Source organism: Dermacentor andersoni, chromosome 2 (assembly GCF_023375885.2).
Source record: "Dermacentor andersoni chromosome 2, qqDerAnde1_hic_scaffold, whole genome shotgun sequence".
NCBI lineage: Eukaryota > Metazoa > Arthropoda > Arachnida > Ixodida > Ixodidae > Dermacentor > Dermacentor andersoni.
The window spans coordinates 245,645,451-245,928,589 of NC_092815.1; the positions used below are offsets into that span (position 1 = coordinate 245,645,451).

At 47.6% G+C, this 283,139-nt stretch overlaps 2 protein-coding genes across 3 annotated transcripts; one reads left to right on the top strand and one right to left on the bottom strand.

Moving 5' to 3' along the window:
- Positions 1-70,715: 70,715 nt before the first annotated feature.
- On the bottom strand, positions 70,716-202,581 carry LOC129387006 (uncharacterized). 2 transcript variants are annotated; one of them, XR_011892674.1, is made up of 5 exons: positions 202,462-202,581; positions 167,513-167,679; positions 78,434-78,516; positions 78,276-78,350; positions 70,716-70,972 (listed from the first exon to the last, which is right to left on the bottom strand). XR_011892674.1 is itself a non-coding variant. In XM_055075627.1 (5 exons), exons 1-5 carry the CDS (start codon positions 202,476-202,478, stop codon positions 70,809-70,811), a joined length of 468 nt encoding a protein of 155 aa, XP_054931602.1. In that variant the 5' UTR covers positions 202,479-202,581; the 3' UTR covers positions 70,716-70,808. The 2 variants fall into 2 exon arrangements, 1 of the variants encoding a protein (XP_054931602.1); XM_055075627.1 differs by having other exon boundaries at positions 167,513-167,641.
- LOC129387005 (piggyBac transposable element-derived protein 3-like) lies at positions 174,833-176,880 on the top strand. The gene is made up of 2 exons (XM_055075624.2): positions 174,833-174,963; positions 175,049-176,880. The coding sequence occupies exon 2, from the start codon at positions 175,126-175,128 to the stop codon at positions 176,659-176,661; it is 1,536 nt and encodes a 511-aa protein (XP_054931599.1). The 5' UTR covers positions 174,833-174,963; positions 175,049-175,125; the 3' UTR covers positions 176,662-176,880.
- Positions 202,582-283,139: the final 80,558 nt, after the last annotated feature.

Consider the following 283,139-nt stretch of genomic DNA (forward strand, 5'->3'; position numbering starts at 1 on the left):
AGGCATTGTGCTTGGCAAAATTTTAAATAATATAGGGGAAAGAGTTTCCGTTATCGCTAGGCGGCGAACGTCTTCCTTTTTCCTCTCTTCCCCATGTCCGACTATTGTTGGCGTCCTATACCCAAATCATACAAGATTTTCACGCCTGTAACAATACATATATATATATATATATATATACATATATTCACACGTGTACTTGTCGTTATCGGGCTACACGTTTCACCGCCTAACAAATGTTATCGCACAGCCCAGGACGCGCTTGCATGTGCGGGAAGTTTCTGGAATATTATCGATGGTTCCATCCACTGTCTGTGACCGAAACTTGAGTAATCTGATTCCATGTGTGCGCGACGCGAATAATGTAGAACTTTGTGGAAGGCGCGCGGGTCCCAGCGATTAGTCTGGAACATTCGACGATTGATGTATAAAAGCCGACGCGTTTGACCCGTTGATCATATTTTCGACGATCGCCGACTGCGTTCGGCGCTACCATCGTTCTTCGAGTGTAGCCTGTTTTTGAGGGCACAAGTTCGCCCAATAAAACGCTCGTGTCGTTAATCACAGTTTTGCTGCCTTCTTAACCGTCACTACCACGTGACAATATATATATATATATATATATGTATATATATATATATATATATATTGCCGCCAGCATTGCGAGAACACAAGACGACCGCCACATCCCAACTGCGTTTAAAGGAGCCGCCACACCGCAAGCGTCAAGAAAAGCACCGCAAGGCAACGCTGGGCCGGTGCTGACAGACCGGCGGCTCGTGCGCGAGAATCGGACTGGCACGCGACAGGAGGCGAAAAAGAAGAGAACGACGTTAGAAGAAGCGAAGCTCAAGGGACGTTTTTGTTGACGGGCACAGGTTCGCCCAGAATAAACTAGTTTTCATAGAAACGGCCGTCGTAACTGTTGGTTACATATCTGGTGGAGGTGCGGGGTATGACTTCAAGCCCCACACGCGCCAGGGAAGGTAGCCCGGATCCCCGAAGTTTGGAGCCAACGGAATTAACGCCGGTCCACCAACGCACGAGCCGCCGCATATGAGGTGAGGCCCCCGAGTTTGGTCCTCTCGCCGATTCACTAAGGGCAGCGGCAGCAGTCAGCCTAGGTACCAGTGCGATGGCTACTCAAGTGATGCCTCCTCCCGTAGTTGTTGATTCACCCCGGACGCCAGAATCCTTTCACGGAGACACATTCGAGGATGCCGAGGACTGGCTCGAAAACTTCGAGCGTGTCGCCAGATGTAACGGTTGGGACGAAACAAGGAAACTCCGGTATGTGTACTTCGCCCTGGAGGAATCTGCGCGCACGTGGTTTCAAAACCATGAAGCGTCGTTATCATCGTGGAATGACTTCGGACGAGAGCTGCTTGCTACGTACCCTAGCACGGACCGCAGAGAGAGGGCAGAAGCCGCTCTTCAGGCGAGGAACCAGAGAAACAACGAAAGTGTGACCATGTACATTGAGGATATGACCCACGTCTTCCGCCGAGCTGATCCAAACATGGCTGAGGACAAAAAATTGCGGCACCTAATGCGCGGTGTGAAACAGGAGCTTTTTGCCGGCCTCGTTCGTAATCCGCCCCGCACTGTAGCCGAATTTCAATCAGAGGCGACGACGATGGAGAAGACGCTGCAGCAGCGTGCGAGGCAGTACAACAGAGATGTAAGCCTCGCATCATTTGACGTTGGGTCAGGAGCCCTCTCCAACAACATGGACATCCTACGCGAAATGGTGAGGTCCGTCGTAAGGGAAGAGCTGCAGAAACTGCAGCCGGCTCAAAGCCCTCCCTCCGCCAGTGTCCTCACTTGCCGATGTCATACGCGAAGAAGTCCGGCAAGTAATTTGTGAGCCAGAGCCTCAGGTACGGCCCCGCGCACAGCCAGAGCGTCAGCCGCGGATATCGTACGCCCAAGCTTTACGCCAGGACCTAGGATGCGCCGACTTTGGACGAACGGCCACAATACCCCAGATACTTCCTCGCAATGTGCCGCCCATGGCAGAAGGAAGGCCACGTAAAAGCGATGTATGGCGCACTGCACACCGGCGTCCCCTTTGCTACCACTGTGGAGAGGCTGGTCACCTATACCGGGAATGCCAGTATCGCCGAGTAGGACTGCGTGGTTTCTCTGTGAATGCACCTTGCCCTCGAAACGGTGAGCGCCCTGATGAAATTGAAGCATTTTTGTCTACGCGCCAAACTATTCGAAACCCCCAGCAACATGAACCTCGATCGGCAGCGCCTATGCGTTATAGGTCGCCCAGTCCGCGCTCCTCTTCCATTTCACCGAGGCGTCGCTCACAAAGTCCGCGACGGGAAAACTAGAGCCAGCGACCTGTGGAGGCAAGGCCGCTGAAGCCCGGAACACCGAATGCCCTCCATCGCCAATCCGACAAGACGACGGCAGTGACGAACCGACGAACCAGCGCAGTGATGACGCCGTTACTTCTGAGTTGCGCGTGATCATCGACGACTTCGAAGTGACTGCGTTGATAGACACTGGTGCGGACTATTCAGTTATTAGCAGTGTACTCGCCAGAAAATTGAAAAAGGTATTAACCCATTGGACCGGACCCCCAATACGTACAGCGGGGGGACACTTAGTCGACCCCGTTGGAATGTGCACAGCAAGAATCGGCATTAGAGGCTTTACATACGTCAGCAGCCTTATTGTTCTCCCTGAGTGTTCCCGTGAGCTTATACTGGGCATGGACTTTTTGCAAACGAATGTCGCAATTATCGACTTACAAGAATCACGCGTGTTGTTTTCCACAGAAAATGCTGTTACCATTTCTGATACAGAACAGCCACATATTTCCTCTCTCCGTATTGTGAATGAACACGTGACGGTGCCGGCACGATGCAGTGTGACCGTCGTTGTAAGGAGCGACGTCTTCCGTGACTATGAGGGACTTGCAGACGGAAATATCGGGCTGCTACTGGAAAAGCAAATATGCGTGGCAAGAGGCCTAGTTCACCTGCGTAACGGATGCGCGAACGTCCTCTTGACTAACTTTGGCAATGAGGCACAACACGTGGCGAAGGGAACAGTCATAGCGTCTCTTCATGACTATGTACAACTCGCGGATGTGTCAACCCTCCATGCAACATCACCAGCTTCTGTCACTTTAGACACTGTCCTTACCTCCATCGACATTGACCGAGAGCTGTCATCACCACAAAGAGATAAGATTGTGAGCTTGGTCACAGAGTTTGCTGAATGCTTTTCGACTTCATCGAAAGTCCGTCGTACTCCCGTCGCAAAACACCGCATTGTGGTCGAAGAACCTGCAAGACCAGTGCGCCAACACCCGTACCGAGTGGCTCCAAAAGAAAGAGAAGCAATAAGAAGTCAAGTACAGGAAATGCTCAAAGACGATGTGATACAGCCATCCAATAGCCCGTGGGCATCTCCGGTAGTCCTGGTCAAAAAGAAGGATAACACCTTACGATTTTGTGTTGATTACAGGAAACTCAACCTCGTCACGAAGCGGGATGTTTATTCACTCCCGCGCATCAGCGACACCTTGGACAAACTACGCAATGCTTACTTCTCTTCCTTGGATCTCGAAAGCGGATATTGGCAGATAGAAGTGGATGAGCGAGATCGCGAAAAAACGGCATTTGTGACACCACATTGTCTATACGAGTTTACGATGCTTCAATTTGGTCTGTGTTCTGTGCCGGCCCCCTTCCAACGGATGATGGACACTGTTCTCTCCGGACTGAAATGGTAGTCTTGCCATGTCTACCTCGATGATGTGGTGGTCTTTTCCACTACACTCGAGCAACACGTACAGCGACTGAGAGCAGTTCTAGATGCTATTCGCACGGCGGGATTGGCCATAAAACTCGAATAATTCCACTTCGGCTTTCGCGAGCTCCACTGTCTCGGATACATTGTCAGTGCTGAAGGCGTCCGCCCCGATCCTGAGATCACTGCAGTATGAATGTTTCCGAAGCCAAGAGACAAAAAGCTATTAGATGTTTGCTGGGACTGCGTGCCTACTACAGGCGTTTCGTAGAAAATTTTTCGAAAATTTCCGAACCCCTCACGCGACTGACAAAAGATGTCCCTTTTGTGTGGAAGAAAGAACAAGAAGGCGCCTTCTCTGAGCTACGACGGCATTTGCAGAGTCCTCCTATACTTGCTCATTTTGATGAAAATGCCGAAACGGACATCCACACCGACGCGAGTAACGTTGGTCTCGGTGCCATACTTATTCAGTGGCAGAATGGAGAAAAAAAAGTTATTGCCTATGCGAGCCGTACCTTATCAAAAGCCGAGACAAATTACTCAGCTACAGAAAAGGAATGCCTGGCGGTTATATGGGCCATCAGTAAGTTCCGGCCATACTTATATGGCAGACCGTTTCGAGCCATCAGCGATCATCATTCATTGTGCTGGCTGGCGAACCTCAAGGACCCTTCTGGAAGACTCGCTAGATGGAGTTTGCGTCTGCAGGAGTATGACATCACGGTCGTTTACAAGTCCGGTCTCAAACACAATGATGCTGATTGCTTATCACGTGCACCAATCGAATCTACGTCACCTGAATACGAGCAAGATTTCCCATTTCTTGGGGCTGTAAATATGACGGAAATGGCTCATCACCAGCGTACAGATCCGGAATTACTCCTGCTCATCGAGTACCTGGAGGGTCGACAAGTGAAAGTGCCTCGAGAGTTCGTCCGCGGGTTGTGTTCGTATGTCATCCGGAACAACGTCCTCTACAAACGAAACTTCGAGCACACTGGTGAGACGTTTCTACTTCTCGTGCCATCATCGCTGCGAACTGAGATCTTAGAAGCTTGCCATGATGATCCTGCAGCTGGCCACTTGGGCGTTAGTAGGACTCTGGCGAGAATCCGCCAGAAATATTACTGGCCGAAGTTGATGAATTCAGTGCAGCACTATGTCAAATCATGCCGAGATTGTCAAAGACGCAAAACACCGCCACTCAAACCAGCAGGTTTTCTGCAACCGATACAGCCACCAGCAACACCCTTTGAACAAATAGGAGTGGAATTACTTGGACCATTTCCCGTATCAACGTCAGGAAAGCGGTGGATTGTGGTAGCAACCGATTATCTGACTCGGTATGCTGAGACATCTTCTCTCACAAAAGGAACCGCCATTGAAGTGGCTCAGTTTTTTGTCACACACATAGTGTTACGACATGGCGCACCTAAAGTACTCATTACAGACAAAGGAACAGCTTTTGTTGCCCGTTTGATGCAGTCTGTTATGAAACTAACACATACTGCTCATAGAAAAACCACAGCGTACCATCCGCAAACAAACGGCCTGACTGAACGGCTCAATAGAACGCTCGCTGACATGATCTCAATGTACGTGGACATCGAGCATCGGACATGGGACAGTATTCTACCATATGCTACCTTTGCGTATAATACTGCAGTACAAGAGACGACACATTTCACGCCATTTGAATTTGTTTACGGTCGGACAGTAACAACGACACTAGACGCGATGTTACCTGTAAACAACAGCAGTGAAGACGACCCTAACGCTAGTGAGTACGTAGAAAGGGCAGAAGAAGCCCGGCAGTTGACAAGGCACCGTATCATACAACAGCAAAACGTCGACGCAAACCGGTACAACCTAGGGCGAAGAGAGGTACAGTACAACCCCGGAGACAAAGTGTGGGTATGGACGCCAATACGTACGCCCGGTCTTTCGGAGAAGCTACTGCGCCGTTACTTTGGCCCCTACAGAGTACTTCGCCGGCTAAGTCCCTTAAATTACGAGGTAACTCCTGAAGGCCAAGTCTGCTCCACACGACGCAGGACTCGCCCAGAGGTCGTACACGTAGTACGAATGAAGCCTTACCATGAAAGGCATTGACAACCGGAATTTGCACGTACGATCAAGCCTAGCACCAGCCATCTCCTGACCACTGTCCTTTTAAAGCAGTTGGCTTCTCTATAGGCCTTTTCTACACATCGGGACGATGCTTCTTCGGAGGGGGCTAATGCCGCCAGCATTACGAGAACACAAGACGACCGCCACATCTCAACTGCGTTTAAAAGAGCCGCCACACCGCAAGCGTCAAGAAAAGCACCGCAAGGCAACGCTGGGCCGGTGCTGACAGACCGGCGGCTCGTGCGCGAGAATCGGACTGGCACGCGACAGGAGGCGAAAAAGAAGAGAACTACGTTAGAAGAAGCGAAGCTCAAGGGACGTTTTTGTCGACGGGCACAGGTTCGCCCAGAATAAACTAGTTTTCATAGAAACGGCCGTCGTAACTGTTGGTTACAATATATATATATTCTAAGGGGGTTTATTGCAGCTCGTACGCGGGATCGCAAGTAGCGCTTGATCGCGAACCCTAGGCGTTCGCATCAGTAGCCCGAGCTCGGGTCTCGCGCCGCAGCGGTGGCAGTCCGCACAGCGCCACATGCATATTAGCCACTACAATATATATATACATATATATATATATATATATATATATATATCTGATCTAGTTCCTATGAAAGCACACCAAAGAAACGAACGAATGTACGAAACGTCATTTTTCCCGAGGTTTCGGCTGGGGCGCGGCTTTCGGCACTGAAATCTCTCTCTTTATAATACGCCGAGAGATGGCGTGCCCCCCCCCCCTGTTATGGAAGAACAGTTGGTACGCCACTGAAGTGACTATCAACTTTTTTAATACGCTCTTGCCAATTACTTCTTTATAGATCTTGCCCAGCTATCAACTCTCCAAAACAAAATTTGAAGACATTTTTACACAACTTCCTTAGCCATATGTTGTCGTTGAAGACTTAGATGCACCTTACACCTTCTGGGGAGGCTGCCGATGTGATGGCAGAGGAGGCCTGATAGAAAATTTACTCATGTACAAGTGCATGTTTGCTAAATAAGAAAGAACCGAAATTCTACGACGTTGCAAGCAATACATTTTCCTATCTAGATTTAACCATGGCATCAAGTAGATTCGTGTCTTACTTGAAGTGGAAGGTGCTCAAGAATCCATTCGGCAGTGACCATTTTCCGAGTATATTAAAGTTCACGAAACGGGATCTATGCTGTGCCTATGCACCGCGATGGAAAGTCGACGACGACGGAAAGCGATAGATAGAGCTAACAAATTTGACTTTGCATGACATTCATATGCTTAGTATTGACGGTGCAGTTGCATGTTTAACAGCATTTTTTTAGATGTCACATCGCTATGTATCTCACAAACAGATGGATCCCCTTCCTGGAGGAGGAACATGCAGAAACACTTCGATAACTTGTGTACAAACGCCGATGCGATTCAATGGTGGATGAGATTTAAACGATCGCCGACTGTATTCGGCGCTATCCTTGTACTTTGAGTGTGATTTGTATTTGCGGGCACAGGTTCGCACAATAAAAGTTATTCACAGTTTTGCAGCTGTTCTCTCTCTTTTTTTGCCGTCACTACTACGTGACAATACAACTTCAATTTTTATGCTCATAGCTAGCATCATGATGCATTGTCATTATTTTCATGCTTATATATTTCACGCACACTACAGCGACCTGTTTACGCCTTTTTGTAGACGCATTACATCTATAATTTTCAATTAAGTTGATCATTTCATACATAATGAACCGACGCTTCATTACCACATGCCGTGGCGCTTTTTGGTATATCTGGCCCTTGCGCCATTAACCATCACACGTCATCATCTGTTGTGATGCTGGTTGCAACGTTCTTTCTTCAACCTGATGTTGTAATAAAGACATAATTTCTTTGCGTGGTGTCTGCCTTCCTGACTGTCTTATTTCCTGTTCTGGCTGCATTTCTAGTGAGCATGTTGACGGCAAGGAAGCTGGAGTGGTGACCAGCGTTTATGGCATCTGTAAGTTCAGGGAAAGATGGCACGAGCGTACAAGCCCTACAGTTCATTCTGTGCAGATGAATGGATGATGCCCACGGCTAGCATTTTCCGCAGTGATGACAATAATACTCGAGCATTTCTTTCATCATTCGATCCGTTTCGCTGGCGGACAGTGGAGAGGAGGGCTTCGACAGGATCGCTTGAGAACTTCGCTGCGAGGACGTATAAGAAACGCCAACAAAGAAGAAACCTTGCGTACTCCACAGTGTACGGTGTGGTTGTCTGGAACGCTTTATAAGTTTCCAGCAAAATGAAAACTTGCTTGTGAGATGCTGCGTCTTACCAGGCCGCAAGAAATCGGCAGGAAGTCGTTCTTCAACTTGGGTAACTTGAAATAATTAGGGACAACCATATATACATCTACACCGTTTCCTAAATAAACTTTTTGCTCCCTGTCGTCATCACAGCAGCTGAATGACTTCCAATCAGGATCTCTAGTGATGACATTAAAAGTGGGGCTCCTTATATTGTGAATAGTAAAGCACTTGTGTATCATTTCCATGAAAGGAATAGTTGGTATACTGTCCTTGAGTACTAAAACGCCGAACCTCCTTCCATAATGCTGCAGATAACGCAGTGCAGCTCTGACCGGAAACAAAAAACCAAGAGGACGGCGCGGCATTTGTTAACGTAAGATTTACGTTAACTAAATATTGTCTTTCTCATAATTCGCTAGTTAACTAATTCTTCAAGTTCTGTGATGCATTAATACACACTTTTGGGTAAACATACGTCAAGAGCCCTTCTCACATTCTTCATCTCAGAGTTCGTAGGAAACACTTGCTTCAGTGTGAGCCTGCGGACTTTCTTTTGAATGATTTTTGCCTTTCAATAATGTTAAACAAGATCCTAATGCACTTGGTGCTATAATCTTCTTGTCAATTGAAAAAGAAGCGCTTTGGTGCCAGAGGATTATTACGTAGGTTCTTCTACATGCGACAGTGGCCAAATGCCAGTACCAGCCTTCGGTTCTCGTTCATGGGCTGCCCTGCAATGAGTGAGAACCCTAACAACTGAATCGAAGGTCAATCAGCGGAAACAGTTCCTTCGAAATTGCTTTATCAGTTTGGACTTGTGGGTATGCGGACGCGGTCTTCCGGAGTTACCCACTTATCAATATAGTTTAGCTCCAACCTATTTTAATCAACCAGAGAAATACACTTACAGCACCACTGGGTGTAATGACCCGCTGCCAAGTATTCAAAGCATTCTGCATTTAGGCAGCATCTTCAACAGACTTAGTGACATGCATCATCAAAGGATGAAGTTGTTCTCCTGTGCTCCACCTCGTGAAGTAATAGCCAACTTGTATGCTAATGATTAGCCCGAATGCATAATGGTAAACACTTAGAAATACAATCGTGAACACAAACTCAACAGATTTCTCATAATTGAGCTAAGAAAAATATGTGGCGGAAGATCTTACGTCTACTGGGTGGACAGCCCAGCGAACAGGATGGCGAGAAGGTGGGTGGCAAGTTCATTTTCTTTTCCCAACGCCTGCCTCCACTTCTAACATTTCCAAAGGCCCGTACACGAAGTCAGCTTTTTTATTTGTTGCGGTTGTTTGACGGACAGCGCCTAGCAGCTACAGGGGGACCTTGTTTGCCATAACAGAGCTTGTCGTATCGTGGCATCAGACCACTTGTGTTGCTCTTTCTTTAGACATGAAGGTTCTTCGCAGAGAAACAGCGCCCTGGTGTCATTTTGTTGCAACTCGCCCTAGAAACAGCAATAATACTAACGGACATACGGAAATTGTACGCAGCGCAAGCATTTGTCCCGCATTCACGAATTCGTCCACATAGTGTCAATTATGCTTAAGTACTGCAGCATTGGCCATTTCGGAGAGTAAATTTACCTTCGTACCATTATGTTTTTGCTGAAGAACTGGCTCTTAGTCTTCTTTGTCAGTCTTACGTATTTCGGCCGCAATATTTTTGTCGCAGTCACCATAAGGTGCAGCTTTCTTATCGTCATATTTATTTCTGACGCATGAGAGCATCGCACGTTCCTTTGAGTGTCGTCAGGTGGGGTTGCAAAAAGTTATGAAAATTCTTACTCTGAGCGAAGCGGCAAATCCTTCGGAGATTGTGCTGGAATCGTGTATTCAACTTATAGCCCGTTGCTTCGTGACAAAAAGTGCCAAAGAATCCTTTTTCTGCACAAAAAAAAATGTAAGTATGTTGTACTTCGTTCCACTTCCTTTTCCCGTCTCACTGCGTTGCCTAGATGTGATGAGGAATAAGACCTTCCATTTTTAAACTACCTCGGCTTTCTTTTTCTTTTGGTTTGGTGCATGCTTCTGAGCATTTGAGCGTTTCAAAGTGCGGAGTGCTTTTGATACGGCAGTTACCATGTAGCTCGGACACAACGCAAATGCTGAATGCACTGCGTCAGACTTCAGTTTCTTTATCCGTAGTCCCGAACGGAAATAATCTGCAGCGAAATGGGGACCGCACATCTTGAAGCTGTCCTTCGGAAACCAATAATAATTGTCGGGGCCTTCGAAGAGACGAAGAAAAGCATAGGCAAGAGCAAATAACGTTAATAAAGCAGATATTTATATTTTTTCTGCTGTATAATTGTGTGGTAATTAGTTATTGAAGTATATCATGCAACTCTTGCCTGGCATATGAACGCACTGCGAAGTCGACACCGTGACCACCAAAGACGGCCACATGGTAAATAAATGTACGAGTCTCTCTGGTTAATCACACGACACGAGCAATATTATACTGTACATGCAGGTACATTTTCTGCACGTCAAATACCGATAGAGCAAAATCACTCTTTCTGGAAATCGCCTTTATCCATTTATTACGCAGTTTCTAACTGGGAATTCTTCAAAGCTTACGGCAGGTGTCTTCTGTGGTCTAGATATGCATAATGTAATGCAGCAGGTCACTATTGTTGTTTATTTGATTCAGTTATTGTACTTTTTTTGCATAATTCTCCTTGTACACATTGCATGTCAACCTCAAATGCTAAAGCTTTTGTCTTGGCTCAGCGCGAGCGAACGACAGCAAAGCTCGTTGCAGAATCATGGGCAGGAGTCGATTATTATTTTCAATTTTATTCAACCAATTCACGTTTTCTTATTTTTCGTATCGTACAAAATGTATGCCAGCATAAACTTCACAGCTTTTGGGACGCGTCCGCAGGAGCATATGACAGGAAAATCGCGGCAAGGAGTCGTGAGCTGCCGGGGTGGATGGGAAAGCAGAGCTTTAGGATGCCGTAATTACCAGCGCCACGGTGCTCATAGGGGCAGAAGGCTGTGCCAGCCCAGGCACGCTGGCATTCTGCTCGCTCTGCAGGTCAGAAGTACAATAGATCGTCGTTGGAAGGTGGCCAAACTACCGACGACCTATTGGAGGACCTCTTGGAGCCGCCGTAAACATGGCCCCTTTCTCTTTAGATATGGCAATGGAGTGGCACAGAGGAATGCCGTCCCCTTGGTTCAGCGACCAGACCTAGAGGTTGTGGTAGGGGGGGTAGCAAGGACGGTGTTGACTCATCCGTTGGCCTACGCGCGGGCAGTCGCTCAATCCTTCTGCTATGCTCGCTGTATGTCGAAGTTTGAGAGGGTGTTTCGCCGCGCGCCTTCTCTCTCCTCTCTCTTTGAGTATAGGCGTAGTGCACCGCCTATACGCCTCGTGCACCGCCTATAGAGGCGCCACTGAAAGCCACCTAGCGGACGCTTCCAACAGTACACGCGGGAGCAGTAGCAGACGACAGCCCTTTGCAGCAAGGATGGCTGAAGTTCGCGGCTGCGATTTCTCCTTTGTTCAGGTGCCAGGCTGCGTCTTCTGCGGTGACAGCTGTTGGGAAGATGCTGACCTCTGTGCGAGCGGGTATGAACACGGTGTTACCGGTGTCTGGGACAACGTGGTCCCCATACGTTCAAGGTGTGTCCCGCAGACAAACGCCATGAACCCCATTTACATGACGCGGAGCTCATGTTGACTAGCCGATAAATTTTGTTGAGTGATGCGATCTCTCGATGGTGTTTTTTATTCAACCCTTGCCGCAATGCTGTTCCTGCACCTGAATAATAAGCACCCGTCGACAGTGCAGACTTATATCAAACAAATCCGCACGGTGCAATCTCTGCATATGCCGTTGTAATTTTTTTGCCGATGAATGCATGTGACTTCGCCGAATAACTGCAGTCGAAGTCGCCTTTCCATCAATTTATTGATGGAAACGCGTACACTAGCCAACGAAGTCACCAAACGCGGGTTAATAAAAGCGCGTGTTAGTGCTGTACCGCCGATGCAATGCTGCTGCATACGCCGATGAACTACCGTTCCCGCTGCAGCTTGTGCAATTTTAAATTCCCCAAGGGAGCTGCTTGGAAACGTACAAAGCTAAAGACTGACTAGCTTTTCAGTACTTTTTTATATTACTAGAGAGAGGTGCCACATGATATATTTAAAGGCAGAGCAGCGCCAGTCAAAGTAGATGAGCGCTGGTGGCAAGGCCCGGTTTAGTCGTCTGCAGCGTAAGTATAAGAAAGAATTCAGTTGAGTACAAAACTCACATGCAAGAAGGGACTACGTTGTGAAACAAACAACTCACTCGGCGTGTTAACTTTGCTCAGGCAGCATCGAGGTGGGATGACTTCCCAAACGGGACGCGAACTTTTCAGCGAGAAATGGAACAAAAATACCATATGCAGCACCTATTAGCAATTCTCGCCCTCAACTACCTATTTTCTAAACACATTTCCAAAAACACAAGCAATATCTAAGATGCCCTCGGGCGAAAAGAATAAAGCTATTAAAGAGGCACTTCGTTGGTATCATTCCGATAAGACACAGCGTGATTTATACCCTTTACAAACACGGCAGGGTGAAAACTTCGCAGCTCAAAAGAATCGACAATCGATGGAGCAATTAGCAACAGTTAAACATGTGTGAAGCCAAGCATAAAATAGATGTAAAAACATGAAGTGCGCGACAGCTGGTGCGAGGAATTACCGCGCCACATGAAACCAACAATTTCAGTTCTTGCAAACTTCAGTAGCTTTAAAATACAACGCAATGCGATCGTGCAGTCGTGCTGCCTAGCTAGCGCAACGCCGTAAAGAAGCGGAAAACAATATAAGCGGCAAAAAGCATTCCGAACTTTAGCGAAATGCCTTTACACCTCATGCTGCACTGCAGACGAACTTCGTTGCTCACGTGCCTAACTATGATCGAGTGGAAAAAAACACCGACGAGACAAAGCAAAGGATGAGAACAAGAAATCCTTTCCTTTGTCTCTTCGAAGCGACGATCCATTATTGCTGCCGTTTCTCCCGCTGATGAGACTTTGCCGGGAATGATTAGAACCGTATCGCCGGCACGTTTTCACCGGTATTTGAGCCCCCCACCCTGCAACAATTCTTCGACATTCCCTGAAGCTTTGGCCACTCCACACGTACGAATGGTGATGCCTATCTTGCTCTGAAAACGGGAATAAGACAGAGAAGCACGATCAACGACACAACAAACTACGGCGCGCGCCAGGCCCCTCTCCCGCGCGTTCTGCGCAAGGCCGCCACCAGTGGCGCGTCCGTCCGCGTGCACGGCGCCTATAGAGGCGAACTGATAGCCACCTAGCGAGCGTTTCCAACAGTAGGCTTTGGAGCAGTAGCAGACGACAACCCTCTGCAGCAAGGATGGAGGAAGTTCGCGGCTGCCATTTCTCTTTGTTCGGGTGCCAGACTGTTTCTTCAGCGGCGACAGCTGTAGGCAAGCTGTAGGCCTCTGTGGGAATGGGTATGAACACGATGTTACCGGTGTTTGGAACAAGCCTGTCCGCATACGTGCCAGGTGCATCCCGCAGACAAACGCCATGATCCGCATTTACATAAAGCCAGGCTCATGTTAACTCGCCGCTAAATTTTGTTCAGCAATGCGATGTCTCGGTCGTTTTTCACAATTCTACCCTTGCCGTAATGTTGCTTCTGCAGCTCAATTATAAGCACCCATCGTTTTTGCAGACTTATATCTCCACAGCAGCTTTGGAGCAGCCGACCAAGGCGGCGGTCACACCTGTAACGCAGCAGAGGTTGCTAAGAATCTCTGCATCCTGACTGGCCGCCAATAGAAACTGACGCTGGCAACATTTACCACCCGAACCCTCTCGAGTGAGGCTAGCTTAGTAGCACTCTTTGAGGAACTATTAGACATTGTTTGGGATATCGTCGGCTTTACTGAGATTAGAACTGGTGAGGCTTATAGTTTGAAGAATAACGACCTATCCTCTGCGATAGATAAGAAGCAATACGGGGTAGGATTCCTAATTCATAAGGACATAGCGAGCAACATTGAGAAATTCTACAGCATTAATGAGAGGCTTGCTGTAGTCGTAATCAAACTTAATAAAAGGCATAGATTAAAGGTAGTACAAGGCTAGGCTCCAACATCCAGTCACGATGATGAGGAAATAGATCATTTTTGAGAAGGTGTTGGATTATCGATGCGAAAAGTGCAAACTAAGTATACTGTAGTAATGGGCGACTTCAATGCAAAATTAGGGAAAAGGCAGGCTGGTGAACAACCAACTGGCCAACTACGCCGTGGATTCTAGGAACGCTAGAGGAGAAGAGATGCTGGTTGCCTTGCCAAGGAATAAGCTTCGAATAATGAACACCTTTTTTAGGAAGCGTAACAACAGAAAGTGGACCTGGAAAAGCCCTAATGCTGAAACAAGAAACGGAATTGACTTCATAGTTTCTACTGATCCCAGCATAGTGCAAGATGTAGAAGTGATAGGTAGAGTAAACTACAGCGATCATCGGTTAGGGAGACCTAGGATTCACCTCAATTTGAAGAAAGAAAGAGCTAAATTGGCCAAGAAAAAAACAGGTCAACCTAGAAGCAGTAAGGGTAAAAGCAGACACATTCAGGCTGGTACTTGCAAACAAACATGGAGCCTTAGAACAGAGAGACCATGATGACACAGAGCTAATGAATGAAACTGCAACTAGGTTGGCCTCAGAGGCAGCACTTGAAGTGGGACGCAAGGCACCAAGGCAACCAGTAGGCAAGCTCTCCCAACTAACAAAGGACCTAATAGAGAAACGACAAAGAATGAAAGTATCCAACTCAAGAGATAAGCTAGAATTCCCGGAACTCTCAAAACTGATTAACAAGGTGAAAATAAGAGATATTTGAAGCCATAACGTGAGAAACACTGAAGAAGCCGTAAAAAATGGACGCAGCCTCAAATCAGTGAGAAAGAAACTTGGCATATGACAAACCAAGATGTATGCGCTGAAAGATAAGCAGGGTAATATCATCAGCAATCTCGAAGATATAGTAAAAGCAGTGGAAGAATTCTATATTTACCTGTAGAGTACCCAGAGAAGTCAGGATACCTCAATTAGAGACAGCAATGAACAGGATACAGAAACTCGTCCATAAGTAGCGATGAGGTCAGAAAAGCCTTGCAAGACATGACACGAGGAAGAGCGGCAGATGAAGATGGATTGACAGTCGATTTAATCAACGATGGAGGAGACATGACGTAGTAGTTCTGCGGAAACCCGCAATGTGGAGAGAAGTAATTAATAAGTAATTTTATTATAAATAATAAATAATTTTAAAATTAATAATTTTATTAATGGAGGAGACATAATGCTTGGAAAACTGGCGGCTCTTTATACGAAGTGTCTATCGGCTGCAAACGACCCAGAAAACAGGAAGAATGCAAACATTATATTTAATAAACATAGAGGGAAACGTTAAACAATTGAAAAATTATCGGCCCATTAGCTTACTTCCAGTATTATATCAAATATTTACCAAAATAATGTACAATAGAATAAGGGCAACACAGGACTTTAATCAACTAAGGGAACAGGGTGGCTTCAGGAAGGGATACTCTACAATAGATCACATCTATGTCATTATTCAGGTTATCGGGAAATTCGCAGAGTACAATAAACCTCTCTATATGGCTTTCATGGATTACGAAAGGCATTTGATTCACTAGAGATACCAACAGTCATGGCGGCATTATGTAATCAAGGAGTACAGAACCCTAGCGTAAATACCTTGGAAAATATCTCCAGACCATCTACAGCTACCTTAATTCTACACAAGAAAAGCAGGAAGATACCTATAAAGAAACGGGTCAGACAGGGAGACACAATGTCTCCAATGCTGTTCACCGCGCGCTTGGAAGAAGTATTAAAGGTATTAAACTGGGAAGGCTTAGGAGTAAAATCAACGGCGAATATCTCAGCAACCCTCGGTTTACCGATGACATTGTTCTATTCAGCAACAATGCAGACGAGTTACAACAAATGATTGAGCACCTTAACAGAGAACGTGTAAGAGTGGGGTTGAAGACTAATGTGCAGAAGACAAAGATTATGATAAATAGCCGGGCAAAGGAACAAGAATTCAGGATTGCCAGTCGGCCTCTAGAGTGTGTGAAGGAGTACGTTTACCTAGGTCAATTAATGACAGGGAACCCTGATTATAGAAAGGAAATTCACAGATGAATAAAAATAGGTTGTATTGCATACAGCAGACATTGCCAGCTCCTGACTGGAAGCTTGCCATTATCATTACAAAAGGAAGGTGTACAATCAGTGCCTTTTACGAGTGCCTACATATGGGGAAGAGACTGGGAGACTTGAAAAGAACCTTGAGAACAAGTTAAGGACCGCGCAAAGAGCGATGGAACGAAGATTGCTAGGCATAACGTTAAGAGACAGAAAGAGAGCGGTTTTCGATCACAGAGCGAACGGGTATAGACGATGTTCTAATTGGCATAAAAAGAAAGAAATGGAGCTAACCAGGTCATGTATTACGCCTGTTGGATAACCGTTGGACCATTAAGGTTACAGAATGGGTACCAAGAGAAGAGAAACGTAATCGAGGACGACAGAAGACTAGGTGGAGCGCTGAAATAAGGAAATTCGCGTGCGCTAGATGGAATCGGTTGGCGCCGGACTGGGGCAATTGGAGATCGCATGGAGAGGCCTACGTCCCGCAGTGGACATAAAACAGGCCGATGATAGTGATGATATCCCAAACAAATCCGTACGGTGCGATGTCTGCACATGCCATTGTGAACTCTCTACCGATAAATACCTGCGACATCGCCAAATAATTGCAGCCAAGGTCGCCTCAAGAAGTGTAATTGCGAATTGATTGATGGAAACGAGTGCACAATTGAAGGAAGACCGCAAACGTGCAGGTTAATAAGAGCGCACGTTAGCGCTGTACTGCCGATGCAATTCTGCTGCATACGCTGATGAACTGTTGTTCCCGCTGCAGTTTTTGCAATTTTATATTCCCCAAGGAAACGTACGGGAAACGCACAAAGCTAAAGTCTGACCAACATTTCGGTGTTCCTTTTTTCAATGTTACTAGAGCGAGGTGTCACATGATATATTAAAAGGCAGAGCAGCGCCAGTCAAATTAGATGAGCGCTAGTGGCAAGGCCGGGTTTGGTCTTCTGAGGTGTAAGTATGATAACAAAAAATTCAGATGAGAACAAAATTCACATGGAAAAAGGGACTACTTTGATAAACAAACAAATCACACGACGAGTCGGAGTAGCAAGTGTGCTTAAACAGCCTCGGGGGGTGATGAATCCCCAAACGTGACGCAAACTTTCCAGCGAAAATGAAACAAAAAAAACCATATGCACCAACTATTCGCAATTCTCGCCCTGGACATACCTATCTTTTAAGCACATTTCCAAAAAAACGACAATATTTAAAATGCCCTCCGGCGAAAAGAATAAAGGTCTTAAAGAAGAAATTGCTTGGTATTATTCCAATAAGACACAGCGTGACTTAGACCATTTATCAACGAGGCATGTTGAAAACCTCGCACTTCAAACGAAAGTTATGCCTGAAGCAACTAGCAACAGTTCAACATGCGCGAAGCCACGCATAATGTAGATACATGAAGTGGGTGACAACGGGTGCGAGGATTTACCGGGCCACATAAAACCAACAATTTCTGTTCTTGCAAACTTCAGTAGCTTTCACATACAATACAATACGCTCGTGCAGTAGTGCTGCCTAGGTTCCGTAGCGCGGTAAAAGAGCGCCGAACGCATTCATAACTTTAGCTAAATGCTTTTAAACCGCATGCTGCACTGCAGAGGAACTTGGTCGTTCACTCGCCTTAATATGATGGAGTGGAAAAAACACCGATATGACAAAGGAAAGGATCAGAACAACAAATTTCCCGCCGAACTGCGGCGATCCATTGCTACCGTTGCTCCCGCTGATGAGGCTTTGCGGGGAATTATTAGAACCGTATCGCCGGCACGTTTCCACCGGTATTCGAGCCCCCCCCCCCCCGCCCCCCCCACCGTGCAACAATTCTTCTTCGACATTCCTCTAAGCTTTGGTCACCTTACACATGCGAAGGGTGTTGCTTATTTGGCTCTGAAAACGTGAATAAGACAGAGGAGCACGATCAACGAGGCAGCAAACTACGGCGCCTGGCTGGCTCCTTTCCCGAGTGTTCTGCACAAGGCCGCCACCAGTGGCGCGTCGATCGGCACACACTACGCGCATTGTTGAAGCTTCTTGGGCTTCTAGTTGCAGGTGATCGCGTCGATTGTCTGTGGCGTATACTCTCCCCCTCTATCGAAGCGGTCGCGGGCCTGGCGTACTCCTTTGCTAGCTGAGCACGAGGTCGCGGGATCGAATCCCGGCCACGGCGGCCGCATTTCGATGGGGGCGAAATGCGAAAACACCCGTGTACTTAGATTTAGGTGCACGTTAAAGAACCCCAGGTGGTCGAAATTTCCGGAGTCCTCCACTACGGCGTGCCTCATAATCAGAGAGTGGTTTTGGCACGTAAAACCCCATATATTATTATTATTATTATCCTTTGCTAGCTTGGGTGATACGCGGCGCGCGTTTCGATAATGCACACTTTTGTGACAGATAACAGAAACCTGTTTTCTTTAGATGTTGATTTCGACTGATATAAATGAAACAGAGTTTCCAAACTGCTGAAAATGATTTCTCGAACTGATACTGCCCAAAGGGGCGTCTGAATGGGGACTTGTTGACAAACTACAGACTATTGGTGCACCGCCGGAAGAGGCGTTTGCCTCGTCACGGTCTTTACGGTAGATGGTGTAGTGAAGAAGAAAGTTTGTGTTGGTAGGTTTCAGGATGTGTCTTTTAAACGCACATCAACTTTACATTAAGTTTGTGCAGGAGTTCTGTAATTTCCTTGAGGTTATGAAGCCCTCCGAGATTCTATTGTAGTATTTGTGTCTCTATTATAAGAAAAGTGTTTTGTGTTTTGCGTTTCAAGCACAAAAATTAGCTCACAGGATCCATTTCCGGCACGATGACGCGAGGTTTGTCTTTTTGGAGCAATCACAAGAATCTCGTCACACCTGAGGCGCTCGCTGCGCCGTTTGCCTACTTGTCTGCATCGCCTGCTGCGCCCCACAGCTGGACACGCTGGAGCGCTCGGCACGCGCTGTCGCTAGCGCTGAGTTTGACGCAAAGGCCTCTTCTCCTAAGACGGGACGCTTGAGGCCACCAGCCCGGAGGTCCATGACCCCTTCTTTTGGGACAGCAGAGCGGCGCTAGCCGCAGCTGCACGTGGAGGGCGGTGGATGGCGTCACCGCCGACTAGTGGCGCTGCATGGGGTGGGACAGCCACTGGCAGCCGTTGTAGCGCCGCCTCCTGACCCGCCATTTCGATAAAGCTACTCTTTGGCAGGTATGACACCCGTCGTCGTGCCTCGCAAACGAAATATTTTCATTTATTTTTGTTGTAACGGTTGATTTTTTTATTTTTCGAGGATGGGTATGACCACAATTACGCGGCGTGCCGCTGGCGGTGGCATCAATGTGTCTTGGTGGCGTCAATGCCCAAGCAGGATTTGCCGGCAGCAGTCCATAAGATTGCGGACAAATCGCCAAGTGACAAAGGGGATCAATGTCTCTCCGAAGGTGTCGACGTTTTAAATCATCTGAAACCAACTAGACCAAGAGTTTGCTATTCTAAAGCTTAATTATTCTTACAACGCGCTCTTTCCGGTCAAGCGCCCAACAAAAGAAACAGCGCACAGTGTACTGTCACTTCATTCCGACTACGACTTGCCGAGCAAGATTCCTTGCCTTTCATCGTCAAAAAGGTGTGCGCCCTCTAGATGTTGCCCTACTTTTTGAGCCTTGACTCCGCCTGAAAGTAATTCGAAAAGGGTCTGCAAAATTTTGAAGGCGGAAACGTGGAAACAAGTCCGGCTCTTGGAACATTGGCTAAGGACTTCTTGCTACGAGTCGGAAGGTTGAGACAGCAACGCAGCTACGTTCCTTCGCATATGCGAAAGAATACCGAGCCTGCAACAGATTTTCTATGGGGCAGGGCCCTGCTTCAACTACCGAAAAAGAGCAAACGTGAGTCAGGCATTGTAGGTATCGTGTTCAGGGCGGCACCGTGAGCCCGTACCAATGTGCAACGAGTACTAGAAGAAGGGCCACAATTTAGCATGGCGGCATCAATGCCCAAGCATGATTTGGTGGTGACAGTCCGTAAGGTTGCTAACAAATCGCCCATGATGAACGGGATCAATGTCTCTCCGAAGGTGTCGAAGTTGTACTACTCGCTTCACCACTCACTTCGGTAGGTCTTTCCACGCTTCGTGGCACCGCAACATTTTTCGGAAAATCTTACCTCTACATAGTGCTGAGGCACAATTAAGGAGCTTTCGTTGTTCTCCCGACGCCCATGTCCAAGAAGGCTACTGCTGCTATAAGAAAAAAAGCTTCAAAAAAGTGGACGCCACACCTGCGAAAGTTAAGGCCAGGGCAATCACTCTTCTGAATGACTTGAAATTGGACGCATTGTGCAAGCTCGTAAAGTCTTGCATAGGCGACGGCCTCAGGGTATTCGTTTCTGCAAAAATCCACAAACGGCTATGCCCCTTCCGAGTCATAGTAACAGAACGAGACAGGTGGCAGCGCAATGTTAGTGTTTCAGACTGTAAATTGTTTTTTCACAATTATCGATGCGCAATAACGTTCTTGGTGGTCTTTCCCTGAAAATATACTTAGTTGCAAGTGAGCATCCTTCCTGTCAACGTCTCCTTCTTCGGCAACGCTTGTGCGCTCCCCTTTGCAAAAATCAAATCTTCATCGCAGTTTGCGCAATATAGAGTTATCTCGCGTGTTTCAACCGGATGATCAATGGAACCGCATTTGGCACAAATCAATCGACCTCGGCAGTTCTGCGAACTGTGGCCGAACCTTTGACTTATGAAGCATCGCAAGGTGTATGGTATGTATGACCGGACCGGTTTGCTTAGATGTCTTTACCATCACGTCTCATCTTGATTTGCTTCACGCTAATTACATTCTGTTTAGTCCAGCCTTCCAAGAGTTCAGCTTTGGTCAGCTCGGTCAAATTGTCGTCATAAATGATACCGCTAACGGTGCTCTTGGTGCGGTGTAGGGTCACTGTAACAGGTGTGTCCGCAAATGACGCTAGATCCTGTAAGTTTCTGTACTGCGTTTTATTCACCACTGCAAATCACCGCTGGCCAACTTCGTAGCTTTAGTCTGGCGCTATAGTCGATGTCAAGCACTCAGCAAAACGGAATGGTGAGATCGCTCTCGCTTTCTTTTCTTGTCTCTCACTGTGGAGTACGTGATAGCCAGGAAAAATTCTCTTTGGTGGCCCAAGAATCTGGAGACTTCTTCAGTGCGCCGTCGTTTCTCAGGGCGATCGGGAAGTTTGGAGGTAGGAGGTATCGAAAAATGCACGTGGCGATATTGGCAGTAATGCCGGCCACCCACCGTAGAATCCAACAAATGGACGTCGGAAAAGTACTAAACAGAAGACAAATCCTGGAACTGCAACTGTACGTATGGAAGGAAGAAATTGTTAGCGTCTAAAAAGTTCATAATGGGAGAGTGTATGTCACGTTCCATGATATTGTAAGGCACGCTAGTTAGAGATATGGGACGGCAGTTAAAAGACAATTTTTATCACCTGATTTGTAAAGCGGAATGCCCTACCCCGTTTGCCAGTCTTTAGGAATGAGATCTGTGGAAAGTGACTGTGAGAATAACTATTTAAAATACAGTACAGTAATGCAATTCGTATTTATTAGTAGTTTTGAGCTGATTTCATCGATGCCAGCTGACAAGGAAAGTTTCATTTGCTCGATTGAGGACGAGATGCCGTTTGAACAAAAGGTTGTTGCATCTATCGGTGATATGGTATTAGTAGGTGGTATCCATGAAGGCGCGTTGCGTTCTTGCGTGAAAACTGTTGAAAATACGATATTGAAGGTGTTAGCGCAGTCTATGTTGGAGACTGGTTCACCCGACGCATTATCGAAAGCGATTGAAGGCGTTGGTGCAGGGCTGATAATGCGCCAAAAACTCATTGGGTTATTGCATAGCATGCGCGGAAGGACGCAGTGAAACAAAGAGTGTTTTGCGTCGGTGATCGCAGTCAAGTATTCTTTTTTGGCTGATTAGTATTTTTCCCACGCCTCGAGGCTTTCTTTTAGTTTAGCAGTGCGATAAAACCGGTTCTTTTTGTTTTCGAGTTTTTGTAGTGTCTAGGAAAACGAAGGCTTAAAACGATTTTCACGAAACGTTATTCTGGAAATAAACCTTTGTGTTAGGCCCTGTAGTTTATTCTTAAATATCAACTAGTTGTCGTTAACAGATCTCTGGTTAAAACTGGCTTCGAAGAGTGGGAAAAAGTTGCTCAATTCGCAAATAATGGCTTCATAATTATCTTTGTCATGCAGAATGATCATAGTGTTTCATGGCGTTTGGCGCGGAAGGAAAAACCTACTTGAATAACTTCATGGTCGCTTAGAGCAGCCGCCCGAGACAGAGCCGAAGCACCAGAGGAGACGAAAGATGATGATAAGTCGCATGTACAAATGACCACGACGATAGACCCAAACAGCTCTCACACAAGATGATGCGTCGTATGTATAGATGACGCCGACGATATGCACAAATAGTGCTCACACTAGCTTTCTCTGCTTCACAAATGCGGTCAAGAAGACCGCAACCTAGAAAGGACAGGTACGGCGAACGCGCAATTTCAGGCCAGAAACGTGAACGCTCTCTGTACTGCGGCGACGACAGTCAGTAGCTGAACTGACAGGAGTGACGCTATAGCTAACGGTCGAATGTTATTGCAAAACTGTGTAATACCCGTGATATTTATGATGAAAATTCTCAGAGTCCCAGTGCGTGAACAGGTATGCACAAAAGAACCTCTTCGCAAGGGCGGGTCAAAGGAACGCGACGCGCCGCATCATAGCGAAATTTTTCTTTTTCCTGAATGGTAGCGGTGTTGGCGCGGGTGATTTCACGGCACCGAGCGATATAAGCAGAAACTTGTTCAGGAAGGGACGCAGATGGAGCAGCAGGTGTTGAAAGAAATGTACCGTCCAGGACGAAAGATGGTGCACAACAGTATATAAGGAAGAAGGAACAGGGTTCGTGCGTTGGACGGCAATATTGAAAGCAAACGTCACGAAAGGTAGAATGGTGTCCCAGTATGGTGTCATCGGGTCGAACATACATAGACACCATGTCCTACAAATTTCGGTGAAAACGCTCTGTTAGACCATTTGCTTGTGGATTGTGCGCTGGGCCGCTATCTTGTAGACGTTCAAAAAGCCGACGTTTGATTTCGCCTCGTGCGATTGTCCAGGCTGCGCCGATATCGCGGCCTAGGCCAATCTAGTGAAATCGCGTGGGGCGAAATCGAACGTCGGCTTTTCGAACGTGCACAAGATAGCAGCCCTGATGTGGTCTTATGGACCGTGTCAGCGGCCTGGAGTACTTCAGGAAGGACATCCGAAAGCAACGTCTTGCCACAGTCACTCAAGAGGACACGAGGTGCACCGTGGTGTGAAATGATACTGTGAACGAAAAACTAGGTTATTTCAGAGGCAGTACCAGAGCGAAGAGCTTCTGTTTCGGCGGTCCATTGCGGTCACAATCCAGCGGTCACGAGCGGGCGCGAGTGGGAGGGGTCCGTAAAGATCTATGCCCACAAATTTGAAAAGGCAGACGGGTATGGTAGAGGCTACAGAGCACCGGCTGGAAGGGACCTTGAGCGTTTTCTGTGTTGGCATGACGCACAGGAGATAACATATTTGGCGACAGAAGCGGAAAGGCCCGGCCAGAAATAGCCCCTCTTGAAGCGGTTGTAGGTAGTGCGAAAACCCAAGTGGCCAACCGTCGCGTCGTCATGATATGTTTCTAAAACTTGAAGCCGAAGTCAGGGAGGAATGACTGGGACCTAGCGGTTATCAGAAGCATGGCAAATAATTGAAAATAACGCTCCACCTTGAACTTTTAAAGATCAAAGTTGTAGTGTTAATCGACTGTTGGGGGGTTGTGATAAGCTAGCGATTCGGTCGATCAGCATACGGCGGTATGGATCAGTACGTCGGAGCGAGGTGAGGTCCGTAGACGGAAGAAAGGCAGTGATGCCCCCGACTGTACCGCGCTACTGGGCTTGTGCTTGAAAGTTTGGTTAGGTGGTGACGTGCAGACCGTAGGTGACGCATGGGCAATTTGGCGACAGCGGGCAGCGCAACAAACCTTTGGAATCTTGATGTTGTTTGCCGGACCTATACATGACAGTGAAGTCATATTCCTGCGAGCGCAGTACCCAACGGCCGAGGTGTCTAGACAAGTTTTTTAGGGACACCCAACAGAAAGCATGATGGTCAGTTACAATCCTGCAATGGTGGCTGTAGAGATAGAGTGAACATTTTTGTATTTACAACACGATGGCGAGGCAATCCTGTTCTTTGACGGTGTTGTTGCGCTCGCTTGGGCAAAGAGCACGACTTCCATAAGGCAGGACTTGCTCTTCAGAGTTCTGATTCTGCTGCAGCAGGACAGAGCCAATTCCATGCCCACTTGCAACAGTCTGTAGAATAGTAGAAACGATTGCATGGAAATGACGAAACGGTGACCCTGACATGAGACATCGCTTGAGCGTATCGAAGGCGGCTTTACAGTCGTCCGACAACACGGAAGACGCGCTCTACGTCAGAAGTTTGTGAAGTGGAGCGACGATGATTGCGAAGCCACGGTCAGAGCGGCTGATGTGGTACGCTAGTCCTAGGAAGCTGCGGATGTCTTTAAGTGTGGTTGGTGGCGGAACCTGCAGCACTGCAGCGATCTTATTAGGATCAGGCTGAAAGCTTTGCTTACAGGTGACGTGGCGCAATGCTTTAATGCTTCGGCTTGCAGATGAACACTTTTTTATTATTCGGTTGGTGACCAGCCTTTGCTAAACATATGAGAATTTCATCCAGACTTTGTAAGTGCTGACAGAAAGTCGACGAAAAGATGACGATGTCGTCCAAGAAAGAAAAGCAGGTCGTTAATTTTAAGCCACGGATTACTCTATTGATCATACGTTCAAACGTAGCTGGCACACTGCACAGCCCAAAAGGCAACACCTTAAACTTGAAAAGGCCATCAGATCTAGCAAATGCACTCTTTGCTTTATCTGTCTCATACATTTGAATCTGTCAATATCTGGAGCGCAAGTCGAGGCATAAAAAATACTCGGCGCCTTGTAAAGTATACGAAATGACGTCATTTCGAGGCACTAGATAAACATCCTCACGGGTGAATTTGTTTAGCGCCACATGATCGGTGAAAAAGCGCACAGAACCATCCTTTTTTTAACAAGCACAACAGGAGGAGACTATGGCCTTGTTGAAGGCCTTATATCGTTGCATGTGAGCATGGCGTTCACTTATTCTTCTGTAAGTTTTCGTCCCGAAGTAGTTCGATTCGATGAGTAGTTACAGTGGTCTGACACAAGGCTCGCGAGGAAACGTCAAAACAAGCTCCATGATACAATCAAATCGTGAGGAAGGCATTGGTCTGGGCCGAATACAGATCAGCATTGAAGCTGGCCTTAAGTTCATGTGACGTGGGCAGTGTGTAGAACGACGAGGAAGGCGAAGCAGTAACGACACATACTGACGCAAGGTTGGTGAGGTGGGTGACGGTAAATCCTTTCGGCAGTAGTTGTGGATCAGGAGTCATGTTAAAGACGGTGTGCTGGCCATAGTCACGTGAGAACCAGACCAAGGAAGAGGCGATGGCGAGTGAGAAATGCAGCGCTTAAAACGTATAAACAATGGGTCTTAGTCGACAATGTCTCTTGACTGGATGTGAGAATACGCTCTTTGTCTGGTGGCCTAATGAAATCCGCTGCTGCAATGAAGTTGGGACATGGGAGATCGGAAAGGGGAGAAGTCTCGGGGTTGATGATAGGAATGCGTGGGTTACCGCACGAAATCAGTACAGACGCTGCGGACAGGAAGTGCCACCTTAATATCACCTGACGAGCGCACGTCGAAAGCATCGCAAGTTGTACGTGATGACGAATGCCGTCAGTCAGTACGTTAGCTGGGCACTGTCCAGTAGGATAAATGTAATTGTCGTTGGTACCAAACAAAACTGGACCAACATAAGGCGTTTGCACGTTTCGCAGATGGAAGCACAGTTCACGGTGAATAAAAGAAATAGCGGCTCCAGTATCTACAAGGGCGCCTACAGAAACACCTTCCGCACAAACTGAGAGCAAATTGGCAGGGCGAGCAGGAGGAATTGTGACAGTCCAATACGATGCACTTTTTCCTCCAAAAAATGCAGCCTCTCGCTTTCCGTACGGGTGTCTGCATGACAATCAGCACGTAAAGACCACGCGAACCGGCGGTAAGGTGAAGAAGAGCGATGCAGGAGCGAGAGAGCAGCTCGAGGCATGCCTTGTAAAACTGAAGGAGAGTGAGCAGAAAAGGAGTTGTGCGGTCAGGGAACGGAAATTTAACCTAGACGCCCTTGCTCGCACATAGGTAGCCTCGACACGCCTTTAATCTTGCTGACGCCGGCGGCAGAAGAAAGTAATACGGCCGCGAATACCGCAGTAGAAGCAAAAAGGTCGGGATGAGCCTCAGGAAGAGTAGTACTAGTTTGCAGGAGCATTCGCTGCTTTCGAAACTTGGTGGTCGCAGTAAGCTTCTGCAGGTGGGGAGTGAATGGTCGATGTAGGTCGGAAGGCAATGTCCGCAGAACTGGGCGTGCGAAATGGTCCACTGCACTTGCCATTTTCTGTCTTTGTCATCGGTGCCAGGTTGTCCTTCAGAATGATATGCAGTCCAGAAGAGCGGGGCGAACGTACGCAATTCTCGCAGGTCCAGAAAGATGTCCCTGAAGTTCCTCCCTTTTGGGAGCACATATTGACACAATGATGTACACTGTAAGCAAAAGTTAGCCGACATTGGGGTTATTGCGGCTCATGAGCTTTGAAGACTACCTTGCACCAGAAAATTACTCTGGCATGAGGCAGTAAAATGCGTTACATTACATCGTTTTACTACCATCTCTGAGAAACGTAGTAAAAGGATGTCATGAGCCGGCTTTACGACGTACGGAGTTTTAGATCACGTGACCAAAAACCATCTATTGAGAGTTTAAAACCACGTGATCTGGAACCAACCTGAAGATCACGTGATTAAATACTACCACTTTACTCCCCAAGGTCTCGATCATTGCAAGCTCCACCCAATCCAGTTAAGCCTATGCTCGGCGACAGGCACGGCCGCGGCAGAAATAGCAAAGATCGATGCCGTGGCGGTGCATCCACCAGCGGAACGGCAGAACGTTGGAAACTTGGAACGTATGTACATACGTCGCGTAAGAGGTGCCTCAAGTGGACGCGGCTTCCTGCCGGCGCGCCGCCCGTTGCACGACCGACGAGCCAATCGACTGCATTGCGTCAGTGCGAACTCATCGAAAAATAATGTTCCGATTCCGCTCTGCACGGCGAACCGGCGTGGCCATGCTCGCATTCAGCGACAAAAATCGCCTCAAGAATCGTTCCTGGACCGATCCTCTCTACGGCAGATAAATATCTTGCCGTTCGCGAGGGATACCGCCATCGGCCGGCAGCCTACAAACGGAGAGTTGTCGCGTCTGCTGCTCCGGCCGGAAGCAAGCGTGTCGGTCAAAGTTCATTGCCAAGCACAAGCCCACTTTTTCATGCTTCTACGAGCTAGAAAACGACTGTCTCTTGTCCACTTTGAAGCTGTGAACGGAATCGTCACGACCCACTGTAGCACAAAATAAACAAAACGTTAGTAAGTTGTAGTGCATGATAGTCAATGGAAAGCCTCACGCACTAGAAATAGATGCGATCATGTCGAGCGTTCTCACCAATTCAAGATGAGGGCATATAATCTCGTAAACACGACAGCTAGCGCTGTAGGAAGCGTGTATACGAGCGGTGATCATGAATTTGTGCTCAGTAGGCGTCAAAGAAGCCCGTAGGCCATCCACCATTGCAAGCAGACGGAGCTGCACGGACGGCGCGCTGATGGGCTCGTGTTCGCCAGCTAAAGCGGGAGACACACGGTCCGATTCTGTGTCCGATCCGGCGTCCGACGCGCCTGAACGGCAGCCGGAATCGAGGTGTTTTGCCGTGCCGAACCGCCGGATCGGACGTCCGGCGTGCGACAAACCGGGCAAATTTTCATCGTCCGATGTGTCCGACAACCGCACTGACCGCACCGTCGTTTGGCCGCAGCTAATGTGACGTTCTCTGACGTTCCCTCCACGGAGGCGGCGCTGGCAGGCCGGTTTCTCGCCGTCTTTTTTTTTTTCCTTGCCTGCTGCAGTTTGTTGCCGACACGAAATAGTTACCAGTTCAATAAAGTTATCTCGAACGTGTGCTTATTATGCAAAACAGCGCCTAGTACACTAGCACTAAGCTACCGTCGAAATCGGGAGCCGCGACGCGAGGGCCTTTCCGCGGGCAAACAGCACACACCGACCGTCTGAGCGAGGCTGCTCGCTTCGCTTGCACGTTTGCCCTTCGCAACGACTGCGTCGAGTAAACCAATTGTATTTAATTACGGGCTACCTAAGTGCACAGCGTTAATTGTTTTGGCAAAAATAAGCCCTCTTCATCGAGCTCGGGCTGAATCAAGCGCCGTCGGCCGCAGCGTCCGCCTAGCTATGCCTGCCGGCCGTATCGCTGGCTGTCACCGGAGCCGTCAGTGGACAACGCGCCGTCCTGAAGTGTTCTGTCATTCGCTGGGGCATAATTTTATTGACAGTGTTCACGTAAAGCGAAGCAGTGTTGTGCAGAGTTGTTTATATTGCGTTTCTCGACGTGAATATGTACTCAAGCGGGGGGGGGGGGGGGGGGGGGGGGGCTGGATCTGGGCGGAGCTTACGCGCCGCTCGACCGTTCGGATACACGCACGCTGGATCGGACGCCAAATCGTACCGTGTGTCCCCTGCTTAAAGCTCGCTCATGGTTCGGCGTAAGTCCCTGTATATTCTTTATAAATAAGGAAGCCTACCTAGGCACTGTAAACCCAACAATTGGGGCCTAAATGCCTGCCCTCCTCCCAGCTACGGCTTCGTTTGAGCGACAAAGTCCGATTTCGAAGGCCGTGCTTTTGTAAACTGCATGCCACTGAAGCGGTTGCGAATCTTGAAGGCGACATCCGCTTCATTTTTTTTTTAATATATACAGTGCATTTTCTTAAACTTCGTATAAAAAAGTGCATATTTATACAAAGTTAACACTTTTGGACCCAAGAAATTTGTTAAAGTGTCCCTACCGATTGTTGTTAGGAAAAAACACGTAATTTTCTCATTTACGATACATTTTTCTAAAAACCGTAGAGTGGCGCCACTGCAGTATTTGTTTGGTCGACATACCACGTTGGTTGGCGTGCGTCTATTTGTCGTACAAAAATCCCTCACGTGACCTGATCCTAGGTGCCTAGGGACAGCATCGTTTAGGGATTTTTGAGAAGGCGCGATGCTGGCGCCGAGCGACGCTGTGGCGTGTTCGTCCTCGGCGTGATCGTTCTCTGGACCGCGCGTTGTTCAACATTGCTTATGTAATCGTGCGTGCGTTGCTTGTGTGTTGGTTGTAGGTTCTGTGTTACTTGGCGGAAAGCCGTGAGTAGTGGCGGTGCGGCAATGCGGCTTTGGCCTCGATGAGCTCTGGCACTACAGAATCTGCGTTGTGTGACCCGTGCTTTCTTGAGAACCCGGCGGTGGTGACAATTGAAATATCGAAGTGGCCTAGCGCCTCGGCAGCGAAGTTCTGCGAACCACGATGTGGCGTCGCCATGTCCGACTTTGCTTAACGGACATCGAGGGATGTGCTGCTCGCTGCAAGTCATGTAAATGCAACTGCGTCCACCGCCCACTGTTCAGCGCTGAATGTGTGTTTGGTGTGGTGTGCTTGAAACGAGTGGTGCAGCCGTGCAGCGGGGGTGGCGGAGTTGCAGAGTGGCTCCGTTTGCGCATTCACAGACATGTGCTCCCGTCTTGGTCTCATTAGCGGCTGTCGCGGGACTGTGGTGTGCTAGCTCCTTGCCTAGTATGAAGTTTACGACGCTAACACACAGCATGTTCATGTTTTTCCGCGCTATATGTCATTTGCATGACGGCCGAGTTGAAAACGAGACATATCTCTGTGTTCTTTGCGTTTGTGTGCTGTAAGTTACTTTCTATTGTGGAAGTTCTGGGAGTCTTATTACGCAAGGAGTGCGAACGTAAACATAAACACATATCTGTGTCTGAAATTTTGAATTACCCATAATACCCTTTACGACTGATAAGTGAGCTACACGGCCTGTGTGAATCAGCTACCGTATGTTGCGGCGCTCTTTCGTGTGGTAGAATGATGCATGGTGCGCGTTTATTTCTGTAATGTTGTAAAAACCATTTGTTTATTCACTCAATACAAATGTACTGCTTCTTCGCCGCAGTACAGCTTAGTTACGCGGTGAAGCATACTAGAAGTGGGAGGGCGCCGCTATGAGCCAGTATTAGTATGTCCTCTTAGTTGACCTGACAGGCGGCGGGTGCGCGAGTGTATAATTGAAGAACTCTTATTATGTCCAGTGACAGTGGAGATCATTAACTGTAGCACCAAAGTAGTGGACCACTACCAGAACAAAGGCACGTAGTATGCCCATCTCAATTCTTGTGCTTATGCCAGTCTTATTTTTTACAGCAATAGCTGCTATGGGCTAACTCCCCTGGTTGTTCTGATGTCTACTGGTATTGTCACTGGAATTCCCGAATTTCTTGCTAGAATATTGCAAATAAAGTTCTCATTGTGCTGCGAGGATTCAAACATACGATCAAAAGAGTGGCAGTCCACAATTCTACATTTCAGCCACTCTGCTGAAGGTACAGTCGTGGTGAATACTGATCCCGGAGAGCGTGATCTAGCCAACAGGTGCCTAGATTGGCTAACACCTGCTCAATATCTGCATACTGTATATAGAGCTGGCATCCACACCTTCACGTTCTTACACATCACCTTCCCACTTGCGAAGGCAGTCCTATGTTAAGTTTTCTTCTTGCATGTGATGACAATGATTGGGTGCATCTGCTTCATTAATCTTCTTCTAGTGCTTGGCTTCTCAGATTTACTGGATGGAGCTGTTGGTGTCTTGTTTTCCTCAAGCAAAGCGCGAGACATAGCAATGCGTAGCCCAAATATAGATTTGAGAAAACCAAAACGAATTCAGCAGTAAGAAGGTAAAGGGCTGTTTTGGTGTAGATCAGTGGATAAGTCCGGATATGAAAGAGGAGGAAGAAAAGCCGAGTCTTTCCACTTCAACACTGAGGCACAACTCCCACAAATAAATAGGAGTCTTACTTATTCTACTTTTTTAAGGAGATTACCGACTTGCATTGGCAAGTGTTCACTTCAGCAAACACTGCATGAAGTAAGCTTCCTGTGCATATTTCACCAGCTACTGCATCATTGTTTCACATTATGAGTGAAACTGCAATTTTCTTTATGCCACAACTTGCCCAATTTTGTGTTTTGCAGTGGGATGTTAGCAGTGCTAACAAGGCACCTAAATACTCATGAATAGTAATACAGAGAAAAAAAAGTAAGAAAGCAGTGGCTTTTTGTGCATAGACTATGCATACACCTGGTGCTCTTATGGTCATTTTTTCCCTATCTGCTCAGCCATTCTAAACAAGAAAAGTTTATACACAGTTTATACACAGACCACAACTAAACCACATGTATCGTTGGTAAGCAAAGTATATTTATTCGGTGACATTTTCTGCAGCCCTGCTATTGAGCTTTCCTTCCTTCCTTTTCAGCTGTGCAGGTTCATTAAGAAGTGATGATACAGTTTGACAATTTTAATCATTGAAAGACTTAGCGAAACCTTTTTCGGGTTGTTTTTTCTTGGTTTCAGACTCTGCACATTGCATTTTAAGGCGTGTTTTCTGTGTTTGTTGCTTTTTCTTTATGGGTAGGGCATGTCAACATTTTTTACACCATTTCAAGTATGTGGTGCCATAGACTGTTCTTAGATGAAGTCTTGCCCTTTCATTCTGTACAATATGATGTCAGTTTTTTGTGTCCAAGGCCGTTTTACAGCGTGATTGTAGCATTTTGCAAAGTTTTGCCTCTGTCACCCAAGTTTGAAAGATTGCTACGCACTGGTGGTGGCATGACACATGTCACGTTTCTTTTTCAATAAAAGGAAGTCTGTCACTTATCCTGTGCACTGGTTGCCTTTTGTCTCTTTGAATTGCAATTTGTTGCCTATATTTGCTCTTTTGTTGCATTTCAGATTAGGAATAGCTATCATAATTGACATTTAACCATATTGCACACAATGTGGATGATATGTAATTGCAATATATGGCCACCATAAATATAATAGAAGTTAATAATTCAAGAATAGTGCCTTTGCATGGTGGTGCAGCCATGAATTGTGGCTATAAGGTACCAGCGCTGCAGATAGCACTGCTTGTGCAGAATATAGTGCAGCTCTACTACTTTCAAACATCATTGTTTTTATCTGCATTTGTATAGCTCCAGTTTCTATGAACAACACACATCTCGTGGAAGGGTGGCTTGCACCTGCAGTTGGGTCCAATGAATAGCCAAATTTCTGCCCGTTTTCATGTTATTAGCATATTAGTAAAGGCAGTCGTTTTTATAGTAGCCTGTTTGCCCAGTGTAGAAGCCGCTGCAGGGTGTCAGGATCTCATACATATCTTTAGCTTTGCAGGGGACACAGCATCTGGTACATAGTTTGTCACAGGCCATGTATTCGGGGCAAGTTGAGTCCACTCACTAGAACGGGAAAACCAAGCTTGTTGGATATGAAGTAAACCGCCTGTGGCCTTCTTCAGTGGCCTTCTTCATTTCGTGTGACATATGTGGTTATAGCGACCCTTGTTTTAAGCACTTCTTGTCCAGCAGCGGTCGTTTGCTTTTTGAAACACTCAGGATAGCTTTCAGCAAGCTGGACAGGAATAACACTGAAAAACCAGCAGATGTTAATTGTCGCACTTATCATGCGAAGCTTCATACAGTATGATGAGGGCGTAAATAAATGAGGGTGTTCCTCAAGGCCTTGTAGCACATGTTACGAGTTTGGAGCAACATGATGTATAGCACTTTTTTGATCGCATGCTATAGGTTTAGCAGGTGTGGCCATGGTTAAAGTGCAGTGCAAGGTCAAGAAAACAGATATCTATGAGCAGCACCCTGGTAAGGAGACTCTGGGAAAACCAGTGGGAAGCCTGTTGAACATCTGGTTGACCCACTTGCTGGCTCCACCAGGCAAAGTATGATAAAGAGAAGGAAGTCATCAACACATCAGAAGGTTTTTATGTATAAGCACTGTGCTAAGGTCATAACATGCCAACAAGTCTTAGTACGCAGGCTATGCACGACCAACTATATATGCCTTCTGTTCGGACATTGCTCATTGTAACTAACAAAGATGGAGTGGACAAAAAAAGAACAGCAGCTCCATTAATTTAGTTTCACTGGTATCGACAGTGTTTTGTAAGCGTACATTGCCATACTCCCCAATGCCTTCTTGGGTGACGTCAGCAAAGAACAGCTTGAGGCAAGGGGTAATAGACGTCTTTACAAGATAAAAATGCATTAATGCATGGAGAGCACATTGTGTCCAAAAAGTAGGCACTTCACAGGGGCACTGGAGAAGGAACAGGTTATTAACAGTGGGCAAAGACAAGCTACTAAACACCCAACAATGTTGCCATGTAACGACCTCTGAAACAATCCCTCTTAAAGAGGAAATCATCTTTGTGTATCCATAAAGAGGGCAGATGGGCAAAGCCCCTTCAGTAATGCTGCCAGCTTCAAAAGCCTATTTTGCACATCCTGAATGCTTCCTTCTTAAGACTTTGCTGGGTGCAAGCATTCTACTGTCCAAAAGTTGTCATTGCAAGCACTGTTGGTTTGGTGGCAATAAAGTTCAGAAGCAATTGCAACAAACCTCCCTTCCTAGTTGGCCTGGATGCTCACGGTGCTTATGAAGCAGCACCATGAGGCAAGCAAGGTGAATGGATGCCTCCAAGCCCTTGTTCGTTTATCACACTGTTCTGTTAGTAACAACCATGAGACTTGAAACCAACAAGTTCAAGCTCAGCACTCGCATGGTTACTGCGGAGGATTCATAAAAAGCACAAAAACAGAAAACTCAAGGGAAAGGATAAAGCACCATTTAACACTGAGTATTGCTACAGCCCAACCCCTTCTTTTACTTTGTCTGGTCGTGCTACATCTTTTTACTATATATAGGCATGAACTTAGGTGATGTTCCCAATCAGTGTCCAATATGTATATACACTATGTGCTGGTTCAATGATGTTCGAAACACTGCAATGGAAGCTTCAAGTAGAAAAGGTGCCTGGAAGAAAAAAAAAACTGTGCTGCAACCATCTTGGCAACATCTTGTCCCCTTAATAAAAATTGTGCTTTCATATCAACTTGAGCCCTCCAGTTTAGAGTAAAGTACCAGTGCACTTATGAACAATGAATCAATTCTCAAAGAGCATGTGCAGTCCAGCCAAAAGCAGGGGCAAGAATCCGCATTGTGCTCCTGCATTGAAGGTGAATAACACGTACCATAATGGCGAATGTGCTTTAGTAAGCTTCATTGCAATATTAATTTGTAATGTACAAAGAATTGTCAATGAAGCTTACCACAAGCACAGCTGCACTTGCAAATAATGTCACAATTGACAGTAATGAGCACAGTGTAAACCTATGTGCCCTTTCCACTCTTAGTATGCTTTACTGCACGATGATTATTTACACCCCTGTATTGCGGTGTAGCAAGCTACAAAAGAAACGTCGCATAATTAGGCTTTTTACGATTATCATTCTCGCAATACACTATTATTTCGCGGTGAAGTCTAAGCAATGTACTGCGGTGAAGCATACTAAAAGTGAAAAGGGGCCACTGTCACTGGACATAATAAGAGTTCTTTAATCATACACTCGCGAACCCGCGGCCTCTCAGGTCGCCTAAGTGGACATACTTTGCTGGCTCATAGTGGCCCCCTCCCACTTTTAGTATGCTTCCCCGCGTAACTAAAACGTACTGCGGCGAAGAAGCCGTACATTTGTATTGAGTGAATAAACAAATGGTTTTTACAACAAACAGAAATAAACGCGCACCATGCATCAGTCTACCACACGGAAGAGCGTCGCAACATACGGTAGCTGATTCACACAGGCCGTGTAGCCCACTTATCAGTCGTAAAGGGTATTATGGGTAATTCAAAATTTTACACACATATGTGTTTATGTTCACGTTCGCACTCCTTGCGTAATAAGACTCCCAGAACTTCCACAATAGAAAGTAATTTACAGCACACAAACGCAAAGAACACAGAGATATGTCTCGTTTTCAACTCGGCCGTCATGCAAATGACATATAGCGCGGAAAAATATGAACATGCTGTGTGTTAGCGTCGTAAACTTCATACTAGGCAAGGAGCTAGCACACCACAGTCCCGCGACAGCCGCTAATGAGACCAAGACGGGAGCACATGTCTGTGAATGCGCAAACGGAGCCACTCTGCTACTCCGCCACCCCCGCTGCACGGCTGCACCACTCGTCTCAAGCACAGCACACCAAACACACATTCAGCGCTGAACAGTGGGCGGTGGACGCAGTTGCATTTACATGACTTGCAGCGAGCAGCACATCCCTCGATGTCCGTTAAGCAAAGTCGGACATGGCGACGCCACATCGCGGTTCGCAGAACTTCCCTGCCGAGGTGCTAGGCCACTTCGATATTTCAATTGTCACCACCGCCGGGTTCTCAAGAAAGCACGGGTCACACAACGGAGATTCTGTAGTGCCAGAGCTCATCGAAGCCAAAGCCGCATTGCCGCACCGCCACTACTCACGGCTTTCCGCCAAGTAACACAGAACCTACAACCAACACACAAGCAACGCACGCACGATTACATGAGCAATGTTGAACAACGCGCGGTCCAGAGAACGATCACGCCGAGGACGAACACGCCACGGCGTCGCTCGGCGCCAGCATCGCGCCTTCTCAAAAATCCCTAAACGATGCTGTCCCTAGGCACCTAGGATCAGGTCACGTGAGGGATTTTTGTACGACAAATAGACGCACGCCGTTGGTTGTAGTGAATGCACCTTGCAGTAAGGCGGTATTTGAGTTATATTTTAGAAGTGCCTAGACAAAATCTGCTCCTTGTCGTGTGCAGTAACCATCGCAAACCCTCCGGACTTGTGTAACGCCGTTAGTTCGCCGTGTGTTTCGTGCGATCTACCAGTGTCGACAGTGAGTGTCTTACTACAGCGCCCGTCCGAGCTGCCTTTGTTCTGCCGAGCTGCCTGCCCGCGCTCTCGTGAAAAGTCTGGTACTGGAGCTTCGAATCGTAGTGTATGGAAGACTGTTGAAGGTTGTGCTTTTGTGGAGCTGGAGTTCATCGGAAGTTCTACAGTGCTTGCGCCAGAAAAACGTCGGTGCCTCGGTACCTTTGAGACGAAGGAGCGTTGGCCAAGTCTTTTTGAAAGGTAAGCAAGTTTGGCCCTTGCGCGCATTCTTGAACTTATGATTTACGTAATGAACGTTGTGTAACTAGCTAGAGCAACACGCTTTCTGATCGTAGGTTGGCCGTCTTCCTGTGCACATTTAGCAAACAATTTCACGAAGGCTTCCTCTGATGTTACAGCGTACTTGCATTCTGCTGTAAAATATATGCTACCCGCCTTGATTGCTATGCCTGAATGGGCACACAATTATGAAAACACTGAAAGTTGCTGTTCGTTCGGTAGTTTTCTGGCAAGAAGTTATTCGTTATATATGCATTCCCGCAAGTACAGTACATGTGTAATGTATCCGTCGATGTATCATGGGCTTCGCGCGTTGGCACACGATTCCTATGTTTGACGCTTAAGCAGATAGAAGCTTGTATGAAGATTTTCTATGTATACAGTTTGGTTTGGATGACCACGTCGCGAGAACCTGTGTATTGTTTATGTTCTTGAGTGTCTTCGCGTATTTGTCTTCTGTGTTGCAGACCCGACATAGGCCGATATTACAGTAACGAAGTTTATTTTTAATCGAGACATTTCAGACACCGGCCTTTAAGAAAGACATAGACCAACCAATTCTTACGAACGGGATGCCAGCTCTTGCAATCGTAGGTTATACGGCAGTGCGTAATAAAGTAAGGACTGCGATTTTGTAGCGATACTTACCCCTCGATTCTATACCACTGTTGTCGCCCACCGCAAACGGCCGGCTGTTCCAGTACGTAGCACGGGCCGGGGCGACGGTCAAACCACTAACGAATAACGAAAAGGAATAGCATCGCTACAAAATCGCGATCTAGCTTTCAGAATGCTTCTCATGTGCTTAATATTTTTGTTTAATCCAATGCGCCACGTTTTACTGCATATTTGAGTTTTGTTTTTGATTGTCCTGGTAGCCTGTTGTTGCTGATTTCGTTCCTTCCTGAAACTTCGCTTGTTACAATATATCAGTGTAACCTCCTTAGATATAACAAAGAGACATTTGTGCAACCAGACGCAAATTCATGCAGCTGGCTGTGTGAGGCTCTCTTTGCAATTCCACATGACACTGGTAAATCACAAATTCCCAGGTTCACAACACAATAAATTAAACATTTCTTACTTTTGAAGGCTATGCGGATTCTGGAGGCATCCCTACATGAAGCAGGAACCTGCTGCACTGCTGGAAGCTGGACAGCACGACAATAAAGCACGTGAGCTGTGTGCTTTCTCAAAGGTGCGTACAAAACTGGCGCTGCCTTTCGAGTTGTAGGATACATTTGTGTAATATGCAATCATTTTACTGTATTGCCATTTTCAGGATTTCTAGTGGCTGATCACGAATTTTATGTTTTGGTGGAGTGCCCTCAGTTTAATGAAATTACCTAAAGTAGCCCCCTCTGAGTTAAATATAATTGGACGCTTGAGTAATTATGCCTTATATACTCCATATAGACTATATTAATCTAGCCAAAATGCCTTTTTAAGAACCATGAATTGAGGTTTCGTGTCTAGAAAAATGCGTTGTACCGCCTAAAGACATGGTTTAGGCAAAAGTGCCTTAAGCAATGCTTTCGCACAAAAGTTGTATCATCAAGAGTTTCATAGAAGCCTGTGTGGTCGGTATGAAACATGACAAAGAAAGACATAGACCAACCAAATACAACATTAAAAGCAATACATTTTGGCTTCCATATGGAAGTCTTGTTCACAATAAGGCTAAAAAAAGTGGAAGTGCATATTTAATTAAGTAAGTTTTAGCATAAGATGGGCGTGGGCTCCTTGGTTTCAGATAAACGTGTGTCCTGTTGATTGCATCTCCAGGGAATCCGGGTACAGGCATGGCTTCCAATTTCTTTCCTGGCCGATTATGCTAGACACTATCCAGTCACTATTGTGTTTAGTCATTGCTGCATGCTCTGCCAAAGCATTTGATGCCACTCTTTTCTCATCCACGTAGTTCTGATGTTGGCGTAGCCATTGTTTAAAGTTGCCCATCGCCCTAATGTAGATAGTATTCATATACACATGTTATGTTTCAAAGGTCAGAATTCATGTCAGTAAAATTTTTGATACGGGTTGTTACTGGGATGGCTACCTCGTTGGTTTAGCATGGCTTGTCACTGGGATTACTCTCTTGTTTGTTTAGCTTCTTGTCGGGTTCTTATGGATTTGATTCACACACACACCTTGCATATACATGAAAAAAAGGTTTACAGCAGAGATAACATGTATGCATGGGCATATATATGTGCCAATAAAATACCCGAGCCTCATTTCTGCCTACAGAAAAAGAAGTTATTTCTCCTCGAGGGCATGACTGCTTCCAATAATGAACCTCCAAGGGAAGGTTTCCTCTAATCCCCATTTTTGATATCTACATGCTTATGTGGCATGTACAAACTGGACGAGTGGTCTAAATTTTAAATTTGAGTAATAATTGCAATAAATAACTCATTTCACCTGTCTTCTAATGACTCTAAAATTCTATGCTTCTACTTTGCAAAACCTTTTATGAAATTAGTTTGATGAGGCCCAATATACAGGGCTTTCTAAATTGAAGGTATCAGTACCTATTAAAGACTGTGCTAACTATGAAAATGCTGCTTGTGTATGTGGTTTATTCATTTCTCAGACGAAAGCTTTACACCCAAGTGCAGTCAGTAAATCGAAAACAATTGCGTCTTGTTCAATAGTTCTCGAGCACTTGTGCGTCACTGTAGTCGGATACAACTTTAGAAAAAAGGGGAGGCCCCGCCCAGATGACTGAAGCGCGACGTCCGATTGCCTCCGCGACTAAAATAATCCCGCTCAAAAAATCGTGCTTCGGAAACGCGCAATTCTCGGTATAAATATAGACTGATGACTGGTTTAGTAGAGCTCTCATGTGCTACAGCACATGCCAGATCGCGACAGAAAAATAACCCCGTGCCTTCCACAACGCTGCCCGTCGTCTGCTCTTTAGCTTCATTGCAAGTGGCAAAAGTAGAAAGAGCAACTCTGCATGGCATTTGTGCTTGTTTACATGTACACGGCACATTTACTACTCCTGTTCCGAGCTTCAAATGAATCAGTTGCTACTGAACAAGTACTTATATAAAACAATGCATTTATCGCAACCATTACAAACCCAAGATGCTCAGTGTCAGCGAAAGCACCGTGTTAAATGTGAGGAGGGAGGTCAAAGCTTCGCATATTTCGGGTGGCAAACTGTCGACACCCTCGTGAAAACGCCCACAAAATGTGGAGTAACGAAGAAGCAGCACGAAGTAGGACACATGTGCGCTGAGGTCGTGTGCACGATTTCTTTCACCACAACGAGATACCGACGATCGAGAAGATCACTAACGAGTTCTCGAAGCGTATGTGGTGTTATGTTTGTGCCCTTTGATTTGCCTGACGGAAGGCCAGTGCTATGGTTTGTCGACCGTGGAGGCAGCATTCATCACTGCATGGTGCCTGCCTGCTTCGGACACGACTACGTGCACGGCTCGGGTTTCCTCGCGGCTGCACGGCGTCCACGACGGAAGCAGCCACCGGATCACGGACTGCTTTTCGGCCCCTCCCCGTTCCGGCAGCAATGCAACCCCCCCCCCTCCCCCTCGTTTGTCCGGCGGCGCCCGCACCACAAACGACTCCCGCTGTGTTTGGGACAGTTTCTAAAGGAGGGCTGTGTTTCGACCCAGTGCCTTGCAGTTGGTTCCCTTTGTCCTATGCGGGCCATAAAACTTGACCGGTGCACCATTCTGACCGACCGCCAAATCGTCCCGACGCCGCAGCGCGGTTCAAGGAAGCGCCGGCCACCGAGAGCGGCATTAGGACCCCGGAGGCTGCCCGGACCCTCTCTCTCTCGACCTTGTTTCGTCCTTGGGGACTGTCTGGGGGATCTTTGGACTGAGGGGTGTTATTTAAGCAGCTTGCAGCTGCTCTGTTGGTCTCTGTCCTGATAACGACGACAACATGTAAACATTGTATAAAGAATTATTCGCAGAGAAAACTCTCCTCGTCTCTGACTCTGCATGAAGCGAGGTCCAGACCTCCTGCCAGCCACACATACCTCGGCAAACGCAACAATGGATCTCCCATCACTGAAGCGGTGTACTGTGTGTCAAGCACAGCAGCCAAGCATTCTCCCGTGGCCTCTCAAATAAATAAACAGTTCATTTGATGACATATTCCTTTTAATGGAAGCCCAATTCTGAAAAAGCAACGTCCTGCACAGATCATGCTCAATATAAGCGTTGGCATGGAAACGTGCTGAAATGCCGGAAAATCTTAATGCAAATGCAGTTATTAACCCTGAATAACTATGTGGGGTCTGAAATGCTCATTTGGGCATCCACTGTCCAGCTTCACACGAAAAAGCAGTAGTCAACGTGAATGAAATTGACAGCCACTCTTACCAGCCTGCACGCCAAAGCACATTGTGCTTTGCGTGCAGTTGTGCTGCCCCTACTGTTTTTTCCAGCCCGTTTAGATGAATAATGCCAATGTCAGAAGGCCCAAAATACTCTATTGGGCAGCCACCTATGAGCATGACGGGCCCTGTGATGAAATAACAGTCATCAGGGCACGCTTCAAAGGCACCTTTAGCAGTCTGCACGTCAAAGCCCAGTCAAGCCGTCACCACTGTTGGTGAAACAGCAGCAATCAATGCGAGAATGACAGCCACTGTTGGCAGCTTGCATGCAAACACACATTCATGTGGTGGCATTGTTTATTTTGGTTACCTGGCCTAGGCAAGTAATGCGAATATGACAACAATTATCAAACATCATTAGCTTAGTTAGGCCCAATATACTCAGTCGGGTAGCTATTAATAGCAGTAGTCGAGGGCACGCTTGAAAGGCACCATTAGCAGTCTGCACGTCAAAGCGCAGTCAATCCGTCGCCACTGTTGGTGAAATGGCAGCAATCAATGGAGAATGACAGCCACTGTTGGCAGCTTGCATGCAAACACACATTCATGTGGTGGCATTGTTTATTTTGGTTACCTGGCCCAGGCAAGTAATGCGAATAAGAGAACAATTATCAAACATCATTAGCTTAGTTAGGCCCAATATACCCAGGTGGGTAGCTATTAATAGCAGTAGTCAAGCGCACGCTCAAAAGGCACCATTAGCAGTCTGCACATCAAATCACACTCATACCGCAGCCATTGTTGTATTTGTTTATCTGACCGGGCAAGTAACACCAATGTAAGCACAATTATTCACCCTGAATAGCTCTGCTAGCATTGTTTGTGCTAAAGAATGCTGAGTGAAGTTGAATGTGTTTTATTGAGGCAATTATTTCATTCACAAGCCATCGGCATGTCGATCAACGGCCAGGTTCAGACAATGTCATTTGTGAAGTAATAAATGGTGAAAGTTGCAAAAGCTCTTAGTGCACTGCTTTGCTGGGCTCCATTCACTGAATAATGTCTTTGCAACGGCGAAAGCGTCAGACAGAAATCACACCCCACTGCACATTGTTATTCGTGCTGAAAATTTTCACCATCATATGTGATAGGCAGTGAAACCGTTTGTTTACTAAGACTGCATGCATGAAAAATTCAACAGCATAGCAAGGTGTTTCAAAATATGCAGCCTTTCATGTGCACTTCTGGCTAGCTGCCACATGCACTGACGCATAAACATGAACAGAGGTAAGAGGCAAAGTTACTGTGCAACCCACATGACGCTTTTAAGAAAATGTATCTCTAAACCTTTCTGTTTTGATAGGCGATCAAAATTTGTTTTGAGCAAGTTGGTTAGTCACATTGCAGCAACAGCACAAGAAACAAGGACAGAAAACGCAGCGAGTAGGCAGATTGAGAAGACGAGGTAGACCAGCGAGAAAGGTTTTAATGAGATGGAAGAGGCCAGTCGTGCAGTGTACAGGAGTTAGTGCTTTGAATGAGATTGGCTTATGAAAATGTGTAAAGACTTTGCTGAAAGAAAACTAGCAAAAACAAATGCTAATATAAAATAAAAGGACAAATATGAGTAAGTGCAAACAAGCATGGAAGCAGGAACGCTGGGAACACAACTTATGCGTGACTGTGCCACAGCACGCATTCTACAGCTTGCGTGCGCGGTGAGCACTGGTGGAAAGAAATCAATCGACGGTGCTATACACAACGCTCGAACACCGCTGTTAGACGCTCGGCTATCTCACTGTTGACAACAATCATTCACGCTAAGTTGACGGCGACAAATCTTTGCATTGGAGGCTTCTTTTGCAAATATTTTATGTTGAGACGCTCGTAGGTTTGTTTCACGCACGCACGCTTTTCTAATTTCTCCTCAGAATGGTTTTGCTCCATCACCCTACCCCGTCCGACGGAAAATGCAGCGACACGGTACACGAACTCACCCGCAGCTGACAGCAGGCACCAGACTTTGGCAAACTTTTCTTGTCCTAACTTCACTCGGGAGCGAAATAAAAAACATGGAACAAACAGGCAGGATGTGTGTATGCAGCAGTCACCGAGGCATCCTGTTTTCAGGCAAAGCATAGCGCCGCATCAGCAATGCTCGCTGCAATGTTTCTTCGCCGGATCACGGCTTAGAATACACGCACGCGGCACAGATGCCGCATCGTAAGCTCGCAGTAATATTTCCGGCATGATGGACAATGACAAACTGTTTGGGAATTCACTGTGACGAGGCATTGACGCGCACAGCTGACGCGACTTGGCCTAGTTCGAAGCCCGGGCGGCCATCTTCTCCGACGGCGGGCCACCGGCCGTCCAGCGCATGACATCAGTCCAGAGTGCGCAACCATTAGTGGATGCTCGTGTGCATCCGCCTCGGAGGAGTAAACGCCCCTGTTTTTCTAAAGTTGCATCCGACTATAATCGAGCACAGCTTGACCCTTGGCCTAATACTAAATCAGGCTTGAAGCTTTCAATGTCTGCTAATCGCTAGAACAGCACCAGATCTCATTCTGTGCCAAAGGGTGGAACGCATTCGCTTAGAGCTAGGCAGATGAATGTCTTTCTTTCGCATTGAAGTTCCCAATGCTTTCTAGCCTTAGGTGAAAGTACACAGCTCAGCACAACGCACATATGGTATACGTAAGGGTACTTTGTTCTTTAAACCATATCAACAAGAAGCAGCTACTCCCGTTTTTGCAAACCTTACCCTATTTCCTAACCTTTCCTTGATCAAAAGTGTAGAAAATTAATCTGTGCGTGTTCTATTGTTTCACAGGTAGACATCGGCGACGGTGTATATGTTGAAAAGTGCCTGCTGAAGAGGCTGCGCCTGGATGCTAACAACTCAGGCTTTCAGTTCGCGGGGGGCCTCCTTAAGGCTCCTTTTACAAAAGAAGAGGTTGAAGGGAGGCGCTACACATGGATGCGCAGCGATTGTGACATCGTCACTGCTGGCAGGCCTGGCCTGCCTTTTCGCTTCGTTCTGGGTCTTCCACGTTATCTACTCGAAAAGGCCCACAGGGTTTTGACATTTATTGAGCACTGCTTTCTGGATTTGAGCTACACAAAGCTGCAGGTGAAAGCATTGGATTTAGTCATTATTTACAAGAACTATTGCTAGGCAAAAAAATTTTCAGATGCATATCCTCAAGAAAGTTTCTGTAAAAATTATTTTGCCTAACAAAAGCACTCGTGGGTTCTGTGGCTGGCAGGTTGCCCAAGCCATGTAGCACAGTGCTTGCTTTAAAGGGACACGAAAGGGAAAATTTCTTTGAGCTTTATTAAATCATTTTTCTACAACACCGAAAAAACAACTCCCTCCATGAGAATTGGCTTGATAAGCCAGATAACTTGCAAAAACGAAAACTGGTGTCGCCACCACCACCTTATAATTCCTGCACCAGCTCGCTGTGATATGGAATTTGACGGTGTCTGTTCGGGTCTAGCTAATGTTCTACTGGCCAATATTGATGAATTCTGTTGTAAAGGTGTCAAAGAATATACTTAGTTGAAGTATGACTCCACACTGATGTGCGGGCACTGCATAAAACTTGAAAGTTAAATCTTCATTTTCTCATCTATTAATCCGCTTATTGCCACAATGTTCATGAATACAGTTCTGAAAGATTGTTTTATCAGTCTAAAATGATTTATTGTTTCTCTTTAGTATCTCTGTAATGGACCTTTAGCAACAAAATGTGTGTTAGTTTGCGACAGGTATTCTCAGCGGGGGCAAGAGCACCAGCAGCATGCTCAGTGATTCTGTACCAACTGATTATTTGAAGGATGTCCTGTGCCACTAGGGTTAGGCCAACATGGCTCTGTGTTAATCACCACAAGTGTATTATGCAAGACCTAATGGCCCAGAAATTGGTAATTCAGGGGGGAGTTGAATTAGCTGTTTATTTTTTTTTCTTTATCATGGACTTCTCACATTACACTTTGTCACAACGCATTCACTTTAAAGTAACTGTGGAGAATAAGGTGGTTTAGTATTCAGACATGCCTTCTGTGTGTAAACAGTGTTAGATGAGCAATACAAAGATACACCATAGATGCTGACTGGCAACATGAAGTGGTTTGAGGGCAGCTACAAATATACATCCTTGTAGTCGTACCTATAGCACTATGTTCAATTTGTCACACAAGCATATGGCATCCATCACAACTGCATGCCTAGAAAGAGACAAGGGCAACACACTCAATTACCTTTTATTCTATCTAAGAAGCACTACAATTTAGGCAACGAAATTGACATCTGGCTTGTACCCATAAGTACTGCAATACAATTGTGCAACATGTTCCTCTTGTGTGGAAAAAGGGCTGCATACGTTTTCTTTGAGCACAAGGGGGAGTGGTATCAGTTAAAGCCCCTCCATCCACGCGCCACTGCCGCTTTCTTAAGTAGCGACAACCTTTGTTGTGCGCCGCCTTTTCCCCTCACATCAAATCCGGTTCCAGCATTTCCAGTTTCAAAGTTTCCGGTTCCGGCGTTACCGCTTCCAGGAGTTGTGCTGCGGGAATTTCCGCTTTGACTGCCGATGGTGAGATGCCCACGCGTGCTTAGCAGAGCTGTGGTAGTCACCATGAGAAGAATGCAAAGGCGACAAGCTGTTGTATTCCGCTGAAGTAGTAATTCGCGGTCACTGTTTTCTAAATGCACGAAAAATGGCAGTGGTCTCCAAGCGCCCAGGCACTACATTCCACTGTACGTTGTCTCGTGGCACAACCCGTCGCAGGTTGACGCGAAGCAGCGAACACGATCAGATCGCTGGTTACAATAGGCGGTGGTACTTGGATCGAATCGCATTCACAGTTTAAACCGCAGCTGGTGCAATTAAAGCCTCTCCATCGACGCGAAAGTAAACAACGTTAAGAAAAACATAGCGTTATTTCCACTCGGAACAGGAAGCTGCAGCTACGGAAGTTCCGCTTGACGCCGGAAGCTAAGGGGGCGAGTGGCAGAGGAACGTGGAGGAAGAGGGTAGGTTGGCGGTACTTAACCTGGTCGGCGGAAACGTGTATGGAGGGGCTTTAGTATCAGTTAATGGCTGTTTTCACATATATGTTTTGTCGTGTGTGTTAGCAATCACCGCTTTCCTTATCTGAGTGAGGTCATTTTTTAGAAAGTTTGAAAGTTTATAGAACATGTTGCTCATGGTTGTTGCAGTTTTCTTCCTAACTATCCATTCATTGCACTGTGCACCCATGTCTTGGGCAACTAGCTGTTTGAAGGTCAGCATGCTATCGATGGGTCTAATGATAATCTCTAGTGCCCTCTCATTTGCTTGTTGCAATACTTAAGAGTTAGATTTTGTATATTGTGTCACTTGTTTATTTTCACTGTACTTTAGTTTCACTACATCTTGAATGTGTTGTGATAGTTTTTCTTTTGCAATGAAAGAAATGGTGGGCAGTTGCCGACACTAATGTTTCGCTGGGGCAGTAATGGTCATTAGCAGCAGATGCTAGCTGCCCTTAAGTGCAATGTTTTTATGTTGCATAGTATTGTTCATGATCCATTGAATGCACTGCACGCGCATGTTGTGGACAACTGCCTGTTTGAAGAAATTATCTGCATATTCAGTGGGTCTAATGTGAACATCTCTACTACTGGCTTAGCTTCACTACATCTTGGATGTGTTGTGATAGTTTTTATTTTGCCGTGACAGATGTGGTGGGCAGTTGCCGGCACTAATGTGATAGTACGAATGCTTGCTGTATTTACCACATGGTTGTTTCATTTCGTCTGAGGCAGTAGTGGCCGTTAGCAGCAGATGTCATTTGGCCTTAAGTGCAATATTTTTATGTTGCATAGTTTTGTCCATAATCATCCATTGAATGCACTGCAGACCCATGTTCTGGACAACTGCCTGTTTGAAGGAATGATCTGCATATTCAGTGTGTCTAATGTGAACATCTCTAGTACTGCCTGTGTATTTGTGAGTTAGATTTTGTATTGTGTGTCATTTTGTTTTCGCTGTGCTTTAGTTTCACTACATCGTGAATGGGTTGATAGTTTTCCTTTTGCAGTGAGAGATATGATGGGCAGTGGCCGGCACTAATGTGATAGTACGAATGCTTGCTGTATTTACCACATGGTTGTTTCATTTTGTCTGGCGCAGTAATGGCCGTTAGCAGCAGATGCCATTTGGCCTTAAGTGCAATATTTTTATGTTGCATAGTTATGTTCATACTAATCCATTGGATGCACTGCACACCCATGTTCTGGACAACTGCCTGTTTGAAGGAATGACCTGCATATTCAGTGGGTTTAATGTGAACGTCTCTAGTACTGACTGTATATTTATCAGTTAGATTTTATATTGTATGTTGCTTGTTTTCACTGTACTTTAGTGGGATTGCACATTGAATGTGTTGTGATGTATTTTATTTTGCTATGAGAGATCTAATGGGCAGTTACCAGCCCCCAGTCTGTGTATTAGTACAAATATTTATTATGCTTATCACAGCATTTTATAAGGCTATAGTTTTGTGATGATTACCTCATGCCTGACTTTTTTATGAGAAACATGTCACAACTAATAAACAATCACTCATGCTTGGGATCCATGAAATCATCCTTGTAATCTTTCAATTGTCTTCGAAATACTTCCACATCAGGCCCAAGAAACTCCAGAACGCGCTTGAAGAATTACTCTCGGAAAGAACCGAGAAAACCTGATGAACGAGGTAAAAAAATACTCCGAGATCAGCTCCAAGAAACCACAGAATGGGCTTGAAAATTCCTCTCAGGTAGAGCTACGAAACCTTGATAACGAGGTAAGAAAATACCCCGACATCAGTACCAACAAACTCGAGAATAGGCCTGAAAATAACTCCCAGGAATAGCCTAGAAAACTGGATGAATTATGTAAAAAAGTAATCCCACATCACCTCCAACAAACTCCAGAATGGGCTTGAAAAATTACTATCAGATAAAGCTGAGAAAAGTTAATGAAGGAGGTAAAAAAATACTCTCACATCAGACCCAAGAAACTCGCGAATGGGCTTGAAAAATAACTCTCAGGAATAGCCGCTAGAACTTCGTGATGGGAGTAAAAATATAGTCGCACTATCGTCCCTAAAAACCTTCCCACAGATTAAAAAATTACTCTCGTTTCTACATACAAAAAACTTGGTCAGCATGGTAGTAAATTTTTACCTCGACTGGTACGTAGTAAAAGAAACCCAGAAACTGGAATGCGATACAGGACGAGCGGTTTACTCCCGTTTCGCGTTATTTTTGTTTAGTGTGTAGGGCTCCCGCACCGCAGGACGGCGCGCACAAAGGTCGGCGCCATGAAAGACGATGAAGTGCGTAAGCTGCACGCTCTTCTTCTGCCCCGCCATTAAAGAGAAACGTCTATTTTGTGACACTCCGTCTCTAATCTACGTTACCTTTTCCTGGTGGAGGTGCTGGGTACATGCTACCACTCCCAGATCGAACACCGTCTACAAGCCCCGTACAAAGTCTGGTCGAGCTGACTCCTGTGCACGCACGGACAAGCCACCGGCTTCAAAGACTGCCACCTGAGCTCGAGCCGCTACCCAACCAAGACAGAAGGATGAGTACGTCGGTTCCATCTTCTTCCTCGACCGCGCCGACTGAGGTCGTCCTCAACCAGCCGCGAATGCCCACGTCCTTCCATGGGGATACCTTCGAGGATGTAGAGGACTGGCTCGATCACTTTGAGCGTGTCGCAGAATACAACGGCTGGACTCTAGAGCGCAAGCTACGCAGCCCCTACTTTGCCCTCGAGCCCTATGCGCAGACATGCTTTGAGAACCGTGAGGCGGCCCTTCGACATGGGACGAATTCCGACGGCAGCTAATCGGCACATACGCAGGCCTCGATCGCAAGGAGCGAGCTGAATCTGCAATTCAGGCGAGAGTACAGAGGCCGAACGAAAGCGTCGCAATGTTTGTCGATGATATGCGCCGACTTTTCCGACGCGCGAATCCGTCCATACCGGAAGAAAAGAAGCTCAGGAACTTGATGCGCGGTGTCAAGCAAGTGTAATTCGGTGGCCTAAAACGCAACCCACCAAAGACCGTTGCAGGGAGGACGCCGCCAAGGGGCCAGCGAGTGCGAACGCGCTTCGCATCGACTCTGCACAAACACGGCGATTTCGCTCGAATTTCCACCAACGCAGTGCCCATCTCTTCACTACACCGTTCGTAAACGTGAGCGCTACCATCTGTTCAAATTTGGTGGCCGTCGGTCCCCCGCAAGCGGGCCCACGGGCCGAAAAACAACCTTTGCCGATCAGCTGCCGCACTAGGCCTCGCGCCACTGTGCGCTAAGCCTAAGCCACTTCGACCTCCCCTACGTCGACAGTATGGAGGCCCAAGTAATCGGAGAGACCATCGACCCAAGGGACTGGAATCATATCCTGAGCCAACCACCCGTCAGAAAGGAGCACCGAAAATCCAGGACCAGGCGAGCGCCGCCACCGGCTCGCTACCTGCAGATTCCGTACACCAAGCGTCCCAGCTGCGCGCGACGCGTCTCGCGGCGCAAAGGTCGCAACGCCAGCCGCGTTTGCCTGAGGGTGCCTACAAGATAGTGTTTCGTTCAACCGGGGGACTTACCTTAACCGACCTTCAACCGCGCCAGCTTCGCCTGGCCCTGCTAACTGCAGCCAAGGACCTCCAAGCACCAGACGCCACCAGCTTGGTTATCCACCCCCCCCCCCAACAACACCTGCACGATGAGTACCCCGCATAAAGCCGACGCGCTACGCCTGGTCGCCATCCAACAACTCTCCATTCGAACCCAAGCCTACGCCGTCACCGCCTACAGCGCCCCCCCGGATGGTGCAGTAAGAGGAGTAATCACTAACGCCTACTGGGAAGAAACCCCAGCACAGATTCTGGAAGACCTCATCACGGGCAACCCTAGCGTCCCCATCATTGATGCACGCCGCATGGGACAGATCCGTTCGATCATTATCACCTTCCGGACGGGTCCGGTGCCACGAACCATCTCCTACGGAGGCGGACTCCACAGCTGCAGTTTATACAGAGGACACATGGACGCTTGCACAAACTGTAGAAAACCAGGGCATCGCGCGGATGTGTGTACCCTTCAGCGCACGCACAACTGTTCAAGATGCGGTATCCGGCACCCCCGAGAGGACACCCCGACATGCACCCCAGCCTGCATACTCTGTGGAGGCGCCCACATGACTGGTACTAAAGGCTGCAAAGCGAGGGGACGTCGCTCACCACCCGGGTCACGACAACAGCACATCTCCCGCACACCGGAACGAGACGCGGACCACTCTAGCGTCCGTCGCTCGAGCACGTCTCGCTCATCGTCTCGTCGCCGCCAGGACCAACAGCCTCCACAGCTTTCCTGGGCGGACAGAGTAGCAGGCAAAAGACTGAACGCTCCAAGCAAGCCCTCAGTGCCGCCGCCCAGACAGGAAGACCCCCGTGACCGGGAGCTCCAGGCCCTGCGAGAGGAGGTGAGTCGTCTTAGCTCTCTCATCAAGACTCCCACCTTTACCCCTCTACCGCTTCCGCCAATCGTCCCTCCCACCCAACCCACTCCGCTACCTAAAACACCCACTGAAAACATGGAACAATCCGACTCCCAAACCGCCCCCCCCACCTCACCCCCACCCAAGAAAAAACGCACAGCAGAGCACCCACCCGTCACCCAGACCGACCTTCAATCTCTAGAGGCCCGCATGGGCGCTAAACTCGCCGAAATGGACGCGCGTCTAGAGGCAAAATTCAATCAGCTTATCGACCACCTGTCTCAACGCTTTGAACAACAAATTGAAGCGGCATTTACGCGCATGGTGCACACCCTTGAGATGAGCCTTGCACGGTACGACACCCGCTTCCAAACAATCGAGCAGGCCCTTCCCTCGCTGCAGCTCCCCAATCGCCCCTATCAATCCCACCCACTTACCCCATAGAGCTCCCTACCCAACCCACCTGTCTCACCCCACCCAAGCTATACTATGGCGGGGCTACCACCTAATTTGTTATCAATGGAACTGCCGCCGCTTCCGGGGCAAGCGCGCACCTCTCCAACTCCTCCTCCCCACAATTCCCACGCCCCACATCCTCGTCCTTCAGGACACACATACCCCTGCCACACTTCCCAGCTACACATCCACTCACTCGGACGCAACGAATACACCGAGGACTTCCACACTCATACATCGCTCCGTTACACACCAAACACATCAGATCACCTCCGAGACGCCCTGCGTGATCACAGAAATCATACAACATACACACTCCACACCATCTATTTTTACTGCAAACATATGCTACCCACCGTCTCATCCGATGGCTTCATTGGAAACGTTACTGTGATATCTCCATCGTATTGCAGGCAAGCATCCATTGATAATCGGAGGGGACTTCAACAGTCAGCATACTGACTGGGGCTACCGCCCCACCACGGGACGAGGACGAAGACTCTGGTCCTTGGTACAAGAGCTCCGCCTCACAATACACAACTTTAATACCCCCACGAGAATTGGCAACAGTGTCAGCGCGGACACCAGCCCGGACTTGACACTGAGCCGCAACCTTGCGGGTATTACGTGGAACACAAGACATCACACATTAGGGAGCGATCATTACGTCCTCTGCGTTACAGTACCCTACAAACAAAGAACGACCCTTCACCTAACACACAAACTCACCAACTGCGATGCAGTCCCCGCCGCACGGGCGGCCCTTCCTGACGCTCCCATTACAGACATCGACCAGTGGGTCGCATCACTCATGAACGATGTCTCCGCACACACTCGAACCCTTGACACCACACCATATACGCCCACCCTAGACAGTCACCTTTCGCACCTATGGGTGGCCCACCATAGCATCCTAGAGCGCTGGAAAGAGCAAAAGCTCAACCGGACCCTTAAAAAGCGGCTAGCCGCACTGCAAACAAAAATTACTGAGCACTCTGAGGAGCTCTGCCGATCGAACTGGAGACAGATTTGCGATAGTATGGCTGGCAATCTGTCCTCCAAGCGCAGTTGCCAACTCCTCCGTCACTTAATTGACCCCACGCAATCTAAAACAGCCACACCACAACACGTCACACGCCTTATACACAAGACCGACCTTTCTCCCGACGCACTCATCGACATACTTAGGAACACACATACAACTACCGGTACCTCAAATCCCCTGCCCCCCTATGCAGGCACCCCGAATGTCAATCTCGACGCGGAGATTACGGAAGCAGAAGTCAGAGCGGCCCTCCATACTCTCCGCTCTAACTCCACTCCAGGAGTTGACCGTATCTCCAATAGCATGCTCCGCAATTTGGACGATCAGTCGATTGCCCAGATCACGGGGTACTTCAACACATGCTGGCAGGATGGCACCCTTCCGCAATCCTGGCGTCACGCCAAAATCTTATTCATACCCAAGCCCCACAAACCCTTTACACCTGCAAATCTTCGCCCCATCTCCCTAACCTCATGCCTGGGCAAGCTTTTGGAGCATGTCGCACTCACCCGACTCACCCAACACATGGCGGAGCAAGACCTCTACCCGCACAGCATGGTGGGCTTCCGTCCCCACCTGTCGGCACAGGACGCCATGCTCCAGCTCACACAGGATATTTTCGACGCCCTCATACCGGGCCACACAAAAGCCGTCCTCGCCTTGGATCTCTCCAAGGCGTTTGATCGCCTAGACCATCGAGCGATAATGGCGGAGCTCTCCACCTTGAACACCTATGTACACCTATATCCAAGCATTCCTTACTAACCGCACAGCCGAAATTCACTTCGGTCCCCACACATCCCGCCCATACACCCTTAGTGGGATTGGCACCCCCAGGGATCTGTCCTCTCCCCTTTTCTCTTCAATGTCACTCTCATTCCCCTTGCCCGCAAACTACAAACCATCCCTCACCTTCGGCACACAGTCTATGCTGATGATATCACTCTATGGACCACCCATGGCAGTCATGGAGACATAGAGAATACTCTGCAGTCGGCAGCTACCCTCACCCAAACACATGCGCGGAGTATCGGACTCTCATGCTCTCCAGAGAAGTCGGAGCTCCTCATACTCCGCCCCACAACCCGAAACTGCCCCGCCACCCCTATAATTGTGACACTGGAAAACCGGTACATCCCTGAGGTACACACACTCCGGCTACTGGGCCTCCACGTCCAAAATAACGGGGAAAACACTCACACTATCCACAAACTCAAGCGGACGGCGGTGTCGATATCCCACCTAATCCGCCGAGTTTCTGCACACCACCGGGGTATGAAGGAGCATGACCTATGTCGTCTCATTCATGCCTTCGTCCTCAGCCGCTTTCTCTTCACGCTCCCTTACCTTAAACTCCAGGGCAGAGAAATCTCCACTCTGGATGCCATGATCCGAACAGCATTTAAGACAGCACTACACCTACCCCTAAATACCTCTACCGAAAAACTCCTCCAGCTAGGCCTACATAACACGATAGGTGAGCTTATTGAGGCCCACCGACAGACACAATACATACGTCTCGCGAGAACCACCACCGGCAGACACATCCTAAACACCCTCGGTATCAGGATACCAGCCACGGATCCCACACAGCTCCAGGTCCCTCACCACATTCACCGCGAACTGCTTATTAAACCTCTCCCTAAAAACATGCACCCCAACTACCACGGACCCCGCCGCAGAGCTCGCGCACGGGCGCTCCACAAACACTATGGCACGGAACCGGATGCTGTGTGGGTGGATGCCGCATGCACAGGTGAGGAAGCGGTTGTTGCCATCACGAACCCCTCCCTACAACAGATTACCACTCTTCACATATCTCCAACTGCCACTTCGGAGGAGGATGAAGAGGCTGCCATTGCCCTAGCTATTACGCGCACGGAGGCCCGGTATTTATTATCGGACTCTAAAACAGCGATACTAAATTTTTCTCGCGGGAGAGTTCACGTCCCTGCATTTCGCATACTGAACTCCCTCGCTGCACATCCGCCCCGCCATATGGAGCTCAGATTGGTGCCTGCCCACTATGGGAATCCTGGAAACGAGGCTGCAAACGCTTTAGCCCGAGGTTCTCTCAACCGAGCACCGGCGGCCTCCGATCCAGGGTTCTCACGGGAGCGCATGCATTCATTCACTGAAGTGACGCAAGCCTGCAAAGCCCAGCGTCGGCTCTACCCCCCACCCCATCCCTCCCTCGACAATTATCACCAGACACTTTGGAGGCGGCTCCAAACACGCACCTTACCCTCCCCTTATATACGCTCGCGCTATCACCACGTCCACACCGACCCCTCCTGTACCCTCTGCCACCACCCCAAAGCCACTCTCGATCACATCCTTTTCCTCTGCCCGGCGGATCCTCCCCCGCGGCGCCTGGAGCACCTTACTACTTGGGAGGCTTGGGAGACCCTACTGCGCTCCGAGGACCCGGCCAAGCAAGCCATCGCGACAGGGCGGGCTGCCAGCTTCATGAGCCTCCAGGACATGAACGTTTGAGTGCAGTGGAGCCGTGCTGGGGCCCAAGGACCTGCGTGTCCGCAACTCCCCTGTGTGCAATAAAGTTGTCACCACCACCACCGTTGCAGAGTTTCTCGCAGAAGCCATATCAATGGAAAAGGCACTGCAGGCAGTACAACCGCGACGTGTCGATCCTATCGCGTGACCCTCTCGCTATGCCCTTGGACAATACCGACGCATTGCGGGAGCTCATTCGGCTTGTTGTTCGAGAAGAACTCCAAAAGCTTCAGGTGGCTCCAGCATCGGTACAGCGACTCGCTCGCTGAGGTCGTCCGAGAGGAAATCAGGCAGGCAGTCCAAGTCCCAGAGCGAAGCGAGACACCCCAGCACGAGGTAGGGGCAGCCACAATCTCGCATGTCGTATGCAGAAGCAGCGTGAAATTTGTTGTCCCCGATTTTTCGCAATGTGAGCGACGTCCCGGACTTTCCTGGTCTGCGCACCTTTGAACAAGCAACTGGCGACCTCGTTGGTGAAACACGACCACCCTGCAAGAGCCACGTATGGCGCACCGCGGACCGGAGCCCCTTGAGTTTTCATTGCGGTGAAGCCGATCACCTCTACAGGGTGTGTCCTTACCGACGAGCTTGGCTCCGTGGAGTTTCACTGAATGCGCCGTGCCCGCGCAATGGTGAACGCCCCAGGAGAGTGAAGCATACCTCGCGGACGCCAGGACCTCATTTGCCCCACGATTCCGAGAACCCCGTTCACCGTCACCCGCCCGGAACAGGTCTTCCAGCGCCCTCTTCACGTCGAGAGCAACAAGGCGTCACTCGCCCAGCCCTGCCTCCAGGGAAAACTGAGTCCAGCGACTTGCGGAGGTGAGGTCGCTGAGGTTGCGAACGCTGAAGATCCTCCACTACGACGACCGCGATATGACGTAATTGAGAGGCAGAGAAAGCAGTGTACTTCCGCGTCAATATCCTGCGACGTACCAGTTACCATAGATCACCACCACGAAGTCAAGGCGTTAATCGACACGGGTGCGGACACGTCTGTTATGAGCCAGAGCCTCGCGCGTATACTGAACAAAGTTTCGAAGCAATGGACCGGAACTCAGATTCGTACTGCAGGAGGGCACCTCATAACTCCAATGGGCCGGTGCCCGGCGTGAGTCAACATTCGGGGCTTCATGTACATCGGCGACTTCGTCATTCTTCCTTAATGTTCAAAGGACCTTATACTCGGCATATATGTATAACAGCTGTGTATATGTATAACAGCTGCATAATATAACAGCTATATAATATATATAGCTGTATGCATAACAGCTATATATATGTATAACAGCTGTGTCTTACCAGTACTCACGTACAGGGCAGAAACCTGGAGGCTTACGAAAAGGGTTCTACTTAAATTGAGGACGACGCAACCAGCTATGGAAAGAAGAATCATAGGTGTAACGTTAATGGATAAGAAAAGAGCAGATTGGGTGAGGGAACAAACGCGCGTTATTGACATCTTAGTTGAAATCAAGAAAAAGAAATGGGCATGGGCAGGACATGTAATGAGGAGGGAAGATAACCGATGGTCATTAAGGGTTACGGACTGGATTCCGAGGGAAGGGAAGCGTAGCAGGGGGCGACAGAAAGTTAGTTGGGCAGATGAGATTAGGAAGTTTAGAGGGTCAACATGGCCATAATTAGTACATGACCGGGGTAGTTGGAGAAGTATGGGAGATGCCTTTGCCCTGCAGTGGGGGTAACCAGGCTGATGATGATGATGATGATACTCGGCATGGATTTCCTTCAGGCGGACGGTGCCATCATCGACCTGCAAGAGTCCAGAGTCAGCTTCGCTAATACTTAAGCCATAGCGAACAGTAATGACCACGACCACGACGTCGCGCTTCGCGTAGCTGACGATCACGTCATGTTGCCACCCAAGAGCAGCGTGCTTACCCTTGTCCAATGCGACATGGAGGACGACGCCGAAGGAATTGCTAAGGCGAACATGCCTCTGCTTCTTGAGCGCCACATTTGTATAGCCAAAGGGCTTCTTCAGGTGCGAAACAAATGTTCACTCGTTTTGCTAACAAACTTTAGCAACGAATATCGGCATGTACCGCGAGGAACGACAATCGCATTCCTTCGCGAAATCACTAATGTTACTGACATTGCCACATTGGAAACGGCATCGTCTCAACAATCTGGGTTACCCAGCCTAAAAAAACGGATTCACGTTAACGCCGCTCTGCCAGACCACCAGAAAGATCGTCTACTGAGCTTCATGAGTGAATTTGGAGACTGTTTTTCAATGTTATCCAAAGTGCGGCGCACGTCCATCACAAACCACAGCATCATTACGGACGAGTCCGCACGTCCTGTTCGTCAGCATCCCTATAGAGTGTCTCCAGTGGAAAGAGAAGCGAACAAGCATCAGATGAAAGAGATGCTCCAAGACGACGTGATCCCGCCGTTCACCAGCCCGTGGGCCTCCCCTGTAGTATTAGTCAGAAAGAAAGACAACACACTACGCTTCTGTGTCGATTACAGAAAGTTGAACCGTGTCACCAAACGCGATGTTTATCCATTGCCACGCATCGACGACGCACTGGATCGTCTACAACATGCCGAGTATTTTTTTCGTTGGATCTTAAATCAGGGTATTGGCAAATCGAAGTCGATGAACAGGATCGTGAAAAAAAACAGCGTTTGTGACACCTGACGGGCTTTATGAGTTCAAAGCTCTCCCCTTCGGTCTCTGTTCCGCACCTGCCACCTTTCAGCGGATGATGGATACCGTGCTTGCTGAACTCAACTGCAAACCTGCCTCGTATACTTGGACGACGTCGTAGTGTTCTCGAGCACGTTTGACGAACATCTGGCATGACTCGAGAGTGTCCTCTCTGCGATCCATACTGCCGGCCTCACCATCAAGCCTGAAAAATGCTACTTCGGCTTCCAAGAGCTCAAATTTCTTGGCCATGTCATTGGTCAAGAAATTGGTCAAGGCGTCCGACCAGACCCCGATAAGTTAGCTGCCGTCGCTGAGTTTTCACCTCCCACAGACAAGAAGGCTGTCCAACGCTTCCTTGGTTTGTGTGCATATTATAGACGCTTCGTCGAGGGATTCTCGAGAATTTCTGTGCCTCTGACACGGCGCACACTCGACGATACGTCTTTCATTTGGGCGGGCGAGCAGCAGCAGTCGTTTAATGAATTGCGCAAGCGTTTGCAAGAGGCCCCAATACTTGCTCATTTCGACGAAGACGCTGACGCTGAAATTCTTATGGACGCCAGCAATTCTGGTCTCGGCGCAGTTCTTATGCAGTGGCAAGCTGGTGCGCAACGCACCATTGCATATGCAAGCCGCAGTCTCACCAAGGCTGAGAAAAACTACTCAACCACTGAAAAAGAATGCTTAGCGGTTGTGTGGGCAATTAGTAAATTCCGACCCTACTTGTACGGTAGACCCTTTAAGGCAGTTAGTGACCCACCACGCGCTGTGCAGGCTTGCCAACCTCAAGGATCCTTCAAGCAGACCAGCACGTTGGAGCCTGCGACTACAAGAATACGACATTACAGTTATCTACCGATCTGGAAGGAAGCACAGTGACGCTGACTGTTTGTCATACGCAGGACTCCCTACGGCCTCATCTGATCCTGACCATGACTTGCCATTTGTCGGCGTTATCGACGCCATAAAGATGGCTGAGCACCAGCGCGCTGACGCTGAGCTGCTGCCGCTGATCGAGCACTTTCAAGAAGTTGAAGGTGTTTTACCCGGTCGCTTGTGCGCGGCTTATCATCATACTACTTGCACAACAAGGTCCTTTACAGGAAAAACTGCGGAAGCGGTCCCAATACGTACCTCCTTGTCGTGCCGTCGGCGCTGCGCCAAGACATTTCGCAAGCCTGCCACGATGAGCCATGCGCAGGGCACGTGGGACTCGCTAAGACATTAGCAAGGATACGACAGAAGTATTACTGGCCCCTGATTTTTTCTTATGTACAACGGTGCGTGAAGACCTGCCGCGATTGTCAGCGCCGCAAGAAACTACCAGTCAAACCGGCCGGCTTTCTCCATCCTGTAGACCCTCATCAAGCACCAATAAGATTGTGTACTACGAATCTTTTGGCTTAAATACATGTAACACAACTTCATTTAAGAAATTTGGAACAGCTTTTGTTTAGAAATATGGTTCCTCACCAAGAAACATTGCTGGATGGAGAGGAGTATGCCGTTGGTAAGCTGAGGGAAAGTGGTTATTGTAGGTCAGCTTCTGCTTCGCGGCACTCCAGTAAGACATAGACATCCATGGTCAGACTCTCACCACATCTACCACAAACGCAAGGTTTGTCGACAGGTAGCAGGTAATATTGGTTACCATACGTGTTCCGTATTTTAAATAGGTAAAACAGAACACAAGTTCGTCACACTTTTGTTAACGATGGCCAATAACCTAGATGCGGATTGAATAAACGGAGCTTATGTGAGGTTTCTTGCTCCAAATAAATTGCCAAAACGTTTGTTTGCTCCTTGCCCGAAAAGATCATTTGGAGCCTGTAGAAGAAACAGTTACAAAAAAATTACAGACTTTCATTGTCATCGAAGCACCAATTTAGTTTACAAGCAGACTACTCGCAATGCCTCTATGGCCGGCCACCCAATATAAAACGACATGCTGATTAGATGCATACATAGTGCACAGAAATGGAACCATAGCGTTTCTTACAGAATCTTTTTTGCATTCGCAAATGCATTAAAGGTTTGACAACGATTAGCGAATCTATCAATATAATTGCCCTTTGTATATTTGACCACTGCTCTTAGGCGCCCGTTGAAGCGTTGATCATCGGCATGCGTCGGCGTCCCTCGTTGCCGACCGAATGAACACAGCGAAGGATGAAAGAGCGAACGAGTAGAGCAGCCGGTTAGGAAAGACTGTATGAGTGAAGATAGCGCGAGAAGGAAAGCTGAGGAGGCCGTGCAGCTGAACCATGAAGGGGAAAGCAGAGGAGCCGGGTATTGCAAAACCGTACGAAGGAAAGCGTATTGCCACGCAAGGGGGGCTGTGCGGTGACGATGGCTACGAGATGGAGCCGAAGTAGCGCGAGTCAGACATATGGTAACAAACCGCTCCATGAGCGTATGTTTGTCTGCGGCGCTTGCCCTGAACTGCGCCCTCGAGTCACCCACGCGCTGGCTCTCGCAATCTCCCGATTAACGCATCAGTGGCCCCGCCCATCGCTCCATTTGGAACGTGCCTCACGAGACAGATTGTCTGCGTCAGCCAATATATCACGAAAGCATGTATAGAGTTGCCCTAAAACTTCATATTAGAGAATAACGTGATCGCCGGTGAAATTTTTGTTGGCTTGTTGTGCTTCGCAACCGATAACAGTGCATTGGGCTAAGCCATAAAGACACTTGTTTTCGCATTCAAAACATCAGACTCCAAGATGGATGACCCTACTGCTGCATAAGACATGCCAGTATACAACTTTGATTGGTCTGTGTAAAATTTAGGAGACGAGCACTTCGCCTAGAGTTTAGGAAGTGCATACGTCTGAGGAGTGTTTTGTGTGATTTAATAAAAAAGGTGTTAAATTCTGCAACCTACCGCAGCCATGGCAGTAACAGCTTTCCTGGAAACATAAGACAATATTAAAGGGGTGAAACACCAATTTCTGCGCTGACTTTCGTGAAACGCTGAGGGAAGGGCTCTCTTACTACAGACCGATTATCAAAACTGTTGCACGTATCAAATCGTTTGCACTTCAGTAAGAAATGGATTCAGGGTGGGTGTATACTTTCAGAAAATATGTGAAAGTAGTGTATTACCTGACCTAGATGGAGTGACCCCTCATTGGATCATCATACAGACTTTGTACAGGTCTTGTTCTGAAGGTTCCTGTGGCCAGACGGATGCGTAGACGGTGCACAGAATCCAGCACAATTAAGTCACTCTGTTTATTATACTGGTAGACTAGGGCAACATAGTCCATGTGCGAACGTACAACGCTTTTGTACACGTTGCTAAGTCGCTCTCTGTTACTGGCCCACGTTCGGTGCGCCAGAGTTTTCAGTAGATTCGTGACCTTGGAGCATGTGACCTTAAGGTTCTTGGCGTGTAGCTTGGAATCAAGTAAGATGCCTATGAACGTTTGTGCAGTGGTTACATGTATATGGGATGGCCCATAGCTTTGAAGACTGGAATCACGTAGTAAGCCCCTCTTCATAGTTTTCTGGAAAGAACACCTCATCTTCAAGCCATGCTCTACTTGTTTCTCGTAAACTGTAAGTTTACAGGACTTGAAATCTGTATTCGCATCGCTTACGTAGACGGAATAAAAAATGGCTGTTGTTAGTGAAACCTAGAGCGTGTTCATCTTCAAAATGAAAAGAGTGCAGCATAGCATGCCTTCCTAGGGCAGACGGAGTTGTTGCGTAAAGGGCTGGGATCACACATTGCCGATTTTGACGCGAAGAGTATGATCGTCCGCGTATCTTTGTGTTATTTTCAGCGTACTCCCGTGTCTGCCATTCGCCGAGAGGTCTAGTATAATTTTGTAACGCCCCATTGTGTCCTACATATTTTTCAATATTGAAAAATACGGATAAGAATTGTTTATGTACGAACGCATTTTCTATGTACACTTCAACACGCACAAGATGGTTCGTTGTATACTGGCCTTCTCTGAAGCCGCTTTGATAATGATGAGACATTTTCTTAATTCCAGGAAATATGAAAGAGAATGATTGATCATTTTCTCGAACAACTTCACCAGACAACTTAAAAGCGCCATACGGCCGTAGCTTGAGAACATGGATGATTCCTTCCTTTCTTCCAAAGCAGGCACCACAATCATTTCTTTCCATGTGGATGGAAGGCAGCTGGCAGCCGATATAGTGTTGAAAAACAAGAGAAGTGTTTATTGAGTGTTTGAGTAGATTCTAAATTATGTCATACATGACTGAGGTGCCCGTACAGGGTACTTCCATGCGATAAAGGTAGCGCATAAATCGGCAACATTAAAACGGCATAAACATTATGCCTCTTGCCGGCTTTTTTCGGTTGAATGTTCGAGATTCTTCTGCTTCTTCGTATATAAGCAAGGGTTGTGATTAATGGACTGAACTTAACACACACTCATAGTGCTCTTCGGAAGAGTCTGCCTGGCTTCCAATGTATTCCCTTGGTTGTTCACCAGGGGCAAAGAATGGACTGGCTGCCCCCTTGGCAATCTCAGACCATTTGACACTATCGCGTCCTTTGTGTCATACCCGATAGGAACCGGACCAAGCTTTCTCTGTTTGCCTGATGTGGTGTCCGCCTACAGTGTGATTTAATGTGTTTAAATTAAATGAGACTTTTCGCATTTGGCGATCTACGCAATATGCCCTCTGCTTTGTTCTGCCTCATTCGCGCATCTCTGAAGTCTTCGTTTCATCAGGGAAGACGTCTTTTGAAAGTGCCATCATTCATTTGTAGGATGAACTTTTCAGGTGCATCAACAATAAAAGTACTAGACTATGGCACAGCGTCACCTATCTTAAAATCTTTCGAAAAAGTCGTGATTATTAGGATGTTTAAAGAGTTGGTGTTACGTGTGTATGCTTTTACTAACGTGCTAACGCGCAAGAAATTATGAATATAAATACAGGGATTCTTAAAAGTGCTTCCAGTCAGCCGATGCTGCTTCCCAGCTAGGAATATATGGAGGGTTGTCATACAGGGTTATTAACATTAAAGTTACAGGGAAGTGGACACTTTTAAATGATTTTTTGGCGACATTCAATTCGAGGTGAGGCAGAAGAGAAACAGTGCAAATTGCTAATCAGTCGATGAATACGAATTGTGCTAAACCCTGATAGCTCGGCCCATATTTATTAAAGAGGTAGTACCCTCCTGAATCAGAGTCGAGAAGAACATTTTCCATGAGTAGACTCGCGTCACAGCGGGGAGTCTCCCCGTAGGGTCTGGTGAGCATTAAATACCCCAGATGTATGTAGGGTTCTGGAAGTTGGTCAATAAGGTTATAAAACCGTCATTCCCTGGGTTCATGGCTAGGCGGTATGTATACACACACACATACACACACATATATATATATATATGTATATATGTATATATATATATATATATATATATATATATATATATATATATATATATATATATATATATATATATATATGGAGTATATATTGGGAGTACAGAAAGACTGTATTTACAATATATACACCAGCAGAGTCAGTATAGTTAGAGATGGCTAAAGATATATATATATATATATATATATATATATATATATATATATATATATATATTGCCACGTGAACTCGCTTTTACGGGTGAGCGCTTTTAACGTTCAAGAAATGTTATCGCTCAGCGCAGCACGCGTCTACATGTATCGCAATTTTGTATACTGTTATCAATGCTTCTATCCGCTGTCTGTTATCGCCGAGCCTTGTGAACCTGATTGCATGTATACGCGACGCGAATGGTGCAGAACTTTGCGGAAGGCACGCGGGTCCCAGCGCTTACTTTGGAACATTTGACGGCTGATCTATAAAAGCCGACGCGCTTGACACACTGATCAGATTTTGACGATCGCCGACTGACTTCGCCGTTGTTGCCGTTCTTAAAGTGTAGCCTGTCTTTGTGGGCACAGGTTCGCCCAATAAAGTTAGTGTCGTCATTAACAGTATTGCTACTGTGTTCTTCATGCGTCACTCCACGTGACAGCAGGTGGAGGTGGTTTTTGTTCATGTACCGGACGCCCCCGACAAGCCGTGATCCAAGCCCGGACCGCAAACAGAACATCAATGTAGTCCCGCACCATCGAGCAAACCACCGTCTTCAACAGCTGCCACCGGAGCACGGACTTCTACCTGAGAAGACCAAGAAGATTGCGGCAAAGGCAACCACAATGGCAGCCCCAGTGTCACCCATCGTATTTCAACAGCCCAGAGAGCCCCCTACCTTCCGTGGAGCTACGTCGGAGGGTCCGGAAACCTGGCTCGAAAACTTCGAAAGGATCTCGACCTTCAACAACTGGACCTCGGAAGATAAGCTACGACATGTGTACTTCTCTTTGGAAGATGCCGCGAGGACTTGGCTCGAGAACCGGGAGTCCACCCTTACGACCTGTTCCGCAGTAACTTCCCAAGGATGTTCACGAGCGTTGTCTGTAAAGAAAGGGCGGAAGTTCTGCTGGAAACCCGAGGCCAACTACCCAATGAGACTATCGCCATCTTCACGGAAGAGATGACCGGTCTTTTACGCCACGCTGATCCGGAATTGTCCGAAGAGAAAAAAGTGCGTTTCTTGATGCGAGGCGTAAAGCAAGACCTTTTTGCCGGACTGATCCGAAACCCACCGAAGACCGTAGCAGAGTTCTTGACAAAGGCAACTACGATTGAGAAAACCTTATAAATGCACACTAGGCAATATAACCGCCAAGTGCTCCCGCATCAGTACGCCATCGAAGCACTGGGTTAAAGTGATCTCCAAGACACCATCAGGGCCATTGTGCGCAAATACCTGCGCAAGGTCTTGCCTTCGTCGCAGCCTCAAGTGGCTTCGATCGCTGACATCGTGAAAGATGAGGTTCAGCGATCGCTTGGAGTTCCTGAGGCGCAACCTCAATTACCGCAGCGCCAGCCAGAAGCCATGACCTACGCCACCGTCGCACGCCGTCAAGGTCCCCCTCTGCGACCGCGCCCTAATTCCATCGTCTGCCGCCGCCAGCACTCACACCCGTCGCCCAGCGCACCTATATGAGGAAGACGGGCACTTCGCGCGCCCCTCACCACCGCCCGTTCTGCTACCACGGCGGCGACGCGGGCCATGTGTACCGCCGATGCCCATACCGCGACCTGGGATGGCGAAGCTTTGCCGTCAACGCAGCGCGCCCGAGGGAAGGCGAACGCCCTCGTGACATCGCCGACTAGCCCGCCGCTACTCTGTGGAGCCCTCGACGACCGTCTAGTTTGCCGTCGCCAGGCCGCTACCTAACGCCGCAGCGCCGTCCATACACTGGCCCAGCCCGTGGCCGGTCCGTGAGCCCATTTTCGGAAAACTAAAAAGCAGCAACCGATGGAGGTGCGGTTGCTGTTCGTCGAACTGACGAAGATCCTCCGCCGCCTACAAAGACTGCGAAGAGACTACCTCGACGACATAAGGACACGCCGTTGTCCCGACGAAGTCTAGAAGCAAAGAATACGCAGACGAAAGACCACCTGACGACGCACCGTACCAGCCGCAGGTCAACGCGACGCAGCCGTGATCCGACGCAATGCCTAACTCTAACGCAAGACAAAGAACCACCGACCTTTACGTGCTTCTCGACGGTCACGCAGTCACCGCCTTAGTCGACGCAGGAGCCGATTACTCCGTCATCAGTGGACCCATCGCCGCCCAGTTGAAGAAAGTTAAGACTGAATGAGAAGGCCCGTCAATTCGGACCGCTCGAGGACACCTCATAACGCCGACTGGAATCTGCACGGCAAGAATTACCATTCATGACCGGACTTACCCTGCCACTTTCGTTATCCTCCAACAGTGTTCACGAGACGTCATTCCTGGCATGGACATCCTGAACCAACACAGCGCAATTATCGACCTGAAGTCGAAATCAATAACGCAGTCGGAATATTAAGCTATACCACCGGAGTGCCCTCGTAGTCACCGCGCATTGAGTGTGCTCGAAGATCAAGTGAGCATCCCACCTCGCTCCAGCATTTTTACCAAACCAGCAGCCCCAAAACACCCGCTAACGTAGAAGGTGTCATCGAAGGCGACCAGCGTCTACTGCTCGACCGTGAAATTTGCGTCGCAAGGATCGCTCGACTGCGCGGAGGAAACACGAAAGTGTTGCTGACAAACTTCAGCCAGGAGTTCAAGCACATTAACAAGGGCACGACAATCGCATCTATCGAGGAAATTCTGGAGACCACCAATTCATTTGTCCTCTCGGATTTTGCCGCATCTACCCCAACGACCGTAGTTCCTGAGCCAGACTTTGACATAAATCCAAGTCTCCCCATGATTAAGCAGCAACAGCTCAAAAGTCTGCTTCGACGATACAAAGACTGCTTTTCGACGTCACCAAGAATTCGACAAACACCAGTTACAAAGCATCGCATAATAATCGAAGAGTGCGCTCGACTACTCCGCCAGAGCTCTTACCTAGTTTCGACGCGAGAACGCGAATGCTAAGACAACAAGTCGACGAAATTCTGCGCGACGATATCATCAAGCAGTCGAAAAGCCCGTGGGTGTCTCCTGTTGTCTTAGTGAAGAAAAAGGACAGAACCCTACGTTTCCGCGTTGCTTATCGTCGACTGAACAAGATCACCGAAGAAGGACGTATACCCCCTCTCACGGATGGACGAGGCATTGAATCTTCTCTGCAACGGTAAATGTTTCTCATCGATGGACCTCAAGTATGGCTACTGGTAAATAGAAGTCGATGACAGGGATGGCGAAAAGACTACCTTCCTGACGTCAGACGGCCTCTATGAGTTCAAGGTTATGCCATTTGGACTGTTCTGGGAGCCTGCAACGTTCCAGCACGTGATGGACACGGTTATCGCGGGATTGAAGTGGCAGACTTGTCTTATTTACTTGGATGACCTCGTCGTCTTCGCCGGAAATTTCGACGATCACCTTAGGCGGCTTTCGACAGTACTAGAAGCCATCAAGTCATCAGGGCTTACTCTGAAGCCGGTAAAGTGCCCATTTGCTTACGATAAGCTTCTGCTTCTAGGCCACGTCATCAGCAAATCTGGAGTCCGCTCCGACCCGCAGAAGACAGCTGCCATCGCAAAGTTCCCGCAGCCCATCGGCAAGAAGGCAGTGCATAGATTCCTTGGCATGTGTGCCTACTGCAGGCGCTTTGTCAACGACTTTTCATGCATCGCGTAGCCGCTAACACATCTAACGAAATCTGATGTCGAGTTCAACTGGGAAACGCCGCAGGCCGACGAATTTCAAGAACTCAAACGATGGATGCAGTCGCCGCCGGTAGTTGCACACTTCGACGAGGACACCGATACCGAAATCCACACTGACGCCAGTAGCCAAGGCCTCGCTGCCGTCCTAGTCCAGAGGAAAGACGAACTTCAATGGGTGATATATTATGCTAGCCAGTCGCTGTCCAAAGTGGAAGGCAATTATTCTACTACTGAAAAGGAATGCCTCGCCATCATTTGGGCTACAGCAAAGTTCCGCCCTTACCTATATGGCAGGCCATTCAAAGTGGTCAGCGACCATCACGCGTTGTGTTGGCCAGCTAACCTAAAAGACCCTTCAGATCGGCTGGCGCGGTGGAGCCTCACTCAGCAAGAATATGACATCACCGTAATCTACAAGTCCGGACGAAAACACTCTGACGACGACTGCCTATCACGCGCCCCCATTGATCCCCCGCCCAAGACGACGAGGACGACGAAGCCTTCCTTGGAATAATACGCGCGCAAGATTTCACTAAACAGCAACAAGCAGACCCGGAGCTAAAAGGCCTCGTCGAGTATGTGGAAGGGAACACCGACGTTGTGCCTAGGGCAATTAAGCGCGGATTGTTTTCGTTCACGCTACAAAACAACCTGCTCGTGAAGAAGAACTTCTCACCAGTTCGCGCCAACTACGTTATTGTTGTTCCGTTAGCGCTGCGTCCAGAAGAACGGCACGCCCTACATGATGATCCAACCGCTGGGCACCTCGAATTCTCCCAGACGCTGTCGAGGATACAGGAAAGGTATTACTTACCGAGTCTGACAGCCGACGTCGCGCGTTACGTCAAGACATGCCGAGACTGTCAGCGACGCAAGACACCACCGACAAGGCCAGCAGGATTGCCACAGCCGATCGAACCTCCTTGCCGACCACTTCAGCAGATGGGGATGGATTTGTTGGGACCGTTTCCGTCGTCAGCATCTGGGAATAAGTGGACCATCGTGGCAGTGGACTATCTCACCCGCTTCGCTGAAACTAAAGCTCTACCGGAAGGAAGCGCAGCCGAAGTGGCCAAATTTTCGTCGAGAACATCCTGCTGCGACATGGTGCCCCAGAAGTCTTCATCACCGACAGAGGAACGGCCTTTACAGCAGTACTCACCCAAACCATTCTGCAATACAGCCAGACAAGCCACAGGAGCACAACTGCCTACCACCCGCAGACGAATGGTCTCCCGGAGCGCCTGAACAAAACCCTCGCCGACATCCTAGCAATGTACGTCGACGTCGAGCACAAGACGTGGGATGCGGTCCTGCCGTACGTAACGATTGCTTACAACACGGCGGTGCAAGAAAGAACACAGATCACATCGTTCAAGCTGGTTTACGGCAGCAATGCGACGACTACTCTACACGCCATGCTGCCGCACGTCTGCGACGAAGAGAATATCGACGTCACCACCTATCTTCAGCGCGCCGAAGAAGCCCGACCGCTCGCCCGCCTGCGGATCAAGAACCAACAGAGGACCGACACTACAACCTTCGACGACGCTACGTCGAGTACCAGCCCGGTGACCGTGTTTGGGTTTGGACCCCTATACGCCGACGAGGACTGAGCGAGAAGCTTTTACGCCGCTATTTCGGACCATACAAGTTCATACGACGCATTGGCGCCCTCGACTATGAGGTCGTGCCAGACGGCATTTCGCTATCACAGCGGCGCCGCTCTCAGCCTGAAGTAGTTCATGTTGTGCGACTTAAGCCGTTCCACCAGCGCTAATGAACTTTGGGGACGTCGCAAAGGTGAACTTTGGACTGTTTTTGGATTGTGTCACCTTGGGCTTTTTATTTTTTTATTTTTTTGTTACTTTGTTTAACAAGTGACCTTTTGTGCTTCACTCTCCTGTTTGTAGCATCGGAACGATGCCTTTTGAGAGGGGGGAATTGACATGTGAACTCGTTTCTGTTTTACGGGTGAGCGCTTTTAACGTCTAAGAAATGTTATCGCTCAGCGCAGGACGCGTTACATGTATCGGAAGTTTCTGGAATGTTATCGATGCTTCTATCCGCTGTCTGTTGTCGCCGAACCTTTTGTAATGTCTTTGCATGTATGCGTAACGCGAATGGTGTAGAACTTTGTGGAAGGCACGCGGGTCCCAGCGGTTACTCTGGAGCATTCGACTACTGGTCTATCAAAGCCGACACGCTTGACCCGCAGATCAGATTTTGACTATCGCCGACTGCTTTCCCTGTTGTCGCCGTTCTTTAAGCGTAGCCTGTTTTTGTGGGCACAGGTTCGCTCAATAAAAGTTAGTTTCGTCTTTTACAGTATTGCTACTGTGTACTCCATGCGTCACTCCACGTGACAATATAGAGAACAGGCAGTTAATTTACCACCCTAATAAGTACAACTGCCGCGACTGACAATACCTTAAGCGGCGTCCGGGGGCTACATTATGGCGAGCTAAAAAATTGTCTGGATGATTTCTACACCACCGGAAGAGGCGTTAGCCTTGCCGTGGTCTCTCGGAAGATCACGTGTTCCCGAATAAAGTTGATGTGCGTAGGTTTCAAAGGTTTCTTTCGAACACGCAGCAACTTTTGACTATTTTTATCTAGGAGTTCTCTAACGTCATCCAGGTCACGGATAAGACACCTAACATTCGAATAAGCTATTTCTGTAATAATAGTGGATGTATTTTATGCTGTGTTTTTAATAGACGAAAATTATAGCCTAAAACCTGTAGCCCACTGGGCCCTTTCTACGTCGTGTGATCCGAGGTTTGCCTTTCATGGTGCCCTCCAAGGAGCTGGGCCACTCCTTTGGCATCTGGCACGCCGGTGAAATTGCTGATGATTCATCGCCTCCGCTGGAGCGCTGGATGTTCGCTCGCCAGCGACGCCTCCAGACACCAGCTTGCGGGTGTTTTGAGGCTCTTGATTGAACAAAGGGCGTAGAGCCCGCCGGCACGCAGGCTTGTTGGCTTATCTTGCTTGATGGCAGAGCAGTACATCCTGTTGCAGGTGAGGGAGCAGATGACGTTAGCGCCAATCCATGCTGTGGTGTCCTAACGCTCAATGAGAGCCGTTGTGCCACTGCCCACTGCCGTGACACTTCAGCGTACGAAGTTCCCGGCACAAATGAAAGTCGTCTGCGCTCCTCTTCAAAGGAATGTTCTCGTTCACCTTGAGGCTCATCACATCCTTCATTTTCTTCCATGATGTACACGACCTACAGTATATCGGGGACCCACCATCATAGTTTGCGCAGTGGCACGTGTCATCGCAGTTGTAAGCAGAATGTCAATGTCAAGCGCGTTTTGCACATGTGACGTGGCTTCAGCTGGTTGGAGAGACATGGCCAAATCGTTGCCATGTGAAGAAGCGCCGCAAGTTGGACATGCATGGTTTAACATGAATTTCGGTCGCATCCCCATGTGCTCGGGTTCGGGGGCTGCACCACACCAAATACTTGATGCGGCAGACGCTCCTGCTGGCGCGAGGGTTATTACTAAGCTAGCGATGAGCTATGTTTTTTATTTGTGGCGCAAGTGTCAATAATGACCAAAGAGGGCGAAAAAATTACATTAGACAGCCGGAGCAGCTGTCATTGACAGCTGGTATAGATGTCCCTTGGCTGTATCATAACCTCAAAATATTCGCTATAATATGTGCTAAATATAGGATATATTTAGTAAACCTATAACATATGAGGCGAGCTATGAAAATAATATGTATGTGAAGTGGTTGTCAGATCAAAATTTTAAATATATTCTGGAAGCACTAAGTGCTCATCCGGACCTTTGTATGCAAGTGCAGGGAAGCAGGGGTTACTAATGTAGAGACCACAAGTACAAAATGTTCACGGTTGGTACTACATGGCTACGAACTTGCTTTTTCTCCGCATTGGAAAATCAGTTGTGTAAGAAAACCTATAATAAATTTTTCACTCAATGTACGTCTCTTAGAAATGAATTATACCGAGAAAAGAAATCATACTTGTAGAACCATTAAATCTTGATGTGATCGAATGATTACCATCTCTAGTAGCAAGAAAGAAAACGATGCTGAATCATAACAATATGATGACTGTTTTATTTAAAGTGACGTTTCCTGTGCAGCGAGCTCCTGTTATCAACATACTTGAGTTTTTATTTGGTTTCTCTCATCCTTCTTTAGTTTTCCCCAAGGCAGGACATTTGCCGGGGTTGTACAATGTTTGTACAACTGGATCACAATTGATCTCATACCAATAGTCGCAGCATTTGGATGACTCGGTATGCCGGAAGTAGCTCTCTCTCACCAACAGTTCACAGGCGCGAAGCTTAACTGCAAAAATAAAGAACAATGGGGGTAATCTTAAGAATCACAAATGAAGCGCCTATCTTCCTGCTGCTACTTTTACGTGCAGCAGGCGTTCGATAACACCTGTGTGAGTCAAGGAATGTTTGCGAACGAGCCGGAACCATCCCTCTTGACAGACAATGAGATTAGGCCATAACAGGGCAAGTTTAAGGGCAGGTATACTGGTCAATGCGTGTGGTGCGGGGATGGAGAGCAGTCCACGCCAGAATCCGCACTTGAAAACAGAATAACTCAGTGTGTTGATGACGATAACATACATAAAGCAAGCACATCAGAGGTCATTAGCTACCTCTTAAATTGGGTAACCATGATGAGTGAGTCAATGAGAACTGTAGAACATTTTAGCAAAAGGTAATAGCAAAACTACATTCACTACTACCACTTTTATGCGTACATTGCGTAACTGAGATGCTGCCGTACCCTCGAGAATGGCTTCATGGCTTAGTCTGAACTAGCCTTTCTTTCAATAGGAAATATACGGACGCTCGATGCACATTTGCGCCGTCGTCGTCATGCTCTCCAGCTATTGATGGAGCAAGCGCTGTTCACGCAGGCAGGAGTGGAGGGTCTTCAGATACGCAGAGTGCGTTAGGCATCGAAGTGAACGCCCCACAAACGCTACGCACAACTGGCTCGGTAGCGGAGCTGTCTGCATTCCAGTATTGCAATGCGCACTTGTTGGAGTGACATCAGCGAGTACTATTTCTGGCCCTAGAGACGAGGACACAAAAAAGCCCATGAAAGGCACAAGGACGGCGTTTTAGCGTCGAGTCTGTGTCTATTACGTGCCTTCTTGCGTGCTCGTTAGTATGCGCTGCAATAGTTTTTCAATTGTGACTACCGCTGCAAGCATGACCGTTGTTATCATCATCAGCCTGGTTACGCCCACTGCAGGGCAAAGGCCTCTCCCATGCTTCTCCAACAACCCCGGTTACGTACTAATTGTGCCCATGTCGTGCCTGCAAACTTCTTAATCTCATCCGCCCACCTAACTTTCTGCCGCCCTCTGCTACGCTTCCCTTCCCTTGGAATCGGTTATCTAACCTCATTACATGTCCTGCCCATGCCCATTTCTTTTTCTTGATTTCAACTAAGATGTCATTAACTCGCGCTTGTTCCCTTAACCAATCTGCTCTTTTCTTATCCCTTAGCGTTACACCCATCATTATTCTTTCCATAGCTCGTTGCATCGTCCTCAATTTGAGTAGAACCCTTTTCGTAAGCATCCAGGTTTCTGCCCCGTAGGTGAGACACTGCCGCTGGTAAGACACAGCTATTATAGACTTTTCTCTTGAGGGATAATGGCAACCTGCTGTTCATGATCTGAGAATGCCTGCCAAACGCACCCCTCCCATTCTTATTCTTTTGATTATTTCTGTCTCAGGATCCGGATCCGCCGTCACTACCTTCCCTAAGTAGATGTATTCCCTTACCACTTCCAGTGCCTCGCTACCCATTGCAAATTGCTGTTCTCTTCCGAGACTGTTAAACATTACTTTATTTTTCTGCAGATTAATTTTTAGAACCACTCTTCTGCTTTACCTCCGAAGGTCAGTGAGCATACATTGCAATTGGTCCCCTGAGTTACTAAGCAAGGCAATATCATCAGCGAATCGCAAGTTACTAAGGTATTCTCCATTAACATTTATCCCCAATTCTTCCCAATCCAGGTCTCTGAATACCTCCTGTAAACACGCTGTGAATAGCATTGGAGAGATCGTATCTCCCTGCCTGTGCCTTGCTTTATTGGGATTTTGTTGCTTTCTTTATGGAGGAATACGGTGGCTGTGGAGCCGCTATAGCTATCTTTCAGTATTTTTACAAACGGCTCGTCTACACTCTATTTCCGTAATGCCTCAATGACTGATGGTGTTTCGACAGAATCAAACGCTTTCTCGTAATCAATGAAAGCTACATATAAGGGTTGGTTATATTCCGCACACTTCTCTATCACCTGATTGATAGTCTGAATATTGTCTATTGTTTAGTAGCCTTTACGGAATCCTGCCTGGTCCTTTGCTTGACAGAAGTCTAAGATGTTCCTGATTCTATTTGCGATTACCTGAGTAAATATTTTGTAGGCAACTGGCAGTAAGCTGATCGGTCTATCATTTTTCAAGTCATTGGCGTCCCCTTTCTTATGGATTAGGAATATGTTGGCGTTCTTACGGTACGCTCGAGGTCATGAGGCATTGCCTGTACAGGCTGGCCAGTTTCTCTAGAACAATCTGTCCACCATGCTTCAACAAATCTGCTGTTACCTGATCCTCCGCAGCTGCCTTCCCCCTTGGCATATCTCCCAAGGCTTTCTTTACTTCTTCCGGCGTTAGCTGTGGGATTTCGAATTCCGCTAGACTATTTTCTCTTCCATTATCGCCGTGGGTGCCACTGGTACTGTATAAATCTCTATAGAACTCGTCAGCCACTTGAACTATCTCATCCATATTAGTAATGATATTGCCGGCCTTGTCTCTTAACGCATACATCTGGTTCTTGCCAATTCCTAGTTTCTTCTTCACTGCTTTCAGGCTTCCTCCGTTCCTCAGAGCATGTTCAATTCTATCCATATTATACTTCCTTATGTCAGCTCTCTTACGCTTGTTGATTAACTTCGAAATTTCTGCCAGTTCTATTCTAGCTGTAGGGTTAGAGGCTTCATATATTGGCGTTTCTTGATCAGATCTTTCGTCTCCTGCGATAGCTTACTGGCATCCTGTCTAACGAAGTTACCACCGATTTCTATTGCACACTCCTTAATGATGCCCATAAGATTGTCGTTCCTATCTTGAACACTAAGGTCCTCTTCCTGAGTTAAAGCCGAATACCTGTTCTGTAGCTTGATCTGGAATTCCTCTATTTTCCCTCTTACCGCTAACTCATTGATCGGCTTCTTATGTACCATTTCTACCGTTCCCTTCTCAGGTCTACACTAATTCGAGTTGTTACCATCCTATGGTCACTGCAGCGCACTTTGCTGAGCACGCCCACACCTTCTATGATGCCAGGGTTAGCACAGAGTATGACGTCTATTTAATTTCTAGTCCCGCCGTTCGGGCTCCTCCACGTCCACTTTCGGCTATCCCGCTTACGGAAGAAGGTATTCATTATCCGCATATTATTCTGTTCCGCAAACTCTACTAATAACTCGCCCCTGCTATTCGTAGTGCCTATGCCATATTCCCCCACTGCGTTGTCTCCAGCCTGCTTCTTGCCTACCTTGGCATTAAAGCCGCCCATTACTATATGTATTTTGTTTTCACTCTACCCATCGCCGATTTCGCGTCCTCATAGAAGCTTTCGACTTCCTGGTCATCATGACTGGATGTAGGGGCGTAGACCTGTACAACCTTCATTTTGTACCTCTCATTGAGTTTCACAACAAGACCTGCCACGCTCACGTTAATGCTATAGAATTCCTGTACGTTACCAGCTATATTCTTATTAATCAGGAATCCGACTCCTAGTTCTCGTCTCTCCGCTAAGCCTCGGTAGCACAGGACGTGCCCGCTTTATAGCACTGTATATGCTTCTTTTGGCCTCCTAACTTCACTGAGACTTTTTCTGTCACGTTCTAGCGGTAAACGTTGCCAGGTTCATATTCCCATGGCGGCCTGTCCGGAGCCAGGGATTCTTAGCACCCCTGCTGCGTCGCAGGTCTGACCGCCGCCGTGGTCAATTGCTTCGCAGCTGCTGGGGACTGAGGGCTGGGGTTTGATTGTTGTGTTCATATAGGAGGTTGTGGCCAAGTACTGCACCAGGGTGGCCAATCTTGCTCTGGTGAGAGAGTGCGTTACCGGTTCTGGCCACCGGGATCAGGCCACACTCCAGGCCTGTTTGTACGCAGGCATAATACAGGCCTACAAGCACTCTGCAACTAGTCAAGCGGCTGGCAAGATGGGGAGGAAGTGTGCTGAAGGCGCGCTTCCTCCTGGTTTTTGACGGGGAATGAGTGCGCCGCGCGCACTTCTCACAGCTTAATTCGCGCTGATGTGGGACGCAGCACAAAGGTGAATTCTATCGCTGCTACAACCTCGCTTCCTGACTCCAGCGATTTGACAGCGAATTTCCATTGTCTTTCAGTCAAATATGTCCATGTTTGCTTGGGCGTCCGTGACACCGTGTTTGTTAATTTAATTATTATGCCTATGTTTAGAAGTTTACGCAACTCATAAGACCACTACCCTATCTTGGTTTAGCTGTCCGATAACCTTCTATCGCAATCGATGCTTCGCCATCATAGAATAATTCTCTTCTGCCTTCTACACCGACCGGCAGGGTCAAGCTATGGCACTTTCTAATCTTTCTCTTTTCGGACAAGCACGGAACCGAGTCCCACGCTATATGCGGTGCAGTGGATTTCCGTTTCGGTGTCTTTGTCGAAGTGTGAGAGTTCCGGTGGCCACTGCAAGCGTCGTTTAATTTCTTCAAATGCCGCTACTTGCGGTGTTTCCTGTCTAAAATAGAAGTCAGTTTTCACGAGAATAGCCAGAGACTCGCCGATGCAAGCGAAGTCATCGACAAAGCGCATATAGTAGGCGCACAAGCCAAGAAATCTCCGCGCTGCCTTCTTATCAATAGGCTGCGGAAAGCTGTCGACAGCACCTGTCTTCTGTGGGTCAGGATGGACTCCGCATTTGTGGTCCACTATCAAGGTCAAATATAGATTGTCGAGGAACACAAGTGTAAGTGACGGCAATAATCCTAGGTCTCCATGCTAAATGTGCACTGAGTATGGGAGTGTGCAACCCTGTACAAGATAAAACATTGGCAGGTAGAAGCGTTAGTGTGATATTCCGGTTTTTAACAATCCAGCTCGAAGATTGGTTGCCGAGGAACACAGTTAAAGCTACTGGTAATTATGTAACGCCTAGGTGTCTCTGCTGAATGTTCCCTGCACTCGCCGTGTCAAACCGGCTACGAGTGAATATATAGGCGCTTATAAGAGGGAATGGTCAATAAAACTACTGCCCGGTTTCGTTAACCCAAAAAGATTACGTTCCCGTGACGCCTGCGGCAGAAAGGATGTTCCACACCCACTGCCAAGGTTTGTGAGTGCTGGCGCTGGCTCACACTCCCAAGGTTCTACTAGGACACATAAGTACCCAAGAAAGTGGATCGGGAAACGGGGGCGGCGGTAGCCCAATTAGTAGAGCATCGCACGCGTAATGCGAAGCTTGTGCGTTCATTCCCCACCTGCGGCAAGTTGTTTTCTCATCCACTTCCATTTCCATTAATTTATCACGTCGCTATTTCATTTATTAGGCACAAGTAATTTGCCCTATGTAGTCTCTGGTATGAGTGTTGGCTGCTTATATTACTAATAAAAGCCGGGCCCCTCGGTTAACCCCATTTCGCCTCGTTTAACACACAACGAAGCTCTCGAATCCGGCTACATTGATGTGTACAGGTAGTATGCGTGGGCTTATTGACCGGTTGTCTTCACCTGAAAAGATAACGATCTCGTGACGCCTGTTGAAGAAAGGATGTTCCACATCCGCAGTCATGCTTTGTGAGTGGTGGTGTTGGCTAGCACTCCCAGGGTTCTACTAGAAAACACAAATACCCAAGAAAGTGGATGGGGAAACGGCGCTTTGGTAGCTCAATTGGTCGAGAATCACACGCGTAATGCGAAGCTTGTGGGTTTGTTCCGCACCTGCGGCAAGTTGTTTCATCATCCAATTTCATTTCCATTCATTTATAGTTTCTTTATTTCGCTTATTAAGCACAAGCAATTTCCCCTATGCTGCGCTTAGGATATGGCTTCTTATGATATGGTTAATTGACCATCTTTTATATGTACAGTATCAAAATCTTAAAGACTGATGCACGTAGACCTTTTTGTATGTTAAAAGCGCATACAATAAGTTAACTCATAAAGCCATCCCGCATGTTTTTGGGGACGTTTGATTTGGAGTCCGCCTTCCGGGGTCGATATATAATTATTTGTAGATGTTCCGTTTACAAGCATATGATCAGTGGCGTAGCTAGGTCGTCTGGCACCCCGGGCCCATTGGTCTACTGTTTCTGTCAACCCCCTCCCCCCGGGTGTAGTCGAGGAAGGCGAGGATATCGACAATTTCCGGGTGTCTTCAGACGTATGTGATACCCCCCCCCTCCCCTCTGGCCCCTTGCACCCAAGGCCCACGCCCCCCCCCCCCCCCCCCCGTTGCTACGCCACTGCATATGATGTTACGACACCGCAGCTTCATGCCGCAAATGGGGTGCCTAAAGACGGAATGCTGCGCCACGTACTCTTTAACATTTCGCTCGTTTGGATTGCCCACACACTCCTCCAATACGTTCTTATGTCAAACTATGCTGACGATACCAGCAGTTGGGCATCTGGGGTGACAGATTACCTCGTGCGTGCCGTGCTCCAGAAAGCAGCAACAGCAAAGACCGCGTAGATTCGAAAACAAGGAGAACTGTCATTGAACAAGTGTTTACTACTTTCCTTGACCCACAAGGCAATCAGGCTACACAATTTTGTAATTAATGGGCACGCAACCAGTTTTCGCAATGTAAACCGCTTTCCGGGAGTAACACTAGACCGCGACCTTCCTGAAGCCCTCATGTTTCCAATTTTAAAAACAGGCTCAGCATGTTCACAGACGTAGTCAGTTTTTACAAAATACATGCAGCGGTTGAGCGTGAGCAACTCTCGGACTTTGTGCTAGTGAGGCGTCATTAAACCAGACTTGTGGCAAAAGTGCCAATGGTGTAATTGGGTGCATCGGGTACTTGAATTCGAAAACCGGATAACCGGAGAATAATCGGTTAGGTTGCTAGTTGTTCCGTTAAAAATATCCAGTTATTCCGATACCCCGATACGAAATTGTATTTTTTTAGCGGTGAGAGTTTAGCATAATATGTTTCATCAGTCTATGAAATGGGACTACCGTACGAGTTTTGCATAGCAAAACTGTGCGTAATCTCAGGGGTAATGTCTGAGCTGCTTATTACAGGTTACCAGCATTTCATAACATTTGTTAAATTTTTCAGAGTGCTAATTAGGTGTGAAGAATGAAAGTGCTTTGGAGCGAAAACAAAGACTTTTTGCTAGAGAATTAGTCCTAAACTCATAGCGAATGTAAAATATTTTACACAACGCTGTTCTCTTAAGGTTTATCTAGGTATATTGGGCTCAATGATGTGAATTCAAGTTGAATATTCAGCGAGACGTTGCGTGCCAAGTATCGGCAATAGCTCTAACTGTATAACAGGAAAATGTTCATCCCCTACAGTTTGCATTACAAAACATGCTCACCAGTGCTGCGATAGACCAACTTTACTAGCAGGCAGTCTTCGTCAGCATGCAGTATGAGGTAAGTCAAGAGTCCATCTGTATATTCGGAAATCCAGTGTTTGTTGATATTAGCGCAATGTATAGGTTTGGGTAAAAATTGAAAAATGCCATTTACATACATGGAGAAGGTGACTTGAAGAAATTCATTGACGTGGTTCCTGTGCCCCAAGCCTCAGCAGTGAAATTCTTTTGCAAGGTAACCCTGTAACATAAAAATTATATGATGAATTGGTCACTTGGCGCTTCAGCCGCTGGGCATTTATGAACAGAGCTGGGCAAATTCCATCGCTTTCGCTTTCCTTGTCACCCACAGCTTAAAAACTTTACCTGGCCACCTTCGCCTTTATTCTCAAAGCGCAATCTAGCTACCTGCCTCAGCCCTAACCAGCTAACAGGTTTCCGCTCTCATCCGTGATTTCCTGAATCTCGCTAATCGCTTTACTAATAAAGCAATGGAGAACTAAGTACACAAATTAATAATGAACGAATTAGGAATGTACATCAATTACAGGAGGACAATTTACAATTTTAAAGGAACTTTCATACTTTGCCCCTATCACAGCCATAAAGCATTTTCCAACTTTTAGATTTATTCGCTTCACTGTCATAGAATATCATAGCCTGTCACACTCTTCCATATTTAAGTTCTGCATCTGACCTCATCGCTTTGAGTATAACCTCCTTTACTAAAGCGAGAAGCTTAGGTTATACGAAAGTTTGGAAATGTGTTTTCTGCACCTGCGACATTTTATTTTCTTTCGGTACAAGCAATAGTGCTTTGCAACCAAGGAACAAAAAGGCGATACGACATCGTACGTAGGGCAAGAAATATCGTTTCTCTAAGGAACCAACATAAAAAAACATCGAAATCAACAACATCAATTCGTAACACGAACCTAGTGGGCACAAACGCATAGTACCGGCTTTGAGACAAAGTAAAAGAAAATTTTATGAAATGTGTTCAGAATATGTTTATTCTGAGAAATTACGACATGAACTTTGCGAGTCTCGATGACGGCACAATACCAACAGGACGATAATACATAAGACACGCTGCACTGTATAGACGGTAAGAGTCCACAGAAATGTCCCAATCCACGTGACCTTTTATACATGGTTACTTAGATCAACAAAAAACAAAAACGACTTGAACATAGAATAATTGTCACGCTTACATAGATATTGTTTTGTCCACACAAGCACATGAAAGTATGTACAATAGATGATGTGACTGAAACAACCGTGCTAGATCACAGATGAGGCGCGGGCCCATATTTACGTGGACCCCATCACAAAGAACATGCACCCAGAGTACAACCAAGAACGGCGGCAGGCACGGGTAAAGGCCCTCATCGAACAACACGCCCAAGACCCGCACGCCCGGTACGTGGACGCAGCGAAATACAAGCGGGAAGGCTTCGCGGCAGTGGTCGTTGCGGCGGCTACCGTCACGAAGACAACGGCAGCGAGCGTGCTGTGCACGGAGGCCACAGACGCTGAGGAGGTTGCCATCGCTCTGGCGATCACAGAGGCCGAGTGTCGCACTGTGCTCAGCGACTCGAGGAATGCCGTGCGCAACTTTGCCAAGGGGCGAATATGCGCGCCGGCGGCCGCCATCGCCGGCAAGCTCCAACTTCAAGACCGCGGCAGCACCGTCCGTATCAAGTCGTTCCCGGCGCACACCGGCGAGTGTGAATCCTCACCGAACCACAACGAGACGGCCCATTCGGTGGCGCGAGCGTTTACTTTCCGCGCCCCCGAGAGTGACCGTTCCGTGTGGTGGTTCGAAACCAAGGACAGATTGACCAGTTATGCCGAAGTAACCAAGTGGCACCGCTTAGCTCGACGGACAATGCCGCCTCCCCACCCAGCACTCAGTCGGGAGGAGGCCGTAATCCTAAGTCAAATACAGACTGCGTCACTCCTCGCCCCCGCAATGCTGCACGTGCTTCACCCAGAGCTCTATCCGAGTGGGCTGTGCGGTGTTTGTGCAGCGGGTACGGCAGACCAATGGCACATCATGTGGGACTGTGCCAGGTTCTCGACGGCAGCTACCTCCAGGACTTACCCGCCCGAATTTCAAGGTGCACTGCAGTCTGCAGACAAGGACAAGCAACTATGGGCCGTCCAGCAGGCCCGGGGTGCGCTCGAAAAGCACAAGCCTCATGACCCACTACAAACGGGCCCAACTTGGCTAGTGCAGAGTAGGGTATAAGCTGGGCCGACGCTTGGCCAGCGTCACGACACGTTGAACCGTCGTTGGCCGGCACTTTATTAATGTTATCCCTATCCTATCCTATCAGACTTCTCTTACTGGTAAAAATTGAGACAGATTACATGTGTGCAGTATACATAGGGAGGTCCCATAGTCGAAGACTGTATTGGTACCTCCTGTTAAAGACCCTTATGATGGTATACAATGTTTAAGCCAACAGTTGCGCAGATTAGAGCTAAGAGTAATATCGAAGCATGTTTATAGCATATCAGTAATAACAACACCTATAAACAGCATGACAGTATGAAAAACAGAATAACATTAAAAAAGAAGACGGACACTCTCTGTAAACACGTACGGATATTGTATTATGATTGCTTTTACTTCTCTTTTAAATTGGTATAAATATTGTTACGTGAAGCTGAAGCCGAATACTATTTACAATTTATTTACAAGTAACCTCACGGAGACCAAAATGGCGACGCTATGTCGAACCGGCACACACGTCGTCTTCATCCTCCTCAGTGTAGCCACACTGTGGCGGCTGTTCCGTAGCATCATCCCTGGCTGTAGAAGCACCGTCCCGGTGCTTAATCTACACATCCGCGGTGAAAGGTGTGTGGTAAGGTTTTAGTCTTGCCACGTGAACGATGTCACTTGCAGCTGTTGATGACGCTGAGAGATCGGCGGGGATGATTTCATACGTGACATCGGTCACTTGGCGTACCACACGGTAAGGGTCTGTTTAGCGCGACAGCAGCTTTTCGGAAAGGCCCACACGGCGAACGGGTAACCAGAGAAGCACCAGAGAACCCGGAGAAAAGTGCACGTCACGATGGTGGCAATCATAGAGGCATCTCTGATGCTCCTGTGAGGCCTCGAGACGGGTGCGGGCGAGCTGGCGCGCGTGGTCGGCGTGTGCGATCGCGTCGCGGGCGTATTCAGTGGCGGAACGTGTGGCCGAGGGCAGCAAAGTGTCCAAGGGCAACACGGGTTCTCGGCCATATAGGAGATAGAACGGCGAATAACCGGCGGTGTCGTGACGCGATGAATTATCCGCGAACGTCACATATGGTAAGTGAAGATCCCAGTCGTGGTGGTCGGTCGCAACGTACTTGGAAAGCATGTCGGTGATGGTTCGATTGAGGCGCTCCGCGAGGCCGTTGGTCTGTGGGTGGTAGCACGTGCTGAAATTGTGCTTTGTCGAGCAGGAGCGGAGTATGTCCTCGACGACTGCCGACAGAAAGCTGCGGCCACGGTCAGTGAGTAATAGGCGCGGAGCACCGTGCACTAAAATGATGTCATAGAGCAGAAAGTCAGCAACGTCAGTCGCGCAACTTGTCGGGAGGGCTCTGGTGATTGCGTACCGCGTAGCATAATCGGTAGCGACGGCGACCCATTTATTTCCGGAGCCCGAGAGAGGAAACGCTCCAAGCAGGTCTAGACCAACACGGAAAAAGGGTTCCGGTGGGATGTCGATCGGCTGGAGATATCTAGCTGGAGGTGTGGAGGGCTTCTTCCGGCGCTGACAGGGCTCACAAGCGGCAACGTAGCGCCGCACGGAGCGGGCGAGACCCGGCCAAAAGAATCGACGGCGTACACGGTCGTATGTGCGTGAGACGCCCAAGTGTCCACCTAAGGGAGCATCGTGAAGTTGCTGGAGGACAGTCGAACGCAGGTGCGATGGAAAGACGAGCAGAAGGTCAAGGCCGTGTGGATCGAGATTACGGCGGTATAATGTCCCCTCCTTAAGGAGAAACATCCGGAGAGAGGCGTCGCCAGGAGTTGACTCCAGACGGTCGATGAGGGCGCCTAATGAAGGATCGCGCCGTTGCTCGTTGCCGATTTGAAGCAACTGGGACACAGAGAAAACGCAAGCGATGGCGTCCGCATCAGCCGGTTTGTCGACGGGGTAGCGGGACAAACAATCGGCATCCTGGTGCAAGCGTCCCGTCTTATATACCACGGGGAAGGTATATTCTTGCAGGCGTAACGCCCAGCGAGCGAGTCGTCCCGTAGGGTCCTTTAGCGAGGATAGCCAGCAGAGAGCGTGGTGATCAGTGATGACACAGAAGGGGTGTCCGTACAAGTATGGACGAAATTTCGCAACAGCCCACACAAGAGCGAGGCACTCGCGCTCTGTGATTGAATAATTGCGCTCGGCGGGTGATAGAAGTCGGCTGGCGTAGGCTATAACGCGATCATGTCCACGCTGGCGCTGTGCTAACACTGCTCCTATGCCGTGACCACTGGCATCAGTTCGAACTTCCGTTGAGGCAGACGGGTCAAAGTGGGCCGAAATTGGAGGCGTGGTAAGGAGAGTAGTCAGCTGCGAGAAAGATGAGGCATGGTCAGGACCCCAAGAAAAAGGGGCGTCTTTCTTCAAGAGGTCGGTAAGGGGACGTGCGATGGTCGCAAAATCCTTCACAAAGCGTCGGAAATAAGAGCACAGCCCCACGAAACTACGAACGTCCTTGGTAGACTTCGGAACAGGAAAATTCGTAACGGCGCGAATTTTGTCCGGATCGGGTCGCACGCCTCTGGTGTCTACGAGGTGTCCAAGGACGGCGATTAGGCGGCGAGCGAAATGACATTTTGACGAGTTCAACTGGAGGCCGGCTCGGCGGAACACGTCAAGAATCGCTGAAAGACGGTCTAGATGCGTGTCGTATGTGGGCGAATAAACTATAACGTTGTCCAGATAGCACAAACAGGTGCACCACTGAACCCCTGAAGCAAAGAGCCCATCATTCGTTCGAAGGTGGTGGGCGCATTACAGAGACCGAAAAGCATCACCTTGAACTGATAAAGGCCGTCAGGGGTAACAAATGCAGTCTTCTCTCGGTCCATGTCATCGACGGATATCTGCCAGTAGCCGGACCGTAAGTCGATAGAAGAAAAATAGGTGGCACCGTACAGGCAGTCAAGACCGTCATCAATACGTGGCAAAGGGTACACGTCCTTTTTTGTGATTTTGTACAGGTGGCGATAATCTACACCAAAGCGCCATGTTCCATCCTTCTTTTTGACAAGTACGACTGGAGATGCCCAGGGACTACAGGAAGGCTCGATAAGGTCGTTTGCAAGCATCTTTGTGACTTCGTGTTGGATAACAGCTCGTTCTGACGCAGAAACACGGTATGGACGTCGGTGAATAGAGTTCGCATCGCCAGTATTTATGCGATGGGTCACGACGGACGTTTGACCTAAGGGTCTGTTGTCAAAGTAAAAAATGTCGCGATAGCCTTCAAGAACGCGGCAAAGAGCTTCAGCTTGAGCAGGTGTAAGGTCAGAGGAGACCATCTTCTTAATGTCGACATCAGCCCCGTGCGATGACGTCACGGTATGGGCTGAGCTGTAACGATCTTCCACTGTGAATGGCTCGACCTCATCATCCTGCAAAGCGCGAATTATAGCCAAGGAGATCCCCTGAGGCAGAACTTGCGCGGTTAGCGCGAAATTGACAAGTGGAAGGCAGGTGCGGTTGCCAGTAATTTTCAGCAGTGTGTGCGGCACGGTAACACCATGTGTAAGCATAACGGCCGGAATCGGTGCGGCCACGTAATTGCCGTCAGGTACAGCTGGAGAGGACAACAAGTCGATGTGGGTCACATAGTGAGGTGGTAGGCGAATAAAATCAATGCAGCTCAGATGGCTTGTTGGCTGGTCCACAGGGTCGGCAAGGAGCGGCAAGTCAAGGTGAAGTGAGCCGGCGGAACAGTCAATGAGGGCAGAATGACGGGCAAGAAAATCCAGACCGAGAATGAGTTCGTGAGGGCAATGCTCGATGACGGTGAAGAGAACGACGGTGTGTCTCAGCAATGGTGAGTCGGGCAGAACACATGCCAACAATAGCGACAGTGCCTCCTTCGGCGACTTGTACAACTCGGTTCGGGGCAGGCGTCAGAACTTTCTTGAGCCGACGGCGAAGAGCAGCACTCATAATGGACACATGCGCCCCGGTGTCAATCAACGCGCACACAGGAACATTGTCGACGAGAACGTCCAAAAGATCCTTGTGCGTGGGTAAGGTGCAGCGAGGATTTTGTGCCAATGTCGTCAATGCAGCTTCACCTCCAGAAGCTGCACTGTCTAGTTTTCCGGTCGGGGGTGCGGCGAGTAGGTCGGAGAAGGAGCACGGCGTGACGGCGGCGAGCGAGATTGGCGGCGGGAGGGAGAAGGCGAGCGGGAGTAGCGGGGTCGTGGCAAAGGTGTCGCAGGGTCAGATGATAGAGCGGGCATAGAAGGGGCGAAGGAAAAGGATGCGGTATAGGGGCGAGGGGGGTAATCAGGATAATAGCGCGTCGGAGAAGTCCAGCGGCTGCGGCAGTGGCGAGCGGCATGTCCAATGCGTCGGCAGTTAAAACAGATCGGCTTGTCGTCCACGGTTCGCCATTCCGAGGGGTTGCGCTGTCCATAAGAGGAGTAAGAAGAGTGCGGTGGGGACGTGCGTGGAGACAAAGGTTCCGAGCGTACGGGACGAATGGATTGCACGCCGACGTTGGACAACTCTTGACGGACGACGGCCTGGATCAAGGAGATTGTCACCGGAGAATGTTCAGGTAACGTGAATGAAGGGGCCGCCGGTTGTGCCGCTTCGACCTCACGACGAATGATACGGGTCAAGTTGTCACATCGCGACAGCTGGTGGAAGAGGTCGTCACAGGATGACGTAGCAGCTGTGTTGGGAAGTCGCGTGATGTGCTGGGATACCCGGCGGCTTTTAGCATGCTCGAGACGGCGGCACTCCTTGAGGATGGTATCGATGCTGGTGACGTTCGTAAACACCAGTAAATTGAAGGCGTCGTCAGCAATGCCTTTGAGGACGTGATTAACCTTATCCTCCTCAGTCATGTTCGGGTCAGCCTTGGCACAGAGGGCCAACACGTCGAGAATGTACGCCACCTAGGACTCGGTCGACGTCTGCACACGTGTGGCAAGGGCTTTCTTCGCGTTGACTTGTCGACCAAACGGATTGCCAAAAAGGTCGCGTAGCTTGTCTTTGAAGAGATCCCAGCTCGAGATCTCCTCTTCGTGAGTCTGGAACCACGCCAATGGAGCTCCGTCGAGGTAGAAAAGTACGTTGGCAAGCATAACAGTCGGATCCCACCCGTGACTGGTGCTGACACGTTCGTATAAGCGGAGCCAGTCGTCAACATCAAGACTGCCAACTCCGTTGAAAACACCAGGATCCCGAGGTGGGGCAACGGCGAAGTAGGTCGGGGCTGCAGGCGGAGACGCTTGCGCAGATGAAGTGCCGCAAGCAGGAGCCGAAGTTGCATTGTCGCCGTTGCGACCGCTGCGAAGCTCCATGACGGGTACGGGGAACGTCCACCTCCACCAAATTAATGTTACGTGAAGCTGAAGCCGAATACTATTTACAATTTATTTACAGGTAAGCTCACGGAGGCCAAAATGGCGACGCTATGTCAAACCGGCACACACGTCGTCTTCGTCCTCCTCAGTGCAGCCACACTGTGGCGGCTGTTCCGTAGCAATATCTTGCATATTTCTTTGTGGGTGGCAGAGTATTCCAAAGCAATATTGAGGAAAATTCCACTGTCTGTTTGCCCCCCATAGCACGCACTTTAGGTAAATACTATTATAGAATAGAATTACAGAAGAATATTATAGAACATTATAGTGTAGAATACTATATAGAATATAAAAGAAAAATACCATTGAGTGCGAATCTGCTGTGACTATGAGCTATCAGGTCACAAGGTGACAAGCAGATCGATGGCTGTCCCTTAGTCGTATATTTGTAGAATATAATACGTTCTGAAATAGGATGATGTTTTCATATAGTAGTGACTTTCCATTTGCAAAGTGTGAACTGTATCCCGGCCACGGCGGCCGCATTTCAATGGGAGCGAAATGCGAAAAAACCCGTGTACTTACATTTATGTGCACGTTAAAGAACCCCTGGTGGTCGAAATTTCCGTAGTCCTCCACTACGGCGTGCCTCATAATCAGAAAATGGTTGTGGCACGCAAAGCCCCATAATTTAATTTTTTCTAAGTGTGGACTGCTTGTAATAATTCTTATGGGCTAGTTTTGAATTGCCTGGAGGGATGCCAAGTGAGTGTTATAAGAGTTAATCCAGCATACTGTCAAGTTTAATTGTCAGGCGACATCTGAAAGAGGCCGTTAAAGTCCGAGTCGTCAAAAGGGGCAGTGCAGCACCGACAAAGGACCAAGGCGCGAGCTCGTGAGCCAACCCGTCCTCGTCTTCTTCGGGGAGCAAGTGGGACAAGCGTGTGGCGAAAGCGCATGGCAGTACCCCTCCTCCCAGAAGAGCATAGACTCGGTGCGAAACAAATCGCTGACGGGCAGAGAGACTTGTCCTAGGACAAACGCAACGGTCTGAACACCATGACTATTATGGTGTGCGATATGGTTTTAACCACACGATGTGCACAATCTCGGGCCGTGGTTGTCGGCGGTGTGCTGGCTGGGTGCCATCCGGAATAACTTTATACTTACGTTCACTCACTCGCCGAAGCACTTTGTAAGGGCCGGAGTACCAACTAAGAAGTATTTTCGGAAAGCCTTTACGGCGGACAGGGGCCCAAAGTAACACTTGGTCACCCGGTAGGTAGTCAACTTGTCGGCGGCGGAGGTTGTAGTGTCGCGCGTGCATACACCGCCGTTTCCTTTGGGTCATGCGAGCTTGACGTGCTTCCTCGGCACGCTGCAGAAAACTCTTGGTGTCTTCGTCAAGACTGTTAGAATTATCACTTGGTAACATGGCTTCTAACATCGTCTGACTTTCACAACCGTAAAGACGAGAAAACGGCGTGAAACGTCTGGTCTCTTGCGCAGCTGTATTGCATTCAAACGTGACGTACGGTAGTACCTCGTCCCACGTCTTATGCTGCACGTCTATGTACATCGAAAGGATGTCGGTCATTGTTTTTTTAAGCCTTTCCGCCAAGCCACTTGCTTGCAGATGATAGGCAGTCGTCTTACGGTGCGTGGTCTAACTCGGCTGAAAAAGTTCTTCAAGCGGTCTGGCGTAAACACCGCCACACGGTCTGTGATGACACAGGTTGGGGCACCATGACGTAGTACCATGGTCTGTGCAAAAAACTGTGGAACCTCAGAAGCTGTACCTTTATTAAGGGCCTTTGTTTCAGCATAGCGGGTTAAATAGTCTGCGGCGATGATGATCCACTTGTTTCCAGAAGTAGACAAGGGAAACGGGCCCAGGAGGTCCATGCCGACTTGATCGAAGGGCCCTTGAGGCGGCTCGATAGGATTCAGCAAGCCCACAAGTTTCACACTGGGTGTCTTTTGGCGCAGGTATTCACGGCAGGCTTGGACGTATCATTTAACACAATTAGCGACTTTCGGCCAGTAGTATGATTTCCGAACCCTAGCAAGGGTTCGATTGAAACCCAAGTGGCCGAACGCAGGCTCGTCGAGGCATGCGAACACGATTTCGTCACGAAGCCTCTGCTGGCGCGACCACAAGCTAGGTTTTGTTGCTGGTAGCAGAATTCTCGTTGTGTAAGATTCCCTGTCGCAAACAAAACGATGACAATCCGCGAGCAATTTGTCGGGGCAGACGTACGTTGCGGTGTTCTAGATGTTCAATGAAAGGTCGCAATTCTCAATCTGCTCGCTCCCATGTAGATACGTCTGCGTCGCTCATGGCGTCTAGGAAAGTGCTGCCATCTTTGGTGTGTTGATTGGCAGGTTCAGCAGGCACGCGCGACAATGTGCCAGCATCTTCGAGTGTGCAGCCTGACTTGTACACGATGGTCGTGTGGTATTCCTGCAGGCGCGAGCTCTACCTTGCCAGACGTTCAGAAGGGTCTCTTAGGTTTGCCATCCAGCATATAGTGACAATCCATCACGACCCGGAAGAGCCGGCCATAGAGATAAGGTCGGAAATTTGCAGCTGCCCGTACGGCAGCAAGACACTCTTTCTCTGTGGTAGTGCAATTGGACTCAGGCCGCAATAGGGTGCGGCTGGAGTAAGCTATGACCCTTTCGCTGTTCTGCTGCCGCTGTACGAGCACCGCACCCAGACCGACGTTACTGGCGTCGGTATTAATTTCAGTTTCGGCTTCGTCGTCGAAATGCCCAAGAACAAGTGGCGATGCCAGGCGCTGTCGAAGCTCAGTGAAAGCACCTTTCTGTTCAGAGCTCCTGATGAACGGGGTGTCGTCTCTAGTTAGACGAGTATGTGGTTCGGCAATTTTAGAAAAATATCGTATAATGCGCCGGTAGTATACGCACCGTCCCAGGAAACCTCGAATGTTTTTCTTGTCGGTAGGAGTGAGGAAAGTAGTTACAGCGGAAGCTTTTCTGGATCGGGGCGGACGCGTTCCGCGCTCACGACATGCCCAAGGAACTTCAGTTCTTTATAAGCGAAGTGAAATTTCTAAGGTTTTAAGGTGAGGTTCGCCGATTGGATTGCCTCGAGCAGTGGCCGCAGTTGCTTAAGATGTCCGGAGAAGCTGTCTGAAAATACGACCACATCATCCAGGTAGACGAGACAGGTTTGCCGTTTTAGGTCGTCTAGCACAGTGTGCACCATCCGTTGGAAAGTTGCCGGAGCAGAACACAACCTTAACGGATATACTCGGAACTCGTTAAGTCCATCCGGAGTGCAAAAGGCTGTTATCTCCTGGTCGCGCTCGTCTACCTCAATCTGTCTGTAAACACTTCAATTCAAGGGAGGAAATGCACTTGGCTCACCGTAGCCGTTCGAGAGAGTAATCTATGCGCGGCAACGGATAGACGTCTTTCCTTGTGACGTTGTTCTGTTTTCTGTAATAGACACAGAAGCGGAGGGTGCCGTCCTTCTTTTCCAGGACAACCGGTGACGACTCCGGACTGTTCGAAGATTTAATGATGCTACCGTCAATCATTTCCTTGACTTGTTGTTGAATTGCTTCGCGTTCTTTCTGCGAAACACGATACGGCGGCTGGTGAATAGGACGTGCGTAAGTATTATCCTGTGCCACGTGATTGGCGTCTGACTGAATTTAAACGATCGAGCGAAGCAGTCCTTCTGTTCACACAATAGTCCTCTGAGTACCCCTTACTGTGTCCTCCGACAGCTCATTGTTGATGTCGATATTTGTAATGCTTTCTTCGTCGCTATCGCTTTTCTCACGAGCGAAACACTGAATGACGTGCGCCAACGCTTCAGCATAAGCGATGGCAGTGCCACAGGAGAGCTGTCGGTGCTCATTTGTGAAGTTAGTGGTCAAGGCGTTTACTTGGCCATCCCTCACGTCAATGATTCCTCGCGCCACGCTAATTCCGAGGGTAAGTAGAAGGGATACGTTGCACTCTGCGAGTACTTTGCCGTCGCAAAGTACTCGTCATTACACTAGCACGAAGTAGCATTCTGACGCTGCCGTCGAAAATTCGAAGAGCAGCTTTGTGGCGTCAGGCATCTCGTGTCGTCGCTTTCTTTGTAGAGAACAAAATTCAGCGCTGGGGAAGGTTGATGATATCGCCATACTCTCAATGGTTGCTTATTCCAATTATCAATTCACGGGAGCATTCTTGAAGAACAATGAAACTTATCGGAAACGTAGAATTTTTAATTTGGACAGAGAACTGCACACCAAGTGGTTTAAAATGTCCGCCAGCCTTCCGTATACGTGCGTCCCTGTTCAAGGCGTAACAACTTTCTTTAAACTGCTTGACAGTTTTTGGCTGATAATCGAACTGTCAGCGCCAGTGTCTATTAAATCAAAACATTTCGACCGTCGATCAACACAGGGATGTTCATTGAAAATTTGTCTCCAGCCGGAGACTCCGGTGTCGTGAAGTCTCCGTCAGTCTGAAGTCGCATCGACTGGAGGTCATGCGCACGTCGAGTGTCAGCGGCCTCCCTTCGAAAGGTTGCTGACGTTTGCTTTCCAGGCGAGAGCTCAGAGATCCTCCTTGTGACGTCCGACTTGCACCTCTCGAATATAATGGTCGTGGTGACGGCGATCGCGACTGGTGCCTTGATGACGGTGGTCGCGCGCTGTCAGGCAATAAACTCTTCAATCTCCGGTGGACGTCGTCCGAAACGTGGTCGGGGAAAATTAACAGGAGACACCTGGTGTCCAAGGCAGCGGTACTGGCACTTTCGGTAGACATGCCCCGCCTCACCACAGTGGCAACAGTGTGGTCGTGGGTCGGGCATGCACCAAATGTCCAATTTACGTTACGCTAGTCGAGCCTGTCCAAAATAAGGTGCCCCCTGCGCTGACTGAAGCATGGCTTACGGAGTGACGGCAGGTAGCGGCGCTGGCGCAGGGATAGGGTGTCCGAATGCGTCGACATAAGTCGCACGCTGGTATTCGCTCACGTTAGGAGGTGTCACCGGTGACGAGACGGTGCCTCTTAAAACGTAGCTTATGTTGTGCGTCGTGGTTCAGTTGAAGTTGTGAACGCCTGAAGTGGCGTGGTGTCCTGAAGTGATGCTTCGTAACGTGGTACGCCGAGCGCATGCTGCACTTCGTCACGCACGTCGCTAGCTATTAAGTTTGATGAAGGCTGCTGCACCTGATGCAGCTGTCGCAGCTCGTCGCGGTCTATCGATCAAATAATCCCGCGAAGCGACTCGACGTCAGTCGTGAGAACTCCTAATCAACGGGAAGCAGAGGAGAGATTCACTTACCGATCGTACTGGTGCGGCGCTGATGCAGGGCCTTCTCCATGGTGACGGCCTCAGTGTGAAGCTCTGCAACCGTTTCTGGCGGGCTATGAAATACTCCACAAAAAAGCTGCTCTTTCACGCATCGCATCGAGTGACGCAGATTGTTGTCTTAAGACATGGTAGGGTCAGCTCGCTTGAAAATAGGCACCATGTCTTCCACGTACATAGCCACACTCTCATTAGGTTTCTCAATGCGAGACTGGAGGATCCAATCTGCTCGTTCCCGACGATCGGAGCTGGCGTAGTTGTCGAAATGGCTACGACAGAACTTACGCCCTGATGTCGGCACAACTTCACGGTTCTGGAACCACGTGCGGGCACCATCCAAAAAGGCTGTCGTAAACATTTCGGAGCTTCGATTCGTCGTCCCATCCATTGAACTCTGCTACGCGCTGAAAGTCCGCCAGCCAGTCTTCCACGCCTTCAAGAAGGTCGCCATGGAAGGGACTTGGCACGCGTGGTTTTTGCAGCGTGTAATGAGTATGGAATGTAATAAGTATGGGATGTAGCATCCCATACTACAGTGAAGAAGCAGTGAAGAAGAAACTAGGAATTGGCAAGAATCAGATGTATGCATTAAGAGACAAAGCCGGCAATATCATTACTAATATGGATGAGATAGTTCAAGTGGCTGAGGAGTTCTATAGAGATTTATACGGTACCAGGGGCACCTACGACGATAATGGAAGAGAAAATAGTCTAGAGGAATTCGAAATCCCACAGGTAACGCCGGCAGAAGTAAGGAAAGCCTTGGGAGATATCCAAAGGGGGAAGGCAGCTGGGGAGGATCAGGTAACAGCAGATTTGTTGAAGGATGGTGGACAGATTGTTCTAGAGAAACTGGCCACCCTGTATACGCAATGCCTCATGACCTCGAGCGTACCGGAATCTTGGAAGAACGCTAACATAATCCTAATCCATAAGAAAGGGGACGCCAAGGACTTGAAAAATTATAGACCGATCAGCTTACTGTCAGTTGCCTACAAACTATTTATAAGGTAATCGTAAATAGAATCAGGCACACCTTAGACTTCTGTCAAGCAAAGGACCAGGCAGGATTCCGCAAAGGCGACTCAACAATAGACCATATTCACACTATCAATCAGGTGATAGATAAATGTGCGGAATATAACCAACCCTTATATATAGCTTTCATCGATTACGAGAAAGCGTTTGATTCAGTCGAAACCTCAGCAGTCATGGAGGCATTACGGAACCAGGGTGTAGACGAGCCATATGTAAAAATACTGAAAGATATCTATACCGGCTCCACAGCCACCGTAGTCCTCCATAAAGAAAGCAACAAAATCCCAATAAAGAAAGGCGTCAGGCAGGGAGATACGATCTCTCCAATGCTATTCACAGCGTGTTTACAGGAAGCATTCAGAGACCTGGATTGGGAAGAATTGGGGATAAAAGTTAATGGAGAATACCTTAGTAACTTGCGATTCGCTGATGATATTGCCTTACTTAGTAACTCAGGGGACCAATTGCAATGCATCCTCACGGACCTGGAGAGGCAAAGCAGAAGAGTGGGTCTAAAAATTAATCTGCAGAAAACTAAAGTAATGTTTAACAGTCTCGGAAGAGAACAGCAATTTACAATAGGTAGCGAGGCCCTGGAAGTGGTAAGGGAATACATCTACTTAGGGCAGCTAGTGACGGCGGATCCCGATCATGAGAAGGAAATAATCAGAAGAATAGGAATGGGCTGGGGTGCGTTTGGCAAGCGTTCTCAGATCATGAACAGTAGGTTGCCGTTATCCCTCAAGAGAAAAGTGTATAATAGTTGTGTCTTACCAGTACTCACCTACGGGACAGAAACCTGGAGGCTTGCGAAAAGGGTTCTACTTAAATAGAGGACGACGCAACGAACTATGGAAAGAAGAATGATGGGTGTAACGTTAAGGGATAAGAAAAGAGCAGATTGGGTGAGGGAACAAACGCGAGTTAATGACATCTTAGTTGAAATCAAGAAAGAGAAATAGGCATGGGCAGGAAATGTAATGAGTAGGGAAGATAACCGATGGTCATTAAGGGTTACGGACTGGGTTCCAAGGGAAGGGAAGCGTAGCAGGGGGCGGCAGAGAGTTAGGTGGGCGGATGAGATTAAGAAGTTTGCAGGGACGACATGGCCCCAATTAGTACATGATCGCGGTTGTTGGAGAAGTATGGGAGAGGCCTTTGCCCTGCAGTGGGCGTAACCAGGCTGATGATGATGATGCTGATGATGATGATGATGATGATGACGATGTAGCATCCATACCTGCCGAAATTTTCGTTGTTCTCGCAGGCAAAGGCTCAAACTCAGAGGTCAATCTCCGGATTGTCCAGCTGTCGCGGTGTACTGGCTTGAAATCCGGTATCGGTCTAGGGTTCCTGCTGCTGGGAGGAGTCCGTTGCATGGGTCGAGAATACCCCGCACCTCCACCAGAAAACTGTCAGGTTTAATTGTCAGGTGACTTCTGAAAAAGGCCATTAAAGTCCGAATCTTCGAAAGGCGCAGCGCAGAACCGACAAAAAGACCATGGCGCGAGCTCATGAGACAGCCTGTCCTCGTCTTCTTCTGGGAGCAAGTGTCCCAAGCACGTGACGCAAGTGCGCGGTAATCTTATGCCGTAGTTGATGTGAGAGTGAACGAATGAGTGGTATAGCGAGATTAATGTACTATGTGAACAGTAGGAACGAGCTTTCATTATAACTCGAATACCGTATGCTATTTTCTTTTTTATGTGAGAAATATGAGCTTTATATTTGAAGTTCCAGTCAAGGGAACACCCAATAAAAGAGGGAGAATGGACTCGAAGAAAGAGAGAATGTGTAAACCACAAGTTAAAGAAGGGAAGGACGCCGAATGTTCTTGATGTGAGAAAAGTATAACAAATGCAGTTTTGGTGGCAATAATAGATAAAACATTAAAAACCAACATAAAAAAATTCAAATTCAGCATTTAGCTTCCTAAAAAGCGTCATGCTTTATCAGAGACAAGTATGGTAGTATTATCACATTAGAGAATGCACCTAGTAAAGGACAAAGGGTTAGACAGATCATTAATATAGATCAAGAACAGTAGCGGCGCTAAGATGTATTGTTGAAGGACACCAATTTTAGTGGTTTGTTGTCTGCAGTACATGTAAGACACAGACACAACATGAACTCTGCTAGATGAGTACTTTTGAAATAGTGACAGGGCAGGATCGCGCACACCGATAGTCTCAAGGCTACCAAAGAGGACACTATGGTTTAAGTAGTCCAATGCTTTCTTTAGATCGATGAAGACTGAACCTGCAAATGGACCTTCGACAATTATTTTTGTAATTAGTACGTTGATGATGATGATATGTGGTGTTTAATGGCGCAAGGGCCAAGTGTGGCCAAAAAGCGCCATGACAAGTGGTGATGTTGACGATGTATTATGGAGATGTGACTTGGCTGTAAACTGGCCTAAAAATTGTCGCTGTAAAGTGCGTATAATCTACGTGCTATAAAATTATGGCGATGACTCATGACGAATACTTTGAACATTAAAATCCATCGTAAAAGAATGATGCAGAATAAAAGATTTATCAGATAGTAAAATTACCTGGAGCGCTGCTGTCTCACCGGAGCCCTTGAAACACAAGGGCCTAGAGGCGCGTGCTATACGAAAGAGCTATCACAGCGGCATCCTCTGAAGAGAGGACCCGCTACGAACACGTGGGGCTAAAAACATGCAAGACAACATCTTTCAGAAAACTTAGGACTGTGTTGGTGTCAAATAAAGGTTCTGGACCGAGTAGCATTACGGGATGTAGGGGGATGTGCTGCCGGTATGCTAGGGAAAAATGTTTTCTTCTTTCAGATTCGGCTGCCCGACACTCCAGGAGGACGTGGAGGACGGTCAGCCTCTCCCCGCATCTACCGCAGGTTGGAGGATCATTTTCAGTGAGTAGAAAGTTATGCGTGCCAAATGTGTGTCCTATTCTCAGGCGACAGAATAGGACATCTGTTCGCCGTGATTTTGTTACGGGGGGCCAAGAACCTAACTGTGGTTTTATCACGTGCAGTTTGTTATTTACTTCTGCGTCCCACATACGTTGCCAGTGGTTTCGCAGTTTTCTTCTTAAGAAAGGTTTCAGATCTGTGACAGGGACCAAAGCAGTAGGGCTAACTGCATGCAATGAAATGGATGTGGCCATCTGGTCCGCTAGAACGTTACCCTCAATGCCCCTATGTCCGGGCACCCAGCATATAATGACATGCTGGTTAGACATATACGCTCTACAGAGAATGGAATAGAGCTCAGTTATTACGGGGTTTCTGTGTTTACAGTGTGACTTCAAGGCTTTTACGACACTTAGAGAGTCTGTAAATAAAATTGTCTTTTGAATATTTGATTTTCTAATATGTTTCACAGCCAACAATAGTGCATGCGCCTCAGCCGTAAATATACTTGTTTCAGGGTGCAGTACACCGGATTCCGAGAAGGATGGACCAATGGCTGCGTAGGACACCCCGGCATGCGACTTAGAAGCGTCTGTGTAAAACTCTGCGCACGAGTACTTGTGCTGGAGCTCCAAGAAATGCATTTTGATATGTGGCTCTGGCGCATGTTTAGTAACCTCTATAAAGGATGTGTCACACTCTATCAGCTGCCACTCCCAGGGTGGTACTAGCTTAGCTGGAGGCATTAAGCGTTGCTCGAGAACTGGGACATCCATTTCCGTGCGAAGTTCTCTTGCACGCAGTGAGAAAGGAAGTCTCATAGAGGGTCTGTTATGAAAAAGTGTTTCACACGTCAAGTCGTTAGCGGTTGTGAAACACGGATGTTCCTTATTAGAGCGAACCTTGAGAAAATATGTTAAGCTGATGTTTGTTCTTTGAAGATGGAGTGGCCACTCATCTGACTCTACATATAGGCTTTCAACAGGGCTTGTCCTAAATGCGCCAGTGGCCAAACGGATACCCAGATGGTGAACGGGGTCTAACATCTTAAGTGCGCTCGGTGCGGCAGAGTGATATGCTACGGCACCATAATCTAACCGTGATCGAACAAGGCTCTTGTAAATATTCAACAAACACTGTCTGTCGCTACCCCACGTTGTGTGGGATAGGATTTTAAGTAAGTTCATTGTTCTAAGACATTTTTCTTTCAGATGTTTTATGTGCGGAATGAAAGTAAGCCTGGAGTCAAGTATAACACCAAGAAATTTGTGATCTTTGTTTACAGGAATTTGTTGTCCGCCCAGTTCTACACAAGGATCTGGGACCAGGCCTCTCTTTCTTGTGAAGAGAACACAAGAACTTTTGTGGGGGTTGACTTTGAATCCGTTTTGGTCTGCCCACTTAGAAACCTTGTTCAAGCCTTGCTGTACCTGTCTTTCGCATACTGTGAGGTTGCAGGATTTGAAGCCTATTTGTATATCGTCTACGTATACGGAATAAAAAATGGCAGGTGGTAGTGAAGCACGTAGGGTGTTCATCTTAACGATAAAGAGAGTGCAGCTGAGCACGCCTCCCTGGGGTACACCAGTTTCCTGGGTAAAGGGACGTGACAGTGCATTGCCAACTTTTACACGGAAGGTACGATTGGACAAATAGCTTTCAATTATTTTCAACATATTTCCACAGATGCCCATTCCCGACAAATCTCGCAGGATCCCGTAACGCCATGTTGTATCATATGCCTTCTCCATATCAAGGAATATGGAGAGGAAGTACTGTTTGTGTACAAAGGCATCGCGAATATATCCTTCAATGCGCACAAGATGATCTGTTGTTGACCGCCCTTCTCGGAATCCACACTGATAAGGATCGAGCATTTTGTTGAGCTCAAGGAAATGTATAAGTCTGCGATTTATCATTTTTTCAAAAAGCTTACACAGACAATTAGTTAGAGCTATCGGACGGTAACTTGCCGCCAAGGAGGGGTCTTTTCCGTGCTTCAGAACAGGGACTACAATCGCTTCTTTCCATGTGGATGGGAGGTATCCGGAAGCCCAAATAGTGTTGAATAGTGTAAGTAGTGTAACTTGTGTGTCAGTATGTAGGTTTCTGATCATGTCATACATGACTCTGTCAGGTCCCGGTGCAGTGCTTTTGCATGTGTTCAAGGCAGCTTTCAACTCGGCAATACTAAAAGGTCGGTTATACGGTTCATTCTGCCTGGATTTTCGTATGATTGGCTTACGTTCTATTATTTCTTTATGTTTAGGAAAGGACTGGGAATAATTGATTGAGCTCGACACACGCTCAAAGTGCTCCCCAAGTGAATCTGCCTGGTCTTGCAGAGTTTCGCCTTGTGTGTTTACCAAAGGGAGGGAGTATGTTTGTCGTCCTCTTATCCTACTAACCCTGTTCCAGACTTTCGCCTCATCTGTGTACGAGTTGATGCCCGATAAAAAGTTCTGCCAGCTTTCTCTTCTAGCCTGTCGGCGTGTTCGCCTGCCTTCGGATTTTACTTTTTTAAAGTTGATAAGATTTTCTGCAGTGGGAGAAGCGCGTAGCAAACCCCACGCTTTGTTCTGTTTTTTACGTGCGATCCTACAATCGTCGGTCCACCACGGGACGCGCCGTTTGCACGAGAGGCCATTTACTTGTGATATGCATTTAGATGCGGCATCTATTATAAAGGCTGTAAAATACTCCACAGCAGCATCAATTTCTAACGAGGAGATGTTATGCCATGAGATACCAGTAAGAGTTCGAAATTTGTCCCAATCAGCTGTCTCAATCTTCCACCGAGGTGCCTGTGGTGGATTTTCGTTTTCTTGAGGTGTTCTTAGTAGTATGGGGAAGTGATCGCTTCCGTAAGGGTTCTTTGTAACTTCCCATTCAAGTTCAGGCAGAATAGAAGGAGAAACTATGCTGAGATCGATTGAAGAAAAGGTTCTGTTTGCTAGAGAGTAATATGTGGGTTCCTTCTTATTCAAAAGGCACGTACCACAAGAAAAAAGGAACTGTTCAACAAGACGACCTCGCGCATCTATACGAGAGTCGCCCCACAGGGAGCTGTGCGCATTGAAGTCGCCAAGAACAACATAGGGTTCTGGCAGTTCATCTATAAAGGACTGAAATTCATGTTTAGTTAATTTGTATTGTGGGGGTATATAAAGCGAGCAAATAGTGATGAGTTTGCTTAGCAGAACAACTCGCACCGCCACTGCTTCAAAGGGCGTTCGAAGCTGTAAAGGTTGACATGCTATACTTTTATGTGTGAGAATCGCAACACCACCCGATGATGCGATGGCATCATCGCGATCTTTACGAAACGTAACATACGTACGGAGAAAGTTTGCGTGTCTGGATTTTAAATGTGTTTCCTGTAAACACAGCACTTTTGGATTATGTTTGTGGATGAGTTCTTGCAAATCATCAAAGTTTGTAAGGAGACCTCTAATGTTCCATTGAATGATTTGTGTATCCATATTTAAAATAAATTGGTGCTGTGTTTACGGAAACGGACGGGATGCCTTAGATTACAGAACCCTTTCGAGGCCCTGTAATAGGGGTTTTGTTCTTTCTGGAGCGTTCGAGGGAGCCTCGCCGCTCCTTAGGCGCTTGGTGCGCCTTGAGGATGGGTGTAGTGTCCATTGCCTCTTGTGAGGCGCCGGACACGTGCTCTTGCGAGCGAGATGTTTCCCGAGAGAGTCCCGCCTTGGAGGGCAAGACCCCTGCGCCCACCAGCCCGGAGGTCGATGGGGCTCCCTGAGGGATCTGGCTGCGCCGGCTGTTGCCAGCGCTGGAAGGGGCCGGGGAGGTTGGGGCAGCCTCGGCTGCGCCCACCTTCGGGGTCGATGGCCCCGTCTGCTGTGTTGGCGTAGCAGCGTTAGCTGCAGCCGCCGAGGGGGCGGATGGCGTCACTGCCGCCTCACTGGGTGTGGGTCGGACAGCCGCCGGAGACCGTTGTGGCGCTGCCCCCTGACGCGCCACATCGGCAAAGGTGTGCTTTGGCAGGAAGGATACCCGCCTGCGTGCCTCTTTGAAACTTATGTTTTCTTTTACTTTAATTGTAACTATTTCCTTTTCTTTCTTCCACGATGGGCACGACCGCGAGTATGCAGCGTGCTCCCCTTCACAGTTTACACAATGGAGAGAGTTTTCACAAGTTTCAGAGGTGTGCTCATGAGCACTGCATTTCGCGCAGGTTTGGCGGCCTCGACAGCTCTGTGAACTGTGACCGAAACGCTGGCATTTGAAGCAACGCAGGGGATTTGGAACATATGGGCGAACACGGAGCTTGATATAGCCGGCCTCGATTGATTCGGGCAGGACACTTGATCCGAAGGTGATTATCAAGTGCTTGGTTTGGATTTCTTTGCCATCTCGCCTCATCTTAATTCTTTTGACATTGATTACATTCTGTTCACTGAAGCCCTCCAAGAGTTCAGCCTCAGTGAGCTCGAGCAAGTCATCGTCCGACACAACGCCGCGGGTGGTGTTCATAGTACGGTGCGGGGTTACTGTTAGTTGGTGATCCCGAAATGACACTAGCTTAGGCAGTTTCTCGTATTGCTTCTTATCGCGGAGCTCCAGGAGGAGATCACCGCTTGCCATCCTGGTCGCCTTATAACCGGCTCCAAAAACATCAGTCAGGGTCTTTGATACAATGAAAGGTGAAATGGTGCGTACTGGTTTGCCTGGTGTTTCCGAGTGAACTACATGAAACGTGGGAAGTTGTGGACTTGGCGTCCGAAAAACTGAAAGACTTCATCGGTGCGCTCTCTTTTCTGAGGGCGATCAGGGAGTTGAGGAAAGGAGCTATCCATAAATATATGTGATATTTCGGCAGTAACGCCAGCCACCCACCATGGAGTCCTACAAGGGGACGCTGCAGGACCTGTGAAACACTGCCTGCAAACGCCAGCTGTACATTACCACTATAACCAAATATGAAATAACCAAGGTTGGCTATTCACACAAGGTTAACCCTTGCTGCCTGGAAAAATCGGAATGAAAAGAAGCCAGAAGAAGACAGGAAAGGTGGAAAGTAAGGGAAAGACGAAGGTTGTAGGGAGAGAGAGACAGGAAAAGGCAACTACCGATTTCCCCCGGGTGGGTCAGTCCGGGGGCGCCGTCTACGTGAAGCAGAGGCCAAAGAGGTGTGTTGCCTCCGCCGGGGGGCCTTAAAGGTCCAAACACCCGGCATCGGCTCAACCCCCAGGATCCCCCTTTCCCCGGACACGGCTAAGCCGCGCACGGCTACACGCGGGAGGGTCCAACCCTCTTGTGCTCGGGTACGTGGTGTCGCAACACACCAAACGCCTGCTGACGCAGACGCCCCTGCGGGGAATTAGTACGTTAGATGTATGACCGCCACTTTGTGAAGTATCCATTACAAAAGTCAAATCGGCATCAAGAGACAATTTAAAATTTAGTGAGGTGTTTGGTTAGACGCAATTCGATTAATTTCTCGAGAACTTTCCCAAAAGAAAAGGTAAAAGACAAATAGTGTGATATTTATGTATTAGTGTGCTGTCACCTTTTTATAGAACTGGGATGACTTTACCGCACTTAAGCTCGTTAGTAAGCACACCAGTATTGAATATCAAATTACTAATATAGGACAGAATATCAGAAATTAGGTGTGCAATCATATTAATGGTAACGGGCAGAACCTCATCAATTCCTGCACTTGTGGGTTTTAGGTGACATAAAACCCTATGTATTTCTTCTGGTGTTGTGCGAAAGAGAAAGAATGATTGAGCGAGACGATTAAGTTTAGTGGTTTGTGAAGGAGTGGGTAATTGCGAACAAAATAGGAGCTGAAGGCGTTGGCTATTTGGACAGGGGGTTGTACTCTAAGTTATTTTACAGAATTATTGATGCTTCTTGTTGTCGATAATTTCCATTCAGAAATGACAAAAAGGAGCAATTTGGCATTATTGCCTGCTTGTAAAGTTTTTTGTTTTAGATATAATGGTGTTGCCACTTTTAATTGACTGTTATGTAGGGTTACGTAACCTTTTATATCGGGCCATTCATTTGGTATTACAAGGCTGGTTTTTGGTTTTTTGTAGAGGTGATTGGCGTTTGTGCAAAGCTGCTAGTAACTTTTAGACATTCATGGATTGTGGGAGAATGCAAAGGGGTTTTCTTACATTTCATTTTACAAGTGCATTTATAAATACGTGATATAATTATAGTAAGAAATTTAGGAAATGCTTTCTGAGGATCAAAAAAAGTTTTCATTTCAGACCAATCTATATTAGCAATGGCACTTATGAAACTCTTTGTCCAAAAGATATTTAGAGTGTGGAAGAGGACAAGAACTCGAGCTATAGTTAAAGCATAAAAGCAATGCGTAATGATCAGTTATGTCAAAATTGAGAACTTTGACCTCTGGTGAAGTTGGTAAATTAGAGGGTGCGTGATCAATTAGCGTCCCTGTGCCATTACGAACTTGTGTAGGAACATCGATTAGGGATTCATATCCGTAGCTTTGTAGTAGACTGGTGTAAGGAATAACTCTTATTGATATGTCATTAAGTATCTTGATGTTAATGTCACCCTTATAACAATTTTGTTTTCAAACTTATTTATTTATATATTTTTCTCAAAGGGCCCAAGAACAGAGTTGCGCCTTACTGTTGGTGCACTTGTGTTACATAAAGAACATAAAAACAAAAAAAAAACAATACATCGAACAAGAATGGTACAAAGTCCAACAAAAATTCAATTATTCGAAGACACAAGTCTTGATAATGAGCAAGTAGTACAATTGAATATATCAAGATCATCACGCACGTTATCTTGTTGCGTAAAAAGACGTGTTAAAGCGCTAGAGGTGCAAGAGCAATTCACGAGTGAAACAGTATGTAAAGTATGATCAAAACTAGATATAAGGTCATTGACTGATGATGAAGGGGACCGGTTAATGCAACCAAAGATAAAATCTTTGTTATCATTAGAGGGAGACCAATTAATTATTCAATCCAGGCCCATTAGCAATTAATGATGGGCTAGCGTAAATCATGTTGTCTGTTTAAGTAAGATCACGAGAGATATATATCACCATACCACCATCACTGATAGTAAGTATATTACAATAATCTGAATTGTAGTTAAGGAAGCAGTAAATATTTTTGTAATCGTCTGACAAAAAAATGTTCAGTTAATGTAAGTGGTGATAATGGGCTAGACCGTGATGAAACAAAATGGTCAATCTAATCAAATTGTTTGTGAAGAATTTTAGCATTGAAATGAATGACGGAATGAAGTGCACTTATGAAATAGTTAACTTGATTAGGTTCCAGGAAAGAGACCATTATTGATGTCATAAGCGCTGAAACATTGATCACTGGTTGCTATGCTTTTAGTCTATTTTAGTAAAGTCGGAATCATCACGAATGCGCAAAGCTCTGCTGTTAGTAGCCTTTCTATTCATGCTTCTAGTCCAAAGAAACATCCATTTCTTTTCTTTCTGCAGTGTTAGGGCTTCCAATAAACAGGGCCTTGTTACATGGGGTTAGATAATCACTTACCAAGATGGGTGCTTTATAAGTGCTAGCGAAGCCTATATCAACAGAAAGCTTGGCCTTACGTGCTTTACTGACGAAGTCTAATTTCGTGGTTCATAAGCTGAAACACGCAATGATGTTTTTTTTATCGCTAGACCGCGTAGGCACACAATTAACAATGTCAAGATGATTAGGCGATATGGGAGAGCCAGCTTTCTTCCCTAACATTTCCATGATTGCGATGCAGTTCTCCCCATGGGCGCATGAAACGCCCTTGATCTCAACATTGCTGAGGCGTGAGTATTGCTCATGTTCTTCGACCTCGCCAGTGAGTAAGTGGTTTTGAGATTTTAGCTGATAATTCTCATTTACCAATGAGACATTTACCAATGGGACGAAACGTACAGCTGTGTGTCCGGCAAGAAGCTCGAGAGAGGGCAGTCTTGGGACCTCTAATGATGCAATATCAGGCACTTCACACCTCCAGTTTTTGCAGTCCTCCGCTAGCTCTGGAGAAATGCCGTGATCCGACGACGTCATCATCATCATCATCTTCATCAGCCTGGTTACGCCCACATCAGGGCAAAGGCCTCTCCCATACTTCTCCAACTACCCCGGTCATGTACTAATTGTCGCCATGTTGTCGCTGCAAACTTCTTAATCTCATCCGCCCACCCAACTTTCTGCCGCCCTCTGCTACGCTTCCCTTCCCTTGGAATCCATTCCGTAACTCTTAATAGCCGTCGGTTATCTTCCCTCCTCGTTACGTGTCCTGCCTATGCCCATTTCGTTTTCTTGATTTCAACCAAGATATCATTAACTCGCGTTTGTTCCCTCACCCAATAAGCTGTTATCTTATCCCTTATCGTTACACCTATCATTCGTCTTTCCATAGCTCGTTGTGTCATCCTCAATTTAAGTAGAACCCTTTTCGTAAGCCTCCAGATTTCTGCCCCGTACGTGAGTACTGGTAAGACACAGCTGTTATAAACTTTTCTCTTGAGGGATAATGGCAACCTGCTGTTCATGATCTGAGAATGCCTGCCATACGCACCCCAGCCCATTCTTATTCTTCTGATTATTTCAGTCTCATGACCCGGATCCGCAGTCACTACCTGTCCTAAGTAGATGTATTCCCTTACCACATGCAGTGCCTCACTACATATCGTAAACTGCTGTTCTCTTCCGAGACTGTTAAACATTACTTCTGCCAGTTCTGTTCTAGCTGTAGGGTTAGAGGCTTTCATACATTGGCGTTTCTTGATCAGATCTTTCGTCTCCTGCGATAGCTTACTTGTATCCTGTCTAGCGGAGTTACCAACGACTTCCATTGCACACTCCTTAACATTTTCGTTCATTGCTTGAACACTAAGGTCCTCTTCCTGAGTTAAAGCCGAATACCTGTTCTCTAGCTTGATCTGTAATTCCTCTATTTTCCCTCATTGATCGGCTTCTTATGTACTAGTTTCTTCCGTTCCCTCCTGAGGCCTAGGCTAATTCGAGTTCTTACCGTCCTGTTTAAGAAATTTCATGAACACGCGGATATTTTGTTTAATCCGGTGGAAAATTGCGCAGCACCGGGATTCGAACCCTGGACCTCTTGCACGCGAGGCGGGTGTTCTACCTCTACGCCACCGCTGCACAGGTAGGTATCTTCCTACTTTTCTTGTGTAGAATTCAGGTGGCTGTGGAGTGTCTGTAGATGTTTTCCAGGGTATTGTTCTGTACTTCTTGATTACGCAATGCCTCTATGACTGCTAGTATCTCTACTGAATCAAATGCTTTTTCGTAATCTATGAAAGCCATATAAGAGGCTTATTGTACTCTGCAGATGTCTTGATAACCTGGTAAATGACATGCCCATGATCAATAGTAGAGTCTCCCATCCTCAAGCCAGCCTGTTCCCTTGGTTTACTGAAGTCCAGTGTTGCCCTTATTCTATTCGAGATTATTTTGGTAAATATTTTATATACTGGGAGTAAGGTAATGGCCTTATAATTTTTCAGTTCTTCAACGTCACTCTTATTGTGGATTATTGTAATGTTTGCGTTCTTCCAGTTTTCTGGGACCCTTGAAGTCGATAGACACTTCGTATATAGAGCCGGCAGTTTTCCTTACATTATGTCGCCTCCATCCTTGAATAAATTGGCTGTTATTCCATCCTCTCCTGCCGTTTTCCGCTGTTTGAGGCCCTTCTGACCTCATCTCTAGTTATAGGAATAGTTTCTGTATACTGTTCACTATTGCTTCGAATAGAGTACCCCTGAGTCCTCTGGGTACTGTACAGGTCAGTATAGAATTCTTCGGCTGCTTTTATTATACCTTCGAGATTGCTGATGATATTACCCTGCTTATTTTCCAGCGCATACATCTTGGTTTGTCCTATGCCAAGTTCCCTTCTCACTGGTTTCAGGCTGCGTCCATTTTTTACGGCTTCTTCAGTCTTTCACATGTTGTAGTTTCTAATATCACTTATTTTCACTTTGTTTATCAGTTTTGACAGTTCTGCCAATTCTATCTTATCTTTTGAGTTGGACACTTTCATTCTTTGTCGTTTCTTTATTAGGTCCTTTGTTACTTGGGAGTGCTTGCCTACTAGTTGCATTGGTGCCTTGCCTCCCACTTCAATTGCTGCCACTGAAGCCAGCCTCGCTAGTTGCATTCATTACCTTTACGTCATCATCATCATCTCTCTGTTCTAAGGCTGCATATTTGTTAGCAAGTACCAGCCTAAATTTGTCTGCTTTTACCCTTACTGCCTCTAATTTGACCTGTTTTTTTTCTTGACCAATTTTACTCTTTCTCTGTTCAAATTGAGGTGAATCCTAGCCCTTACTAACCTATGATCGCTGCACTTTACCCTACCTGTCACTTTTACATCCTGCACTATGCTGAAATCGGCAGAAAGTATGAATTCAATTGCATTTCTTGTGTCACCATTAGGGCATTTCCAGGTCCACTTTCTGTTGCTACACTTCCCGAGAAAGACGTTCATTGTTCTCAGCTTATTCCTTTCTGCGAATCCTACCAGCACCTTTTTTCTACGTTTCTAGAATCGACGTCGTAGTTGCCAATTGCCTGTTTACCCACCTGCTTTTTCCCTACTTTTGCATTGAAGTCACCCATTACTTCTTTATGCCGAGCTTGCACTTTCTTTATCGCTAATTCAATATCTTCACAAAACTGATATACTTGCTCATCGTCGTGACTGGATGATGGAGCGTAGGCCTGTACTATCTTTAATCTATACCTCTTATTAAGGTTGATTACAACTACTGCAACTCTGTAGTTAATGCTGGAGAATTCGTCAATATTGCCCGCTATGTCCTTATGTATTAGGAATCCAAACCTGCATTGCTTCCTATCAGGGAGACCTCTATAGCAGAGGACATGGCCGTTATTTAGCAATGTGGAAGCCTCACCAGTTCTTATCTCACCAGGGCCGATAATATCCCAAACAATCTCTGATATTTCCCCAAAAAGTCCTGCTAAGCCAGCCTCACTCGAGAAGGTTCGGGTGTTAAACGTTGCAAGGGTCAGTTTCCATTGGCGGCCTGTCGAAACCCAGAGATTCTTAGCACCCTCTGCTGCGTTACAGGTCTGACCGCTACCTTGGTGAGGTGCTCCGCAGCTGGTGGGGACTGAGGGCCATTGGTTAATTGCGGATGTCATCAGGGAGGTCGTGGCCGAATACCGCACCAGGGAGGCCAATTCGTGCTTTAAATAAAGCTTTTTGTGGATCGTGCAATAAACCATTAAATTTGTTATGCATAGTTTTCATACTGTCTCTTTCTTTACCGTCACTACAACAAGACAATAAAAATCCGTGAACTGTTCCGCAGCAAAACTGTACCATGATATTGACCTGCACGCAACAATCAGCGCTGCTCTCCCGAAACAGGTCGCGTGCACACGACAGTCCAAATGCCGTGACTTTGCCTGCCAAGCTTCATCATAAATACTGTACGTAATTTGTTGTGATGCCTCACACCACGCACTGTAACTAGCCCTATATATTTCCTGTTCACTCAAATCATTTTGGTAAGGGTTGCGCTTTCCAAACACGGGCAACAGGAAGGCACACGGATACACAAACGGGAGCTCTCCAGCAAGTGATCTTGTTATTGCAAATCCACATCTTCATATTGCCACGAAAAGACAGTATATACATCACTTACCAGCTACATGACACTTCTATGCACTGAAAAATTTAGGAAGAAAATTTCCTTTTCTGGTAGGAAAATTGATGGTGTGCTGACACATTTTGCCCCTTTGTCAATTATGGCTTTTGTTTCAATAATTTTTTTTGTGTACATTTATCTTTGTGATGGCTGATTATCCGACAATTTCAAAATAATGGCAAACAATCACAGTCACCTCAATGTGTGGACAGGTGCCCATCTGTGTACCATGCAACGTTAGCTTGCGCTCTCTCAAGCGATCATTTACACCAATGGCTTATGCATTTCCCACCACAGGTCAGTGGTATGCTGCATACCACTCCTGAGCAAAGCACGAAAGGGTGCTTTTTCTGGCACCCTCTCGGTTTTACAGTGACAGGGTCAATGAGCTTGCACATGTGGCTTAGCTTTTTAGATGCTGAAAAAAAAGGAGGCGCTTTTCACGCCGACCTGACTGACTGCTTTCTTCAGCCTATGTGAGCCCTTATGCGTGTACATATTGACCGCCACCTTCTGTTTTTTTCTGGGCGTGTACACAGAGGCACCATCCGGGTTCCGCACTTTCTTAAGCACGCTGCTTGCAATTGAGATGATCAACTGCATTGGGTGTCCTGCTGAACCCAGCCATGCTGCTTGTTCCTGCAGGCTGATCTTAACAGCATGATAACAAGACTTCTGAACGACATTATTAAAAGAGAGGTTAACGGTACCACGCTTCACCAATTTCAAATGGATTTTCAGTAAAAAATTAGTTGCTAGAGTGCCCTCATCTGTGCATCCGTGCGCCTTCCCGCCGTCCGCGTTTAGAAAGCACAACCCTTACCAGAATTCAATTCCAACTCGTCTAAGAAGTAGCACACTCAAATCAGCTCATCCACAGTTCTAAGGACAGATGTGGACTTTTTGCTCCTTGTATTTTGTTAGTCTGCACTACTACATTTTTCTTCTTTAATGTACCGCATGCTGGAGGAGAGCTCTGTAGCAGTGCTAGTAATGGACACTAGGGATGACAACCAAAGGAAGAGGCTGATTGAATTGAATTTTGGAGTTTTAAGTGCCAAAACCATAGTTCGATTATGAGGCATGCCGTAGTTAGGGACTCCGGATTAATTTTGACCGCCAGGGAATCTTTATCGTGCTCCCAATGCATGGGACACGGGCGTCTTTTGCATTTCGCCCCCATTGAAATGCAGCCGCAGCGGCCGGGAGTTGATCCCGCTGCCTGGTGCTTAGCAGTGCAACGGCACAGCCGCTATGCCACCACGGCGGGAGAAGAGGGCGATTCGGTCATAGGTCCGCGTCGCCGAATTCGGTCATAGGTCCACGTAACGCCAAGTTGTCCAGCGGTGGGAACGTCGTGCAGTTGCTGCAGTACAATCTGTCGCAGATGAGACGGAATGACGGTTAGGAGCTCGGGTCCGTCTGGGTGCATGTTGCGGCGATAGAGGATGCCATCTTGTATACGAACATGCGAAGGGATGGGTCAGACGGATCAGAGAGCAGGAGTTCGATAATAGGGCGTAACGACTCATCGCGTCGTTGTTCAGCGCCAATGTCTTGCAAGGCAGAGAGCGAAAGAACGCAGATCGGTGCGACATCCACTAAGCCGTCGGGTACATCGACGGGATGACGAGACAGGCTGTCGGCGTCCTGATGTAGAGGACCCGACTTGTAGACCACAGTGTATGTGCATTCCTGCAGCCGTAGGGCCCAGCGACCGAGGCGTCCGGTGGGATCCTTGAGGGAGGAAAGCCAACAAAGGGCGTGGTGGTCGGTTGTAACTGTAAATGGCCGACCATATATATAGGGTCTGAACTTGCCCACCGCCCAAATGAGGGCGAGACACTCGCGCTCAGTAATCGAGTAATTGCGCTCTGCGGGAGAGAGGAGGCGGCTGGCGTAGGCGATGACGCGGTCGTGCCCACATTGGCGTTGAGCTAAAACTGCGCCGATGCCGTAGCCACTAGCGTCAGTGCGGATTTCTGTCGGAGCGGAGGCGTCAAAATGGGCGAGAACAGGAGGTGTGGTGAGCAGCGTGATGAGCTGCGAGAAAGCAGACACTTGTTCAGAGCCCCAACAGAAAGGAACGTCTTTCTTCAGGAGGTCAGTCAGGGGACGGGCAACATGGGCGAAATTTTCCACAAACCTGCGTAAGTATGAGCAAAGGCTTCCTGTCATCACGTGGGGTCCCAGTCATCCCATGGGAGCAATGGATTCAAGCGTCCAAGAACTACATGGTGGCGTCGGGCGCCTTCGACCTACCTGTCATGCGCCGGAAGGCGATTCTGCTCAACTGCTTGGGCTTGGAAGGACAATGCATCTTCCAGACTCTCACGTCGGAGGACGACCCGCGCTTTTTGGCTTCGAGTGCCACCGGAGGGACGTTGACGACTCCTGCCCCAGATGAGTTCGACTGCGCTGTTGCGACACTTGAAAGTCACTACAAGAGCTCTGTCAATGTCACCGCAGCACGTCACCGTTTCCGTCGACGTGCACAAGCCCCAGGTGAGACTGCGCTCGATTACGTCACCGCGCTACGAGGTCTCGTAGGAGCGTGCGACTTCGGTGACTTGGCGGACGACATGATGCGCGACCAGCTTATAGAAAAAACTACTAGCGAATACTTGCGTGAACGTCTTTTACTGGAAGAGTCTCTTACGCTTTCTCGGGTCCTTACCATTGCGAGACAGCATGATCAGGCGACTAGAGAAGCGAGAGAACTTGCACGACATGAAGCACAAATGCATCACGTTAAAAACACAAACACGTCGAATATGAGAGAAAAGCACTGTGGCACGTGCACGTGCTATAAGACGCCAACTGAAAGTCGTCGAGCTCTGAAAGAGCAAGAATGTTATCGTTGTGGCTCTTTGGACCATCTGGCGAATAGCCCTCACTGCAAAGCTGAGACACATACGTGTCGCAGATGTGGAAAGATTGGCCATCTGGAAAAGGTGTGCAAGTCTTCCCGAAAGTCTGAAAAGAAAATTGAGCATGTCACGGAAGGCGACGCAGATACAGCTGACACGGACGATCACATCAGTGTTTGTCACATCTGGAGTCGTAAGAAAGGAATTTATGCAGTGTTGGAAATTGAAGGAATTTCCGTGTCGTTCCTGATTGACACTGGATCATCGGCTTGAATCCTAGCCGAAGAACTTTACCGACGCCATTTCGATACTGTATTTCCTCTGACATCAACATCCGTCCAGCTCTTCGATTATTCTAAGTCAGCAATTCCTACTAAAGGATGTTTCATTGCTCCAGTTTCATTTCATGGCTGATGCACTTCTGTCCTTCTGTACGTTGTGTCGGGAGGAACAACAATTCTTGGTTTATATGGCATCACGACTCTGGATATGAAGATTCAAGGGTCACCTCTCAGGTGTCTGCTAATGACGCAAGAAACTCCTGTGCTCCCTCCTGAATTACGTTCCGAGTTCGAACACTTGTTTGAAAAACAGCTAGGAACTGTCAAAGGCTTCACTCACAAGGTCAGAGTTCGCGCATCTGTTCAACCTGTGGCCAGCAAACTGAGACGACTACCACTCGTCATTCGTGAGCAAGTCTCGGCAGAAGTACAAAAATTAGAAGCCCAGGACATCATTGAGCGCGTCGATTCTTCAGAGTGGGTCTCGCCAATTGTCGTAGCCAGAAAAAAGGATGACTCGATTCGTATGAGCGTAGACCTACGAGAGCCAAACAAAGCTATAGTAGTGGATAGTTTTCCCCTGCCACAAACTGAGGAACTTTTGAACAGCTTGGCTGGTGCACAGCGATTCTCCACGCTAGATTTAGCTTCTGCATACCACCAGATACCACTAAGTCCAGAGAGTAGTGATCTTACGACGTTTATAACCCACGACGGACTATTTCGCTTTAAGAGGGTGTGCTTCGGACTGGCATAGGCACCGTCAGCGTTTCAGAAGATGATGCATATGATCCTCCAATGATGCAAATGCGTCTTGTTTTACATTGACGACATAATCGTGTACGGACGCTCCAGAGAGGATCACTTGGTCAATTTGCGCACTGTTTTGAAACGGCTCTGTGACGCTGGCCTCAGGCTCAACTATAAATGTGTTTTTGACGTCACAGAGTTGACTTTCCTAGGCCATGTTGTCAGCGCCAAAGGGTTATTCCCACTGATGTCATCTATCGAGGCGATAACCAAGGCACCATCACCTACAAATAATAATAAACTTCGCTCGCTGCTGAGACTCGCAGGCTTCTACTCCAAGTTCATCCCGCATTTTTCTGATGTTGTGGAGCCAATGCGTGCTTTGCTTCGTGGAAACGCGCCTTTCGCTTGGACTGCGGCAGCCCAAACCGGCTTGGAGCAGCTGAAAGCGTTGATAACATCTTGCGAAGTTCTTCGCCTTTTTGATCCTCAGTTACCCGTGTACGTTACAACTGATGCCTCGGGATATAGATTAGGTGCTGTACTGCAGCAGGATAACGGAACATCGCTGCAAACTGTCGCGTTCGCCTCACGCACTCTTCAACCGCATGAACGGAAGTACTCCGTCGGTGAACGTGAGGCCCGTGCCTGCGTCTGGGCATGCGAGCACAGGCACGTTTACCTGTGGGGCCGACCTTTCATCTTGCGGACAGACCACGCTGCTTTGGTTACGCTCCTCTCAACGAAAGGCACAGGTCACCGTCCGTTAAGGATTGCGCGCTGGTCGTCACGGTTGCTGTGCTACAACTACATCGTGGAATACAGGAAGGGTAGCGAAAACGTCGTGGCTGACGCACTCTCCCGGCTGCCCGTACAGAGTTTCATCCATGATGCACCCGAAGAAGAATCTATATGTCTCTTGTCACCAGTAGTTACCATGCAAGAGCTTCAAGAAGCAAGTGCCGCCGATTAGGCTATCTCCCAAGTTAAGCAGTTTAACACTACTTCTTGGCCTGACAAGAAATCCTTGTCAAGAGAGCTGCTACCTTACTTTCACGTGCGATCCGAACTCTCTGTTGTTAGCGACAGTCTTTGCCGGGGTGACAGGATTGTCGTGCCTTCAGCTTTGACCCGCCGTCTTATGGATCTGGCTCATGAGTCACACCCAGGAATTAGTCGTACCAAAGCTCGTCTTAGGGAGTCATATTGGTTGCCGTGCATGGATAATCACATTGAAGAACTTGTACGCACATGTGCGGCCTGCCAGTCATGTGACAAATCAGCGCGTACATCTGCAGCCCCAATGCAACCCGTCACTCTTCCCGAGAAAGCCTGGGACAAAGTTGCTATCGACATTGTGGGACCTTTCACGCAAGCTCCAGCTGACTGTCGATTTGCCATTACGCTTATTGATTATTGCAGCAAGTGGCCAGAGGTGACTTTCGTACGCGATGCGACCACGTCTACAGTGACCAAATTCCTACTTGAACTTTTCGCAAGAGAAGGATATCCACGTGGTATCGTATCCGATCATGGACCACAATTTTCTTCAGTGAATTTTGAAGATTTTCTCACAGAGCGCGGAATTACCCATTACAACTCTTCTGTGTATTACCCGCAAGCTAACGATTTAGTGGAAAGATTTAACCGGGTATTAAAATCCTATATTCAATTAGCCCTGTTAGAACGTCGTGAGATAAGAACAGCGATGTTTGATTACCTACAAACATATCGCTGTACGCCTCATGCGACTACTGGTGTTGCACCCGCTATTCTTCTTCATGGACGCCAACCTCGCGCCATACTTGACATTGTGGGTTCCCTGACAAATGTTTCACCAATGACCCTTCAAAGGCACTACAGCAGTTGAGAGAGCGCATCAAGAACAAGCAAATGACGTCGAAGCGCTACACCGATCAAAAACGCGGTGCCAAGGAACCCAACTTCGCCGTGGGTGACTACGTGCGGGTTAAATTGCCTGCAGTTCATGGGAAGTTATCTTCACAGTTTTCTGTGCCCAAGAAAATTATTGGAAAGCGCTGACCCGCCTCTTACCTCTTGGAAGATGGGCGGGTGTGTAATGCTTCCAAATTAGCAGCCGTTCACCCTGTAGCTATCAGCAGAATGAAATTAGGTACTACTGCTGTCATGAACTGGTCACCGGCATCCGATCACTCAACCAGTGCGGCTGTAAGCCATCCGTCACAACCTGGCACATCAAGCGCAGATAAGGCACTCCTGATTCCTGAACCACCTGCTGCAGGGCGCACGCAACAAGCTTCAGGTAATTTGCCAAGATGCGAAGAGCGCGTGAGGAGAAGCGCCCGCAACAAGAAGACACCAAAGAAGCTGCATGACTACATCAGGAAGTAACGGACGATTTTTTTTTTTCACGAGGGGATATGTTATATAAGGCGTCGCTGCCTACCGCAGCGCCATGAGAAGGCGCGCGCTTGGAGCCGCCCAAGGGGGAGGAAAAAGAGGATGGAATAAACGCAGAGGATGAGTAATGTCTCCGTTCCTGTCGTACTGAGTGATATGCACGATATAACAGCAGGGCCAACAGAGGAATTTCAGGCCGAGGTTCTAGAGCAGCGTCACCTCCAGGAGCTGCCTCAGTTTGTTTCCCGTCGGACAGCGGCGACGGTAAGCTGGGGATGGAAAGCGACGATGCTGGGACGAACGGGAGCGGCGACTATGTGGTGATGGCGAGCGGCTGGTCACGGTGGCTCGAGCGTTGTCAGGAGCGTCTTCAACCTCGGTGGAGAGTGATGGAGGGCGAGGATTCAGTGGGGAGCGGCGGTAGGCGGGAAAGCTTGGTCGAGAGTGGGCTGGACAGGAACTTCGACAGTGGCGAGAGATGTGTCCCACACGTCCACAGTAAAAGCAGATGGGTCTATCTATCGTCATGTGTGAGCCATTCGGCCGGGTTGCGATAGCCCGGACATGCACCGTATTGGCTCCGGTGAACAGGGGCAGAGGCAGCAGACGAAGCAAAGTCAGGACGGCTAGCGGAGCAGATGGATGGAAGACCCACATTGGCCAGTTCTTGGCGAATTACCGACTGAATGAGAGACACAAGCGGCCTGGAATCGTCAAAGCTCTGCGTCACTGGCGTGGCAGGAGACACTGCTTCGATTTCTCGCCGAACGATATGTACGACGTTCTCGCAGGAGGTGGGCTCACGCGGTGGACAAATGTCTTCGCACGTCGATGAAGCTGCGGTATTGGGTAGCCGCGTAAACTGTTGAACTATGCGGCGACTCTTCGCGTCTTCAAAGCGGCGACATTCTTTAACGATCTCATTGACCGTTGTTACGTTCATGTAAACAAGCAGGTTAAACGCGTCGTCCGCGATGCCTTTTAAAACGTGGCTGACCTTGTCTGCCTTTGCCATATTGTTATCCACTTTGCGGCAAATGGCGAGGACGTCCTGGATATATGCAACGTAAGATTCAATGGACGTCTGTACACGGGTCCAAAGGCCCTTCTTCGCAGCATGTTGGCGGCCGACGGGCTTGCCGAACAAATCTCTAAGCTTCTACTTGCACTGGTCCCAACTCGTAATCTCTTCTTCGTGTGTTTCGAACCAGACCCGTGCCGTTTTCTTGAGGTAGAATATTATATTGGCCAGCATAAGCGTGTTGTCCCACCTGTTGTGTGCGCTGACCCGTTCGTAATTCTGCAACCAGTCATCGACGTCAACGTTGTCGATCCCGGAAGACATGCCAGGGTCGTGAGGCTGGGCCAGGATGAACGTCGGTGGCGACGACGGGGCCGTGGTTGAACTCTCTCCTTCGGATGACATGGTGGCCAGGATACATAAGCTGCGGAGCAACGTCTTGCGCATGTGATTACCCCGCACCTCCACCAATGATGTTACGGGAAGGAAGAAGCGCGCGTCTATTTACAGATGGCTTTTAATGGCTGGGCCAACAAGCGTAGAGCAGCGATAAAAACTACCCTCTTCCTCGTCGTCTCTCAGGCCACCATCATAGTCCTCTTCTTCACACATTACCGACTGTGACATCATTTTCCCTCTATCACCCACATTTTCAACAGGTGACATGTGGTTGGTGGTGCTGGCACCTTTCCACACATTGTGCGTAGTGTCAACTGGCACTTGCAGCTAGAGCGCTACATCCTTTAGAGCTTATCCTGTTCCCAAACAATGATCGCCACCTAACTTGTGTGCCTTTCTGTTCTTTAACAGAAAGTAGTTCCAGGTTATGAAGGGTGTGAGCCTTACAAGAGTGACTGGCATTCCTTACAGAAAACTAGTGAGCACAGAGTTTTAAAGAAAGAAAGCATAGAAAGGACAGACGACAATTAATTTGGGGGGCCAGATACGTCCCAAAAGATGTAAACTTTCCTACTGCGAAGTGAGAGCCAAAGACATTCCCTTTCGACAGTGGGCGTACTTGAAGCACGAAAGCATATGCGTTGATAAATCATCTTGACTCGTGTGAGCAGCGGTGCTACAAAGCCGAGTGGGTTATATATTCCTGCTGAAGTCTCAAAAATGAATCCTTTGGTGAGCTCTTTCCTCAACCACTTGAATACCGATTGTACATTCACGCTTAGATTGTATTCTTTATTGTCCCAGACAAGGCCGAGTAATTTTGCCGTTTAAGGAGAACCGGGCTGTTCTTTCTTCTCGATGTAGCCACGCATTTTAGCATTGTTGTTTGCCCACTTTAGCAGTTTTGTGCTTGCGCTAGCAAATATCTGTGTGGTATCGTCATAGAGCTGGCGACCGGCCTTCTTCTCAACCCCAATCAGCATGTCGTCTGCATGAAGGCATTCAGCCAACTTGAGCGCAGTAGTATTATAAGGTTCGCACCTATGCTGGAAATGGTATTGTAGAGTCGCGCTTGGTAGAAATGTACTCGACGTAGCACCGAAAGGAACGCGAGTCATTCGATACTCTTCGACTGGAATTAGCTCCTCGACTCCTGTCGGCGTATTCTCAAACCACAGTAATCTTAACGAATCCCTGTCGGCGTACTTGAGCGAAACCTGCATAAACGCCTTCTGAACGTCTGCAGTAGTCCGAATCTCATGCCTGCGAAAAGATAACATTTCCAACAGTCCGTTGTTTCAAATGTAAAGGAGAGAGCCATTCCGAAAAAAAAAGCGCAGGCTTCGTTGTCGGGGGTGGACAAGCCTTAACATAAAGAAGCAATGCGTCAGCTGGTCTTCAGGTTTTGTTTCCTTTTTCTTCGCGCCCATGCACCGCATTCACCGTGGTACGCCAGCTCCTCCGAACCCCTTTCTCGTTGGCCTCTATGCGGTGAAAGAAGCCATTGTGACTTCGAAAAAATGATATCTGATATCTGAAGGGTTTGCAAACTTTCTTAAAAGATTGTTACACAAATTCTGGCTTTACTTCCGTGCAAGAGTGAACAATTGAAGACGGGCATGAGGAAAAGAGCCCCGACACGAGTTGTACACATAGCTAATAGTTTTAATCGCCTCTTTAAGTCTGTCTATACAACAGACAAATGCGATAAGATAGGTGGTTACGTCAACGGCGATATGATGAGCGCCATGGAACCAGTTAATATCAGCCGTGAAGGTGTTTTCAATTGCTGCTTGAGTTAGACGCGTAGAAAGGAAGCGAACCAGATGATCTATCAACTGAGTTTCTAAGAGGAAATCGGGAATGGGTTTCCTTTTACTTCGAGATAATATTGGTGAAGTCAATGGGAACGCATTCACTTCCACTAGACTGGCGCCATGCAATGGTAATCTTTGTTTTTTAAAAATGGCAACCGTACAAAAGTAGGCAAGTAGCGACCTATATAGCTGACGTCAGCTTGCGGTAAGGTCCTAGAACACGTTAAAGGAAAACATGTTATTGGTTTTCTTGATACTAACCAGCTACTTTCGACAAACCAATACGGATTTAAGAACTGTCTTTCTACAGTTACACAGTTAAGAGAAACGCTTCAAGATTTATACTTGAACATATATGCACGCCTGCAAACAAACGTTGGCAGGTGTACATCAAAAGCTTTCGATAAGGTTTCTTAGCATAAATTGCTTTTTTTATTTTCAAAGAACAGAAGTAATAAAATGAACAGAGGCCTATTTATCTATGCGCCAACAGGCTCTAAAGGTTGAGAATTGAACTTGAAGCTCATTGTATATGCGCTCAAGGGCTCCTCAAGGTTCCGTTTTAGAACCAATACTATTTCTTTTGTTAATGATATCAGTGAACTAGCTAAATCACCTGTTAAAATAAACCGTATTGCCGATGACTTTGATTTATTCTCCAACAGCTTACGAAGGTGACCAAATAAATCTGAACAGACGCTTACAGGCATTAGCAGTGTGCGAAATGGGACATAGAAATAAACCATGGCGAAACAAAATTTACGCCTTTTCGCTCTCGTAGGCGCGAAATTTCCTTCATTCCAGGAATGGGAAAGCATCCTATAATTAATCCAGCTTGTTTCAAATGCTTAGGAGTCAGCATTATGCACACATTGCCGTGGCACTAACACGTTGTTAACATGCGTGCCAAGGCCAACCAAAAACTATATATGAAAGCAGCTTGAATGTGCTACACGGGACGTGAACTACAAAGCGTACAGAGTACGACCAGTCTTGGAGTACGCTTGTGTTGTGTGGTGCCCTAAAAGAAAGTGCTGAAGGACAAAATAGAAAGAATAGAAAGACTTGCAGGCCTTTTCATATGCAGTAAATGCTGACAGACGCGCTCCCTCACGGGCTCGTTAATATCGTGTGAGCTAGAGTCTCTGGAGGAACACAGGTTTATACATCCGCTAAAGTTATTTTTTTAATATAATGAGTGGGTGAACAACAATGAACAAGTATATGTATCTACAACCTCCAGGAAGACGTGATCGTCTAAACAATAGCACAGCTATCCTAACTATTTCAGCTAACCAATCTTATTGAAGAGGAAGCTTTAGCTCGGGCCCAACAGCGACGCGGCCTATTCAAATACATGTAAAACGCAAAAACGTTTTTCTGAGATAACCCCTGAAGCGATTTTAATGGAATTTGCTGCATTGGAGAGAAAAACCTAAATTCTATTGACTGTTGAAAGCGGAATTTCTTTTTAGGGCTTGAATTTTGTCAAAAAGATATTCAAATATTGCACCGCTTGAAAAATGTAGAAACAGCAAGCTTACAAATTCATAGTTCTGCATCAAGAAGAGATATCGCGGTTCTGTTAACGGCATCCACTAGATCATTCAAAGCGCACAAATTCAATATGTCATTTTACATCTTACGTGAATTTGTTACGTTGATGACAAGGATTCTGCAAAAGCTGTATTTCATGTTACTAAGTTTTTTTTATATTCATTTGTAACATATCAATATTGTACGCTTTAGATGGGCCATTAGATGCAATTCACAGGATTTTATTATTAATTTTCTTTGTTGAGTTACAGAGTTGTATACTTGATAGTCTCGTTTTTTTGAAAATTTTCGATTTTTGCCAATTTCTAATAAAACATTGACGACCTAACTGAAAAATTCGATAACAACGGTCACTAGATTTTAAGTTTCTCTATTAAATGCAACAAACCTCGTCAATTTTGGGGCAGTGGTTGCCGATGAAAATGAATTCTCGTTTTAGATGTATTTAGATAGGAGCTCCCGAGCTAGAGCTTCCTCTTAACACGCACTGATGCTTTTCGTCTCCTTTTTTCCTGACATAACATAAATGTGGGACCGTTTGCCTACCGCAGTTCTGAGCAATGATAGATCTGCCGATTTTTAAGATGTATAAGATACATTTTTTTGTGATGATATATACTAAATTTTGGTACGAGCATATATTTGTTCTATTTCTTTGTATAATCACTCTCCTTTGTTCCTTGGTTTTCTGTTCGTTATTACCAATATGATCAGTGATTTAGTGTGATACATCGACTACAACTATGTATGTAGGAATATTATGTATATAGTATTTTCACACGTCGCCCTCCCTGTAATGACCCAAGTACGGGGTTGGCAGTATCAAATGACAAATAAATAAATAAATAAATAAATAAATAAATAAATAAATAAATGCTGCAATACACGAGAAAACTTCACAAATCTTGTACAGTTTCGTACTCATAATTATTCGTGGATGGAAGCAAACAGCCCTTGTCTTCACACTTTCCTATTCTAATGACATTGTAATTTTTCAAATATTGTCATTCATGACGCATTGACTTCCTAATTTTCATGAACTAGTGTTTTGTCCTGCCAGGTGTAGCCACGCTTCAATTGCACGACCATAAATGATGTCGCTTCGTATTGGTTTGTAATTGCGTTGCACCTTCGCCTTCGCGGCAGTCTGAATTGACCTTGGTGCATCAGAGACTTGAGGACGCCACCGTTGACAATGTCGCTCGGAAAATAAACATGTTTCGGTGATTTTGTTTTTGTCTTCTATTTCCCTCTTTTCCCCTCTTTTTTCCACTTCTAGATTAAGCGCGACCTATATTCCTCTGCGCCTATATTTCATTTTGTGTGCCGGCTAGTTTTCCTGGGGTGCAAGGCACGTTGTTCATATTTCGTTGACATAAGAAGCATGCTGTGGCTGGCGAACCATGAGTTTACTATTAGCAGGTTAATTCTATCTTTTACAGAAAGTTACTAATTCAAGCATCCGAAAAATATCACTTCCTTTATCGGCAATATTTCCCAGAGTCCTAAACAACCGTCGCTAATACAAAATGCAAATTAGGGTAATCTGAAGGACATGCCATACGTAAGGCGTCGCCAAACTATTGCATTCTTCGGATAATTATATGCGTTTCGTGCAATTAGTGAGGCCAGTTCTTTCCCTACTTTCTAGCAGTATACGAGGTACGTAGTAGGGTCCCCCGGTATATCTTGTGAGTTGAATACTGACAATTGTTTTCTCCCTGTGTCCCTTTTGACTTAAACAAGGACATCGATTATTTTTCTTTAGAATTAGGGGCACGGTATGGGTATACTTAGGCGAAAATCAATGTGCCTGGAAAAATTACGGCGTTAGTAGTGAATTGCGTTTGCAAGTGATCCCGAGCATTACAAGTGCATTTTAAGAACACACAATTTGTCGGACAGCCTAGTGTAACTATGAACGCCAATCAAGATCAAGCTTAGCGATAATGCGAGACAAATTATGGATGCCGTTCTTGCGAAATAAGATGAGTGCGGATGAACGAGCCTGTTTGAAAAGGAATTTTAGCGCTGGAAAGGCGTTATACGCATGCGGGTCAGTCATATCGTCAAGTTGCAGTCGCCGTGGAGAACCACAGTTGCACAAACCAAGACACGAAATCAACTATAAGCTCGCCGTGGTAGATTAACGGTTGTGGTGTTGCGCTGCTAAGCACCAGATTGTGCATCCAGTTGTGCCCCGGCAGCCGCATTTCGATGGGGGCGAAATGCGAAAACGCCTGTGTCCCTTGCAGTGGAGGCCCGTTAAGGATCCCCAGTTGGTCGAAATTTCAGGAGACCATATCATATAATTAATCCATATTTGTATTGTGGTTTTGAAACATAAAACTCCAGAAGCTATGATTTAAACTAACAGGTTTCTTGCTTGAACTTGCGCTCAGCAAAAGTAACACTCAGCATACTGATAGCGGTGAGAACGTTGGTCTATCTTCGAAATTCTGATCCGCCGATGAGACGGGGCGGGGTGGCTGTCAGACATGAGTCATTGAACCTTTCGAGATAATCACTAGTGGTCGCGTAAGTTCTGGAATCTGCACTCCTATTCCCGACTCGCACGCAGTCTGATTACACAAGATATGGCCACAACATAAAGAACGTATAACGAGCAATAACCGGTGAAATTTGGTCACCGAAAAAAATTCGGAGGTTACTGAAATACTTGTTGCTAGAGCTCGAGATATGCAGCATCACTGGAAATTGGGTTGTAATTCTAGAAGGACACAGAAATCTTCGCTTCCTTTTTTTTTTGCACACTACACCGCTTGCAAACTACGCCGCACTGCAAGCACGAAATCCTACTGATATGCAGTCTATTACCTCCACGGAGCAATGTCACGATGGCGAACGCAATATACGCGTATGTTGCCTGTCAAAAAAACACTGACCATGACAGGTGTTTGTACAGGGTAATTGGTTACATATACCGCTACATTTAAGGATTTTGTACATATTGTGCCACAGTGACACGACACCCAAGCCCCTTCTGGAGTATTGGCGACAAATCAGCACACACCCAGCGGCACATACCGAATGGATAAATGGAAAAAATATATCAAGTAAATTAATAAATACTTTGTTTACCTGGGAACTGCGCTGTTCTATAAAGCTGTCGATGTGCAATAGAAATACCTATAAGCCGGCATTGTACGTGAAGGCTTTGTGTCGGTATAAATTCTCTTATTACGTGCTAATCCCGCCAAAGAACCCCGATACCTTACATTGATAATAACGCCATCCCTCATCTCAATAGGAACGTCGTTTATTCTTTCATATATTCATTGGTTATTACGCAAAGCAAGGCCGTGCTTACCGCCACTGCATTGACATTTAGTGTCCATGGCTTAAAGAACTCCATTTGATAGTAGCTTTATTTATTTATTTATTTATTTATTTATTTATTTATTTATTTATTACACCTCCAAGGCCTCAGAGGTGGAATACAATATGAGAGATGGGCTGAGTTTAACAAAGCAGTGATTAGAGAGAAGCCTTAAATTGATGTGCGTCGGAGTGGTGCGTGGCATTCGCAGGTACACCGTTCCAGTCCCTTGCCGTTTTCAAAAAAATTGAGCTTAGATGGGAGGCAGTCTGCGGAGGAGGTGGACACCCGGATTTTCTGTGATCAATGCAGCTGGACTGGCGATGAGATGGTAATATAGGTGAAATTGGAAGTGCACAATAATAGAATGTGGGAAAAAGACTTAGTCTGGAAGTATGACGTCGAGGTGCTAATTAGCAATTCCGGCACAGGTTTTCAGTTGAGAAACACTTGCATGATAAGAACATTCTGAATAAATAAACCGGGCTGCACGGCTTTGAACTGGTTCGAGTGTATGAGATAGGTTATGTTGATTAGAATCTCAGACAGAGCATGCATATTCTAACTTAGGGTGTACATAAGTGACGTAAGCAAATAATGTTACTGATGGGGGAACGAGTCTTAGGTTCCGGCATAAAAATCCGAGAGTTTGATTCGCGGGATTAGCTATGTTATATAGGTGATGTGACCTACTTAGGGCAGTTGAATAGGTAACGCCGAGGTATTTATACGATTCGACGAATGATATTTCGGAACCGTATTTGGTGGATGATTCTGTCTTCAGTGGAAAGAAATTAGTGAGGTTTTTTAGTATTTAATATCATCAGCCATTCGTTACATCGTAATTGAATGTGTTTGAGGCCATTTTGAAGCAAATTCATATTTGAACTGTTAGTTGCTCGTCGATAAATTACAGATTCGTCTGTGAGCAATCGAATATTAGAAGATATCTTAGTAGGAAGGTCATTAATGTAAAGTAGAAAGAGTAGTGGCCTGAGAACTCTGCCCTGTGGTACGCCCGATAGTACAGGCGATCGTTTTGATTAGTGCGTATTAGCAAATACAAACTTCTGTCGGTTATTGATAAAGCTACGTATCCAGTCTAGTACAATGGCTTATTGTTGAGGCCAGAAAGTTTTAGGAGTAGCCGTAGGCATGGAACCTTGTCGAATGCCTTTTCAGAGTCTAAGAAAAGGGCATCTACAGGAACGTTAAATTCGATGTTAGAACTTAGATCAAGAAAAAAATTAAACTAATTGAGTGTCACGTGAAAGGCTTTTACGAAAGCCATGTTGAGGAGGATGGAATAGGTTATTGCATACTAGAATGTTTACGACCTTAGAGTAAATAACATATCCCATTAGTTAACAACAGACACTGGTGAGTGAAATGGGACGGTAGCTACTGCGCAACGATGGAGGACCATTTCTTGGGGACTCGAACAATCTTGCCTACTCTCCAGTCTTCCGGCCCTACTCCTAATGACAATGGTTGCTGAAAATCGGCACCTAAGATAGCTCTCTTAATTGTTTTGGTATTTTTCAGCATTTCTGCATTTATTTCTTCGGCACCAGGCAGGGACTTTAGTTTCAATGAATCAATTAGTTTCTCAATGGCGCCCCGACAAAAGGTAATATCAGTCATGACTCCATGAACGAAATAAGGGAACGAATGTAATAGCTTATCAGGTACAGTTCTGAAGACGGAAGAAAAAGCACGGTTAAGTTGTTCGATAGTTTCGTGATTGGGAATGCGGCGGTTTTGTTGAATAAACTGAGCTAATGGCTGGGTTTATTAGAATTAATAACATTTCAGAATTTTAGGGGGTTATTTTTTGACATAGTCGGCTTCGCTTGCGAATAAAATTTCGTTTTTCTTTGGGGGTTAGAGTTTCGAATTTCTTTTCTGCACTGTAATATATATTCCATGTGCATGCGCTGTTAAACCATTTAGCCGAACGAAAAAGCCTTTTCTTTTTATTGTTAAGACGCTTTAACGTGAGCTTAAACCACGGGGATGAATGTTTTTGGTTAGGGTGATAATGGGTACGTATTTTTTGAACACATCGAGCATAATATTTTTGAAAAGAAGCCAATTAGCGTCGACAGAACGCATTGAGAAATCGGTATGAAATGATGCAGCAAATCTGTGATTGCCAAGGTAATTGCTGAGTAATTCCCATTTTCGTACAGTCTGTTTACTTTGCTTATCTCTGTAGGTTGTGTAAGCTCAAGGAGTACAATGCATGGATTATGGAATGGTCACTAATTAGTACTTCTATTGGGCACACATAAGAACTTCTTATATATATTGAACAATATATCCATCTGAATACGGACCTACCAAGAAGCAAATAGTAGGCAGCAATCGTATCAGACCTATGAGGATAGGCAAAGAAATATTCGCCTTCAATACGAAGCTCAACAAAAATTAAACCGGAGATCTCTACACTGGCGCCTTTCATTGCCATTTTGTTCCTATGGACGATAACCAAACGGAATTTATCAATCGCACAAACATTCAAGGTGTTGCCTAAACCTCATCTCCTGGAGCCAGAGAACACCTCATTAAAAGAGATTACTAACGTTCAGCGTTAATGAGCACAGACTATGACGTTACTGCATACAGACTCTAATATTTCAGTGAGCTCCACAAATATGAAAATTGCTCCAAATTATTGTTAGAACATTGTATGAAAAGGTAGCCGATCTCTTAACGAGGCTCTTCTCAACCTGGGATTCAAATATTGACATGCAGGCAGCAGGGAACTTACAATATCGTATCAAAGGCAATATAAAATTGCTTGCCCTCACTTCCAAAATATCGTCATGCAGCGTCATCGCGACCAGCTATTGGCTTATTTCGTGATCCGGAGAACATTATCAGTAATGCAATTATTGTTAAGTTCAGTTAATTAAATAAGAAACTATATATGTATGCAGCCTCAAAAAGACAGGAAAGCCTTGTCATATTTGTGATGCCCGTCTAAACATGGTAGTTGCGTGCTGCTGCGTCTGCTGCCTGTGGCCTCCGAGATGAAAAGCGTAGCATAGATGCCTAGAATGAAAGGAGCTGAAGGGTCCCATAATTACGTATAACTTCACTTGTACTTTAAGGTCTCGGAACATTGTTGCGGCACGAGATTTGTGAGGTTATTTAATTTAAGAATGATGTCATTCTATTATTAGGGTGAAAATTGCTTACAAATCGCTATAGTAAAGTCAAATTAAAGGTGCTGAATGAGTTAATTCACGTATGTTTTACTTCGGCGGAATATTTAACTAAAGGGTCTCGCCAATTTTGGAAGACTGCAGGATACCGGGCTCATATTGTCACGTAGTAGGAACAGCGAAAAACAAAAGAGCGATATTATGAATAACTTAACTAACTTTTTATTGGGCGAACCTCTGCTCACAAAAGAAAGTTACATTCAAACCACAACGATGGCGGCGAATACAGTTGGCGATCGTCGAAATGTGACCTGCCATCAGCTATAAAAGCGCGTCGGCTTTCATATGTGAGTGGCCAAGCGTTCCTGAATAATCCCTGGTCGACGTGCCCCGGGCACTTAGCGATAGTAGCTATAGCTTCTGTGGGTCAGGACGGACTTCAAACTTACAGATCACGTCGCCTATGAACAGAAGTTCTTCGTAAGGGAAACGCCACTTTTCCGCCTTGATGGTGAGTCCAGGTGACTTCATCGGCTCTAGTACGGTCTGACGCCGTCGCAGGTGATGTATGAAAAGTGTGGTAAAGACTACAAAGCCATCCATGTAGGCGAGACAAGTCTGCCACTTCAGTCATGCCAAGACTGTGTCCATCACGAGCTGGAACGTAGGAGACGCAGAATAATGTCCAAAGAGCATCACCTTGAACTAGTAGAGGCCGTCTGCCGTGATAAACACCGTCTCTTCTCGATCCCTTTCAACGAGTTCAATTTACCAATAGGTGATGTGCATTCATGCACCGAAGGTGTCCGCAAAGCTGCGATCCGAGCCCCAGCCCCGAAGACAACACCAACTACGCCAAAGACCAGCGACCTTGCCGCAGACTGCAAGGACTGCCCCCGGAGCAGGGACTTCTGCCTAATACGACCAGGAAGATCGTGGCCAACACAGCAACCACAATGGCAGCCCCACCGTCCGCCGTCGTGCTTTACCTACCTTCCGTGAAACTTCGTTGAATGATCTGGAAACCTGGCTTGAAACCTTTCAAAGGATCTCAACCTTCAATAAATGTACCTCTGAGTATAACGTGCGCTTGGGTACTTCCCCTTAGAAGGTGCCGCGAAGAATTGATTCGGAAACCGGGCGTCCACCCTCACAACATTATACCTTTTCCGCAGTAACTTCCTGAGGACCTTCAAGAGGGCTGTCCCAAAAGAAAAGGCCGGAGTTTTGCAGGAAATCGGAGGGCAACTACTCAATGAGACCATCACCATCATCACGGAAGAGATGACCCGTCTTTTCAGGGACGCCGTCCCGGAAATGTTGGAAGAAAATAAAGGTCTTCTAAGCAAGAACTTCTTCCTGGATTGATCCGCAAGTCACCCAAGACTGTAGGTGAGCCTCTGACAGAGGCAACAACGTTTGAGAAAGTTCTATAAATGCGCACTAAGCGAAATAACAAGCAGGTATTGACGCCGCAGCGCGCAATCCAAGCACTGGTCTCCGACAACCTCCAAGGCCATTGTGCGCGATGAAATGCGCAAGATGTTACTTTAGTCGCAACCTCAGGTGTCCTCGGTCACTGGCATGATCAAGGAGGAACTTCGACGATGACTGGGAGTTACCGAAGTGCAGCCCGAATCGCCGCCTCCGATGCCGGAAGCGATGACCTACGCTGCCGCCGCCCGCAGTCAATGTGCTCGTCCGCGCCCGCGCCAGGGCGCCTTAACACCGAGATTCCGTCTTCCACCGCGCCGCCGGCTACCGCGTCTGTTGCCCAGCAACCCTGCCTCCCGCCTCCACCAGTTGTCACGTAGTAGTGATGGTGAAAAACACAGCAGCAAAACTGCGAATAACTTGACCGTTTTACTAGGCGAACCTGTGCCCACAAAAGCAAGTACACGGAAAGCACAACGATAGCGGTGAATACCGTGAGTGATCGTCCAAATCTGATCTACCAGTCTGGCGCGTTGGCTTTTATGCATGAGTGAACGAAATTTCTAGAGCAATCGCTGGTGGGCGCCTGTCTTATACAAAGTGCTACACAATTCGCGTCGCGCATATAATCAGATTACGCAAGCTTCGGTGACAACAGACGACGCATAGAACCATCGATAACATTCCAGTAAGTTCCAATCGTGCAGCCGCGTCTTGCGCTGAGCGATAACTTTAAGTTCTTAGTGGGTGAAATGCAATTCCTGAGAAAAGAATAAATAACTACACCTGTTTATATACATTCCTGCTTATGCATCGTCCGAATGTACTCCTGAAGTAAGGTTAACCCCTGAGGGCAACGTGGTGACATGCCTGCATAATGATCCAAATTCGCATGTGCATTGATTCGATTTATTGCTAGACTTCTTTGTTAGAGCGCGTGATCACGTTGACTGCGAGAAATTCCGGGTACCTGCAACGCTAAAACACCTACGCCATATTGGACCAGTCTGTGTGTTGCAGCGAAGTGAACGACCGCTTCATAGCAAGTGGGCAAGTAATTGCTACTGGGCGGCGCTATTCTGAATTCGTGGTCTGCCTCATCGGGAAAATAAAACACCGAAAGGGTTGCTAAACACATCAATACTACGCGGCTGTATATTCTGCGTTCGCCGGGCAAATTATGTTGTACAATCAATTCCTTGATTCACCAAGTCCTTCGACAGCAACATTCGTCCCCCGGTTTTGTTTGCGCACACTCTTCTGTATCTGCATAAATAAATTCAATCAATGCATGTAGTGAACCACGTGTCCTGCTTTATGAATATTTTCTATCTGTATTACCTGTAAGTCTTATAATTTAGCGCGTCTCTAACGTACATTGCTTATGAACACTAAGCTTTGACAGAACGCAGTTTCTCCTTCACCTCGTTGTTCACAAACTGAACACCTGATAAAGGACGGTGAATATTCGCTCTCACGATCAGTTCCTAATATATCTTCTAAGTATGAGCATACCAAAGTGTAAATGCTACGTTTATATCATCTGCCGCGGTGCACTCTTACGTTCCAGCTCCTTTGCTGTACCTGTTGAACTGCGCCCTCCACAACTCTAGGGAATTTATCGCTTTAATATGGTTGCTCGGAAATCGTGGTGTGATTGGAAGTGAACTCGAGGACAGAGAAGCAAGATCGGCATTCGCTGTTTCTGAGGAAATGCGGATTGCCTACTCGCGACCTCGCACCAACTCAATATTCAAGGCACTCAAGCAGGACCAACGTGACTAGACTAGCTTCAGTTTTCAAACTCGGTGCCGTTGGGCGGAACCGCCACTCGCCCACGCCTTCGTGGCGCTGCAGTCGCGCCCAGCTTCGCTGCATCACTAGCCGGCTAGGCGCGCGGGCCGGACTAAGCACGCGGTGCAGCGTTGGTGTATTCTGTGGTTCATTGTTGACGGCTAATTTCAGCAACCATGACATCCGCGAAACTGTAGCCTTCACCGAGTTTGTTAAGAATATCAGCAGACGATGCCGACGTGCTGCGTACCTGGCTGTATAGGCGGCTATCGGAACGATGACAGTTCGGCGCGCCACTTTTTCTGGGCTCCCTGCAATGCGACGCTTCGCTCGGCGTGGATCCGAGCGTTTCCTCGTGCCGACCGGGAACTCTCTGCGAAATCCACAGCGCGCGCTCGTGCCACTGCTTCCACCTTCGTCGTCGTCATCGTCGGCTTCCCCAGCTGGCTGAGTTGCCGTTCATCATTCCAGCGTAGCATTTCACTTCTGTCGTCGTAATGGGGAGGCCGCGTTTACGCGGGTATGAGCCATTGATTAAGGGAGTATGAGTCATTGTCTTACGTAACGGACACATTTAATTTTGAAGAAATTTAGTTTAGAACAATCACAAGCGGCAAATGGCGGGCGAAGGCTACTAACCACGCCGCCGAGCAAACTCGAGACATCGAACGCAAGCGACAACGGCGGACTGCGGGCATACCGTCAGCGACGTCGTTCTCTCCGTCGCAGCCGATTGTGTGTGTAACCTCATAATTCAGAAATACTTTAAGGAACTCTCGGCATTAACCCAGTGATAAACACAGGGGCCGCACGTTTCATCTTCGCTGGTTAACCATCTTGACGGAGTGGAAGAGCCGACGATATTGTTTTTTTTTTTTCGTGTGCCTAGTGTGTTCAAAGACCGACCTCATCTTTCTTTTTGTAGCGCTTCTTTGGCGCGGTGAGAAGTTTCGGTGGGGATGAAGATCATCCTACAATCACGCACTTTGGCCAGATCGTCAGGCTCCTGAGTCTAAACTGTGCCAAACGTTAAGACGACAGCAAGAAACATACGACATTTAGAAACGCAGCTTCTGCGCTTCGCTGTATGCGTTTCTTCCTTTCGTGCAGTTTACCCTTCTTTCAGTATGAACCAACTGGCCTGATAAATCTCATTGCTGTAGGTGGATACTGCTTTCTCATGGTATTACTAATTCGGACAAGGAAGGACGCCAGCAAGCGTGAAACACGCGCAAACAGGCTGTCCGCACGAGCTCAACGCTGCGGCGAGGCGTCTGCAGTGGAGTTCAATGGAACGGCGCTGCCATCTGGCGGCTGTCACAGAAGTGGGGACAGTGGCTGTAAGCGCGCGCGGAGAATTTTAGAACTGAATTTAGTCTAGTAACGTTGAGCAGGACCTTGCATAGAGAGCCCATTCTGATAACATCCCCACATGCCTACATATGATAAACGCAGACGGTAAATTCTGTTAGCACCAAAACGTTTTGGCGAGCAAAGCGTCATTGGTACGCAGGATGCGGCTGCGCGCTGCTTTTACCCGCCTCAACGCGCGCCTTATTGGCCAATAGAACCGCCCTAATTGCGAGCACTCTTAAACGTCTGAAATGCTGGAACACATATTATATGACTGTCCGTCATATATGCTGTAGCCAAGTACGTTGGTTAATTGCCTATACAGCGTTGGCAGGCAGTCACTGTTGGGTTGGGGAATATACTCTCGGCCCATAGCCTGACCCTGCTAGTCCAACGTGAACAACTAAAGCAATGTTGGACTTCTTGCATGACACGAAACTAGATGGGCAGCTCTAGTAGCGCCGCTGTCTACGTAAATAAGCACTCACCACTTCTCATTACAATACATCCTAGTGCTTTCACTGCCTGTACTTGATCAACAGTGCAAAGCAGCAGACTAGAGCCCATTAGCGCAGATCGACTTCTGCGTCATTCCTGTCAATACAATCTCTCTCGCTTTATCTTGGGCGTAGCAGGCAAGCTAACTCGCCAAACTTTCTGGCGCTTCATATAATTCGTGTCCCTTTTGCCCTCTATTTAGTGTTAATTACAGTCAGGTGTCCTAAATTTCGTACCATGGGTTGTAGCGCCGTTATTACCATAATCACGACAGCTTCATACATCAATGATTATCATGTCAAAAATGAAACTGCATGCGCGTAGTATCAATAGAGATGTTTAGCTTCTCCGGTTTAAACGAGGGGTGAATACGTTTTGATAACGTTGGAAGCCAGGCAGCTTAAAAACGAGGGGTGAATACGTTTTGAAAACGACTCAAGGCGCCACCGCCACGCCACGGCGCGTCAGCCTCTTTAGCGGCTTCTACAATATTCAACAACCCATCAACGCGATCCAACCTTGCGCAAGGTGGCGATACCGTCGTCAAATCATGTGACCAAGGTGGCCACGTGATTCGTGATGCCGGGCGAGCCGGGCATAGTCGCGTCGTCATGGCGTCGTCGCGTCACCGCACTCGCATTGCGCTGTGGTGTGTTTGCGGCTGTTCTGAATGTGCTGCCGCTGCCCTTTGCTATGTAAGTGTTGCAGTGTTTTGCTGTCAAGAAAACGATATTCTGTGATCAGTTTGGGTTGTGCGATATATTTGTGTGGTTTTAATTTGGAAATCAGTAGTGTTTTCAATTGTTATGTGACCAAGGCGGCCATGTTATTCGTGAAGCCGGGCATAGTTGCGTTATCGCACTCGCATGGCACTATGGTCTGTTTGCGACTGTTCTGAATGTGCTGCCGCTGCCCTTTGTCATGTAAGTGTTGCAGTGCTTTGCTGTCAGGAAAACGACATTCTGTGATTAGTTTGGGTTGTGCGATCTATTTGAGCCGGGCATAATAGCGTTATCGCACTTGCATTGCGCTGTGGTATGATAGCGGCTGTTCTGAATGTGCTGCCGCTGCCCTTTGTCATGTAAGTGTTGCAGGGTTTTGCCGTCAAGAAAACGACGTTCTGTGATTAGTTTGGGTTGTGCGATCTGTTTGTGTAGTTTAATTTGGAAATCAGTAGTGTCTTTTCACTGACGCTGTAATTAAGGCGTTAAGGGCAGTATAAGGACGAAAGTTAGAGGGACGAAATCGTGCCTGTGTGTCCCTAGCATCGGGATCGGCCGCTATGCGTGATCCTAACAAGAAAGCATTTTGCAGAATGCGAAGAAAGGCGGCAAAATTTCTGTCTGTGCGCACCTTGCCGATCTCTGCAATAGAGCCGTCATCGTGGTATTTTAGTCTCCCGTTTAGCAAGAGTGTTGCAGACAAGGGAACTGGTTCAAACAGGCTTTTTTTTTTTAATGATTCAGTACTAGTGCGGTATCCCAAAAGGTAAGGTCAAGTGCTCGCCCTATTTTCTTCCCTCGCGCTACAGCGCACTGACAGAATTTTGCGTGCACCATGCCGTGCTTTTATCGTATGCGCTTCAGGTTCTCGATTGTGTTTTCGCCCCCTTTACCCACGTGATGGGTATTTCATGGTATTACCCGGTACCACATGTGTCCATATATTGTGTCCAATATATTAAACGGCCAAATTCGATTTTATTTGACGCCTCAAATGGTAGTAATGTATTGAGTCCCTTGTAGCTTTGTGCTTGTTATCAATTTTACTATTTGGCGAATGGATACAGCATGTACACTGCATAACTCGCTTGTGGATACTGCATACGTGAGTCGAGTGTGCCGTTGGTATAAAATAACTTGTATGCTTTAGGTAGTACGATTGTTTGCAGTTTGGGACATGTGTCGGAATGTACGCTGTGCGCCCTTCGCGCTTTACGGCGGCCTGCCGAGTTCGTGCGGGTGCCATGTGTGCGCATGGAGTTCGCGAAGCGCTCTCGCAGTTTTTTTTTTATATATATATGCATGTGTTCTGTTCGCGCGCTTCGCACAACAGGGCATGTCGCAGTTCTTTGTCCTTGTGCAACACATTTTCCTAGCGTACGTCTGTGCATTATTTGATACCGGTTTCACACGGGGCTCTTTTAGCCGCTATCCAGTCCGTTACAAATCGAATTTCTCGGTCGTGATTGGCTCCTCTGCGCAAGCTACGAGAGTGAGCCAGTCGCATCGATAATTTCGATCCGGATCGGGCGTGATCGCGATCGAGAGTGGTCGTGTGACACCGGTATATATGCCAGTGGTGGTATGTGGGCAAGTCTCTCTGGTGAAGCCAATACTTGTGCATTCAATACATTTCAATTACCAGCGTAGTGCATCAATGTGTCTACTTCGACAAAATGGAGCACCAGTGCAGATATCTGAGCATACCTGACCAGGGCAGCAAGTGTGTCTACATTGAAACCACTACCAGCATGTGCGGCAGTTCTATTTCCAGCAGCGGGACTGCACAATAATCAGTAGGGTGCTCTCAAGCTGTTTATCTATGAAGCTCTGCGTGGACTGTGTGCCAAATATTCTTGGACGTGAAAGTGGAGGTGAATTGGTAAACATCAGTGGAACTGTGCCTGGACTTCGTGGCAAATGTTTTTGGATGTGAAAGTGTGAGTGAACTGGCAAGGAATTTGCTCTGGGCTACATGTGTTAAACGTTTTTCTCATTCAGAGTGTTTTTTTTTTACTTTAGGAGACTGGAGATGTGCGCAAAGTGTGACATGTCAGTGTGCTAATTAATGTATTTGCTGGTTTGCAAATTATTCGTTGCAACTTTGTTTTTGCCAGAGAGGTACAACTTTGCCTCTTGTAAAGGGCTTTTTAGATAAAACACATACTATTTATTATGACCATTGCTTCCTTTGTTACACAAATGCAGCTTCCAGTGCATTCCAGTTTATTTCCATGTTTATGTAAGTTTCTAATATGAGGCTTGCATATTCATTTCTCACGTTCTGGAGTGGCAAGATGCAGCATTACTGTCTCATCGTTCGCTGTACTACAGTAGTGTTCACTTGTTACACTGAATCCCCCGTTTAAGTATTCTGTACTAATTTCACTTTTTGCTTTTTTGTTGTATGGTTATTTTTTCTCGCCATTACCTTCTTTGATATATCCTAAAGGCAATATTTCCAATTTTGCATTGTTCCCATTTTTTTTATTTCTGTCACAGGTACGGTATGCGGTGGCATTTCTTTTTGCGCTCTTTTGAAGCTTCTAGCTGATAGGTAACATTACTTGGAGGCAGTTACCATCCGATTCATACTCTTGCATTTTTCAGTCTACTTCTTCCATTCGCTCCGATGTCACTTCTGCATAACTCTAGTCCATCTAATAGCACGTGCACTTTACTATGATAAATTAGATACTTTAGTACACTCCTGGTTCTTCTGTTCATTTTTGTATGTGTAGTTGGAATTTTGTTTATGTGCTAGTGAATGTTCACTTTCGAGTTCATTACGAATCCTTTCTGCGACTTTTGTCATTGTTGATGTACCTTTACTTCTATTTGCATTTCTCACAGAGTTTGTTCGAACCTTGCATAAACAATACATTTTAATAAAGTGTTTCTGCTTTGTCACAATATTCTCATTTCATGCACTCTTGGCATGAAGGGCTTGGTCTGGCCACCTGCCAAGACGTGGCCATTTGTTCTTTGCAGGATGCCATTCCCATTGTGGTTGTAAGCATCGTAGCTTACTAAAGGCGGTATTAAGGATTTATTATTCCTAACAGGCTCACTTTCGTGCGACTTGGTAGAGGATGCGCCGGCCATGCGGGGAACAGTGCTTGGCACTGCGCCGTGGCTCTTACAGTCAACACCGACGCTTCTACTCATCTGGGGCGCGATTGGAGATCGTTGTTCGAAACGCCCGATCAGTTTCACCTCACGCGATTGGCCTAGGCCGTGCCAACGGGTGCGGCTGACGACGTCTGCGCGGCATAGGCCAGTCGCGTGAGGCGAAACTAAACGCGTGTTTTGAACAACGATGTCTGATCGCGCCCGTCACCCGCGAAAATTAGCTTCGGATGATCGTAAACCTTTCAAGACCGCTTCTCGACCAGCTTTTTGATAACGTCCTAAAAATGTTTAGAAATTGGTTACGAATAGTTTTGCCAAAGGGATTACTTGTGTCTTTCCCAATCCTATTTCTAGACCAGCTTTTCGAATACGTCTTGCAGACCTGTTCTAGATCGTCTCAAGAAAGTAATTAAGCCGGACATTAGCAGAGATATACGACGTTTTCCCGCCGAAGTTCTCTCATTCGTGCCTTCTTTAACCCGTTTTTATCGTCTTGGATAAACGCTACGAAAACGTTACGTATCTCTTTTGTGCTACCTGGGTAGTAGTTCCCGGGCCGCATATATTGAAAATCTAGAAGCCAGGGTGCTCTAGCCACCGTGGTTGAACGCAAGTGGGTGAAAGGCCGGCGGTGACGATGACTAACTCAGCACAAGCGCCGCAGGCGCGAGAAAGTCTGTCCGACGTACTTTCAGAGTCGAAGTTCTGACTGGTGTTGGAGAAGTCGCGGGGCGCGGTAGTGCTCAACTTATCGTTACAAGTAGGCACCTGGACCTAATTATACTTATTCAATCGTGTTTTTTAGTAATTGTAACAAAGTGTCATTGTTTCGCCTTATTGGCGGTGCCTCCAGGACACCAAAGCTAGAATCCGGACTGGTCCATGGGTTGCGGCTCGCGGGGGCCTGCGCGTGCCAGGGCTGTATAAGATCGGCTGCCCGCAACAGCTGACAGCCAATTTTTTATGCGAACACCGCCTGGCACCCTTCGGCAACCGCGGCCCCAATCTACGGGCCGCCCTGCTTCCACCTTTGATGGCCCCGCTACCCCTTGGGTGCCCTGGAGTTCCTGCGCCGCCTGCTTTATTACAACCTGATGTGCTCTCCGGAGGCCTCCGTTTGCCGGTTACATGTGCCCTCATGGAGCAGTGCCTGTAAAAAATCCAATCTATCGGCAAGACGAAAAAGTTAGCCGCGACTTATACAACACCAGTCAGAACCTTGAACCTTCAAACACAGCGATCACCAAATGTGGCATCCGTGCCAACTGCCTCACCGCGCGGGCAGCCAGCGGTGGAAACAAACTCGACCACACTCTGCGATGCCCGCTTATCTAGGGGACAAATGCATACAACACCAACTAAGAAACCTCCTCCGTAGTGTCTAGGCAGAGTCATGTATTCAAAGAGCAAAAGCCCTCACATTTTCTCTATCGCGCCCGCTGTTACTCGCGCCTGCGCACAAACGGCCGGCGATCTCTGAATTGAACGTATCGTGGCGGACGCTGAGGTGCTTTTTTCCAATTGCTAGTGGGTACAGTGGGGCGTGGCGTTTCTCACGGCGTTCGATGTTTCTGCGCACGCGCGAAAAAAAAAACAGGTGCGAGCGGCAAAATCTGGGGGCCTTTGCTCCTTGAATATGGGAGTCTGCCTAGGCACTACGGAGGAGGTTTCTTAGCGTGTGTTTTATGCTTTTGTCCTCTAGGCGTGCCGGCATTGCGGAGCGCGGTTTTGTTTACGCTCCGCCGCTGGCTGCCGGCGCGGTGAGGCAGTGGTCACGGACGCCCCATTTGTTGATCGCTGTGTCTGAAGGGGAAAGGTTCTGACTAGTGTTGTATATGTCGCGGGTCGCTTTTTTCGTCGCGAGGATAGATTTCATTGTTTACAAGCATTGCTCATGGAGGGCACATGTAACTGGCAAACTGAGGCCTCAGGGGAGCACGTGTCGTTAAAATAAAGCAGGCAGCGCAGGTCTCCAGGGCACCCAAGGGGTAGCGGGAGGATCAAAGCTGGAAGCAGGGCGGCCAGTGGGTTGAGGCCACCGAGGCCGAAGGGTACCAAAGGGTGTTCGCTTTAAGAATTGGCTGTCCGCTATCGCGGACAGCCAACCTTATACGCCCCTGGCACACGCAGGCCTCGGCGAGCCCCAACTCACAAACCAGTCCTGGCTCCAGCGTTGATGTCCCCGTTGGCGCTTTGGTGTCCTGTAGGCGCTGCCAATAATGCGAAATAATCACACGTTGTTTCAGTAAGTACTAAAGACGATTGAATAAATATAATTACGTCCAGCCGCAAACTTGCAACGCTAAGTTCGGCACTACCGCGCCCCGCAACTTCCGCCGGCACGCCAGGAACACACGCATAAAACACGCGCTAAGAAACTCATCTGTAGTGCTTAGGCAGAGTCGTATATTCAAGGATCAAAAGTCCCCACATTTCCTCTCTCGCACCCGCGCATTCGCGCAAACATCCGTCGTCTGCACAAGTGCCACGCCCCGCTCTACCTACTAGCAATCATAAATGCACCACCGGGGCGTTGGGGCGCAGGCGTAAGCGTCCTCCTACGACTAAAAGAATGAAGGCGATAGCTTCACTTACCTAGCTGCAATATCCTTATTCCTTTTGTTACAACGCAGATTTTTACCGTAGAGATGATGGAGCCGGGACCCATTTGTGCGGTAGCCGGAGAGCGAAGTGGTCAATCAGCGACCGAGGCGTGCTCAGGGTGGTCACTCTGGCACCAAAGGCAGCCTCGCCGCGGCTGATCGCTCGGAGGCGTCACTAGGCCTTCCCTCTTCACTTCAAAACTATAGCTGACGGCGCTTCGGAATGAATCACCAACGCTTACACGCCACCATATTTTCTTACCGTTGTTGTCGCTCTTCGCAATAAAAATACATAAAGAAGAAAATGCGCTAATACGGTCAGTGGCACCTCGCTCTTCGAAGAGGCAGCAAGTGGTTCGAGTGAGCTCCTGCTGATGCTTAGCACCGTCACTTGTATTTCGCTGAGGCAGGGCAGGGCGTATGTCGAGTCGGAGCCTGAACAACTTTGCCTGCAATGTCAGGTGTCCACCATCGTTTAAGAGTACCGGGCCGGTCCAAGGTGCATCAGGAAGGAGCGATTGGTGGTTGAAGGGGTAGGAAGGGCGAATAGGTTGCTGGAGACAGGACACGCATTGCCTGCGCACACACAAGGTGTGCGGTCACATCGTGGGTGCAGTCACTGGTTAGTAGTGGTGTGCCGCGAGACCTTCCGCGACTTCTTCGGTGACTACTTCGGCAATGAGAGCGTGGAGCATGTCTGCTAGATGGGAGTCTAACACCTCAGTCAAGCGGACCAACGGAAAATGACGTGCAAAGTCCTCGCGTACTACGTATTTGAGCTGCTGTGGTAATGAGGTGTAGTCTGGGATGAGAGCAACACTCAAAAGTTATGCGTCGTGCGGCAGGGGCTGCCAATGCAAAGTGCGCTGTCGCAATCATGTAATCACCTGCGGGTTCCACTGTAACCTGTTTCCACTGCTGCTATCGTGCCAAACATATTTTGTACTGTGCATGTAACTTTTTGGATTTACTCATGTATAACACCCCCCTTACAACAATGCCTCAGGGCGAATGTAGGTATGTTAACAAGTAAATAAATAAATAAGTAAATAAATAAATAAAATCACTATGTCGTAAGATAACTACTTCAGGGAAGGGGCGCAGATTTTTGGCTAGGAATATGTGTAATAGGCCATCTTCAATGCCTTTATGAATGTGCTTACTCTTGACACATTCAGGAATGGCGGCATTTACACATTTATAAAGATCGGCAACCTCTTAAATACAACTTTTGAAGGTATTTTTTTCGTGTTCAGCTCTCGCACGCCGAAGCATTCTTTAGTGCGTGGTTTGCATGCAGCAGGTCGATAGGATATTTCCGTCAAGGACGTATTGAAAACCCACCATGCTTCGATGACATTTTTGCGATTTAAGTAGCAGAGGTTAGGTATATAAGTGAGATAGAATTCGACGCCAGTAGCTTTGGTGGCGTTATCGTACTTGCTTTCGCTGGTCACCCGTTCTTCCGTTCGCCCGTTGCAACCATCTTAGACGTCGGTGTCTTCTGTATAACCTTCGGCTCTCGAAGTCCGGCAAGCCCGGTTCAGATAACGTACTAAAGCGAAGGCACCAATGGCCTTGTGTTGATCATGAAGCGCAACATCGGCCGTTTGTGAAGCATCAGTGTGTAATCAAAGTGGAGATTTGCAACATGTCCAAAGTATTGTGCGAGATTTCTTGTTGGCGACGTCTTGCAGGGCCGCGGCAAGTCTGAAGACGAGGCAGCTTGACGTTTCATCTAAAACGACACGAGCAACGAGCAGTGCGTGAAGAGCACTTGCGATGCTGATAAGCCGGCGCTTGTAGTGTCCCTTAAAATGACTCAATGCGTTAGCATTCGCAGCATCCTTCACGAACTTTTCGCGGGATATGTGTCTACGTTCGTATCTACCCGTTTTCCTGCCTGCCGTGGTAGTCCGTGGTCGAATGGGTAGTGCATCGGGCTACTGTGCCGAGCTAATAAGGATTTAAAACCAACCATCAGTGCAACTTCGGTCACTGAGGATGTATCACTGTGTACATACGTGCTTCTTCAACGAACCTCTTTCACGCCGACATGGGTCGCTGTAGACGCGGGACTCGGTTGGTACTGCTTTTCGAACAAACGCTTTGACATCGAGTTCGAGTACTGCGTATGTGCTCTGCTAGCCTCTGTAGCGCCCCTTACCTCAGGACCGGGCAGCACACCACTACTCGCTCCTTGTGCAGTGCTTGTCAAGGAGCAGAAAGTTAGCTCCCGGCCGTGCAGCGTGCGCATGCGATATAAAAAATAAAAAAAGAACAGTTCAGATCACAAGGCTACCGTAGCTGGGTCTTCCTCTCGTTAGCTTCGAGAGATTTGGTGACCCGGTAAGGAACACGCAGCTCCAAACCTCCAGCATGGATCATGCCAGCTCTAAAGCGCTTCCTGCCAGTGACGGCGCCCAGGAGGTTGCCCGACCTTGCAGTGCGCAGTGGCCGCGTTCCAACACATCAACCTGCCACCATTTTGGCCAAATAGCCCCAGCATCTGACTCCTGCCGGTCGAGGCACACTTCCGTCTCCGGCGTATCACCAGTCAACAGACTAAGTTCTTACATCTCGTGTCCTCCTTTCCTCCGGGTGTCGCCAATGACTTAGTGAACGTTATCACTTCGCCAGGCCCAACCAATCTCTTCGACACGTGGACGGCGGCTAACTTTTCCCGCAAGTCACAGTTCAAGGACAGCAGGCTCCAGCAGGTTCTCACAGCCACGGAGTTCAGTGGCAGTCACCCTTCACAGATCCCTTGACGCATGCGCCAGCTTCTTGGGTGAGTCCCCGCCTTTCAACAGGACAAGCTGCTGCGTGAGTTGTTCTTCCATCGCGTTCCGCAGAACATGGTCCCGATTCTCCCGGCTGCGGGTGATGTGCCATTAGACGAGCTCGTTGAACTGGCTGACCGAGTTGCGGGCTACCCGAGGGCCCCTAGCCTCATCGCCGTTACGACTCCGCCTCAGGCTACAGCCTCAGCCCCTACGCTTGCGAACATAGAGGGCCGTCTGGACGCCTTTGTCATACGTCTCAATGACCTCTCACCCTGCTCACACTTTGTCGAACTTTCGGTCTCACAGTCGCTCCCCGGCGCCCCCGCGCTCTCCATAGTTTCTACCATCCAACACGCGACGCAACAGCTCGTCTTCGGCTGCGTGCTAGTACCACAACGGAATCAACCCCTCTGCTCGCAAGTCCACCGGTCCGCGCTTGTTGACGGGAGATACTGCGACCGGCCACAGACGGCGGCAAGTGGTACTAGTCGAAGGACATCTCACCTATTCTACGATTCTGGGAAATTCAGCGGCGGTAGATTCTTTGTCGACACAGATTCCCAGGTTAGCGTCTTATTGGCCTGTTGTACAGATCGCCGTCGCAAAGGACAGAGCTGCCCGCTCCAAGCGATGAACTCCGCCATCCACACATACGGCCAACGGTCTCTTACACTTAGCCTTGGATTGCGACGTACGTTTCCTGGAATTTCATTCTTGCTGATGTCTCGCAAGCTCTTCTCGGTGCTGACTTCCTCAGTTTCTTCAACCTTGCGGTCGACAAGCATGCTCATCGCCTCAACAATCTCAGCGTGACCCTCTCCCTCAACGGTGTACTCTTCAACGCCTCGCCGACGCGGCTTCGAGCTCTCGCACCCACTTCGCCGTACGCAAAAATCCTCGCTTATTTTCCCAATCTTAAGAAGCCGCATACAAAAGAGTCACTAGTGAAGCACTCGACCACTCATCACGTCGTGAGCATCGTCCTTACTCGGCTCCGCCGACAGTCTCGAAACCGCCTCGCCATCGCTAGCCGCGAGTTTGAGCACATGCTTGAACTTCCTCAAGCAACTGGGCATCGCCACTCCACATAGTGCCAAAGAAAGATCCTGGCGACTGCAGACCACGTAAACGCCCACACTTTACCAGACCGCTATCCACATCATCACAAACAAGGTTCTACATCGAATTAGGTTCGGTCCACGATCTACTTTAAAATTGACTTAGTGAAAGCTTATCATCAAGTTCCTGTTGAACCCTCTGACATTCCGAAGACTGCCATCACAACCCCTTGCGACCTTTTCGAGTATGTGAGGTTGTCTTTTGGATTGTACGCCGCACAAACTTTCCAGCGCACTGTCAACGAAGTTGCGGGAGGTCGCTACTTCGTGTTCGCCTACCTTGATGATCTACGCGTCGCTTGCTCATCCGACCCCAAGCCCCCGAGCATGAAGCTCACCTGCGCGCCCTTTTTCCAACAACTTGATGATTACGGTCTCATCATTAATCCGCACAATTGCCTTTTCGGCGCCGCTACCATCAAGTTCTTTGGCCCCCTTGTCACTGCACAACGTATCCGGCCTCTCGCCAGCAAAGTGAAGGCAATTCAGGACTTCCCACCCGCGACTTCACTCAATAAATTCAGAGAATTCCTAGGTCTGCTGAACTTTCACCGACGCTTTCTTCTGAAGTGTGCCGATTTCCTGAAGCCTGTGACCGAGCTACTGGCTACAAAAACGATCCGGCTGCGCCACTTCATTGGACTGACGAAGCTGCATCTGCCTGCCCTACTGCGAAGAAGGCGCTGGCAGTAGCGCATTTGATCAATCTTTGATCAACTGCACAACATGACCCACCCTGGAATTTGTGCGACCCAGATGCTAGTAACAACTCGCTTCCTTTGACCTAACTTCAACGCAGACGTCCGTAGATGGGTGCGAGCCTGCCTTCAATGCGGGCGTATTAAAGTTCACTGCCATACCATAACGTCTGATTCTCCATTTCGGCCTCCAGATGCGAGCTTTTCCGACGTCCACCTCGACATTGTCCCTGCCATCAAGTGGGACTTGTTACCTGATCGCACGTGTGAACCCCATCACACGATGGGCAGATGCGTTTCCCATTACACACACAACGGCAGAGACAGTTGCTACGGCTTTCGTGAGCGGCTGGTTGTCGCGTTTCGGATGCCCTTCTGTCGTCACCATGGACCGAGGCCTTCATTTCAATCGGCCCTATTCACCGTGCTTCCCAACATCCTGGGCGTTCGACACATCCAAATGACCGCCAACCATCCTTCCGCGAATAGCATGGCGGGACGACTTCATTTACAACTGAAGGCAGCCCTCACCACTTATCAGCCAAAGGAACGTTGGCTCGTCCCCCTTCCCTTCGTCCTTCTGGGAATCCGATCAGCACTGAAGGTTGACCTAGGTTGCTCTTCGGCTGAACTCGTCTACGGCATTCTCCTGTGCCTTGCTGGAGAATTATTCGCGCAGCCTTCGTCACCTTGTACCCATGGTGCTTCCACCTACATCCTGGAGCTACGCACCACGTTTCATGACCTTGCTCCTGTAATTCGTGCTGACCGGCACCACCGGTCTTAATTTGTCAGCCATGATAGCGATTCCTGCAGTCATGCCGTCGTTCCGCGGGGCGACATACGTCCACCTCTCATCCGGGCCTACGATGGACCATTCCGCGTACTCCATCGCATGCCTCAGACGTTAATGCTGGACAATAACGGTCGCGAAGACTTCGCGGCTGCTGACCGACTCAACCCTGCCTACGTCGCTGCTCTTGCGCCCGCGATCTCTCCACTCAACCTGGACTCGATTCCTTCATCACTCCGGGCGCTCACTTCTACGCACATGCATTGGGCGGCTCGCCTGGCTTCCTGTCTAAGGGGGGGGGGGGGGGGGGGAGCACTGTAGCATCTCTTGCCTCAGGCCCAGGCGACAGGCCACAACTTGCTTCGCGTTTAGCGCCCGTCAAGGAGGAGGTAGTTAGCTTCCGGCCGCGCTGCGTCCGCAGTGCGATATAAATGATAAAAAGAACAGTTCAAAGCCCAACGCTGCCGCCGTTGTATTCCTCGCATTAGCTGGAACACCTCTAATGAGGCTTTTTGATGCCACTTTGGTCTCTGGATTTTTGCCAGTAGGTGTGTGCCGCCCTTTAATAACGTCTTTGACGACAGCTTGGGCAGCTAAGCATGTACAATTCAGTATGTGGCACTCTACAACAATGAAAAATATCCCTTAAATTTCACGGATGCTGAACGCAATCGAACCCACGTCCCAAGGGTTCCTAAGGACAGCAACCCGACCCATTAGCAGGCTGCACCAGAAGTGCACTGTGCTTGTGCCAAGGCCAGTAATCGCCTTTAACGCCAATGCTTTAGAGAGTTAAGCCTTGAACGTACTGTGTATGTGCCGCTTTTCAATGAACCTCTCCATAACTTGGGCCACTGAGATGTGACTGTGAGTGTGGGGTTAGCGAGGTATCAAATCTCAGCGTTCCCCAGAACCAGCGCGTCATTCTTCTCGTCTCGGAGGCCACGCTAGGACTTCTCGGTAGAGCCACTAGACGACGCATGGCGTCCAGAAAAAAGCACTCGAGAGTAGCCCTGTTGCCGCATGACGCGTTTTTCAGCGTTCGCACGCACCAGCGCGCCATGCATTTCGGAGTCCACGCGCAGGCTTCACGGAGGCTGCGCATGGTGAAGCAGAGTGTTCTTGGGGAAGTGCCAAAGTCCCGCTGCAGCACACGCCTCATACATAACTCGCTTCGATGGTAGAAATACGTTGTGTCACTGTATTGATATAATGCTAATGCATTATCGTCAACCACCATCATGGGATGGGTTCAGCCACTGTTTTCCATCACATCTACCATTAGAATCCAAATTCGGGTTTTCGCATAGTTTGCCCTGCATCGTGAAAATGCTGATTATCGACATGTGTATTACCCAACATTTATTTTCTTTCCTCTCTCAAGTGTTTTTTTGCATACACAGACTTTTCAAATTTCTTTCTCACTCTTTGCGTTCATTGGTTGTACATTATATGCTCACATTAGGCATTTTTAACGTGTTAGTTATATTTTAATACCTTCTTTCTACATAATTTAGTAGTTCACATTTGTAATAATTGCAGATTCATCTTCTCATAAAATATCAACGGCCACTTCTGGGACCGGCCTGATAAACAAAGCCACACATCCAGGTAGTGTTACATTTACAGAATTTCGTTTGTGTTATACATTATTGTATTGGTATCATTATTATTCTGACGTCTTTTTTGACGTGCAGACGTCAACGAACGACAAGAAAGAGATAAAACTTTATTGTGTCCTTGATAACCCGCCGTGGTTGCTCAGTGGCTATGGTGTTGGGCTGCTGAGCACGAGGTCGCAGGGATCGAATCCCGGCCTCGGCGGCCGCGTTTTCGATGGAGGCGAAATGCGAAAACGCCCGTGTACTTAGATTTAGGTGCACGTTAAAGAACCCCAGGTGGTCGAAATTTCCGGAGTGCTCCACTACGGCGTGCTTCATAATCAGAAAGTGGTTTTGGCACGCAAAATCCCACAATTTAATTTAATATGTCCTTGCTGGGGTCCAGGGGTGGCGGGGGTTGGGACACTAACCCCAGAGTCTCCCACTTCCTCCGATGGCGGCCAGTCCATGCTTTCTGTTGGCGTCTTCGGACATCCAGAGGTCCCAGAGCTGGTCTTCTGGGTCCAATCTGAGCAGCAAATTCTCCCACTGCTCGGCTGTAGTTATAATGCGTGTAGTGTAGGTGCGGTGGTTATTGATGGGTGAGGCTTAGGCATGCCCAATCATGTGATCAAAGTCAGCGCTGACCTCGCACGCTTTGCACAATGCGGAGTATGCATCAGGGTAAATGCGGTTGCATAGCACGGGGTTTGGGAAAGTTCGCGTCTGAAGCAGTGGCCAATTGGTGGATTGAAATTTATTCAATGTTTCGTATACTGGGGGGAGTTGCGTAACGGCTCTCTGCGGTAGTGGAGGAGGATGTCTCTGAGCGTGACCATTCAGTCTCGCGCCTAACCGTGATGCACAATGGAAGGCCCGTCAGGATCGAAAAACAGAGGAGAAGGATGATGCGCCTGGTCTGCGAGAGCTTGGGCGGTAGCGTGAGTGGCTTCGTTACCAGTCAGACCGGAGTCAGCAGGGGCCCAGATGAACTGGACGCGGCGCGGCGTTGCCTTGAGGGACGAGGGCCGGTGAGCATCTTCTCTGCTTTGAGTGCTACCAGTCCTCGTGTGCAGTTGCGAGTGGCCGTTTTGGAAACGCTAATTAAGCACTGTGCATTGGTAGAGGAGTAGGCCAATGTGAAGGCCGTTTCTTTACCTTCTTAGGGTTGACTGGTCAGTATTGATGCGGTCGCGGCGAGGCGGTGCTGCAAGCGCGCGACTGTGGTGACCACCATTGCACTTTGGTTGGGGTATGCCGCTGTGTCCACCTAGGTTACGTCGGCGGCTTGGTCGTAGCGTTTTTTCAGACGTCGCTCCTAATTATGTTCAGGGTGCGTATTATCACAGTCTGTAATGTGGGAATAAGAGGACGCTGAGGATGGCGAAGGAGACGATGAAGAAGAGTTTACGTTTTTTTCGCCGTTCCACGCATATTGGCTCCGCCATTAAGAGCCATCTGTAAATAGACGTGTGTTTCTTCCCTTCTTTCGCGTAACATCATTGGTGGAGATGCAGGGTAGTGGATATACATATTTCTTGGTGATAGCGTTTAGGGGACGACAGTCACCCCGGAATCGCCAGCTCTTATAATTTTTTTGGCGAGAACAACAGGGGAAGTGTGTTAAATAAAGAAGTGTGTTAAGCTGGAAGTGTGTTCAATAATCCCTTTGGCAAGTATCTTGTCAACCTCGCTCTCGATAACTTGTCGCTCAGAGTGCGGCAACCGGTCTGGGCACCGGCTAACAGGTGCTGCACCGCCGGCGTTTATATGATCCTTCACGACCGTAGTTTGCCCCAAAAGGCGGCCGTTCAGGTCGGAAATACCGTAGTATGACTCGAGGAGGCCACGAGGCTCTGCAGTTTATAGGGCTGAGAGATCCGGTGCAATCACCTTTGTAATGTGGTCGGCCGGGCCAGATGGAGAAGGCGCAGAATGAGCACTGGCCGAAGGCGGCGCCACAAATAGAGCGGGAATGTAGCACTTGTGCGATCATCCCAACGTCGCAAGAGGCATGCCTCGAGGAAGTACTTGTGGGCACTGTTTGTAATTTAGGACGGGAAGACATGTATGATTGTCAGGTACAGAAACGATGGTGTGTGGGAAGGAGACATTGTGCGAAAGCAGGGCGGAAGTCGCGGGAGTAAGGACATAGTCTCCGTCAGGTATAGGTGGGCAGGCTAAAACAGTGATGCATGTTGCTGCTAGAGACGGCTGACGAATAAAATCCGCAGAACAAAGCTGAGTTGAAGCTTGATCAGGAAGGTCAACGGGACAAGGAAGGGGCAGGTCAAGTTGTACAACACCGGCTGAAGAGACAATCAGAGCAGATTTGGGCAGTCAAAAAGTCAAGTCCGTGGATCACATCTTTAGGACAACGTTCGAGCAGACTAAACTAAACGAAGGTGGGGCGACCACTGACGCTGACACGTGCAGTACGCATTCCAAGCACAGCCGAAGTTCCACCGTCGGCGACCTGGAGCAGTCGAGTTGAAATTTCTTCAAGCGCGTTCGAAGCTTCGCACTCACGATGGAAACTTGCGCAACCGTGTCGATGAGTGATATAATGGGCAAACCATCCACGTCCACGTCCAGAAGGTTCCGATCAGTCGGCAGGGTCAGCAGAGGAATTTCAGGCCGGGGATCTAGAGCAGAGTCACCGACGCAGCTAGGGCGATAGGGACTGTGTGACGACTGTGTGGTGATGGCGACCGGCTAGTCGCAGTGGCTCGAGCGTTGTCAGGTGCGTCTTCAACCTTGGCGGAGAGGGCAAGCGAGCGAGGATTCAGTGGGGAACAGCAGTAGGCGGGAAGGCTTGGTCGAGAGTGTGCTGGCCAGGAACTTCGACAGTGGCGAGAGACGTGGCCCATACGTCCACAGTAAACGCAGATGGGTATATCATCATGTGCGCGCCATTTGATCGAGTTGCGATAGCTCGGATATGGACCTTATTGGCTACGGTGAACAAGGCCAGAGAGAGCAGACGAAGCAAAGTCAGGATGGTTGGCAGAGCAGATGGACGGAACACCAACATTGGCAAGTTCTTGGCGAATGACCGACTGAATGAGAGACACGAGTGGCCGGGAATTTTCAAAGCACTGCGTCACTGGCGTGGCAGGAGGCGCTGCTTGAATTTCTCGCCGGACGACACGTACGACGTTCTCGGGGGAGGTGGGTTCACGCGGTGTACAAATGCCTTTGCACGTCGATGAAGCTGCAGTATTGGGAAGACGCGTGAAGTGTTGGACTATGCGGCAGCTCTTCGTGTCTTCAAAGCAGCGACATTCGTTAATGTTCTCATTGACTGTTGTTATGTTCTTGTAAACAAGACGGTTAAACGCGTCATCCGCGATGTCTTTTAAAACTTTGCTGACCTTGTCTGCCTCTACCATATTATATTATCCACCTTGCGGCAAAGAGCGAGGACGTCCTCGATGTACGCCGCGTAAGACTCAGTGGACGTCTGTGCACGGGTCTCAAGGTCCTTCTTAGCAGCACGTTGTGGGACGACGGGCTTGCCGAACGAAGATCTAAGCTTCTGTTTGCACTGGTCCAAATCTGTAATCTCTTCTTCATGTGTCTCGAAACAGACCCGCGCTGTTTTCTTTAGGTAGAATATTATATTAGCCATCATAACCGTGTTATGCGCCCTATTGTCAGCGGTGACGCGCTCGTAATTCTGCAACCAGTCACCGACGAGAACGTTGTCGATCCCGTAAAACATGCCAGGGTCAATTAGGCTGGCCTAGGATTACCGTCGGTGGCGACGACGGGGCCGTGGTTGAAGGCTCTCCTTCAGATCACATGGCGGACAGGTTACGTCCGCTGTGGAGCTCCGTATTGCGCAAGTGATTATCCCGCAGCTCCACCAATGACGTGACGGGAAGGAAAGAAGCCTACGTCTATTTACCGATGGGTTTTATTGGCGGCGCCAACATGCGTAGAGCAACGAAAGAACTTAAACTCTTCTTCGTCTCCAAGGCCACCATCCGAAGGCTGCTGCAGCCTTTGGATATACCCAACGGCTTTTTTTTTGGCGTTGGCGTTGATCTTCTCGGACCATTCGCTATACCAAATGACGGAAACATGTAGATTACCGTCTCTATGGACCATACAACCCGCTATGCCATTACTGCAGCCCTACCGACCAGTTGCGCTGCAGACGTCACTGACGTCTTGCTTCACAATGTTATCTTACACCACGGTGCACCACGTCAACTTCTCGGCGATCGTGGTAGATACTTCCTTGCCAAAGTCACCGACGACTTACTTACATCATGTTCTACTAAACACAAGCTTATTACCGCTTAGCATCCTGAAACTAATGGTCTTACCGAACGCCTGAACCGCACAATAACTGACATGCTAGCAATGTATGTTTCCTCCGATCATGGTGACTGGGACACTGTTCTATTTGTCCTGTTAGCTTACAATTCTTCGCACCACCACACAGCTGGCTGCTCAACCTTCTATCTCTTCTTCGCCGTGAGCCGACTTTGCCTTTCGAGAGTCTCCTTTCGACCACACTGAAATCGCCGACAGAGTACGCTCGGGATGTCACATCCACAGCGACCCAAGCGCAACAGATTGCCCGCATTTGCCTTTCGGCTTAACATACACACCTGAAGGGCCATTACGTCCAGCGCCATCACGATGTGGAATATGAACCAGTTGCCCCTGTGCTAGTTTGGCCTATAACACGTCGTGCTAGTCTTTCAGAAAAACTCCTCTCGCGATACTACGGCCCTGACATCTCTCTGACATCATGCACGTCAGCCATCTCAAACCATACTTTTCTCGAACCAATGAACCAAACCAGTAAGGTGTTTTTTCCGACGGGGGTGATGTCACACTCTGCAATGAGGGAAGAAGAGGATGCTGATCGTGGCCTTGGAGACGACGAAGAAGATTTCATTTTCTTCGCTTAACTACGCATGTTGGCTCTGCCATTAAAGGCCATGTTTATATAGACGTACACTTCTTCCCTTCGTTCCCGTAACAATATTGTAGCCTATGGGTGGAATTACTAGCTGAGCGCGAATTTTCGGAGGGATGGTTAATATTGACCCGAATTGGGTGGTGCAGGTCACGCCTAGGGTGCCAGGAATGTGCCTGCCCCTGGCGGAATTGTAGTCGTTCACATTGGCTAATACCCTGAGCTTCAGTAAGCTCGTCTATGGTGTTGTGAATGCCAAGGGCCTCCAGTTTCTCGTTAGAGGTGGAAATGGACAGATGTAGGGCTTATTTATAGGCCCTCTTGATCAGGGTATTGAGTATGAGGCAGGCGTATGAGGTTGGTTTCTTTCATGCCGTGATGTATATTTGCGGTGCATGCATTTAGGTGAGTGGTTTGGCGTACATGAGTATCTAATTGTTTCAATATCCCGTTCCTGCAGTTTTGTTGGATGCGTAAGCTAAGGATAAGGATTCTAGGTACTGCAGGTATGCTTTGCCGATGCATGTGAAGTTCTATCTCGGGGTGGTGAGGGGCTGGACGTCGACCTCCCCAATTAGGCTTCTATAGAACGAGCTCCGATTTCTGTGGGGAGCACTCCAGGACGCGTGGTTATACGTATGCAACCTCGTTGATGGTTTGCTGCAGCGTGTCTTGGATGTCCCCGTCGCTGCCCCCGGTGACCCACAGGGTGCTGTTGTCTGCGTAGAAGCTATGCTTGAGGGTGCGGATGCTAGCTAATGCAAGCTTAGCCCGAGAAAGGCCACGTTAAACAGAAAAGGGGACAGCACCGATCCTCGCGGCGTGCCTTTGCTGCCGAATGGAATAATTGGCGAGTGCAACCCTCCGATATTAATGGTGGCCATGCGAGCAGTAAGTGAATTCTTGACGTAGATATATGTTCAGTGCTCAACCTGGAGTTGTGCCAGTTGGGTTAGTATGGCCTCATGCGTCACGTTATCGAAAGCGTTGGTTAGCTGTATCCCCAAGATGGCTCTGATGTCCAGCCTGGAGTTTTTATTGCCATAGATAAGTTGGTGCTTGGGCTTAATTATAACATCTTGAGCAGAAAGTATAGCGCGGAAGCCAACCATGGTATTAGGGAAGAGATCGTTGTCCTTCATAGGTTTGCGCAAGCGTGTGAGGATGATGTGCTTGAGGACTTTCCGACGCATTGAGCGGATATTTAGGGCGAGGATGACGTGTTTGAGGACTTTTCCGACGAGACAGGGCAGGTGTTTTTGAGGTGGAGGTGCTTCCCGGGTTTGGAAATCATAATGATTATGTCTTTTTTCCATTGTGAGGGGAGGTGTCCAGTTTCCTAGTGCGCGTTAAAACACGCCGCGAGCGCTAGTACAGAGTCCTCATCTAGGTAGCGAAGCACATTATTAGTAATGTCATCAGGTACCCGGGCCGAGTTCGGGCGGAGTGCGAGGGTGGCTTCACGCACTTGTGCTTGTATGGGCGCGTCCAGACGGTCGCTAGTGGTGCCAATGTATCGTGAAGCCGGTGTAGTAGGTTGAGGTCCTACATAGCGGTCTATCAGCTCCTGAAGAAGTTGTGCGTCCATGCCGGGTCGGGTGGGTGTGAATAGTAATTTCCAAGTTGTGCTGTTGTGCGTTCTTGCTGTTGGCTTGATCGATGTGGCAACGGAAGATATTAAATGTTTTGGGCATATTTGGGTAGCCACTCTATGCTGTCGCATGCGCTGTGCCCATTTTGACGAGTGAGTTGTTGTGCTAGTCTTCGATATGAAGGCTGAGAATGGTAACACGTTTCCTGAGCGTTCGGTTGAGCTTGTTGCTTTGGTGTCTGCGTTGGAGACTGTCGAGAGCTTCCCACATATGCAGTAACTTGCTATCTGCCTCCTGCAGATTGGCTTCCTCTGGCACCAATTTGGTGGCTTTGCTCGCGTCTTGCAGCAAGGATGCGACCTAACCTTCCAAAGGGGGTGGGTACCGGATAAAGAGGCGAGGGCTCTGGCCTGCAGGAAAGCGTCCCAATTCGTGATGCGGAGTTGACGGCCCTTCGGCTTTCGCGGTCCTGCTCGAATTGATCTTTGCATTGAACAGTGTTCGCTGCCCAAGTTCTTTTGCGTGTTGATCGAGTCTGCTTCTATAATGAGGAACGTCAAAGGCCGGAGTCATGAAACGGCTGGCGTCAAGCGTCCAAAAATCCGGATAAGCGCAAGCTCGTCTCCCGTGGCTAACATCAACATGGGTTCTTGCTTGCTTGGCTGCTTCGTCGTTTTCTTGTCTTCTTCATTAGATGGACCCCGGGGAATATAGCTTAGCCATCTTGATGACTGAAGGCCTTGACAATATAGCGTGGTCATAATGGGGCTTGAGGCGACTCACATGGACGATTTCTCGACCACGGCGACGTAAGTCTTGAGACGGTGTTAGAGGCTCAGCCTCAGATTCAGTTGAGAAGTGCGAGCGAGGATGTGGTAGGGCCCAGGATATCATGCCATTAATTTAGACGAAAGCCGGGGAGCACACGACGGAATCCAAAGCCAAACGAGGGCATCGATCGCGATAGTAAAGAGAGGTCGGTCGCTGTTGTGTACAGCTGCTGGTGACCTTGGTCCTCCGTTGTCAATGAACGAACCAATTAATTACAATATTCAGCGTACATGGCAACATCAGAAATGGAAGTGTATTCGTATGAGTCAGGCGTGCAGGGAAGCATATTGTGTAGTGTGCATGGTGGCTCGCGTCCCTAGAAAAGAAAGAACAGCGAGAATCATGTGGTCTCGTGCGTAGCAGTGTTGCACGCATATGTGACGAATGGAAAGTGGTGTCCCAACTGGTCTGGTTCAATGGGGTGTACATCGTCAGCTTATCACCGAGACTGCGATCAAATCGTTCTGTTAAGCCATTTGTTTAAGGATGATACTCAGATGTCATGCGATGAACGATGTTGCATTGAACGAGCAAGGCTTGAATAGCATCACGTAAGAAAACACATCCTCTGTAGCGCAAAAGTTCACGGGGAGGACCATGGCGCAGGACGAAGTTGCATAGGATGAAAAACGCAACGTCTCTTGCTGTGGCTGTAGGCAAAGCTGCAGTCTCTGCGTAACGCGTAAAGTGGTCCGCACCGACAATTATCTACCCATTCCCAGACGTGGTAGAGGGAAGCGGGCCGTATAAGTCAATACCGACGCGGTTAAATTGACGGGCCGAGCAAGGGAGAGGCTGAAGTGTACCGGCCGGGCGTTTAGGTGAAGTCTTGAGCTACTGAGCAGCGCACGCATGTATGTACTTGCATACAAATGTATACATTCCGCGCCAGTATTATCACTGACGCAGGCGGTTGTAGGTATTGAAACGCTGGCGTGAGCGCTTTGCGTGTCTGTGTGGAAAGCAGCGCAGATTTCCGTGCGCATGGGGAAGGGTACCACTAGCAGCCACCTCCGGTCTTCAGACGCGTAATTCCGCCGATAGAGGAGATCCTCTCCAATATTGAAATTAGTCGCCTGGCCATGGAGAGTTGTCGAGGCTGGATAAGCTGATGGATCAGTTGGAAACTGAAGGAGTTGATAAATCCACGTATCCTTGCGTTGCTCTGACGACATGTCTGTAAAGTCAATAGGCGACACGGCAGCCGAAAAATCTGACGGAGAAGACGTGTCAAACGCTAGCGGCGAGCGGGACAGCGTCTGAGTGCTTGCGGCCGGATTGGTACACAAGCCGAATGTCGCATTCTTCCAGGCGAAGCGCCCAACGACCGATGCGTACCAAGGGATCTTTCAGGTTCGAGAGCCAGCATAGAGCGTTATGGTGAGTGACTACGTGCAAAGGGCGGCTAAAAAGTTACAGACGAAACTTAGCCAAACATCAAATCATGACATCCTTGTCGATAACGCAATAATCAGAATCGGTTTTCTTGAGGGTCCGACAGACGTAAGCAAGCTAAATATGCTTGATATCATGGCTTTCGCTGAGTCAATACTGCACAATGGCCGACACCGCTGGCGTCAGTATGGACATCCGTAGGCGCATTAAGGCAAAGTGATGAAGGAGTTGTGGCAAAGTTAGTAAGCGCCGTAGCCTCAAAACATCTGTCGCACGATCGTGACCAAGCAAACAGGCAATCAGAGGCTGTCAGAATGTAGTTAAGGGGCACGATAACGGAAGCTAAGTCGCCCGCAAATCGACGAAAATACAAGCAGAGACCAACGAAACTCGAAAGCGTTTTCATGCAATTGGGCTTGGGATATTTGGCTACGGCCCGCAGTTTCGCGTGGTCCGGAAGAATTCCCTCCCAGCAGACGACGTGATCCAGTATCCTGAGCTGGCGCGCAGCAAAATGGCACTTCTTCATGTGAAGTTGAAGGCCAGGAGAGGTGAGAATCGCACGAAGAGGAACAAAGTGCGTTAGAAAACCTTGAGAAAAATGGCGATGCCGTCAAGGTAGCACAGACAGGTATTCCGCGTGTAACCATGAAGGATGTTATCCATAATCCATTCGAAAGTAGCTGGGGCGTTACACAATGCGAACGGCATGACGGTAAACTCAGGCAGTCCGTCAGGAGTGACGAAAGCCTTCTTTGGTCGGTCAGGTCGGCCCATGGAATTTGCCAATAACCCCAGCATAAATCCAAAGACGAGAAACAATCTGACCCTTGCAAACAATCGAGAGCATCATCGACGTGCGGCAACGGGTATACATCCTTCCGAGTTATCTTATTGAGGCGGCGATCGTACCCACAGAATCTGATAGATCCATCGTTTTTGCGCACAAGTACAACAGGAGAAGACCAGGACCTCTGGGACGGCTGATTGACAGCACGATTAAGTATGTCATCGACTTCTTTGTTGATAATACGACGTTCTTCCGCTGAAATGTGACATGGTGGTTGCCGGTAGGGCGCATATCAACCGGTGTCAATCAAGTGGATACGACGCTCGTCATAAGACGCAAGTATGGCTTAGCGCAATCGAAGAACAAGTGAAAACATATGTTCACCATAGATCGGCTGCAATAGAAGGGTGAAACCTGTCTAGAGCTGAACGTTTTGGAAGAGGTGGCGTCACGGCGTTTAGTTGAACATTGGGCTGGTCCTCAGCTAGCCCCAGAGAGCGCAGGAGGTCAACATATTCTATGTGGCCCAAGATTCCCCAAGCACTAAAGTAACAGTTTCTTTCTATACGGCGGCACATAGAATCTCTGAAGATGTTCTATTCTTGTAAGAACTCGCTTTGTCACCTATCAGATCACTCCCTTTTAATGACTGCTTGCCCGACTTCAACTAGAGCTTATTATGCCTCTAATATCAGACCACTCCATTCACGCACTAACACTTTCAAATACAGTTCTTTCCCCGCATGATTGAACAGTGGAATTTGTTACCTGCCGAAGTTCGTTTGTTACCCATTTCTCAATTTTTAAATGATATTGCTGATGTATAGTTCCTTCACATTTTTATATTTCTATGTTCTTGTTTCTGCATGTCAAAATCAGTTTTCCTCGCATGTACACCCATTCCTGCCATAGCCGTGAGGGGCTGCAATATGTATAAATAAATAAAAAATAAAAATAAGGAACAGAGGACGTGAGCCAGTTGGAAACAAACATGGTTGTAGCACCTGATTCAATGTCAAGTACGCCAAACGGCAGTTGTAGGCAGCGGTGGCGGAGAAGTACTTTTGACGGGGTAAACAGAACAGTTCCGTCTAGGGCGGCCGTGCTGGACAGGGGTACAAGTGTCGTAGTTTTCGGGGGCGTGACCTGTGTCCGCAACGATGACAAGCTTGTGAGGGCCGGGTAGAGGAACCACCGAAAGAATGAATGAATGTTTGGTTTTTCTTGGCGCGAGGGCCAGGTATGGCCAAAGAGCGTCAAGCCAGTGTTGATGAATTCGCAATGTAGTTATGAGTTCAATGAGGTTCATGTGACGAGGCTGTAAAGGGGTCTTAAAAATAGTCGCTCTGGAGTGCGTAAAATGTATCTGTTATAAGATTATGTCGATGATAATGACATGTTCTATGAGCAATAAAATCCATCGTGAGAGAATGATGCATTATGAAAGATGTGAGATGGTAAAATTACCTGGAGCACAACTGCCTCGCCAGAGCCCTTGAAACACAAGGGCCTGGAGACATGTGCTATACAGTATGACTATCACAGCGGCATCCTCTCTAGAGAGGAAGCGCTACGAATGTATGGGACTAACAACGTGTAGGACAACATCTCTGAGGAAACCTAGGACTGTGTCTGTGTTAAAAAGCGGTTCTGGACCGAGAAACATTACAGGATGAAGAGGAATGTGTTGACGGTATGCTAAGGAAAAATGTCTCCTTCACTCAGATTCGGCTTTGCGACACTCCAGGAGGACGTGGAGCACGGTCAGCCTCTCCCCGCATCTGCCACAGGTTGGAGGGTCATTTCCGGTGAGTAAAAAGTTATGCGTGTCAAATGTGTGTCCTATTCTAAGACGACAGAATAGGACATCTGTCCGGCGTGATTTTATTGCAGAAGGCCAGAACCCTAATTGTGGCTTTATTACGTGGAGCTTATTATTTGGTTCCCTGTCCCACAAGCGTTGCCAGTAGTTTCGCTGTTTCCTGCGCAAGAAGGGCCTCAGATCTGACAGGGACTGCAGCGGTAGGATGAACAGAATACGATGCAATTGATGTGGCCATCTGGTCCGCCAGAACGTTGCCTTCGATGCCCCTATGAGCCGGCACCCAGCATATGATGACATGCTGGTTACATATATACGATTTACATAAGACGGAATATAGTTCATTGATTACTGGATTTTTATGCTTACAAAATGACATCAAAGCCTTCACAGCGCTTAGGGAGTCCGTATATATAATAGATTTTTCTAGTTTTGTTCTCCTTATATGCTTTACAGCCGACAGTAGTGCGTAGGCCTCAGCCGTAAAGATGCTTGTTTCCGGATGCAGTACATCGAATTCCGACAAGGATGGGCCGACGGCTGCATAGGACACCCCCTCGCGCGACATCGATGCGTCTGTGTAGAACTCCGTGCAGGAGAGTTTGTATTGGAGTTCCCGGAAATGCATTTGGATTTCAATCTCTGGAGCGTGTTTTGTAACTTGCATGAAAGATATATCGCATTGTATCATCTGCCACTCCCAAGGAGGTAGCAGCTTAGCTGGAGGCATTAGGCGATGTTTGAGGATTGGGACATCCATTACAACACTAAGCTCCCTCACACGAAGTGAGAAGGGCTGTCTTACAGAGGAACGACTACGAAAGAGTGTATCATGTGTCAAACACGGATGTTCAGGATTAGAGTGGACTTTCAGGAAATATGTTTGGCTGATGTATGTTCTCTGGAGATGGAGTGACCACTCATTTGAGTCGACATACAAACTTTCAATGGGACTTGTTCTGAAAGCGCCAGTGGCCAGTCTAATTCCTAAATGGTGAACCGGATCTAGCATCTTTAGCGCGCTCGGGGCTGCAGAATGATAAATCACGGCACCGTAGTCCAATCGTGATCGAATGAGGTTTTTGTGAAGATTCATCAAACATTTTCTGTCGCTGCCCCATGCTGTATGGGATAAAATTTTCAATAAGTTCATTGTTTTTAAGCATTTCACCTTGAGATATTTTATGTGTGGAATAAATGTTAGTTTACAGTCAAGTATAATACCTAAGAACTTGTGCTCTTTGTTCACAGGGATTTGCTGGCCATACATTTGGATATCGGGATCTGCAACGAGGCCTCTCTTTCTTGTGAAAAGCACACAAGAACTTTTGTTCGGGTTCACTTTCAATCCGTTTTCGTCTGCCTATCTAGATACTTTGTTCAAGCCCTGTTCTACTTGCCTCTCACACACTGCACGGTTGCAGGATTTGAAACCTATTTGTATATCATCTACGTAAACAAAATAAAAAATGGCTGGCGGTAATGAAGCACGAAGGGTGTTCATTTTCACGATAAAGAGTGTGCAGCTAAGCACACCTCCTTGAGGTACACCATTTTCTTGTATAAAAGGTCGCGACAATACATTGCCGATTTTCACGCAGAAGGTACGTTTCGACAGATAGCTTTCTATTATGTTTAGCATATTACCACGGATGCCCATCCCTGACAAGTCTCGTAAGATCCCGTATCGCCACGTCGTGTCGTACGCCTTCTCCATATCGAGGAATATCGATAAGAAGAACTGTTTATGTACAAATGCATCGCGGATATTTGCTTCAATGCGTACAAGATGATCAGTCGTGGACCGCCCTTCTCTGAAGCCACACTGATAAGGATCAAGCATATTGTTCAGTTCAAGGAAATGTATTAGTCTACGATTAATCATTTTTTCGAATAGCTTACGAAGAGGTCTCTGTCCAGCTTCAAGACAGGAATAACAATAGCCTCCCTCCATGAGGATGGGAGGTATCCGGCAGCCCAGATAGAGTTGAAAAGTGCCAGAAGTGTCATTTGTGTGTCTTCGTGTAAGTTCTTAATCATGCCATAGATGATTCTATCAGCTCCCGGAGCAGAGCTTCTACATGTGCTCAATGCGGCTTTAAGCTCGGCAATGTTAAAAGGGCGGTTATATGGTTCATCCGGACGGCATTTACGATCAAGTGTCTTAAGTTCACCTAAGTGTTTATATTTGAGGAATGATATTGTGTAATGTGTGGAGCTAGATACATGTTCGAAGTGTTCGCCCAGAGCGTTCGCCTGGTCCTCCAAAGTAGTCCCTTGGTCGTCCTCTAAGGGCAGAGGGTGGATTTGTTGCCCCTTTATATTTCTTACACCATTCCAAACTTTAGATTCTTGAGTGTCGGATGTGATGCCCGAAAGAAACCTCTCCCAGCTAGCTCTCCTTGCCTGTCTCCGCGTGCGCCTCCCTTGTGACTTTGCCAGTTTAAATTCAATAAGTTTTTCTCCAGTCGGGGAGCGACGCAGCAAACCCCACGCTTTGTTTTGTTTCTTTCGTGCCAGTCCGCACTGTTCATTCCACCAGGGTACCGGTCTTTTACAAGAGAGACCTTGTGTTTGGGGAATGAACTTTTCAGCTGCGTCGATTATAAAACAAGTAAAATATGCTACAGCATTGTCTATATTAAAATCAGTGATAAGATCTCGTGATAAGTAAGTTGCTTTCTTGAAATCATTCCATTCGGCGGAGGCTAGTTTTCACCGGGGGGTGTATGTAGGGGGCATTCATGTTGAGGCATTGAATTCAACATTACAGGAAAGTGGTCACTTCCATATGGATTTTTTATTACATGCCATTGCAAGTGCGGGAAAATTGAAGTCGAGCCAATAGACAAGTCTATTGATGAATATGAATTAATATGGATATTATAATAAGTTGGCTCCTTCTTGTTCAAGAGACATGCACCGGAGTTCACAAGAAAATTTTCAATGAAACGGCCTCTCGCGTCGCATCGCGAGTCTCCCCACATGGTGTGGTGGGCATTAAAATCGCCTGCGAGTATGTAAGGGTCCGGAAGCTGGTCAGTTAGGTTATAAAATGCACTTTTTTCCAGATGAAAATTAGGGGGTATGTGTAAGCAACATACAGTGATCGATTTATTAAAAAGAATTGCCGGAACTGGCACTGCCTCAAGAGGCGTCTGAAGGGCGACCTGGTGACAAGCTACAGACTTGTCTACAACTATTGCTACACCGCCAAACGAGGTATTCGCCTCGTTGCGGTCTTTACGGTAAATGGCGTACTGACAAAGAAAGTTTGTTTGTGTGCATTTAAGATGTGTCTCCTGAACACACAGCACCTTTGGGTTATGTTTGAGTAAGAGTTCTTTAATGTCATCGAGGTTGTGGATAAGACCTCTAACGTAGCCATATTGTTCGTGTAGCCATATGTTGTGTAGCCATATTGTTCGTGTTTTTATGCTGTGTGTCAAGAGGAGTCAAGTCAGAGAAATGACTTACGGAGCCTTTTCAGGCCCCGTGATTAGGGTACGAGTTTTGTCTTGTTTGGAGCGGTCGCGAGACTCGCGCCGCTCCCGAGGCGCTAGATGCGCCTTCTGGCTCGGGGTTTTGTCCATCGACTCTTGGGAGCCGCTGGACTTCCGCTCACACGAGCGGGGTGTTTTCACCTTAGGTCTTGCCTCGAAAAGCAGGGCCTTGGAGGCCACCAACCCAGAGGTCGATGAGCCCTCCTTCGGTGACGCCGCAGCAGCGCTGGCTGCTGACGCCAGGGCGGCTGGTGGCAAGGCCGCAACCACACTCGTTGTGGGCTGGGCCGGAGCCGGAGTCTGCTGCGACGTTGCCCCCTTGCGCGCCCCACCAGCATACCCTGAGGTATGGAAAAAGGAAACACGTTTCCGCGCTTCTTGAAATGAAATGTTCTCTTTGATTTTCATTGTGATTATGTCTTTCTCTTTTTTCCATGTGGAGCAGGTTCGAGAGTATGCTGCATGTCCACCGTCACAGTTGGGATAGTGGAGTGTGCCATTACAGTTGTTGGATTCGTGTTCGCCACACTTTGCACAGGTAAGTCGGCCACGGCAGCTTTGCGAACCATGGCCATATCTCTGACACTTAAAGCATCTTCGGGGGTTTGGGATGTAAGGCCGGACTCGAAGTTTGGTATATCCTGCTTCTAAGGTTTCTGGTAGAACGCTGGACGCAAAGGTGAGGATGATATGTTTAGTTGGGATATCTTGGTTGTCTCGCTTGATCTTTATTCTTTGGACCTGAATCACATTGTGTTCCTTCCAGCCCTCCAGGAGCTCTTCCTCGCTTATGCTCAACAGATCTTCATCAGAGATGACTCCTTTAGACGTGTTCAGTGATCGGTGGGGGGTAACAGTGATTGTCACATTACGGAATGCTGAGAGATTGGAGAGTTTACCATGCTGTAGAGTGTCGCGGACCTCAAGAAGAAGGTCGCCACTGCTTAGTTTCGTCACTTTGTAGCCAGCACCTAGTGTGTCGGAAAGGCATTTAGCTACGATGAAAGGTGAGATAGTTCTGACTGTCTTTCCAGGATCTTGACTGTGTATTACATGGTAGCCGGGGAAAGTTTCTTTGCGCTGGCTGAATAGTTGAAAAGTTTCTTCGGTGCGCCCTCTTTTTGAAAGAGGACGATCGGAAAGTGGGGGGAATGACGTATTAGCCATGCAGAATTCATTTATTTCGGTAGCTACGCCAGCCGCCCACTACCGAGCCCAACAAGGAGACGCCACGAGTCCGGGAGGAAACGCAGACGCCAGCTGTACGTAGCCACTGTAACCTAATATAAGATACCCAAGGTTGGATACATACGCCAGATTAACCCTTGCCGCCTAGAAATTCGGAAGGGAGAAGAAGTGATAAGAAGACAGGAGAGAAGAGATAGCGAGAGGGAAAGCAAAAGACTGAATAGAGGGACAGGAAAAGGCGACCGCCGATTTCCTCTAGGTGGGTCAGTCAGGAGGTGCCGTCTATGTGAAGCAGAGGCCGAAGAGGTGTGTTGCCTCTGCCGGGGGGCCTTAAAGGTCCAGACACCCAGCATCGGCTCAACCTCCAGGATCCCCCTTTCCCCAGACAAGGCTAGGCCGCGCACGGCTACACGCGGGAGGGTCCAACCCTCGTGTGCTCGGGTACGTGGTGTCGCAACACACCAAACGCCTGCTGACGCAGACGCCCCTGCGGGGGAGCCACCGAAAGAGAAGTTTGCAGTGGTGTAAGGGTCAGTCCTACATGGGAGCAGTCTATGATGGCGTCATTACGCGAAAAGAAGTACCATCCAAGACTAATGTCGTGGGAGCATTACAGCAGCACGATAGACTCAATCACGTACAGTTCACTTTGAATAACCACACCCGGGGTGCACAAGGCTGAAGGCGCAATGTACTGTGAGCTAGCACTGTGGAGCATTTATTCTGAGAATGACGTGGTCACCCTTTTTATCTTGCGGCATAAGTTCTAGCAGATTACGAAAGTGGTGGCCCTTGTGTATAAGCGCTAGTGGTGCTGTTCCTTCAGCGGCGGCGTTAATAACGTTTTGGGGCGAAACAGATGGAGGCCTTGGGCACTTAAACGCGCATACAGATTTTGCTTCCGGAACTGCAGCAATCAATTTCCATCGTCTGTAATAGGTCGGCGACGCATGGGTGACAGTGAGCGTCGGCGCTGAGATGGTGACTGGCTGTCGGCATATGATGGTTGATTGTCAGGGGTGTACCTCGGTGGCGTCCGTGACGACGATGGAAGCCACGACGATATCCACGACATCAAATGGAGAAGATGGACCTCGGCGACATAAGCGGGCGACATGTCCAGCGACACTACAGGCGAAGCATTGGGGCTATTGCCCGGCTTTCGCCACGTGTCTGGGCGGCGGAAAAACTGAGCTGAAGGTCTCTCGAAGGGGAGTGGCGCAACATGCGCGGTCCACGGCAAGGCATGGGGTGGTATCGCAAGTCGAGCATACGGCGCAGGCTGTTCGGGACGCCAAGCCGCGACGGAAGCGTAGGCAAGCGGTGCAGTCACGGGAGTGTGGGGAGGCATCAGCGGTAGGGACTCAGCAACTTGGGTCAGAATGACGTGTCGAAGGTGCAGAGCCAAAGACTGCGCAAGCTCGTGCGTGAGAGATAGTAATGAATGCTGACGGATAAAGTCCTTGATTGTGGATAGCAGCGGCTGTTGATCCCCAGGGCGGGCAACTAGCTGGAAACTGGATAATGTGTCGGGCGTTGTGGGGACGTGGCGGGCACTCGTGCGCTGCCTACGCAATTCGACAAAGCTATGACACAATGAGACAAGTGTGGCAGCCGTAGTAGGATTTACGGCGAGCAGCACCTGAAAAACGTCTTCTTCGATGCCGTTCAGGATGTGCTTGTTTTGCTTGATTTTGCGCTCCTTAATCATGGTCAAGTTAACGAGGTCGCAGAGATTAAGTACAGCCTGGATGTAGACCGTGAAATTCTCGCCGTGATGCTGCGCACGTTGACGTAAGTGCTGCTCAGCGCGAAGCTGGCCAGCCATAGGCCGACCAAATGCGTCCGTACTGAAAGTCGTAAAAACGCACCAAGCGGTAACGTCTGTCTCGGAGTTGTGATACCACAGTTGCACGATGTCCGCGAGATAAAAGATTACGTGTGTCAGCTTCGTTGGATCGTCCTATTTGTTATTGGCGCTGACGCGTTCGTACGTTGACAACAAATTCTCAACACCTGAGTCACCTGAGCCATTGAAGATGAGTGGATTCCGCTAACGGTACACGGCGCCGCAGGTCACATAAGAAGCAGAAGGGTCAGTCTGAGTCGAGGCCTCGCTGGCCATAATCGGAGCAGGAAGAGAAGGGACGTTGAGGAAGAAAGGTTTCAGTGTGGTGCAGGGGACGCATGCACCCTCCACCAAATTTCACGTGAATTATTGACACGTAGATGTCAAGGAATTATGAGGAACGCCTAAGGCAAGCGTCAATAAACGGCAGGCGTCAAGCGGCCAAAAATCCAGGCAAGCGCTAGCTCGGGTCGCGTGGCTACCCCCTACACTGTTCCTTGCTTGCTTGGCTGCTTCGTCGTCTTGTCTTCTTCATTACTTTATTATTATTATTATTATTGTTATTATTACTACTACTATATTGTATCCTTGTTATATTGCTTTATATTACCGAGTGGATAATACCAGCCGTCACGTGCGCATTTTATTTAGGTAGTGACTACAGTGACGGGGCCCGGCACTTTAACATCTGTACTACAGTGACGGGGCCCGGTACTTTAACGTACGCACTACAGTGACGGGGCCCGGCACTTTAACATCTGTACTACAGTGACGGGGCCCGGTACTTTAACATATACACTACAGCGACGGGGCCCGGTGCTTTAACCTCTGCCCTGCAGTGACGGGGCCCGTCTCCTTAACCACAGACGGGACCGGCACTTTAACGTCAACACTGTAGCGACGTCAATGGCCGCACTTCTTTCAAAGAACATTCTATGCAAACAACTTCGAGCACTTCACGGCGGCGTTAGGTTGCCCCTGTGATCCACCACGGCCGCCGCGAACCGGTCGGACGAACCGTATTGGGCGACGTCGACGAACGCGACCGATCGTGGATCGTCGGCGACGGATCCGAGAAGTGCGGCCGCCCGGGCCCGGCGTCTGCCTACATTGCGTTGCGGGTGCACGTTGCGCGGGAACGGCGAGACCGTGACGGCCTCCCGCGACCACGCGTCGAGCACGCACCACCTTTCCCTGACGGGTTAAAAGTCCCGCGCCTCCAGGATCCGCCTCCCCGCAGGCGAGGAAGCGAGCCTGACAACCTGGACTAACTTCTGTGACCCAACCTCATCGAAGGTGTTGTGGACCCCCAGCTGCATGAGCTTCTCGGCGCTGGCGCGTATGGGGATGCCGAGCACTTCACGGACCGCGATATTTTATTCCAGTACTGTCCACAACACCACGTGAATTTCACGATGTCAGCAACTTCCGTGCAGTAACGGAAAACATTGATTGCACACACACGGATCGAACGACCGCAATGGGTAATTCTCCACGAATGTACAGGCAAGTTGTCGCTCATTCCTGCCTTTGGACGCTACTAAAAATAAACTTCAGCGTATTTAGCGAAGGAAAATTACTGAGTGTAAGTGTGGAAATATGATAATGCTCTTTATTGAAATATGAAAAACATGGATGCAGTACTTTGGACTTCATGGCAGTGAATAGCTTTTAATAATGCTCTTTAGAATGACGTGAAAAACATGAATGCAGTACTGTGGCCTCATGACAGTGAACAGCTTTTACTCGGGCATTCTCTTCTGCACTAATCGCAGACAAAAACTGTTTACTTAGCTTTCTAGTTGTAGCATGGTACTTCGCAATAGGTAATAAATATGCAGTATAGAAAAATACAATCAGAATCACAACAAATATGCAGGTGTGCACTGCATAAGATTCTTGTAGAAACATCTAAAAGCATATAACGACTCGTGACACAAAAAGAATAGCTGGCAAAACATAAAACAGACCAGGTTCTAATGAAAAACAAACAAAAAGAACAGATCACGTTAGATGAGGCTTCTACACCCCTGAGCAACGACTGTATAAAAAATGTCACAGGCATCTAGTAAAAGGCACCCTCTGCATTAGTGAATATTCTTGTATAGAAGTGTGGCGGAGAAAAACAGGCTAGTTGTGGTGCTCGCAGAACCGAAAATAGCATTAGTTCCATGGAGCCCAGCTTCAGAACCCATTCACGATACATATGACAAAAATATGAAGGTATACGAGGTCTGTTAGAAAAGTATCAGACCTTTTTTTTTTTCGAACACCTGATAGATATGAAACAAGCGTGCTTGCATCAGCCGACCTTGAACCTTCGTGCGCATGTGCGAATTTTTTCCCACCTGCCGGTAGCGTCAGTCGGTGGGACGCAGTGTTTGAGTGAGGTAGCGCGCAGTGCTATCGGCGTTTTTTTTTTATTGCAACGAAAATGGCGGAGCGACCAATTTGATGCAGTGCTACTGCATCAAATTTTGCCAGAAACTGGGTGACAGCCAAGTGGAAACCATTTGGAAGATTCAAACGGCTTTCGGTGACGATGCTATGAGCAGCACACAGATTAAGGAGTGGTACAACTGGTTTAAACGCTGCCGGACATCGGTGGAATGCGAGCCGCGCTCCGGTCAGCCATCAACATGACCAGGTCATTGCCGAAGTGAACGCTATGGTGATGCGGGACCACCGTGTGAATATCTGAGAAATTGCGGAAGAGGTGGGCATCAGCACTTTTCCTGCACATTCCATTATGACCGAAGATTTGGCCATGAAGAGAGTTGCAGCGAAATTCATGCCGAAGCTGCTCACGGTGGAGCAAAAGCAACTTCGTGTTGAAGTCTCACAGGACATGCTGGATTCTACAAACAGTGCCCCCGACTTTATGAACACCATAATCACTGGTGACGAAATTTGGGTGTACGGGCACGACCCGAAAACCAAATCACAAATGTCACAGTGGAAGGAAGCATTCCATGTCACCAAGACCAAAGAAGGCCCGCCAAGTGCACAGCAACGTCAAGTGATGCGACTGCTTTCGCTGACTCCCACGGTGTGGTACACCACGAGTATGCACCACAGGGTCAAACAATCACCAAAGAGTACTACAGGGATGTCCTCCGTCACCTACGTGATGCTGTGTGGCGCAAAAGACCGGAGTTGTGGTCAACAGGAAATTGGCGCATCCATCACGACAAAGCTCCTGCACATTCCTCGCACTTGATTCAGACTTTTTTGGCAAAAAACCAGACTCCTGTAGTTCAACAGGCTCTTTACTCTCCTAATATGGCCCCCTGCGACTTCTGGCTGTTTCCCAAAATCAAGAGGTCATTGAAGGGAGCGCGATTTCAGACAAGAGAGGACATTATGGCTGCAACGACAGCTGAGCTAAATTCCGAAAGAGGCCTTCTCGGAATGTTTCCAACAATGGCAGCACCGCTCGGAGAAGTGTGTGCAGTCCCAAGGAGACTACTTTGAGGGTGATTAGGTTTCCAATCCTCCAGTTATGCCAGTTTTTTTTCTTCAGCCAAAGGTCGGATACTTTTCTAACAGACCTCGTATATGGACATGTTGAAATAAGAACGGTAATCGATGTCCTATGACCATGATCGTTATGACAAAAGGTGGAGAATACCATTTAAACGGTTTCGCTAAGTTCCATGTTTGGGGCCCTCCTGCATGCACGATAAATTTTTGTTGTGCGTGACTATTTCCTCGGTGATCACTGATCAAATCTCGATACATCTTGAGTGAAGGTTGGGCTGAAAAGTGGCTTCATTGTAGCGCATAGCACCTGGAGCAACGTTTAGGATTTTTTTCCCAGAATAAGAAACAAAAGAAATGTTACTTAGTGCTTTAAACAGTACAAGTTGTTAGGCTTGCATGAAAAAATACTCAAGCATGACAAAAATAAATTGTGCATGCAGGAGGGCCCAAAACTTGGAACTTTGCGAAATCGCAAAAATAGCATTCTCCACCTCTTGTCGTACAAGTCTTTTTCCCAAGAAAACTGGAGCATTTCATGCAGAACTAAAGGTTATTCCTTTGTGTCAACATACTTGCCTATCACATACAAACATTTCATTGAAAACAATAAATGGTCATGAGACCTTGATTACCGTAATTTGAACATGCCCATATTAGTTAGAGAAAGCTTTGCACGTTTTCAAAAAATTTCACACATAGCAATTCCGACAAAACCACACCTTTTTGGCTTAGATGTGAGAGACGCACACTTAAAGTGCAGCCACTCCAGGCACCTACCACACACAATGGCGTTATCATGGACCCTTTGCTGACATGCACTACATGTCCACAAACTAAGATTGAAGCTTCATTCTCTTATGCTCCATTTGGTTGCATACAAAAGCGGGCATTAAGAATAATGACGCACTCAAGAACCGATACACCCAGCAGGCTGTTTAATTAAACATATTGCCATTCGATCTTATGCGTAGGCGTAATGTAGCTATCTATGTAAACGATATTGTGAAACGCAATCATCCTTTCCATGTGTCCATATTTTTTTTTTCAGGTTCTACCAGAAGCACTGCCGCTGGATATGTCGACTTGCCTCCTGTACATAATGTATATGGAAAAAGACTAGTTGAATTTGTTTTAGTTAAGGCATGGAACAACATACCGTCCAAAATAAAATTTAAAAAAATTCGGCAGAGCACTGAAATCGTATTTATTAGCTATAAACCACTGATTTGGTGCCTGTACTCATGCTTGGCATTACCCGCCATGGTTGCTCAGTGGCTATGGTGTTAGGCTGCTGAGCACGAGGTCGCGGGATCGAATCCCGGCCTCGGCGGCCACATTTCGATGGGGGCGAAATGCGAAAACACCCGTGTACTTAGATTTAGGTGCACGTTAAGGAACCCCAGGTGGTCGAAATTTCCGGAGTCCTCCACTACGGCGTGCCTCATAATCAGAAAGTGGTTTTGGCACGTAAAACCCTATAATTTAATTTTTTTCATGCTTGGCGTTCTGTTCTTTGCGGTTTGATAATTTATGTAACTGGTGATAATTTTTATGTATGGTGTAATAAAAATATATTTGTTTTTCTGTTTTTAATGTGCTAATTTGTTGCTTTCATCCTCTGTATTGATCCTCCTATGCTTGTACCGAATGTCTATTATATTTCGCATCCGGACCCAACCACTAGCTTGCGGATATTGGGTCCAACAATATTTTGCGCATGCACTGTACCACCTGTGATGATTATAATAAAGAAAGTTCACTGTAATGGAAGGGGAACGGTAAAAACACATTAAAAAAGGCACGGCACATGTTCCTGCTTGTGTAGCACCAGACAATGAAATTTTACTGAATTAAAAAAAAAAGAAGCAGCGGGTAATTGCTCGCTTAGAAGACCGATAAACATGCAGTTCGATGAAATTTGAGAAATAATGATATTGAAGCTTCTAAGACTTTAGAAGAAAAGAATATTAAGACTGAATCATCGCGACGGAACATCACAAGTCGCCGTAGGCGTCGAAGACCCTAGCTATAACGAAATTATTTTTGAACAGCTCCGATAGTGTCCATGCAACAGTGGTTGCTTGCGTACTGTCAAATGCTCATATGCTGCGGCATAAAGCTCACGGCACGGTGCGAAAACGTGCTCGGAGCGAAAGCAAAACATTGTGCGAGGACATGCATGCAGACGCGAAGTCGGTCACCGCGAACCCGTGCGATCGCTGCATTGCAGTTTCATTCTGTTCTGCTACATTTAGTTACACAGACAGCCATCCCACTATAAGAACATATTTCACATAGTTTGCTCAGCGATTGTTTACGTTTCACGCAAACCGGTTCGGGGAAATCGATCGCGGCGACCGCGCGCAGTGTCCCAGCTTACTGTACGTAGTAGGTAAAGAGATAGCGTCTGTAAACCATTCTGTGCTTTCTGTTTGTCCAACATTATTATTTTAAAGGTAAAATACTTCCATTTCGAGAGTACTTGCAAAATTGTTCAGGAGGGCTGCCGCGTAGTATGTTTATTTAGCGCCGACGCATGTGAGGCGCTTCCGACAGATGGCGACTCCGTAAGTCGTCCTCGCCCCAATGCCGACATCGTTATAGTGACGGACCCGTCGCTGCAGTGTTGTTGTTAAAACGACGGGCCCCGTCACCGTAGTGTGGATATTAAAGTACCGGGCTCCGTCACTGTAGTGCACTTGTTAGGGTACCGGGCCCCGTCACCGTAGTGCAGATGTTGAAGTACCGGGCCCCGTCACTGTAGTGCAGATGTTAAAGTACCGGGCCCCGTCACTGTAGTGCAGATGTTAAAGTGCCGGGCCCCGTCACTGTAGTCACTACCTTTTATTTAACGGACTGCGCATTCTTTTCTGTTGGCGCTTCGGGGAAAACTATGAAGCTCTTTTCTTTTTTTACATTCCAAATAGTTTAGGGCTGCTTCAATTCATACGTGAAGGTTTCTTGGTCTCATTATTTGCATTTATTTTATATTAAAAACAGAATACCAATTAACCGCGCTTTCTTTGTGTCATTAACTTCTGCAAGGAAGAGATAACGTTATGTCACCAGTACCTTTATCAGTTTTACTAGGAGACAGAATACCACTCAGCATACTACTTCACCATCACTTATACCATATGATCAAAAAAAATCATCATAGAACTTCTTTTCTCCAACTTACCATTGCTTAGACGACTTGTTATAGTAGCTTAACTCTTGTTTGATCTCATGTTTGCCTTCATCCGCACTTAATGTTTGAGCAGAAACACATTCGGTAATATTCCGACCTTGGCGGTCGGTGTTAAAGTTTCTATGAAGCAAGTACATTGGAGACACATCGGTCATAAACTGGAAAGAGGGGCACATTTGTTGCAACAAATGAGTATACACATATACATATGTATATATATATATACATATGTGTATATATATATATATATATATATATATATATATATATATATATATGGCGAACGACGGCGTACGTCTTTTATGTTTGTTGGAATTCAGTGCAGAGTGTATTGTTAGTAATGGGAACACATTGTATGAATGGGCTTACATGTGAAAAATACCAGTTCTACTATTTTATTAAAATATATTAGAAGGCAGCGAGAGAGAATTCACCTAAGGTTACGCTATTACCTAAGCGAATTGAGAACGCAGCTATTTAAGTGTTTAGAATTCGCGGTATATCGTGGCAGGACATCTCATTGTGAACGGCAGCGTCCTCTCTGCGGCGTTGCTGAACCTCTGCTCGGGCAGCTCGTTTAGCAGCAGCGGCTGGCGAAGAATTTGCACCGGTTGCTTTGCTCATTGTTCAGAAAGAAAGCGTGAACACGGGAACACGTGGCTCAGGTGGAGCGCATTCTCTAGCGGCGGCGGTACAGACGAAGTAACGCATGCGCAGTGGGTCCGAAGCCCACGCCAATGCTTTGCTTCCATATATGGTATCTGTTGACGCGCTCGTCGCATCCTTGGTCGCTGCCGTGCAGCACGTCTAGTGCGGCACTAACTTTCCTGCTCACTCTTTCCTTATACTCTCCTCCTTCGCTTATCTCCTCGTGCTTCCATTGCACCCTCCTCGTCCGCTGTCCTTCTCGCGCTCTCTTAACTCTCGCCGTCTTTCACCCCCCCCCATAGCGGCACTCGGCGTTCTCTCTTTCATCTTTCGCTGTGCTCATTCGCTCGGTTACGCCGAGGGACGCCGACGCTTAACGCAGAAACTTGGACCTTATAGGTGCGCTCTAAAAGCTGTACAAACAGCTTGAGTACCTCCCGCCGCCCTGAAAGTCAACATGTCTGACGAGTAAACAGCATATTAAAGTGCACGTAATAAAATAGGAGGTTATGAAGCAATAACAAGAGCAAAACTGCAATTGCAAGAAGAACACCACGACTAACTGTAATGCTGAACGTTTCTATTATCATGAACATCCAGTAAAATACCGAAGCAACTTAAACTACGGAAATAAACTAGGCTTCATAAGGAACAGAATGCAGTGCTCATTTTTGCATAGTGACCCGCCGTGGTTGCTCAGTGGCTATGGTGTTGGGCTGCTGAGCACGAGGTCGCGGGATGGAATCCCGGCCACGGCGGCCGCATTTCGATGGGGGCGAAATGCGAAAACACACGTGTACTTAGATTTAGGTGCACGTTAAAGAATTCCAGGTGGTCGAACTACGGCGTTGCTCATAATCAGAACGTGGGTTTGGCACGTAAAACCTTATAATTTAATTTTTGCATAGTGAAACAAGAGTAACACCATGTACCTTATTGATACGTGAGCTCGTTTACCTTTTCAGGTGCGCGCTTTTAACATGTAAGAAATGTTATCGCTCAGCGCAAGACGCGTCTACACGTATCGGAAGTTTTTAGAATGTTATCGATGCCTCTATCCACTGTCTGTTGTCGCCGAACATTGTGTAATCTGATTGCATGTATGCGCGACGCGAATGGTGTCGAACTTTGTGGAAGGTACGCGGTTCCAAGAGGTTACTCTGGAACATTCGACGGCTGATCTATAAAAGCCGACGCGCTTGACCCGCTGATCAGATTTTGACGATCGCCGACTGTGTTCGCTGTTATCGCCGTTCTTTAATTGTAGCCTGTTTTGTGGGCACAGGTTCGCCCAATAGAAGTTAGTTTCCTCTTTCACAGTATTGCTACTGTGTTTTTCATACGTCACTGCACGTTACCACTGGTGGAGGTTCCCTTCGTTCATGTACCGGACGCCCCCGACAAGCCGCGATTCAAGCGCGGACCGCAAAGAGAACACCAACGTAATACCGGACCATGGAGGAAGCCACCGTCGTGAACAGCTGCCTCCGGAGCACGGTCTTCTACCTCCAAAAACCAAGAAGATTGTGGCCTAGGCAACCACAATGGCAGCCCCAGTGTCACCCCTCGTATTTCCACAGCCCAGAGAGCCCTCTACTTTCCGCGGAGTTACGTCGGAGGATCCGGAAACCTGGCTCGAAACCTTCGAAAGGATCTCGACGTTCAACAACTGGACCTCTGAGGATAAGCTACGACATGTGCACTTCTCCTTGGAAGATGCCGCGAAGACTTGGTACGAGAACCGGGAGTCCTCCCTTACGACATGGGACCTGTTCCGCAGTAACTTCCCGAGGACGTTCACGAGCGTTGACCCTAAAGAAAGGGCCGAAGTTCTGCTGTAAACCCGAGGCCAACTACCCAATGAGACCATCGCCATCTTCACGGAAAAGATGACCCGTCTTTTCCGGCATGCCGACCCGGAAATGTCCGAACAGAAAAAAAAGTGCGTTTCTTGATGCGAGGCGCAAAGCAAGAATTTTTCGCCGGACTGACCCGAAACCTACCGAAGACCGTAGCCGAGTTCTTGACAAACGCAACGACGATTGAGAAAACTTTATAAATGCGCACTAGGCAATATAACCGCCAAGTGCTCACGCCTTAGTGCGCCATCGAAGCATTGGGTTCCGGTGATGTCCAAGACACCATCAGGGCCATTGTGCGCGAAGAACTGCGCAAGGTCTTGCCTTCGTCGCAGACTCAAGTGGCCTCGATCTCTGACATCCGGAACGATGAGGTTCAGTGATCGCTTGGAGTTCCTGAAGCGGAAACTCAATAACCGCAGCCCCAGCCAGAAGCCACCACCTATGCTGCCGTCGTACGCCGTCAAAGTCGCCCTCCACGAGCGCGTCAGGGCCCTGTAACGCCCCAATTCCGTCGTCGGCCGCCGCCGCCGCCTCCGCCGCCAGCACGTCTACCCGTTGCCTAGCGCACCTATGCGAGGAAAACTGACATTTGGCGCGCCCCCGACCCCCGCCCGCTCTGCTACCACTGCGGCTAAGCGGGCCATGTGTACCGCCGATGCCCATACCGCGACCTGGGATTGCGATGGATTCGCCGTCCACGCAGCGCGCCTGAGGGAAGACGAATGCCCTCGTGACATCGCCGAATACCTCACCGCTGCTCAGTGGAGCCCTCGACGACCGTTTGGCTCGCCGTCACCAGGCCGCTACCTGCCGCCGCAGCTCTGTCCATACACTAGCCCAGCCCGGGGCCGGTCCGCGAGCCCATATCCGGAAAACTAAAAGCAGCAAGCGATGGAGGTGCGGTTGCTGTTCGTCGATCTGACGAAGATCCTCCGCCGCCTACAAAGACTACGAAGAGATTACCTCGACGACATAAGGACACGCCGCTGTCCCGACGAAGTCTGGAAGCAAAGAATACGCAGACGAAAGACCACCTGACGACGCCACGTACCAGCCACAGGTCAACGCGACGCAGCCGTGATCCGACGCCAAGGCCTAACTGTAACGCAAGAAAAAGAAGCACGGACCTCGACGTGCTTCTCGACGGCCACGCAGTCACCGCCTTAGTCGACACAGGAGCCAATTACTCCGTCATGACTGGACCCATCGCCGCCCAGATGAAGAAAGTTAAGACTGCATGGGAAGGCCCGTCGATTTGGACGGCTGGAGGACACCTCATAATGCCAACAGGAATCTGCACGGCAAGAATTAGCATTCATGACCGGACTTACCGCGCACCTCCAACAGATGTCACGTGCAGTGGCGTATGAAGAACACAGTATCAATACTCTGAAAGAGGAAACTAACTTTTATTGGGCGAACCTGTGCCCACAAAAACAGGATACACTTGAAGAACGGCGACAACGGCGAACACAGTCGGCGATCGTCAAAATCTGATCAGCAGGTCAAGCGCGTTGGCTTTTATAGATCAGTCATCGTATGTTCCAGAGTAACCGCTGGGACCCGCGTGCCTTCCACAAAATTCAACACCATTCGCGTCGCGCATGCACGCAATCAGATTACATACGGTTCGGCGACAACAGAAAGCGAATAGGAGCATCGATAACATTCTAGGAACTTCCGATACGTGTAGATGAGTTATGCGCGGAGCTATAACATTTCTTAGATGTTTAAAGCGCTCACCCGTAAAAGATAAACGAGTTCAAGTGCCATTATTGAAGAAGAAGCAGAGTAATTGCGCCTAAAATGCGACAGATATTTGTCAAGGCGGTTTCAAATAGAATTAGGCCCGCAAATATAATTTATATAATATAATAATAATAATAATAAATAAAACTAATATAACAAGGTGAAATTCACAAAGGTAAGAAGACTGCACGCAACTTTTTTTCTGGATAACAGTTATGTGGCCCTGTTAGGGCTGCTACATCATTTTGAAACCTCCGAAAGCTTATATTTTACCCTTTATGGTCCATAATTTTTTCTACATGACTACAATTCCCAAGTCTCTGCACGGTGTATGTAGTACTCGTGGGTCTTCCTGTCGAAGTAGCGCAATTGAGCAAGCACGTGGACATTGTCTTTCATATATAAGTTGTAAGCTACACAAAGGCTCTACGAATACACATAAGATGTTTGTGAAATCCATCTTTATTTTTCACAAGGATGGCAGGCGAAGCACAAGGGCGGGCTGATGGCTCGGTGACCCCTTTGCGAAGCATGTTCACTTCTGATTGGATGACGCGACTTTCAGCATGCGATAAACAATAGGGACGCCGACGAATGGGATTCGTGTCTCCAGTGTTTATACGGTGGTGAAAAGATGTGTGACCTAAAGGCCTGCCGCCGAAATCAAAGTTGTCACTGTACGATTCAAGCAGGAGACGTATGTCCATGGCATGTGCAGAGCTGAGGTCAGGTGCAGTAATTTTCGTGAAGTCATCCATTAAGGAACCACAGCTGTGAGCTGCTATTGGCGCTAAGCCACTCTCCACATTCACACTCTCAATGTCGAATTGGGAACGAACATGCCGGCCGGAATCACTTGAGGGCACAGGCTGAAATTTAGAAGCGGTAGAACGATGTGGTTATTAGTAACCATGACCAGCATATGCGGAACAGCAACGTTCCAGTTCAAAAGTACATCCATGATGGGGCGAAGCACATAGTCACCGTCAGAAACCTGCGGCTGGGCTGTGAAAGTGACGTAAGTAACCACTTCGGGTGACAGACGCACATCGCGAAGCGAGCACAATTGTGATGGGGGAAGTGCTCGGAGCATCGGCGAGTTGACGCAGTTCTAACTGAAGAACGCCGGTCACGCAGTCGATGAGAGTCGAATGACTAGATAAAAAGTCGAATCCACGAATAACGTCGTCAGGGAAGTTGTCGATCACAGCAAAGCGAACAGTATAGCGGCCGGCTATAATTAAAGGCGCAGCACACATTCCAAGAACAACCAGCACGCCGCCGTAGGCCACACGAACCACTCGGGCAGCTGCTAGGCTGAAAACCTTCTATAAACGTCTACGTAGGCTAGCACCCATGACAGATACGCGGGCTCACGTGTCGACGAGTGTTTGGAATGGTATGCCGTCTATTTTACGTGGATTACACTTCTCCTTGTCGGCACAGACAGATTTGCTGCAGTACTAGACAATGCAGCACCACTTTCGAAGGCTGCATTTGCTAGTTTTCGGGAAGGGTGCGGCCAAAAGCCACAGGGGACGAAAGGCGACGTAGCTGCGGCGAAAGGAAAGATCATCATCATCATCATCATCAGCCTGGTTACGCCCACTGCAGGGCAAAGGCCTCTCCCATACTTCTCCAACTACCCCGGTCATGCACTAATTGTGGCCATGTTGTCCCTGCAAACTTCTTAATCTAATCCGCCCACCTAACTTTCTGCCGCCCTCTGCTACGCTTCCCTTCTCTTGGAATCCATTCCGTAACTCTTAATGAACATCGGTTATCTTCCCTCCTCATTACGTGTGCTGCCTATGCCAATTTCCTTTTCTTGATTTCAACTAAGATATCATTAACTCGCGTTTGTTCCCTCGCCCAATCTGCTCTTTTATTATCCCTTAGCGTTACACCCATCATTCTTCTTTCCATAGCTCGTTGCGTCGTCCTAAATTTTATTAGAACCCTTTTCGTAAGCATCCAAGTTTCTGCCCCGTAGGTGAGTACTGGTAAGACACAGCTATTATACACTTTTCTCTTGAGAGATAATGGCAACCTGCTGTTCATGATCTGAGAATGCCTGCCAAACGCACCCCAGCCCATTCTTATTCTTTTCATTATTTCCGTCTCATGATCCGGATCCACCGTCACTACCTGCCCTAAGTAGATGTATTCCCTTACCACTTCCAGTGCCTCGCTACCTATTGTAAATTGCTGTTCTCTTCCGAGACTGTTATACATTACTTTAGTTTTCTGCAGATTAATTTTTAGACCCACTCTTCTGCTTTGCCTCTCCAGGTCAGTGAGCATGCATTGCAGCTGGTCCCCTTAGTTACTAAGCAAAGCAATATCATCAGCGAATCGCAAGTTGCTAAGTTATTCTCCATTAACCCTTATCCCCAATTCATCCCAATCCAGGTCTCTGAATACCTCCTGTAAACACGCTGTGAATAGCATTGGAGAGATCGTATCTCCCTGCCTGACGCCTTTCTTTATTGGGATCTTGTTGCTTTCTTTATGGAGGACTACGGTGGCTGTGGAGCCGCTATAGCCTCCAGCGACCCTGCGTGCAACGTATTGTACATTCAGATTTAAGCGCTTCGTAAGCAAAACTGGCTGAAAGCGAAACCGAAACAGTCCATACAAGGTACAGTACAGACTGGTGCTGCCATCTGTTGGTTTTTCATGCAACTGTAGGCGTCAGGTGGAGCTGACGCTAACAAACAAAAATGGCGTCTTTCAGCACGGAGGTTTTCTACCGGCGCCGCCAAGGTAAATCGTTTTCATGTATTTAAGTTTGCTGTGATGCTCCTGAATATCGTTTTCCGAGCTCATGAAAGACTTAGGTCTCATTTACCACTGCTAATTCTGCCTTAACTTTTGTGTTTTCGTGTTCATATCACTCGTAAATTCGATGTGCAACAGGTTGCACGTCAGGACAATGTTGACTCTTTGTGACTACCTTTGGCAGAACCCATTTTCTTTATTTGCGCTTTCTCTCTATTGAAATAAGGGGTGTATTTATTATAAATAAATAATATTAAATATCTTTAGATGCTGCCGATGCCTCTGCCCTTGAAATTCTTGAGAGGATTGCGGCAAATGGTGACAATTCCGACTTGGACTTGTCAGACTCGGAGGATCCCCCGGATGGTGCAGAAGCAAATGAGCAGTGCGGCGGAATTCTAGGTAAATTTTCGTGGTCGTCCTTCATTTTAAAATTTTACTGCACCCCACGTCTGTCCCCTTATATCAATTGTTATATTTATTGCAGATGAAGAGGAGCAGGATTGCCACTACGATTCAGACACCGATGTCGATGACGGCGTTAACGGTGCTTCTAACCCGGGCATGCCTTCTCGCGAAAGGTGGCCTCGGAAGCAAGTCTACGCATCCGTCCTTCCCGATCTACCTGATGTACCGTCGTCTACGGCCGATGAAAGAGATGGCTGGTTTGCAAGTCAGTACTATGCCAGATACATGGATGAGCAGGCATTTCAGCTTCTCCACGAAATGACTGAAATTTCGTACCTCCAGCGCACAGGACGGTCGATGAACTCATCTCCTGGAGAAATGAAGGTATTCCTAGGAGCCACGTTGCTCATGAGCTGCTTGGGTTACCCTCGAGCTAGAATGTATTGGAGCCAAGGAACACGTGTCGCCGCCGTAGCCGACAAAATAACCAGGGATCGGTTTTTTCTCATACGATCGAACCTCAAGGTCGTCAACGACCTCGCTGTTTCCGACGAAGAGAAAGAAGCCGATCGGCTATGGAAAGTGCGTCCTCTTCTTAACATCATTAGAAACGCTTGCCTCACTCTGCAGCGCTCACCAAATATCTGCGTGGACGAGCAAATTATTCCCTTCACCGGTAAATGCCCAGTGAAGCAGTTCGTTCCTGGAAAGCCCAACCCGACAGGCCTGAAGAACTTTATCTTGGCTAGCCCTCAAGGCCTTGTTTTAGATTTCGAAATCTTTCAGGGTAAAGGAAGCCTCGCACAAAAGAAAGAACATGGAATCGGTGCTGCCGTTGTGCTGAAGCTTGCTGGGACGTTGCCGTGTGGAAGCTCGCTGTATTTTGACAGATATTTTACAGGAATGCATCTTCTTGAGTCATTGGCAGAAAAGAATATCAGGGGGACAGGGACAATCATGAAATCACGGCTTCCGAAGGGGCTGAAGCTCAAAGGGGACCGGGAAATGCGTACGGAAGGTCGTGGGGCAATGTCTCAGTGTGTCGGCACTGTCTCTAACATATGCATCACGAACTGGTACGATAACAAACCGATCGTGCTGGCCTCCACCCACGTGGGCATGGAGCCTGTGGATGAGTGTACGCGATTTTCAAAGCAGGAGCGAAAGAAAGTTGCTGTCAAGAGACCAGCAGTTGTCGCAGAGTACAACACTTACATGGGGGGTGTTGATCTCTGCGACAGAATGCTGAGCTACTACCCCACTACCATGCGCACAAAGAAGTGGACGATTCGGACCCTCATCTTCATGATGGATGTCGGAGTTGTGAACTCTTGGCTCCTTTACAAGCAAGATCACCGGGAGCTGGACACGCCGAGAAAAAACATCATGCAACTGCTGGACTTTAAGCTCGAGCTCGCCCATTTTCTGCTTGCCTCAGACAAGGGGTTTGCCTCAAGTGAAAGTGATTGCGAAGCCTTGCCACTGCGGAAGCCAGCAGTTGTGCCACTTCCATCACCATCCGTGCGCACACTCGGTGCGTCACACATGCCGGAACTCGTGGACCAAAAGTCCGCAAGCAGGTGTCGGAACCCTGGCTGCTGCGAAAGGACCAAGTTTCGATGCAGCAAGTGCAACCTATTCTTGTGCTTGACAGCTGGCCGCAACTGCTTCAAAGCATTTCACAAGAAATGAGACCAGAGGGGTCAATAAAAACGTGTTTCTATGACATCATGCTGCATGGTTTTTTTTGACAACTTAGTCCCAGTGTGCAATATATTGCACATACGATAACTTTTCAACGACACGTCATAGAAAGTAAAGAATGACATCAAAATTATCTGTGTACTCTGATAAATTCTATTACTCAAAAAAATTAACTGGTTTTCAGTACGTCATGTCTCGGGTCTCAGGAGGATAGATATCTTTCAGTATCTTTACATACGGCTCGTCTACAACCTGATTCCGCAATGCCTCCATGACTGCTGAGGTTTCGACTGAATCAAACGCTATCTCGTAATCAATGACAGCTATATTTAAAGGTTGGTTATATTCCGCACATTTTTCTATCACCTGATTGACAGTGTGAATATGGTCTATTGTTGAGTAGCTTTTACGCAATCCTGCCTGGTCCTTTCGTTGACGGAAGTCTAACGTGTTCCTGATTCTATTTGCAATTACCTTAGTAAATACTTTGTAGGCAACGGACAGTAAGCTGATCGGTCTATAATGTTTCAAGTCTTTGGCGTCCCCTTTCTTATGGATTAGAATTATGTTAGCGTTTTTCCAAGATTCCTATACGCTCGAAGTCATGAGGCATTGCGTATACAGGGTGGCCAGTTTCTCTAGAACAATCTGCCTACCATCCTTCAACAAATCTGCTGTTACCTAATCCTCCCCAGCTGCCTTCCCCCTTTGCATAGCTCCCAAGGCTTTCTTTGCTTCTTCCGGCGTTACCTGTGGGATTTCAAATTCCTCTAGACTATTCTCTCTTCCATCATCGTCGTGGGTGCCACTGGTACTGCATAAATCCCTATAGAACTCCTGAGCCACTTGAACTATCTCATCCATACTAGTAATGATATTGCCGGCTTTGTCTCTTAGCGCATACATCTGATTTTAGCCAATTCCTAGTTTTTTTCTTCACTGCTTTTAGGCTTCCTCCGTTCCTGAGAGCATGTTCAATTCTATCCATATTATACTTCCTTATGTCAGCTGTCTTACGCTTGTTGATTAACTTCGAAAGTTCTGCCAGTTCTATTCTAGCTGTAGGGTTAGAGACTTTCATACGTTGGCGTTTCTTGATCAGATCTTTCGTCTCCTGCGATAGCTTACTTGTTGGGCACGTCCACATCTTGTATGATGCCAGGGTTAGCACAGAGTATGAAGTCTATTTCATTTCTAGTCTCGCCATTCGGGCTCCTCGACGTCCATATTCGGCTATCCCGCTTGCGGAAGAAGGTATTCATTATCCGCATATTATTGTCTTCCGCAAACTCTACTAATAACTCTACCCTGCTATTCCTAGTGCCTATGCTATATTCCCCCATTGCCTTGTCTCCAGCCTGCTTCTTGCCTACCTTGGCATTGAAGTCGCCCATCAGTATAGCGTATTTCGTTTTGACTTTACCCATCGCCGATTCCACGTCTTCATAGAAGCTTTCGACTTCCTCGTCATCATGACTGGATGTAGGGGCGTAGACCTATGCAACCTTCATTTTGTACCTCTTATTAAGTTTCACAAGACGTGCCAGCCTCTCGTTAATGCTATAGAATTCCTGTATGTTACCAGCTATATTCTTATTAATCAGGAATCCGACTCCTAGTTCTCGCCTCTCCACTAAGCCCCGGTAGCACAGGACGTGCCCGCTTTTTAGCACTGTATATCCTTCTTTTGGCCTCCTAACTTCACTGAGCCCTATTATATCCCATTTACTGCCCTCGAGTTCCTCCAATAGCACTGCTAGACTCGCCTCACTAGATAGCGTTCTAGCGTTAAACGTTGCCAGGTTCATGTTCCAATGGTGGCGTGTCCGCAGCCAGAGATTCTTAGCACCCTCTGCTGCGCCGCAGGTCTGACCGCTGCCGTGGTCAGTTGCTTCGCAGCTTCTGGGGACTGAGGGCCGGGGTTTGAGTGTGTTGTTTATATAGGAGGTTGTGGCCAAGTACTGCTCCAGAGTGGCCAATCCTGCTCTAATGAGGGAGTGCGTTACCGGTTCTGGTCACCGGGCTCAGGACACACTCCAGACCTGTTTATGCAATTTTATCAACACGTGGATTTTTTTTTAATCCGGTGGAAAATTGCGCTGCACCGGGATTCGCACCACGGACCTCTTGCACGCGAGGCGGGTGTTCTACCTCTACGCCACCGCTGCAAAGGGCAGATGGGCGACATCTTTGCGGTGAATGAGACTGGTGTCCGCGTGGCGATCATGAGCTGCCCACCACGAGTTCCTAGCAGAGTCGCCGGTGCTGTTAGACTTGCGAAACATTGCGGGCATTTCCATCAAGCGACTCAGGTTGGTCGGCGTACGAGGTGTTGAGGGCTACGACCTGCGACAGTGTCGGGCGACATGACGCATGCGGCGACAGATGAAACATATCGGCTGGTCGTCCTCAGTGTTCCACTCAGTTGGGTTGCGAGAACGTATAGAGAAGCGTCGGGGTGGAGCGAAAATAGTCGAAGGGCGTTCGTTAGTTCAGGGATTGGCGACAGCAAAGTCAGAATGTAAACCAATGTCTCCCAAGTTCCTGGCGAACGATGGTTTGTACGAGGGGAACTGGGAAAGTTGTAGCATTAGGGCTACGCGAACAGGAAGCTGCGGGCGCCATCGCATCGAGTTACGATTCGCACATCTTCTGGTGGCGACGCATGCTTCTGTGCGAGTTGATCTTCACCCGCCGATGTTGTGGCAGTATTGGGAAGTCTGGCGAATGGCTGCAAGACGCGTCGGTTTTTGACCTGCTAGATTTGTCGGCACTCTTTAATAATTGCATCAACTGTAGAGCAGCTTTTGCACATGAGCTGATTAAAGACTTCTTCGATGATGATGTGTTGTGTTTAGTGGCGCAAGGGCCAGGTTTGGCCAAAGAGCGCCATGACAAGTGTTAATGTTCATTTATTATGGAAGATGTGACTTGGCTGTAAAGTGGCCTAAAAATAGTCGCTGTAAACTGCGTAAAATCTACGTGCTATAAAATTATGGCGATGATTTATGAAGAAAACTATGACCATTAAAATCCATCGTAGGAGAATGATGCAAAATGGAAAATGTATAAGATAGTAAAATTACTTGGAGCACTGCTGCCTCGCCAGAGCCCTTGAAACACAAGGGCCTAGAGGCGCGTGCTACACGAAATTACTATCACAGCGGTATCCTCTGAAGAGAGGACCCGCTACGAACATGTGGGGCTAAGAACATGCAAGACAACATCTTTCAGGAAGCCCAAGACAGCGCTGGAGTCAAACAGCGGTTCTGGGCCGAGTAACATTACTGGATGAAGGGGGATGTGCTGGCGGTATGCTAAGGGAAAATGTTTCTTTCTTTCAGATTCGGCTGCCCGACACTCCAGAAGGACGTGGAGGACGGTCAGCCTCTCCCCGCATCTACCACAGGTTGGAGGCTCGTTTCCGGTGAGTAAAAAGTTATGTGTGCCAAATGTGTGTCCTATTCTTAGACGACAGAATAGGACATCTGTCCGGCGTGATTTTGTTACGGAAGGCCAGAGTCCTAACTGTGGCTTTATTAGGTGGAGCTTATTATCTTTTTCCGCGTCCCACATGCGTTGCCAGTGGGCACGCAGCCGCCTTCGCAAGAAAGGCCTCAGATCTGTGACAGGCACCTCAGCGGTAGGGTTAACGGCTTGCGATGCTATGGACGTAGCCATCTCGTCCGCCAGTACGTTGCCCTCGATGCTCCTATGGCCAGGCACCCAGCATATAATGATATGCTGGTTAGATATGTACGCTTTACACAAGACGGAATATAGTTTATTAAGTACTGGATTTTGGTGTCTATAGGGTGACATCAAGGCCTTCACGACGCTTAGGGAGTCCGTATATATCGCTGATTTTTCAAGTTTCGATTTTCTTATGTGATTTACAGAAGACAGTACTGCGTAGGCCTCGGCCGTAAAGATACTTGTTTTCGGATGCAGTACACCAGATTCTGAGAAGGATGGGCCGAAGGCAGCATAAGACACCCCGGCATTTGACTTCGAAGCGTCTGTGTAGAACTCTGCGCAGGAGTGCTTGTGCTGGAGTTCAAGAAAATGCATTCGGATTTCTATCTCTGGTGCGTGTTTTGTTACTTCTAAAAAGGATATGTCACATTCAATCAGCTGCCACTCCCAAGGTGGTAACACCTTGGTTGGATGCATTAGGCGAAGCTCGAGGAGTGGGACATGTATCTCATCACTAAGCTCCCTCACTCGAAGCGAGAAAGGCTTTCTTACAGAGGGGCGATTATGGAAAAGTGTAGTGCAGGTCATATCGTTAACAGTGTTGAAACATGGATGTTCATTATTGGAGTGCACTTTAAGGAAGTATGTGCAGCTGATGTAAGATCTTTGCAGATGGAGTGGCCACTGATTCGATTCTACATACAAGCTTTGAATGGGGCTAGTTCTGAATGCGCCTGTGGCCAGACGGATACCCAGGTGGTGGATGGGATCCAGCATTTTTAGTGCACTCGGGGCGGCAGAGCTGTACACTATGGCGCCATAGTCTAACCGAGATTGAATAAGGCTCTTATAAATATTTATTATACATTTCCTGTCGCTACCCCATGTTGTGTGTGATAGCGTCTTTAGTAAGTTCATAGTTTTTAGACATTTAGTTTTGACATATTTTATGTGCGAGATGAAAGTAAGCTTAGAGTCAAGTATTACACCTAGAAATTTCTGTTCTTTGTTGACAGGTATTTGTTGTCCACCCAGCGCCATGCACGGGTCTGGAACCAGGCCTCTCTTTCTTGTAAAGAGAACACATGAACTTTTGTGGGGGTTGACATTAAATCCATTTTCGTCTGCCCACTTTGATATCTTGTTCAAACTCTGCTGTACTTGTCTTTCGCACACTGCAAGGTTACATGATTTAAAACCTATTTGTATGTCATCTACGTACACGGAATAAAATATAGCTGGTGGTAATGAAGCGCGGAGTGTGTTCATTTTAACTATAAAGAGCGTGCAGCTGAGGACACCTCCCTGGGGTACACCAGTCTCCTGTATAAATGGACGTGATAGTACATTCCCGACTTTCACGCGGAAGGTACGGTTGGACAGGTAACTTTCTATCAGTTTTAGCATATTGCCATGGATTCCCATTCTCGACAAGTCTCGTAAGATTCCGTACCGCCACGTTGTGTCGTAAGCCTTCTCCATATCCAGAAATACCGATAGGAAAAACTGTTTGTGGATGAAAGCGTCGCGAATATATCCTTCAATGCGTACAAGATGATCGGTTGTGGACCGCCCTTCTCTAAAGCCACACTGACAGGGATCTAGCGCTTTCTTCAGTTCAAGGAAGTGAATTAGTCGTCGATTAATCATCTTTTCAAATACCTTACAAAGGCAGCTTGTGAGGGCTATCGGGCGGTAACTTGCCACTAAGGAAGGATCTTTGCCCTGTTTCAAAGCAGGGACAACAATGGCTTGTTTCCATGCGGTCGGAAGGTACCCCACAGCCCAAATAGTGTTAAATAGTGCAAGTATTGTAACTTGCGTGTCACTGTGTACGTTTTTAATCATTTCATACATTATTCTATCCGGTCCTGGCGCAGAGCTCTTGCATGCGTTCAAGGCAGCTCTCAACTCTGCAATACTAAAAGGACGGTTGTATGGTTCGTTCTGACGACATTTTCTGATTAGAGGCTTACATTCTTCTATTTGTTTGTGTTTGAGAAACGATTGTGAATAATTTGTTGAGCTTGACACGTTCTCGAAATGCTCCCCAAGTGAGTCTGCCTGGTCTTGTAGTGTATCGCCCTGTGTGTTTACCAGGGGGAGTGAATGTGTTTGCCGCCCTCTAATCCTATTAACTCTGTTCCAGGCTTTGGCCTCATCCCTAAACGAGTTAATGCTCGATAAAAACTTGTGCCAGCTTTCTCTTCTGGCCTGTCGGCGGGTTCGCCTGCCTTGGGACTTTATTTTTTTAAAGTTGATAAGATTCTCTGCAGTGGGAGAAGCGCGTAGCAACCCCCACGCCTTGTTCTGATTCTTACGGGCGATCCTACATTCGCTGTTCCACCACGGTACACGTCGTTTGCATGCCAGACCACTCGCTTCGGATATGCATTTTGATGCGGCATCTATTATGAATGATGTAAGATACTCTACAGCAGCATCAATTTCTAGAGAAGACATGTCGGCCCATGAGATGTTAGTGAGAGTTCGAAATTTCTCCCAGTCGGCTGTGTCTATCTTCCACCTAGGAGCTTGCGGAGAATATTCGTTTTCTTTTGATGTTCTTATCAGTATGGGAAAGTGATCGCTCCCGTAAGGATTCTTCGTAACTTCCCATTCAAGTTCGAGCAGTATAGACGGGGAAACTATCGTAAGATCTATTGAAGAAAATGTTCTGTTTGCTAGAGAGTAATATGTGGGTTCCTTTTTATTCAGCAAGCACGCACCGGAAGAAAAGAGGAGCTGTTCAACAAGACGACCTCGCGCGTCTGTACGAGAGTCGCCCCACAGGGAGCTGTGCGCATTGAAATCGCCAAGAACAAGATAAGGTTCTGGCAATTCGTCTATAAATGACTGAAATTCATGCTTGTTTAATTTGAAGTGTGGGGGTACATAAAGCGAGCAAATGGTGACGAGTTTATTTAAAAGAACAGCTCGAACCGCCACTGCTTCAAGGGGCGTTTGTAGCTGTAAACGCTGACAGGAAATATTTTTATGAACCAAAATGGCAACACCGCCTGATGATACGACAGCATCATCGCGATCTTTGCGAAACGTGACATACGGTCGGAGAAAGTTTGTGTGTTGTGGTTTTAAGTGTGTTTCCTGTAGACACAGCACTTTTGGATTGTGTTTTTGGATAAGCTCTTGCACGTCATCAAGGTTCCTGAGAAGTCCTCTGACGTTCCATTGAATTATTGGTGTATCCATATTGGTAGTAAATAAGTGCTGTGTATACGGAAACAGATGTATTAATTACAGAGATTTCAGAGCTTAGGTTCCAGAGCTCTTTCGAGGCCCTGTAACCGGGGTTTTACTCTTTTTGAAGCGTTCGAGAGAACCTCGACGCTCCTTAGGCACTTGGTGCGCCTTGAGGATGGGTGTAGTGTCCATTGCCTCTTGTGAGGCGCCGGACACGTGCTCTTGCGAGCGAGATGTTTCCCGAGAGAGTCCCGCCTTGGAGGGCAAGACCCCTGCGCCCACCAGCCCGGAGGTCGATGGGGCTCCCTGAGGGATCTGGCTGCGCCGGCTGTTGCCAGCGCTGGAAGGGGCCGGGGAGGTTGGGACAGCCTCGGCGGCGGCCACCTTCGGGGTCGGTGGTCCCTCATTCTGCGTCGACGGAGCAGCGCTAGCTGCAACCGCCGCGGGGGCAGATGGCGTAACTGCCGACTCACTGCCTGTGGGTCGGACAGCCGCCGGAGGCCGTTGTGACGCTGCCCCCTGACGCGCCACATCGGCAAAGGTTTTCTTGGGCAGGTACGATACCCGCCTGCGTGCCTCCTTGAAACTTATGTTTTCTTTTACTTTAACTGTTACAATTTCCTTCTCTTTCTTCCAAGATGGGCACGACCGCGAGTATGCAGCGTGCTCGCCTTCACAGTTTACGCAGCGGAGAGAGTTTTCACAAGATTCAGAAGTGTGCTCATTAGCACTGCATTTAGCGCAGGTTTGGCGGCCTCGGCAGCTCTGAGAGCTGTGACCGAAACGCTGACATTTGAAGCAACGCAGGGGATTAGGGATATATGGCCGAACACGGAGCTTGATATACCCGGCCTCGATGGACTCGGGCAGGACACTTGTGCCAAAAGTTAGTATCAGATGTTTGGTCTGTATTTCCTTGTTGTCACGCCTCATCTTAATTCGCTTAACGTTGACGACGTTCTGCTCACTGAAGCCCTCCAAGAGCTCAGCCTCAGTCAGCTCCAAGAGATCATCATCGGAGACTACGCCACGGGTGGTATTCATAGTACGATGCGGAGTTACTGTCACTTTGGCGTCGCCAAATGATACTAGGTTCGGTAGGTTCTCATATTGCTTCTTGTTTCGGAGCTCCAAGAGGAGATCACCGCTTGCCATTCTGGATGCTTTGTAACCTGTACCAAAAACTTGGGTGAGAGACTTAGACACGAGAAATGGTGAGATTGTTCGTACGGGTTTGTTTGGTGTTTCGGAGTGGACTACGTGGAAGCGTGGAAAAGTTTCTTTTTGACGGGCGAAAAATTCTAAGACATCATCGGTGCGCCCCCTCTTCAGGGAGCGATCAGGTAGTAGGGGAAAGGAAGTAGCCATAGGAGATTGTAATTTCGGCAGTAATGCCAGCCACCCACCGTGGAGTCCTACAAGGGGGCGCTGCAGGGCGTGTGAGACACGGCCTGCAAGCGCCAGCTGTACATTACCACTATAACCAAATATGAAATAACCTAGGTTGGCTATTCACACAAGGTTAACCCTTGCTGCCTGGAAAAATTGGAAGTAAGCGGAAGCTAGGAGGAGACAGGAAAGACGAAAAGTCAGAGAAAGACGAAGATTGGAGGGAGAGAGAGACAGGAAAAGGCAACTACCGATTTCCCCCGGGTGGGTCAGTCCGGGGGTGCCGTCTACGTGAAGCCGAGGCCAAAGGGGTGTGTTGCCGCCGCCGAGGGGCCGTAAAGGTCCAAACACCCGGCATTGGCTCAACCCCCAGGATCCCCTTTTCCCCGGACACGGCTAAGCCGCGCACGGCTACACGCGGGAGGGTCCAACCCTCGTGTGCTCGGGTACGTGGTGTCGCAACGCACCAAACGCCTGCTTGCGCAGACGCCCCTGCGGGGAAAGACTTCTTCAGCTATGCCCTTAATCACGTGGCCGACCTTCTCAACTTCTGTCATGTCGTGGTCGGCTTTACGAGAAAGTGCCAGCACGTCCTGAATGTTGTAACATTCACCGTGCTGGTCGCATTCTACGTTGTAATCTGCAGATACGATTGCCCCGCTTGCAGCGATATCTTCCTTTCTTTTGCGACTCCCTGATTGGCTGCTTAGCGCTCAAAAAGCGCGTCGCCGAATAAATTAACGTCATTGTCTTCCTGGCGCTGTGTGGGTCGTCTTTTCCTTGGGCCGCTCGTCTTGCCGCCCTCAGCGTCTAGCCTTCCAATACTTAAGAGCTGGTGGCAGCGGACTGCGGACGTCGGCGGTGGCCTTGGCGCCCGGTTTGGTGAGAGCACGGCTTAATTGACTTCATAGGGAGCATTAGCGACGTTTACTTCGTAGTCGAGGCACCTTGACTTTGATAAATATTAGTCCGTGTAAGAGTATAGCACTTGTTATCAGCAGTCATGAATCCCGCATCGTTAACAAAACCCAACCTAATGTTGCTAGCTGAAGAGTGATGTATCCGTGTACCGAAGTCGATCCGCAAACCTATAATTATTGAAGCAATACCCAAATGCGGAGCGAATGACGACGAAGTCGAGGAATGTTGGAAGACAATTTCCCAATAGCTAAAAGAAAGAGAGATACAATTGAAGTTAAGAGAGATGCAGCTGCATAGCCTTGAACGAACTGGCAGTTTGGACATGCGTGGATACATACCACCTTTCAGGGCGGGTAGCGACATCACTTTGTACCTCGTCAACTATGAGAGGACGTGTACTAGAGCAGCACTTGCAGACGAGACTTGGTCGCACCGCCTCTTGACATTGCTTCCAAACGAAGCAGCGGACGTAACCGCGAGAATGCGGGATGAAGATGCGCATCACTACAATAAAGTGAAGCTTCAGCTTGTCTACAGAAGCCCTAAGGAGCAAGTTTCGTAACATGAGGCGTAGTCAAGGGGAGTCATTCTTGGAATTCGCCTATACATGCATGAGCTTGTTTGAAGAATGGCTTAAAAGTGCCAACGCATACGAGGAGCAACGTCTGATTGAAATGTTCGTGCTAGAGCAATTCTATGCGTCTATTACGGAGCAAATGCGCCTGTGGATTCAAGACAAGTCAAACGTAGAGACGCTGCAAACGGCAGCTACTTTGGCTGACGAGTACTGTTCCCGCAGAATAGAAACCTCAGAAGTGCAAGAGAAACCGTCGGGAGCATTCAAGAAGTTTCAGAAAGGAGCGAGAGAAAGCAACCAAGGGAAATCCGACAACGTTCCCGCCCAAGTGGATGCGGTCAACTCGAGTGAACCAAAAAGTTCCCAGTTTGAAGAAAAACGACCGTTAGTCTGTCACAAGTGCCAACAACCAGGCCATATCATTTTTTCTAACAGATCAATGAGGGACTCTCAAAATGCCGGAATAGAACTATATGCGAACCCTGTAATGGTCGTCACGAGGCCCCACACAAGAGCGCACACTACTAACGCTACTCGTGCCGCCGACATTCCAGCGCAAAGCGATTTGTCACAAGCTTTTCAAAGCGAAGTCTTTCCAGCCAAGTCACAAGCGAAGCCTTTCCAGCGACACCATCCGTTGACAACTCCCCGGTCGCTTCCGCGCCCGGACACGAAACGATCAGCCCAGTCAGTGATAGCTTTCAACTTCTTGCAAAGGTAAACCAAAGCGCTCTCAAAACGGATCAAGCGAATGACGAGTCACTGCAAACATGCTGGGAAAGGTCAAGACGGAACCAAAAGAGACGAGTATCGTTCACTGTAAAAGAGTGCCTCTTGTACCGTACATTCAAAGACAAGAAAGGCCGCTCTTTCGAACAGCTGGTAGTTCCACAAAAGTATCGTGCTGCACTTCTCGTATCTGGTTCATAGCAATAGCTGGGCTGGCCATTTAGGAATAAACAAAACTGAAAGCAGACTATTGAACGACTGTTACAGGCCAATGTGCTTCAAGGAATTTGAATAATGGGTACGTTCGTGCAACGTTTGCGAAAGGACAGGACGGCCAAACGAAAAACTCAAGGCGCCTCTGGTCCGAGTGCCATTGATTGGCGAACCTTTTCGCAGATTGGTAGTAGACATAGTTGGTCCATTACCAGTAACAGCGGCGGGCAACAAACACTTGCTAACACTCATTTGCCCTGCCACGAAATTCCCGGAAGCAGTGGTATTACCGGAATTAAGCTCCACAGTTGTAGTAAATGCGCTACTAGGCGTCTTTGCCAGAATCCAATTTCCCAGCGAAATTCAATGCTACCAAGGTTCTTTGTTTACAAGCGCGTTTACCACGACATTCTTGCAGAAATGTGGCATATCCATTCACCACAGCTCTCTCTACCACCCGCAAAGCAATTCAGTCGAAAAACTTCACTCAGTAATGAAGCGCATTCTGCGTGCGCTCTGCTTCGAGAAGGGCACCGACTGGGATGCAGCTGTTTCCTCAATGCTCTTTGCTCTGCGCTCTGTCACTCACGAAGCAACTGGATTCAGCACGGTGGAACTTGTTTACGGTCGAGCGCTTCGCTGCCTGCTCACCTTGCTAAAACAAAAGTGGGAAGACAAATTTGTAGGCCAATCAGTAGTTGAGTACGTGCTGACCTTGTCCAAACGCCTTCGTGAATCGTAAGAATTGGCGCAGATTACCATGGTAGAAGCGCAGCAACGCGCGAAGGTGTACTACCACAGATCTGCACGCACTCGGGCCTTCAAGGAAGGCGACAAAATGCTGATTTTGAAGTCGTTGAAGGCAAACAAACTGGAAGTAGCATGGGATGGCCCGGTCACGGTTAAGCAAAAGCTTTCAGGCACCACTTACCTGGTAACGACGCCCGGTAAACGCAACGACGTGACAATCTACCACTGCAATCTAGTGAAGCCATTTAACGAACGCATGGAGACGCTGATCATCGTCTTAAACGAACTAGAGGAAATAAATGTTCCAGTCCCTCAAGTACCGACCCCTTGCTCTTCCCCGTCAACAGGAGAAATACTACAATCTGTCGCTAAACAAGCTTCTTTAACAATCGAGCAAAGAAAGGAGTTGAAAGAGCTTGTACACAACTTCAGCGATTTGTTCAGTTTCTAGCCCGGTAGGACAAACCTTGTGGAACACGACATTGAGTTGACCTCTGACCAACCCTTCCGTAGAAGGATGCACAGATTTTCGCCCCATCATGAGAAGCTGTTGAACGATTCCGTTCAGAACACGCTGACACTGGGTCTAATTGCGCCAGGAGAAAGCGAATACGTGTCACTGATGTTTATCGTAGAAAGTCCTGGCAAGGAACCCAGACCCTGCATTGACTATCGTAAGCTGAATGCGATAACGAAGACGTTTCCCATTCCTAATGTTGAAGCCTTGATCGAGAAAGTTTCCGCAGCACAGTACATTTCTACGTTAGATATGGAACGCAGAAAACGCCAGTAACCTCGCCGCTTTCATGACTCCGACAGGCACATATCACCATCTGGTGCTCACTTTTGCCCTCAACAATGCACCGTTAGTATATTCAAAACTAATGAATGAAGTTCCTGCAGGCACCGAGTCTTTCGCTGCGCCCTACCGTCGATGACATGGCTGTTTTCTCCAGTACTTGGAAACAGCATTTGGAACATCTGCAGCAGGTATTCCTTCGAATCCGTGAAGCAGGCTTGAATCTCAAACTGAGCAAATGCTGTCTTGCAGGCACTGAAGTTCATTACTTGGGGCACGTTATTGGCCTAGGGAAGCGACGCCCTTCCGAAATAAAGTTGAGGCCATCACTAGCTTTCCTTTGCCAAAATCAAAGACTAATTTGAGTTCCTTTTTGGGTTTAGCCGACTATTACGGAAGCTACATTCCAAACTTCGCAGATATCGCTAGTCCTCTCACAGATGCTCTGCGCAAGACCGAGCCTACTATTGTGCGTTGGAATACGGCTCGTAAGGACGCATTCGCTGCGATTAAAAATATTCTTGTCAGCGCACCGGTTCTTGCGGCACCGGATTACTCTATCCCTTTCTTAGTTCAGTGTGACGCCAGTGACCACGGAGTGGGCGTTGTTTAAAGTCAGGTGAACGAAAAAGGCTAGGAGCACCCTGTTGTCTACGCAAGTCGAAAGGTAACGTCTACGCGAACGTTTACAGAAAGCTAACGTCTACAGTACAACATAAAAGAATGCGCTTGCTTAGTGTGGGCTCTCTAAAAGCTCTCGTGTAACTCGAAAGGTTCTTCCTTTGTTTTTTAAACCGATCACTCCCCCTTAGTGTGGTTAAACCAAATGTCAAACAAAATGGTGGCTTGATGAGGTGGAGTCTAGCACTTCAACAGTTCGATTTTCTAGTGCGGCACAAGCAAGGCAAACGCCATGCCCATGCTGACTGCTTTAGCCAAATTCTCTAGCTTTCTTTTTCTTTATTTTTTCTCGTGTGCATGCCAGTAAATGCAAGTCATTTTCATGCTCGTGTTAGTTTTCACGTGTTCTGCTCGCAGTGCATTCAACTGCCGGGCTTTCCTAAACTTGGGCGCGAGTATGCTTGTGACGTTATTACTGCGTTTCTTCCGCTCCTTCAAAACGCCCCTTCAGATCCTGTCGTGCCGGCTGACGGATGAACCCTGCGCCAGAGGTCTGCGGCCGGCTGCCTGTCCCTACGTGCTCGGCAGCCTTTCGGCACTCGGCGAGCAGTGCTGATTATGAGCGTCACCTGAAGACGCTTGGTGCCTTCACCACCCTCTCTGTGGTGTGTAGCTCAACCTGCCCGCCTGTTCCACCAAGCACCTCAACGTCTTTTCCAAGCGCAAGGACAATGTGATCTTGCAAAACGCTTCAGTGCTGTGCTAGGACAATCTTGTTGCCCACCTCTTCCCGCCTCAAGTTGTTCAAGAAGCGTCATCCTCTTGAACGCCTTCCGGAAAGGGTAGCTTTCGCCGTGCTGTAACATTCGCGGTGCTGGTCGCATTCTACGTTGTGATCTGCAGATAAGATTGCGCCGCTTGCCGCGATATCTTCCTTTCTTTTGCGACGCCCTGATTGGCTGCTTAGCACTCAAAAAGCGTGTCGCCAAACGAATAAACGTAATTGTCTTCCTGGCGCAGCGTGGGTCGTCTGTTCCTGGGGCCGGTCGCGCTCCCGCTCTCGGCGTTTAGCCGTCGAATACGTAAGAAAGTACGAGACATACGGCTCCGTTGTGGATTGAGCACGGGAGGCCAGTTTATCCTTTGCGGCAATTTTACGGCCGGCTGGTTTGGCAAACAACTATGCCAATTTCATTTGCATTGTTCCCAGCTGGTTAGCTCCTTTTCATGGATGTCGTACCACATTCCTGCCGTGTATCTTAGGTAGAACAACAGGTCCGCTAGCATAAGCCTAGGGTCCCATCTGTTGATTCCACACACGCCTTCGTACATAGCCACCCACTGTTCAACGTCGGTGCCATCGATCCCTCAGAAAGTTGCAGTATCCTTTTGTTGCACAAACACAACCGAAGGTGGCAGCGACGTAGCTGGATACGGTGACGTTTGAGACGGCGTTTATCCAGCGTTCTCACCGTCATTCTTGCTGTGGACGGTGATGCGGCGTTCACTGTGGAGCTTCGTTTCGAGCCGTGGTACCCCGCACCTCCCACCAATATGTTAAGAAGATGTGGGTAGTGTAGAAAGATTGTGCTTTCTATATATATATATATATATATATATATATATATATATATATATATATATAATGTGTCCATCATTCATACGCTTCATATTCTCATCTGTACACACTCATCTGTGATGTGTTAGGACCGTCATGTTGCAAAGCGTGTGACGCGAGGAAGATGGAGGAGACGGTGCATGATGAGCAAACTCCCACGACAATTATATTGGACGGCACGCAAACACGAAGAATATCTTAAACTAGCCCCACACATACAAGGTTGTTCGTAAATAGGTAAAATGTAGTCTCACGAGCTTGCGGTTAAGTCCGGAGTGCGGTGAGACGTAGAGTCCTTCAGGTGGAACACTCGCTCGTAGAGTGATGACCGGCGTGAAAGAGCAGACGCAGCAGCACGGGGCAGGAAAAGGTGGACGGCCCACAGCTCCGTAGACGCGAACAGGCCACTCTGAAGTCTCGAGCAAGAAGACGGCCCAAGGCGCTCGTTTCGATTACGGACGCCCGGTCACCCGAACCTCGCGCGTAGAAGCGGGTTCCACGGTGTCAGTAGGTCGACCTGGGGCCTCGAGCAAGGCGACGACCCGAGGCACCCCTTGTCTCGATGACGGACGCTCGCTCTCCCGAACCTCGCGCGTAGATGCGGGTTCGAGGCTGCAGCAGGCCGTTCCGAGGTCTCGTGCCGCGCAACGATCCGAGGCGTTCCCTGTCCCGAAGACGGACGCTCGGTCAGGTGAACCTCACCGGTAGATGTGGGTTCCGTAGGCCCGGCGGCCCTAGTCGCGCCGGCGTTCCAACGATCTCCGTTGCACCAGCCCCTTTCTCATGCGCTGCACGAGCCTCCCTCGTCTTTCTTTTCCTCTCGTTGGGGACGGCCGCAATGTCGTCTACTCTTGCGATCGGTACTTGGTGTGTACTTCTTCACAATCACCCCCTACTTAAGAAAGTTCTTTCGTTCAAAGAAATTGAGGGTACTCGCTATCTGCTGGTCCACCGTAGCACACACGCACCACAAGGGCATTACCACTGCACCACAGTTCCGAGCACCGCACACTCGGTGCGTATGAGTACACATAAAAATTACCACAGCACTACAGTTTCGAGCACCGCACATTCGGCATGATAACAACATTACCAAGACACAACACCACGACTGAGGGTGAAAAAAAATCCACAAAACTAACATGCCAACAAATGCTCGACATTAAAGTTACACTGGTTTGAAGTTCGTGCTTTTGAAACACCATGTTTCCGCAGACACACTCTTTATGTGCTTGGCAACTGGCTCATATAGTCTGCGCCTAGATTCTCGCGGCCTTTAATATACTCAACCGAGAAGTCGTACTCCATAGGTATGAGGCTACAACGTAAAACACGGCTGTTCATGTGCTTGGCCGACTTTATGTAAACTAGGGGCTTATGGTCGCTCTGTAATATGAACGTGCGTCCAAACAAGTAGATGTGGAACTTTTGGACGGCCCACGTAAGAGCTAAGGCTTCTCGCTCAACTGTTGAATATGCAATTTCTCGTCGTTGTAGTCGGCGGCTTGCATATGACACCGGGTGCAGAATTCCTTCATGGCGCTGCATAAGTATGGCACCTATACTTATTGATGATGCATCGGTGCGGAGTACGAAAGGTTTGGAAAAATCTCGTGCTCTCAATATAGGTGGTGTAGACAGGAGGATCTTGAGTTCATCAAAGGCTTTCTGTTCACGTTATCCCCAAACTACTTTATTAGGGCCTCTTTTCTTCGTCAGTTCAGTGACCGGGTAAGTTACTTCGGAATAATTGTGGACGAAGTCTCGGTAATACCCCGTAAGTCCGAGAAACGAGCGTACTCTTTTTACGTCTGTGGACGCTTCGCAGCCTGTATTTTGTCAAGTGTTTCGACCTGCGGTTGCATGACACCGTTTCCAACAAGGTGGCCGAGGAATTTCACTTATGTTTGACAAAATTCATTTTTGTTGGACGAATTGTCAACCCAGATTCTCTCACTCGTTGTAGAAATGACTCAAGTGTACCCACGTGTTCATCCCACGTTTCAGTGGCAATGAGCACGTCATCGAAGTAGTAGTAAATATGTGGTATGTCTGCTACCACTTTTCTCATGAGGCGGTTGAAAACAGCTGGTGCGGCTTTAATGCCAAACGGCATGAAGCGGAACTGATATAGGCCTGATGCCGTAGCAAAAGCTGTCATTGGTTTCGACTCTTCATCCATGGGCACCTGCCAGTAACCCTTAGAAAAGTCAAACTTTGAAAAGTACTGTGCGTTCCCCAATCTCCCAAAGATAATATCAACCCGAGTTATAGGCTCGTTGTCATTGACCAGTATCTTGTTGAGTTGCCTGAAATCAATGCATAGACGCATTGTCCTGTCTCTTTTCTTCACGATAACTATAGGCGATTGGTAGGCGGACTCAGATGGTTCTATGATGCATTGTCGTAGCATTTCTCCAATTTCATTTTGTACCGCTTCTTGGGTAACAAATGGTATTGGATAGGGCCGCATGTTTACGGGTGTATTCGTGGTAAGTTTCAGCTTACACTGGACGAGATGTGTCTTGCCGGGAACCTCGGTGAATACATCCTCGTATATGCTCAGTAGACGCGTGACTGAGCGCGCTGGTCAGGAGAGAGCGACTCCGATAAACTTACGTCGGCCGCCGATTTTTTTCCTTGAAACGGTACACATGGTAGATCGTCATTTTCGGTATCATCAGCCTGACAAGCAGCTGACGCTTCCGGTAATGGCGGTGATATAGGTGGACGTTCCTCATACTTTTTCAGTAGATATATATATGGAACAGTGTCGTCCTGGTCCCGAGGTCAATAACGTAATCGACGTCATTTCTCCTCTCAAATACAGTGAATGGCCCTTTCCACGTAAGAATCAATTCGTTGTTGTCGGAAGGTAGCAGTAGCAAAACCTTGTCTCCAACAGCTAAATGACGTGATCTGGCCTTCCGGTCGTAGTGTTCCTTCTGTAAAAATTTTGCTTTTTGAAGCTCGTCCTTGGCCAAACGACAAGTGTCTTCAAGACGCTTCCGTAGCTCAACTACATACCCGTATGAGGTTTTTGCGTCATCATCAGTATGATCACCTGTCCATAATCCTTTCAATATCGACATGGGTCCTCTGACATAACGGCCATACAACAAGTCGAAGGGTGAAAAACCCAGACTTGACTGAGGGACTTCGCGATAAGCAAAAAGCAATGGTATCAAGTACCGGCCCCATTTTTTCGGGCTCTCATGACACATTCGTCTTATCATTTGCTTAAGGGTGCCGTTGAACCTCTTCACAAGGCCATTTGGCATCGGATGATATGGAGTTGTTGGCAACTGCGTAAAAGTGAGCAGACGGCTTAGCTCCTTCGTCAGGCGTGACGAGAATTATGTGCCTCTGTCACTGATTATCTCCTGTGGGACTCCCACGCGAGAGAACATCTCTAGAAGTGCCTCAGCTATTTTTTCTGTTTCAATGCTAGGCAGTGCCACAGCGTCAGGATACCGCGTTGCCATATCGACCATTGTCAGAACGTACTTATTCCCTTTCTCTGACATGGGAGTTAATGGTCCCACAATGTCAATGGCAGCTCTCTTAAACGGGGTATCAATGACGGGAGTATTTCCCAATGGTACTCAACCTATTAAATGTTTGGGAAAAGTCCTCTTGCACGTATCGCGCGATTTAACAAATCGCGTGATGTGTGATTGGAATCCAGGCCAATAGAACTCTTCGCTCACACGATCTGTGGTTCGCTTTATTCCTTGATGTCCGGCAAGGATCCCTTCGTGAGCCATTTTCATCACAAAATGACGAAGGCTTCTGGGCACGACAAGCTGTTCCATTTGTTTCTTTGACCGCAGTGTGTATTTTCGGTAAAGAATTGCCTCCTCTACAAAGAATTGGACGTCGGCGAACCCCGTCTTCACTTCTTGGTCTACTACTTCAAACCATTTAGGTAGACTGCTGTCCTCCCTTTGCCTGCTTTTCAAGTCGATTGGGCTGATGTCTAGGGGGTTTATAGCTGGTACTGTTAATGAATGCGAACATGATCTTGTCTGTCTGGTTGACGCTGCCACTTCCGACTTGTCCCTGGTTTCTCTAGCAGCCGATGATAAAGTGTCAGCAGAGATGGATTCATTGGTAGAACAGTTTCCACCTTCTGCTCTAAATGGTTCATCCGCAGCGCTCGGTGTATCAGGATGTCTTTTCCATTCATTGTCAGGATTGGAGGCGTTCCGTACACCTTTCACATTTCCCAGGACAATATCATATAAAGGATTGCCCATGCATAAAACCCGAGTCTTGCCTATGAAGAAAGGTGACGCGATCTCCACGGTTGCTTCAGGCAGTTCAACAATCTTCTATCCAGGAGACAGACCGAGGAAATTTTTCCTGTCAACTTACTGTCTGGTACGAGGGACCTTTTGACAATAATAGAGTCGCATCCTGTATTTCGCAAGACAGTAGCATCGTTTTGGGGCCTGGTGGTGGTGCTCTCACTCAAGAGAATAAAGAAGAGACTGGCTGGCTAAAGCTGGTCTCACAAGTGGTGGAGTGTGCTGTCTGGTTTCTTCGATCCTCGCGCTCCCGGTGTCTCTCTAGCTTCACCTACGCTACTTCCCTGGAGCCCCGCTCGGCTCGCCGCCTCTACCAACTGCACTCAACCATGTCGCAAGTCCAGCAGACCAATACCACGACATTCACCTTGCCTGCTCCTGTGGGAAACCCTTCTTGGACAGTCACTACCCTTCAGATGGATCCACCAGTGTTTTCTGGGCTTCCAGGTGACGACGTTCAATACTGGTTGGAGCTATACGAGCGCGTGAGTGACTTTGACAACTCGAACGAATCATCGAAACTTGCTCTCGTCGCCTTCTACCTAACCGGCGTTGCGAAAACTTGGTTTTACAATCATGAGCTTGATTTCGTCAATTGGAGTACCTTTAAACTCCACCTGCGCCAGATTTTCGCGAACGCATCTGTAAGCTCCGATATCCCCAAGAAGAAGCTTGCTGAGCGTGTTCAGCACTCGCGCGAGTCTTACACTTCTTACATAGAGGACATCCTCGCCCTCTGCCGCCGCCTGAACACCTCGATGGCACAGAGAGTAACCGTTTACACCACTTTCTCAACGGTATTGTGACTGTGGCATTCAATGCTCTTGTAGTTCTGAATCCCACTACCGTCGCGGACGCCATCAGTACATGTCAGCGTCTCGATGAGCTTCAAATGCTCCGCTTGCACCCTGACACATCTGATTTCAAGGCGTCCAACGACAGCGAGCTAGGTGCCTTGTTTCGCTCCATCATCCGTGAGGAACTGCACGCACAAGCTTCGTAAAACCCTCCTGAGGTCCATCTGATGCCTCCTGGTGGCGGCCTACGCCATATCGTGAGGGAAGAGATGGCTGCCGTGACCTGCCCGCAAGTCCCTAGCCCGCACCATATCCCTACGCCAACTTACGCTCAGGTTGCCTCTATAGTGCCACTCTCCCAGCAGCTACCACAACAGGCACGTGAACCGCACGTGTCCCTGAATCCCATCACTACAAAACCACCACCTCTTCCATCTTACAACACATGGAGCCCACCTCGACAGGTTCGCTACTACTGCGGCATCCGTGGCAACATTTCATGGTTTTGCCGACGCCGTCAGCAAGACGAAAGACGTGGCTATAACGGGTTTGAAAGGGATGAGTTTTCTGGCCCTGTACCACAACATCGGCGTTCTTACTAGGATTATTATCCGCGATTTTCCCCATCTCCACATAAATTCAACACTGTCGGTTCATTGCGTTTCCCGCGTCGTCGCTCTCCATCACCGATGCGGCGCTGCTCTTCCCGTCTTCGACCGGCTACTTCGTCGTCCGATCACCGCCCGGAAAACTAAATGGTGCAGCTTCAGGGGGAAAAGCTGCATCCTTTGGACAACGTGAAACTCCTCCGGAGCGCCTGTCAAATGTACTTTTGGTGTGTGTGTTGAAGGTGTCCGAACCGGAGCCTTGGTTGACACAGATGCGTCCCTCTCCGTTATTAGTACTGACTTGTGTTCTCGATTGCGAAAAGTGAATACACCGTATAATGGCCCTCCCCTTCGTTGTGCTAACACAGTTCTTGTTCAGCCCTCTGGTGTTTGCACTGCGTGTGTTTTCAGTGATGGCATCCTTCACCACATTCAGTTCGTCGTGCTGTCTTTGTGTACCTACGCGATGATGTTGGGATGGTACTTCCTGTCCTCCGCCTCAGCTTTCATCTCTTGCCATCAGCGAACTATTCATATGACGGACACTGACTCTTCGTCCGCTGTGGATGCTCATAGCCTACGTTTCGTCACGTCTACCGACTCTTTCATACCCGCGGGCAACGAGCATGTTCTTACACTGACTTCCGACACTATTCTTAATAGTGTTGTGTTCCTTGTGCCGAGCGGTCACTGCATTTCTGGTGAGATTAGCCTTGCTCCTAGCCTGGTGTGGTTTCTGGACAGTAGAGCGTTCGTCGCTGTTCGTAACTCTACTTCTTCGCCAGCTTTGCTCTCCCAGGGCACTACTGTGACTTGATTTACTGACACCGAAGATCTTTCACTGGTACCGCTTCACATCGAATCACCACCTTTGTCTACCACAACTGATCACCATACGGCTGCCACTGCATTAATAGGCGCGATATATTCCGATCTGGCTTCTGCGCAGCAACAAGACCTTTTGGCACTCCTACAAAAGCACAGCAGCGTATTTGACATTAACTCCACGCTTATGGGGCGCACTTCCGTCGCAGTACATCGCATCGAAAACGAATGCAGTTCGACTGTACGCCGCCGCCCGTATCGCGTGTCTTCCTCAGAACGGAAAATCATGGCAGATAACGTTGATGACATGCTCAAAAGAGACATCATTTGGCCATCGTCAAGGTCTTGGTCGTCTCCTATTGTGTTGGTTCGCAAAAAAGACGGTTCTGTGCGACTTTGCGTCGATTATTGAGCCCTTAATAAGATCACGCACAAAGACGTATATCCGATGCCAGGAAGCGACGATGTCATTGACTCCCTCCAGGGTGCAGATTATTTCTCTTGTCTAGAGCTCCTATCCGGGTACTGGTAAATCCGCATGCACGAAGCGGACAAGGACAAGACAGCCTTTGCAGCACCAGACGGACTTTACGAGCTCAACATCATTCCTTCGGGATATGTAATACTCCTGCAACATTTGAACGTATGATCGACAGTTTTACGTGGCCTTAAGTGGAAGACCTGTCTGTGCTATTTAGATGACAGGTATACAAATCTTTCCAGGAGCTAGCAAGCGCCACGCTCATAGAGCAGAGGGAACGCCTCAAGAAGACACAACAAGGAAGACACCTTCTTCAACGACTAGGGCACCCGCTGACAAGCGAGAGGCGCTATAACGTAGAGCTATTCGAAATATTGATATTCGAATTCTACAATCCGCCCTCCGCGATTGGTCAGAACTTTTTTGAAACGCCCCCACATCGCCTGTCTGTCACGCCACGCCAAGAAAAGTGCGATATATAATATGACGCGTACGCACTAATTATGCATCATTGGGCCGAACAAAAGAAAAATAATTATTTTTGATTCGACGGCTCTTGCCCATTAGACTTAAGCTATTGGTCAAAACTTTTCAGGCTGGACCCACTTCACCTGCCTGTTACGCGACGTCACAAAACCGCGAAAACTCGCCGCGTCAAGGTGACATGTACGTGTTAAAGATGCATTATATGCATATATGATGGCTGCCGCCGATCCTCAGGCACTGGCTAATCACACATGCCGGAGAGCATGGGTTTATTTGCGTACAATAAAACTTTTAGCATGGCCCTGTAATCTTTTGGAGCCCTTTCGGCACGTTGACGACCTCGCTCTACCAACTCTTCTTTGCAGAGGATTTGTTTTAGCGGAATTCTTAAATTTCTGTTGCATGCCGTCGCAATTTTTGATCAGTCACCTCAAACTAAGTAAGGACAAACGGACAAATCGCAGACGCTGGCACCACCCTCTTCATCGGGTTGCCGATTTTAGTACACTGGCTCGGGCTCATCAAATCCCTCGCCACTTGAGCGTGCTCATTGTGTCTTGTCAACCAATTAGATAAGACAAGCTGCTCACTGTAAGCAATGTTATTTGTTTTGAAAGCAAAGAAAAGTGACCGCTTATAAATGAGCAGAGCGTTTGATTGGTCTGTTCAGACAACCCTGCAGGTCACCAGCCGATGCTTGTGTCTGTGGTAACGGAAATTTTACCTCACGAGATTGGAATAAAAACATTTCGGAATAGTTTTACGTTATAGGGCCCCGTACTGCTAAGAATAAACACAACTCCTACCTAACCAAATTAGAGAGAGGACATTGTAGTAGACCCTATCGCAGAGAACATGCACCCCATGGAGAATCAAGAGAGGAGTGCAGCGCGGGCCCGCATGTTGTCCAAACGCTGTTTCAGAGACATAGATATATACGACTCTGGCCCGTATCCTTCGTCGCCACATGATGATACAAAATATAGAATCGCCGTCGTCAATCAGGGGAGCCTCCTACTCTCTGCTTGCATCCACGCAACATGCAGCGCAGCAGCAGAAGCAGCAGCGATTGCTCTCGCACTTCCCGACGCCGAGAGCAAGCTGAGATCCGCCGGCGCCCTTACGGAGTCACAAGTTGCGTGTCATCTATAAATGAATTGAAGACTCCCTATACAAGCCATTAGAATCATGGGCTGCTCACTGGAATGGACTCACGGTATCTATCGTCTGGAGCCTCGGGCACGAAAGCCTGCGGGGCAACGAAGAGGTGGAGTGCGCAGCTGGACATCTCACTAGCCGAGCGGCATACTACACCATCCTTCAGCCCCCGATAGAGGACTAGCGACCCACGAGTCATTAACCACAAGTCAACAAATACTAAACAGGAACAACATGTCGAAATAGCACAACACGCTCCCCCACACAAAGCTCTCAATAAACTCCAGGCTAGGACTGGTGCCGCCTGTGAACAAACACATACAGACTTGTCCCGGCTACACGCCATCTCCTAGACAGATATGCGTCCCGGACATGTCCGTGGTGTAGCACCCACACAGCGACACTCGCGCACATAACACACGAATGCACTGACTGTTCGGGCGACGCAATGTCGCCACGAGTCACAGCACACGCACACACTACGTGGTGTTGGGAGGCAAAACTCTCCAAACTGGACCTGGGAAGCTAACTGGCGACCCCCTAACAGGCCCGGCGAGCCACGATCGCCAGTGGAGCCACGTCAGATGGAACCACATAGAAAAAAAACCGCGTAAAGATTTCTTTAATTATAAAGTTTCACCACCACCACCACCACCAACTAAATACCTTGTGTCGCCAATAACTCCGAGAAAAGTAGATTATTCTTTTGTTATGTCCTTTCTTCCCGCATGCTGTTTAAAAATAATGTTCATTGCTGAAACTGGTGCTCCTTTTTCAATCAAGGTCATTATAAGGACTTTGTTAAGAAACACATCACATCTGTTCTTCAAAGTAAAATTTGGCAGAGGTGTGTCCATCAATAGAGACCATCGGCCAGCGACTTCAGCTCCATAGGCTCACTGGCATCGGTACGCTACAGATTCGGAGACCAGCAAGTTGGAAATACTAGAGGTGGCGTGAAGGTCATTTTGACACAGGGGACTGATTTCGTAGCACCTATTGCGGGATAAAGTCACGGAAAAAGAGCGTGTGGGCTCCTTATCATCGGAAACGTTGGTGGGTAATATATGTAAATTAGGCGTATCGTTCAGGTCTCTACAAATCTAGGTGGCATTCGGAGGTGGTGCCAAATTCTAGCAATGACATACGGGATACTACCGCTGTAACAGACAAGAGAGAGCTCAAGTCGCTGCTCCTGAAAACGTTGAGCCGCATCCTGCTGGAGAGGAGAAAATCCTCTTTCATGCTCAGCGTCATAGTACGCGGGCGGTCATCGAGGAGATGGGCGACGTGAGTGCGTTTTCCGTAGCGCTTACCTGGCAATACGCAGCCTGTTTGGAAAGTCAAGCTTGATATCCTTGTCGTGTAAACGAATCAATTGCGAATAATCTATACCGTGTTTAAGGAAAGAACCGGAAGTCGGCCTCTGACCCCAGGATGTCAACACAGAACTTGTTTTAAGGGTAAGCTGACTAACGCCACTGCTAAGCTTATCCTGCTTCGCGTCAAAACAATTTCGGAGAACTCTTAAGAAGCACTGATAATCACGAAATGCGTACCTTTTACGTCATTAATTGTTCCCATTGTTGTAACTTCTGATATAAGAAAGGTAGGCTAGCATCCTTAGTATGAAGACAAGGCACTGATATAATGTAATCAGAGTGCGACGGTAGCATGACCATGGTTTAGAAGTGTAACTCTTGTATCGGAATCCCCATTTCTGCGATATCATTGAGAGGAGTTTCTGCATGTAACGCGATATACAAGTGACACATAAATAGCGGTCCTTCGAGTTATAGTTAAGCGGTTGTATCTATTGTGTGTGCGGCTGCAAACGACGATCAAAGCGGCCGCTCCGGTGTATTGCTGGTCGCACCTCTCCGCTGACGTCAGGAACATTGTGGTCGTCCATGAGACCGCTGATTGCACCGCCTGCCCACATTCCAAAGAAATGGCACAATGTCTAGCCGAGAAGAAAGCCTCGCCTTCTTGTTCAGAAACTGCTGTTTATTAGCAGTCAGGATCAGGCAAATGACGGTGGCACAGCGTCTATCAACGTCCTAGCAAAGGCCACTATATACCAAAAGACGTGCTTATGCCCTCTCGGACGTTTATTTCAGCGCTCTATGCTGAGTTCTTATTATATGGGGTCGGCATGTTAGCAGCAGGATGAGCAGGCCGGACGGCTTCGATTGCTTCCCCGGTCGCACGCATCCTTTGTGTTTGAGGGAATGGCGATTCTCCTAATTTAGAGCAGCTGATGTTGCAGTCCAGCTTATATTGTGGCGCGTCGCTTATCGATGCTTTGGCTTAGGTACGCCCCGAGTTCAAATTTTTGGAAACACGCTTTAGTATAGTTATTATGTACATTAGTCCTAAAATAAATGTAAATTACTGACGATGCGTAGTATTCTTAATTTTATCAATGGTGAAACGAATGCACTTTGTAGAACATAACCTAGAGGGAACTGCATCCCGAGTTCTTCGCAAGCATTAAAGTTTTTTTTTTTTATTCTTTCTACAGAAACATACAAATACATCATTAACGTTTACCGGCTAGCCAGTTCTCTTAGATCATTTTCTACAACGAAGTCAGAAATACTCACCCCCCATCCATCATCATTTTCTGGACAGTGAGCAGTAGTAATCATTGGTGAAAGAGCATAAGCCCCCATGAAAAAAAGCACAGTCAACATTATCGAATTCAGCAGAGGTGCTTTGCAGTCTGCCCGCCTCGACAGACCGTGCCCGTTTATATAGCTTGAAGGCGCTGGCATTAACAATGCTGACTGGAGCGATGAATTGGTGTTTGCTTCTATACCAACATGATAAAAGACTCCTGCGTACGGATACTTATTCATTTCCTTTGCGTTCAACTTATCTTTTCAGGGAGAAATCTTTATTCGCATATTTCTTGTTTGGTTCACTGCTCACTATCACAGACGTTTTGTACCGATCTCGAGCGTAACATTATATTTCGAGCTTTGAGCGTCAACTTGCCACAGGTCGTGCCTCGTTTTTCTATAAGCTATCAAAAGAAGTTCTTTTCCCTGTAAGGTGTCAATGCTCTCCTACGTCAGTTCTGCCGCATAGCGCAGTCACATACTTTACATTACCGGGAATTAGACTATGTATCAATGGTATCTAACTCGACACCTCGGTGTCAAAGGTTGAGTCATATCCTTGAAGATTGGTCAATGCATGGTGGCTCATCTGCACAAATATTGGAGAGAGCGCTGCCTGTACTGTATTGTGGCTTATGTTATGATATAATACAGCCTCTTCATAATGAAATTTCTCGAGGCTATGTTTTATTGGTAGCTTAAGTTTGTCGCTATCAATTCGGTTTTCTGTTCATACGTATTTTTATGTGGAACAGTTGTGCACAGAGGATAGTTCACAAGCAAAGCGCGCAACGCTGCAACAGCGGTACGGGTAGCACCTGCACACCAGATGGCCACACCGTCGTCGTCATCTTCCAACCACCAACAACAGAACAGTCGTCGTGTCACAAATCAGAGCCAAACGCTACACTGCGTACTGGCAGAAGAAAAAGTCTCCCGGTGTACCGGTGCAATTAGGACTTGGGTCAACAGTTGTACTGTTTAACGCGAGAGACGTGGACTATGTCACTCGTGACTGTGGCAAAGACCTTAGGCTCACAGTAGCCAACTCACATGGCACGTTAGTCTGTGTATGGTGCGATAGGGGACAACATAACATTTCAGAAGCTTTTCACATAATCAAAGGCAACGCGGCGCTAACCACAGCAAAACGAGAAATTCGTGATCGAAGTGCAACTGCCGGTGTCGGCAGCCATAAAGACATTTTGGAAAAGGCTTTGGCTAACGATACACTGAAAGCATTGGCTGCTGTCTTTGGTTAACAGGGGAGGAGCATGGAAGCGCAGAACGACACCGTGAAAAATGAGGAGGAGGAGTAGATTTCATTGAAGAAAAGGGAGGAGAGGTCGGCCTGGAGAGCGTGTCTCCAGCCTGCTACTCCTTACTGGGGAAACGGGAAGTGGGAAATACAGGGAAAGGTAGGTGGCTGGTGATTGTTATGATACAATGAGCTACTATGTGCACGTTGTCGAATACGTGGATGCCCGCAGTAGACACAATACACGCAAGAGTAATCTTGTTCACTCAAAAAGTTATCGCGCAAACACATTTCGCACTGTCTGCAAGTCTCCCAGGTTCTAGAGTAGGTCGTCTAAGCCAGTCTCCCGCAGAAAGTTCGAGTGACTTTAAGAGACGTTGGGCATGATCAACTGTTCTCCACCCGCCTAAAATCTTTTCTTCGGAAAAGGGGCTGGAGTCCAAGCAGTCAACACTAGACGGAAGTGTTCTTCGCTCAGCTGGATATTGAAGGCACACGCAAAGTACGTGAGCTATTATCTCGGGAGTGTGACAGATGCTATAATCAGGGTCCCGTGCTTCTCCAATCTTGCGAAGTTATCGGTGACTGTACGCCACAGCAAGCCGTAATTGATGGATGAGTGTTTCCTGGCCTCTCCGCAACCGAACTGCAAGCAGGAATTGCAAACCAGCGTCAGGTCTATGGAGTCGCTCTTGCTGGTGTTCGGGGTTGTCTAATTGTCGCACCATAGAGGTTTTGATGAAGTTATAGAGCGAGGAGTTGATGTTGTACCGAGAAAAATGAATTTTTATGATGTTCCCGTCAGTGTGCACCTTTATTGCTTCCGCTTCAGCCTGTTCATTTTCATCTATTCCACAATGGCTGGGAAGCCACTGCAGCACAATGGTAGGCCCGGAATGAGAGGCCTCAGCAAGTAGAAACGTGACATCATAAACCAGAGGACTACATGCGGTTCGGTGATTCTTATAATTGCTGATAAGTTGCAGTGCTGGTTTTGAGTCACAGGACAATGACCATTTCTCTAGGCTTTGTTAAATTATGCATTTGATTGCCTATCGAACTCCTGTCAACTCAGATGCTGTAGACGACGTTCTGTGTCTTATCTTGAACCGTTGTGCGATCCCCATTCCAGGTACCATGTATTCTGCCGCGGAAGAGGTCTGCGTCACAGAGCTATCTGCGAAAACATGGTTGGTATATCTATACATGTCAGCAATGTAGGATAATGCGAAATGCTTGAGCCCAGCAAGCGGCATTTTCGACTTCTTTGTTATTCCGGGGATTGAGCATCTCACCGCTGGCTTTCCAGCCGCCCTGAGTGGAACTTTGGTATGCCATTTGTTTTAAAATCCGATGGGAATAAGTCTTGCTGGGACAACATGGCTTCTGAGTAGGTGGCGACAGGCCCTATGCTTGTGACGTCCGCCAGTGCATGATTTCTGTGTCTAGTCAGTAGCCTTAGATGCACTCGCACTGGCTCATGTGACAGATAAAATCGAGCTGGACACACGCGTGTCTCTGCGATAGTGCCCCAAGTAGATGCACATCGTGGTAGTCCTAGGCAAATTCTCAGTGCGCGAACCTGAGCACTTTCAAGTGTGCGTACCACAGTTGTAATAACCCGAGATAGTACAGGCACACTATCGCGAAGGTAGCCAACAAGAAAGTGCCTGAAAGAGCCGCAGAAGAGACTATTTGGAGGGCCTCCACCAATTCCCAGGCATATGTCGAATGATTTGATTAAAAAAATTAAATTATGGCGTTTTACGTGCCCAAACGACTTTCTGATTATGAGGCACGCCGTAGTGGAGGGCTCCGGAAATTTCGACCACCTGGGGTTCTTTATAGTGCACCTAAATCTAAGTACACGGGTGTTTTCGCATTTCGCCCCCATCGAAATGCGGCCGCCGTGGCCGGGATTCGATCCCGCGACCTCGTGCTCAGCAGCCTAACACCATAGCCACTGAGCAAGCACGGCGGGTGACTTGATTAGAGCTGTCCAGCTTTTTTCTTAATGCGGAGATGTGCTTCGACCAAGATAAGTCACGGTCGGTGATGACTCCGAGAGACTTGTATTGGGCTACTGTAGGTATAATCTTCCCATCAAATATAACGGGGTAGCAGGCCACTGACCTCCGTGTAAATGCCATGGTTACACTTTTTGTCGGTGAGAGCTGCAGTCCGCGACTGTTTTTGGTATGTCCATGGTATTGGCAGCGCACGCTGCAGCTTCGTTTACACTTGCAACCGCGTATAGCTCGCGGTCAAAATGCAGATGTCATCTGCGTACACAGAGACCGAGACTGTGCCTGCGAATTTTTTGACGAGTCTAACAAGAACGACATTAAATAAAGCTGGGCTCAGTACACCTCCTTGAGGCACCCCACGATAGACGGGATGGTTCCTTGTTTTAAAGTCCTCAGTTGTCATGAATATCGCTGTCTCTTGAGGATAGCTGGCTATCCACTGATGCATACGGCCACCGATGCCGTATTCTTCAAGGTCATTTAAAATTGAAACATGTAGAAAATTGTCAAAAGCACCCATGGTATCAAGAAAGACAGCAGCTGTGACTCAACGGGGACGTTTCTGATGCTCAACAGTAGTTACTAGGTCAATAACGCTGTCGATTGACGACCTACCCCTTCACAAACCTGTCATCGCGTCTAGATATATATTACGCTTTTCCAAAGAAACCCTCCAGGTGCGTCAAAAATCATGCTTTCCATGGTTTTTCCTATGCAACTGGCAAGCGCAACAGGTCTGTAGGAAAGCATAGCATGGGGTGCCTTGTGTGGTTTCGATAATGCCGGATCTTGCTTGTCCTCCAATATGCAGGCGCAGTTCCCAAGGACCAAGAGGGATTGTATAAATCCAGAAGCTCTTCTGTCGCTGGAACGCCTAGATGGCACAAGGTAGAATAGGTAATGCCATCAGGCCCAGGAGCACTTGAGTGTCTTGAAGAAGAAATCGCTGCACGTATCTCATGCAGCCTGAGTGGGAGGTCGAAGTAATCGTCCATTGTCGGAGGAGCGCACTTGAGTAGTGGAGCTACCGCCGTTGTATATCCGGGGAGGTGAATGCACTTTCGCTTCCATGATCTCCTTCTAACAGCGCGTCTGAATGACAGCCAAAGCTCTGAAGCGACGGAGTTGTTCTGCAAATGATGGTAGGATTCGTACAACATGCCATATCGGTGACAACGGTTTTCTTGGGTACAGGCTTGTGCAAAAGGACCTCCAACGTTGTCTGTCGAGCTTGTCTAAGTATGTTTGAATTTTCTTTTGAACACGGCCTGACGCCCTCAAGTCTGATATCAATTTAGTTCACCTGTATTTTCTCTCTGCAAATCGTTGGACTACCCTTAGCTCTTCATATATAATGTCAATGGATGTCCTCGAATTTCATGATTCGATGATGAGTGTTGTTGCGCGCATTGCTGCTGTGATGCGCTCTTCAATCACTTTCGGAGAAATTATACAGTTTCGGGACTCTTCCAGTTTGTTTTGAAAATCATCCCAGTTAGCGCGTCGCGTATGAGAACTTGGGAGCCTTATAAACAATCTCAGTTTTACATAAGCAGGTAGCTGATCACTGCCATACGCGCCATATCAGGCAGCAGAAGAGGAAAGGCATCGTGAAGCGATAGCTAAATCGAGTGAGCTGCTGTACGTTGTGCCACGAAATTATGTTGGTGAGCCGTTGTTGAGGATGTCAAGACCGCTGCTGCTTGTGAAGTAATGAAGTTGTCTTCCTCGAATATTTGTGACCCTACTACCCTCAAAATGGTGGGGCTTCTTGAAGTCACCTACAGGTATATGAGGTTCTTGGCTGGAGTCAAGGACAACTTTCTGGTGTCCAGAGTCGAATCTTCCCCTAGGATAAATATAGCCACCGATGATAGAAATTGTCCGGCCATTCAGCTTCTGTGTTATAGAAATATTTTCGTATCTTTGGTGCACACGAACTTGGTTTAGCGAATAGGTTAGGTAACATCACACACATAATAATACTTTTCTAGGGTTTCCACTTGTCTGAGACGCAATTTTTTTGTATCCAGAGCGCCTAAATGGCGATTTCATATTCGGCTCACATATCACAATACCTGGAAATCGATGTTTCAGCACTCTCTGTTTAAAATAGCCGAGGCGACCCCGCAGACCTCGTGCCTTCCGTTTAAATATTGCGCAACGGCTTAGGCGTTCCTGCAGTGATAACCTTGAAGTTGATGATGCCATGGTGTTTGCTAGCTTTTACATAGCAGCAAGCACTGGTTCTAGTGGGTCGTGAATTTGCACCGCAGCCTTGGCAACGGGCATCTTAACGCCTATAAGCAGCATTTGCAAGGAACGAGCCAACTGTACAAGCATTACCTTGATTTGCCCATCCGACGACGCAGGTTCATGTTCATGCTGACCTTCCGACTGCCCTTCCGTAGTGTGACATGGCAGGGAAGGCCATATAGTAGTGTCCTTGGCGTTCCGAAAAGTCGACGTTGCTAAAGGCGGCCCTGGCGTTTGAGAAATAGTAGGAGCGCGCCGACTTTTCAGGGAGTAAAGGTTGTCCTGCTGTCGATGCTGATCTCCTCCTGCGATTACGTGAGCGCCTCTGGCGGCGGTGTACCCTGGTAACCGCCTCTTTGTGTGTAGATCGATGTCGTACCATTTTCTTAGCACGGACGTTTCAGTCTTTAATTTTGTCAATTCTTGCACGTTGCCTTGCGTGGCTCATCCCAGTTAGGGCACTTCAAGTCAGAACCAGCACACGTCAACACATCGTGATCACGACCACAGCGGGGACATGTCTTGTTCACGGATACAGCCCTTACGTGTCCAATTTTCTGGCATTTACTGCACTGCAATGGCCTAGGGACGTATGAGAGGATAGGATGCCACACATATGCCACTTTTACATGTGCTGGAAAGTTGTCTCCCGAAAAATTTGCTTTATGCACCTCGACCGTCCAAAACTGTGTATGTCTGTAACATAGTCAATTGAGGAGATTAGCGTTGGTAGATCGCTATTATAAATATATGTATCCACATCGTGGATCACACCGGCGGGGGTGCTGCCTCCATGTACGATGAATGAGCGGACAACTATATCTCCTAGCTTAGTTAAAGCTTTCAAAGTGTCGAGGGTGGTTCGAGTAGTCACATCAACAATAAGTATGTTTCTTCTGGGAGTCATTCGCACCTCTCTGATTTGCCCTGGAGCCATCCTCTCGAAATTGGCAGCGACAGTTTGCCTACTGAGGGAATTGAGGTTGCCTATAGCAGCTACAGGGATGTAGGCGATTGTGTGTGCTTGCTGTGAGGGCGGCTGTGAGTTAAGCTCACTAATGGGGACCCACTGGAGAGAGGAGCAATGCCGATTTCTAATATACGCTCGAACTTCTTGCTGGCGACGCCTAGCTTCTGTTCTGCGAGCCGACGTGGCGATGCGTGCGATGGTGGGCCTTTGGTGATTACCTGACGCTCAACATAGTGAAGCACTGGTTTACTCCAGTCGGGGGACGCAATTTAAAGACGAGTGTTCTTTCAGGAGAGTTCAAATGGCTCCGGTACCACACGTTCCGCGCAGGCTAAGGGAGCAACCACAGAATATTGGCCAGCTATGCTGGAGCTGGTACTGAAATCTAGGATTCTCTTGTTGACCATGTCAAGGAGGAGGCTGAAATTAGAGAATAAATCGACACCTAGCATAGGAGGTTAACAGATGAAACAAGGAATCCCCACTGGGATGTTCTGCAGAGGCTGAGGTTGACGGTGAGTGATTTGCGATGGAAAACAGTAATATTCGGAATATTCACGGCTTGCAATTGCAGAATGAGTTTGCGGCGTTTGTCCTCTGCTCTTGGCGGTAACACGCTCAACTAACCACCTGCGTCAATGAGGAATTTAGCTCCATTACCAGAGTCAGGGACGAATAAAAGGTGACTGTAGTTTTCTCGGGGTTCACTTCTCGCCGCCAGTGCTCCCGGGAATCGTTTCCCGTCCAGGAACAAAGTAGTGTGCATCATCGTGCCGAAACGGCAAAACGTCGACGGTACCAGCATAGGGATGGGAGCAGGTCAGGGGATTGCTCTTAAGAGGAGCGACGAGCTAACAACGTTGACTGAGGGAGAAACGAGCGCCGAACACGTGACTTGGTGGACATATCATTAGGTGCCGCAGCCACGAGATCTGAGAGGTGTCGAATATGCTTGTGAAGGGTCGACAAACCAATATGTTCTAGGACCGAAGCATGGAACGTGGAATGCTGGTTTGTAAGCGATCGCGAAGTACTTGGTTGAAACCGGGCGTTATCGCTTTCGGCCACGGTCAGTTGGGAAGCAACGTCGTTTGGAGAGGACACCTCACAGGGCTTCTCCGCCAAGGACGTCAGAGCAGAAAGACAATTGTCCTACGCGCCTAGTAGCCCAACTGGCACGCGAACCGGAATGTATTGAAGGAATAGCTGCATGAGAAGTGCCTCATCGAAGGTGGAGGCCTGTGGTCCAAAAAGATAATACTCCAGACAGTCGTACCTATCTGGTGCCAGTGTAAATATTTTAAAATAAACCCTTTTTCTTCATTCCTACTACCGAACGGGCTCATCAATGTGCTTCTAAGACTCCTGGCCCTCGAACAAACAGGGTGTCCCAACTTTCGTGCACATAAATTTAAGACTATGCAAATGTCATGCAGCTGGAGAAAACCAAGGCAATGTTGTTTGCTACCGCTTCGATATACTCATGTTCTTTTTGCATTTCGCCTAATTACATAAAGATTCCTAATTATTTATCCACATCTCAAATATTATACTAAGATAAATGTGTCAATTATAAAATATGCAGAGCAATATGAAAAACAACTTCCTGCTATTGAATGCCTTCTACGTAAAAGTGTTTTTGGAGCGTGAAGGACGCCCGCGAATACAAGCAAAATTGGCGCGCGACTGGCCGCTCGAGGCACTTTGCGTCTATTCGTGTGCTTGTTTCACCCTCGAAAACACTTTTATGTAGCACATATTCAGGCACAGAAAGCTGTATCTGGAGATTTTCATGTTGGTCTACAATTTTCTCATCGACACTTTTCATTTATTTATAATATTTCAGAAGCTGGATGATTATTCAAGAATAATAATGTTATTAGAGGGAATGTAAAAGATCAGTATCTTAAAGCGATGACAAAGAAAATTAGCTTAGTTCTATCTACCTACATTTCAGACATAACTTTTTTAACATATTCTTAAATCTTGGTGCATGATAGTTGGGACACACTGTATATTCACAATGGGATACTAAGGATATAGCTCTATAGGAAACTTTTTCGCAGAAAGCAGTACCTAGAATATACAAGTCAATGTCCCAGACATTTCAAACAAGGTATCGTTAAAGGTCAAGCGTCGCCACTACGTCGCATCTGCCCTGAAAACCAAGACTACCTGTATGGACTCGATCACATTTAAGGAACCCTATGATACACGGACCACCCCAGCAGTGCCTTTGAAAGAACCTACAACGAAGCAACCAAATTTGAGCGAGCTGAGGTCACCAAACCCGCCGAAATATCACGAGAACAATACCTCTCCTAACTGCTAAATTCTCAAATGCTATCCCATGCGTGAACAAGATCCTCAGTAAATACTACCTCCATTCTCAATAGCAACCAGAAACTACTTAACAACATCATTCCCGACAACCCCCTACCCACGCAGAGTAGCGTAAAGTAGCAACGATAATTTCACGGATATTCTAGTACGTGAAGAACTAAGGACAAAGACGACGCTAACATCCGTGGCCTGTGGCCGCCCCAGGTGCTCAACATGCAAAAATTTTCCATCTGCTATAGTAAGCATTGGATTACTTTCACAAGGTTACGTCGAGATTCACGTGCACGTCAAACAATCTAGTCTACTGTCTAGAGTGTGCCACTTGCATCAAGCAATGCGCGGCTGAGACAGGACAATAAGTTCATACCAGACTCAACGGCCATCGCCCAGAAACAAAACACAGTCAGCCTAAAACAGTAGCCAGCAAAATCATTGAACCTGATTACATATTCGTTAAATCAAGGCTCTATATGCTACAAACAAATTTCCGTTCACATCATGGCAGGACATACACAGAATTCTACCTCATACACAAGTTTAAATGCCTGCACCAGACAGGAATCAATCTGGCACGTGGCAGCTTATAATTTCTGAATACTGTAACTGAAACATGATATTGTGATATCATTAACAAAGGCACAAAACTCGGTATGGGGCCATTATTCTTTCAACTGATGTTTTTTTGTTATTCGAAAACTTACTGGTTGGCACGCACTTCTAAATTAGCAAACATAGGCTGCAAACGACAGCTACGGCTTCTGTTCAGTTCTCTAAAAGCTGCCTAAACTATCGCACCCCGAACAGCATATTATGCTCTTTTGTTGTATTTTAGATCGCATCCCTTAGAAGCCCATTCCTGCGTTGAGCGTCGGCGTACCTCGACGTAACTGAGCGTACAAGCACAGCGAAGAGTGACAGAGTGAACGCTGAGCGCTGTGGTATTGAAAGCCCGTGAGTGCGGACAGAGCGCGAGCAGGAAAGCGGAAATGAGGGTGCAGCGGAAGCGTGAGGAGGAAAGCTGACGGCCGCTCGAGACGTGCTCCACAGCGGCCACCAACCAAGCCACGAGCGCGTCCACTGATACTGTATTTGGAAACAAAGCACCGGCGTAGGATTCAGACCCATTGCGCTTGCACTACTTCGACCGAGCCGGCGGCTTTTGAGTATGCGCTCCACGCGATCCAGGCGTTCCCATGCTCACACTTTCTTTCTCAGCAATGAGCTACGCAATGGGTGGAAAAGCTTCGTCTGCCGGTGCTGCTAAATGAGATACCCGAACAGAATATCAGCGTCGCCACGGAGAGGACCCTGTCGTTTGGAATCAAACTATTTGCCACATTATATCGCGAATTCAAAACACCCAAACAGCTACGCACAAAATTTGCATTAGTCAGTATCCTAATCATCACTGAATTTTTTGGCTGCCGTTTTCCCCCTCTCCCGCTCTTGTCCACTTGTCTTATAAAACAAATCTACAGACGTCAAGCGACAGCCACTCATTTCCCCTTCAGTCTCGCCCTTTACAGCCAACCGCCACTGAAAACAACCGCACGTGATGTACTCCACTAATCTGTTAAAGCTAACCTGCCGAGGATGTCAAGGCCGCCTTTGACGAAGATAGATCCTTCTATGGAAGCGTTGGCCAGTCTCCTTAAGCGGTGTTTTCGCGGTTTACAACCTGTATACCACAGTGTATGATTCTCGTCTTTTCCGTGCACAAAGAAAATTCTTCAGCAGAATGCTCCACGAGATTTGCAAGCGTCCCCTTACGGAAGCCAGATTTCTCGGACCTTGATTCTAGTCGACGTCGGCCCGAACTACTTTAGAAGCGGTAAACTGCTTTTGAAATGAAATCGTACACAGTGAAAATTATATTCCCTTTTTAAATATTATCTTGCTTTCTTTTATTTCTGTTCTTATCCCATCGCCCTGTGGAGAGTGCCGAACCGGGTTCTTCATCTGCTTACCCTCTCTGCCTTTGCCCTCTTGTTTTTCCTCCCTCTCTCGATCTATCTGTCCGTTTCTTCATTTTCGATTGCCTACCAGTAACACGTGTTTCAAAGACCTCAATATTCTGTCTTTGCGCCTGGTGACTTGGTCGCACGCCACCTTATCATAGGAAAGCCACGGCTCCCAAACGCAGGTTGCAAAACGCACAGCAAGCCTTTCGGGATGTGTAGTCTGTAAAATTATGTTGCCGGAGACTCTGGCTCACTTCCCTTCCACGTCTGTACTAGTAACATGACAACGGGATGCTGAAACGATATACATGCTATATTTTACAAAGTTGTTTTTATGCCTGAGCTCATAACGGCCGCAGCTCACCGCGGTATTGTTAACCTTCATACAAGAATATATAAGTTTAAACAGTGCTACGAAAACAACGTCGATATTTGTCATCCAACAATGAACAATGAATAATGAACCGTAGCCGTTGTGAGTAAGGTTATTTGGATAGAACTAGGTCACCTGACAAGGTGACCTAGAACTATCGAAATTTAAGGGTATGTCCCGTGCATTCTTTGATATCATAAACATGACGGCTAACTGTTGACTCATCGCATTGCAGTGGGCTCTTGTATTCATTAGAACAGTTGCCTTCTCGACGTCGATTGGGGCGTCGATATCTGTAGTTTTTTATCGTTACTTCTGTTATGTCACATACACAGGTCCTTTTACGCGGTTTTTTTATTATATACTAGGTTCATCGCGATGATATTGTTCCAGCGTAGTCGTCGGTAGCGGAGAATTTTCTGCACTCCGACCAATAGGAACCGCAGTTCCAGCAGCTGCGCATTTCAATTGTGCGGATGAAGAATAGCGTGCAGTCACGTGCTGAGCCAACGTACGGTCTCGCGGCCACTCAAGGTGTCTGCCTGTATATAGCAAACGAAATAATCGTTCATGCTTGCGCGAAGTTTCTGCTAGTTAATCGGCGATGTGGTGCGCTAGTTTGCCTTGTTGTGGACTCGTAGAGCTGATGGCGAACCCTCGTAGCCTCATCTCGTGGTATAGGCATTAGCAGTAGAGGTACGCCGCTTCCCTGCCCAGGTAGCAAATGAAACGGCAGACAAGCGCGTATCATAAAATTCAAAGTCTGGAAATACAGCGTTCCGACAAAGACACAGAAAAAGCGTGACATAAAACAATGCGTTTGCAACTCTTTCTCGTGTACGTTATCTAAAGGCTAGTCCTCCATAATTTGAACGGTGCCACATCAAGCGTCCTAAATTTCTTCTCTATTGAACGCCAAATGTTTCTCTTTTATGGGGCTTTGAACAGGGCGATGGGCGGGATGACCGGTAGCGAAAGTTGGCATTGGAATCGCCACGTCAACTGACCCTTGCCATGTGCGCGGCGTTGTAACATTACGGAGCTCAACGGCGCTTAGTGCATTTTTCCGTCTGTGGTGCTTCCCGTAGCCGTGTTCAACCAGGAGCTCTGAGTGCGGCACCTTTTGCCGGAAGATATCAGCAGTTCGAGCACTATAATCCTACCTGCAACTCGAATATTTTGGCCCTAAGGTTGGTACCCTAAGCCAAATCACAAACTTCGCACGAGACAGAGGGGGCTCTTGCCTATGTCTCTTGGTTCATGTATTGCTCATTTTCTTTCACTCGTTCCGATTTGCGCTAAATGTAAAGAAAAACGGTGTAAGAAATTTTGGATAAAGTAGGCACGTCTATCACCTATTGATATTTTGGCAGTGACCACTGTGGAATGCTGAAGCCTCGGAAATATTGGTTACTCTGTGTGCAAGAGCTCAAAGCTGCAAACAACTTCACTGCGCTGCTCTATTGCAACTACTGCGACTACGTAGCTGTGGGCACGTGTATCCCCATAACGAAAAAAAATCTAATATATTTTTCTTCCTGATGTCAAATGTGCGTAAACGCCGACAAGCATCCCGCGGTGACCCGTAGGGTTGTCGGAAGCGACAAATCAAACGCTCTCCTCATTTATAGGAGGTCACTTTTGTTTCCTTGAAAAAGGAATAACATTGCCTACACTAAGCGGCTTGTCTTATCCAATTGGATAACAAGAGGCGAGGAGCACGCTCGAGTGGAGAGGGATTTCATGGGGCCGAGCACTACCTGCAAACTTTCGGCACTAGTATGGGTACGCCATTCGCTCCCACGAATGCGAACATCTTCATGGGACAGCTTGAAGCAGACCTGTTGAAATCCTACCCTTTAAAACCCCACACCTATCTTCATTACATTGACGACATATTTATAATATGGGAACACGGCACAAGTGCCTTAACCGACTTAATTAGCCATTTCAATCGCTTTTACCCGAGTATTAAATTTACTGCTCACCACTCTCCTAGTCAGATCAACTTCCTGGACACGCCGTTCTACATAGAAAACGGAAAACTGAGAACGACAGTTTACCGGAAGCCTACAGATAGCCAGCAATATTTAGACTACAACAGTCATCATCCGCGACATTGCAAGCAAGGAATTTTTGTCGGACAAGCGAAACGAATAAGAAGAATCTGCAGCGAAGACCACGATTATATCCACCACCTAAATGACTTTAAAACAACGCTAGCAGAAAGGAACTATCCCCAAGTTGCTCTCGATAGAGCTTATGATGCCGCGTCAAGATTGGAGAGACAGTCGGAACTGGTGAAGAAACAGCCCACACTAGAATCTGACAGACCATCGACCTTCATAACAAAATATTCTAATGCACTCCCCAACATAAACAATATCCTAAGAAAATACCACCCAATATTATCAGGTAACGAGCGTCTGAGAAAAGCGTTCCCGGATGTACCTAGGGTTATCTATCGCCGAAACAGGAACTTTAAAGACATGTTAGTGCACGCAAAAGTCAGCCAACAGCATTCCCCCGCAATAAAAGCATGTTGTTGCTCCTGGTACAAAACATGCAGGCACCTTCAAAGTGACATTAAAATTAAGAGCACCGCAAATAGTTATACACATGAAGTCCAATCTAGCTTCCCTTGTACAAGTTCGGATGTGATTTATATGCTTGAATGTTCCTTCTGTAAAAAAACAATATATCGGTGAAACAGGACAATCACTGAACGTCAGAGTAAACGGACATCGCGCGGACACAGCTAAAAAGCTTCTCAAAGCCGTCGCCGAACATTTCAACCAACCAGGTCATAACTTTGATGAACTTAAACTCTACATCTTACAGTCAAATTTCCGTTCTGAACGAGAAAGAAAATACAGAGAATCATCCCTTATCCATAAGTTCAAGACATTGCAACCAATAGGCATAAACGTTTCAAAGGCAGCTTTAGAATCTATTCGCTATGCTAAATTTCAAGCTATAGGCAACAACATTAGTTTCATTTCTTGGCGTATCCCCCCTATTTTCCCCTTCCCTTTCCTCTTTTTTTTTCAGCCGGTGTGTCACACGGCGTTGACATGCCGGCTAACACGCGTGCGCTGACAGAGCGGGGGGGAGGGGGGGGGAGGGGGACTAGTGTTTGGTGACTTTAACACCATTGTGGTGAAAGAGCAAGGCAAATGGATCGAGAGTAGAGACCCTCGACGCAACACCGTTCCTGCATTGATTTCAGGTTTGCAAGCATGGTGCGTCACGTTACGATGACGGAGCCTGTGACCGTCTACCACAGCGATCACAAGGCAATATTGTGCAAGTGTAGAGTCGTCCGTGGAAGTGTGAGTGTGTGCTTGTGTAATGAACGGCTACATGGTCTAAAATAAAGGCTATGTAACTAAGCCAAATGTGTCTATTCAATTTCAACCTTCAAAAAAAGAAAAAAACAATCCTAAACAAGCAATGAAATCGCATAAACATACCATCGGGTCGCTCAGCATTTCTTGGTTTTGTTGTGTGGTCGTTGGCTTGGGACTTTGAATTCGATTCAGATTGCATTGGGGGAAAGATTCCCCTTCAACTATCTTTCTTTAAGAAATTGGCTTTGATTGTTTTAATCCTTGAGGAAAGCCGTAGATCTCGAAAGGCCGGCAACACACCCCGTCCTTATGTAGCAGAGGCCCGCGGAACCAGTCCCACAGATTCATTCAATTCCATAATGGGCCAATTACTATGTTTCCAGAAAACTACTCCAGATATCTTCCTCCTGCCGTACCGCATTTTGCACCATGAATGGAGCACCATGCGTTAGCGAACACCCATTAGCATTTCCGAGAAGTGACCGCAGAGTTCCAGGAAAGAAGCGGTAATGGCTTCGTATTCTCGCGCTATCGCTGAGGGAACGTGCGGTAATCCGCCGAAAACGCCATATTGTTTCTCTAGAGCAGAATGCTCTGCAATAAGGTTCTTTCGTTGTACCACAATTTCACAGAGCTCAGCGATAACTGCCCAGTTTGCTTGATGTACCGTAATGAGCCGTGTAGATGTAAAGAGCCTACGGATTCATTTAAAGTTCAGCTTATGACAGAAAACAAACTTATGTCCTAAACAAGAAAAAAAATTCATTGAAAAAAATCTGCAAAGAAAATAAAAAAATCAGGGCTGAAAGGGTTAAACACGAAATAAGAAGTTACGACTGGTCATCCGCGTAGAAAAACGAAGATGCAAACGAGACATCCACTCATTTTGCTAACTTCTTCACGCGAATTTAGCATAAACACGTTCCTTTAAATCTTATAAAATCTCCAAATAAAGCTAGAAAGTCATGGATCATGAAACAACACTTGAATATGATTAAGGATACAAATGGTGGCCACCATCTTTTTATACTGACGCGTTCGGAAATAGTCTTGCAAGAATTTAAAATTTTCAGGTATCAAGTAAATTCTGAACACAGGTGGGCAAAGCACGCATATTATCAAATGTTATTTGCAGATGTGGGTCGACAGCGTGCTCACGTAGCATGGAGAACAATTAAAAACGGCATGGGCCCCCAAAGCCAAACGAACGCCACGGACACCTTAATACTCATTGTCTCCAAACTAAATGGTATTTGCTTGCACACTATTGAAATTAGCACTTCGTAATCTCTGCAATCACTTCTATTACTCCCGTAACCAGAACCAAAGAATTACCAATACGTTTCAATGAAGCATTTTTATGCACCTTACTGATAAATATGTGTATTTCCTTCCTTAGCTTGAAAATAATTGAAGCGCTTCGCGTGGAACATCTGCAAATAGTGCCCATTAAGCACTGTTAGAATGTCCATACTAGCACAAACACACACACACACACACACACACACACACACACACACACACACACACACACACACATATATATATATATATATATATATATAAACGAGAGGAAAGGGGGCAAACCGAGGGGCTCAATTTTTTTTCGTCATATCATAAGAAGCCAACAAACACTGACACCAAGGACGACATAGGGGAAATTACTTATGCTTAATAAATGCAATAAAGAAACTAGAAATTAATGGAAATTAAAGTGGATAAAAAAACAACTTGCCGCAGGTGGGCACCGAACCCACAACCTTCGCATGCGAAGGTTGTGGGTTTGGTTGTGCAAGAGTGCTCACGCGACGTAATTATCTGCATGGATTTTCTGAATTAACACGGAGCAGTCATTGACCCAAAGTGGAATTCGATAATGCTGTACATTGAACAAGCGATACTGCCTAGAGGATATTCAGCCAGCGTGCATCTTCTGTACTTTAAAACCAACTCAACAGACCGCCTCGTGCCAGCACCATGATTTCTGTCGGGACAGAAGCAGCCGAAGATATGGAACCTATCCTCCACAACGAGGACCGCGTGCTACTCGACCGTGAAACGGGCCTCATATGGGACATCGTTCAGTTAAAGGGAGGAAAAGCGCAGATGATGGGGACGAACGTCAGCCAGGAGTATAAACACCTGAACAAGGGCACGAATATCGCATACACGGAGGAAGTTGCAGCTTTCACCCATGGATTTGTCCTCTCGGATTCTACCGAAGCTACGGTGCATGTTCCAGAAAGAGCTTTCGATATTCCTAAGAGTATTCCCAAGGATGAGCAATAACAGTTCAAGGGTCTCCTCCAGCAATACAAAGACTGCAATTCATCGTCAATGAATGCACTTTGCTGCTCCATCAAAGCCCGCAGCAAGTTTCGACGCGGGAGCGAGCAGCTATAAAGCAACAAATCGATGAAATGCTAGACTGCGAAATTATCCAGCCATCGAAGAGTCTGTCCGCGTCTCCTTTTATATCAGTGAAGAAGATGGGTAGAAGTTTCGGCTCCTGCCTCGCTTATTACCGCTTGAACAACATCGCGAAGAAGAACGTGTACCCCCTCCAATGAATACACGACGCATTAGACCGGCTTTGGAAAGCGAAGTACTTTTCATCGAGGTATCTGAAAGCTGCTTACTAGATGATTGTGCGAAGGGTCCAGCGTAATCGTTGGTTTTCGCATCCCTTCGAGAAAATACTTCTAAATGTACGTCTCGCATACAATCACATTATAAAGGGTTCGGTGACTTCTTACAAACAAATATAATCAACGATAACCTCCGAGTAAGTTCTAAATCATGCAGGAAAGCCTTGCGCTGAACAACTAAGTTGTTAGCTGGTGAAATGCAGTCTCCGAGAAAAGCATAAATACGTGTTAAAGCCCCGTCCCCCTTTTAGAAAATTATCGTCCCGATGCTACACACACAAGAGAAAGAAACTCAAACAAATGTAGTAAACAAAGAAAAACAAACAAACAGGGAAAGGAAGTTTCAAGAGTTTGTCAACGCTGCTAGAAGGGCTTAAGGCGCACAACATGGACTCTTTCAGGCCGTGAGCGGCGCCGCGGTGATGGGACAGTGCAGTCCGGGACCACCTCATAGTACGTCAGATGATATTGATGATGATGAATACGTCAGATGATATTGTAGGGTGTGAAATAGCGTAGCAAAACATTTTCGTTAAGTACTCTTCGCTAAGTACTCTTCTGCCGAACACGGTTGGCGGGATGGGACTTCAGGTAGCGTCGTCGAGGATTATAATGCCCGCTATTTGTCTTCTGATGGTTAGTGATGCGCCGGCAGACGAGCTGTCCGGCTTCATTTGTGTGCTAGAGATATGCATATATATATATATATATATGTATATATATATATATTGCCGCCAGCATTGCGAGAACAAAAAGACGACCGCCACATCCCAACTGCGTTTCAAAGAGCCACCACACCGCCAGCGTCAAGCAAAGCATCGCAAGGCAACGCTGGGCCGGTGCTGACAGACTTGCCGCTCGTGTGCGAGAATCGGACTGGCACGCGGCAGGAGGCGACAAAGAGGAGAATGACGTTCGCAGAAGCGAAGCTCCAGGTACGTATTTGTTGAGTGTACAGTCGGTTTTTGTTGACGGGCACAGGTTCGCCCAGAATAAACTAGTTTACATAAAAACGGCTGACGTAACTGTTGGTTACATACCTGGTGGAGGTGCGGGGTATAATTCCAAGCGCCACACACGCCAGGGAAGGTAGCCCGGATCCCCGAAGTTCGGAGCCAACGGAATAACGCCTATCCACCAAGGCACGAGCCGCCGCGTACGAGGTGAGGTGCCCGAGTTTGGTCCTCTCGCCGATTCACCAAGGGCAGCGGCGGCGATCAGCCTAGGTACCAGTGCGATGGCTACTCAAGTAACCCGTCCTCAGGCCGTCGTTGGCTAACCCCGGACGCCACAATCATTTCACGGAGAGACATTCGAGGATGCCGAGGACTGGATCTGAAACTTTGAGCGTATCGCCAGATGTAACGGATGGGACAAAACAAAGAAACTTCGGTGTGTGTACTTCGCGCTGGAGAAATGTGCACGCCCGTGGTTTCAAAACCACGAAGCGTCGTTATCATCGTCGAACGACTTCCAACGAGAGCTGCTTGCTACGTACCGAGCACAGACCGCAGAGAGAGGGCAGAAGCCGCTCATGAGGCGAGGAACTAGCGGATTAACGAAAGTGTGACCATGTAAATTGAACACATGACCCACCCCTTCCGGCGAGCCGACGCAATCATGGCTGAGGAAACGAAATTCCGGCACCTTATGCGCGGTGTGAAACAGGAGCTCTTTGACGGCCTGGTTCGTAATCCGCCCCCACTGTAGCCGAATTTCGATGAGAGGTGACGACGATGGAGAAGACGCTGCAGCAGCGTGCGAGGCAGTACAACAGCGATGTAAATGTCGCATCATTTGACGTTGGGTCAGGAGCCCTCCCCAACAACAAGGACTTCCTACATGAAATGATGAGGTCCGTCGTAAAGAAAAAACTGTAGCTGGCCCAAAGCCTTCCTACGGTGTCCTCACTTACCGATGTCATGCGCGAAGAAGTCCGGCAAGTAATTTGTGAGTCAGAGCCTCAGGTACGGCCCCGCGCACAACCAGAACGTCAGCAGCGGATAGCGTACACCCATGTTTTACGTCAGGACCTAGGACGCACCTGCTTTGGACGAACGGCCACAATACCCCAGGTACTTACTCGCAATGTGCCGCCCATGGCAGAACGACCACCATGTAAAAGCGATGTATGGCGCACTGCAGACCGGCGTCCCTTGTGCTACCACTGTGCAGAGGCTGGTCACCTATACCAGGAATGCCAGTATCGGCGAGTAGGACTGCGTGGCTTCTCTACAAATGCACCTTGCCCTCGAAACGCTGAGCGCCCTTATGAAATTAAAGCATTTTTATCTACGCGCCAAACTTTTCGGGACCCCCAGCAACGTGAACCTCGACCAGCAGCACCTATGCGTTATAGGTCGCCCAGTCCGCATCCCTCTTCCATTTCACCGAGGCGTCGCTCACAGAGTCCGCGACTGGATAACTAGAGCCAATCGTGGCCAGCCAGCCAGTCGATACTAGAGCCAATCCGACAAGACGACGGCAGTGACGAAACGACGAAAAGTTCAGTGATGACGCCGTTACTTCGGAGCTGCACGTCATCATCGACGTCTTCCAAGTACTGCGTTGATAGACACTAGGGCGGACTATTCAGTTATTAGCAGTGTACTCGCCAGAAAATTGAAAAAAGGTATTGACCCATTGGACCGGATCTCTAATACGTAAAGCGGGGAGACACTTAGTCAACCTCGTAGGAATGTGCACAGCAAGAATCGGAATTAGAGGCTTTACATACGTCAGCAGCTTTATTGTTCTCCTTGACCGTTCCCGTGATCTGATACTGCGAATGGAGTTTTTGCAAACGAATGGCGCAATTATCGACTTCCAAGAATCACGCGTGTTGTTTTCCAGAGAAAATGCTGTTGCCATTTCTGATACAGAACAGCCGCATATTTCCTGTCTCCGTATTGTGGATGAACACTTTATGGTGCCGGCACGGTGCAGTGTGACTGTCATTGTAAGGAGCGGCGTATTTCGTGACTATGAGGGCCTTGCAGACGGAAATATTGGGCTGCTACTGGAAAAGCAAATATGCGTGGCCAAAGGCCTAATTGACCTGCGTAACGGATGTGCGGATGTCCTCTTGAATAACTATGGCAATGAGGCACAAGACGTGGTGAAGGGAACAGCCATCGCGTGTCTTCATGACTATGCGCAACTTGCGAATGTGTCAACCCTCGATGCAGCATCTACAGCTTCTGTCACTTTAGACAGTGTCCTTACCTCTATCGACATTGACCGAGCGCTGTCCTCACCACAAAGAGTGAGCTTCGTCACAACGTTTGTTGAATGCTTTTTGACTTTATCGAAAGTCAGTAGTACTCCCATCGCAAAACACCGCATGTGGTCGAAGAACCTGCAAGACCAGTGCGCCAACACCCGTAACGAGCGGCTCTAAAAGAAAGAGAAGCGATAAAAAGTCAAATACAGGAAATCCTCAAGGACGACGTAATACAGCCATCCAAGAGCCCGTGGGCATCTCTGGTAGTACTGGTAAAAAAGAAGGATAACACCTTACGATTTTGTGTTGATTACAGGAAACTCAACCTCGTCACGAAGCGGGATGTTTATTCACTCGCGCGCATCAGCGACACCTTGGACAAACTACGCAATGCTTCCTTCTCATCCTTGGATCTCAAAAGCGGATATTGGCAGATAGAAGTGGATGAGCGAGATCGCGAAAAAACGGCATTTGTGACACCACACTGTCTATACGAGTTTACGATGCTTCAATTTGGTCTGTGTTCTGTGCCGGCCCCCTTCCAGCGGATGATGGACACTTCTCTCCGGACTGAAATGGTAGTCTTGCCATGTCTACCTCGATGATGTGGTGGTCTTTTCCACTACACTCGAGCAACACGTACAGCGACTGAGAGCAGTTCTAGATGCTATTCGCACGGCGGGATTGGCCATAAAACTCGAACAATTCCACTTCGGCTTTCGCGAGCTCCACTTTCTCGGATACATTGTCAGTGCTGAAGGCGTCCGCCCCGATCCTGAGATCACTGCAGTATGAATGTTTCCGAAGCCAAGACACAAAAAGCTATTAGATGTTTGCTGGGACTGCGTGCCTACTACAGGCGTTTCGTAGAAAATTTTTCGAAAATTTCCGAACCCCTCACGCGACTGACAAAAGATGTCCCTTTTGTGTGGAAGAAAGAACAAGAAGGCGCCTTCTCTGAGCTACGACGGCATTTGCAGAGTCCTCCTATACTTGCCCATTTTGATGAAAATGCCGAAACGGACATCCACACCGACACGAGTAACGTTGATCTCGGTGCCATACTTATTCAGTGGCAGAATGGAGAAGAAAAAGTCATTGCGTACGCAAGTGGTACCTTATCGACAGCCGAGACAGTTTACTCACCTACAGAAAAAGAATGACTGGCGCTTATATGATGCATCAGTATGTTCCTCCCATACTAATATGGCAGACCATTTCGAGCCATCAGTGACCATCATTCATTGTGCTGGCTGGCGACCCTCAAGGACCCTTCTGGAAGACTCGCTAGATTGAGTTTGCGGCTACATGAGTATGACAACACGGTGGTTTACAAGTCCGGTCTCAAGCACAATGATGCTGATTGCTTATCACGCGCATCGATCGAAGCAACGTTCCCTGAATACGAGCAAGATTTTCAATTTCTGCGGCTGTGAGTACGACGGAAATGGCTAGTCATCAGCGTAATAATCCGCAATTACCCCTGCTCATCGAGTACTTGGAGGCTCGACAAGTGAAAGGGCCTCGAGTTTTCGTCCGCGGATTGTGTTCGTATGTCCTCCTGAACAACGGCGTCTACAAACGAAACTTCGAGCACACGGTGAGATGTTTCTACTTCTCGTACCATCAACGCTGCCAGCAGAGATCTTAGAAGCTTGCCATGATGATCCTGCAGCTGGACACTTAGGCGTTAGTAGGACTCTGGCGAGAATCCGCCAGAAACGTTGTCACAATTATAAAACTACTTACACGGTGTATTTACAAGACAACAGCCGAGGATGCTGAGAGGCTGTCGCCACTTCGTCGTCTTCACCGTCGACGACCTTGTTCTCTTTTGCCACCGTAACACGAACCCTGGCAGAAAAAGTACCGTCACGGTTCTTCAGACGAGGCCATCGATGAGGGCATGGTAAGGCTTAAGCCGAAAGACATGTACGACTTCAGGTGATGTGGAACCGGGTGGCATGACAGAGGTCTCGGGGATTATTTCGTGACATTGGTCACTTGACGTAGAACATGGTAAGGGTCTCTGTAACACGTAAGGAGTTTCTCGGAGAGCCCCACTCGGCGGCAAGGGGACTGAAGTAGCACGAGAGAGCCTGGTGAAAAATATGTGTCACTCTGGCGACGATTGTAAGCGTGCCATTGAGATTTCTGCGATGCCAACAGACGAGTTAGGGCAAGCTGGCGCGCATGGTCGGCGTGGGCGATGGCCTCGCGGGCATACTCGGTCCTCGAAACCTTTGTCAAGGAGAGTGAAGTGTCCAATGGTAAGACAGGGTCACGACCGCAGAGTAAGTAAAAGGGGGAATACCCAGCAGTATCGTGGCGTGATGAATTATGGGCGAACGTGACATAAAAGAGCGCCACATCCCAGTCCTTGTAGGCGGGTGAAACGTACTTCGATAACATGTTAGTATTGGTCCGATTAATTGGCTTAGTAAGGCCGTTGGTCTGTGGATGATAGGAGGTAGCCAGTTTGTGCTTGGTAAAACATGAGTGTAGGATATCGGCGATGACTTGGGAGAGCAAAGTGCGGCCGCGGTCAGTAAAGAGCTGTCGCGGGGCGCCATGTACTAAAAAGATATCCCAGAGTAGGAAATCTGCGACATCGATTGTGCAGCTCGTGGGAAGTTCCCGGAGTGATGGCATAGTGCGCCGCGTAATCAGTAGCGACAGCGGTCCGCCTGTTGCCGGAACTGGACTCTGGGAAAGGGAGAAGGAGATCCAAACCCGCGCGAAAGAATGGCTCAGGTGGAATGTCGATCGACTGCAAGTACCCGGGAGCAAGCGTCGCTGGCTTTTTGCGACGTTCACAGGGCTTGCAAGCATCTACATAGCGCCGTACGGAACGTACCAAGCCGGACCAGTAGAAGCGGCGGCTCACGCGGACGTATGTGCGAGCAAACCTAAGGTGTCCGGCAGTTGGGGCGTCATGAAGCTCCTGAAGCACGGTTGAGCGGAGGTGTTGAGGGGCGACAAGGAGAAGGGGAGCACCGTCCGGATGAAAACTGCGTCGGTACAATATGCCGTCGTTGAGAACGAACCATCGTAACGATGGATCAGAAGGAGCGGATCCCATGCGGTCAACGAGGGTCCTCAAAGTAGCGTCATGGCGTTGCTCGTTGGCCATGTCCAAAAGCTGGGAAACGGAAAGAACATTTGCGGAGGCGTCCATGTCGGCGTTAGCTGGCGTGTGTACAGGGTAACGGGACAACAGTCGGCGTCCTTGTGTAGGCGACCAGACCTATACACCACCGAATAGGAATACTCTTGTAGCCGCAAAGCCCATCGTCCAAGCCTCCGTGTGGGATTTTTAAGGACGAAAGCCAACGGAGAGCGTGTTGATCTGTTGCAATGTAAAAGGGCCTGCCGTATAAATAGGGGCGGAATTTCGCCAATGCCCAGACAACTGCCAAACATTTGCGCTCGGTAATGGAGTATTTCCGCTCCGTAAGTGACAAAAGACGGCTAGCGCACGCGATGATACGCTCGTGGCCGTGTTGAAGTTGTGCCAAGACGGCACCGATTTCGTAGCCACTGGTATCGGCGCGCGCCTCTGTAAGGGCTGAAGTATCGAAGTGTCCTAGAATCGGTGGGGTGGTGAGCATTGTGGTAAGGCGCGAAAAGGCAGTGACCTGTGAGAATCCCCATGAAAACGGCACACTTTTCTTCAGGAGATCTGTGAGAGGGCGTGCGATGGTGGCAAAATTTTTAACAAAGCGGCGGAAGTAAGAGAAAAAGCCCGCGAAACTTCGGACATATTTTGCGGACCGTGGAACAGGGAAGTCTTCCACGTTTCGAATTTCCTCTGGGTCTGGTTGGATACCAGTCACATTGACGACCTGTCCAAGAACAGTAATCTCACGATGGCCGGAGTTACATTTCTTGGAGTTGAGCTGTAGGCCGCTCCTGCGAAAGACGGCAAATACAGCTGAAAGGCGCTCAGTGTGTGTGCTGAATGAGGGCGACAACACAAAAACATCATCTAGGTAGCAGAGACAAATCGACTACTTGAATTCTTGAAGTAACAAGTCCATCATACGCTCAAACGTAGCCGGAGTGTTCCATAGGCCAAAAGGCATAACTTTGAAGTGGTAAAGACCATCAGGCGTTATAAAGGCGATCTGTTCATGATCTAGATCATCGACAGCGATTTGCCAATATCTGGACCGTAGGTCGATGGACGAAAAATACTCTGCCCCGTATAAGCAGTCGAGGGCGTCATCGATACGAGGTAGTGGGTAGACATCCTTCTTCGTGATGCAGTTGAGGTGGCGGTAATCCACGTAGAATCGGCATGAGCCGTCCTTCTTTTTGACCAGAACGACAGGGGACGCCCAGGGCCTTGACGATGGCTCAATGATGTCTTTCGCTAGCATCTTGTCTACTTCCGTTTTGATGACGTGACGCTCCGAAGCTGAAACTCGGTAGGGTCGCTGATGGATGGGTGGATTATCGCCTGTATGTATACGATTTTTGACAAGTGACATCTGGCCTAAGGGTCGCTTGTTCAGGTCAAATATATCCTTGCAGGAAAGTAATAGATGCACAGCTGTCCAGTCTCCGCAGGAGTGGGATTCGGGGCCATAATTTTACGACATCCTGTAAAAAAATACGGGATGTCGCGTTAAAGAGGCTGGAGTCCTGGAAGAGAACGCTACATCGAGAACCAGAGTTTCCGAAGGAATATGAAAGTGTCATTAGGAGCTACTATAACAAAGACTTCGCTGTGAAGGTCACAAAGGAGAGCACGAGTGAACAAATCACGTGCTATATGCCACACCGACCAGTAGTGCGACGCAACAGAACTACGACTAAAGTACAGGTGGTATTCGACGCTCCTTGTCGTGCTTCGGACTCACCTGCGCTCAAGGACGTCTTGTGCACAGGGCTGAAATCCTTGCAACATCTTGCAACATCATCTTGCAACATCCTATTTTCCAACATCCCTGCAATCTCAACCGCAACATCTTCGACTTACTGCTGCAGTTTCACAGCTTCAAGGTTGGAATTTCCGCCGACATTGAAAAAGCGTTTATCCAAGTGTCGCTGGCTAAACCCGACCGAGACGCGTTTCGTTTCTTCTGGTTTCAAGAAGGTTCTTCCAATATCGAAGATCTCCGCATGACAAGGGTTCCTTTTGGGGCCTCCAGCATTCCCTTTCTACTTGCTGTAACTCTGCGACACCACTTCCAACTGATAGAAGACAAATACCCTTCTAGTGTCAAACTATTGAAATATTATTTTTACGTAGACGACTTGGTCATCGGGGCACAGAACAAAGAAGAACCACAGCAAGTCGTTAGCGATTGCTTCAGTATCTTGAAAGAGACAGGAATGCATCTAACAATTTGGACGACAAATGAATGATGGACACTCACGAAACTTTTACAATAGTAGCGACCTAAAGGTACAGTTCAGTGTAGAAAACGAAAATAAGATTCTTGATCTCGTTTGGGATACCGGCAAAGATATCTTAAAGACATCACTAACAAAGATGCTTGAATCATTGAGAGAACATTAGGTTACGAAGAGACAGATCTTAAGCTTCGCCTCACTCATGCATGATCATTTCGGATTCTTTGCGCCGTTCGTGCTGGTAGTCAAGTTATTTATACAAAGGCGGTGGTTAGAGAAATCCACCTGGGATGCGCCACTTCCTGAGTCCCTTCTTAAAGAGTGGACAGCGAAGACTAAAGGTCTCAGAACTGTTAATCAGCTGGAAGTTAAGGGACATTTTGGTGAAACCCTACTGGACAAGAATGTATAGGTTATCATCCACGCCTTTATTAACGCTAGCCTTCTCCGTACGGCGCCGTCCTTTACCTTCAGATACGAGACTTCAAAGGAGCCACAACAGTTCTGCTACGGCTAGCCAAGTCGAGAGTCGCACCTCTGCAAACGATAACTGTGCCGGGATTAGAACTCATGGGAGCCCTCATTGCAGATCAACTAACTCCAACAGTCAAATGGGCCCTAAATCTAGAGGACATGAAACAGTTATGTGGACAGATTCTATGATCGTGATTCATTGGCTACGCAGTTCAGCGAAACGCTAGGAACAATTCGTAGCAAACCGAGTTACAGAGATACTCTCCCTAACTGATTTGAACATGTGTAGACATTGTCAGAGTGATCAAAATCCAGCCGATTTACTGTCTAGAGGAACCACTGCGGAGCAACTCTTACAAAGTTCAATTTGGTGGAAAGGGCCAAACTTCCTCTACAGTGAGACGACATTCGACGAGCGCTGCTACACCGACGAAGAAGTCGAAATAGAAAAAAACTGTCTGTACAGCAGCAGAAATTCACGATACAGTCGGCCTAGAAGAGAAAACTACGTGCTTGAAAGCAGAGGCTCGACCAGTGCTTATAATTGTAAACATCAACGACTACAGCTCCTATAACCGACTGATGCGTATAACGGCGTGAATACAACGATTTGCTAGAAATTGCAGGTACACAGACGCCAGAAAGAAGGGACCGTTAGATACAACTGAAATACAGGAGCCTTAAATTTATTGGATACATCGAACACAAGATAAAGTATTTGGACCGCATATCAGCAGAATGGGCATTACACTCCAGCGGTTCAGACCATATCACGACGAATTAGGGCCTCTTCGCATGGGAGGTCCTCTTCAGTTCAGCAATCTCTGGGAAGGTTCCAAGCACCCCATTCTGCTTCCTGCTTCAGACACATTTACAGAGTTGTTGGTCAAGAAGGAACAGCAACGACTTTTACACGCTGGACTCAGTTTTCGTTTGACTGAACTGAGAGAAACCTTTTGGAAAGTAAGGGCCACGCAGGTTGCAAAGAAAGTCATTCACGAATGCACTGTCTACCGGCGATATTCCTGCAAGCAATACCCGGAGTCCTTCACGCCTCTGACAGCTGAACGTGTTCAGCCCTCTCCACCTATCGAAGTCAGTGGTACCGATTTTGCCGGGCCACTTCTACACAAAGATAACGGAGGACCAACGAAGAAGTGTTATATACTTGTCTTCGCATGTGCAGTCTACAGAGCGGTTCATCTGTAGCTTGTCACCAGTCCTACTTCCTGCTAGCCTATAAACAATTCGTGGCACCACGAGGAATTTGTAAGATTGTATATTCCGACAACGCCAAGATATTTAGAAAGGCCTCAAGGGAGATCCAGCGACTTTATGAATTAATGAAATCACAGGAAGTACAATCGTATTTCAGATGTTACGCGTTTGATTGGAAATTTATCACCAAACAAGCTCCCTGGCGGGTAAGATTTTGGGAACCACTCATTAGATCGGTGAAGTCTATATTGAAGAAAACACTCGGAAATAAGTTCTTTAAATATGAAGAACTTCCGATCACGCTCTATCAAGTCGAAGCGATGATAAATTCACGACCGATAACATTTGTGTTTGCAGAAGCATCTGAACCAATACCGCCTATGCCAAGTTATTTCCTCATAGGCCAAAATTGGCTATGTTTCCTCCAGACTTGTCGAGCACAGCATCAAAAGAGACACCGTCGTCATGTGAATTACTTCAACGAAGATGGAAACACAGACAACATGTGTTAAACAATCTCTGGAATCGGTGGCGACGAGAGTACCTCCAAGAACTTCGTTCAGCTCACAATAATGAAACTAGACACTCAGAATCAGTGAAGTTTGGAGACATAGTACTGACAAAAGAATTAAATTCGCCAAGACAATGGTGGAAGATGGAACAAGTGACCTATTGGTTTTCGGGCAGCGACAGCAAAGTTCGCTCGTGCAAAGTACGCACTTCTATTGGCAACACGTTGTGGAGACCGGTGTAGATTCTGTACCACCTAGAATCTGCTGGACAGATTACACTATGGGGTTTTACGTGCCAAAACCACTTTCTGATTATGAGGCCCGCAGTAGTGGAGGACTCCGGAAATTTCAGTCACCTGGGGATGTTTAACGCGCACCTAAATCTAAGTACACGGGTGTTTTCGCATTTCGCCTCCATCGAAATGCGGCCGCCTTGGCGGGGATTCGAACCGCGACCTCATGCTCAGCAGACCAACACCATAGCCACTGAGCAACCATGGCGGGTAATCTGCTGGACAAGCACCGTCATTAAAAAAAACCAAGTACACGCAAAGTTTTCGGCCGGGAGCTGTTAAATATTGTGCTCCTAAAAAGAAGAGAAGACGAAGTTAGAAGCGAGCATGGATCAAGCGCGCGCCTTCATTTTTTTTTTGTTATTTTGCAAGCGTCGAATAAAGGAGACGTTCTCTACTTCGACTCCGCATCCTGGTTTTCAGCAATCCCCAAACGTGGCCCCATCCGGAAGGTAGTGCAATGGCAGGCAGACTCGCGGCGGAGTTGAAGCAGGCGTTAAGCACTGGCCATAATTGGGCCGAACCCGAAGACTGTGCAATACCGACCAGATATGTGGCGGAGGTGAAGCAGGCGTTAAGCGCACAACTACCCTGCCAGATTCAAGCAAGAACCATAAAGTTCACTAATTAAAACTAATTATTATTACCACTTCGTAATCAAAAATGACTGGCTCTAAGTAGACACAACTGCCGCGACTATGCAGTAGTAGGATTTCTCTAGAGATCTCATTTTCTTTTTTTTTTTATCTTGGTTCAACTAAACTGGGACACCAAGTATACCTAAACCTAAATTGCGCTTTTCAGTCTTCCGGCAGGACACACAAACTAGCCAGAATCACTGCCTCGATAAAGTGTCGAAAGTATACTGCCAACGTGCAGAGGTAAAGAAATTTACCAGCCGGAATTAGGTAGACCCTATGCGCTGTACCGGGCGTCCCAATTAACTTGAACCAAGATGTTAAGAAACGCAAGAGCTCTAGGTAAATCCTAACGGCTGCATAGCAGCTTTAGTCAAGGGTACTTACAGCCAGTATTTTTTCCATAACGAAGTATTAAATAATTATTTGCTTTTTATTAGGAAATTTTTCATTATTTCTTGAATCGCAAACATATTAATTACAAAGTTGTAGGGCACCTCAAACAACCTCCGAATCAAGAATCTGTTTCGTTATAAGCGTTCCCTCGTTGGTCTTTCCAAGAAAAAGCAAAAGCGCGTGAAAAATCTAAAATACGAAATAGATAAGCTCACGCGCGCCGCTACTCAAGCGCTTCAATGGGAAAATCCACGGATACAAGGCTTCACCAGCGGTGGCATCTAGACACAGGGCTTCGCGTTATGTGATATTCCCGGCATCATGCGAACACTCTGCTGACGCATCGATAAGCGTAGCGGAGCCGTATGGGGGTAGGAGGGGATTTGGAAGCAGCGACACCCTAATGGCGAACTTGGGACTAATTTTGCCCCCTCATCTTGTTCTGTAGATAGCTGCGCCCGGAACTTATATTCCTTTTGTTCCCTTTAGCAATAGAAACAAACCTTAATTGCGCAGCCTATATCCATCTAATGCGTTTTTGGGGGATCTGAGCGGCCAGCATACGCTGTTGTCGATTACGTAAAGCATTTTATTTGAGGTGCCAGTGCGTAAATAATAACGGCCAATCCCAACGTTACCATGCCAGTGACCTGCTCTTCAAACAGACATTCATGCCCGTCAGGAATGATCAGAAGGCTAAAACGATCCTGGCTCTGGGGGCAGCGCACGGCGATAAGAGGAATGCAGCCAAGCGGTTGCAGATGTGGCATTGTGGAGGACGCCCTAATCCGTCAACAATACATTTAATGTAGGAAGTCCTCTGGGAAGCGTGTAGCTTCACCAAAAAGCGAGACAGGACTGCGACGGTAGTTCAAGAAGCGGCAATAGATGTCTGGCATTCTTTGCTGCTAACCCTCACGGTGCTTTGTGCGACGCCAGTGCGGAGGCCGGAACCTCAAAGTCATCAGTGCGTTGGATTCTTAAAATAAGGTCATAAATACCCATACCATGCACATCTTGATCAGAAACTTCAAGACCGAGATTTGAAAGCACACTTCGCCAATTGGATCTCCACGAAGTGCGAAGAAGAACCGCACTTTCATACTCGCGTGCTTTGAACGAATGAGCCTAATTTCTCCTAAACCTTACATGCTAGTCTCCAAAACTCCCACTACTGGAGGAATGGGAATCTCCACTGGCGGGCACAAACAAGGCACCCATACCAGTGGTCGATTAATGTGTGGTGCGGTATTTACGGTGGCAATATGACCGGACCCATCCTATTTGCCAACACACTAACGACGTAACGACATCCCCGAGGGCCCTGTGAACGGCGTATGCTGCAACATTCCATTTGCGCACCTTCAGAACATGTGGATTCAACACGATGGTTCTCCTGGGCATAGTGGCAGTCACTATGGAGCGGGACTCCACAAACTTTTTCCTGGACAGTGAATTGACAGACACGGACCTGTACCCTGGCCTGCAAGGTCGCCGGACACACCTCTGGAGTTATATTTAAGAGCGAAGCTGTATACGTCTACCGTCCAAGGAAATTCTCGTGTCGCTGTAAGCAAGAAACTCCCCATACGTGGGCCGAACCAGGAGATAATGCAATGCCGGCACGACCTGCGGTGGAAGTGAACCAAGTAACCCGCCGTGGCTGCTCAGTGGCTATGGTGTTAGGCTGCTGAGCACGAGGTCGCGGGATCGAATCCCGGCCACGGCGGCCGCATTTCGATGGGGGCGACATGCGAAAACACTCGTGTACTTAGATTTAGGTGCACGTTAAAGAACCCCAGGCGGTAGAAATTTCCACAGTTCCCCACTGCGGCGTGCCTCATAATCAGAAAGTGGTTTTGGCACGTAAAACCCCATAATTTAAGTGAACCAAGTATCAAGCACTCACCATACCTGGGCCTCTCCCGAAGATAGTGCAATACCGACCCGACCTGCGGCAGATGTCAAGCAGGCGGTAAGCACTCCGCGTACGTGGGCCCATCCTGAAGATAGTGCAATGCCGGGCCGACCCGTGGCGCGCAGGTGAAGCAGCATTACGCACTGACGGTACGTTGGCCGATCCCAAAGATAGTGCAATGCCCGGCCGACCGGCGGCGGGGGTGACGCAGGCGTTAAGCACTCCGCGTACTTGGGGCGATGCCGAAGATTGTGCGATTCCGGGCCGACCCGTTACAGAGGTGCAGTTCATCATTAAGGGGTCCACATAGTAAGCTTTGCTTGCCATCCTTCTTCACAGAATAGAAGGGCGCTGATTTTTTTTTTTTTTTTTTTTTTTGCGGGAGGACTACGTGAATGATCGCGAGTATAGCAGCGCAACTACATCGCCGGCTGCTCTAAAAGCAAGAATAAATAGAGTCTGCTGCGAGATTTCAACATCGTTGGTCAAAGTTGCAATAGCACAAGTGTTGTAAAGAAGCAAGTACTGTATTCCTTCAAACAGGGTTACCTGTTTTAGAACATGCTATAAGTGGGCGTGGAAAATAAGCGCTCGAAACTGATGTAAAGCGTCACTGTTTAACGCAACTACATGATGTCACCCTACCATTACATAAAAAAAGCTTGCCATAAATACAGAAATAGGTAAAGACTACTTTGTTTTGTCTACCTTCAGGAGTTCAAGAGACAAAAAGTGCAAATGGTGAAACCAGCCGCACTTTTGGATGTTTCCTTTTCGGCTGGATGGGATGCCTTACGTGCCTCTGGCTCATTTTCTTATTCAAATAAACTCCTTACTTGCTCTTTCCTGTTCCTCCGACAGCTGCATTTTTTTTTCTTTTGTCGTGCTCTTTTGTGCAATGTCTGTTTTAACCTTCGTTGACCTTGTTTTGTAGCTTTGTTGCATGACACGCGAAGGTTAAAGCTATCCTGAGTGCCTCATCATCAAGCACAACATTCTTGCGTCCGCAGGTGTTGACGCTTATACAACCACTCTAGTGAGGCCCCGAAACCTCTCGAGCCATCCTACATGACGAAGCCTTATACGTTGCGGCTATAAACGAATGCAGCCATGTATCTTTCAAAGGTTACTTGGAGGTGCTTTAGTAGCGGCGCGCGAGCGCGCATCTATATCAAATTTCGTGTATTTGGCGCGCTTTTGTTTTTTCTTTCAAAAAGCCACCAGGCACACTTCAGCACGAAATAATTACTTGATTCAGAGGTTATTTAGGGAGCCCTGCAGCTTCGTAATGGGCATGTATGCTATTCAAGCAATTCGAACTATTCAACTAATTCGAACAATTTAATAATCAATAATTCGTGATGAAAAAAAAAGACTGCCTCTAAGAACACATGACTTCCGCTACTATGCAGACAGTGGGTACGATTTCTCTAGAGCTCTTCTTTTTCTTTAAATCTTTGTACATGTAACTCGGAATACCTAAACCTAAATTTCACTTTCGAGGCACCCTATAGGACAGACAAATTAGCATGAATGAATGCCATGATCTAGTCTTCAAAGTCTACTGGCAAATTGCAGAGTTTGGAAAACTTACCAGCCGGCATTCAGTAGACAATATGCGGTATACCGGGCGTCCCAGTAAACTTGGACGAAGAAAAAAAAAAAAACCGAGAAATTTAGAGAAATCCTGCCGACTGCATAGTCGCCGTAGTCGCATATACTTAAATACAGTTTTTCTTTCATCGCGAAGTACTATTTAATTATTTGACTTTTATTTGTGAATTTTTCATTATTGCTTGAATCGCAAACATATGAATTATAAAGTTGTAGGGCACCTCAAATAACCTCCGAATCAAGCATTTGTTTCGTGATAAGCTTTCCCTCGTTGGTTTTTCCTAGAAAAAACAAAAGAGCACGAGAAATCCAAAATATGAAATAGATACGCGGTAGGGCGGGCGCTACTAATGCGCTCCTATGCGAAAAGCTACGGATACATGGCTTCACTGCCGGCGACAGCTCGATACAGGGCTTTTCACTATGAAACAAGGCTTCGCGCTATGAGAACATGCCGCTCATGCATTGATAAGCGTAGCGGAGCCGTAGGGGGAGGTAGGGGATGCGGAAGGGTGGAAAGCGTGACGGCGCACATGGGACACTTTTTGCTCACTTATCTTGTTCTGTAGATAGGTGCGCCCGGTACATATGTTCCTTTTGTTTCCTTTAGCAACAGAAACAAACCTTGCGCAGACTATGACCATCTAATATGTTTCGGCGGATCTGTACTGCCAGCATATGCTGTTGTCGATTACGTCAATAATTGGGCCTTGGTGTGTCAATGCGTAGATTATAACACCAGATCTCGACGGTACCACGCCAGTGACCACCTCTTCAAATAGAGTCATCCCCGTCAGGAATGATCAGAAGGCTAAAACGATCCTGGTTCTGGGGGCGGCGCACGGCGGCAAGTTGAAGGCAGCCAAGCTATTCCGGATGTGGCATTGTGGAAGATGCCCTAATCCGTCAACAATACCTAAAACGTACGAAGTCTTTCGGGGGAAGTGTAGCTCCACAAGAATGCGGCACAGGAATGTGACAATAGTTAAAGAAGTGGAAACGGATGATTTGACATTCTTTGCTGCTAACCCTCCAGGTAGTGTGCGCGACGCAGTGCGGAGGCCGGAACCTCAAGGTCATCATTGTGGAGTATCTTTAAAAAAAAACATCTTATGCACCCCTACCATGTATGTACATCTTCATGACAGGTTGAAGACCGAGAATTGAAAATAAACTTTGCCAATTAGATTTTCACAAAATGTGCAGAAGAACGGTAGTTTCTTAGTCGCGCGCTTTGGACGGATGAGGCTAATCTCTCCTGAAACACACAAGCTATTCTACACAAGGCGCACTACTGGAGTGATAAAAACCCCACTGGCTTGCACAAACAAGGCCCCAATACCACTGATCGTTTAATGTGTGGTGTTATATTTTCCATGGCGACATCCAAATTTTTTGCCAACGCACTAACGATGTAACACTACGTCAACGACATGCTCTATAGCCCCGTGAACGGCGTCTGCTGCAACGGACACTCGTGGATCTTCGGAACACCTCGTTTCAACACAATGGTTCTCTTGCGCATAGTAGTAGTCAGTCTCGAGCGCGGCTTGACAAAATTTTTCCTGGACAGTGGATTGACAGACATGGACCTGTCCCCTGGCCTGCAAGGTCGCCGGACATGGCTCCACCGGACTCCTTTTTTAGGGCTACGTGAAAGATCGCGCGTATAGCTACAAAGCTACACCAGCGGACGCTCTCAATTCGAAAATAAGCAGTCTGCTGCGAGATTCCAACGTCGCTGGTCAAAGCTGCAACAGCACAAGTGTTGCAAAGAAGTAAGTACTGTACCCCTTGATAAGGTTAGCTGTTCGAGAACCTGCTATAAGTGGCAGTGGAAAAGAACCGCTCAAAAGTGGTGTAAAACGCCACTGTTTAATGCACATTCATGTTGTCCTCCTATCCTTACATAAAAAAGCTTCCGATAAATATAGAAAAACCAGAAAAACTGCCCTGTTTTGCCTATATATTGAGGAGTTCAAGATGCAGAAAGGGTAAATACATAAACCAGCTACACCTTTGGGTGTTCCTTTGAGGGCAGCTGAGACGTCTTACGGGCTTGTGGTTTATTTTTTATTGCAATTAACTTCTGAGTAGCTCTTTCTTGCACTTCCGAGAATGGCCTTTTTTCTTTTTTCGTGCTCTTTTGCGCGCTATTTTTTTAACATTGGTGGCACTTCCTTTCTAGCTTTGTTTCATGATACTCGCAGGTTAAAGCTGTACCGAGAGCCTCGTGATCGAGCACAATGTTCTTGCGTCGGCAGGTGTTGACGCTTATCGCACAGGCTAGTTAAGTCCTGAAACCTCTCCAGCCATCGTAAATGACGAAGAACTTGTACAATGCAGTAATATACGAATACAGCCGTATATATTTCAAAGGTTGCTTTGAGGCGCTTGACTAGCGGCGCGAAAGCGCGCATCTATTTCATGTAGCCCATATTTCGCGTGCTTTTGTTTTTTCGTGGAAAAACCGCGAGGCACACTTAAGCACTAAATAAATGCTTGGTTCTGAGGTTTTTTATAGAATCCTGCAACTTCTTTGCAATTCATGCAATAATACAAAAGGTCACTAAAAAGTAATTAATAAATAATACTTCGCGATAAAAAAAAGACGCTGCTCTAAGTAGACATGACTGCCGCTACTATGCAGTCGGTACGATTTCTCTAGAGCTCTTGCTTCAATATTGTTATTTTATCTCTCGCGCGAGAGATCAAGACCATTGTGTTTAATGAATTCAATTTTTTTATTTTCTTTGGTGCCTTAGATAACTTCAATAACAACTCTTTGCATTGGGACGATACTTGTTTATTATTGGATGCGGCCATCAGAAGGGTGCTATCGACTGCATAGATATTAAATTTTCTTTACGTCAAAGTGTGTGACATCAGTGGCATAAACGTGAAGTCCTCCAAGCGCACTTCCTTTTGGTGCACCAAATTTATTGCGTAGGTGGGATGACGTTTGAGCGTTTATACAAGTCCACTGTAATCCAAAATCGGGGAACTGCCACGTATTCCATAATGCTGTAATTTGTCGAATAATGTTTAATGGTCAGAACAATCAAACGCATTGACAGGTCCAGAAGTAGCGCAAGCGTAAATATATTTTTTCTAACGTTTGTATGATGGATTTCTTTAAGGATAAGAAACCTATTTATGCTTATCTTCCCTTTGTCAAGCTGAAATTTGAATTTGTTGAAACGTATAATTTATCAGAAAATCTTGTAATGCAATTAACTATAACTTTTTGAGCCCCTAAAAAAGATAGTCAGTGCCGATGTGGACCTATGGTTGTTTGGTAAGTTATGATTACCAGCATGAAAGTTGCTCAGATCCTTGGATATTTGATCCGTTAGGGAAGGTTTCTCGATTGCAGTACTAACTTAAGCATGTGTGCAAGTAAACGAGAAAGGAAATTCTAACAGTGTTTAATGGGCGCTATTTGCAAATTTTGGACGTGAATTGCATCACTAATTTTTAACATCTGTAAGGTTCCGTACACGTCATATTCGTCAGTAAGACGCATAGAAACGCATTCTTAAACAATATTTTCAATTTACGTGGTTGTGGTTACGGGAGCATTGAAGGCGATTGCAGGGATAATGAAGTGACGATTGAAATGGTCTGCAAGCGCTTTACCAGAGTTTGGATACAATGTGTACTAAGGTGTTCGAGACGTTCGTTTGGCTTTGTGAGCCCATGACATTTTCAATTGTTCTCCATGGTATGTGAGGATGCTGTCGAGCGACATCTGCAAAAAACAAAATGTGATAATATGGTTGCTTTTCACGCCTGAGTTATGTATTTACTTGATGCCTTAAAACTTCAAATTCTTTCTAGGCTATCTTGGAACGGTGTCTGCAAAAATATATGGCAGCGGCGACTTCTGTCGCTAATGATGTTCAAGTGTTCTTTCGTGATCCATGATTTTCTATCTTCAGTTAGAGATTTTGTAAGATTTAAAGGAAAGTGTTTATGGTAAATTCGCGTGAACATGTCAGCAAAATGATTGTATGTCTCGTTTGCATCTTCGTCTTGTAACGCAGATGACCAGTCGTAGCTTATTATTTCGCGTTTAAAGCATTCGAGTTTGTCTTCTGTAATAAGCTGAACATTAAAATAATCCATAAGCCATTTTCATGTACACGATTCATTAGGGTACATTAAGAAAATTGCGCAGTTATCATTGAGTTCTGATTCAATTGTGCCAGAACGACATAACCTGCTCGTGAAGTATTTTGGTCTACAGAAACAATAAGGCGCTTTCGGCGGCTTATCGCGCGTTTCCTTAGCGGAAGCGCACGAATCCGAAACCATTACCGCGTCTGTCTTGCAACTGTGCGATCACCTGTCGGAAATGCTAATTGGTGTTCGCTAACGCATTGTGCTACATTCATGGTGCAAAATGCGGAGCGGTAGGGGGACGACATGTGCGGTAGTTTTATGGAAACATAGCAACTAGCACTTTAAGGAATGGGATGAATATATGTGACCAGGTCCGTCGACCTCTGCTACATAAAGACTGCATGAGTTGCAGGCCTTTCGCGATGCACGGCTTTCGTCGAGGGCAAAAAAAAAAATAACTCGTCGGCGAGCGTTGTATCGCTAACCACGAAAGAAATGACTTGAATCGTGGGACATCGGCAAGACTGAGTACCGCTCGTTACACAGTAACAAAGGGAGAAGCGCCACTTCCTGGCATAGTAAGGTTCTCGCACTTTATCTCCACACACCATCCCGACTCCCCCATAAACTGACACCCACTCTATCGGTCACATATCAATAATAACCAAATGGGCTCACACTTAAGTCAACGCCTCCAAGCATACGTCTTTGTTACAAGCTATTACGAAGTAGAGAAGATTCTGTTTCAAGCACCGTGTGCGTTGAAAAAACAGATCTGTCACAATTGAGCACACCCACGAGTGATTAGGCTGAAAATAACCAATCGGATAGCGACCGCACCGACGAAGTTTACCGAGTCAGAAACGTTGCAAACTGCTGCTCCATAGAGTCGTCCTTATAATTAAGGAATAGAGAAACACACTAATCCTGGTTTATTTCCTAAGCGGGAAGTTTGGACAGCTTTGAATAGATTTCTAGACCTCGCTTTTAGCACGAGCACCTCCCACGCTACTCGCGGCGTTTGGACAAGGCATAGTGAGTCCAGAAAGTGCTTACATGTCCTCTGACGCTGGGGAGAAAAGGTCGTATCGTCCACTGAGCCAGTCTACGAAATCTGCCTAAACAAAGCTGTCGCTGAGCCGCACCGGTGTCACGCACATATATTGCAAACATGGAGGCAGCTTAGCCATACCAAGGGCGCGTCAGCACGTGAATGTAGTGTCCGCATTCGTAGCCGTACGATCAATGCAAGATAATGAAAACAACTAATGTCTGTTGGTGTGTTATCATACCAGTGCAGCAGAAAAATTCTGAGAGGTAAAAACCCTACGTAAAAACAAAGAAGAGAAAGGAAAAAGATAATCTGTGCACAGGGGAATGAATATTTCACAGGCTTGAACGTTTCACCCCTATCGTTGCCGAATGATGCTTGTCTCAGACGGTTCTGCATTATATGTAGCCACCTGCACGCCAAAACGTGGCGCATTACCTATGTGGCAAGTACCGCCCCAATGTGGTAGGGATTTTCGAACAGTGTTGCTGGAAATGCAACCAAGCGTTGACTTGGATACATGTGCCCAGAGCTGCGTAGTCGTAGCGGTTGGGACACGGCAGTGCAGTGAAGTAGTTTGCAGCTTTAGGCTCTTGAACACAGAGCAGCCGAGGTTTCGGATGCATTAACGTTCCACAGTGCTTGCTGCCATAAGATAAATGGGTGAGAGAGGTGCCTACTTTATCCAAAATTCCTTATACCGTTTTTCTCTACATTTAGCTCAAATTGGAACGAGTGAAGGAAAATGAGCAATACGTGAACCAAGCGACATAGGCTAGAGCCCCCGCTGTCTCATACATACGCTGTGATTTGGCCTAAGGAGACCAATAGACCATTATAAAAGAAATAGTCCTCGGGTTACAGTGAGGACGGCAATACTTAAATTTCTGACATCATTCTTGAAGAGGCGCCGCACTTACGCAAAGCTCTGCATTTAAAACAGCTCTGGGAACCACCGCAGATGGAAAAATGCCCTATGCGCCGTCGAACTCCGTGTTGTTACGATGCCGCGCACATGTCGAAAGCCAGCTGACGTGGTAATTCCATCGTCAACTGCCGCCACCAGTCCGCGTGGCCATCGCCCCGCAGATTGTTTCATAAAAGACAACCATTTGGCGTTCAATAGAGTAGAAACTTAGGCCCCTTGGCCTAAGACAGTTCAGATTCTGAAGAACTAGCATTTAGACAACGTACCCGAGAAACGAATACAAACACATTGTTTTGTGCGTGTGTCATTTTTTGTAATATTTAGACGACTGGACTTGCAGACTTTGAATTCTTTGACGCGCGCTTGCCTACCGGGCGATTTGCTACCAGTGCAGGGAAGCGGTGTACCTCTACCGCTGACGCCTATACCGCGAGATGAGACTACACGGATTAGCCATCAACTCTTCGCGTCCACAGCAAGACAAACTAGCAGGCCACACCGCCGATTACTTAGCAAAAGCTTCGCGCAAACATGAACGATGATTTCGTTCGCTATAAACAGGTAGACACCTTGAGCTGCCACGCCAGCCGTACGCTGGCGCAACACCTGACCGTACCGTTCTCCTTCACCGGCGCAATTGAAAAGCGCAGCTGCTGGAACTGCGGTTCCTATTTGTCGGAGTGCAGAAGGTCCTCCGGTAGCGACGACTACACCGGGACTATATTATCTAGAACACACTATAATATGAAAACATCGTGAAAAGGACCTTAACATGCGACGTAATAGAAGTAACGACCAAAAACTGCAGATATCGCCGCCCACATCGAAGGCGAGAACGCTCCTGTTCTAGTGGATGCAGGAGCCCACTGCACTGCGATGTGTCAACAATTAGGCGTCAAGTTTCTGAAATCAAACAATACATAGGACAGTTCTTAAATTTAGATAGCTCTGGGTCATCTGATAAAGTAGAAGTGAATTCACGCCGCTACGCACCCACTTTACGTATGGTCTGACTCACAACGGCTGCTGTTCCGTGTTCATTGTTCATTGTTTCATAACAAATGTGGACGCTATTTTTGTAGCACCGTTTACACTTATATATCCTTCTATGCTATGTGAAGGTTAACAATACCGCGTTTAGCAACGGCCGTTATGATCCCAGGCACAAAAACAAGTTAGTCGAATCTAGCATGTATATCGTTTACATCTATCCTTCGACCTTTTACCATGCCCAAGTGCGAAATTATGTTGGCTAGAGTCTCAGGCAAGATAATTATCAATGCAAACAGATTACACATCCAGAAAATCTAGCTGCGCATCTTGCGACTTGCGTAAGAGAGTCGTGCCTTTCCTATACTGAAGTGTCATGCGACGAAGTGAACAGGCGGAACGAGACAATATTGAGCTGTATGAAACACGCGTTACTGGTAGTTAACCCAAAATGAAGAAAGGGACAGACAGATTTTTTTTTATTTATTTCATAATACCCCTAAAGGCCCCCGAAGGGGTATTACATAGGGAGAACCGATACATGAAAAAATGCGAGCTTTCGGCATTACGGAAAAAACAACTGAAGTACACAAAAGTTACACAATTTTTTTACAATAGGAAACACAAAAGTTATACAAAAGTACGATATCTAGAAAAATACACAAGTAAAACAATATACGAAATACATTAGTCAAGTGAAACTCAGATAGAAAATCCAAAACTGTCTGAGAAAACAAATTAAGCGAATTAAATAGGCACAATGTAAAAGAAGTAGAACGAGGTGTTGCTCGAAACAGCGTCAGTTGTCACCTAAACAAATTAATGAGACCTGAATACACTTGTACAATGTGCACGCAGAACGGTAAGACAAATGATCAAAGCAATATGTACACTGAACAACGTATGAAGAAACAGTACATGATGGATATTTACACGTAACTATTGCGTAAAAGTTCCTGAAAGGTTGCGAAATCGGTTTGAGTAGCAATGTGTGATGGTAGGTTATTCCATGCAACAATTGTTCGGGGAACGAAGGAGTTAGCATAGTTAGCTGAGCGGCAACTGATGCGTTTTATCTTGAAGATATGGTCTGTGCGTGGAAAAAAGGCTGTCGCTGGTTCGAAGATACGGTGAAGGTGCGGATGATGAAAAGTTTGTGCAGCGCCGACAGGCGGGCAATTCTGCGGCGATGAGATAAGTCGTCAAGCTGAGCGCGAGCTTTTAGTGCTGAAATGCTAGTATAGGGTGGATAATCACAAAATATGAAACGGGCTGCGCGGTTTTGCAGTGATTAGATTTCCTGGGTGATATATGTTTGAAAAGGGTCCCAGATAGCTGATGCATACTCGATTTTGGGGCGTATTATTGTGATGTATGCCAGTCTGCGTAGTTTAGCTGGAGCATGCTTAAGGTTGCGTTTGAGGAGGCCTAAAAAGCGGTTAGCTGATGCCTACGTCAGGCGGATGTGATGATGCCACGTTAGATAAGACTGTAAGTGAACACCAAGGTACTTATATGAAAGTGTGTGTTCAGTTATGTTGTTAGATATTACATACGATGTTGGAATACAGTGGTTGCGCCTAGTAAATAATAATAACTTCGTTTTAGCTGTATTAAGAGTCATGAACCATGTTGAACACCATGTGCTAATAGCGTTAAGATCGGTTTGAAGAATATCTTTGTCATTGTCGCATGAAATTAATCGATATATTACGCAGTCATCGGCAAAAAGTCTGATGTGGGAAGACACACAGTTAGGCAGGTCGTTAATATAGATTAAGAAATGTAAAGGGCCAAGAACGCTGCCCTGCGGAACACCGGAGGTTACTTTAGTAGAAGAGGAATTACTGTTGTTAACAGACGTATATTGTACTCTGGATGAGAGTAAATCCTTAATCCATCCAATAACGGTTGAGTGTATGTTAAGGTTCATTAGCTTCAGTACTAGTCTATGGTGAGCAACGCGATCGAAAGCTTTCGAGAAATCCAGGAAGATAGCATCAACTTGAAACCCCAGGTCTAGGTATAAATGTATGTCATGTAAAAAGCCGGCTAACTGTGTTTAGCATGAATAACCACGACGAAAGCCATGTTGGTAATCAACAATAATTTTGTGCTCTTCTAAGTAGTTAATGATTTTAGTATACAAGATGTGTTCAAGTAATTTACAAATAGTACTAGTTAAGGAGATGGGGCGTTAATTTAATGTTTGAGTTCGGTCTCCAGACTTAAATATGGGTATGACTTTTGCCACCTTCCAATCGTGCCGAATAGTAATAGTTGATAAAGACTGCGAGAAGAGTTCACACAATATAGGTGATTAACTAGGCGACAAATGTTTTAACACTTTATTATTATTGCCAGTGTGATCAGAGGCGGAAGAAACTTTGTTTATTTAGTAAAGATGAAATGCCTGCTTCGCTAACAATTATTTCTGGCATTGATATGTGAATGAGATTGTCAAGGGTTGGTGAAGGTATGGTGTCTTCCTGTGTAAATACAGATGAAAATGCGGTATTCAATAAATCAGCACATTCTGAGTGGTGGACCGTATCACCGTGCTCATTAACTAGTGTTAAATCGGGATAGCTCTTCGGGTTTATTACGCGCCAAAAACGTTGAAGATTGTTAGTGAGCATAGAATATAGGTCATGGGCAAAGAAATGTCGTTTAGATGATTTTAGCAGTGACTGATATTGCTTATCGCAGGTCTTATAACGGTGCCAGGAATCTGAGTCACGGGCTTTATCGGTTTTACGGTATAAACGCTTTTTTCTTATTATTAAGGCGCCGAAGCTTTACGGTACACCACGGGGCTGTCGGGGTGCAGGCTATTTTTGTTAGAGGGACGAATCGATTAATTAGTTCAGTAAGAATAGTTTTGAGTTCAGCCCAGTTATGCTCGATGGTTTGAAACGGGAATCTATTCAGTAAATGTAAAGAGAAGTCAGATAGCGCGGAGTTTATGCTATAAAAATCCGCTCTATTGTAACATCGGATGTGCTTATCAGAGCACGGACGTCTTGGAAGGGAAACTGCAAGACTACCTGTTATGATATCATGATCAGATAGCCCACCTTGATGAGTTAAGTCGAAGTACACGTCAGGACCACTGGCTAATACTAGGTCTAAAATATTAGCGGATGTAGCTGAAGATCGCGTAGGACGGGTGCTAAGCTGTGTTAAAAAAAAGTCGGGACATGACTGCAGGAAACTGTGGGCCTCAGATAGGTAGGTTGCTGTTGAAAGATTAGCCCAATCAAGTTCGGGGAAATTAAAATCACCGAAAATTAGTACTAATGATTTAGGAAAACGAACAGTAATGATTTCAAGGAGCCGTTGGAATTCACGAGAAAACCTATTGCCCATGTCAGGAGGTCGATAAAAAGCACCAATGATAAGGCCTGCTTTATGTTTTATGGAAACCCACACACACTCTAAAAAAGTGTCAAGGTGAATGCGTGTGGCGAAAAGATTTTTTTGCACTGCCACCAAAACACCACTACCTATTCGATTTTTCCTGTCACATCGAAAGTAGTTAAATGAAGTCCAGCTTTCCAGAATGCAGGTATCGGGGACAGTATCGGTAAGCCATGTTGTAGTTATTATCACTATCGATGCTGAACATGAATCAATTATGGATTATAGCTGTACTGTTTTAGAAATGACACTTCTTATGTTCGTGTAAAGAAAAGGAATACGGTCTTGGGCGTCATTCTTCCTCGATAGCGGTCCAGTGGATTGATGGTTAGTGTGATCACATGACGCTCGTCATTTTGTAGTTCTTTCAGACACTCGCTTCGCGCGTTTCTGACCGCTATCCCAGATATAAACGTCATTATTAATAAACAACTTGTTGAACACGAGTCGAACACGATCGCCTTCCTTTCGTATTGTTTTAGAAAATAGCAGAAGGTTCCGGCGTTTATTCGCACTGTTTCAGAGTAGTCACAGAAAATGCTAAAAGGTTTATCTTTTAGTTCGTAACCATAGCCAAGTAGTGCATCAATTTCTTTGTCATTGGAAAACTTTGCAATAATCGGTCGCTTTTTATCGTTAGAGAAACGACCTAATCTGTGCGCTCTTGCTATTGAGGACACTTTGATACCAAGATGATTGTCGCAAAATTCCTGAACCAGGCGCCGAGAAGTTTCCCATCGTTCGTTCTGTTCAGAGTCACAAACACCGTAAAATAGTAAATTGCACCTGCGGGAGCGGTTTTCTGAATCGTCGACCTTATCTTCTACTTTGGAGATGCTCACTTCGTGGGTTGGAAGGGAGTGCGCATTAGCCTCCCCTGACAAAAGCCCTGAAGTTATCTTTCGCTCGAAATCATCGAGTTTATTCTGCATTTTAGAAAAGCGTTCTTCGCAGTTAAGTGCTATTTTCTCAGAAACATGGGACAGAATTTTAGTTTCAAGTTCAGAAACACGTCAACTTAGTTGGTCTAGGTCACTTCTTATGCCGATATGGATTTGTAGTACCTTATTAACAGATTCTAAAATACCTATAGTATTAGCATGTAGTCTCTGAACAGTGCTGAATGCAAAATCAAGTTTTTCTTGTGGTTTGGTCATGGGACACGGGTTTGCCTCTACGTCGCCCCCAAGCAGCAAAAGGCGCCATAGATGCAAGACACAAGCACAAAAACACTTCATTGAATCGGGTGGCCACGACACCGCTAATAAGAACACATCGTTGTTACGAAAAGAAAAAAACACCATTTAGGCTCACCTGCTCAAGCATGAAAAGTGAGCGTGGCATCACAGCTGCGGTGTCGTGGCCCGAAGTGCTGTGGCAATGGGTGTGCTTTAGTACTGTGCTTGTCGTAGATAATGTTCCATGTTGCCAGCCGAGCAATGCAGTCGTATCCAGAACTGGTCGTTGATCCGGTGACGAACTCGACGATTGACTGCGCATCCAACGTAAACCTTTCAGCTCGGTGTCTTCATTAGGTCAGGTATTTTCCGATGGATAACCCAGGCGCTGCAGTGCGACGGCCGACGGAGAACCGAGCATCGCCATCAACACCTGCACAAGCATGAAAAGTGAGCGTGGCATCACAGCTGCGGTGTCGTGGCCCGAAGTGCTGTCCAACTATAGAGGGAGGGAAAACAAGAGGTGAGAGGCCGAGAGGTTACCCAGAATAAATGTCCAGTTGGCTACTCTCCACAGCGGAATGGTGATCAGAGCAGAAATGCAAGTATATTTAAAAAAGGAACGGATATGTTCGCGCTGAACCCGTTTTACTTAAAAATCAGACTACCCCTGCTCAGGCCGTAGTTCGGGCCGACGTCGACTGGAAGGAGGGTTCAGGAAGTCTGGCTTCTGTAAGGGTACGATTGTCAGTATTGTCGAGCATGGTGCTGAGGACTTTTCTGTGTGCACTGAAAAGACAAGAATCGTACACTGTGTCATATAAGTTGTAAACAGAGAAAAGATGCCTTAGTGAGACTGGCCAACGTTTCGATAGGCTGATCTATCTTCATTAAACGAGGTTTTGTGATCCTCGGCAGTTTAGTCTTAACTGGTTAGTAGAGCATGCCACGCACGGTTGTTGTAGGAAGTTGCTTGCTGTAAAGGGTGTGACTAAAAAGAAAATTCGCGGCTGTCCATTAACGTCTGTAGGTGTGGTTTCTAAGACAAATAGATAAGAGTGGGAAGGCGGCAGCAAAACATTCATCGAGGATTACGATGCTCACTAATGTGAAATTTGCGTGCAGCTGTTTAGAATTCGTGATATATTGTGGCAAATAATTTGATTCTGAAATGCAAGGTCCTGTTCCTGGCGGCGCTGATATTCTGTTCAGGCTGCTCGTTTAGCAGCACCGGCAGATGAAGCATTTCTAGCGGTTGCGTCGCTCATGGCTCAGAAAGAAAATGTAAACATGGGAACGCCTCGATCGCGGGGAAGCGCATTATCAAGCGGTGGGGGCGCAGTCGAAGTAGCGCATGCGCAGTGGGTCCGAATCCCAAGCAGGCGCTTTGTTTCCAAATACGGTATCCGTTAATGCGCTCACGGCATGGCTGGTCGCCGCTGTGGAGCACGTCTCGAGCGACACTAAGCTTTCCTCCTCATGCTTACGCTGCATCCTCCTTTCTGGTTTTCTGCTCGCGCTCTATTTGCACTCGGCGGCTTTCACTCCTGTGGCGCTCAGCGTTCACTCTTTCACCCTTCGGTATGCTTGGTCGCTCGGTTACTCCCAGCGACGCCGAAGCTCAACGCAGGAATGGGCTTCAAGAGTTGCTGTCTAAATAAAATATTTAAAAAATCCTCGGAGGATGTTGGGCCAGCGATAGGTCAGGAAGCCTTTATAGAAATGAGCAGAAGCCGTATGTGTGTTTGCTAATTTACAAGAGCCTGTAAACCAGTAAGTGTTCGAGTAACAAAAAGACATCAGTTGAAATAATAAAGGTGGAATAACGTTTTTTGTGCATTTGTTAATGATATCATAATGCCAGGTTTTAATTACAGCCTTTAGCGATTTATGTTGCCATGTGTCAAATTGATCCTTGTCTGGTGTAGGCACTGAAACTTGTCTATGCAGTAGCATTCTGCATATTTCCGGCCGTTAGGTGAACAAAATGTTGTTTGTATTAAATAGAGCCTAGCTGTATTGAAAATTCACCAGGTTCAATGAATTGGCTGGCTACTGCTATAGGTTAACTGTGTTTTGTATCTGGGTAAAGGCGTTGAGTCTAGTATGAATTTGTTGTCCTGTATCACCCATGTTATGTTTGTTACAAGTGGCGCACTCTAGACAGTACACTACATTGCTTGAACGAATGTTTGGTGTTTAATGGCGCAAGGGCCATGTATGGCCAAAGAGCACCATGCCGTTGGTAATGAGTTCGCAGTGTAGTTATGACTTATATGAAATTGGTGTGACGTTTCTGTAAAGGGGCCTTAAAAATAGTTGCTCTAAGTTGCGTAAAATCTGTATAATATGATTATGACCGTGATATGTGACGTGTACTATGAAGATTAGGATGCATTTGAAAAGAATTATACGATGTATAGAATATATCTGATTCTAAAATTTGCTAGAGCACTACTGCCTCCTTAGAGCCCTTGAAACACAACGGCCTGGAGGCATGTGCTATGCAAAACAGTTATAGCAGCGGCATCCTTTGGAACGAGGATGCTCTACGAATTTGATGGACTTGTAACATGTAAGATAACATCATTTAAGAAACCAAGGACTGCTTTCATGTTAAATAGCGGCTCCTGTCCAAGAAACATTGCCGGGTGAAGAGGGATGTAATACCGGTATGCCAGAGGAAAATATTTCTTTCTTTCAACTTCGCCCTCCCGACACTCCACGAGGACATGAAGCACGGTCAGCCTCTCACCACATCTACCATAGGTTGGAGGTTAATTTCCAGTGAGTAGAAAATGATGGGTCCCAAATGTGTGTCCTATTCTGAGACGACAGAATAGGACATCTGTTCGCTGTGATTTTGTTGCGGAGGGCCAAGAACCTAACTGTGCCTTTATCACATGCAATTTGTTATTTATTTCTGCGGCCCACATGCGTTGCCAGTGCTGTCGCAGTTTCTTTCTTAAGAAAGGCTTCAGATCTGTGACAGGGACAGCAGCCGTAGAAAAAGTGGCTAGTGGTGTGAGTGATGTGGCCATTTTGTCAGTTAGTACATTACCCTCGATGCCTCTATGGCCAAGTACCCAACATATTATGAAATGTCTATATGATAAATAAATGCTGCATAAGAGTGAGTAAAGTTCAATGAAAACCGAATTTTTAAACTTTTGTAAAGAGTTCAGCGCTTTTACAAGGCTTAACGAGTCTGCCAATACTATTGCACTGTCGAGATTAAATTATTTCATTTGTTTTACTGCAGATAGTGCAGCATAGGCTTCTGCAGTGAAGATACTCGTTAAGGGGTTGAATACATCAGATTTAGAAAAATAGGGACCTGCAGCAGCATAAGATACACCAGAATGTGATTTTGACGCGTCTGTGTAGAATTCGGAACAGCAGTACTTCGATTGAAGTTCACGGAAATGCATAGTGATTTTAAGGTCAGGAGCGTGCTTTGTGACCTCTACAAAGGATTCATCACAGTCTATCACCTGCCACTCCCAGGGCGGTACTAGCTTAGCTGGAGGCATTAGGCGATGTTTGAGAATTGGGGCATCCATTTCTTCGCTAAGCTCTCTTGTACGCAGTGACAAAGCAAGGCTCATAGAGGGTCTATTATGAAAAAGTGTTTCACATGTCAAGTAGTTAACGGTTGTGAAACACGGATGCTCTTTATTAGAGCGCACTTTGATAAAATAGGTGAAGCTGATGTATGTTCTCTGAAGATGGAGTGGCCACTCATCTGACTCTACATATAGACTTTCGACAGGGCTTGCTCTAAATGCGCCAGTGGCCAGGCAAATACCCAGGTGATGAACGGGGTTTAACATCTTAAGCGCGCTCGGTGCGGCAGAGTGGTTTTTACATATTTTATGTGTGGAATGAAACTACGCTTGTAGTCAAGTATAACACCTAGAAATTTGTGCTCTTGGTTAAGAGGAATTTGTTGTCCGCCCATTTCTATAAAAGGATCTGGGACCAGGCCTCTCTTTCTTGTCAAGTGAACACAATAACTTTGGTGGGGGTTGATTTTAAATCCATTTTGGTCTGCCAACACGGACACCTTGTTTAGGGTCTGCTGTACCTGTCTCTCGCAGACTGTGAGGTTGCAGGATTTGAAACCTATTTGTATATCGTCTACGTGGACGGAGTAGAAAATAGCTGGTGGTAAAGATGCACGAAGCGTGTTCATTTTGACGACAAACAGCGTGCAGCTGAGTACGCCACCCTGGGGTACCCCAGTTTCCTGTATGAATGTACGCGACAGTGCAGGACCTATTTTCACTCGAAATGTACGGTTCTCTAGGTAGCTCTCTATAATATTTAACATATTGCCGCGGATACCTAGCGCGGAAAGATCGCGCAGGATTCCGTACCGCCAGGTTGTGTCGTAAGCTTTTTCCATATCCAGAAATACAGATAAGAAAGATTGCTTGTGCACGAAGGCATCGCGAATGCTCGCTTCGATGCGCACAAGATGGTCGGTTGCAGATCGCCCTTCCCGAAAACCACATTGAAATGGGTCAAGCATTTTACTGAACTCTAGAAGATGTACGAGACGGCGATTGATCATTTTTTTCAAGAAGCTTACAGGGACAGCTCGTAAGCGCTATAGGACGGTAGCTAGTAAGCAATGAAGTGTCTTTACCATGCTTCAAAACAGGGATCACAATAGCCTCCTTCAATTTTAATGGGAGATAACCAGCAGCCCAGATTGTATTGAGAAGTGTGAGTAGCGTGGTTTGTGTGTCGGAGTGCAGGTGTTTAAGCATATCATACATGATTCTATCAGGCCCGGTGCAGAGCTCCGCCATGCTGATAAGGAAGCTTTAAGCTCAGCAATGTTAAAAGAGCGATTATAAGGATCGTTTGGCACGCATTTCCGATTCAGAGGCTTGAGTTCTTCTATTGCTTTGTACTTAAGAAAGTTCTCCGAATAGTGAGTGGAGCGAGACACGCGCTCGAAGTGTTCACCGAGAGCATCCGCCTGGTCTTGCAAGGTATCGCCTTGTGCGTTTACCAAAGGGAGGGAGTACGTTTGTCGCCCTCTTATGCTATTAACCCTGTTCCAGACTTTGGCCTCATCTGTATATGAGTTGATACCCGATAAAAACTTCTGCCAACTCTCTCTTCTGGCCTCTCGGCGCGTTCTCCTGCCTTCGGATTTAGCTTTTTTAAAATTAATAAGGTTCTCCGCAGTGGGAGAGGCGCGTAGCGATCCCCCCGCTTTGTTTTGTTTCTTATGGGCGGTCCTACATTCGTCGTTCCACCACGGGACACGCCGTTTGCACACCAAGCCATTTACTTCTGATATGCATTTAGATGCGGCATCTATTATGAAGGCTGTAAAAAACTCCACTACAGCATCAGTTCCTAACGAAGACATGTCAGCCCATGAGATACTAGTAGGAGTTCGAAATTTCTCCCAATCAGCTGTCTCAATCTTCCACCTAGGAGCCTGTGGTGGATATGCGTTTTCTTCAGGTGATCTTAGCAGTATGGAGAAGTGGCCGCTCCCGTAAGGATTGTTGGTAACTTCCCATTCGAGTTCAGGCAGTATAGACGGGGAAACTGGGCTAAGATCAATTGAAGAAAAGGTTCTGTTTGCAAGACAGTAATATGCGGGTTCCTTCTTATTGATAGCATTTCCGCTACAGTTACTGAGGGTGTATTGGAGTAGTGCTTTGTTTGTACTTGAAGTCTGGCAGCTGATGTGGTTCTGGCATTATCTGGCGTGTATGCTGTATCTAAGGTTTGAACTTTTCAGCTTTTACTTTCTGAAAATTCAATGGACTACCTTTGGTGTTTGTTTCAGAAGGCATTTTTCTTTTTGGTAAACCTTACTTCATATTAACATCTCACTGGCTCTTTCAATGAAATTATGTGCAATTTTCGTGCAGTAGAAAGTCACTTAGTGTATGTCTTGACCTTTTTAGTACAATCAGTCAAGTTAGAAATAATGAATGCACATAGGGCTATAACCACCGCAAAAGATGCAAGTACAGTCGCCGACCGTTTATTCGGACCTCACGGGGACTGCAGAAATGTCCCAATAAACAGGTGTCCGAAAAAGCAGGTTAAGAAAAAAAATGAAATCCTTTATTTCCACGCACTTATTCAGGCTCGGCAGTAGGCTTGAAGAAATCGTGAATGCGCTGTTGCCTGCTGTTTCGTTTACGCGCAATCGGATGAGCCTGAATCTCGGAGAGGGTCGTAAGGTCACTATAGGCGGCTGAAAGCAGTCACTGCTTGTACACGCTCTGCATGCGACGGCAGCGTAGCACATGGTGCGTCATCTTCCGACTCGTAGTCATCGTCCGGCGGTGCAGCAGGAACCTGACAAATAATCTGGCCATCGGCGAGTTCTGCGCATGTCAGTACAGCAGTGTCAGCATCTGTGAAACTGTCAAATGAGACGGTGTCCGGAATCGCAATGCAACCACTGCGCAGGTCTCGGCAGAAGATTTTCCGCGTCAGTAGGGAGCACGTCGGAAGGCGACAAATCTTGGGCCTCCCGGCACCCGCTGGCCGGCATTCCCCAGCGCAGTCTGCGCGGGCACTGACGGCACCATTAGACACTTGACACGATGTTTCCATATGCTGCGTCGGATCACCGGAACCTCGACACAGCACACAAAGCAAACACCACCATGCCGACACCAGTCGCACAAACGAAGAACGTGGCCTATCGCAGCGTTGTGCGCGAAGAAACGAATCAGCTGCTGGATTGTCTTGACATGCCTTACTAAGCTGAAACCGGAACTGCTGTAGAGCCACTCTATTGAACCAGGCAGAAACGATGATTATGAGCGGGGATTTGCAGTAGCGCCACTTCGTGGGGCAGCAAGGAGGCTCCGCTCAAAACAAAAATGGCGTTGAGCAAGTCGAACCATGCACCCGTCAGAGACGGTGCATGGTGCTCTCGATCGAGTTGGCTCAAGGAGTGCCCGAAAAATCAGATGAGAGGTTGCAAGGTTGTCCGAACTTTCGGCAGTTGTTATACGTTATGGTCTATGAGGAGAATGGCGGTGCCGCGAAGGAGACCGAATAGAGCTTGTCCGAATTTTTTTAGTCTGGAAAATCAGTCGGCGACTGTAAACTGAAAATCGCTTTGTCTCATTATGCTTGGGTTGAAAAAAACGAGAAGGTCATCATGTCTGCTTATTGACTGGAGTGGTAGAACTTCCACTGAAACATCGTGTCAGGCAGAACGTGACGCTCTTTTGTGATGCTTATGCATGTCTTCATGTCAGTTTCATTACTTCCTTGTCAGTTTAGTTATTTTAGTGAACATCACTGAGGGATCTTGAAAAATTGGGAAAACAAAATGACATGAGCAAAAAAGAAAGGTAATCTGTAGTGGCAGCACTTTATGTACAGTGCGTGATGGAGCCCATACGCCTTGCATAGACTGGTGACAGATTTCCATTGTTGCAACGGGGCATGTGTGTGGTCATAAGTATTATCAATCAAAGATAAAGCCATGATATTGTGTTCTTTTCCTTTGCAAGCACAAGTGTCATTCTTAAGCTGATATTATGGCCTGAACATGAGAAATTTTCGCAAGTACATTCAAAGTCACATGCTGATTGTTCATATTATTCTTGTTGTTTCTGCAATATTTTCTTCTCTGACTCATCGATATTCATAAATGTGCATTCAGCACATGGGCTTTCGCATGCAGCAACTGAGGATTTGCCTCCCTTTTTAGCTACCTTTGCCTTTCATCTGCACTGTAGCTTGAGGGTTGGCACACGCACAGCAGGTGTGTCATATTAGCATAATATACACACTGACATTTAGCTGATGCCTGGAGCATATGAGATCGCAGCCCACATTCAGTTACTTGGAGTCAGACATAGTACTGGGTGGACGAGTCGGCATTCCACTGAACCAGTAAACTGTCCAGGATAGCCACTCGTAAAAAAATTCCATAAAATACCGTATATACTTGTGTAATAGCTACAGGTTTTTTTTTCCGTGACTTGGAGTGAAAGTGGGGCGTGCTGCCATTACACTGAGAAACCAATCTTTTTTTTTTCCGTAAATATTTTCTGGGGTACTTGCCTTTATTGAACTACAGTACTCGCTCCTACTGGCTCTGGCTATTCTCGGCCGTTCCCATAGCGCGTCGCAAGCCAGCTGGAATAACTGGTGATGCCCCACAGATCAGTGATGGCAGCATCTCGGAGGCTGTACTTTTGCTACTGCCAGCGCCAAGAAGTCGGCACGGCTGCCTTGTTTTCTCACCGATTAAAAAAAACGGAGGAATTCTCACACTACACTACAGCTAACACTGCCAACCTTCTAAAAAATCAAGAGTGTGGCTTATACACGGGCAATTCTTAAATATATTTTTGGAGCATTATTTTTATAAAGTGCTGGGTGCAGCTTTTACCCGGCTGAGGCCATTACACAAGAATACACGGTATGTTCCAAGTCATCAGCCTAGTCTTCTTGTTTATAACAGATTCCTCACATAGAGTGGAAGAGTTAGGCAACTATTGAACGCTTGGGAAACTGATTGTACAGTGCTCGAAACCTGTTCCAGGTTTTCTGAAAATTTTTATTTGGGAAGATTTTTGTAAAACAAGCACATCAAGAAAAGGCGAGGCTGCTATCATCGCCTTAAAAAGTAAACTGGAATAGTAGTTCCAGGTTGTTCAGATATTTAGCAAAGGATGCAATGGGGATTTCTTCAAGATACAGAAGCAGCTGTTCATGTACCTCATACTGCATGGCACATGGACATACTTGAATGATGGCTTTTCTATCTTAAACAATGGATTCCTTTCAACACCTCCTCATCATCATCAGCCGAACTACCGTATGTCCACTGCAGGACAAAGACCTACCCAATATTTGTCCAATTATTTCTGTCCTGTGCCAGCTGCGCCCAGCTCACCTCTGCAAACTTCCTAATTTCATCTGCCCACCTAGTTCTCTGGCACTCCCTGTTACAACTCCTTTCTCTTGGAATCCATTCCATTGTCCTAACAGACCATTGGTGATCTTGCTTCGAATCATGTGCCCTACTCATGCTCGTTTCTCCTCACTTTCAGCTGGGATATCATTGGCTTATTTGTTCCCTGGCCCAGTAGCTCTCTTCTAGTCTCGTAACGTTACACCAATAATTTTCGTTTAATAGTCCGTATTATTTCAATCCTTTTCGTTCAGTTTCTGCACCAGAGATTACTAGACAAGATACAGCTGGTATATACTTTCCTCTTAAAGGGCCCCTCACCAGGCCCCATATCAAATTTTGGTTATAAGCTGGAAGTTGTTACGTGTCCTCAAGGGAGCGCTCTGCCATAAAAATTTTCAAATCAGCTCATTATTAGAAGAAATAGAAATATTTCAGTGCCACGAACCCATGATTTCAGAAGGTGTGCTCCGCTGCCCAGCAAGACAATCTCTCCACTTGCCCCGTCTAGCCTCCGGAAGCAAAATTCTTTCCCTGCGTTCTCCCATACCGGACCTCGAGGATCGCGTGACGCATGCGTCACAGGCCCCACCTTGATTTCTTTTTCTTCTCGCTTTTTTTTCATTGCTGCGCACTCCCACCGATGGCATTGTGCACTAGCTGTTGTGATTGTCTGGTTTCACAATGCGCACGATTTCGCGCGCTGTGCACCAGGACAGATGGCTAGCAGTATCATTCAGTGCTCCACGAATACTGAGGCAGAACAAGGATTGCAGAGTACAATCACGCGCTGGAACACGTGGAAACTGGCATAGCTTTGGTACCTGCGCATGTAACTGTACGACTGTGGGAACAAGCAGACGAAGCTGAAGTGCATCTCTTTTTTGCTTCGGTGCAAAGTAAAACAAAAAACTTGCAGGCATTCCGTTTGTGTATTTTATTATTTCTCTGAACTTCAATTCGTCAATTCAAGCAACAGATCACACACATAACAGATGTTGTCTTGAATAATTCTCGAAGTCACGTGTCGCCACGAGCGATGTCACACTGCGGACATGAGTACGTAGACGCAGGGTTACTAGTACGTCACCGTCGAGCTTAGAATATGGTCGCCATGAGGGAAAGGAGAAACGGCGTTGGGATTGAAATTTGAGACCTTTCCGCGGTCCGTAGCGATGCAATTCTTTGCAAACACGATCATTAGTGCCTATTGTATGATCTGCGCTTGTCAGGCTTGATGAGGGGCCCTTTAAGGGATACTGGCATAATCTGAGAGTGCCTGCCAAATGTGTTCTGCCCGATTCTTACTCTGATTTTTGTAGGAAGGTAAAGCTTCTTTGATTTATTATTGTTCTTTGACAAATGTATTGAAGTATTGTGAGGCTGCCCCCTTTTTTGTATGCATGCTGCTATCGTGGACACTCGCTGATTCAGTGGAACACCAGCTCGCATGCTGAGCACTGCATTCAACACCCGGTACCCAGAAGTTTACCCTCAAGAGAAAAGTATACAACAGCTGCATCTTACTGGTACTTACAGGGTGGGGAAGTGGAGGCTTGCGAAAAGGGTTCAACTAAAGTTGAGGATGTCACAGCGAACTAATGGAAAGGAAAATGATAGGTGTAATGTTGAGGAAAGAAAGGAAGAAGAAAGCAGAATGAGTCGGGAAACAAATGCGGGTTAACGACATCTTATTAAATATCAAGAACAATGGGCATGGGCAAGCCATGCAATGAGAAGACAAGCTAACCGATGGTCTGAATAGCAATGAATAGCGTGCAGAGGACGGGACAGTAAAATTCAGAAACATGAATGCTACAAGCGTTTTTTTTAATCCTTAGCAGCGACTCCGGCTCACTTGAGTCGAAGGCTCTAAGCATTTTACCCATCATTAAAGAGTGCTTTAATCCGCTTGTTCTAACAAGTGAATTGCCCATTAATGATTCTATCAGATTTTTAGACCTGAACTTCACCTTTCACACTAATTGCATTTGCTGGGCCTACCAGCCACGAAGTAACAAACCTGTGCTGTCATATCATTCTGCGCACTCAAAACTTTAAAAAGAGCTATTGTCAACACGTGTTTCCAAAACTCTCTCCGAAAATTGTGCACACACATGATGAGTGACAGTTTTAAACAGCAGCCCAAGAGGCCGACTAATGCTGGTTACCCCATGCACGTTCAAGTGCCTGTCGCCAAGAAGCTCCGCTGGAAACTAAAATCATAAATACAATGTCATCTGAACCCGGTGCTTGGTGAATGGAAGCATTTTGTTGTATTACCTTACATGCATAAGATTTTCCACAATCCCAAAAGAATTGGACAACTGGCGAATGAAACTGTCGTGTTCTCAGCGCCGAAGAAACTTGCCACAGTGTGCAAGATAGGAAAGGCTGACAACAACAAAGTGCGAGGATGCATGGTCAGGCATCAGAAAGCTTACGTCACTTGTGATGAAGGTGTGTACCGAATGATGATGTGTAGTGTTTTGTGGCGCAAGGGCCAGGTTTGGCCAAAGAGCGCCATGACAAGTGGTAAAGTTGACGATGTATTATGAAAGATGTGATTTAGCTGTAAAGTGGCCTAAAAATAGTCGCTGTAAAGTGCGTAAAATCTACTTGCTATAAAATTATGGCGATGACTAATGACGTATACTATGAACAATAAAATCCATCGTAAAAGAATGACACAGAATAGAAAATATATGAGATAATAAAAATACCTGGAGCACTGTTGCCTCACCGGAGCCCTTGAAACACAAGGGCCTAGAGGCAGGTGCTATACAAAAGAACTATCACAGCGCCATCCTCCGAAGAGAGGAGACGCTACGAACATGTGGGGCTAACAACATGCAACACATCTTTCAGAAAACTTAGGACTGCATTGGTGTCAAATAGCGGTTCTGGGCCGAGTAACATTGCAGGATGAAGGGGGATCTGCTGCCGGTATGCTAGTGGAAAATGTTTCTTTCTCTCAGATTCGGCTGCCCGACACTCCAGGAGGACGTGGAGGACGGTCAGCCACTCCCCGCATCTACCGCAGGTTGGAGGAGCATTTTCAGTGAGTAAAAAGTTATGTGTGCCAAATGTGTGTCCTATTCTGAGGCGACAGAATAGGACATCTGTTCGCCGTGATTTTGTTACGGAGGGCCAAGACCCTAATTGTGGCTTTATCACGTGCAGTTTGTTATTTACTTCTGCGTCCCACTTACGTTGCCAGTGATTTCGCAGTTTCCTTCTTAAAAAAGGCTTCAGGTCTGTGACAGGGACCGAAGCAGCAGGATTAACTGTATGCAATGATTTCGATGTGGCCATCTGGTCTGCTAGAACGTTACCCTCGATGCCCCTATGTCCAGGCACCCAGCATATAATGACATGCTGGTTAGACATATACTCTCTACTGAGAATAGTATGGAGCTCAGTAATTACGGGGTTTCTGTGTTTACAGTGTGACTTCAAGGCTTTCACGACGCTTAGGGAGTCTGTAAATAAAATTGTTTTTTGAATATTTGATTTTCTGATATGTTTCACAGCCGATAATAGTGCATGGGCCTCAGCCGTAAATATACTTGTTTCAGGGTGCAGTACACCGGATTCCGAGAAGGATGGACCAATGGCTGCGTAGGAGACCCCGGCATGCGACTTAGAAGCGTCTGTGTAAAATTCTGTTCACGAGTACTTGTACTGGAGCTCCAAGAAATGCATTTGGATATGTGTCTCTGGGGCATGTTTAGTGACCTCTACAAAGGATGTGTCACACTCTATCAGCTGCCACTCCCAGGGCGGTACTAGCTTTGCTGGAGGCATTAGGCGTTGTTCCAGAACTGGGACATCCATTTCCGTGCTAAGTTCTCTTGCACGCAATGAGAATGGAAGTCTCATAGAGGGTCGGTTATGAAAAAGTGTTTCACACGTCAAGTCGTTAGCGGTTGTGAAACACGGATGTTCCTTATTAGAGCGAACCTTGAGAAAATATGTTAAGCTGATGTTTGTTCTCTGAAGATGGAGTGGCCACTCATCTGACTCTACATATAGGCTTTCAACAGGGCTTGTCCTAAATGCGCCAGTGGCCAGACGGATACCCAGATGGTGAACGGGGTCTAACATCTTAAGCGCACTCGGTGCGGCAGAGTGATACACTACAGCACCATAATCTAACCGTGATCGAACTAGGCTCTTGTAAAGATTCAACAGGCACCTCCTGTCGCTACCCCATGTTGTGTGGGATAGAACTTTAAGTAAGTTCATGGTTTTTAGACATTTTTCTTTAAGATGTTTTATGTGAGGAATGAAAGTGAGCCAGGAGTCAAGGATAACACCAAGGAATTTGTGTTCTTTGTTGACAGGAATTTGTTGTCCGCCCAGTTCTACAAAAGGATCTGGGACCAGGCCTCTCTTTCTTGTATAGAGAACACAAGAACTTTTGTGGGGGTTCACCTTAAATCCGTTTTGGTCTGCCCATTTGGACACTATGTTTAAGCCCTGCTGTACCTGTCTTTCGCATACTGTGAGGTTGCAGGATTTGAAGCCTATTTGTATATCGTCTACGTATACGGAGTAGAAAATGGCAGGTGGTAGCGAAGCACGTAGTGTGTTCATCTTAACGATAAAGAGAGTGCAGCTGAGCACGCCTCCCTGGGGTACACCAGTTTCCTGGGTAAAGGGACGTGACAGTGCATTGCCGACTTTTACACGGAAGGTACGATTGGACAAATAGCTTTCAATTATTTTCAACATATTTCCACAGATGCCTATTCCCGACAAATCTCGCAAGATCCCGTAGCGCCATGTTGTATCATATGCCCTCTCCATATCGAGGAATATGGACAGGAAATACTGTTTGTGTACAAAGGCATCGCGAATATATCCTTCAATGCGCACAAGATGATCTGTTGTTGACCGCCCTTGTCTGAAGCCACACTGATAGGGATCGAGTATATTGTTGAATTCAAGGAAATGTATGAGTCTGTGATTAATCATTTTTTCGAAGAGCTTACACAGACAATTCGTAAGAGCTATCGGACGATAACTTGCAGCCAAGGAGGGATCTTTTCCCTGCTTCAGGACAGGAACCACAATCGCCTCTTTCCATGCAGATGGGAGGTATCCCGCAGCCCACAGAGTGTTGAGAAGTGTAAGTAGTGTAAATTGAGTGTCAGTATGTAAGTTTCTGATCATGTCATACATGACTCTGTCAGGTCCCGGTGCAGTGCTTTTGCATGTGTTCAAGGCAGCTCTCAACTCGGCAATACTGAAAGGCTGGTCATACGGTTCATTTTGCCTGGATTTTCATAAGATTGGCCTACGTTCTTCTATTTCTTTAAGTTTTAAAAACGATTGGGAATAGTTGATTGAGCTCGACACGCGCTCAAAGTGCTCCCCAAGTGAGTTCGCCTGATCTTGTAGGGTATCGCCTTGTGTGTTTACCAAGGGGAGTGAATATGCTTGTCGCCCTCTTATCCTATTGACCCTGTTCCAGGCTTTGGCCTCATCAGTAAACGAGTTGATGCGGGATAGAAACTGCTGCCAACTTTCTCGTCTGGCCTGTCGGCGGGTACGCCTACCTTCGGATTTTACTTTTTTAAAGTTGACTAGATTCTCTGCAGTGGGAGAAGCGCGTAGCAACCCCCACGCCCTGTTCTGTTTTTTACGAGCCATCCTACAATCGTCGTTCCACCATGGGACACGCCGTTTGCAGGCCAAGCCTTTACTTCTGATATGCATTTAGCTGCGACATCTATTATGAATGCTGTAAAAAATTCGACTGCGGCGTCAATTCCTAACGAAGACAGGTCAGCCCATGGGATATTAGTTAGAGATCGAAATTTTTCCCAATCAGCTGTCTCAATCTTCCACCTAGGAGCGTGTGGTGGATATTCATTTTCTTTATGTGATCTTAGCAGTATAGGGAAGTGGTCGCTACCGTAAGGGTTGTTGGTAACTTCCCATTCGAGTTCAGGCAGTACAGACGGGGAGACTATGCTAAGATCTATGGAAGAATAGGTTCTGTTTGCAAGGGAGTAATATGTGTGTTCCTTCTTATTCAACAGACACGCACCAGAAGAAAAGAGGAACTGTTCGACAAGACGTCCTCGCGCATCTATACGAGGGTCGCCCCACAGGTAGTTATGTGCATTGAAATCGCCAAGAACAACATAGGGTTCTGGCAATTCATCTATAAAGGACTGAAATTCATGTTTCCTTAGTTTATAATGTGGGGGTATATAGAGTGAGCAAACAGTGATAAGTTTGTTTAGCAGAATAACTCGAACCGCCACTGCTTCAAGAGGCGTTTGTAGCTGTAAATGCTGACACGCAATGCTTTTATGGATGACAATGGCAACACCGCCCGATGATGCGACACCATCATCGCGATCTTTACGAAAGGTTATATACTGTCGGAGAAAGTTGGTGTGTTTTGATTATAGGTGTGTTTCCTGTAAACACAGCACTTTTAGATTGTGTTGGTGGATGAGTTCTTGTATATCATCAAGGTTTCTGAAAAGACCTCTGACATTCCATTGTATGATTTGTGTATCCATATTTAATGTAAATTAGTGCTGTGTGTACAGAAACGGAAGTGATGCCTTAGATTACAGAGCCCTTTCGAGGCCCTGTAATACGGGTTTTGTTCTTTCTCGAGCGTTCGAGCGAGTGTCGGCGCTCCTTAGGCGTGTGGTGCGCCTTGAGGACAGGTGTAGTGTCCATTGCCTCGTGTGAGACGCCGGACAAGCGCTCTTGCGAGCGAGAAGTTTTTAGAGGGAGTCCCGCCTTGGAGGGCAAGACCCCGGCGCCCACCAGCCCGGAAGTCGATGGGGCTCCCCGAGGGATTTGGCTGCGCTGGCCGTTGCCAGCGCTGGAAGGGGCCTCGGAGGCTGAGGCAGCCTCGGCTGCGCCCACCTTCGGGGTCGATGATCCCTCATTCTGGGTTGACGGAGCAGCACTAGCTGCATCCGCCGGGGGGGGGGGGGGGGGGGGGGGCGGATGGCGTCACTGCTGGCTCACTGGGTGTGGGTCGGACAGCCGCCGGAGACCGTTGTGGCGCTGCCCCCTGACGCGCCACTTCGGCAAAGGTGTTCTTTGGCAGGAAAGATACCCGCCTGCGTGCCTCTTTGAAACTTATGTTTTCTTTTACTTTAATCGTAACTATTTCCTTCTCTTTTTTCCAAGATGGGCACGACCGCGACTATGCAGCGTGCTCGCCTTCACAGTTTACGCAACGGAGAGAGTTTTCACAAGATTCAGAAGTGTGCTCATTAGCACTGCATTTAGCGCAGGTTTGGCGGCCTCGGCAGCTCTGTGAGCTGTGACCGAAACACTGACATTTGAAGCAACGCAGGGGATTAGGGATATATGGCCGTACACGGAGCTTGATATACCCGGCCTCGATGGACTCGGGCAGGACACTTGTGCCAAAAGTAAGTATCAAATGTTTGGTCTGTATTTCCTTGTTGTCACGCCTCATCTTAATTCGCTTAACGTTGATGACGTTCTGCTCACTGAAGCCCTCCAAGAGCTCAGCCTCAGTCAGCTCCAAGAGATCATCATCGGAGACTGCGCCACGGGTGGTATTCATAGTACGATGCGGGGTTACTATCACTTTGGAGTCGCCAAATGATGCTAGGTTGGGTAGGTTTTCATATTGTTTCAGGTTGCGGAGCTCCAAAAGGAGATCACCGCTTGCCATTCTGGATACTTTGTAACCTGTACCAAGAACTTGGGTCAGGGACTTGGACACGAGAAATGGGGAGATCGTCCGTACGGGTTTGTTTGGTGTTTCGGAGTGGACTACGTGGAAGCGAGGAAAAGTTTCATTTTGCCGGGAGAAAAATTCTAAAACATCATCGGTGCGCCCCCTCTTCAGGGAGCGATCAGGTAGTGGAGGGAAGGAGCTAGCCATAAAGATAATTGAGATTTCGGCAGTAACGCCAGCCACCCACCATAGAGTCCTACAAGGGGACGCTGCAGGACCTGTGAAACACGGCCTACAAACGCCAGCTGTACATTACCCCTATAACCAAATATGAAATAACCTAGGTTGGCTATTCACACAAGGTTAACCCTTGCGGCCTGGAAAATTGGAAGTAAGCGGAAGCTAGGAGAAGACAGGAAAGATGAAAAGTAAGAGAAAGTGTGTACCGAATGCCCTTGTCATGCGGGAAGCACTAGATTGGACAAACTGGTAGGTACATGAACGAGCGGCTCATGGAAGGTGCTCGCAGTATCAAGTACGGGTGAGAGGGAACACTTGCTGATTACATCCTCTCCTGCGAGTCAAAAACGTGCAAGCCGTTCCTTGATAAACGTATTCTCATTAAGAAGGAGCAAAGATAGGGTACCACGAGAAATCATTGAAGCTGAAAAGACAAACAGAGCAGGGTGCACATGTGTGAGCACACCTTCTATTTTCTTCTGCGATAAAGAGCTAGTGTTTCTGAAATGCTGATACCGGTTGTATAATTGTATAATCGATAGGTCTTTCTTCAGGCATATAAAAGTGAGGTATGTTTAAAATAAAATTTGTTAGAAGAAAAAGAAATCGCGCTCATACTGTTTGTGTGTGTCTGAATTTTGCTGTCCTGTCCTCTGCGCGCTATTTATTGCTATTCAAATTTTATTTATTTATTTATTTACATACCTACTTCGCCCATTGGGCATTACAGTAGGGAGGACAGATAATCAAGATATAATACAATGTTGCGCACTCTTAAAAAGGTTAAACACTTCAGACCATGGGTACAATACTAATCATACATGTGTTACATTCTGCGGGAGCGCATGAGATAGCACACTAAGAACAAGTTTCGCCCAGGTAACAAGATGCTCATTAACGCAGCACAGCACATAAACATCAAGGAAAGTTTCAAATGGCGAGTGCATTTTTATCTACAAACATATGCTTGGAGAGAAGTGGGGAGTGTGACACCAGAAGCAACTTCAATCAGTTCAGGAGGCAGCAGGTTTCATTCGTGTATTGTACGGGGAAAAAGGAGTTTTGGTATGTTGTTGTGCGCGCGCATATTTCTTTTATCTTAAGTAAGTGGGCGCGGCGCCCGGATATGTATGTTGGTGGTTGTAGATAAGTCTCTTTGTTTAGTGGTGTACGATTGAAGACGGTATCTCGAAGGAAAGAGAGGCGGGAAACGACACGGCGTAGTGAAATATCTTCCAAACATATGAGCCGTTTTATTTATGTGATGTTCTTGGTAATGAGTAAATGCCGGTTATCAAAGGGGCCGCACGTTTCTGTATCGCTTCTAAGCTATTGACCAGAATTTCTGTATGCGGGTCCCACACAACAGACGCGTATTCGAGAATCGGGTGAACATTGCTTAGGTAAAGTGTTCTCTTGACATCTAGTGGCGCATGCCTAATGTTCCGTTTAATAAAATGAAGTACTCGTCCAGCTTTTAAAGTGATGCTTTGAATGTTACGATTCCATGTCAGATCGGCGGAAAATGTGACACCTAAGTATTTAGTTTCACTTGTTTCTGATAAAGGGGAGCCGTTCAAGTAATACTGTGTACGGATTGGTTGCTGCTTGCGGGTGAAACAAATATGCTTACATTTTGAGATGTTGAGGGACATACGCCACCTGTCACACCATGAAGAAATTTTATTTAGGTCTGTCTGTAATACTACTCGGTCGGAATCATTATTAATTCCTCTGTAAAGGACGCAATCGTCTGCGTACAGCCGACTAACCCACCAACAAGCCCAAAAAGCTACGCTGCTGAACCGATGGTCATTAAGGGTAACACTTGATTTCAAGAGAATGCAAGGATAGCAGGGCGCAGCAGAAAGATAGATGGGCAGATGTGATTAGAAGTTTACGGGGTAATGTGACCACAGCTAGCATAGGACCGGGTTAATTCGAGAATTATGCGACAGGACATAGTCAGGCTGATGATCATCATGATCACGCAGAAGTAGGCTACAATCCTATACATTCTGGGCATCAGTGATACACTGTGTAAGTGTAAGTGTGCAAGCTTGTAAGTGAATTAGTGTAGGGGAGAGACGCGTTAAGCAAAACATTTCCCAGGCATTACGATGCAAAATCTTTTGTCCTCACTGCATACTGATGAGTGGGGGAACGTTGAAAAAAGATAGAAGGAATGATGGCAGGAATGAGCATGTGGCTTTGAATGTTCTTAGCAGACATTTTATTGTGAAGGCACTGTTTCTGTGCCACCCACGGGAACGTGGCAATAAGGTGCAGCCTCGTGCTCCACGAGGGCAAAACGGGGAACGCCGCGCTGCGTCCGTCAGCAATTGAAGCGTGCCGACGCTTGTGTCAGTGATAACGTCAATTGAGAGGTGCGGCCAGGCGAAGGTCTCTCTATTGCACGTGCTCTTCCTTGCTTGTTTGGGAAATTGTCTCCGTTCCCGAGAACTGCGCACTTTCAGTCCCTGTTTTGCATGCTCCCGGCTGTTAGCTCCCGCGTCACCAGCCGAGCTCCAGGATTCTAGCAAGGAAAGACGTTATGCGCCAGCGAGAACCAAGAGGTGTGTTCGATGTGTTGAGAGCAAAGACAATGCAGGAAACGACAGCATGAGGCTAGAAAGATCGAAGGACCAACGCCAGGTGATGCAGCAAAGGGAGCTTGCCCAGTGAAACATGTTTGTCACCAGCCCCAATGAGTAGTAGACGCAAGAGCTTACCATTGCACACTAGAAGCGCGAAGGATTCAGTGTCAGATGCCCAGTGAAGAACAAAAGCAACGCAAGTAAGAAGTGGATGCTGCAGCAAAGATACACCAGCGAAAGGGTGAAGCATACCGCCGTGCAAAGACATTAATTGCGTGATTGATGGGTGTAATTACATCATGTTATATGGGTGTAGGCGTGCCATCATGATCTCGCAGAAACTACAGTGGCAAGCATTATGGTCAGCCATTCATCGCAAAGAGCATTGCAGCAAGCCCAGGGGAGCTTGTCAATCCCAGCCAAATTCATTATTGTGGCCAGTTCAGGTAAATTGCAGCGAAAGGAAATATGGGATATTCCGACGCAAGTTTATACATTTCGATGCGGCAAAATTAGAAAAGCAAGGTCAGTTGGAAACGCTTTCATCATAAAACCATTTGGGCAAATCACCACGGCTTACACATGTTGCTTGTGTCATATTGTTAGATCGTTTGTGCAACTTTTTGTTTCTGCAGGTCATAATCCTAGCTGGCCACAGACACGGGCACTTACATACACAAAAAAAGACAAGATAAAAACTAAAAAAAAACAGCATCATGACTACATGTCGAGTCGTTGAGTATGCAAACAGTGCATATGCTGAATCACAGAGGTTGAAATCTGCCACCAGTCTATGCAAGATGTCTGGGTTCTATGTGAATTGTTCTTAAAGCAATACCACTGTTTTTCCCCCATTGTGGGCTGCTTTCTGAGAGCTGAAACGTCATTTTAGTTGTTTTTTTAGTAGAAGCTGTTTCATTTGCCACCATGTACCTTCCTCACAAGACTGGTTTCTATGGAACTCCTGATTTCGAGTCATGAAAAAAAATTGCTTGCCTGAATGTTAACGACAGTAACTATTTCTTTAATGCCATAACGGGATCTTGCTAATGAGTGCCATAGCAAAGGTATTTGGTTTGCATGATGAGAGGTCTGAGAACAGTTTCAAATACCATTTCACCAAAGTGCACTGCAGTGCATTTTCCTGTCAGCTTTGTGGGTGCGGTTCACAGAGGCCTTAAGCTGTCCCTCAAGTTACTTCAAAATGCTCCTCATGAAGTCATCTTCAGTTTACGTCTCACAAGTTTGAATTAAGGGGCAGACAAATTTTTAAATTTCATTTTCTCAGCAATTAATGCATCTTTTGCTGCCACACAAACGTCAATGAATTGGGAATGTGCCACAAAATGGATTTCTCCTAATCAACAATGTGGGTGGAGTTGTTTTCAGTATCCATTTAGCACCCAGTGATGGTGTTCAGTGAAGTTTTAACCCAAGTAACAAAACACTAGGCTTGTTAAAACCTGATACATGTGATCATTAAGGAAAGGATAATTTTGTCTTGGAAGTTGCTTGTTTTGCACTGAACATGCACTGGACATCACTGAAATGTGGGCTTTAAAGGAATCAAATTTTGGCGTGGTTGGCGGGCAGCAATCTTCTTATTTCTTTGAAGAAAATACAGATATTTTCACTGTACCAAGTGTAACAGCATTCTATCCTTGCTTTAGAACCATTGCAGGTGTGAATACTGGCAGGGGAACCAAGGTAGAGGGCACCAAGAAAAAGCAGCATTGCCTCTCCCCAAAAGTTGCTTCCCTCGTCACATCGTTGCAAGACTATGACTTTTAACTATTCTGTAACTTTAAAACATTTTATATCAATGTTTTTGGTTGCACTGTGATAATGTAACAACTTGTGGCATGCCTTATGCCTTGTTGTTTGTATCTAACTGCTTAATGCAGTACTAGTCTCAAGCAAGGCACAGTTTACCCAAGTCACTTTCCTTTTACATATACTTGGCGTTATAGTTTAGTGTCTGGTTGTATACATTGTAGTACTCTTGTCTCTATTCTAATGATATTTTAATTTTTATATTGTAGTTGCAAGGTTGAAAATACTAAGTGGGGTGACTCAATGTTTTTGGTTGCACTGTGATAATTTAACAACTCGTGGCATGCCTTATGCCTTATTGTTTGTACCTCACTGCTTAATGTAGTACTAGTCTCAAGCAAGGCATAGTTTGCCCAACTCACTTTCCTTTTACATATACTTGGCGTTAAAGTTTAGTGACTGGTTGTATACATTGTAGTAGTACTGCTGTCTCTATTCTAATAATATTTCAATATTTATATTGTAGTTGCAAAGTTGAACATACTAAGTGGAGTGATTTAATGTTTTTGGTTGCACTGTGATAATGTAACAAATTGTGGCATGGCTTATGCCTTGTTGTTTGCATCTCACTGCTTAATGCAGTACTAGTCTCAAGCAAGGCAAGTTTGCCCAAGTCACTTTCCTTTTACATATACTTGGCGTTGCACTACAGTGACTGGTTGTATACATTGTAGTACTGCTGTCTCTATTCTAATAATATCTTCATTTTTATATTGTAGTTGCAAAGTTGGACATACTAAGTGGGGTGACTCAATGTTTTTGGTGGCACTGTGATAATGTAACAACTTGTGGCATGCCTTGTGCCTTGTTTTTACTCACTGCTTAATGCAGTACTAGTGGCAGGCAGAATTGATGCTTGTTGGGAGAGTTGGTGGTTCGTAAGTGCTAAAACAGATTGCAACAAGATGGGACAAGAAAGAGCACCCAGCTCGAGCACTCGCTTTCAACTGTTTGTTTCTTGCTGTTTTCATCTATAGATATATGCATGAACCATCAGCACGAAACTGAAAAGCACAATGGATACAACTCAACCCTTTGCTGACTGCCAACGATCCGAAACATGACCTCTTTTATCAAATTTCCAGTGACACCTTATTCAGACACGTTACTTGCACATGCTGTATTCAGTGCCTCGATAAGCTCCCTTACTCGCTTGTCTTTGTGACGGTTGTATTGTGGGAATTTATAAGCTATTCTTTGTCATCTGTACATGATCATCATCGTGTGGGGCTCATATGGGGTTCTTCTTCATCATCGCTTGTGGGGCTGGCTCTCGAGTGTGCTCCGTGTTGTGGGCGTGGTCGGTTCGCCCAATCTTTGACGCGGAATAAACGTCGTGATAACTGTTGCTTCACAAGTGGTGGAGTGTGCTCTTCGATCCTCCGTCCTATGACTCCCCGCTCAACCTCCTGGAGCTTCGATCGGGTCGCCGATTGTGCCAGCTGTCCGCCAGCATGTGGCAGGACGAGCCAACAGGCACTTCTACTTCCACCATCTCGGCCTCGGCTACCCCAGCCTCTTCGCATTGAGTTGTCAGTGGGCACCAGCGTGATCCCCATCTGTTTGCTGGACTTCGCGGTGAAGACGTCGAGGATTGGCTGGACGACTATGACTGAGTGAGTTCGGCTAACCGTTGCGACGATGCGTCCAAGCTACGTCACGTCGCCTTTTATCTGACAGGAGTAGCGAAGACTTGGTTTTTCAACCACGAGTTTGATTTCACGAACTGGGGCGCTTTCAAACAGCAGCTCCGCCAAATCTTCGGCACACCAGCTGTTCGTGCCGCCTTCGCAATAAAGACGCTCGACACTCGCAAGAAACAACCCGGTGAATCTTATACGTCGTACATCGAAGATGTGCTTGCTCTTTGTCGACGCGTGAACACGGCCATGACCGAATCAGACAGGGTTCGCCACATCCTCAAAGGCATCGGAGCTATTGCTTTCAATGCTTTAGCCATCCAGAACCCCGCTACCATCGCTGATATCGTCGCTACTTGCCAGCGCCTTGACAAACTTGAATCAGTACAGTTGCAGCCAGACACCACGGCAAACACTACCGCCGACGACCCTACGTTACGAGCAATGATACGCGCAATAATTCGAGAAGAGCTCCAGTATCTTGGCTTAGCCGCAGGTCTTATGCCTTCTCATGCCTCCGATACCAATCTGCGAGACGTCATCAAGGAGGAATTGGCGTCCATGGCTGGTGCAGCGTACACGGACCCTCTAACCCCTAGGGCCCCATCGACGTACGCACAAGTAGCCGCAGCTACTCCAATCATCGTCCCACCGATGCCTCCAAAACCAACACCGGCTCACTTCGCTTCCATGACTACCAGCGCACCTACCCAAACCAGCTATCCGCAGTGGCGTCCTCCTCGTCCCATCTGCTACTACTGCGGCTATCGTGGCCACATAGCACGTTTTTGCCGCAAGCGCCAGCAAGACGAGCGTCGCGGATATTGTCACGTGGTGGTGACGTTCAAGAACACAGTAGCAATACTGTGATTACCGAAACGAGCGTTTTATTGGGCGAACCTGTGCCCACAAAAACAGGCTACACTTATAGCACAACGATAGCGGCGAACACGGTCGGCTATCGTCGAAAATCAGATCAGCGGGTCAAGCGCGTCGGCTTTTATACAGCAGTCGTCGAATGTTCCAGACTAATCGTTCGGACCCGCGTGCCTTCCACAAAGTTCTACACCATTCGCGTCACGCGATGAAATCAGATAACACAAGGTTCGGCGACAACACACAGCCGGGTAGAAGCATCGATAACTTTCCAGAAACTTCGGATACATGCAGGCGCGTCCCGCGCTGTGCGATTACATTTGTTAGGCGGCGAAACGTGGTCGCCCGATAAAGATAAGTGCACGTGTCAATATGACGTATACGAACGGGATGACGTTTCGCCCGGAGCTACTTTCCAACGTCTAGGGAGCTTCCATGACCAACGCCGTCCTTATGGTCCACCGCGCGGACGCTCTCCATCGCCTACTGTAGCATCCGAGACGGCGTACCGTCCTGCGAGACGCCGCTCGCCGTCACCCCTTCGCCGCTCTACGTCCCCACGGAGACCTGCTTCTCAATTCGCCGAGCGTCGTCCGGAAAACTGAATTATGCAGCTTTTGGAGGAAAAGCTGCATCGAACGACAGGACAGAAATTCCTCCATTGCGTCCTTGCAGTGTGATATTGGTTGTAGTAGAAGGTGTACAAGTAGAAGCTTTAATAGACACTGGTGCTAGTGTTTCAGTCATTCACCGTGAAATTTGTTCGCGACTTCGGAAAGTTGCGACCCCCTATGATGGACCTACGCTACTCGCTGCTCAAGGGGCCTCCATTCGACCTATCGCCATGTGCACTGCTCGTATTTCCATCGATGGACTTCTGCATTACGTACAATTGGCAGTGCTAAGTTCGTGCGCCCAGCAGCTCATATTGGAATGGGATTTTCTTTCTACGGCCTGCGCCTTCACCTGCTGTGGGCAACGCGTTCTCCACATGACCGACACGACCTATTCACTTCATGCAGATGACGCACCCCTTCATTTGCTTGCTGCAAAAGATACCGCGCTACCTCCTCGCCATCAAAGCATCGTTACTATCACGTCTGATGTGATTGACTGCGGCGACGTGCTCGTATTACCATCTGCACGCTGTCTTGCAAGAGGTATAGCTGTTGCATCAGGGCTCGCTAGGTTTGATCATGGCTCTGCACTTCTCTACGTTACAAACCCGACATCCGAAAAGATTCTCATGCCTAAAGGCACTACATTGGCTTGCGCCACTGAATCGGAGTCTGTATCTGTTGTATCCTTTAAACCAGCTTCCTCTGAAGGTCCTTGTACCGGACGGGCCGCATCTTCTTCAGCTCTTGCAGTGGCCATCAGTTCCGACCTGACACCTTAGCAGTCACAACAATTGCTTGCTTTGCTCCAAAAACATGAAGCTTCGTTGACGCGCATTCAGCTTCGTTGGGAAAGACTTCGATTATGACGCATCGGATAGAGACAGATGGTACATCCATCGTGCGCCGTAGACCATATCGCGTATCACTAGCCGAGAGGAAAGTCATTGACGAGAACGTCACCGACACGCTCCAACGAAACGTAATACGCCCCTCTGCTAGCCCTTGGTCTTCCCCCGTTGTCTTGGTTCGGAAAAAAAGACGGCTCTGTTCGATTTTGTGTCGACTACCGAGCACTTGACAAGATCACACGCACGGATGTATATCATATGCCGCGAATAGACGATGCCTTGGTTTCCCTGCAGGGTGCCGAGTACTTCTCCAGCATCGATCTGCGTTCCGGCTACTGGCCGATACCTATGCATGAGGACGATAAGGAGAAAACAGCGTTTTTAACACCAGATGGGCTCTACCAGTTTAATGTCATGCCATTCAGCCTCTGCAATGCGCCCGCAACGTTCGAGCGCATCATTGACACCGTTCTTCGTGGCCTGAAGTGGAAGACTTGCCTGTGCTATCTGGACGATATTGTTGTTTTCTCGTCAACCTTCTCTCAGCACCTGCAACGTCTGGGTGAAGTACTCACGTGCCTGGCCAACGCTGGACTTCAGCTAAACACCAAGAAATGCCATTCTGCGAGCAAGACGGTCAAAGTTCTAGGTCACATTGTGAGCGAAGATGGCATTCGTCTTGACCCTGACAAGGTTTCGGCAGTTCAGCACTTCCCTCATCCCGAAATAACCAAAGATTTGCGTAGTTTCCTAGGCCTCGCTTCCTATCTTCGCCGATTCATACGGGGCTTCGCCTCAATAGCGTCACCTCTGCGCAAATTACCGAGTTCTAATATTCCCTTTGTGCGGTCTTCCGAATGTGAATCTGCGTTCGCCCGTCTGAAGCGCGCTCTCACATCTGAACCAGTACTACGCCATTTTGATGAAGCTGCTCCTACGCTCCTGCATACGGATGCTAGTGGTCACGGAATTGGTGGCATTCTCCTACAGCGAGACGACACTTTAGGTGAGAGGGTCGTCGCATACGCAAGTCGCGTTCTGACAAATGCCGAAAAGAATTACACCATCACAGAGCAGGAATGTCTAGCTATCATTTGGCCTGTGCAGAAGTTTCGACCTTATCTTCACGGCCGCCACTTTACGATCGTTACAGACTATCATGCATTATGCTGGCTTTCAACGCTGAAGAACTTGTCTGGACGACTTGGTCGGTGGATTCTTCGTCTGCAAGAACACGACTTTACTATTACCTGCAAGTGCGGAAAAAAACAACAAGATGCAGACGCGCTTTCTCGCTGTCCGCTTCCTACGACACCATGCAATGGACCTCCAACTACCATCCGTGACAAGCTTTCGCTCGATCCCTCCTCAGATGCTTTCTTGTTGGCCACTGTCGACGAGATGCCTCCACACGACAAGAAATTCTTCCAATTTCATCAACTTGCCGACTCTCACTGTCGGCGCATCATAGATCACCTTTAAGGAGCTTCGCGCCCGCCTAACGCCCACTTTCATTAGCAGCTGACGCTATTTGAGATTGACAACCGTGTCCTATACCGTCATGTCTATCACCCTGACGGTCAACGCTGGGTTCCTGTCCTGCCACGCTCTCTACGTGATCATGTCCTGCAGGCTTCTCACGACAACATGACTGCTGGTCACCTTGGTTTCCAGAAAACCTATGACCGCATCAAAGTTCGCTTCTACTGGCCTGGATTGTCCGCCAGTGTAGCGAGGTATGTCGCTTCCTGCGCCCTCTGTCAGCGTCGAAAGCTCCCTACATCAGCTCCAAGCGGACAACTGCAACCGATTCCTTGTCCGTCGCAACCATTTGAGGTCGTTGGCGTTGACCTGCATGGTCCTCTTCCTGTCACCCTCACCGGTAAATGATGGATTGTGACAGCCGTTGATCACTTCACACGCTACGCCGAAACAACTTGTGTGAGTTCTGCCTCAGCCTCTGAAGTTGCTGCATTCATACTTCAATCCTTAATACTGCGTCACGGTGCTCCTCGCGTCCTCCTGAGCGACTGTGGAAAAGCATTAGTCTCGCAACTACTAGACGAAGTACTCAGAGCCTCCGGAACCACCCACAAGACTACCTCCAGTTGCCATCCGCAAACCAAGGGCCACACAGAGCGATTTCATCGCACGCTGTCAGACATGCTAGCCATGTACATCGACCCGGATCACAGAAACTGGGGCGCAATCATGCCATTCGTGACTTTTGCATATAATACCGCAGTTCAACGTACGACCGGTTACTCGCCATTCTACCTTGTCTGTGGTCGTTCGCCCTCTTCCTGTCTTGACGTCTCTTTCTTCGCGCCAACTGTCCATCAATGTCCTTCCTCCTGCGAAGAATGTGTGTCCCGCATTCTGCGTTGTCGCCAGCTCGCCCGCATCAACACCGAAGCACGGCAACAGGACCGCAAGCAGCATTACGACGCCTCTCATCGCGTCGTGATTAATTTATGGGGTTTTACGTGCCAAAACCACTTTCTGATTATGAGGCACACCGTAGTGGAGGACTCCGGAAATTTCGACCACCTGGGGTTCTTTAACGTGCACTTAAATCTAAGTACACCAGTGTTTTCGCATTTCGTCCCCATCGAAATGCGGCCGCCGTGGCCGGGATTCGATCCCGCGACCTCGTGCTCAGCAGCCTAACACCATAGCCACTCATCGCGTCGTGTGCTTCCGCCCTGGCGAGGAAGTGCTACTCCGGGCACCAGTTCGTACTCCTCGCTTTTGTGACAAGTTTCAGCTTCGGTTCATCGGCCCCTACAAGGTCTTGGAGCAGACTTCTCCAGTAAACTGTCGCGTGGAACCAGTTATTGTTCCAAATGACCGCCGCTGCCGCGCCACTGAGATTGTCCACGTTTCCCGTATGAAGCCTTTCACGAGACGTTCACCGCCCCTTTGAGAGAGAGAGAGAGAGAGAAACTTTATTTGGTTCCTTCAAGGATTTAGCGTCTCGAGGTCTCGGTCGTCTTGGGCGCCGGCGACTTGGAGCCTCTTCCGGCAAGGGTGGGCCCCTATTCCAGGGCTCCACTGAGCCTAGCTACCTCACTAGCGTGCTGCACTAAGGCCCTTTGGACCGTGAGCTCGCAGCTGGTAAGCCGACTCTCCCATTGCTCCGCACTCGGGTTATTGTGTTGGTGGAATGGTTTATTGTGTTTACATTCCCATGTGACATGATATAGTGTGGGTGTGGCGCCGCACCATGGGCAGGTGGCTCTGTATTGGGTTGGGTACATTTTGTTTAGGATGTATAAATTTGGGAAGGAGTTTGTCTGCAATCTGCGCCAACTCGTTGCTTCCTCCTTCGTTAGAGCTTTGTGCGGTGGGGGATATTTGGCTCTCGTCCCTCTGTATAAGTTTAAGATTTCTGTGAATCCTCCCTCGCAAGCCTGTGGGTGATACTCCGGGGTGCGCGACTGCTCTGCTCGGAACGTGGTCTCTCGAGCTAGGCTGTCTGCCCTTTCGTTACCCTCTATGCCTGCGTGGGCCGGAATCCAAATTGTGTGTAACGTTCCTCTCGGCGAAGTTGGCTCCGCCAAGAATTCTGAGGGCGGCTTTGCTAATCCTGCCCCTCGTGTAATTTCTGCACGCTTCCTTCGAGTCTGTTAGGATGTTTAGAGGCCTGCCTGTCCTATATCCTTCTACTGCCGCCAGCGCCACGGCAATTTCTTCGGCCTCCGCTGTGTCGACTGCCTTTGCCGTCGCACATGTGATCAGATTTCCGTCGCCGTCCACCACCACCGCCATGGCCGTGCGCTTCCCTTCTCGCAGGTACGTGGCAGCATCCGTGTACACCGTGTTCTCTAGTAGCGCTAGTGTTTTTTCCACGTATTCTGCTCGCGCCTGCCTTCTGCTCTGGTGGAGGTTGGGGTCCATGTTCTTAGGTACTGGCCTAACGCTTATTGTTTTTCTTAAGCAGTCGGGCACGTCTGCGTATCTATCCACGTGTCCGCTCGTGTCCCGTCCCAGCCTAGTCAGGAGCGCTCTCCCTGCAGGGGTGCTTTTGAGTCTGGCTTTTTGCGTTTCAAGCAGGGCTTCCGCCAGTTCGCTGAAAGTGTTGCTGATGCCCAGTTGGAGCAGTTTTTCGTTTGACGTGTTTTTTGGCAGATGGAGAGCCGTCTTGTATGCTTTCCTGAGTATCGTGTCCGCCTGTTCCCTTTCTCCTTTGGTCATCGCGTGGTACGGTAGCGAGTAGATGACTCTACTGACGACCAGGCTGCCGACGAGTTTGAGTGTGTCTTCCTCTTTCATGCCATATCTTTTTTGGGAGACCCTGTTGATCATCCGGCCCACCTGCTCCGTCACTTTGCTCAGCAGGCTGATGGTGTGGCTGCATTTTCTGCTGCCCTGTAGCCACATGCCCAGGATTTTGATCATATTCTTTTGCGGGATGTTTTGACCGTCAAGCGTTACTTCCAGTGTTGCTTGGGTGGGGTGTCTACCTACTCTCAGTAATTCGGATTTTTCTGTGGAGCATACCAGTCCCCTCTCTCTGGTGTACTTTTCGACACAGCGCGCAGCCTCTTGTAGTTTCTCTTGTTTTTCTCCCAGTGAACCTTGCGTGACCCAAACCGTGACGTCGTCCGCGTACATGGCGTGTTGGATGCCCTGAATCTCGCCGAGAAGTTTTGCCAGGCCGATCATCGCCACATTAAATAGCACGGGCGATATCACGGAGCCTTGGGGTGTGCCTTTACACGGTGTGGAGAAGGTGTCGTTTCTCAACTCCCCCAGCCCTACCGTTGCCGTTCTGTCGGTTAGGAAGTCCTTGACGTAGTCGTGTACTTTCCTTCCGCAGTTGGTGTTGTTGAGGCCCTCCATTATGGCCGCGTGGCTGACGTTGTCGAAGGCGCCTTTGATGTCGAGCGCCATCACAACGTTTTCACCCGCCTTGGGCATTGTGTTGAGTACCTCCTCTTTGAGTTGCAGGAGGACGTCTTGCGTCGATAGGTTGGCCCTGAAGCCATACATGCTGTCAGGGTACCACCTCCCGTTCTCCAGGTGCTGCTGGATCCTTCTGGTGACTATTCACTCATACAGTTTTCCCAGGCACGACGTAAGCGAGATCGGCCTGAGATTCTCGATCTGTAGTTTCTTGCCCGGCTTGGGTATCATGACCACGACGGCGTGTTTCCATTCCGCCGGTACCTTCCCCTCTTGCCAGAGCGTGTTGAGGTACGACGTCAGCTGATCGACTGCCTCGTCGCTTAGGTTTCTTATGAGCGAGTTTCGAATCTTGTCCGCTCCCGCCGCTGTATTCTTGGTGGCCGCTCTCACGGCCTCGGTGACCTCCTCTCTCGTGATGGGTCGGTCCATTTTCGGGTTTTCCTCACCGAGATAATCTCCTTTGTAACCTTCGATTTGGTCTTTCCCGTAGCATTTTTCTCGGACTTCTTTCAGGAGCTGCTCTTCGGAACCTTCGTACTGGTGGACCAGTCTTTGGATCGATTTGCCGCTTTCGGACTTGTTCTTGCTAGGGTCCATTAGGGCCTTGAGGATGCGCCACGTTTTGGCCGTACTTAGGGTCCCGTTCAGCGAGTTGCTAAACTGTTGCCACCCCTGTCTGGCCAGCTGCGTCGCGTACTCCTCCGTCTGCCTAGTGATGTCCGCTATCTTCTTCTTTAGCTTCTTATTTAGCTTTTGTCTTTTCCATCTCTTGGTGAGCCCGCGTCTAGCCTCCCAGAGCCTGAGGAGCCGTTTGTCTACCTCCGGTGTTTGTTCGGTTCTATGCACTTCTTGCGTGTACATTTCCTGAATTTTCTTCAGTTGTTGGCTCCACTCCTCAACCGAGGTAATGTTACCCTTTAGCTTTCGACAGTGTGCTCTAAAGGCGTCCCAATCCGTCAGCCAAGCCGTACCAATTTTCCTCTTGACATTTTCTGCCACCGTGCTGACTCTTATTATGTGGTGGTCGCTGCCAAGGTTCTCGAGCAGGTTCTCCCACTCTGCCTGCTTGGCGCCCCTGATAAAGGTTAGGTCGGGACACGTGTCTGGACTGACGCTGTTTCCCTGTCTAGTCGGCTGGTTTTCATCGGTTAGCAGCTCGCACCCGGTGTTTTCTGCCGCCGTGCAGATGCCTCGTCCCTTCTTGTCTTCCTTTTTATAGCCCCAGCGCGGGCTTTTAGCGTTAAAGTCTCCCGCTATGATTAGGGTGTTTTGTCCCGCCAATTTTTTGGCCTCCGCGAAAAGTTTAATAAAGTTTCCTTTTGTCTGTTTAGGTGGACTGTACAAGTTTATTATGTAGGTACTTCTAGCCATTCTTTTCTTTTTGGGAATCACCTCCGTGATCACGTGTTCTATCTGGGTGTCCTCGATTTCTTTATGCGCTATGGTTACTACTTTGTTGCTTATGAGGGTCGCGGTGCGGCCACTCTCCTGGCACGTGTAGCCCCTGAGTGCGGGGGTATTATTGGTTTCCTGTAGCATGATTATATCTGGTGGATTTTCTCGCGTAGATATGAACTGTTGCAGGAGTCCTTGCTTGCGCTTGTACCCTCTGCAGTTCCACTGCCATACTTCTAGTTGGTTTTGTCCTGCCATGTTGCGTTGTTACTGTTGTTGCTTGAACCCTGGGTTTCTGATCCGAATCTCCTGTCATTGTATAGCCTATCCCTGGCGTCATTAGTGGTTTTCTGCGTGTTTTGATTTTTGACGTAGTTGCGGAAGCTCTGGTCCTGCAGAGCTATCTTTTGTTGCGTTTGTTGCATCTGATTTTGCATCTGTTGCATTTGGTTTTGCACGCTAGTCATGAAATTCCTGATTTCATCATTAAAGCTTTTCTCTTCTGTGTTTTGCTGCACTGGTGCCACGGCCTGCGGTGGTGGCCTTGGCGTTCTGATCGGCGAGTACCCCGCTCGTCTGAGCTCTTGTATTTCTTTAATTAGGTCGTCTATCCTCTTTCTGAGTTGTCGCGTTTCTTCTCGGCTTAGCTCGAGTTCGCGTTTGAGACTTTTGTTTTCCTCACTTAGTTGCCTTTCGGCCGCTGTCTGCGTGTTGTTGTTAGTGTGTGGTCCCGAGTGCGGAGCAAAAAGTGTTTTGGGAGGGCCGGTCCCCCAGCTCACCTTAACGCCGCCGCCGCCGCTCTTCTTTTGCTGTTTTTGCTGCTGCTGCTGGCCCGTGCCGCCCAGGGGTGGATAGGATCTGTCCCGGTTGGACCCTCGGCTCTGGCTCCGGCCCCGGTCGCGGCTCCAGCTACGTGACCCGCTCCGGTAGGCATTGAAGTTTTGTTGATCCTGGTCCTGGCCCTCGTCTCGGAACCACCTCGGTCTTCTTGCGCCGCCTCTGCTTCGGCTGCGGCTGCGCCTCTGCTGCTGATGCCCCTGGGGACCTCCTCGCAGCTCGCCTGCCGTCTTGAGTCGTTGCTTGCAGTCCCGCGTGCCTGCAACGTGGTCGCCCCCGCATATCAAGCATTTGGGCGTGCACTGGTGTTGTTCCGCTGGATTTTGGCAGCCACATTGCTGCTCAGGCCGAGGGGACTCGCAGTCAAGAGCTTGCAGACACACCAGGTTGCGCGAGCGGTGGTCGCGGCCACCGGATCCGGATGCAAGGCGGAAGACTTGATCATCAGGCTGCGCAATGGCTCCAACATCATAATAGTAAGCACCGACAACGAAGAGGCGGCCCAACGTATACGGCGCATCACGCAGCTAACGTTCGGGAACAACAGCTACGCCATCAACGCACACGTGGCGGCGCCGGAGGGCACGTTGCGGGGGGTCATCCACGGAGTGGACGCGGGGACCTCGCCGGAAGAGCTCAAGGCGAACCTTAGAGTCCGAACGCAAGGAGTCAAGATCTTAGCAGCCAGGATGCTGGGACGGTCGAGCACGGCGGTCATCACATTTGATGGCCCCATAATCCCGAAGCAAGTACTCTACTACGGTGGAGAGATGTGGTGCTACCAGTACCGCCCGACGAGACAAGTATGCTACAAATGCTGCCGCCCCTTTGAATTGCTTCCAGGATGGCCGCTCTCGCGCGAGGGGACATTAGTGTGGGAATTTATAAGCTATTCTTTGTCATCTGTACATGATCATCATCATGTGGGGTTCATATTGGTTTCTTCTTCATCATCGCTTGTGGGGCTGGCTCTCGAGTGTGCTCCGTGCTGTGGGCGTGGTCGGTTCGCCCAATCTTTGACGCGGAATAAACGTCGTGATAACTGCTGCGTCACAGTATAAAGGTTATAAACAGGGATAAGGTGCCTCAGAAAGGCTGGCCTTATCCCTGTTTATAACCTTTATACCACAGTGTGCTATTCCATCTGTCAGCCCCTTTCTTCATTTTTTATTTGTGACGGTTGCTAATCAGACTGTTCAAACGAAGGCACACATGGCCTAGAACAGTCTCATCGCCTAGACTGCGTCCTGCATTGACGGCAGTGCAAGCTACATTGATTACAATATTAATGGGAGGAACCAGGGCAACCTCAGCCTGCACTGCCATCAATGCGGGATGCAATCTAGGTGACGGAGCCGTGCTGAGCCACAAAAAGTTGTGGGTTAGCGAGACTATTGCGGCAGTGAATATTGCACATGCAGCTAGCAGGTGTGTGATCGTTTCATCGGTGGCACTATCAAGAAAAGAGCCGAGTTGTACCGGTGTTGGGTCAGTCACCTTGATCCTTGCTTTCAGTTTCATGCTGGCGGTTTATGTGTGCATTTATACGTGGCAACATCAAGGAATAAACAGTTGAAAGTTGGCACTCCTGTCGTCTGCACTTTCTTGTGCCATCTTGTTTCACGCTGTTTTAGCAGTTAGTTTGAAGCAAGGCACATTTTGCCTATATGCACAATTTTCCTTAGGCATATACTTCCCATTACTGTTTCTCGACCACTTGCATTCGTTGTATTACTATTTTGATCTTTATATTTATCGTAGTCTCAAGATTGGACGTACCAGTTAGAAGGACCCAGTTTGTTGCTTTTCGTTACACTGTGATAATGCAAACAGCCTGTTTCATGCCTTATGACTTGTTGCTCGTATCTCACTGCTTCATGCAGTACTAGTGTCAAGAAAGGCATCATTTGCGAATTTGCACAATTCTTCTAATGCATATACTTGCCGTTACAGTTTAGTGACCAGTTGTATATTCATTGTATTGTACTACTATTTTCATTTGTATAATTATTTTATTTGACAAGATTGATTCACCCTACTTAGTATGTCCAATGTTTTGGTTATACTGCAATAATGCAAAAATTCTGTGGATGCATTATGTTCTATTGCTTGTATCTCACTAGCTGCTTCATTCTGTACTAGTGTCGAGCAAGGCACATTTGTCCTAGACACTCGATAGGGGTGAAATGCGTAAACACCCGTGGTACTTAAATTTAAGTCCACGTTAAAGAACATCAGGTGATCCAAATTTCCGGAGTCCCGTACTATGGCGTGCCTCATAATCAGATCGGGCTTTTGGCACGTAAAGCGCCATAATTATTCACTCGGTCAAAATCTTTGAGGCGCTCCGCACCAGACCAGCAAAAAGTTGCTCCTTCACACAATGCATCAGGTGGCGTAACTTTTTGTCCTCTGACATAGCAGGATCTGCCCGTTTGAAAAGTCGAGTGATATCCTCGACAGACATGGTGACAGCCTCATTCGGCATCTCAACGTGAAAATTGTAGTTCACGGTGAGCGCGTTCGCGGTGGTCCGCCTTCCTGCAGCACTCCAGAAGGGGACGTCGGAATTCACGCCAGGATCTTAACACACGTTCTCTATTTTGTACCCACGTGTAGGCGGCGTCCTTTAAGCTGAACAACACGTTCTGGAGTTTTGTGGCACCATCCCAGCAGTTAAACGCAGCAACACCTTCAAACTCACTCACTGAGTCATCCATGTCCTCATATAGATCTCCCGGAAAGGTAGGGGGCGAGAACGGGTTCTGAGAGGTACAGTGGGTTGGCACAAGAGGCGTCGGGAGGAGGAGGAGAAGGAGGAGGAGGAAATAAAGAGAGAAGAGAGGAATGGTAACCATAAATACTTATGGTTGGCTACCCTACTCTGAAGGACAGGAGAGAGGGAAAGGAATGCGTCGGAACTTCCGCAGTGACATCGTGGTTACCAAGGTCGCAATATAAAGCTGTGGCACGCCACATAATCGTGATCACTACGACATGACCATTTCTCGCACTGAAACGTTCCTCGTAAGTTAGTTTATTTAGCTGAGGTCAAAATAACTGAAAAGTCCGACATCGTCGATTCGCTATTGGAAATCCTTATTGAATTGTCTTTGTCTGCCTTCAAACATGCACAGGAGCTATGAGAGGTTGAGAAATTGAAACTAAATTCGAAACGGGTGAACACCAGAGTACTTCGTATAGAAGTAGATGTGCAGAATCTCCGTCGCCGTAGCCTTCCCTTCATAGCCAAGAAAAGTTGTGCTGGAGCATAGCAGAACTGAAATAAATGTAAAATGTTGCGCAAGCCTTACCAACAGTGCCAGACGAAATAGCTTTTTTTTCTAATAAGGCACTTGATAATACAGTTTCTAAAGCTTATCAAATTGATACCTGCCTTGGGCCCCATTCAGCCCCCTGGTGCACTTGATCTCACCTAAACCTGATCCGCATCTAGTAGTGATCTAGTGATCTTGACTGTCTAGCAGTGATCATCGTGGATCGCGATCAATAATTTCGATCAGCAGAGTGTCTGATAACGGCCGAAAGTGACCGTGCCACACTGATCGTCAGCTGCATAGGCGCCGACTACGGGTGAGGGGAGGAGGGGAGGGGCACGAGCCTCTTCCAGAGGTATCCGGGGTGGCAGCGCCCCCCCCCCCCGCGATGCCGAAGCCCCCTTCCCATACATACGCACACACGCACGCACGCACTCACAC

What these genes read in the sequence shown, in the direction of transcription:
- LOC129387005 (XM_055075624.2), top strand. Translation starts at nt 175,126, where the DNA reads ATGCCTTCTCGCGAAAGGTGGCCTCGGAAGCAAGTCTACGCATCCGTC.
- LOC129387006 (XM_055075627.1), bottom strand. An exon ending in AACAAGTCGTCTAAGCAATG is followed by an intron (nt 78,517 to 167,512) that starts GTAAGTTGGAGA and finishes TTTATGTTACAG; the next exon opens with GGTTACCTTGCAAAAGAATT. An exon ending in CTTCAAGTCACCTTCTCCAT is followed by an intron (nt 78,351 to 78,433) that starts GTATGTAAATGG and finishes CCGAATATACAG; the next exon opens with ATGGACTCTTGACTTACCTC.